At 36.7% G+C, this 213,058-nt stretch overlaps 17 protein-coding genes and 1 non-coding gene across 27 annotated transcripts; 9 read left to right on the top strand and 9 right to left on the bottom strand.

Annotated features, from left to right (window-relative positions):
• Positions 1 to 1,398: 1,398 nt before the first annotated feature.
• Positions 1,399 to 13,896, bottom strand: LOC123672652 (choline transporter-like protein 1). 2 transcript variants are annotated; one of them, XM_045606849.1, is made up of 14 exons: positions 13,746 to 13,896; positions 12,891 to 13,118; positions 12,729 to 12,836; positions 10,366 to 10,517; positions 10,229 to 10,309; positions 9,169 to 9,259; positions 9,045 to 9,108; positions 8,752 to 8,860; positions 6,922 to 7,162; positions 6,625 to 6,857; positions 6,186 to 6,442; positions 5,822 to 5,988; positions 3,807 to 3,899; positions 1,399 to 1,773 (listed from the first exon to the last, which is right to left on the bottom strand). In XM_045606849.1, the coding sequence occupies exons 2-14, from the start codon at positions 12,933 to 12,935 to the stop codon at positions 1,549 to 1,551; spliced, it is 1,866 nt and encodes a 621-aa protein (XP_045462805.1). In that variant the 5' UTR covers positions 12,936 to 13,118; positions 13,746 to 13,896; the 3' UTR covers positions 1,399 to 1,548. The 2 variants fall into 2 exon arrangements, with proteins under 2 accessions (XP_045462805.1, XP_045462806.1); XM_045606850.1 differs by lacking the exon at positions 13,746 to 13,896 and having other exon boundaries at positions 12,891 to 13,176.
• Positions 13,897 to 15,227: 1,331 nt separating this feature from the next.
• Positions 15,228 to 18,783, top strand: LOC123672651 (type 2 phosphatidylinositol 4,5-bisphosphate 4-phosphatase). Its single transcript, XM_045606848.1, has 4 exons — positions 15,228 to 15,466; positions 15,551 to 15,729; positions 16,613 to 16,822; positions 17,410 to 18,783. Exons 1-4 carry the CDS (start codon positions 15,364 to 15,366, stop codon positions 17,692 to 17,694), a joined length of 777 nt encoding a protein of 258 aa, XP_045462804.1. The 5' UTR covers positions 15,228 to 15,363; the 3' UTR covers positions 17,695 to 18,783.
• Positions 18,784 to 19,451: 668 nt separating this feature from the next.
• On the top strand, positions 19,452 to 42,353 carry LOC123672650 (phospholipid-transporting ATPase ABCA1-like). 3 transcript variants are annotated; one of them, XM_045606846.1, is made up of 21 exons: positions 19,452 to 19,706; positions 21,767 to 21,979; positions 22,272 to 22,469; positions 22,523 to 22,626; positions 24,555 to 24,802; positions 24,854 to 25,088; positions 25,532 to 25,705; positions 26,520 to 26,726; positions 27,841 to 28,280; positions 29,866 to 30,031; positions 30,220 to 30,437; positions 32,230 to 32,387; positions 32,446 to 32,528; positions 33,472 to 33,815; positions 35,115 to 35,327; positions 35,438 to 35,708; positions 35,833 to 35,958; positions 37,243 to 37,458; positions 38,803 to 39,537; positions 41,275 to 41,720; positions 41,910 to 42,353. In XM_045606846.1, the coding sequence occupies exons 2-21, from the start codon at positions 21,774 to 21,776 to the stop codon at positions 41,991 to 41,993; spliced, it is 4,872 nt and encodes a 1,623-aa protein (XP_045462802.1). In that variant the 5' UTR covers positions 19,452 to 19,706; positions 21,767 to 21,773; the 3' UTR covers positions 41,994 to 42,353. The 3 variants fall into 3 exon arrangements, with proteins under 3 accessions (XP_045462802.1, XP_045462801.1, XP_045462803.1); XM_045606845.1 differs by lacking the exon at positions 19,452 to 19,706 and adding an exon at positions 19,932 to 20,217; XM_045606847.1 differs by lacking the exon at positions 19,452 to 19,706 and adding an exon at positions 21,438 to 21,594.
• A 620-nt stretch (positions 42,354 to 42,973) lies between these two features.
• LOC123672649 (ATP-dependent RNA helicase dbp2-like) lies at positions 42,974 to 51,895 on the top strand. Its single transcript, XM_045606843.1, has 9 exons — positions 42,974 to 43,215; positions 43,269 to 43,552; positions 43,608 to 43,855; positions 43,983 to 44,521; positions 44,704 to 44,765; positions 44,953 to 45,012; positions 48,149 to 48,403; positions 49,690 to 50,303; positions 51,358 to 51,895. The coding sequence occupies exons 1-9, from the start codon at positions 43,193 to 43,195 to the stop codon at positions 51,535 to 51,537; spliced, it is 2,265 nt and encodes a 754-aa protein (XP_045462799.1). The 5' UTR covers positions 42,974 to 43,192; the 3' UTR covers positions 51,538 to 51,895.
• Positions 51,896 to 53,745: 1,850 nt separating this feature from the next.
• Positions 53,746 to 75,566, bottom strand: LOC123672648. The gene is made up of 19 exons (XM_045606842.1): positions 75,152 to 75,566; positions 73,626 to 73,732; positions 72,404 to 72,538; positions 71,296 to 71,350; positions 70,830 to 70,903; positions 70,556 to 70,768; positions 70,358 to 70,488; positions 69,070 to 69,420; positions 67,094 to 67,347; positions 63,458 to 66,529; positions 63,181 to 63,356; positions 62,575 to 62,738; positions 60,279 to 61,378; positions 60,021 to 60,247; positions 58,876 to 58,929; positions 58,166 to 58,339; positions 57,601 to 57,727; positions 57,440 to 57,538; positions 53,746 to 56,395 (listed from the first exon to the last, which is right to left on the bottom strand). The coding sequence occupies exons 1-19, from the start codon at positions 75,246 to 75,248 to the stop codon at positions 55,716 to 55,718; spliced, it is 7,290 nt and encodes a 2,429-aa protein (XP_045462798.1). The 5' UTR covers positions 75,249 to 75,566; the 3' UTR covers positions 53,746 to 55,715.
• A 223-nt stretch (positions 75,567 to 75,789) lies between these two features.
• LOC123672647 (transmembrane protein 104 homolog) lies at positions 75,790 to 77,579 on the top strand. The gene is made up of 3 exons (XM_045606841.1): positions 75,790 to 76,021; positions 76,073 to 76,282; positions 76,338 to 77,579. Exons 1-3 carry the CDS (start codon positions 75,989 to 75,991, stop codon positions 77,523 to 77,525), a joined length of 1,431 nt encoding a protein of 476 aa, XP_045462797.1. The 5' UTR covers positions 75,790 to 75,988; the 3' UTR covers positions 77,526 to 77,579.
• An 823-nt stretch (positions 77,580 to 78,402) lies between these two features.
• LOC123672642 (armadillo repeat-containing protein 8-like) lies at positions 78,403 to 83,629 on the bottom strand. The gene is made up of 8 exons (XM_045606837.1): positions 83,436 to 83,629; positions 82,565 to 83,383; positions 82,313 to 82,479; positions 81,485 to 81,705; positions 80,819 to 81,065; positions 80,364 to 80,551; positions 78,923 to 79,172; positions 78,403 to 78,846 (listed from the first exon to the last, which is right to left on the bottom strand). The coding sequence occupies exons 1-8, from the start codon at positions 83,457 to 83,459 to the stop codon at positions 78,804 to 78,806; spliced, it is 1,959 nt and encodes a 652-aa protein (XP_045462793.1). The 5' UTR covers positions 83,460 to 83,629; the 3' UTR covers positions 78,403 to 78,803.
• Positions 83,630 to 83,693: 64 nt separating this feature from the next.
• Positions 83,694 to 86,581, top strand: LOC123672643 (protein disulfide-isomerase TMX3). Its single transcript, XM_045606838.1, has 6 exons — positions 83,694 to 83,981; positions 84,035 to 84,296; positions 84,351 to 84,682; positions 84,742 to 85,181; positions 85,238 to 85,433; positions 85,518 to 86,581. The coding sequence occupies exons 1-6, from the start codon at positions 83,951 to 83,953 to the stop codon at positions 85,541 to 85,543; spliced, it is 1,287 nt and encodes a 428-aa protein (XP_045462794.1). The 5' UTR covers positions 83,694 to 83,950; the 3' UTR covers positions 85,544 to 86,581.
• Positions 86,582 to 86,716: 135 nt separating this feature from the next.
• LOC123672645 (programmed cell death protein 5) lies at positions 86,717 to 87,392 on the bottom strand. The gene is made up of 3 exons (XM_045606840.1): positions 87,237 to 87,392; positions 87,069 to 87,177; positions 86,717 to 87,005 (listed from the first exon to the last, which is right to left on the bottom strand). The coding sequence occupies exons 1-3, from the start codon at positions 87,300 to 87,302 to the stop codon at positions 86,794 to 86,796; spliced, it is 387 nt and encodes a 128-aa protein (XP_045462796.1). The 5' UTR covers positions 87,303 to 87,392; the 3' UTR covers positions 86,717 to 86,793.
• Positions 87,393 to 87,563: 171 nt separating this feature from the next.
• On the top strand, positions 87,564 to 134,066 carry LOC123672641 (serine/threonine-protein kinase SMG1). The gene is made up of 8 exons (XM_045606836.1): positions 87,564 to 87,688; positions 87,753 to 88,149; positions 88,407 to 94,858; positions 126,368 to 126,630; positions 126,902 to 127,900; positions 127,970 to 128,279; positions 128,382 to 130,202; positions 131,594 to 134,066. Exons 2-8 carry the CDS (start codon positions 87,816 to 87,818, stop codon positions 131,669 to 131,671), a joined length of 10,257 nt encoding a protein of 3,418 aa, XP_045462792.1. The 5' UTR covers positions 87,564 to 87,688; positions 87,753 to 87,815; the 3' UTR covers positions 131,672 to 134,066.
• On the bottom strand, positions 96,492 to 110,100 carry LOC123672644 (histamine H2 receptor). The gene is made up of 3 exons (XM_045606839.1): positions 109,817 to 110,100; positions 101,794 to 102,547; positions 96,492 to 97,080 (listed from the first exon to the last, which is right to left on the bottom strand). Exons 2-3 carry the CDS (start codon positions 102,463 to 102,465, stop codon positions 96,604 to 96,606), a joined length of 1,149 nt encoding a protein of 382 aa, XP_045462795.1. The 5' UTR covers positions 102,466 to 102,547; positions 109,817 to 110,100; the 3' UTR covers positions 96,492 to 96,603.
• A 1,379-nt stretch (positions 134,067 to 135,445) lies between the features above and the next one.
• Trnai-uau lies at positions 135,446 to 135,537 on the top strand. The gene is given in 2 exon segments: positions 135,446 to 135,483; positions 135,502 to 135,537. It is a non-coding gene; the product is annotated as a tRNA-Ile (tRNA).
• A 233-nt stretch (positions 135,538 to 135,770) lies between these two features.
• LOC123672639 (peroxiredoxin-6-like) lies at positions 135,771 to 137,513 on the bottom strand. Its single transcript, XM_045606834.1, has 5 exons — positions 137,312 to 137,513; positions 136,807 to 137,254; positions 136,616 to 136,749; positions 136,113 to 136,560; positions 135,771 to 136,056 (listed from the first exon to the last, which is right to left on the bottom strand). Exons 1-5 carry the CDS (start codon positions 137,392 to 137,394, stop codon positions 135,934 to 135,936), a joined length of 1,236 nt encoding a protein of 411 aa, XP_045462790.1. The 5' UTR covers positions 137,395 to 137,513; the 3' UTR covers positions 135,771 to 135,933.
• A 951-nt stretch (positions 137,514 to 138,464) lies between these two features.
• On the bottom strand, positions 138,465 to 139,545 carry LOC123672640 (peroxiredoxin-6). Its single transcript, XM_045606835.1, has 3 exons — positions 139,361 to 139,545; positions 138,858 to 139,305; positions 138,465 to 138,801 (listed from the first exon to the last, which is right to left on the bottom strand). Exons 1-3 carry the CDS (start codon positions 139,441 to 139,443, stop codon positions 138,679 to 138,681), a joined length of 654 nt encoding a protein of 217 aa, XP_045462791.1. The 5' UTR covers positions 139,444 to 139,545; the 3' UTR covers positions 138,465 to 138,678.
• Positions 139,546 to 139,760: 215 nt separating this feature from the next.
• LOC123672638 (uncharacterized Golgi apparatus membrane protein-like protein CG5021) lies at positions 139,761 to 140,858 on the top strand. Of its 2 annotated transcripts, none has more exons than XM_045606832.1 (5): positions 139,761 to 139,834; positions 139,940 to 140,016; positions 140,072 to 140,306; positions 140,383 to 140,496; positions 140,568 to 140,858. In XM_045606832.1, the coding sequence occupies exons 1-5, from the start codon at positions 139,787 to 139,789 to the stop codon at positions 140,760 to 140,762; spliced, it is 669 nt and encodes a 222-aa protein (XP_045462788.1). In that variant the 5' UTR covers positions 139,761 to 139,786; the 3' UTR covers positions 140,763 to 140,858. The 2 variants fall into 2 exon arrangements, with proteins under 2 accessions (XP_045462788.1, XP_045462787.1); XM_045606831.1 differs by having other exon boundaries at positions 140,371 to 140,496.
• A 301-nt stretch (positions 140,859 to 141,159) lies between these two features.
• LOC123672637 (L-aminoadipate-semialdehyde dehydrogenase-phosphopantetheinyl transferase) lies at positions 141,160 to 142,652 on the top strand. The gene has a single exon (XM_045606830.1). The coding sequence runs from the start codon at positions 141,400 to 141,402 to the stop codon at positions 142,264 to 142,266; it is 867 nt and encodes a 288-aa protein (XP_045462786.1). The 5' UTR covers positions 141,160 to 141,399; the 3' UTR covers positions 142,267 to 142,652.
• Positions 142,653 to 143,585: 933 nt separating this feature from the next.
• On the bottom strand, positions 143,586 to 165,982 carry LOC123672636. Of its 6 annotated transcripts, none has more exons than XM_045606829.1 (12): positions 165,616 to 165,982; positions 165,055 to 165,144; positions 164,660 to 164,786; positions 156,978 to 157,376; positions 156,272 to 156,644; positions 155,926 to 156,171; positions 152,081 to 155,024; positions 147,009 to 147,047; positions 146,768 to 146,809; positions 146,517 to 146,573; positions 145,728 to 146,003; positions 143,586 to 144,757 (listed from the first exon to the last, which is right to left on the bottom strand). In XM_045606829.1, the coding sequence occupies exons 1-12, from the start codon at positions 165,638 to 165,640 to the stop codon at positions 144,657 to 144,659; spliced, it is 4,719 nt and encodes a 1,572-aa protein (XP_045462785.1). In that variant the 5' UTR covers positions 165,641 to 165,982; the 3' UTR covers positions 143,586 to 144,656. The 6 variants fall into 6 exon arrangements, with proteins under 6 accessions (XP_045462785.1, XP_045462784.1, XP_045462780.1 ...); XM_045606828.1 differs by lacking the exon at positions 143,586 to 144,757 and adding an exon at positions 145,148 to 145,497 and having other exon boundaries at positions 165,616 to 165,971; XM_045606824.1 differs by lacking the exons at positions 143,586 to 144,757; positions 145,728 to 146,003; positions 146,517 to 146,573; positions 146,768 to 146,809; positions 147,009 to 147,047 and having other exon boundaries at positions 147,155 to 155,024; positions 165,616 to 165,974.
• A 386-nt stretch (positions 165,983 to 166,368) lies between these two features.
• LOC123672635 (DNA-directed RNA polymerase II subunit RPB11) lies at positions 166,369 to 167,439 on the bottom strand. The gene is made up of 4 exons (XM_045606822.1): positions 167,281 to 167,439; positions 167,139 to 167,228; positions 166,684 to 166,858; positions 166,369 to 166,517 (listed from the first exon to the last, which is right to left on the bottom strand). Exons 1-4 carry the CDS (start codon positions 167,331 to 167,333, stop codon positions 166,482 to 166,484), a joined length of 354 nt encoding a protein of 117 aa, XP_045462778.1. The 5' UTR covers positions 167,334 to 167,439; the 3' UTR covers positions 166,369 to 166,481.
• Positions 167,440 to 213,058: the final 45,619 nt, after the last annotated feature.

Genomic DNA, 213,058 nt, shown 5'->3' with positions numbered 1-213,058 from the left:
ATTGCTGAAATTGAAAGATATTGATGTGGACGACGTTTATTTTCAACAAGACAGCGTTACGTGCCACAAAAGCGAAGAAACAATCGCAATTTAGTAAGAAATGGCAAATAGCTGTTCTCTTGGAACACGAGCTCCAAAATATAGTACAATATGGTGTAAAGTTCCGAAAATATTCCATTGCTTCTGATCAGTGTAACAAATTCAGAAAAAACTTCCAATTAAAAGTTCGTTAGCGATATTAGGTAGTCCATAAAATCCTTGATCTACAGAAATTTCATCAAGTCTGGCAACAACAATCATCATCTTGCTTTTCGTAGAAGCGATTTGTGTATATAAACAGCGTCATTCATTTGAAATTAGAATGAAGTTTTGGAGGGGAGTATCCCGTTGATCTGATCTCCACGAAGTCTGCATAGTGGCTGTTCAAAAATAGTCTACCTAGAAGCAAACAAAACGTTAAGGCAAATAACGCTGAGGCAGGTCAATCATATTATGTAATTTCGTCTCGATGTCGATTGGTTTCCGAATTTTGTACCGGAAATGGCCTTGACTTGCTAATGACAAATTAATCGCCTTGATTCTGTTGCGAGGTATATATTGCAAAGATACAGGGTGTCCCAATTTCGATGCTCACTGAAAGTATCTCGAAAACTTTAAGAATTACCTACAAATAAAATCTGCACTCTAGTATTGTAATTATTAGGTATAGTTGCGATCATAGAGTTATAAACATAGATAGAGGGAGTATACGCAATTTTTCATATTCCCAACATGGTTAGGTTACGTTGTCGGATTGTGATATATTTTCAAATCCACAATTTTACTATATCATTGAATGTATATTATTTTGAATGAAATATATTTATTTGAGTGATTCCCGAATAAATATGCAAATTTGAATATTTGGAATACGATATTTTTCCTAATTGTCGAATTTATAATAAGCAGAATATTTATTATTTTCTGTATCTACCTGCTGAAATCCAAGGTTTGGCAACTTTTGCTCTCCTAGTGTCATCGGTTGTTTCACGTCGTTTGGCGCGCTTGAAGTTTGTTTTCTGAATTTCTGATATATTTAGGAATTTATTTCAATATATTTTGAGTTAATATGAAACGTTGATTCAATATGGGACATAAGAAGTGCGTTCTTTGTGGAGAAACTCGCGAATTGAGTGAAATATAGTATCACTGATATGTTTTCATTTCTGCGCGCTTCATGTCAAATTTGATAGTTCATTTTGGGGACAAAATTCGCTCACTGAAAATGACATATGCTCCCTCTATCGTCGCGATGCAATACTTATCTACTTAGGTACCTATTCATCGCATAATTTATGACTAAAATGATTGAGGGAAACAATCTCATCAAATTAATTTCATAAGAAACTCAAGATGATATACTTTCAAGAAGATGTTGTATATTGAAAAGTAAGTACATACAATAAATATGAAAAATATTCTTAAAAACTTTTTCAATCCCACTCCTTGTATGAGCAATCTTCATTGTTTCCATTGATCCTTCAAATTTCAAATGTTCCATTCGAAATCTTATTTTTGGGCTGATTTGGAGCCACTTCCCCCTGTTTTAGACTCATTATTTGGAGACACTTGTGCGTTGACGGTAAGATATTTTCTGCCCTCGTACAATTCAATTTTTTTCTTCGAGTTCTCCACAAACGACATCAGACCTCTAGACATATAGTATGGTCGACTGATTCCATCATTCTTCTCGCAGTCCTCACAAAAACAAAGGAAGATCGTGTCTATTATCATCTAGAAGAAAAAAAACAGTGACGTACAATCGGGAGTTTTTACATTCTCATCATTCGTATTCTTGTTATCAATTATTCGTAATAAAACATTGTAGTAGCCCCCCATTTTATACGTAGAATTGACTGAAATAATAAAAAAATATAGGTTCTGATTTGAAAATCTTGAGTTTTGATGAATTTGAGTTATCCAAGTTCATGATGTTCTTTCAAACACCCTGTACATTTTTGATCCGAACCGCAAATAGTCTTATAATACTACGTATTTGCAGAATCGAAAATGAAAACAGTTTTTTCGAAAAATGCTCTTCCTGCCGAAATATTTAAAAAAATGTTGGTTCTAATCGCCACCATTTTTTTTAATAGAATCCCATGAACTCATGAACCTTTGAGTTTTCACCCAAGATATGGCATATTATTGAAATTGTCATCAAAAAACTTCAAATGATATAAAGGGTGTTTTTTTTAGAGCTACAGAACTTTAAATTGCAATAAAACAACGATGGATTATTCGATTGACATGAATTTTATTTATCCGCAAGATAATCTTGTGGCATTACATTTTAAATATGATTTCTGGCATATGACCGCCACGGCTGGCTCGGATGTAGTCCAATCTGGACGTCCAATTTTCGATGACTTTTTCTAACATTTGTGGCCGTATATCGGCAATAACATGGCGAATGTTGTCTTCCAAATGGTCAAGGTTTTGTGGCTTATCCGCATAGACCAATGACTTTACATAGCCCCACATAAATTAGTCTAGCGGTGTTAAATCACAAGATCTTGAAGGTCAATTCACAGGTTCAAAACGTGAAATAAGGCGGTCACCAAACGTGTCTTTCAATAAATCGATTGTGGCACGAGCTGTGTGACATGTTGCGCCGTCTTGTTGGAACCACAGCTCCTGGACATCATGGTTGTTCAATTCAGGAATGAAAAAGTTAGTAATCATGGCTCTATACCGATCACCATTGACTGTAACGTTCTGGCCATCATCGTTTTTGAAGAAGTACGCACCAATGATTCCACCAGCCCATAAAGCGCATCAAACAGTCAGTTTTTCTGGATGTAACGGTGTTTTCGACATACACTTGAGGATTAGCTTCACTCCAAATGCGGCAGTTTTGTTTGTTGACGTAGCCATTCAACCAGAAGTGCGCTTCATCGCTATACAAAATAAAATGGACGTAGTGCGCGATACGTATTCCTCACAGAACCATTATTTTCGAAATGAAATTGCACTATTTGCAAGCGTTGTTCAGGCGTGAGTCTATTCATGATGAATTGCCAAACCAAACTGAGAATAAATCACTTGACAGCTTTCAAATCGGTCGCCATCTTGAACAGTAATGCCAACTTAAAGTTATATGCCTCGAAAAAAAACACCCATTATAATATACTGGGTGTGCCATTTGAACGAAGGATGTTAGCGGTAGGTATAACCGGAAGTTGTAGAGATCTGAAAATATTTTAGGAAGAAAGATCATTGTCTCAATCCCCAACATGCAAATTTCCAGCACAAGATTATGATAAGTTTTCCATAAACGTCTAACAGACCATCACCCTGTATAAATGGTAAATGTTGCATTCGTATAATTTGACAAGATTCCGCAAATTATTACAATTTTTTTTTAATTTGCCTAATACACAAGGATACACATGATATTATTGTTTCAGTTGGTCATCTGCAACAATTCTGGTCAATGTTTTGGTGAAAAAACTAAAAGAAAACGAATTCAAAAAGCGTTTTTGTCATTTTATTTTAATTATTTTTATGAATTTTGCTGAATGCAATTCGAATCTACCGGTCAACAAAAAAAAAAATAAAAGTAAGGTATTATATTCGGAAACCCTAATAATATTGATCCCAACTTGGATACGCCACTGGTTCACAATTAAAACGTAAAACCCTGAAGAAGCTAAACGGTTGAAAAACAGTTTGTATTTCACAAATTCAAAAATGATTTTGAAAATTTTGTTAATCATCATTTCTACATTTGTTTCATTTTTTATTGAAATAGTTATGAAGTTTACCTCGTAGACTGTGAGGAAGCAATGTGCTATAAAATAGGCGAACAATCCAGCTAAAGTCAATGGCACCCACATGTGTTGAAGTCCTTCCTTGTTCTGAAAAAAAAAAATTAACAAATTCAAACAAACAAATCAATAAGTCATGCATGATAAAGCATGAATCTTAAAAATGCTGGACTATAAATATCGAAGTTCTCGAAAATAACATTAAACCTCTATGTGGAGTTCTCAAATGAGCAATTAACAAAACATATTATTTTAGCTGATTCAGAAAAGCCATTCGCGTTTGCCTTATCAATTTCATTACTTCTAGCTCGCTGAATATTTGTACATCCTAAGCAAATACATATTATCAACTGAATTGCAGTTCTTGTATGCGTTATCGAATACAAGGTTCTCTTGCAGATCCGTATTTGGAATGAAAAATTCGAATTTTCATCGATAAGAAGAAGTTCTGTCTCCCTGAATCTCGCATAGTTTGAGTACCTATCTGTTGTCGTTTGGTTTGTGCACAGTGCACAAGTTTGTAAATCGGATTTAAAATATTCACGATATCTAATAAATTCTCTTTTTGCATGTCAGAAAATCAGAAACTCCAGACAAATGTTCATAGGAACTTATTTTCAAATCTTCCTTACGAATCGCTCTCTGAAGGTTCGTACCGTACTTAGAAAACACCCTGTATAAAATGAAGATGCGGAAATTGCAAACCAAATTAACAAGGTTGATAAAAACGTAGCTGGATAACCGAAAAATCAGGGTGAATATAAAGGGTGTTTTTTTAGAGCTATAGAACTTTAAATTGCAATAAAACAACGATGGATTATTCGATTGACATGAATTTTATTTATCCGCAAGATAATCTTGTGGCATTACATTTCGAATATGATTTCTGGCATATGACCGCCACGGCTGGCTCGGATGTAGTCCAATCTGGACGTCCAATTTTCGATGACTTTTTCCAACATTTGTGGCCGTATATCGGCAATAACACGGCGAATGTTGTCTTCCAAATGGTCAAGGGTTTGTGGCTTATCCGCATAGACCAATGACTTTACATAGCCCCACAGAAAGTAGTCTAGCGGTGTTAAATCACAAGATCTTGGAGGCCAATTCACAGGTCCAAAACGTGAACTTAGGCGGTCACCAAACGTGTCTTTCAATAAATCGATTGAGGCACGAGCTGTGTGATATGTTACGCCGTCTTGTTGGAACCACAGCTCCTGGACATCATGGTTGTTCAATTCAGGAATGAAAAAGTTAGTAATCATGGCTCTATACCGATCACCATTGACTGTAACATTCTGGCCATCATTGTTTTCGAAGAAGTATGGACCAATGATTCCACCAGCCCATAAAGCGCACCAAACAGTCAGTTTCTCTGGATGTAACGGTGTTTCGACATACACTTGAGGATTAGCTTCACTCCAAATGCGGCAGTTTTGTTTGTTGACGTAGCCATTCAACCAGAAGTGCGCTTCATCGCTAAACAAAATAAAATGGACGTAGTGCGCGATACGTATTCCGTACAAAACCATTATTTTCGGAATGGAATTGCACTATTTGCAAGCGTTGTTCAGGCGTGAGTCTATTCATGATGAATTGCCAAACCAAACTGAGAATAAATCACTTGACAGCTTTTAAATCGGTCGCCATCTTGAACAGTAATGTCAACTTAAAGTTATATACCTCGAAAAAAACACTCTATAGATGTTGGAGTACCCCAAGGATCAGTCATGGGGCCGCTGCTGTTCAACATAAAAATATCGGGCATACCAAGAATGAATAGATGCAAGATTGTGTAGTTTTCAGATGTCACCGAAGTGTACTATTTCAGTTGAACACGAAAATCAGGAACCAGAAAAAGTCGAGATAGAAAATCAGACGATAGAGTAGAAAAAGTAGCAAAATATCTGGTTGAATGAATGAGAATCCAAACCCAATGTTGGGTACAATAAGAAGACTTATGATAACTTCAGATCTAATCGAATCAGTTGAAATTAAACAAAAAATCTTACCTCTAACATTTTCATTCCAACAAATACTGTGGCAATTACTGTTATCACTTTCCCTAAAAATAAGGTAGTATCTCCAATAGAATTGATAGCAGCTACTCTCAAAGCATTAGCTACTAGTAGTTTGAAAGCTTGTCTTCCACCCTTGCAAAATGAATAACCATATGCAGCTGAAATCGAAAAACAAGATTCAAGATCCAGCCTCTGAATTTTTTTCGAAGCACTGGTGTTTTCATACTATGTAACCTTCATACAAAGGAAGAGTATAACACTTCACTCAATAAATCCCAGTAGGCCAGGCCCAGAGCTTTTTAAGCTACATGCTACTTCTACCTTAATAGTGTTTCTTATTAAAGGACATGCGTACCAACTTCGATATAAGCGTTTCTTGTCAAATATTTCAGAATCTTCTCGAAGCAATACAGGCAACATTGGCAACATCCTAGTATACTTTTCGCACAGCATCCTGTACGTCCTTTAAACCTGTTCTCAATAAATTTCAATATAATCCTGATAAACTGGATTATGGCAATCACCAAAGAACCCAAAGCCACGGAACCCAAATGGTATCGGATCAAATTACACATACTCTGACAGACTGGCGTGTTCAACTTGGTTTTGTCTCTGGAAAATCAGTAAAATGAGGATTGAGACAATAATTCAAAAGCTGAGTATCAAGATACACAGTGTGGACACTCGTTGATTTATCTTGGTCCAGGACATTGCAACTATGAAAAATTCAAAAAGAATATTGGAATTCGTGTATTCTATGCATCTTGATACCACCAAATCTTTAGAATACTTACCTGGTGAAATACCAAAAGGACACCGCTCCAGCTATCACCATGTGCTGGCAACCAATCAGGAACTGAGCCATCCAAAGCATGGCAAATATGTTTTGCCATCTGGTTACTCTCATCCAGTCATTCTTCTCGTAATGGAATATACCATGGTTGGTCTCTGTCAAAATTCCCGAACTTTCTATCCATAAACAGCAGAAAAACCAAAGCGTTATCAGACCTCCAAGACAGAGGAATGTCTGAAAAAAATGAAATATAATAGAGTGCAAATTTTGCTTTAATGTTAAATTTTTTTTTACTCACTAGGACAGGTAGAAAAAGTAGAACAGGCATGGAAGCCACAGCTTTTCCAGACTCTCTGAAAAGTTGTATCACTATCTTCACTCTCTTCCTAAGCACTAATATGACCAGAATCACCAAAACAGTGATCACAGTAGATATTATAGCAAAAACCAGGTTGGTGTCCTTTTTTCTGCTATCTATTAGAGGTATTCGATCCTGCTGAATATTTCCTTGTTCTTTCCTTATATACAGGTATGAATGCCTTGAAAGAAGAAAATAAATATCAAAAATGAATGTACATAGCTGTACAACTTTGCTTCCGCCGTTTATTTTTTTCGAAATTTGAGGCTTTATTGTAAAAAACTGGTTATACATTTATGATTCAAAGTACTGTCCATCGCTGGCCACTACTTTCTTCCATATTTCGGGCAGCACACGAATCCCGCGTTGAAAAAACTGGTCATCTTTTGAAGCGATCCATGAATCGATCCAATTTTTTACCTCTTCATAAGACCGGAAGTGCGAGTTAGCCAGGCCGTGTGCCATTGATCGAAACACGTGATAGTCCGAGGGAGCAACGTCTAGAGAATACGGCGGGTGGGGTAGGACCCATTTAAACGTTTCCAGGTATGTCTTGACCACTTTCGCAACAAAAGGTTGAGCATTGTCATGCTGTAAGATCACTTTATCATGTCTCTCGTTGTATTGCGGCCGTTTGTCTTTTAATACTCGGCACAAACGCATCAATTGCGTTCGATAACCATCGCCTGTGATTGTATAAGTCGGTTTTAACAAATCATAATACACTTCGCCGAGCTGGTCCCACCAAATACTGGGCATGATCTTGGAACCGTGAATATTCGGTTCGGCCGTCGATGTGGAGGCATGGCCGGGATATCCCCATGATTTTCTGAGCTTAGGATTATAGAAATGAACCCATCATTTTTCGTCTCCAGTCACAATGTGATCAGCAGAAATCCTTTCCGTCTTTGCCTTGCAAGCAGCTGTTCACAAGCAAACAAACGTCGTTCAGCATCTCTAGGCTTCAACTCGTACGGCACCCAATTTCCTTGTTTTCTGTGATTCCTGGCCACGTGGAAGATAAGGTCTATATATGCCAGTACTCCACAATCGATTCAAAACCTTAAAAATGGAATTCGTTATCAAGGATATACAGCCGCAAATGTGCGAACTGGTTTTGGGAAATTCATGATAAGGATATGGCTGCAATCGTATCCGTGACGGCCATTTGGCTGATATCCTTTCCATCGTTTACAGCTTACCTTCCTCTTTACAATGAAATAAATATTCGTTGATTTCTCTTAAAATATACTCGTTTTTATATCAAAATGAAACATCCTATACACTCTATTGGTGATGAAGTCACACACCGCCATTTTAGTTCTTCTGTCAGTGTTCGGAATCCAAACAAACAAATTATCATTCAAATTAGTACGGTGTCATTGAAGGAATTGGCTTATTTTCATAAATAAGAGTATTTGAGGATCGATTTCAGTATTAATTGATAGACAGAAGGCACGAGATTAATGCCAGTAAGTTCGAACTTGAAGTTCAACTAATAAACACGGCTTTTTACAAACTCTGGGAAATGATACAGGATTCAAACTTACTGGTATTAACCTCGTTCCTTCTGTCTATCAATTAATACTGAAATCGTTCCTCAAATACTCGTATTTATGAAAATAAGCCAATTCCTTCAACGACACCGTACTAATTTGAATGATAATTTATTTGTTTGGATTCCGAACACTGACAGGAGAACCAAAAATGGCGGTGTGTGACGTCACACTAATAGAGCGTATTGGAAAAGCTTTTTCAACCTCTACTCACCATAACCAAACTGTAACAGCAATAGTAGCTACGACAACACCAATTAGTAATCCCCAAACCACAAAACCAACTAAGTATCTTAATGCCACCAGTAGCAGTGTAGAAATCACTGAAAAAATAGTTGTTTCAAAATCGATAAATTACAATACAACATCTGAACAACATACTTAAATCCTATCTTCAAATATTTTCCTGGAGCAAACGCGCAAAAAATATATTCAGAAGAGGTGCAGTTTACGATGTGTTTGTACAATTTTTTACTATAGTGCCATTACGTAAGTGTAGGTACTCACATAAAGATATGAAGAAAAGATAAATAATTTCCCAATAGCATAGATGTAAATCTTCAGAAATTTCCTAGAAATTACGCATGTTAAGAATAAAGCTGAAGACAATGTGAAAAAATATCAAACAAACCTGAAAAAAATTAGTAATTCCAGTCTTAGAAATATATTTATCCACTATTTTGTGCGTTGCGTTTGGAATACATCTATTGAAAAAAGGGCGACTGTAAAATAAATATAAATTGAGACAGAAGAAACGATATAAATATTGTGGTAGATATACAAAGAACTACTTGAAACATATACAAAATTGATTTGTTTTTCATTAACACATAGTTTTTGGGAAAAAATATGTTGGCATGCAAACTTTTCAGAATGGTGTTTTGATTATCAGGCATTATAATTCCATTATTCTTTTCTTTTGATCTTAACAAATTTATTTCCACCTTAATATTGAAAAGTCTAACAACCGGTATACAAAAACTACCATAAGAAGATTATTATAAAAAAAATGGTGCAAAATTGTATTTGTTCTATTGGTTATTCAACTATTTCTTGCCAGTGCTTTTCTAAATTTTTTTATTGTAGGATTATTTGGAATTCTCAATATCCAAAAATAAATTATTGAAGGGGAAATCCAATAAAACTTATGGGGCAATATAGACCCGGCATATGTTTTTTGATGATCACATCAATAAAGATTGTATTATTCGATAAAAGTTCCAATGAATTATTGTTTGGACGAAATACTCAATAGATTACCTATATGTAGGCCATTTTCATAATAATAGCTTCATTGAGGAAGACTACAATATCAGATAAACCATGTGGACTTATCAATAGAAAATGGATAAATACAATATGAGAAATGCGAATAAATTTCCTATTATTGTTTGCTTGTCCAATTCACATAATGAACTTTTGTGTTTATTCATGATGAATTCCTTTCAATTCCATAGAAGTTCAAAATACGAGGGATGAACAATAAAAAAGAAGAAAAAATATTTAAAACACTATGGAATCTTCGAAGAAAATATGATGAAGTTATTATTTTACTTCTATGATAGCAACTCTGTGTATTGACATTTCTTACGTCATTCGTATTCGAAGGTTGTGCCATTCAATCAAGGAAAAATACACACTTCAACAACACATTTTTTGAATCTAATATTTAATTTAAAATATTTACTCACTATCCATCATAAGATGAACAATTCTTCACACAGTATCTGTCCTTTATATCGGTATTATTTCTTTTCAACACCAACAAAAACCTGAAAAATAACATTATGAAGAAATCGTAGCATGAACTAATCACAGAAGAACTTACGGACTTTTTTCATTGGATGACGAACAAGTTTTTGTGTAATTTTTCGCAATCTCTGTTTCTGTTTCTCTTCCACAAACATTGCCACAATTGTCATAACCGTTGATTATTCTGAATATGTCGCCGTTTGATATACAATACCCGAGAAGAAGGCACTGAAATAAAAGAAGATTAATTATTTATCTACAGTGCGATCGCAAAATCCTAGTACAATCCAGGGGCGGATCCAGGGGGGGGGCCATGGGGGCCATGGCCCCCCCCTCGCGGACCTTATAACTATAAAAGTGTATCCTGAATTCCCGAAAAATATGCACTCATTAAGTTTTAAATTTTTTTTTTCCAATAGAGAGCTTTAGTTATCTGTATTACGCGTTTAATAAGTCCGATCGGGTTCCACAACATGGCGTTAGAAAGATAAGATTTTGTACTACATAATCTTTTGCGACAGTTTTGTGATAAGTTTACTCAGCGCGCGTTGAAGATGGACAAAATAACAAAGAAAAAATACGTTATATTTGAGTTTTTCTTCGATAAAGGCGAAAATGCGAGCCAAGCGGCTGAAAATTTAAATAGTGTTTATGTTCTTGATACTGTAATAGCCAATTACGCGCAATTTTGTTTTCGTCGATTCCGTTCCGGTAATTTTTATGTCAAAGATGCTTGATGCTGGAGACCAATTGTCTAAAATATCGACAAAATCAAGGACATTTTCGGGTCCTGTTTCCATTGCTCAAGAGTTGAAGATTGCGTAAAAAACCTTTTTGAACCATTTGCAAAAGGCTGGTCTCAAGAAGAAGCTAGATGTATGGGTACCACACGAGTTACTGCAAAAAACCTCTTGGACCGAATTTCCATTTGCGAATCGCTGCTGAAACGCAATAAAATAACCCCATTGTGAAAACGGTTGGTGGCTGGTGATGAAATGTGAATGACTTACGACAACGTCAAGTGAAAACGGTCCTAGTAAAAAAGCGGTGAGCTGTCGGAAACGGTCAGGAAGGTTTTGCTGTGTATTTGATGGGATTGGCAGGGAATTATCTACATAAGCTGCTCCCCTAAGGCACAAATATTGACTCGGATCTGTACTGTCAACATTTAGACCTTCTGAAGGAAGCAATTGCCCAGAAGCAACCACCAGGAGAGGAATTGTGTTCCTTGGGGACAACGTAAGGCCACACACATCAATAGTGACTCGCCAGAAGTTCTTATGCATCCACCTTATAATCCGGACCTGGCACCAAGGGATTATCATATCTTGCTGTCCATGGCGAACAATTTTGCTGGTGAAAAATTCGTTTTAACAGAGGCTTGTGAAATTCGACTGTCTCAATTTTTCGCCAATATCGACTAGGGCTTCTATGAGGGAGGCATACACAAACCTTCAAAAAAGCAACAAGTTATAGAACAAAACGGCGCATATTCGAAAGGAAACGGATCATTCTAACTGTGGTAATTAAATCTTGATTTTTATGCAAAAATGATGATTTTTTTCTATACCTCATACTTTCTTGTGCCCGAGTTTTCTCATGAAATACATCTACATATATTCATGAAATTGTTCGAACTTGTTTTTGTACTACAAATATTTTGGAAACTGAATATGATATGATTTACTAAAATACATCTTTCTATAAAAAAACACGTGTCTCGATAGGCACCAACAAAAAATTCCGCTATTTTGCTAATCGATATCAGCCGTGACTTTCTATGGCCCCCCCCTCAGACATCGCCTGGATCCGCCCCTGGTACAATCGCAATTTTGCAAGAAAAGTTTTCTGGCCGTATTATTTCTCGATTATAACTTGGCTAGAGCTCCTGATTGGTTCATTTGACAAGAACGGGAAATAGTCAAAACTGTGCCAAATCTCGCGGCCCCAAGTTCGATTCCAAACAAGTTGAATTTTTTTTTTCGTGAGTCGCTTTATTGAAGTCTTTGGATTTGGTGAAAGATTGTCGAAATAAAAGGAAATAATGAATCATCCTGTGTTGCAGTGTTTTTACACAGTACGATTTGTTTATGGACTACCTTCTTTTCAGTAGCTATGTCCTAATTCAATTTCAAGGTCTCTGCAAGGTCAAGTTCAGAAAATTGAATGATAATGGTGCTAATAAGAAGTGCAATCTGTTAAAATATCTGAAACTGCAAATTTATTTTGAGTTCAGAGTATTTGTAGGTACTGTAAGTGGCAACAGCTTTAGTTATTCTTGACAAGTGAGAGATTAAAAACACTAGTTTCAAATTGTGAATATCTCATAATAATCAAACAAAATTTATGTAATTGGAGAGTTCGATTTTTTAGACAAATAATCCCGATAGAAGTAATAAATTGTATCCACAAGGAAAAGCAATATATTATAAAACTTACCAACACAATAAAGAAAAGTATCATCAATATCAAGAAGAAAACATCAGTCATATGCCTTGGATTTGTTTTCCAAAAATAATCTCCGGATATGTTTTGACCACCAACATTCTGAAAATATTTCAGATTGAGTAAATAAAACTATTTTTTGTTTAAGGCCTTAACTTCTTTCGTTTCACCATCTTTCTTGGTACCAGCCACCTTTTCCATACTTCATAGAAATACTTTATTTCCCTGTATGATTTCCAAGGAAATTATTGAACTTCAATTAAATTCAAATGTGGCGGAAATATTGTGTTTCTTGAGATATGTAATATTTTTTAACGGAAATTGATAACAATACGATTTCGAATCGAAGGCTTTTACCCATTTTGTAGATTGAGTAGTTTGAATCTGAGAAAAAAATTATTTATCAGTAGAATCATAAAAATTCAAGAAATTCGAATCGCTGCACATCGAAAACTTTTTTGGAAATAATAAATCGATGTAGATTTGTAGATATGTGAAAAATTTCATGTTGATCGCTTCACTAGAACCATAGAGAATGCAAGAAAAATTTCGAAAGAAATATTTCCGTATTAATATTGAAATTTAGTTTGTTCAATGTAATGTTCCTGCCAAATTTGTATCATTTAGAAATCTTTATCTTTACATATAAAGATATAATAGAATAGAAACAACAAACAGGAAGTGTCTAATAGTTAAATTTCTTATCGAATACACATAGACGTTTTCATTCATAGAAAATGAATATCAAGCTACTTCAAATGGAAACAACTCAGACAATATTTATATTTATATCCTAGCTTACAGATTAGATTAGGCTATAAAAAATCAACTGTAAACAAATTGATACCTTTTTAGACTATTCTACGAAATAATAAAATCATGTAGGTAGATACCTATATTTGAAATTTCATTTCAATACAAACATCTTCATAAAAATTGATACTATTCAACATATGAAATTTCTGAGAAAAAATAACATACAATCATGCGAGGTTATTAACCCTTACTTACGTTTGACCGTTGTAAACAATACGATCTTCAAGAAGAAGACATACTTTGGGGGATTTCAGGCTGCCACCTTCGAATCACCGGTCTGAAACTGTTGTGAATATGATTATGTATCAAGGGTGGACTACATATGCAATGCCATGCGGAGCTATGGAACCATTTGATTACGGTGTTGCTAAGAAACAATGCCTTGACCCAAACCCACTTTAGGGCTGTTGTTTTTTCCTATCGAAGACAACTTCACCCAAATAAAGTCACGGAAACAAAATTATTAATTTGAATAATAGGGTTAACGCCAAAATAACTCATAATAATTATCATAAAATGTATACAGCGTGATTCTTGTAAATGTTTCATTAGAGATTTATGGAGTTCTCGAGTTGAGATTTTGCTTTATTATTTTCAGCTTTTGCAATCGTTCGAGGAGGAAGAAAACATTTCAACAACCCCTGAAATTGACACAGAATAAGTTTTGGAGTGTATCGAATCCAAAAATCGAAAAGAAAACTTTATAATGAAATTGTAAACCATTTTGTGTTATTATGTACAATTTGAGTACATAATAACACAAAATGGTTTACAATTTCATTATATCTCGAAGAATATTGCGAATCCAAAGATTATTCAATATAACACATTTCCAAAGGCCATATACAGGGTGGTCCAACGAAAACTTTTAACACCTCGATTTTCCGACTTTAAAATGAAAATGTAACAAATTTTGAAGGTCGTATCGAGTACTATCTGACCCTAAAATTTCGCTTCCAAATTTTCATTTTAAAGCCGGAACCACACTGTATATACGGAACCCCTAGTCGGATTTTGCACTCTAACGGACTTAACCGCAGCATTTGAAATCCGAAAGCAACTTCTTGAAATTTGTCTGGTTCTGTTGACTCTACTGACTTGAAATTTATATTTTACGTATAAATGCAAAATTTCTTTTTGATCGAAGTCTCAGTTTTGAAATTATCAGAAAAGCAAATTGCAAACGGTCAAATTTAAGAACCCCTAGTCGTATTTTGCCCTTTAATGAACTTCCGTTTAAGAGTTATTGTTTTTACGGGCGGACAGATATACAAAATTGAATCCTAATACGGATTCGTCATCATTGAGTCGAACCTTATCGTTTGAGACCAATCGAATTCGAAAAATACAAACATCGAGACGAAATGACCAGCAAATAACAATTATGGAAAATCGTCTTAACGTTTCTAATTCACTTAAGATTTTAAAAGTTAGCTATCACCAAAAAAAGGTTATCTTTATCTAAATAAAATGTACACCTAATTGGCATTTCGTTCATATTATTTGGCTATTTGTAAAGTAAATGATATTTGTTCAGAGGCAACAACATGGTCGTTGTGGCCACTTATTTGTTATTTGCAGCATAAATAAATGCACTTTTAATGTTGGCATCAGAATCCACCCCGCCATCTACCTTGCTGCTCCGAAGTTCTTAGTCCATATGTCACCAATTGTCAGTTGTCTCTGGTTGGGCTTGTTTAGTATTTTTTGCTGTCGAATATGAAGTGTTGACTGACGTTTAACATTTCCGAACATTTCTTTCAATTTCTTATAAACAAAGAGCAGTCGTTGAATTATTTTAATCAAGAAAATCATGGGTGATTCGAAGGATTCTGAAAAGACGTATTTATTGAACGAAGATGCTGATAACAAATTGTATACACCTGAAACCGACTCGACTATTCCTTCCCGACAAGGTAAAATATAAGACAGTTTTTATATGACTCATTAAAATTATTGCTTATCCAAGCAGTTCGTGTTAAACAGTGATTTTTTTTCAGGCGAACAAACAACGGTTTCACCAATTGGGCCTGATGAATTGCCTCCACCTTTTTATCAGCCTTCCGAAGGAGGAAATGGAGTGCCAATGGTTACCTGTAGGGTCTGCCAGGCTATGATTGATATTTCTGGGAAGAGGGATCAACATGTTGTAAAGTGCAGTCAGTGTAATGAGGCCACGGTAATCAAATTTTTCAGTTGATTTTGTTAGGTTTCTCATATCAAGTTTCCTTAGGAATATTCACTTTCCTTTTAATGATCAGGGTACATAATAGACCAACATCAGCTTTCAACTTTGATTTCTTTCAGAATCAATAGGCTAAATCTATAAATGGTTATTTATTTTCGGCCATTGTTTGAGGAAATAAGACATAATGACAGAGGTTAAAGTTCTTTGCACTGTTATCAAATTACTGCAGAAACCTCTCAGTGGTATTATTCATTTATTTTTGAAGCCACTGGAAAAATAAGAAACAACTTTATAAAAAACTTTTATTCTTGAATTGCATCAGGATATTAGTGAAATTAATTTGGCACAAGATCTTTTTTTTTAGTATTATTTATTTTATCAGATAACAAAATAGAATAATCTACTATTCAGGGAAAAAAATTATATACTACTCTTGATAATATCCAACCCAATAGAAATAGGATTTATTGAACACAGTACATTCAAAATACAGTTTGTTTTTTATTCTATTTTTACATTTATGTTAGCCATAGATGAAATAAGACAAAATGTTATTTGATAGGAATTACTCAGTTATCTTTGTTGGACACATTGAAAGTAGATATTTTCAACTGTATTTCTCAAAACAATCTTAAACAAATGTGAACAATCGAAGTTTTTTTATTGTAAAGCTTATTTTGATTCTCTATATTTTTACTATAGCAATCTGTTTGAGGTTAGAATTCAACGTTGTTTTGGGTACCCTAAGTTTTCAAGTTCTATGAGAAGAATAAATCTGTTTATACTTTTACAATATCTAGCATATTATTTATTTATTGTAGAAAATGACAACATTGACGTCATGTTTCTCATTTTGTTTATTTGCCATTTTTAGCCAATCCGCAATGCTCCTCCTGGCAAAAAGTATGTGAGATGTCCCTGCAATTGTTTACTGATCTGTAAGAGTTCATCTCAACGGATTGCTTGTCCAAGGCCAAACTGTAAGCGTATAATCAACTTAGCTCCTAGCCCTGTTACGCCACCAGTACCGTCTATGCCTGGTATGTGCAGAGTAACTTGTGGACACTGTCATGATACCTTCTTGGTAAGTACCACAAATATTTACTTTATTGGTCCAAACAAATTAATATCGATGAAAACAATCTTAGGGATGCATAAAAGAAAACCAAACTCACCTGAAATTGTTATAGTTTTGTATTTAGAAGTGTTTGTTCGCTCATTAATTTTAAAAATTATGAATTGACTTACCTATTATCTAATAGGAATGAAATATTTCAAAATGATTATAATGACAACACTGTATTATTGTTTGACATTTCTTATGTCATTTGTGTTCAGTAGATTAGGTTGGTTAATCATAGAAATATACACTTCAATCATGTTTAGAAGTTGAATTGTTTTATCGAAATAAGAGCTCATTTGTGAATACTGGGAGAAATTTTCAAAAAATTTATGGACTTCTTACCATTTCTAAAAGTTGTTGAAGCGTGTGTATTTTCATGATTAAATGGCATAACCTACCGAACACAAATGACATAAAAAATGTCAGAAATAATACATTGTTGCCATTTTAAGTTTTATCATTCCTATTGGAAAACCCTTCAATAAAAAATGTACCATTCTTCAATGATTGTTTTGCTAGAAACCATTTGAATTATTATTCTTCCACAGTTCAACACTCTCAACAATTCCCTGGCTAGATGTCCGCATTGCAGGAAGGTCTCGTCTGTGGGTGCCGATTTTGCCAAAGGCAGAAGCAACATATTCTTGGTGGTTTCTGTGATTTTTATTCTGATCGGAATTGGCCTCACCCTTGCAACTTACAGCTATGCCCGTAACAACCACAGTATTATGTACATTATCTATGTTGGCATCTTCCTTTTTGCATTCACCATGCTAGCCCGCTGCATTTATTACTGTTCGATGAAGGTGAGCGTCATAGAGGGGCCCATGTAAGTAAAACCGGATAAGGCCAATTCCATCTGCTTAAATACTATGATTCGAGGTGTAATTTTTCCGAACCCTTTTATTTGTGATTCGTTCGGCTCATGGTATCGTCACTTGTGAAAAGTAATTTTAGACCGTATTATATTTAGTTGTAAGATGCCACTTGTGGTTAACTTCGGTAACTGACTGATCCAATCGTGGGCTTTGCGAGAATTATGTTGTGAATGCTGCACTCATTATTCAATTTTTCAGTACAAAAATTCTTCTTACGAGTATATTCCTATTCCTTATTCTTCGTAAGATCAAGGCATTCAGTATGGATTTTTGTTCTTGGTTTTTAATACTGTTATTTTAATGGTTGAGCTATTAATTTATCAAATCGTCTCTATTCAATTGGTAACATTTTTCCGATGCTTGATGTAACTATTTTTCCATAAAATCCAAATTGTTGATTGAAAATTTATTGAATTTTGTGATTTTTTGTACTGCTTTCTAAAAAGTAATTTTGTGAAATTTGTTGTATTTTCGTCATTCAAATTGTCTTTTGTATACAAAAAGATGATTTTTGATTGATAAATTATTCAAAAACAATACACAAATTTTCTCATCTCAAATATTTATTTTTCTGTATCACGAATATTTTTGCTCCTTGTATTTTAATCGATATTATGAGCCTTTGTCATATAATCAAATAATTAACAATTGATAATTAGGTTTTCTATTAGAAACTAAGATTATATCTTACATTGTATATAATATATTGGCTGCTTTGAAGTAAGCATGAAATTAGTCTGAATAGAAATGTGATAAAGAACAATCGATCTATATTTTACTGTTTCTTTGTTCACTCCCCAAACTGAGACTAAAGGTAACATTAATAAACCTTTTTTTTTGTTTATTCATTCACCACATTTGTTTGCCTCCTATATATAAATCCGAAAAATGTAGAATTTTTCTATTTTTAGGAGGGCCTTAGTCATACATTTTAAAGAGAATATTTCCCTTCAAGAATTAAATAATTGTCATATTGATTAATATATTTTGTCCAAATAAGTGGAAACTGTGTGTGAGAGTTATTAATAAAGTATTTTAGGTTAACTTTTGTTTTATTTCAGAATAAATTACACAAAAATACAACTATATACCTATAAAACAAATTTAAAACCACTTTTTCTATATTTCCTTTATTTTTTCGATTCTCTGCCTAAAATCTTGGCCCCCCTCATTCTTGAATGCTGGCGACGCCTCTGTTTTCACTATACCAATATGTTTGAGGTTAGATTTTTTAATGACCTCTCTCTACGGAAAACAAATCGATTTATGCTATTATAGAGAAGTCGAAATTCACATTAAATACAAAGAAATAAACGAAAATTCAAATGACATAAGTGTCTCTTCAAATTGACATCATTGTAACACGTTGATAATAGTATGAATTATTAGAGTTTTATTATTAGTTAGTTTAATGTGAACGAAATTACTTCCTATTTATCTATTCTTAAATAAATACAGCTTAGAAATGACTTAGATGCAAAATCGATGCTTTAAAGCACTATTTTTCTAATGGTTTCATTTACAGATTAAAACTATGTCATTTATGATTATCGATTTGTTTCCATCAATTCCAACAATAATTCTTAGATTTTCGTCAAAACCGAATAGCAAATGATAATATCCCAAAGAATACTATTTATAAGTAACCTTGCTAAAAAAAAAAAGCACTGCATTGGCATATTGGCAACTTTAGCGTCGGCGCCTCTGTCTTTTAGAGGTTAGCATTCATAAATTTATTCCTACGATTTCAATTCCTCGAAAGTTTTTCCTCTGTAGATAATTTGACAAATAAATTACTATGTGCGTTTAATTGTGCAAATTTAGGCCTTTTTCGTTGGTTGTCCTAGAATAACAACATTCAAAATTTGTCATTATTGTGAAACGCCTAACTAACTTCGATTTGAGTGGAATTTGGCAATATGTAATATAAAAGTTTGATCTTTTTTCCGTGGTTGATATTTAAATAGGTGAGTTTATAACAATTCTTAGAATATGATAACATATTGTTTAGATACGTGTTATTTTCGTTCTAGATGTATTTATCGAATTCATTTCTTATGTATACTTCTTACAATTGAATCCTAACTTTTAAAACTTTTTCGCATAATTTAACGGTAATAATGAGATCGATGCGCAACAATTGACAATAAGGGCATCGAAAAATATGACAATTTTTCAATATTTATTTATAAAATTATTCAAAAGAAATGTCATAAATGTATGTCAACAACAAATGAGAATTGTTGTTCTGTACATCCCCTTTTTCTTGCTTACATCTCCAAATGGACAGAATGATAATAATGGATATCTGCACGATACATATATTTGATCCAAATTAAGAATCATTTAAACGGGACGTTGAAAATGGAATGACCTTGACTTACGAATAACCATGACTGATGGTGTAATTGGAATTGGTCAAATGAATGAATACCTGGAAAAGCCACGTCACATTTGAATGGATTGTTATCATCATAAGTAATTGCACAATTGTCACGATTTTTCAAATTGACCAAAATCTTCATGTTAAATTATTATTTCGACCAAAATTATTAATTTTATACTCGCCTGTTAATAATTTTGCAAAATGTTCATCATATCTCTCATACAATATTTTCAAAACTTCCTTCCACATTTCTATTTATGAAATCTAATCAGTTGAATGCGTTTCGAATTTTCAATTATATTGAATCATTACATCCTATCTGAAATACCTAATGATACATGAAAAAAATGAAACACTTTTGTCTTTACTTCCAATTACATTTTATTTCAAATGTTAATGAAAAGATCCATGTGTTTTATAAGAATGACTCTAGAATTCATACATTTTTAAATTAATTTTTAACATTTGCTTCACTTCTAGTGATTGAATTGAAAGATTCATAACAATTGAATCATAAAGGCAAACAGTGTTATTATTTTTCCAATCTAATAGTTTTAGATAAGACTGATTCACACTAGACAAAACAATACGGCGCCAGGTTTTATTGATTACTGCATGCCCTAGTTCTGTTGAAGATTTGTAGTTGGAGGATTGAAATCCTGCTATTCCCAAGCATGTGACCTATTTTTATCACTGCTTCCTGCAAATTACTGGGAAAATATCTCTACTGATAATACTTCCATTTGAGTCATGTTTTATTTCCGACTCATTGATAAAAACAATGTATATACCCACTCAGTTATATCTTAGGATATACAGGATGTCCCGAAACTATGGGACCAAATTGAATCAGAACATTCTCCTTGAAAAATAAATACAACTTTCCTAATATTCCTTTCTTCAAATGTCGTTCATTGCAAAGATACAGGGCGTTGAATATGAAAAATTGAAAGTAATTTTTATTCATTACTTTCAGTTTCCAAAATTGAAAAAAAATCACATTTTTAGTTGCCACCAGTGGCGTACAAGGGCATCGTAAGCCCTCTCCTTCCCTATTTTTTTACGATACTGGTAAAATCATAAAAATGTAATTTTCTTCAAAATGAAGCACCTATTGAACACAATCATTTAATTGAAAAATTTTGGAAACTGTGTGTTATGAATTAATATTACCTTAAATTTTTAACATTCAACACCCTGTATCTCTGCAACGAATAATACTTGAGAAAAAACATAGGGACAACCTGTATAAAAACATTATAATAATAAACTGCTGACTGGATGTAAAATGTTGGAAAGTAGCTGGAAATTCCTGTTTATATGGAAAATGTATCATCAGACAGCCACATTCTACGTCAAGATATGAATATATTCATAATTCAGATGATTGCTGCAGATTAAATGTGCAGAAAAACATCTTTACTAGCTGTGTAGTAGACAGGTGGACACTAGTGCGGTAAATGCAACAGGTAAAAAAGTCTAGAATCTCTTCAATCGTCAATTACACAGGCAAACAAAATGAAAAAAAAATCATGCTTTGGTTACGAGAGAAAAAATATCACTTTGGCCGATGAAGCAATTTGGGAAAGCTTGTTGTTGAATTTTAGATGAAAAAAAATTTCAAAAGAGACTTAATTTCAGATCAAACATGGGTTGCTGGAATAAATTTTGTCTGTTGATGTGGAAAAATTGGAAGTTGCAGTCACGAAAGCCAATTGCATTCCTTATAGAAGTTGCTGTTCCCGTTTTGACTATCGCAGTTTTTGTCCTGTTGAGGAGAGAAGCTCGAAACGTTGATGTACCAGAGAAAGTCTATGATCCATATCCAATAGTAGATCGAGCAGAAGATGTCATGTAAGAAACAATTTGTTTCAGTAAACAACGATTCAATGTGGCCAGAAAAATACAGAGTTGTAATAGCCATACTAACTTTTCCTAATGTTCATAACTTTAAAACCATCCGTGCTAGGACTTTTCAGAGAAAAATATTGCATTCAGTACCAGCAAATATGTTCTTAATTTCATTATATTATGTTTCCGAGAAATAAATCTTTTAAACTTTTTTCACTAGAATTTTTGCCGTGAAATGTTGAAATTTTTTAAGTAAAGAATATTTATGGAGACAATAATTTCAATTCTTTTTTAGCGCTTACTGCCCCAATGACAACAAATTCATCAATGATATTATGTCGGCCTTCCCAAACGCAATTCCATTTGAAAATATCACAAAAATGGAGGATTATCTTACTAATACCAAATTAAGTCCAAATAATATAGGGATACAGTTCGACCAGCATATGTCTCAAGAATTATCGAACAATAAGAATATATCGATAACTTTCAGGTGAGTCACTTCCTCAAAAGTGTGGAAGTTCTAATCACTGTTTAAATCTCTAGAGTTGTCAATAATTACAATTATTGGCATACGGATGAACTTTTTCCCCCATTGGAAATTGGATTTAGCAATAGAGGAGCTTCGGAGAGTGCAGGAGAAAATCCTAGTAAGTTTGGTAAAACTTGTACAATATCAATCTTTGATCACCTTGATTTGTGTTTTCCTCTCCGATGACGATTTGGTTGAATAGGCTTAGAAAAATCGAAAATAATAATGAATAAAATTTAGATAAATACAGGATCTTCCTAAAATGGAGGTACAAAAGAAAATGACAGATTCCTACTCTTTTTTTCTCATAATACCTTCCCTTCATAAGATAGAAAATTATCCAAGGAATCTCTCATTTTCCTTTGTACGTAGAAAGACTTTTGTGCAATAAAAGAGAAAATAATAATACACTCCCCAAAAAAATTAACGCACATTCTGAAAATCTCAATTTTAATGAAAGTTAACTCTAATTGACTTTATAACTTATTTTTTATGTTCTCTCGGAAAGGTTTTGAACGAAACAAGACACAATAAATGGAAGAAAAATTCAGGATTTCGCCGAATCTTATGTGAAAGAAGAGAAATAAACAATTTTCAAAATACTGGAATGCTGATATGTGATTTAATACTTGGTATTTCCACCCCTTGCGTTAATTACAGCTCGGCAACGACGGTTCATACTCAAAATGAGTGATCTTAAAATGTTCTGATCTAATCCTTTCCAGATTTCTCTGAGTTGGATTCCTAAGTCATTAAGAGTAGCTGGATGATTTTCTGAACTTCTCAGCCTTCTATTGAGGTTGTCCCAAACCTGCTTAATCGGATTGAGATCTGGACTTCTTGCTGGCCATTCCATTCGAGAGACTTAAGCCTCTTCAAGGTACTCCTGAACGATGCGCGCACGATGGGGTTTGGCATTATCGTCCATAAAAATGAAATTTTCACCAATGTATGAGGCAAATGGCACTACATGCTCTTCAAGAATGTTCCTTATATACTTATCAGCATTCATAGCTCCATTATCAACGACCACTAGGTCTGTGCGAGCAGTCAAAGATATTCCACCCCATACCATAATCGATCCTCCCCCGAAACCAGTAGTATTCAGGAAATTGCACTGAGCATATCTTTCATGTGGACTTCTGTATACAAGGGAACGTCGATCACAATGGTAGAGGCAGAATCTAGACTCATCTGTGAAGAGAACTCTTTCCCAATCAGCCTCTTCCCAATGGATATGCTCTCTTGCAAAATCCAAACGCGCCCTTCGATGGGCTGGGGTAAGAGCTGGGCCTCTTGCCGCGACACGAGGCCTTAAATCATATTCTCTGAGGCGATTTCTTATTGTCTGAGTGCTAATTTGCACCCCATGAGTTTGCTCAACCTGATTTTGAAGGAGGCGAGCGGTTGGTTGCAAACCGTTGTTTCAACGAAGAAACTCTCAAGTAACGTTCTTGAATGGCAGTTGTTACCCGTGGTCTACCCTGTCTTGGTCTTCGGACATTCATACCTGTCTCCCTGAATCGCTGCAACATTCTGAACACACTTGTATGGGAAACTCCAAACCTTTCTGCAATTCTTGTATGTCCACCCTTCTTCTCGCAAAACTACCGCTTGGTCACATTCCTCTTGGGTCAAATTGCGTGTTTCGCGTTGCATAGCGATCGAGTGTGAAAATCAAACGAAAGAAAAACTATTGATCACTAGAATTGATCGAGAACAACTGAATTCAGAATGGAGCCAATACATTCAAAATCTGATAATCTCATCTTTTTTTATTCCTGCTGGGAAAAAACATCTGTATTGAAGAAAAACGTTGAAAGTGGATAACATATGCATGCATAATTCTGATAAAAATAATTATCATTGAGAACACCTTCAGTTGTAGAATAAATTTGAGATTTCCATAATGTGCGTTAATTTTTTTGCGCAGTGTAGTAAAATAGGCTGTTTCACAAAAAAATGTGTTAGTAAATATGCAAATAAAAAGCACTAAAACCTTCCCTATAGAAATCCATTGAAAATAAGCACATATTATATTTTCAGATTATGGTACCTTCTTTGCTTCTACTATGTACAGTCTAACAGAACGGATTCTGCAAGTTTCGAAAAGTTCGTTTCGATTGCCAAAAATGTTCATTCAAAGGTTTCCTTATCCTTCGTACATAAATGATTTTTTCCTGGAAATGATGAATAAAGCCTCTCTATTCGGATATTTATTCATGACGGCTTTCATATACACTCACACCAACCTAGTCAAGTCTGTAACTTACGAAAAGGAGAAACAACTTAAAGTGAGTATGGTGACCTTGCAATTTATCTCGTAATAATTGACATTATATCAGGAATCAATGAAAATAATGGGATTACCCACTTGGCTTCACTGGACAGCGTGGTTCTGCAAATCCATCGTTCCATATTTGATCATCACTATTTTTCTGGTAATCATGATGAAATACGAAACTCGGTATGGTCCAACATTACTCTATGCCGACTGCTGTTTGCTTTTTGTATTTTTTATTCTTTTCTTGTCGGCCATGATAACGTATTCCTTCGCATTGAGTGTGTTCTTCACTAAAGGTCAGTACAATTACCCTTATGCAGGAACATTCACAAAAGGTTCTTTCTGAAGAAGAACTAATGGAATTGCATTCTAAAAATTGGCATGTGATCTTTTTTCGGTCCAACCTTAAAACCTATCCACCTACAGCCAACAGCCCCAAAAATGTCACTGATCATTTCGAGCAGAGAGACAAAAAGGAAAACAATAGGGGTCCCAACGTAGATCCCTGACGAACACCAATATACCTCGATGAACATTCTTAATTTTGGCTATCATTTTTCTGTTTGATACGTAGTTATTTGGCTACTTCAAAGTCACCAATAGCTAAAAGTTTTCTGGCTGTACAACTTCAACATCACTGCCAATATCAATTTTGTTCTTCAGAAACCGAATCTTTCGTGAATGATCCTGTACAAATGCAAATAATGCAGGATAAGACTGAACTTGTTTTTTCTTGCAGCAAACAGGGCCTCTGCTTTGGCAGGAACAATATGGGTGCTCACTTTAATCCCTTATATAATGACACGTGGGGAAAATCAAAGCAAGAATGTCAAATATCTTTCAGCTTTGAGTGTGACCAGTGCTATGGCACACGGATTTGATAAAATCGTTTTAAACGAAGCATCGATGGAAGGTGAGGATTCTCTCAGTCTATTTATTTCAGCAAAGGTATGACGTCACGGATGCCAACTGTATTTACTTTGAAAACGAACAGAAAACCCAAGCAATTTCCAAAGTTAGTGCTGTCAATTTTTCGCTAGGTTGTCGATGTACAAGATGTCCCAAATTCAATGCTCACTGAAAGTATCTCGAGAACTGTGAGACTTACTGTAGTTATTATATTAGTACGCAGTGAAAGCGCGCTTGGCCCATAACCTGTAGTTATTATATTAGTACGCAGTTTAAGGAGTGATGAACTGAACGCAATATTTCATTCTAGCAATGTCAATGTTACATAAGGTAACTAGAATAATCAATAGCAGCAATGTATTTATAAGCAGATCATAGATATCTTGATTCGTTCCCGAGTTACAGGATGTTTCTGGAAAATTGCTGTTTCAAATATTTTGCTATATCTTTGTTTCTGTTTGTGATATTTGAAAAGTTCTAAAACATTTGTTTCTTATAGTCTTATAGTTCTCGAGATATAGCATCGAAATTGTAACACCCCTGAACTTATTCTGATTGTGCGTAATTGTTTCATTCATTTTGATTCGTGCTTTACTCATATTTATCAGCATTTTTATAAAATATTGATTACATAAGAATAAATCATCAATGTTTTGAGTTCTGAAAATGTGACAATATTTTCCAGTTTCCTTTGATAGCTGACGTTAGACCATTACTAAAATAACTCAATTATACCTATTGTTTATTGTAAGATATATTTTGACAAAGAGCCTTATTTCCTAGATTTTCTTATCCATTGAAATGATTATTTGTTCAAGGTGTGAAGTGGGGCAATCTATTCAAGACAGATATACATAATAGCATTACATTTGGAGGGATCCTCTTAATGTTAATAATAGATCTGGTTTTATACATGTTGATCGCCCTTTATATTGAGGCTATTTATCCCGGAGAATTTGGAGTGCCCCAAAAATGGTATTTTTTCCTGACACCTGAATTTTGGAGTAGAAGAAGTTCTGATCAAGGTAAACTATTCATTACATTCTATTTCACATATAAAGGGTGCTTTTTTTAGAGCTATAGAACTTTAAATTGCAATAAAACAACGATGGATTATTCGATTGACATGAATTTTATTTATCCGCAAGATAATCTTGTGGCATTACATTTTAAATATGATTTCTGACATATGACCAACACCGGCAGGCTCGGATGTAGTCCAATCTGGACGTCCAATTTTCGATGACTTTTTCCAACATTTGTGGACGTATATCGGCAATAACACGGCGAATGTTGTCTTCCAAATGGTCAAGGGTTTATGGCTTATCCACATAGACCAATGACTTTACATAGTCCCACAGAAAGTAGTCTAGCGGTGTTAAATCACAAGATCTTGGAGGCAAATCCACAGGTCCAAAACGTGAAATTAGGCGGTCACCAAACGTGTCTTTCAAAAAACCGATTGTGGCACGAGCTGTGTGACATGTTGCGCCGTCTTGTTGGAACCACAGCTCCTGGACGTCATGGTTGTTCAATTCAGGAATGAAAAAGTTAGTAATCATGGCTCTATACCGATCACCATTGACTGTAACGTTCTGGCCATCATCGTTTTTGAAAAAGTACGGACCAATGATTCCACCAGCCCATTAAGCGCACCAAACAGTCAGTTTTTCTGGATGTAACGGTGTTTCGAAATACACTTGAGCATTAGATTCACTCCAAATGCGGAAGTTTTGTTTGTTGACGTAGCCATTCAACCAGAAGTGCGCTTCATCGCTAAACAAAAGTGCGCGATACGTATTCCGCACAGAACCATTATTTTCGAAATAAAATTGCACTATTTGCAAGCGTCATTCAGGCGTGAGTCTATTCATGATGAATTGCTAAACCAAACTGAGAATAAATCACTTGACAGCTGTTGAATCGGTCGCCATCTTGAACAGTAATGCCAACTTAAAGTTATATACCTCGAAAAAAAATACCCTATAGTTAACAATGATGACATTTTTAAGACGAAAAGGATTTCAATAATCCCTTTGAATTAGCTGAAGGTTACCTTCACCTAACCTAACCTATATTCTGCTAGCCGGATATTCTTATGTGGAAATTTGTAAAAAATCAGGTATTTCAATGTTTCAGACGAACTTCTTCTCGATTGCAATGACAGCGAATTCTTTGACGACGATCCAACCGAACTGAATGTCGGTATAAGCATAAGAAGACTGGGAAAAACTTTCGGTGCCAACGAAGCGGTCAAGGAGGTGTCCTTGAACATCTACGAAGACCAAATAACAGTCCTTCTCGGTCACAACGGAGCTGGTAAAACTACAACCATGTCCATGCTTACTGGTATGATTCCACCAACTAAGGGTACTGCCGTCGTGAATGGTTACGACGTTAGGACCCAGATAATGGCTGTTAGAGACAGCATGGGTGTGTGTCCCCAACATAACGTTCTCTTCGATGATCTTACTGTACGGGAACACCTCATATTCTTCAGTAGACTGAAAGGGTGCTCGGGGGCTGGAGTGGAAGAGGAAGTGAAGAAATTCCTCAGTTTACTTTCGTTGGAGGATAAGGTTGGTATTATGAAAATGGTGAATCACTGATAAATGAGAAATAAAAACATTAATATCGACATATAACAGGCCAAGTGAAAAGTCCCCGGTGTACCATAGTAAAACACATTTTTTTGGCAAAATTTGGTTTTATTATTCAACAAAGTTGCCTTCGAGGGCGATACAGCGATTATAGCGATCTTCCAACTTTTCGATACCACTTTTGTTGTACGATTTGTCTTTCGCTTCGAAATAGGCCTCAGTTTCGGCGATTACTTCTTCCTTGGCGCTAAATTTCTTTCCAGCGAGAATTTTTTTGAGGTCTGAGAACAGGAAAAAGTCGCTGGGGGCCAGATCTGGCGAATACGGTGGATGCAGAACCAATTCGAAGCCCAATTCATGCAATTTTGCCATTGTTTTCATTGACTTGTGACACGGCGCATTGTCTTGATGAAACAGAACCTTTTTTTTCTTCAAATGGGGCCGTTTTTTAACGATTTCATCCTTTAAACGATCCAATAACGCTATATAATAATCGCTGTTGATGGTCTGGCTCTTTTGGAGGTAATCAATGAATATTAAACCTTGCGCATTCCAGCATGCTGATGCAATAACCTTGCCAGCTGACTGTTGTGTTTTTTCTCGCTTTGGATTCGGTTCATCGTGTGCAGTCCACTCAGCTGACAGTCGATTGGACTCCGGAGTGAAATGATGGAGCCATGTTTCATCCATTGTCACATATCGACGCAAAAATTCAGGTTTATTGCACTTAAACAGCTTCAAACACTGCTCGGAATCATTAGCACATTGTTGTTTTTGATCGATTGTGAGCTCTTGTGGCACCTATTTTGCACACAGCTTTCTCATGTACAAATATTCGTGAATGATATGATGTACACGTTTAGATGATATCTTCACAATGTCTGCTTTCTCGATCAACTTCACTTTACGGTCATTCAAAATTATTTTGTGAACTTTCTTGATTTTTTCGTCGGTTACAGCCTCTTTTGGGCGTCCACTGCGTTCGCCTTCTTCGGTGCTCAATTCACCATGTTTAAACTCAGCATACCAATCAATGATGGTTGATTTTCCTGGTGCAGACCCGGGAAACTCTTCATCAAGCCAAGATTTTGCTTCAACTGTATTTTTTCCCTTCAAAGAGCAATATTTTATCAGCACACGAAATTCTTTTTTTCCATCTATTTTTCAAATAACGAAAGTAGCTATACTCACAACGCAATATCTCGCAAACTAATGGTCAGACTGCTGTCAAATTTTGACACGTGTCGTTTGAAGGTTGGTACTAACTAAAAACCATATGGATTCAATACTTGCACCGCCATTTGTGCATCAGACCGGGGACTTCTCAATTGGCCTAATACATTCTGTCGAAATTAGGAGGACTGAGAACATCTCAACAATCTCAAGATAGTTGTTCAGAAATGATGAAATGGATATTAATATCAAAACTAATGAGGAGCAAAGATGAAACATATATTTTTGTGTTAAAACAGAGGAATTAAAAGAAATTAAAATTCCTCATTTTTGTACCTACTTCTCTAGCAAATTTGGATATCGACAGAGTTTATTCGTTCTCTTTTTGTAGGAAAACTACAAATCATCTCAATTATCAGGGGGAATGAAGAGAAAGTTGTGCGTAGGCATTGCTCTTTGCGGAAACTCCAAAGTTATAATACTCGATGAACCCACCGCTGGAATGGATCCATCAGCTAGAAGATTCATTTGGGAATTTTTACAAAAACAAAAGAAAGGTAGTGTAACTAATCCATTCAATCGTTACTATTTTAATTTATCGATACAATTTAGACGCATATAAAGGGTGTTTCAAGAAAAGGCGTCCCCGTTACTAGTATTGATTAAATGTTCAATATTCCTTCCTTCCATTCCTAAACCATAATAGTGTCTTTGTTGGGCTTTTTTTTTCATTCTGTAATTTCAGGTAGGACAATTCTTCTTACGACTCATTTTATGGATGAAGCCGATCTACTGGGAGATAGAATTGCCATAATGTCTGGTGGTGTTATAGAATGTTGTGGTACCAGTTTCTTTTTGAAGAAGAAATTCGGTGCAGGTTATCACTTGATCATTGATCAAATGCCAAATTGCAATCCCAACCACATAACAAATATCTTAAGAAAGTACATCCCTAACATTGAGGTTAGCAAATGAGTTATTGTAAGTCCCTCATTACATTAAGCCTTATTCGTGTCAATTTTTGAGCGCGGTTGAAATGCGCATGTCTTCCGGCAAGAAATTCTCCCTATCCTAACCTAAATAAATGTCAAAATACAGGTTGACCAACTTCATTTTTATCTGTTCGAACATAACCCAAATTGGGAAGGATAGTGTCTATAACAGTTATAAGTAATACATCTTGTTATTTAGAAAATAGACACAAAAGAGGCCTAGTGTACAAAAGGGTCGAATATACAGGGTGATTCACCGGGATGGCCTATTAGACGTTTATGGAAAACTAATCATAATTTTGAGCTGAAAATTTAGACATTGGGGTTTGAGACAATGATCTTTCTCCCTAAAATATTTTTAGATCTCTACAACTTCCGGTTATACCGGAAACAGACTACTACTTCCTTATTTCAAATGGCAAACCCAGTATATTATTGCATCATTAGATAGCTTTTTTGATGGCAATTTCGGCGATATGCCGAATGAGTTATTGGGATTCTTATGAAAAAAAAGGTGGCGATGAAGACTCACATTTTTTTTTAATATTTCAGCAGAAAAAACTTTTTCCAAAAAATTTTTTTCTTTTTCGATTCCGCAAATACGTAGTATTATAAGACTGTTTTCGGCTTAGACCAAAAATGTACAGGGTGTTTATAAGAGGATCATGAACTTGGACAACTCAAATTCATCAAAACTCAAGATTTTCAAATCAGAACCTATATTTTTTATTATATCAGTCGATTCTAAGTACAAAAATAGTGGGGGTTACTTAAGCAAACCCTATACCTAAAATGAATACTTTAAGAGTTATCGAGGAAGAACTTTAAATGAGGAAAAACCGCTATTTATAACTGTGTGGAGTAGTCTGCGATTTCCGAAAAACACAGAAAAAAACTAAAATTCGATGTTTTCATAACTAAATTTGACATATCAAGAATTGTAATGAATTATTCGTAATTGAAAAATGTATTGGTTTATGGATTTCTCAACAATCCCAACGAAAAATTAATCAAAATTCATGAAATGTAAAATTTAGTTATACAAACATCGAATTTTAGTTTCTTTCCATGTTTTCCGGAAGTAACAGACAGTTATTAACACAGATATAAATAGCTGTTTTTCCTCATTTGAAGTTCTTCCCCGATAACTCTTGAAATATTCATTTTAGGTATTATAGGGTTTGCTTAAGTAACTCCCACTATTTTTGGACGTAGGTTCGACTGAAATAATAAAAAATATAGGTTCTAATTTGAAAATCTTGAGTTTTGATGAATTTCAGTTGTCCAAGTTCATGATCCTCTCATAAACACCCTGTAAATTTTTGGTCCAAGCCGAAAACAGTCTTATAAATACTACGTATTTGCGGAATCGAAAAAGAAAAAAATTTTTTCGAAAAAAGCTTTTTCTGCTGTAATATTCAAAAAAATGTGAGTCCTCATCGCCACTTTTTTTTTCATAAGAATCCCAATAACTCATGAACCGTTGAATTTTCACCCAAGGTAAGGCATATCGTCGAAATTGTCATCAAAAAAGCTATCTAATGATGCAATAATATACTGGGTGTGCCATTTGAAATAAGGAAGTAGTAGTCTGAAAATATTTTAGGGAGAAAGATCATTGTCTCAAACCCCAATATACAAATTTTCAGCTCAAAATTATGATTAGTTTTCCATGAACGTCTAATAGGCCATCCCGGTGAATCACCCTGTATAATAATAAGGTATTCATTAAATAAATAAAAATTCTCTTCCAATACTTTCAGATCGAAACGAATGCTGGCACCGAGTTGACCTATCTTCTACCTGAAAATTATTCATCCAAATTCACGCATCTTTTAACCGAGATAGAAAATAATACAGAGGAACTAGGCATAAGAAGTTTCGGCATATCTTTGACGGACCTGGAAGAAGTCTTCATGAAGTAGGTATTCTATAGTTGGGCTTATTGGAAATTTTTTCATTCGTTTTTTCATTTTTAGAGTTGGAAAAAGTAAAACTGGTAAAGCTCTGCCTAAAAGTAGAGGGAATGGGAGCAGTCAAGGCGATACCAACTCGACAAACGGTAAGAAAACCTATAAGGAAAAAAAATAATAAAAAATACACTGAGCAAAAAAATTAACGCACATTATGGAAATCTCAAATTTATTCTACAACTGAAGGTGTTCTCAATGATAATTATTTTTATCAGAATTATGCATGCATATGTTATCCACTTTCAACGTTTTTCTTCAATACAGATGTTTTTTCCCAGCAGGAATAAAAAAAGATGAGATTATCAGATTTTGAATGTATTGGCTCCATTCTGAAATCAGTTGTTCTCGATCAATTCTAGTGATCAATACTTTTTCTTTCGTTTGATTTTCACACTCGATCGCTATGCAACGCAAAACACGCAATTTGACCCAAGAGGAATGTGCCCAAGCGGTAGTTTTGCGAGAAGAAGGTTGGACATACACAAGAATTGCAGAAAGGTTTGGAGTTTCCCATACAAGTGTGTCCAGTATGTTGCAGCGATTCAGGGAGACAGGTATGAATGTCCGAAGACCAGGACAGGTTTGCAACGCTCGCCTCCTTCAAAATCAGCTTGGGCAAACTCATGGGGTGCAAATTAGCACTCAGACAATAAGAAATCGCCTCAGAGAATATGATTTAAGGCCTCGTGTCGCGGCAAGAGGTCCAGCTCTTACCCCAGCCCATCGAAGGGCGCGTTTGGATTTTGCAAGAGAGCATATCCATTGGGAAGAGGCTGATTGGGAAAGAGTTCTCTTCACAGATGAGTCTAGATTCTGCCTCTACCATTTTGATCGACGTTCCCTTGTATACAGACGTCCACATGAAAGATATGCTCAGTGCACTCTTTCCCGATCAGCCTCTTCCCAATGGATAAACTCATAATGTGCGTTAATTTTTTTGCGCAGTGTATATTCAAGTCAAAATATCTAAGTTGAACGGTACAAAAACTATGGAATTTTTTTTAGCAGATCTATCTATCTATTCTATTTCAGTGACTATTGGTATCAACAACAAAGAGATCGGCGCAGCTTTGTACTTGAACCAATGTATTGCAATAGCGATGAAAAAACTGATATCGACCAAAAGAACTTGGGGAATGGAATTGTTGAAAATAGCCCTTCCCATAGCTTTTCTAATTTTTGCATTCAGTATCGACCTATCAGGATTTACGAGAGCAATCTACAAGCAGAGACGCTTCGATCTGAATCAATATGATCATCCCATCACTATGGTCGAAAGCAACGGAAATCTGCAAGAACCTTATATTAATATGTTAACGAATATGAGGCAGAAGTTGGAAGAAACTGAAGATATGAATGAAAGACTGCTTAGCTTGGTAAGACAAAACATTAGTATTGATTTTGGGGAACTTTCTAATTCATAATATGCATTATAGTGGGCGTTTTTCAGCTCTTTAAGAAGTTTCACTGGTTGTTGACTATAGTTTGACAGTTGAGAATGTCAAACTGTGTTGACATTTCTGTTTGGTAAGGTTTTGCAATTCATCATGAATCGTTTGAGGTCAGAACGACGCTTCCAAATTGTGGAAATTAAATTTATTAAAAAAAAATCATTCCAACAATATTTCTGTCTTGTAACGGGTGTTTTTTTCGAGGTATATAACTTTAAGTTGGCATTACTGTTCAAGATGGCGACCGATTTAACAGCTGTCAAGTGATTTATTCTCAGTTTGGTTTGGCAATTCATCATGAATAGACTCACGCCTGAACAACGCTTGCAAATAGTGCAATTTTATTTCGAAAATAATGGTTCTGTGCGGAATACGTATCGCGCACTACGTCCATTAGCGATGAAGCGCACTTCTGGTTGAATGGCTATGTCAACAAAGAAAACAGCCGCATTTGGAGTGAAGCTAATCCTCAAGTGTATGTCGAAACACCGTTACATCCAGAAAAACTGACTGTTTGGTGCGCTTTATGGGCTGGTGGAATCATTGGTCCATACTTCTTAAACGATGATGGCCAGAACGTTACAGTTAATGGTGATCGGTATAGAGCCATGATTACTAAATTTTTCATTCCTGAATTGAACAACCATGATGTCCAGGAGCTGTGGTTCCAACAAGACGGCGCAACATGTCACACAGCTCGTGCCACAATCGATTTATTGAAAGACACGTTTGGTGACCGCCTAATTTCACGTTTTGGACCTGTGAATTGGCCTCCAAGATCTTGTGATTTAACACCGCTAGACTACTTTCTGTGGGGCTATGTAAAGTCATTGGTCTATGCGGATAAGCCACAAACCCTTGACCATTTGGAAGACAACATTCGCCGTGTTATTGCCGATATACGGCCACAAATGTTGGAAAAAGTCATCGAAAATTGGACGTCCAGATTGGACTACATCCGAGCGAGCCGGTCATATGCCAGAAATCATATTTAAAATGTAATGCCACAAGATTATCTTGCGGATAAATAAAATTCATGCCAATAGAATAATCCATCGTTGTTTTATTGCAATTTAAAGTTCTATAGCTCTAAAAAAAACACCCTTTACTATCATTTAAAGTTCTCAAGCTCCTGAAAAAACGCCCACCGCTCAAAATGTTGAAATTATGACATTCTTGTCCTTATTCATTTGAGTGTAATATCTATTCTAACATTTTTTTCAGACGAAAAAATCACCTTATCTTGTTAGATACAAATACATTGTTGGAGCATCTTTCAAAGACGATGCCGAGTATGCTTGGTTCAATGGAGAACCTTATCATTCTGTTCCTCTTTCACTTCAATTATTACTACAGCTGAATTATAAGAAGTTTCTAGGGGAAGATTACAATATTAATTTCGTCAATTATCCTTTGCCCAAGAACGCTAGTGATGATGTAAGTGATTAAATTTGAAGCTAACCAGAAAATTAGAACATTAAGATTCACTTATCTAAGTGAATCACCCTGTATTTTCAGCGAAGGATTGATTATGTCATTTTTTTCAGGACGTGATAGGTATTGAAATTATTTTAGGCAGTTTCGAACTGTTGACATTTTCCCTTGCCATAGCATACGTTGGATGTTTCTACATTCTTTTCAACGTCAAAGAAAGAGTGTCACAAGCGAAACACTTACAGTTTGTATCTGGTGTCGACATCTTTGTTTTCCGCATCATGTCATTTGTTTGTGACATGTTGACGTACCTTCTCCCAGTTGTGGCGATCCTAGTTGTGGTAGCTATTTTCAAACCAGGTTTATCTACAAGTGAAGATCTATGTGAGTTTTTCATCGGAATCAAAAAATATTAGGTTGTTTTCAAATAAATTGGAGTGACCAAGTGAATCACCCTGTACCTAAGATTATTCTTTTTTTGTTATTATTATATTTAAATTGTTTTTAGGTGTTTTGGCTTCACTCCTAATATGTTTTGGTGTAGCTGTACTGCCTCTCACGTATCTCTTCTCTTACTTTTTCACCATTCCTTCCACCGGATATTCAAGAATGTTCTTCTTGAGTTTCATAACAGGTAATTTTCAATATAATAATGGGTGTTTTTTTTTCGAGGTATATAACTTTAAGTTGGCATTACTGTTCAAGATGGCGACCGATTTAACAGCTGTCAAGTGATTTAATCTCAGTTTGGTTTGGCAATTCATCATGAATAGACTCACGCCTGAACAACGCTTGCAAATCGTCCATCAGAGCAGTTAATTCGATTATCCATGGAACGTTTTCGCACCACGTTTACTCTTATACATAACTCGCATTCCCAGAGACGCCGTACGGTGCATACAGAAGAAGCTATTGCTGCTGTAGAGCGTAGCATTGAGGAAGACCCGAATGAGTCTATCCGCCATCAAGCACAGGAATTGGATCTGTGTCCATCCACTTTATGGAAGATTTTGCGGAAGGATCTTGGTTTGCGTGCTTACAAAATCCAACTTGTGCAAGAAGTGAAGCCAAACGATCATCAAGTAAGGCGTAGATTCGTCGAATGGGCCCAAAATGAGATTGCCGTTCCCGATTTTCATAAGCGAATTTTGTTTAGCGATGAAGCGCACTTCTGGTTGAATGGCTACGTAAACAAACAAAACTGCCGCATTTGGAGTGAAGCTAATCCTCAAGTGTATGTCGAAACACCGTTACATCCAGAAAAACTGACTGTTTGGTGCGCTTTATGGGCTGGTGGAATCATTGGTCCGTACTTCTTCAAAAACGATTATGGCCAGAATGTTACAGTCAATGGTGATCGGTATAGAGCCATGATTACTAACTTTTTCATTCCTGAATTGAACAACCATGATGTCCAGAAGCTGTGGTTCCAACAAGACGGTGCAACATGTCACACAGCTCGTGCCACAATCGATTTATTGAAAGACACGTTTGGTGACCGCCTAATTTCACGTTTTGGACCTGTGAATTGGCCTCCAAGATCTTGTGATTTAACAACGCTAGACTACTTTCTGTGGGGCTATGTAAAGTCATTGGTCTATGCGGATAAGCCACAAACTCTTGACCATTTGGAAGGCAATATTCGCCGTGTTATTGCCGATATACGGACACAAATGTTGGAAAAGTCATCGAAATTTGGACGTCCAGATTGCACTACATCCGAGCCAGCCGTGGCAGTCATATGCCAGAAATCATATTTAAAATGTAATGCCACAAGATTATCTTGCGGATAAATAAAATTCATGTCAATCGAATAATCCATCGTTGTTTTATTGCAATTTAAAGTTCTATAGCTCTAAAAAAAAACACCCTTTACAACACAAATGAATAAAATAAAGTAAATCGATACAAATTTCAGGATGTCCATGCTTATGGATCAGTTTGTTAGTGAACCATCTACAATGGAAGTATGCTACTTTGTTCAATTGGATAATGAGATGTTATCCCCATTTCGATTTCATAGAGGGCGTTCAAGTGTTGCTCTCTAGATATACGTGCAAATCCCAAATGAAATTCTGCCTAAAGACTCATTCTCGAGATGAATGCATCTCTGTTTTGGCCACTATTGGCTGCCGTAAGTTTCTCATTGTTTTATATTTATATACAGGGTGAATACTGATGGATTGTACATATTTCATTCAGAGATAGATTGAGCTTAGCTGATTCTAAAAATATTAGGGGTCTTCAACCATTCGTTTGAATTGCACGTCGAGGTTTATGGGGCAGGGACCACTGATGAACCTTGCTAACGATTGCTGGAATGAAACAACGCAATCCTCCAAAAGAGGGCGCCATGAGAATGGGAAATTCTCCTCAATGTTTGTTTTGACTGCACAGCACCAAGAGGGATAGCTTGTAATCGAGCAACCAATACAATACAAAATATTTTATGAAAGTGACAGATTTGATGTCATTTCTATCCATGTAATCTGAAGTCGATGCTGTTATATGAATGCAATGGAAAGAAACACTTCAAATTTTGAATTTCCATTTTCATTTTTCCGTTTTAGGTAGCCAAAACAGTGTGTCGTTTTAACAATATTCAATATCGAATTGTTGATTGTAGAACAAAATCGGGAATATCTCAGTTCCAACCATATTTCATGTTTATATTTCATTATTATATGTTGGTACTCTGAACCTGTCACTGATTTATCTATCATCTGTCAAAATAATGTGCGGTGTTGCCAGAACTATACGCTCTATTAGTGTGACGTCACACACCGCCATTTTTGGTTCTCCTGTCAGTATTCGGAATCCAAATAAATAAATTGTCATTTAAATTAGTACGGTGTCGTTGAAGGAATTGGCTTATTTTCATAAATAAGAGTATTTGAGGAACGATTTCAGTATCAATTGATAGACAGAAGGAACGAGGTTAATAGCAGTAAGTTTGAATCCTCTATCATTCGCCAGATTTTGTAAAAAGCCGTGTTTATTAGTTGAACTTCAAGTTCGAACTTACTGGCATTAATCTCGTGCCTTCTGTCTATCAATTAATAGTAAAATCGTTCCTTAAATAATCTTATTTATCGAAATAAGCCAATTTCTTCAACGACAACGTACTAATTTGAATGATAATTTGTTTGTTTGTATTCCGAACACTGACAGAAGAACTAAATTGGCGGTGTGTGACGTCATCACTAATAGAGCGTATAAAGAGCTCATCATCACGTGACATGCTCGTGATCTGTCAATACTTGCTCAGAGGAGGAGGGATAAAATAAGGTGCGGTGTTGCCAGAATGATTGAATGATCAGTGGAAGTTAAGAATATTACAACGGTTCCAACTTTCGTCGAAAGGAAGCAATTTACGAGTATTTTTATAAATTTTCACAAAATTAGAGTTTTGCAATGATTTAATGTAGGATTTTTTTTACGTTTTGTGTAACGACTAAAAGAATATCATCCCTTTCAGATCCAGATGTCCCCGTCTTCAGTTTAAGCGACGGAGGCGTCGGAATAGACCTATTGATGTTGTTCGCTATATCACTCGTAAGCTTCACTATCTTGTTCTTGATAGATTTCAAAATAGTCACTTACATGACCTATCTCGTTCTGAACATGTTCCAACGGCCGCCCAACAAAACAGAAAACCTGGATCCAGACGTCTTGCAAGAAATCGAATACGTGAACAACCAACCGATTCGCGACCTTCAAACCAACTTCGCGCTGGTGCTCAAAAACCTAACCAAACACTTCTGCCGGCTGACAGCCGTCAACGGTGTCAACTTGGCTGTCAAGAAGTCGGAATGTTTCGGCTTGCTGGGCGTGAACGGAGCCGGAAAGACGACTACGTTCAGGATGATGACCGGCGACGAGATCATCAGTTACGGGGACGGTTGGATCAACGGTTACAGCATCAGGAACCAGATGCAGAAAGCGTACAAGTTCATAGGTTACTGTCCTCAGTTCGACGCGCTGTTGGACAACCTGACCGCCAGGGAAACGTTGAAGATATTCAGTTTGATCAGGGGTATACCGAGGGATGAATGCAATTTTACTGCCGAGAGGTTGGCGCTGGACTTTGACTTTATGGAACACTTGGATAAGGAGGTTTCTCAGCTGAGCGGTGGTAACAAGAGGAAGCTGAGCACTGCTATAGCTCTTATTGGAGATCCACCGGTGATTTTTTTGGATGAGCCGACGACTGGTAAGTTTTGGGGTATCGAATTATTAGAGGTTGGATGGCAGATTTTGGAATACTCTACTGTAATATAGCAATATGTATTGGATGACCCACATTTGTTGTATACCTATACCGCTCAAAGGTTTTGCCCAATGAAAGGAGTTTGTACTCCTTTTTTGGGAAGTGTGTTGGCCTCTTAATTTACTTTAATTCTCGAGTGACCAGGAACCCGGACTAAAAAGACCTTGTTATTTTTTCCTGCTTCGTTAAGTTTTCTTCGGCACTCCAATACCATCTCAGAATACATGATATGTGAGCTCAATACTTTGATTGCAGCCAATCAGAATGTATCGCTATATCATATTTCATATAGTTTCCTACTAGGTTCCCCACATCTTTCTATTGAAAGTATCTTTGCCTGAAACTGGGTTGGACATATGAGGATACTGAATCAACTAGATTCAAACCTCCTCGCAAAACCATCAGATATTATGCCAACCACCTACGATTTTGAAACGGTTATAAATGACCGTCCTAGTGCAATAAGTCTCGTAAATCATCTGGACAAAAAGTCATCTATATGGTTCACAGATGGATCAAAAACGGAGAAGGGCAACGGCATTGGGATATTTGGACCTGAACTGAGGATCTCTAAAGCCCTGGGAAGTGAGCCCTTGATTCTACAGACCAAGATAATGGGTGTTTATGAATGCGCCCAGGAGTGTCTCAAAATGAACCTCAAGGGGGCGCATATCTACATCACCACGGACAGCCAAACCACGCTGAGATCCCTGGAATCGTGTTGTCAGGGGTCTTTGCTGACTTGGGAGTGCCGTAACACCATAAAGCAACTGGCCAGAGGAAATAAGGTGACTCTACTATGGGTACCAGGGCACTGTGGGGTTGAAGGAAATGAAAGAGCGGATGAACTTGCAAAAAGTGCATCAAGGTTAAGACCTGCTGGACCTGAGCCTTTCTGTGGGATAGGAAAAGACCAATACAAAGCTGCGGTCCAGCTATGGGAGTTGAACAGTAGGACAATCCACTGGACTAACACTCCTAGACTTGCTCAGGCAAAGGAATTCGTGAAGATTTCACCTACCTACGCCAAAAAGCTCCTGAAGCTGTCGCGAACAGAGCTTCGGGTGATGGTGGGACTGATGACGGGGCACTGTCGGTACAAACATCATTTGTACCGTATGGGTAAGTCAGCAGACGAGATTTGCAGGCTCTGTGGATCGGAAGCAGAAACAGCCGAACACTTGTTGTGCAAGTGTCCGGAGCTGGCTGGCCTAAGAACCATTCACATGGGTAAGCCGGTCCTGGATACCAGAGAGGTAACAGCCAAGGCCCCTAAGGAGGTTGTCAATTTTATTAACGTCGTTGACGACCTCCCTGGGTTTCTATGAATGAGTAGGGTAGTGAACAAAAGATCTGCATGGTCGCAGTTCCCGGAAGGTTTACCGAACCAAAACGACCCCAGTTCAAATAATAATAATAATCTCTGCCTGAAAGACAGTGGCCTTACGATAGTGAGCATTTGGTGCCAGTCCCGAATAATCCAGCGCCAGTCCCCGTCGTGGTTTTAGAATCATCCTTGTACCATTTAGTGGTATTCTTTTTGAAAACTAGGATTCTGGACCCGCTATTCCCAATCTTTTTTCAGATTTATCATCATAGCGATGCTAATTTTCTAATAAAGAAAATTAACATCGAGCAGTCTTCAACCTCACTCTTATTCAAAGTTCTCTTCATCTGTAGGCATGGACCCTGCGACGAAGCGCCACCTATGGAACAACTTATCCAGGTTACGAGAAAGCGGCAAATGCATCATACTCACCTCCCACAGCATGGAAGAATGCGAGGCCTTGTGCACCAGATTGACAATAATGGTTAACGGCAACTTCCAGTGCCTTGGATCCGTTCAACATCTCAAGAGCAAATTCGCCGAAGGGTACTGCGTAACTCTCAAGATAAGAAAACCGGAAAACAGCAGCGGGTTCGAGCACTCGGACACCACCGCAATAGAGAATTTCATGAAACAGAATTTCCCTGCCTCCGAATTGAGAGAGAAGCACCAGGAGCTATTGACGTATTACATCAAAGACAGGACCATAACGTGGTCTAAGCTTTTCGGTGTGTTGGAGCAGTCCAAGAACCATTTGGACATTGAGGATTATTCTGTCGGGCAGGCTAGCCTAGAACAGGTGAGTTTGAAGACTTAATTACCTAGCCTCCCTAGATTAGCTTTAAAGGGATTCTTCTGCTCTGTGGCCTAATGGTTTATTGTGCCTCGTAAGGAATCCAGTGAGAAGGTGTAGCGTATTCTTGCAAAGAACCAGATGCTTCTTAGATCTTGTCGTGATGAGGATAATTATTGTTGAAACTTCTTTCAGGTTTTCTTATCGTTCACAAAGGAGCAGCAGTCTGATGGTGAAGTAAAAGTAAGATCAGGATGCTGCTATTCATGGTGTTGTTAAACTCGAATAGTTGCAGTATTTCAATAATCCTTAGAATTATCTGTTAAGTTTTGACTAATTGATGTTTCAATATAAAAGAATAACATTTATTTTTTCGAAAAAGCTTGTTAAAATTAGAGCACAATTTATTTTTTTGTACTTATTCGCTGGAAAAAAATGTACTCCAATTGAAAAAATGTGATATACCAATCAAGGAGAACCGTGATTGGTGATGGCAACTTGAGACAAGGATCTTTACTCGTCAAATAAATTTATTTTATCTAATGTGATATATGTATTTTCTTATTATTATTATTATTGTGAGCATTTTTTGCTTGATGTATTCTCCAATATACAAAATTAAAAATATATCTAATATAATGAACATTTTTATCTCACCCTATATAACATATTTCTGGTTACAATTGATTCCAAATCTAACAGATAAATGTAACAAATTCAACTGAACACCAAAAAATAAAATCAATCAATTTTCTTTCAATATTCTTGGACCACCTGAAATCTGTTAGAACCGGCAACATAGGAGGGGACACAAATTTATTCCATGTTTTTTTGATACGAAATATTATCAAAATTGGGGAGGGGACGTTAAACTAAAAATTAACCCAATGTAAGATTGCAAAAAATTTGTCAAGCTATCATTTGCACGTAATAGAAAATAGATTTAAGAACAAGGAGCAGTTGCACAGATAACAGAGTAGACAAAAGGGTAATTACGTTAATTTCACGCCCGCGGGAAAATCGAATCGGTTCGAAATTGACAGTAAAGGATCATTGGGACTACTTCAGATGAAGTTGTTTCTGATATTTACATTTTAATGTCTCCTATTTTGAAGCATTTAAAGACTAATTACAGTGAATTCTATTGAGTTCAATGACTAATAATATAGATTACAATTCAGCTCTCTGTATTAATAACATTGGACCTACTCAAGTAAATACTTATTAGGTCAGAACGCAACTTATCAAATATTCTCTATGATCACAGCTTGATAACAAAATGGTTCCGTGTTCGGTTTAATCAATAATTTCCAATTAAAATCGAGGATTATTGATGCATCAAAATATGTTCTAATTGCATATTGAATTATTGGATATACTTATCTTATTCATATTGTTAACAAATTTCGAATTTGTTGTGTTGTCTGATTCCCTTGCAACCATATCTCAACGATCAAATAGTAACTAAAATATTTACGATGCGAGGCCGGCCAGGAAGACGGTAGATATTGTTCTTTAATCAAATTTTCAGGAAAATTGATTATTATAATGCAGTTCTAGAAGTCGTGACCGAGGTCGAAGGTCCAGAAGTAGAGACAGACCTTATCGAGGAGATATGAGAGGTGGAAGAAGAAACCAGGCAGGAGCAAGCTTACGAAAGCCCAGATGGGACCTTAGTCGATTAGAGCCCTTCAAAAAAGACTTTTATACCCCCCATCCAAATGTAATAAATCGGTCTATAGATGAAGTTGAGGACTGGAGAAGACAAAAAGAAATATCTTTGAAAGGACGAGATATTCCATCTCCAGTTCTCACTTTTGAAGAAGTTCAATATCCAGGTGAGATGCAGCGGAAACGTGTTTAGGGTAAACAATAAAAAAATCATTGTTTTAGAATATGTAATGTCGGGTATCAAGAAAATGGGTTTTAAAATCCCTACGGCAATTCAGGCACAAGGTTGGCCGATAGCATTATCTGGAAGGGATATGGTTGGCATAGCATCCACAGGTTCTGGGAAAACACTCTCCTATATTCTCCCTGCTATAGTGCATATTAGTAATCAACCTCGCCTCCAAAGAAATGATGGACCTATTGTGTTAGTCCTTGCTCCTACTAGGGAGCTGGCGCAACAAATACAGCAGGTCAGTAATAATTTGACAATTGAGTTTTTATAAATGATTTCTTCTCATTACCATAACTTATAGATTTAAAGAATTAATGTGTGAATTGTTTTTCTGTTTTAATTTCATACAAATTTTTGTTATTCAGGTGGCAAATGATTTTGGTCAATCATCTAAGATTCGAAATACTTGCATATTTGGTGGAGCCCCAAAAGGTCCCCAAGCGAATGATCTGATGGATGGAGTAGAGATAGTTATAGCTACACCAGGTCGCCTGATTGATTTTCTGGAAAGTAACCGAACAAATCTGCGCAGATGCACATATTTAGTCTTGGATGAAGCTGATCGAATGTTGGACATGGGTTTTGAACCTCAAATAAGGAAAATTATAGAACAGATACGACCTGACCGGCAGACACTAATGTGGTCCGCTACGTGGCCGAAGGAGGTCCAAGCTTTGGCATCTGAATTTCTGAAAGATTATATTCAGATTAATGTAGGATCTTTGCAGTTGTCGGCTAACCACAACATTCTTCAGATAATAGATGTTTGTCAGGAATATGAAAAAGAGGGGAAATTGAGCACTTTACTGAAAGAAATTATGGCAGAGAAGGAAAATAAGACGATCATTTTCATTGAGACCAAAAGGAGAGTCGATGAGATAACCAGAAAAATGAGAAGAGATGGGTGAGAAAGTTTCTTTTATTAATTCTGAAATTGAAATTGGAAGGAGTCATTTGAACTACTCTCACTACGTTTACTTAAGTTTTTCGAAAAGAGCCATATCTAGATGCTTATATTTTCGTGTATTGCTAAAATATCGATTTTCATGCTACTGTTTCTTAACCTAACTTTTTTCTTATATATAGGTGGCCAGCTGTGTGTATACATGGTGATAAATCTCAACAAGAAAGAGATTGGGTTTTACAAGGTTAGTTTTTTTAATTACAAATTCGATCTTTTCAATTTTTTATTTAATAAATTTATAAAGACGAATCATGGGCTTTCATTTTCAACATTATTTTGTCTTTTGAAGAGAACCCTCTAACAACTAATTTAAATTAATAATATAAAATTAAAACTTTTAAATTAGTGAAAAAATGGATTTCTTTTTTCAGATTTCAGATCTGGAAAGGCCCCAGTTTTGGTAGCGACAGACGTGGCAGCACGTGGTTTAGGTAAGTGGACATTTCGATTTCTCACCTAAATAGCATTCATATATTTCAATTTCTCTATTTTGATTTATTTAATTTTATTTTTATACATTGCGATCAACAGGCTAATTCATTCATTTGACCGACTTGTTGCGAATGATTCGGAAACTTTCAGTTCGCTCGAGAATAATACAATCGGCGACATTGGAAGTGTTACGTCCAGAAGGAATAATTTGTTGAGATTGATTTTTGGGAAACAGAAGGACAATATTTCGAACCATGCTTTTTTAATCTTCGATCGCTTTTTCCAAGAATAATATCATTTTTGTGAAGAATCTGCTTATGAGAGCTATAAATTTGTGATATGTGTGTAACTAGTGTTGAAATTTTTAATAATTAGACTTGTGCAAGAGTTTACTGATCCTAGATTACATGCTGATACAAATTCTAGATGTGTAACTACCCAATTGCCAAATAATCAATTCGAAAAACATTTCCTAAATCCGTTTATTTTGTTATACCCTGTAGAACATAATCGTGTATCCTAGTTTCACAAAAATTTCATGTTTATATTTCATTATTATGTGTTGGTACTCGGAACTCTTCTGTCACAGATTTGTCAATCATCTGTCAAATTTTTGATACAGAAAACAGTTCCGCCAACCAACATATTCCAATTAAAAAATCACTAAACGATATTTGTGGAAATATTCCATTATTTTCAATAAAAATTCAGTGAATTATAGAAAACAATGTATAATACTCGTACAGAATGCTCATTCTAACACTCGTTCATTCAAAAACTCGCCACTTCGTGGCTCGGTTTTGATCTTTGAACCTGTGGAAGAATATTAATGACTTCTGCATTCGTATTATAAATAACGATTCCTTTTGGTCGTAGCACTTCCGAAGGCACCGTAAACTATTTCAAATTGACATTAGGAGAAAAATGATTTTCCGTTTTTCTGACAGGTTATTAGCCTGTTGACCTGTGTGCATGGGACAATGCCAAAATAAGCAGATAGTAAAATGGGCCAACTTTTTTTCCAGAGGCACTAGCACTAATAGCAAAATGACACCACTAAGTTTTGTTGTCATTCTGGCTGTGCCTCTCTCGCTCTACTATCGAGGAGAGACAGCGCCCTCTGCCGGACTTGCAGTGCTCGAGTCTGGCCTCGGGTTGCTGCCTACCCCGCTCGATGGGGCCACTCTGTAGTAGCCTGATGTGTCTCGGGACCACGGGCCTCTTTCACGTGCTCTCACCAAGGTGTGGGACCTCAGAGCGATTGCGTCAATTTTGTTGCCCCCACTATGACTATTTTTGGTATGCATTACTCCTTAAATTCAGCCAAAACAAAAAAAAAAATGAAAGATTATACTCGATTCAAAATCACACATCCAAGCCACGAAGCAAAATAACCAATGCCTCAAACCTTTTTTTTTTATATAGCTTTCCAAATGTATGTGTTTGTTGTTTTTTCTCTCCTTGATTCTTTACAATGGTGTCGCCCCAGCTCAACATATTGCCCTACTTTTTATGTTTTGTTTTTAAGGTGCGGAGGGAACTTTCCTTGGTTTTTTTTTTCATTAATTTGTGTTATTACTTCTTATTTTATGGTTCAAATTGGATAAGAGCAATCCTGAGGGATATGAATGTACAAGGTCTGTAAATAAGCCAAGTCGACAACTTGTAAGCACGGTTAGTTGTTCATAACTTTGATATTTCAATGATCTTTTATTCTTTCATCAACTAGGTGAATCGAAAGCTCAGTGTAAGTAGAATATAATTATCCTCAAACTGAAAGTTTTTTTTGGCTTAGTTGGTAAATATTGTACTCGAAGTGATTTCAGTAGGATTCTGTCACTTATCATACAATATTTATTGCAACAATCTTCATCAAAGGACCATGGTGAATCTAGTTTTCGTGACATTTACAGACCTTGTATTTTGTGTATTTTTTCGTAGTATTCTACTTTTGGTATTGATAAATGTTTGTTTTACTTATTGCGCTTCTTAATAGTGAACTGAAGTACTTTTTGTATCTAAATTTATCTGATTCGTTATAGGTAGGTCTCTTTCTAATGAAAAATTGTTGTACTTTCAGTTGATCAAAATTTTTTCGGAATTTCACAAAATTTCATTTATCAATTTATTATTTATATGAGGTCAGGAGTAAAAGGGTAAATTAATAAATAGGAAATAAGGTAAGTGGACAGGCTAGCATATTATGATTTTCGTTTTATTCATTAATAGAAGAATATCTTGATGTTTCTTATATTATTCTCAATTATATGAGCAAAATAACAGAATTTTACAATATGAGAGGTATTCTTCTGTGAAATATATAATTTATGGTTATTTCCAACATATTTTGGAGCTAACTTTTTCAGATTGGTCTTCAAAATTTAAAACGAACAGGTTTGTATCTGACAAAAATATGTACTTGAATGTTGAAATGTTTCCTTTTCTTATTTGTTGAGTTGGGGTAAACAGATCTAATTGTTTCCTGAATTTTTGGTACATGAACATGCATGGATATTGTCTTCTAAAGGAACCAATGTAAATTCCTAAATTCTGAACCCCTTATTACGATTATCTGTAGAATTGAAAGAATATCGTTCATTTGCTGACCCAAGCTTTAATTAAAAACTTTTTACCGCATTACTATTTTATGATATTAGTTATTATAATAGTTTTCGTATGTGTATACGTCAAAAATTTTGCAATGTTTCTGTTCGTTTTTATTTCTTTGAGAATGACTTCCCGGAAACATGGCTATAACTTCAACTATTGTAGAGAGTTTATTTTTTATGAAGAGATTCCATATATTCTGCATTATTCATCATTTCTTCATGAGTTAATGTTCAAAATACTAAATATAATTTATTACAACAAGGCTTCTTATCATTCGTTCATCTATTCATTTAGGAAATGTGCAGAACAAAAACGTAACCTCAAAAGTAACTAGTGGAAAATGTCAAATTTTGACAGCTCTTGAATGAAAAACGTCAAAATCGGCACAGTGTAATGAGGGGTTAGGTAGAAAACACTGATGATTATCATGATAAAATTCTCGGGGCTGAAACTTTCAAATTCGAGAAGACAGTATCCATAACACGCATGCGTGCGTTTCCTGTCTGACCAGCTTCCGTCTTTCAGATGTCGAAGATGTTAAATTCGTGATTAACTTCGACTACCCCTCCAACTCTGAGGACTACGTGCACCGTATCGGTAGAACCGGAAGGTCACAAAAGACTGGCACGGCCTACACTTTCTTCACGCCGAGCAACGTTAACAAGGCCGCCGACTTGGTCGCGGTGCTCAAAGAGGCCAAACAGGTCATCAATCCCAAATTGCTGGAGATGGCCGACAAGTGCTGGAACGGCAACGGGAACGGCAGAGGCGTTGGTGGTGGTAAGTTGCAGAAATGGAGGTATACAGTGCATCCCATTTTGGGTGAGACAGCCAGGTTTCTCGCTTGTTATTTAAGATAGAGCCTTGCTGTTTTCACGTTCCTGTCCTACTTTTTCGTGAAACTCAATTTGGTCTAATCAGATTTTGCAGAACTGTTTCCGTTCAAGAGATACAGGGCGATTTTGGAAATTGATAATTTTCGGACCCCTCCTTTATCTCCGAAGTTATTAGAAATAATGCCGAGGTAAAAACTACGTCTGAATCATAATTCTGCGTAGAATCCAGTGGCGTACTCAATTTTTCTTTCGGGGTGTAGTTTTGAAGATTCAACACAAACCTATATTTTTTTTAATGGAACACCATGTATATCATTACTTCGTTCAATACGTTATTTTTCTCCCTCCAAAATGATGTATGTTACTATGTAGGTAGGATGTTCAGAAATGTTAAAAAAAACACTAAAACATCAAATAATGATGATTTTTTTGTAAATGGGCCATGAATTTCCTTAGTTTCAATAAGAGAATTATTACTTCTGATTTTTAAAAGTAGTAGGTCATTGATGATACAAACACCCTTGTTGTTATTATGGCTACTATGCATTTGGGAGCATTGTTTTATCAAGTAGGCATTGGAGAGAAAAAAAAACAATCTAATCTAGCTGTCATCGCTATGAATTATTGTTATTATTATTGATTCTTTTTTTAAATGGGAAATCCATTGCCCATTAACAAAAAAACATCATTATTTGATGTTTTACTGTTTTTTTTTAACATTTTTGAACATCCTACCAACATAGTATCATACATCATTTTGGAGGGAAAAAATAACGAATTCAACGAAGTAATGATATACATGGTGTTCCATTAAAAAAAATATAGGTTTGTGTTGAATCTTCAAAACCATACCCCGAAAGAAAAAATCAGTACGCCACTGGATTCTACGCAGAATTATGATTCAGACGTAGTTTTTACCTCGGCATTATTTCTAATAACTTCGGAAATAAAGGAGGGGTCCGAAAAGTATCAATTTCCAAAATCACCCTGTATCTCTTGAACGGAAACAGTTATGCAAAATCTGATTAGACCAGCTTGAGTTTCACGAAAAAGTAGGAAAGAAATGTGAAAACCGCAAGGCTCTATCTTAAATAACAAGCGAGAAACCTTGCTGTCTCACCCAAAATGGGATACACTCTACTTGTAGCAGCATTTAGGTCGATAAGACCAAACCTCTCGCTTAAAAATTTAAGACTTGCAGAAAATTTTGATGTTATTCTATTTCTGCAGGAAGGAAACCATGGGGTCGTGGAAGAGGTCGCGGGAGGTCACGCTCCCGTTCTCCGATAAGGTCGAGGTCCAGATCGCCTCGACGTAACGTCAGAAGAGAGCGAAGTCGCTCAAGAGACAGGAGCAGGTCTCGCGACAGAAGTCGTTCCAGGGACAGAAGGCGGAGACACTCGCCGAGCTACTCTCCCTCTCCACAACGATCCGGCAAGGAAAAGAGCCCTCCCAAACCCCTGATGTCACTGATGAATAAACCTCCCCCGAATATCTCCTCTGTACCTCCTCCGCAGACTATGTCACTTCCGTCCACCCGTGTTCCTCCCCCTCAAGCACCACCGACACAGTCCAGAATGCCTCCCCAAGGTCCTCCCACGAGGAGTAGCTTGCTCCAAGGCCCGCCCCCGCAGGGTCAACCTCAAGGGCATCCAATGCAGTCGAGACAACAGCAGCCTCCTTTGCCGCCGCATTCCGCTATGCCGCCAATGAATACTCAGATACCACCGCCACAAACGCGTGCGGCTCCTCCTCCGCAGATGCCCCCACCAAGAATCCCTCCGCCCATGCACCAGGCCCCGCCTATGCATCAGGCTCCGCCCCCGCCGCCTCCTAGTTCTCAAGTAAGTGTGATTTAGGCAGTATAACAATTTGAAATACATAATTAAACAGAACTAAGTACGATTTAACAACAAATCACCCATTCTATAGTAAAGGGTGTTTTTTTTAGAGCTATAGAACTTTGAATTGCAATAAAACAACGATGGATTATTCGATTGACATGAATTTTATTTATCCGCAAGATAATCTTGTGGCATTACATTTTAAATATGATTTCTGGCATATGATCGTCACGGCTGGCTCGGATGTAATCCAATCTGGACGTCCAATTTTCGATGACTTTTTCCAACATTTGTGTGGCCGTATATCGGCAATAACACGGCGAATGTTGTCTTCCAAATGGTCAAGGGTTTGTGGCTTATCCGCATAGACCAATGACTTTACATAGCCCCACAGAAATTAGTCTAGCGGTGTTAAATCACAAGATCTTGGAGGCCAATTCACAGGTCCAAAACGTGAAATTAGGCGGTCACCAAACGTGTCTTTCAATAAATCAATTGTGGCACGAGCTGTGTGACATGTTGCACCGTCTTGTTGGAACCACAGCTCCTGGACATCATGGTTGTTGAATTCAGGAATGAAAAAGTTAGTAATCATGGCTCTATACCGATCACCATTGACTGTAACGTTCTGGCCATCATCGTTTTTGAAGAAGTACGGACCAATGATTCCACCAGCCCATAAAGCGCACCAAACAGTCAGATTTTCTGGATGTAACGGTGTTTCGACATACACTTGAGGATTAGCTTCACTCCAAATGCGGCAGTTTTGTTTGTTGACGTAGCCATTCAACCAGAAGTGTGCTTCATCGCTAAACAAAATAAAATTGACGTAGTGCGCGATACGTATTCCGCACAGAACCATTATTTTCGAAATAAAATTGCACTATTTGCAAGCGTTGTTCAGGCGTGAGTCTATTCATGATGGATTGCCAAACTAAACTGAGAATAAATCACTTGACAGCTGTTAAATCGGTCGCCATCTTGAACAGTAATGCCAACTTAAAGTTATATACCTCGAAAAAAAACACCCGTTATATTTGAATATTATTTATAGGTTCAACAACAAAATCAACCGCCCAAGCCCATGATGTCTTATCAGACTCTTCCTCCTACTGGCTTTGGAGCTTACCAGTTTCCTAATGGGGCGCTAATTTTCAATTCCCCTCCACCGCCACCCCCAAGTCAAGGGGTGAATATGTATTTTCCATACGCACCTCCTCCTCCGACGAGATAATGTATTGATAGTACTAACTTCCTATTAAATTATTTATAGTTTTTTAATAAATTAGTTATGATACTGAATATTATTATAGAAAAAAGGAATAATTTGATTATAAAGAAATCTTCGTTTTTTTTATATTAGGATAAGATTTGTGTATTAAAATATATATTGTAAATATGTTCAGATTAAATTTAAGGTTTCCATTTGACTTCACGTTAACTTTTATCATCAAGTTCATGATATTTTTTAACTGATTTGGAGCTTGAAATGAAAGAAATAATGTAAATTGAGTTGATATATTATCCCTTTACATTTGTGTGAAAATTAGTTGTATATGTTGTTCATCAAATACAATAGAATTAATTAAAAAGCTTGTAGTTTCTTTTCGACCAGACCAATTAATTCAACAGTGAAATCCAAAAATTATTGATTGTTTCATCGATTTATAAATCTTTTCCTACAGTTGGGCTGAAAATTTTATTGAAAGAGTATTTAACCACACTGAATACAAATCTGTTATCAGTTTCTAAAATCTCTCAATTCTGAGTTTTGTGGAAAAATTTTCAAGGGTTGTAATTGGAGAATATTTTTACCGGTGAACCTCAATCCTTATGGTTTTAAGAAAACAAATTATCACTTTGAATAAGTGTATTCACTTAGACCTAAAACAGGAGGGATGGCACATATATTATGTCGGTTTTTGTTTACATTTACAAAAATTCAATTTAGTAAAGAATTTGCCTGTGAGCCATCAATACACAATTTACTGAACTTATTCAGGAACCAGCCAACCACAAGTAGAATCCTGTAACGTATAAGGTACTACTAAAATTCGGTTTGAGCTACTTTACCTAGATGTCGCTATATGGTAAATCATAGAAATAAAATTTGGTGGATGCGCTCCTTCAAGTGAATCCGCCTAAAATTTGGTATATTTGGTAATATTCTACGAAAAGAGTTTCTGATTAGATCACCTTAAAAATTTGATATTAGGAAGAATCTTCAATCCTGAACACCTATCCACCACAAGGTTCCTAAGGGAACTTGGAGCTGTTTTATCTTTTGTTCTGCGGGGTTTTGCATAAAAAAAAATGAACATCGGACTACTCTCAAATTTCTTCATCATAAGGCCACTTCCATGCTGAATATCAATGTGCAGTCAGTTTTTCCTTAAACGTCCAAAACGAATTTTCTGGGGATACTGAGCCTTAAATGTGTAAAAAAAATTTTCTGGGCCAAATCGATGCTTAATTTGGAATCTACGACCTCGGAACTATTCAAAAATATCATAAAATGTTAGAATTTGATCGGTCAATTTTTTTGAAAAAACCAAGGCTATAACCTTGGATAAATTTTGAAAAAAAAATTTTTTAGCCTGAAAATTTGATAGAAGGAGCATTCGACCACACAGAATACAAATCTGCAATCGATTCGTTCCTGAAAAGTCTCAATTTCGAATTATTCTGAGTTTTGTAGGAACATTTTGAAGGGGGTTTGATTGGAGAATATTTTAACGGATGGACCTTAATCCTTATGGTCTAGAGAAAATAAATATTCAGTTTGAATAGGTGTATGCACTCAGAGCTAATGCGGAAGTGATGGTACATCAATTATGTTATTTTTTTTAAATTCCAAAAATTTAGTCAGAGAATTTGATTGTGAGCCATCTATACACAATTTACCGAACTTTACTAAACCACGAGTAGAATCCTGTAACGTATAAGACCCTACTATTGCTCGGTTTGAGCTACTTTTCCTAGATGTCGCCATATGTTAGAATTCTAGAAATAAAATTTGGTGGATGCGCTTTATTAAAGCGAATCCGCCTAAAAAGTGTAATAAATATTTATGAAAAATTTTATTCAGATCAACTTCAAAATTTTATGAAGAGTTTTACATACTGAATTCCTATTTGTTATCAGTTCCTTCCTCCCAAAACTCAGTTATTTCGAGTTTTGTGACAGGAATTTTGATTAAAATAAACTTTGTGGTCGAATCAACTTCAATAATCGATGTGTTGAAGAATTTTCAATATCTGCAGTTGATTGTTTCCTAACACATTGGGATATTTCGATTTTGGTAAAAAAATTGATATTTAATAATTTGTTGCATTAATTTTCTTATTTTTGAACAGTAGAATAAAAAAAATGTTATGTTAACCAGTATTCTAGTGTTTACACCATAATATTGAAATCGCTTGTTTTGTAAGAAAAAATAGAGTAGTTGTGAACATTTATTATAGTTATCTAATCTACAATACTAGTAATACAAGAAATATTCAACCAATCACATTATGATCCGATACGGACATATACTACAAGTAATAATCACCTACAAAGAATTCGAAAGTCGTAATCACAATATCATATGAGAATAAACAGCATACAAAGATTAATATTCAACCTGGAAGATATCAATTTTGTGTAGCACTTGTAAAAAAAGATACAAATAGAGCTACATCTAAGTCCTTAGGTTCTAATTTCAACAGTTATCACATAATGAAGAGTGAATTAATGGATTCTTGGAGTTTTCAGGGAATAGTACATTCAATTAAAGATCAATAACGAGGAGACAATTACTTAAAAATTATTATTGATTGGTTCTAAGGTGATATAAAATCATAATTTAAATATATCTACAATTGATATAAATTGGAAAAAAGGTTAAAATTTTGATAAATGCAGTAACCACCTCCTTTATAACAAAATTTTTCTGCAAAACGGTTGATAAACACCTTTGGATACTAATCGATACAATAAAAAAATACAGACACGAAGTTTGTTGGTTACCTTTCGGAGGAAAACATTTTCTTCATCACTCGAAGAAAGTAATTGAATATTTAAAAAAAATTAAGTGAACAAAAACTGATTCGAAGACAAACGAAATTAATTCGGTATTCCGTAAAATTTTGCAAAAAAAGAAAATACAACAAGTGGTTGTTTCCAATCTTTAAAATGAATATTACTTGAAAAATTCGACACGCAAAGAAATGAAGACAAATTTTTGGCACTATGAAGTATTCGAGGCAAGAATATGAATAGTTGGAAGTTGAAAATTACAAGCTTAAAACTAATTGATATGAGATGCTTCCTTAAAACATGATAATTCTTGTTTCCATCATTAGCGGTTTAGAAATTAAAGAGCAAGCAAGTATTAAGACTGAGAGCAGTGTTTGAACACAACGTTTGTTAAGATGTTTGAAATCGCACGAAGACATAAGCATATCCAAAATAACCTGGAATAATTATTCAATTGACTCGGCTTTTAATTGATGAAAATTCATATTTTTGTTTATTTGTAACCTTGAAGTTCTTCGGATTTGAAAATATTCCTATTTTCCTTTCCTCTTTATACTAAAAATTTGGGTAAATGTTTTCAAAACTGCTCTCTCCTATTTTTCACTTTTTTATTATTTTAGTTTGAAAACCAACAAAATCATTCTAGAATGATCATTTTCAATGAAAAATAATAAAAAAGAAGTGATAGATATGAGGGGGCGGTTTTGTAAGCATTTACCAATATTGTGTTCGCCAAAATCGTTAATTTTAAAATTCAACACAAAAATATAAAACGATTGAAAAAATTAAAATACTCTACAATTCGAATAAGTGCAAAATAATGTACATCTTTAGATCTTCGCCATTCTTTGGTTTCGTTCTGGTAACTGAAGTAGTGAATTCCATCAGAATATTTTGAATATATTTATGGCAACTTTCAATAACGAAAATACAAATTTTCTCAAACAGAAAGAAAACATATTAAGTTTTCAAGTTGTTCTATTTACTAAAACTTTTTTTTTCAAGAAAAAATTATTCTAAAAGAAATTTCCACTTTTGATGGAAACGACACAACAAATTAATTAATGACTTTTTACACATTTGGATATGAAAGAGAACAATAAAAAAAAAATTCTCACACACACACCAGAGAGAGTGAGATTCAATTCCACCATTTCTGCCAAGGTTCGATAAAAAAAAGGGATATGTTACAAGGCCTATACGCGACGGTGAAAATTAAAAATTTTCAGCTAAACAACGCAACCCCGATCACAATTCACCACACTATATATAATCGAATAATAATAAACCTTTCTCAAGTTCAACATAAAAACACAATGAACAATATATTAATAGATCTAAAAATAACAAAATTTACAAATAGTAACGATCGAAATAAAAACCGGTTCTTATTTACAAATCCACAATGAGTTTACCTACGTCACTCGACTTCCTCTCCAGGGTGCTGGATTCTATCCCGCTGTCCTCGTCCGCGCTGTCCAGCAGACTGGCCTCGCCTTTTTCCTCTTCCTTGTTGATCTTTTTCGCCTTGGTCTCGACCTCTTTCCGGTCCAGGGGTTTGTAGGGAAGCGCTTCGAAGCAGACGTTGCTGGTCTCGTCCCTATCCGGGGTATCCACATGTTGCACCAAGAACCTGCTCTTTCCGAACGTGGTAAACGCAGGTCTTTCTCTCAGAACCACGGGTTCGACGTTGGGTTCCAGATTGAAGGTCTTGTTCGAGGTGAACGTGTTTGGGCTTGACGGTAGGTCAAGTTTCAGCTTGTCTCTGGTATGCCTGAGGCCGCCCAGGATTTCGCTGGTCCGGTTTTCCTTGTCTTTCTGCCTCGAGCTGGCGCATGCGATTTCGGCCAAGAGTTTTAGGCTTGGTACTGCAGAGGGGCCTATACTGGGCAGATCCAGCCGTTCCATGCTTCCAGGGGTTACGTCTTCTACGCCGCTGTCTGGGGTGGTGTTATCGTTGAGTTTCGAAGATTCCGACCAGTGGTCACCGCCTGGGAAGAACTGGGAACTGGTACTCCCCATCATATTGAACGGTGTGGCAGAACCCGTTACGAAGAACTCGCTGGTGAAGGCTGAAATACGAAGAACATTATTAAACACTGCTAAATTCACCTATGTTTTTCTATTTAGTAGAAATATGTTATATGTGATAGGGAACTTAGTGTTTTTGTTGATGACAAAAGTAGTAGTTTCAAAACGTTGAATGGAATCCAGCAGGGATCGATTTTGTGTCCCATACTTTTCAACTTATAACGGGTGCCAACTTCAAGTTGGCATTACTGTTCAAGATGGCGACCGATTTAACAGCTGCCAAGTGATTCATTCTCAGTTTGGTTTGGCAATTTATCATGAATTTGGAGTGAATCTAATCCTCGAGTGTATGTCGAAACACCGATACATCCAGAAAAACTGACTGTTTGGTGCGCTTTATGGGCTGGTGGAATCATTGGTCCGTACTTCTTCAAAAACGATGATGGCCAGAACGTTACAGTCAATGGTGATCGGTATAGAGCCAAGATTACTAACTTTTTCATTCCAGAATTGAACAACCATGATGTCCAGGAGCTGTGGTTCCAACAAGACGGCGCAACATGTCACACAGCTCGTGCCACAATCGATTTATTGAAAGACACGTTTGGTGACCGCCTAATTTCACGTTTTGGACCTGTAAATTGGCCTCCAAGATCTTGTGATTTAACACCGCTAGTCTACTTTCTGTGGGGCTATGTAAAGTCATTGGTCTATGCGGATAAGCCACAAACCCTTGACCATTTGGAAGACAACATTCGCCGTGTTATTGCCGATATACGGCCACAAATGTTGGAAAAAGTCATCGAAAATTGGACATCCAGATTGGACTACATCCGAGCCAGCCGTGGCGGTCATATGCCAGAAATCATATTTAAAATGTAATGCCACAAAATAATCTTGCGGATAACTAAAATTCATGTCAATCGAATAATCCATCGTTGTTTTATTGCAATTTAAAGTTCTATAGCTCTAAAAAAAAACACCCTTTAGTTTCAAAACGATGAATAGAATTCCACAGGCATTGGTTTTGTGTCCCATAGTTTTCAATACTTCCCCAAAAGAATATACATATAATTATCACTTACAAGTATTGAAATCTGTTGATAGCGTCTCGCCTTCTGTGAAGTTCGTGGCTGTTGAAAAATCGCTGAATTCTGAGGTGGAATCAATGTCGAAGTACCATTCTGCCAGAAAAAAATATTCATTAAATTTTGGAACGTATTCGATCAAACTGAGATTAAATTACCTGGGTACGAAGTTGCTGGAGGAGGATTGTTCCAAAGATCGAAACTCTGAAGAATCGGACTGTCTGGTTCTCTGGGATATTCGTAGACGCAGTGGTATCTTTGTTTTTTGAACCAGACTCCCTTTTTCTGGAACATTTTCAAATGTGAGTTGTTATAATATAATTTAAGAGGAAATTTTTTCGACTATAAAAAATCAAAGCCATAGCCAGGGGGAGTCCGATGGGATTAGGACATTTTTAAAGTGAAATTTAAAAATTGAATGAGTCATTGAAGCGTGTATTGTTCCATCGTTCCATATTCAGTAATGGCGTAGTTTTTACTTGTCTAATGTCAAAATATGAAAACTTCAAAAGTGACAGCTGCCAAAATAGCGGGTTATTCAAAAAAGAAAAACAACACCTATTGGAAAAGTCTTCACATAGAAAAGAAATTAGAGAACAGAGTAGATTGAGCTTACATACAGTACCCTCCCTCTCTCTCTGGCTTCACTTTTTTGGCCACCGTGTAGTGTACAGAGTACAATGTTTAGCATCTAACACGAACAACAGAAACGCTTGCACTCACCTTTTCCTCTTTTTCCAGAGTTTTCTCAGGCGAACGAAGGGCAGATTTTGTAGGTGTTGCATACTTGTCCCAAGCACTGGGGATGAATTCTGGACATTCACCCTCATCGTCACTGCAACTACTCTCACTAGATGTCTCCGTTTTGGCACCATGATTGGGCTCAAGGTCATCCAACTAAACGAAAAAATTATAGGTTAATTTTTCCTCGGCAGATATCTTTGAAGGGAAGAAAATACTTCGTGCATTGATGATATTCATGAATGAATTCAGATACTTTTAGAAATACTTGATTGCCTCGTCCTGATAAAAATTTCAACAAAGAATTATTGATTTTCAAGAATCACTTGAGACTTTACCATGGGAACAACTTACACCTAGTATTTCTAAATTGATTTTTACCTAACCTAAAAATGAATTCAGAAATGCTTCAAGATGTAATTTAAAAATAATTTTTTTACTTTTTTTCGATTCCAGTTCAAATATACATGAATTGTTGTGTTTAATAACGACAAGGAATGATTTTAGTAGCTACATATTAGGCGACATAGGTATTAGTACACAAGCATGCGAAAAAAAAAATTAAAAAACTAGACAAATCGTGCCCAAAGATCTTGATAGTTCATGTGAAGGATACAATAATTGAAAACTTTAAGATACGAAGTAAGCTTTCGGGCAGAATTCGTCAAATTTTTTTCAGAGGAAAAACTCACCATATCTTGTGGGAGGGCTTGTAGAGCTTTGAGGGACTCTTCATGCTCACCCTCCTAAGAAAAAAGAAAATGGGGATAGAAGCACAAATATGAGAACAAGCTTTTATGGACTCGAACAAAAGAAACCTCTCCATATTCGAATATTTACAGTTGATTGAATGAAATTTGGAATTTTAATGGAAAATCAAACTGCTTAAATAAGCAAAATCAATGCGATCCCTTGCCTATGGTGGAATTCTAAATGCCTGTGAAATATGGTGTTACTCAGCTTTGTGACAATACATATCTTCAATTTTATAATTCTATATGGCCATGTTTTCGATAAAATTTGTGGTTGGCAAATGGACTTAGGTAAATATATTTTTTCAAAATAGAGATTTCAAATTTCGAGACGTGAATACGCTCTATTAGTGATGACGTCACACACACCGCCATTTTTGGTTCTCCTGTCAGTGTTCGGAATCCAAACAAACAAATTGTTATTCGAATTAGTACATTGTCGTTGAAGAAATTGGCTTATTTTGATAAATAATATTATTTGAGGAACGATTTTACTATTAATTGATAGACAGAAGGCACGAGATTAATGCCAGTAAGTTCAAACTTGAAGTTCAACTGATAAACACGGCTTTTTACAAAATCTGGGGAATGATACAGGATTCAAACTTACTGGTATTAACCTCGTTCCTTCTGTCTATCAATTAATACTGAAATCGTTCCTCAAATACTCTTATTTATGAAAGTAACCTAATTCCTTCAACGACACCGTACTTATTTGAATGACAATTTATTTGTTTGGATTCCGAACACTGACAGGAGAACCAAAAATGGCGGTGTGTGACGTCATCACTAATAGAGCGTATTGTTAAAATTTCCATTAGTGATTCGCCTCATTTATTTGTTGGTTATGTCACGAAAACAGATAAAATTTGACATTTGACATTTCGACAAAAGTATTTTCCCCAATCTAACCCGCCAACGTATTTCCTAAAATCTTCATCCAAAAGCAAATTTAGCCTATAAGTAGCACAAGCAAGCAACATCTGACACGATAACGTCACTGGACAAAAACTTCCTCATCGAATCGATTTCGAAATAAGAAAAAAATCACCACAACAGATCTAAAAATTAACGACGACGCTCACCCTCCAAATGAACTCTCCACTAGAGCTGGACCTGGTATCCGATCCACTTTCCCAGTCCTGCTCATTCTGGATATCGTTGCTCTCGCTAAAAGAGGTTGACATGAGGTGGGATTCCCCCGGTCCGCTGAACCGGATGTCGGTCAAAACGCCAAACAATTGATCGTCCTGTTCTTCCTCGCCGTTTCCTATTATCAGATCATCCTCGATACAATCCGCCTTAGGGGAGCCTGGAAGAGATATTCACAAGTTGACACCCACTTTTAAATTGATGAAGTAAACAGCGCAACTCACCGTCAAGCCCCGCCTTCTCTAGGTCAGCGCTGATCTTCGCGTTTTCCAAATTCGTGATGTTCACGTAGTCCTCCTCGTTCAGGATATCGCCAACGTTCTCTACATTCTCGTAAACCGCTGCATCGCCGTTCAAGTTCACGTAGCTCGGCAATTCTTGACCTCCTTTCACCTCCTCATAAAGGGGCGGTTCGCTTTCGTCCTTAATCACGCCTTCCGAATACTCGTTGATGTAGTGGGGCGTGCCCCCTTCGTCTTTTACGTTAGTGTAGGTGGGCGGATCGATCTCATCGTTGGCTCCGCCCTCCGAATTCACGTTGATGTAGTGAGGAGACTCGTTGGTGTAAGTGGGCGTATCTTCGACCTCGCCGTCGTTAGCTCCGCCTTCCGAGCTCAAATTAGCGTAGGAGGGAGGATCCGTTTCGTCTTTAACCACGCCTTCGACGTTCTCGTACGTGACGGAATCCTGAGTCTCGCTGTCATCGGAGCCCTTGCGACCGACGTCCAACAATCCCTTCTTCAGCAGCGAGTCTGACAGTTGTTTCCAGGGGTGGTCGTCTGGAGAGGGCAGCGGGGCGGCTGTCTTGTCCATAGGGACGGACTGGGAGGAGTTCGAGTCGGACCGGCCCTCCTGCGGTTCCGTGACCACTACCGATACGAGCTCGCTGTGCTCCCTCTCCCTAAACAGAAAATCCGCTAGGTAGGTCTTGTCGGGGACGGATTGGTCCATGGGGCTCTCCAGGTCGACGACCGGGCTGTCTAGGGGCATGCCCACCGCCGTGCCCATCCGGAAGTAATCGATGGCGTCCCTTTTGATCTGCTCGTCCACGAGCTTCTTGGCCGCCTCTTCCGTTTGGTCGGACGAAGACTCGGTCTTGTCCTCCTGGTCGGCCACGACGTACGTCATGTCCTCCAGGTTGAAAAGGGTGTCGTTGGAGCAGCAGGAGTCCTGACTGAGGGTGTGCTGCTGGTGGAGACCCTGCGCTTTGAGCGACTGACTGTCGTTCTCGTGCGGGGCGGCGTCCTCGAGGAGTTTCTCGGGCCAATCGTCGCTAGCTCCGGAGGCTGGACTGAAATGAAGAAAGGGGAGGGGTGATTTAGACGTCTTAGATGTGGGCGGTCCAAGTTTACGAGTTGGGAGTGGTATACAGCACAAACGAAATAGGTTTTTAGAGGGAACACCACCACGTGACATTCTCGAGATCTGTCCGTATGTGCCCAGAGGGGCGGTGTTGCCAGAACGATTGAATAATCAGTAGAAGTTAGGAATATTACAATAATTCCAACTTTCGTCGAAAGAGAGTACTTTACTAGTCTTTTTATAAATTTCAGTGCTTTGTAGGGATACCATATCATCAATTCTTTTGTGAAAACCGAAAAGTTATTAAAATTATAATTTTTTTCATTCGTTTTTTAAAAATATTAAAATTCTACAATGTAAATTATTGCTTGAAGAAATTAGGGGAAAACCTATTGAAAATCGGTGATTTGTAAGAAGAAATATCTCTTATTTCGTTTGAACTGAGCAATCACGTGGTGGTGTTACCTCTTAACCAGTGGCGTCCGCTGTCAAGTGCATTGAGGCAGCAGGTTAGGTTGGGTTAAAATTTTCAAGTAACAAAATAGCCAACATTTGTGACTAATTTAGTTTTAATTCTTCGATTTATCATTTTCGTTCAATGTTACAGCTACCTAAAACGCAGTTTAAATGTTTTCAAATTTTTATTGTCCTTTTTACGCTCTGCCTCTTGAACATCTGACGAACCGCCTCTGGTTTTAGCCATACCTTGTACATTAATCATAATCAATTAACGAATCGTGAGACATATGTTACTATGTTAATGTGCATCAATAAACAAATAACCCTGTTTGTTTGACAAGTTTTTAGTCACCGAGAATGATCATTACATAATGTTTACTCACCTAAATGAAGATTCGGTCTGAGGTCATAACAAAGCATGTATAGTTACGGTACAGTGTGAATAAAAGTGTCAGATAAGTACCGCAACTTGTTTGGGGATGAAAATTGTCACTGATGAAGTGATTTGAAGCAAACTTGAAAAGTTTAGTACGCTGTAGGAATTAAATGGGTAATTTTTTTAAAGGTTAGGGTTTTCTCGAATATTTTCAGTAAAAAGTTCTAATAAATAAATAAATAGTTTACTCAATCTAAATATAATCCAATAAAAATTATATAGGTATGCATACATTCAAGACGGATGTTCATATTTATATTTTGTAAATGTAGTAGGTGATGGAAACTCACCTGCCGGTGGCAGTGCAAACGTAGTCTGAATCATCTTCGTTTTCGCTTTCCTCAGGTATTGGCGATAGAGGTGTATTATATACGTTATACCTCAAGAAAACTTCCTCTTTCTCGCTTGGATCCCACTCCTCATTGTTCTCCTTGAGTTTATCACTAGTTGATCCCTAAATTGAAAAAATACAATAAATAAATTGAAAAAATACTCAGGTTTACAAGGAAAGCTCAGGACTCCCCAATTTACCGAGCAAAGAAGCATTTAACCAAATACCACCAGAAATTAAGTATATAAGAACTAAAAAAAACTTTAATATTAAGCTTAAGTTGTACCTGAAAGATTTATTTTGTTTAGTTTAACTTTGTTGTTGTTTTGAATATTTTATAGTATTATTATTTTTGTATATTGTTAAATAGGCTTTGTCACCAGTACTTGTACTGTATTAGAGGTCAAGAATAAAGAAGTTAATAAATAAATGAATTAAGAGTTAAATTGTTTATTTAACTCATACTGAGTGACATAAATCTAAAGTCAACAAATGGAAATTTGGACAACTAGCTCTACGAGACTGTTTTGCTACTACGCGCCAAATCGAAATTGTCAAACTCTACCTGTGCGTGTGGTAACTTGGCCAACAGTTCTCCCCTTAGAGCGGCAAGTATTTCATCATCCATCCCAAATCTATCGCTATTCTTCAAACCTTTCTGTTCGATTTGACCCGAGATGCTGCTACTGGACTGAGGGTGCAAGAACCATCCTCCACTCGATTCCCAGGTACCGGATTCATCTAACAAACAGATCAAGTTAAAGTTTTCAATTTTGCTATGAAAAAATGCAGGCAACACTCTCACATACAACAAATTTCGATAATTTTGAAGGTTACGTTACCTTGGTCATCCGTGGCACAATCTTCCGCAGACAAAGACCCTTCAAGAGTGTCAACATCATACGTCCTGTTCAGTTCGGACTCTTCCACCTCATAGGTCTCATCCAGGTTATGCTCCTCCTCTCCCTCTATATTGATGGTCTGGTTCTTGTACACGTCATCCAGAAATCCCCCCTCCAAACTCACCTCTATGTCGCTGTTAGGGGGCGTGGTCGTCGAATCAGCGCCCTCTATGAACAACATGCTCTGCGGTTCCGAACTGAGGCTCTCGAAGACCACATTCTGATCGTTTATGTTCTTGGTCTGCGTGTCTATGGCGTTACCAAGGAAGTTATCCCAGGTTTCCAACGAGTAGTTCAGGTTGGTGCTATCATCGGGGTTCTCCCCTTCAGAATCCCTAGGTTTCTTGCTAGGCGTCGAAGAAATGAGCTCAAGCGACGATTTTTGCTTGACCCTCAACGAACTGAAGGCGTTGAGGTGAGTTAACGGGTTAGGATTGGAGGCTGCTTGGGAGTCGCTGAGGTCGAAGGCTACCGTAGGGTAATCTTCAACATCTTCTTCATCAGGTTTCTGCGCTATCGCACCTTGTTGCTCCAACGCGTTGGTTTTGAAACTGCTCTCGCAGCTCAAATCGTCGTTTAACTCAGACTCGTAGCTCGTTATTATGAAATCCATCAGTTTATCGTTGTTCTCGATAAGATCGATCAGTTTTGGCACTTTGCAAGGTTTGGCTTCTGTTGGAGTTTTCAGATCTTCTTGGCAGTTTGTCTTGTTTTGGCTCTCTTCGATTCTCTTAACTTCATTCTCTACAAAACTCGTTTTCAAAATCGTTTCTTCTTCGACCACCACCGTTTCATTGTGTGGCATCGTATCTTCTGTTTCGTACACCGAATCGCTTTCAATTTTTCTATAATTGCCGCTTATCTGCGAAAAATCCGCATCTGAGATCTGGGAATTCATCTCGAAAGAGTTCAAGTCTTCCCCCATTTGAAACACGTACAGATTTTCGAGTGTATTTTTGTTCCTATCGTTTAGTAGTTCTAACGATTCGCAACTTTGTTCCGATTCTTTTTTCTCTCCATCTCCGTTACTGAACGATTCTAAGCTGTCCTGTAACGTAGAAGGGGACGATTCAGAAGTTTCCACCTTCTCGAGAGAGATCTTTTCTGTACTTTCAAGGTCTTGTAGATTCAAACTTGGATGGTCTTCGTTGTGACCGTTACATGCCTCTGTTAGTGGCTCTATATTTTCACATTTTTCATTGGAAAGTAACATTACTTCTCCACAATTTCCATTCAATTGCAGCATTTCATTCTCCAAATTTTCCCTGACAATTTCTTCTGTAACCGAGGTGGAATCATTTTTTAATTCATTGCAAATTGTTTGTTCTGAAACTTCTTCTCTTTCTGTTAATTCTTTAGGATCTAATATAATTTTATCATTTAATACTGATTCATCACAAATAGGTTGATTATCAGGAACACATAAGTCATGTTTTTCATTCGTTTCTATATCACTTACTTCATCGACGTAAGATTCTTCAGTCTTAAAGTTAATCATTCCGTTCTTTATTTTGTCTGGTTTGTTTTCTATACTTTCTGTTGGTAAATTTTCCTTTGCTGATTCTTCTTCATCTTGTAAGATTGTTTGATGTTCTTCTAATTCTCCTTCAGTACAGTTAGTTGCAGTTTCAACCTTTTGAAGATCTAATGTTGTGTTAATTGTATTTGAATTATTTGTTATTGGTTCTTCTTTATCTTCTTCTTCATGTTTTTCACAAGATGATTCTATTTTCGCTTGTTCTGCAGCGATATAGTTAATTTCTTCCTTTATAAAGTTTAGTGTTGAGTTAACAATATTTGAAATATTACTTATTGATTCTTTTTCTTCAACTGTATCTTCATGTTTCTCACAAGGAGATTCCGTTTCCACCTGATCTGCAGAAATCGAGATAATTTCTGATTTTGTAAGATCTAGTGTAGAATTTGGAATATCTGGAGTATCAGTTATTGATCTTTTTTCTTTAAACGTATCTTCAGGAGATTCTATTCCAATAATGTGCTCTTCAGAGCTTGAGGCAGGGTGTTGTGGAATTTCTTTCGCTATCTCATGTTCTAAATCGGCAATTGGTGAATGAAGGATGTTTTGTGGAGATTCTAGACAATTTACACTGTGTGATGTATCCAAAGGCGTCAGATCAGAATTCCCGTTCTCGTACGTTAAACTATAATGATTCCCTTCGTTATCAACCGGTAAATTGGCCACAATAGAATTATTCTGTATTATTTCGCACAATTTCGGCACTTCGTAAGACACGAAAGTCTTGTTCTCCCCATACTCCAGGGACTCCTCCAAATTGATGATCTCGTTCAGTTTGACCACATGTATCGGACTCAGTTTATCAATGGTAACGTTAAATACATTGTACACTTGGTTCACCGGCGGCAGTTCACTGGTACCGCTCAATTCTTTGATTAACCTCTCGTTGGAAGAACTAGCACCAACGCCACTATCCCTATCTAAATCTAAATTATTGTTTACTTGTTCATTTCTTAAAGTTTGACTATATTTATCAGGTACAAAAAATAGACTATCCCTATGTTCCTCCTGCAGTTTCCTAAGCTCGGCCTGAAAATCGTCCTGCACGCTGAGCAGATTGCCCTCGCTGCCGTGCACGTGGTTGGCGCTCTCCAGGTTATGTTTGGGCGCCAATCGCACGTTCTTGTAGGTCACCCTAGGCTCCAGGCTGGGTTGGGGGGTTTCGGATTCCGACTCCGAACAGTCGATGTGGGTGAGCACCATCAGATCGGTGACCGATTTGGATTTCTGACGCACTTTTTCCGTGTAGGCGCCCCTCTCGATCTTCTTCTTCCAGTTCTCCTCCTCCGTCTCGCTGCTGCTGCTTCTGCGCATGTTGTAGACCATACTGTCGTCCAAACTGTCAGTTTCCAGGGGTTCCTTCGACTGACCGCTGAGTTCGAACTCAAACTTCTGGTTCTGTTTGGTGGGCAGCAAAACAGAGTGGGCGTTATCCTCTTCCGACGTCCTCGATCTGTCCATGTCCTCCATCGAACCTAAACAACGATTAATTTATTTAATACTCCTTCATCAAACACAGGAATGATGATAACACAGATTGGTGTTTGAGAAATCTGTTACACAGAGGGAAATTTTGAATCCAGAAGTTTCTATTGCTTCCGAACCTTATCCAAGTAGCATAATTGCATATTTTTTATGACCGAGCTATCCCAGCATGCATTGGCAACTTCGTGGCTTTGGGAAGTCCTTTTGTAGGACGAATTCAACCTAGATACTTGATACAAAGAAATAATATTATTTCTTTATATCAAGATGCAATACAATTCGAATTTTAAGGTTATTTTTGAGAAGCAACCCCCAAGAAGAAGTTTTTGTTGAAAAAAGTAAGTTTACTTTAGGCTCTAACGCATCTGGAGTGATCTAAAACTTGTTTCTTACAACTTTACAACAAATCCAATAAATTCGGCGAAAAACTGAAGCGATCATGAAACAGTTCGCTAACCACTCCCTTTTGACCAAAACACGCCCACAAACGACCACGCCCACGTACGTACTCTATGGTTCTTACACGGCGGGAGGCAGAAGTAGGGGAAACTCACCAATCAGGTTGTTCATACTGGGAGACGAAGGTTGGACGACGACCCGTTCGGCAGTGCTCGGGTTGTTGTTCGGTTTCAGGGAGTTCCATCGCTGGTCGAACGACTCCTGCGATCCCTGAAGGTCGGACTGCGAGCCCTGACCCTCGGACTTGCAAACCGTGAACACCTGGAGTAGATCGGTGAGGGTCAGGTAGATCTGGGTCGAGGTAGGCCTGGATTCCGGAGTCAGCCAGCAGGATTGCATGAGGCGATAGCTGAAATGGGCGTTTGGTCAAGTTGATGGTCCACGAAAATAAAAAAAGTCAATCCATAGTTATTGTACTGTGTTACAATTCGATTATTCTATATTCTAGATCTGTAATATACTAGCAAGGAAGAGTATCAACTCTGGTGACCTGATCGTTGCATAAAATTATAAGCACACAGAAGTGTGAGGAAATGTTCTGCCTAAAGATAAGGCAAACCAGTAATAACATCGTCGAAATTTTTAAAAAACTCTCTCATTTTGTCGATCACTGTAGAATTCTTCGTCGTTGTTTGATTAAATTTTTCAAATGACTCGAAATAACTCCCCAAACCAGTTATATCGATGAGATGTGGAAGATGAGCACAACTTCCACCAAATCGCCACGCGGCAGCACGTGTTCTATTTCGAGCAATGAAAGTGACGAAATCGACACATAGTGTTCCGATAGGCAAACAACTAGCATACTGGAATTAATTCAAGAAGACTGGTAAGACAATAAATTCCCTGCTCCATAATACATTTCTGGGAACTTGTAAAATCCTTGTATATTAGAAATATTCTGACATACTTCAAGTGACTTTGAACGAACTTCATCCAAATAAAAAGAAAAAACAATCACACAACGAACTAAAACCGAGTAAAAATCCCCCTACGGACCGCATTGGTCTATGCGAATAATAACATAGATTATTCCGAGAAAAAAATACAGCAATAAACATTAGCCATCATAAGAAATATAATTATGGAGGGTAGAGTTGGTTCGCCATTTTTGGTTCTCCTGTCAGTGTTCGGAATCCAAACAAATAAGTTGTCATTCAAATTAGTACGGTGTCGTTGAAGGAATTGGAATATTTTCATAAATAAAAGTATTTGAGGAACGATTTCAGTATTAACTGATAGACAGAAGGAACGAGGTTAATACCAGTAAGTTTGAATCCTGTATCATTCCCCAGATTTTGTAAAAAGCCGTGTTTATTAGTTGAACTTCAAGTTCGAACTTACTGGCATTAATCTCGTTCCTTCTGTCTATCAGTTAACAGTAAAATCGTTCCTTAAATAATTTTATTTATCAAAATAAGCCAAGACAACGTACTAATTTGAATGACAATTTGTTTGTTTGGATTCCGAACTCGACAAGAGAACTAAAATGGCGGTGTGTGACGTCATCACTAATAGAGCGTATAATCTGTTATGATAGATTGATAGAAGTGTTGAGAAAGTGTCCAGCGGAAAAGGAATTTAGGAGGCGCTAGTGTAGCTAGAGGGTAGCCAATCCAAGAAGACGAATCGCTAGTGCAGGGAGAGGGTAACCAATCCAAGAAGGCGAACCGGGAACCGCTAGTGTAGGGAGAGGGGCACCAATCAAATAAAGCGAACATACTTTCATCGCTGTTTACTTCTTTCAGATCTTTATGACGTTTCCTATGAAATTCACAATCTAGCTACACTAGGACACTTTTGAAACGGGAAGATTAATTTCCCTATCTCTATCCTTCATAAATATAACTAAGAAGTGCGTAGCTGCTCCAATGAAAGTAACCAAATCGGAATCCTGCCGGAACGTGGAAGATTTTAGCCAATAGAAACAAGCAAATCGACACATTATGTTTCCAGAGACAATCCGTTATATACCGGGGTGTACTTGAAAGTACTGTTACCAAATAAATTCCCTGTCCCCAAATGAAATATTTTGGCTTACTCCAAATGACTTTGGATATACTATACTCACATGTAATCCGTGTAGAGAACCATGTGCGACGGCCTGGGCAGTCTGACGTGCGCCTTGCCCAAGACCTGGGTGATGACCTCGTCGTCCGTCAGGTCGACGTAAGGTCTCGCTCCCTGCTCGCATATCTCCCAGAAGCACACCGCCAACGACCACACATTAGCCTCCCTGGTCACCCTGTCCGGCTGTATGGTGGTGCTGGTGTGTCTGATCGATTCCGGCGCGCACCATCGCACCGATATGGTCGGTATGCCCTCGTAGTAATCGCCTGGGTACTTGGTGGAGGCCAGGCCGTAGTCGCCCAGCTTCACGGTGAGGTTGGAGGTCAGCTGGCAGTTTCGGCAGGCGAGGTCCCTGCAGAAAGATAAGAAAAAATGGGATGTAGTAAACGGTTATCCATTTTTTCCCGCTGTTTGTCGATAGATGGCTCCAGCAGTAAGTGCTGGTCGATTTTGACATATCCAAAACGTCATATGCAGGGGGATTCACCGGGCCGCAATTCCCCACTGCGTGGAGTAGTCTGTGACTTCCGAAAAACACAGAACGAGACTAAAATTCTATGTTTGGATAACTAAATTTGATATTTAATAAATTATAATTCATTTTTCGTTGGGATTGTTCAGAAATCCATAAATTTTCAATTACGAATAATTCATTACAATTCTTGAAATGTCAAATTTAGTTATCCAAACATAGAATTTTAGTTTAATTCTGTGTTTTCCGAAAGTCACAGACTACTCCACACATTTATAAATACGCTCTATTAGTGTGACGTCACACACCGCCATTTTTGGTTCTCCTGTCAGTATTCGGAATCGAAACAAATAAATTGTCATTCAAATTAGTACGGCGTCGTTGAAGGAATTGGCTTATTTTCATAAATAAGAGTATTTGAGGAACGATTTCAGTATTAATTGATAGACAGAAGGAACGAGGTTGATACCAGTAAGTTTGAAACCTGTATCATTCCCCAGATTTTGTAAAAAGACGTGTTTATTAGTTGAACTTCAAGTTCGAACTTACTGGCATTAATCTCGTGCCTTCTGTTTATCAATTAATAGTAAAATCGTTCCTTAAATAATCTTATTTATCAAAATAAGCTTATTTCTTCAACGACAACGTACTAATTTGAATGACAATTTGTTTGTTTGGATTCCGAACACTGACAGGAGAACTAAAATGGCGGTGTGTGACGTCATCACTAGTAAAGCGTATTGCGGTTTTTCCACATTTAATATTTTCAATATTGAACAACCTTTATCAAGAATGATTTTACAATCTAGATACTCACGAATGTGCTAGTCCTTTCTCGTGTAGGAACTTTAAGGCTGAAGTGATCTGGCAGCACCATATCAAGGGATATTCTGAGGCAAGAAGGTTATTATTCGTTCTATTGGACCATAGGTAACCCTTGAGATCTCCCTGCCAAAACAAAAACAAGACAATATAAGTTCCTTTTGGTATTCAAACAACGGTTATCAATACCGACCTGAGGACAAAGTTCTTGAAGCAACAGAAAAGGTTCCGAATCCAAACATCTACCGTGAAGTTTTAGGAGGTTTGTGTGGTTCCCGCACCTGTATATCTCAGCTTCGTGTAGGAAGAACACCTTTTCTTTGGCCGAAGCTGTCGAGTCCAAAATTCTGACCACGACCGGTGTCCATGTGTGGTCTTGTGGATCTTGGGCGGTGCCCTCCACCACCTGCAAGAGTTTTAAAAGTTACGTAAGATAGGGTAGATGGAGATGGATATTTAGTGCTTACACTTCCAAACCAACCCTTGCCGAGCTCTTTGATGTATTTCAACTTGGTTCTGGGGAAGTCGTAAACCCCCTCGTCTGGAAAAATTGAATTAGTTATGCTAAGGTTAAGAGACTATCCAATGATTTTTTTTTAATATAATAATGAATATTACACTATACTTGGCTTTCCTTTAAATTTTGTTTTAATTGATAATTTTATACTTTTTTCCATCTTTTTGCGTTGGAAGAGGAAATAATAAACCATAGTGTAAAATTTACAGTGTTTTTTTTTTTCATTTGATGGATTCGGTCCCTACTTGATGGAATTTCATTATAGATGAAATAATAAAACAAAGTTATTTCCACTAATCTTTTTATATTTGCGACAAAGAAATTCTATTGTTTTATTTTTTTTTCTTTTGATTGCTTATTTTTTCATTTAAACTTTGTATCTTGTATTTCAGTTCATAGACCCTTGATATACTTACTGAACCAGGAGCTGACGTTAATATCTCCATAGCTATATTCTTCTTCCAATCGAAGCTGTGAAAAAGAAATGTGTTATTTCTCCTGATGAATCATAACAATCATATTCAAAGTCCAACTTTGGAAGCAGTATATTTAGGTAAATATTGGGGCATTAAATATAGAATTAAAAATCCTGGTGTGTCCGCTGATTACACTTGGTTTAAGATAATTCTGGCGACTGAAACTCCGGATTAAGATGCATAGAATCCTTGGTATGTGTACTGATTCGATTTTGTTTCAGACTTTTTGAGATAGCCACCTGTTGCTTTGGTGTTCTGTTTCACCAGAGTTCTGTAAGGTGGTGCTTTTCAGAAATTTTCTAATTCCCGCTATCTGCCTGGCGCCGTTTAAAAATGAAATACTGATTTTAGACTTTACAAACTTCACAATAAATTACAATTCAATTCCTATCGAATTTTTATTGAAATGGATGGAATATAATGACAGATTATAGAAGATTGTTACGAGCCTAGAATATAAAATATTTTTGTTCTATACTCAAAGGTCACGAGAATCGAGATAAATGTCAAATATAAACGATGTATGCGCCATCTGAAACAGACGCGATCCCTCGAAATCAAGTAGGTATAAATCTGAAAAATCTCCCGTTTTGTCTGAAAGTTTTACAGGTATAAGTAGGCACACCAGGTTTTCTATGCATCTTACTCCGTATTCCCGGTAGTTCCTTTTTCTTTCAAAAGTGACGCTATTTAATAAAATAGGCACATTTCCCTGAAAATGTCAGCGAAAATCTTCAATTACTTTCCTTAGAGCGCTGATAATAAAGTGGACAAATTTGCATAGGAACGACAGCGCCATAGGTTACGATGCGGATATTAAGTGAAATACCGGCAAACTCCTTAAAAATCCAAGAAGTCTGGTCGCTTCATAATTCGCCAATTTTACCTTTTTTTCAGTAGTGAGTGAGCAAACCAGTATTTCTGGACATTTCAGCCTTGACCTAGATGCATAGGATACATGTATTCTTTGCATCTTGATCTTGACATATCCCAAAAAAAAATTCGCTAAGCTACCGATTATTTTAATTTATAGATAAAGCCTGCCTACCCTATCATTAGACGATGAAAAGTTCTGATGCCCCAAGGGGGCAAATATGGTGAAAGCACCCTCCGCTATCGGATTGACTAGACCATTATCAACAGTGCCGACAGTGGATACTCCCACAGGACTGTCTCGGAATTCCTAAAAACAGAAAAACAATCATCATACCGTCATATGTAACATCTTTCCCATAATAAAATTTAAATTGAAACAGAACATCGACTATCTCAAAATAAATCTGAACTCGATGAGCATATTGCATAAAGCGATTCTGTAACGAATTTAAAATAATGATGACCATTATGTTAATGGACGGACAAACAGATGGAATAATAAAACAGAATTATCCGATTAACGGAATTTCGAATCCGTTTCGCGGAATGTTATTCGACTGAAAATTGATCTGGACTAAATTGAATGCACAACGATAAATCAACACCTACCTCTTTATCATCCTTGTTACGATAGCAGGTAAAAAAAAGTGTGTTAATTCAATTAATAACTGAGTCATGGATAATGGCAGAATGGAACAATATACTCGGACAGTGCGAAAAGTTATCACGCTGCTTGCTGATTAACGTTGAAATATTTCTTTTATTACTTGGTGGACTTTACGATAAAATATAGGACTGGTTTTGTAGCATAACTTTTGAGTTATCGTTATACTCAAAACTTTACCTCTATATCATTTCATCACGATGTCTTCATTTTCCGAATTTTGATTATTTTTGAATGGAATTTTGCATTCAGATGTGAAATAATTTCAAGCTCTATGCATAATGTCGTGTTCATCGCGTCAACAGAACCATAGAAATTCAAGCAGAACCAAAAAGAAAAATACTCATTATTACTCAAATAAAAGATGATGGATTGAGTTTCTATAGATCCAAAAGAGTTCAAATTTTGCGTGTAGATAAATGACAATTTCAAACTCAATATTTCTGGTATAAAAAAACCGTCTAGGTTGAAATAGATAGTTTGTGATGTAAAACTAAGATCTCGAGCGTTCTTGTCAAATTTCAGTGGATTCATTAGAACCACAGAATTTTATTTCCAAGTAAACGAGCGCTGAAAAAGCCCATTTTCCGAACTTATTTGCTAACAAACTTGATTGAAAATGCAAATGCACTCCCCCAAGTCCACCTTGAAAACATTTCGTTCTTCGATTGTATCCAAAATCTTTTCGCAACATTGACCAAATTAAAAAAGAGTTTCCTTATCTCCTTACCTTGAATCCACTAGGACGGTGACAGCAAAGACAGCCCACCAATAAAAAGACGGTGCAGACTGTTAATAGAATTCCTATGACCCCCGGCAGTAATTGCACCGAAGTACCTGTTGAAAAATAACAATGTATTGCGATTTTGGTGTGAAAATTCGAATTTGCTATCGATACGTGTCAAATGATTGCAATTAAAGATAAATTGGAAATCTTTCGACATACAAATTGCATAATCACGACCACCAACATGAAATCCCTGAGAAATAATTGAGGATATCAAGATTCTCGTTGCTCAATACCGTATATGGCATCTTAAATTCCTTTTCTTCCATTATGAAAACGAAGAAACATACATTTCAACTTGATACTCCTACCAATCTAACCTAACTTAACCCAAAATTTTGAAAAACAGTTCATTTTAATACTTAATGATGTATCTATGATCTTAATACATTTATGATTGGGAATAAAATGAAAGAAGAAATATTTTCCACAAAATGATATCAATTTTACACATATAAAGAGAAATTATTTATTCAGAGATATTGAAATGTCTTTCTAATACATATCTACTTGCATGAATTCTGAAATTTTACATGTTTTCAGTAAAAAAAAAGCTATAAGTACTTGAAAATAATTGTATATAAAATAGAAAAAGCTTTCAATTCCGTACACTGGCACATTCAACCAGCTGCTGAATTGGGCTCAAAAACTATACAGTAATGTTGCCAAGAATTTGTGTTTCATGCGTAAGTTCAATCATCATGAAGTTAAATCCAAATAGAATGAGGACATTGAGAAGAATCACATGCGGGATTTAATCAAAAAACTACTAATCTCTTCCACAGGAATACTAACATCCTGCATGTTAGTCATTATCTTCTGCATTTTCTGTTATCATAAAGCTCTTGGTAAGAACAGATTTCCTTCAACCTTCAACTGCTATTGTTCTTTGAGGTCAGTTCATGAGGGTTTACCTTGGTAGTTTTTTAAGTTAACTATATTAATAAAATATTTTGGAGTCTATACCTTGAATAAAATCTATGAAAATTGATTACTCAAAACTTATTGGGTTTTTTTTTAAGATTAAAACTTCAAAACAGAAGGAGAAAAGTGGATTTTCTATAAGTGTAAATCTCAGTTGTGAAAAATAGTTCAGTACATGATTATATTCTCCTTTTCCTCAGTCAGTAAATCGTCTAAAATTCATCAGACCTATCACTCATGTATACCGACATAAATTATTTAAAAAAAATCCGAACAGACTGTTATTCTCAGTGATCTTAACCATTTTTGGAAGCTTGGACAACCTTGATTTTCGTCATATTTTCAGTTAGTTTGTACTCATTCTAGTACATCAAATAAAATATCTTAACATGCCTTCGTGTTCACTGTCCAAATTAAATGAATAAAGCTCAATTGAATCTCTTTAAAATGTGCATAGTTTGTCAATTGACAGCTGTTTTGCATTTATATCTAACATGAATGACCACGGAAGTATGCATTGCAATCATGAGTCACCAAACACTCACCTGGGATGGTACTTTCCAAAGGAATTGGCAATCCGTTACATAATTTAAAAAAGCATACAACTAAACACAAACACACGAACTTCCATACTTTTTCCATATTTCATTAATAGTCCCACATCAACACATTATTTATATTTGACCACAATTCATTAATAAACACTGTTTGATTATTTGTGTTCAACCCACTGAATGCACTGTAAATGTCAGATATTGGGAATATTGTCGGTCGGATTAATAGGAAATGTTACATGTTTAAATGTTTCAATATCACTTGTATATTCCAAAAGTAAATGATCACGAATCTGGAAAAGCTTTCGAGTCATTGGTTGATTAAATTTTTTCTCATTGAAAACATTATTGCTTTTCGCTTTTCTTCACTCAATTGCACTTCTTATTAAAAGTCAACTGTCAGCTTATGTCAACCGCAATTAATTACGTCAATTGATATCATTCATAGAAATAGAGATCATTAATTATACATTAAATTCACATTTACTTTTCGCACCTTAAGAAATATTGAATGTTTGGACTCTAACTACTATTACCATCAATTGCAGAATAAAAGGATGGAAACCTCAATTTTTTTTTCGCTACCCGATCACACATGTAATTTAAACTTATATTATATTCTGTGTTGTGAGGTAAACAAAGACTTTGACTTGATGACTTCTATCAAAATGTAAAAATAAATAAACAACTGTAAATAATTTGATATCACAACATTTCAGACGCCTACGAAAGATATTTAAAACAATGTCTGAAGATAAATAAATTAGTAAACTGATTTTCACCATAAACATGTAATAATACTGTATTATTTGGCAGAATTAAAATAATATGCCTTCTGAAACAGAAGTATATTCCTCATGGGTAAGAATTTAACCAACAACTTGAGTCCTTATCTTATGAAATTCATTACAGGTTGGGTTGGCATATGTATTCAACCTTATAGTAGGAACAGGCGCTTTAACATTACCTGAGGGATTTGCCAGTGCTGGGTGGTTCCTAAGTACTGTGTTATTAGTTCTTCTATGTTTCATCAGTTTTGTATGTGTAACCTTTGTCATCGAAAGCATTGCTTGTGCGAATGCTACTATTCGATGGCGTCATATACAGTCCCATAAAATTGATGTAGGTATTTCACTAAAAGACTTCTTGATATCAGCTATAAATATTCTTATTATAGGAAAGTGAAAATGAAATCTCAGAATCTGATGAAGATCATATAAATGAAGAAACAGCAATAGTCAGTAATGGTCGAACCAGAAGAAAAAACTACAATTTAGATACCAAAGTTGAACTCTGTGAAATGTCTGATGTATTTATGAATAAGACTTCACGCATTCTATTTTATACCATTTTAAGTATTTATTTATTGGGTGATTTATCCATTTATACTGCTGCACTCTCCAAGACACTAGTTGACCTCTCATGTGATACCTCTAATGATACCTATTTCAACACTGAAAGGTGTTGGTCTAATTTTGATTTCCACAAAATTGATGTTTATCGAATGTATGTATTATTTATAGCTCTCTTAATTGGTCCATTTACATACTTTAATATTCAAAAAACGAAATATTTACAAATGTGTACTTTGATGATGAGATGGACTGCATTTGTCATAATGATAAGCCTTGCAGTATTCAGAATATCTGAATATGGTCCGCAAGGTCATCCCAGAGCTTCCAATATGAAAGAAATCCCAACTCTTATCGGCTCTAGTGTTTATAGCTTCATGTGCCATCACTCCATACCTAACTTAATAGCTCCATTTTCTAATAAACAACACATCTCTTTGAAATTAGGTGTCGACATGACTATAATATGCGTTTTTTATATTTTATTATCTATAACGGGTGTTTTTGCCTTTCAGAATGTACAAGATTTGTATACATTGAATTTCATTCCAGAACATGCCAACAATTCAACCTTCTTTATGAATATCGTTTACTATTTTCTAGGGGCTTTTCCTTTATTTACCTTATCAACATCATTTCCTATTATTGCAATAACTTTGCAAAACAACCTCAAAAGTTTGGTTCTAGATAGGAACACCACTTACGGATTCTTTGTACGTCGTTTACTATTTCCTACAGTTGTTATTCTACCACCTGTGTTCATTGCTCTGACCACTCACAATCTGAAGAAACTGGTCGAAGTGACAGGTTCTTATCCAGGGGTTTTTGTACAATATGTGTTTCCCGTTTTTCTAGCTTATTCTGCTAGAAAATTCTGTAGAAGGACTTTCGGGAATGTGGAAAACAGATTTTCTAGTCCATTTAGAGGGAACTTCTGGTTTGTTCTAGTACTTGCGTGGGCTGTGGTTTGTATGGGATTCGAGACATATAACTTTATTGTTAAGTATTCGTGATGAAATAAAGTATTTTATGTAAGATTATATAAAAATATATATTTTTCAATAGTTTTTGTAGATTTTGATTCTTTACCCAATAAAATATTCTGGCAGTGACACAATACTTCTGTCTTTCGTTTCTGAAAATCAGCTATTCATCGTACATTACTTTAGTTGTAGTAAGACTAATATCTCCCAAGAAGTTCTAATTTACGCATGCATAACACAAGAGGTAAATTCAAAAAGCTGAAATTCTTATAGAACCATTTATGTTTCAACCCGAATAGCCATACCAAATTTTATCAAACTAGTCCGATTTTGATGAAATGCGATATGGTTACCCAATTTCATCGAAATCGAACCAAATTTCATCAAAATCTAACCAAATTTCATCAAAAATCTAACCAAATTTCATAAAAATCGGACCAAATTTCATCAAAATTGGACTAGTAGATTTATATGATAAGATTTTGGCAATTTCAAGTTTGCGAAAGCGCAGTACATTTTCGAATGAGCTCAATAGACTGTAAGGCCACTTACAACCCAAATTATTTTTTAATGGAATTTTGCATTCAGATGTAAAATGATTTCAAGCTCTATTCATAATGTCGTGTTCATCGCGTCACCAGAACCATAGAAATTCAAGCAGAATCAACCAAATTTCATCAAAAATCGAACCAAATTTCATCAAAATCGAATCAAATTTCATCGAAATTGGACTGTAGGTTTATATGATAAGATTTTGGGAATTTAAAGTTTGCGAAAGCGCAGTACATTTTCGAATGAGCTCAATAGACTGTAAGGCCACTTACAACCCAAATTTCATCAAAATTGTACAAGGGATTCTAGGAATTTCACTTTTACGCATGCTTTATCCAAAAAAAAAAATGAAAAATTCACTATTTCTATATAGTTGTTTACTCAATGTCTTACACAGCCTTCATCATGCACTATTTCCAAAAAAATAATCATGTACTTATATTGTGTAATTAAAACTATATTGTTCGCTAAAACTCAGTCAACTAGTTTTTCATTACTATTATTAAATATCGAATGTACAATTCTGTTACATAAAAGTCTGGTACACAATAAAGTACAACGTCTATATTAAGGAGAGAAGTGATTTAAATAATAACAAAATACACAATATATATTTTGATGAAATAGATAAATAGAATTCACAGTTGTTGCTTTCATTCAGCGTTTCCATTTTTTTTTGTTCAGTCTACTTTCATCTTCTCTTCGTTCTTAACCTCCAGCCTCTGATACATATACAACATTAGATAGAATTTTAGTTTAAACATCATTCATCATAAACTGCGAGTGAGTTGCCTTGACTCTGCAACAAAATTTTATAAAATACAATACCAGCTTTATTATGAAAAATTGAAACATTATAGAGAAAGTTCACCAACCTGTTATAGAAATGTTGGTTGCTGGAGTTGCTCATAAGCGATTGTAGTATATTAACTACGCCCAAATCTTTGAGCCGGTTCTGTCTCTGCGAAGCGCCCACTTCTCCTTTTCTCGCCAAATTGTTTATACAGAAAATGGACGTTTCCTGCAGACACTGAGCCGGATGATTCATAAATGCGACCAGTTTCTTCAGAATGTCCTCGTTCATCATGATGTGTTCACGTGCTCTGTCCCCATCTGCTATATTACCTGTGGAAAGGACCACAATGAAATTCTGATTAAATCGATTGAAAATCAGAAAAACCTCCTCTATTGGATTCGAACTACTCCATAAAAACGCTTCATGAAAATAAAATTGTTCAGATTGATCTGGAATTCATTTTGCTGGCGGATATTTCGAAATCGAAGATGACCAAAAGCGATAACAAATCTTCCTTTTTTTTTTGAGAAATCGCGCAGATGATTTTCCTTATTTATGAAGGGTCTTTTTTTTAGAGCTATAGAACTTTAAATTGCAATAAAACAACGACGGATTATTCGATTGACATGAATTTTATTTATCCGCAAGATAATCTTGTGACATTACATTTTAAATATGATTTCTGGCTCGGATGTAGTCCAATCTGGAAGTCCAATTTTCGATGACTTTTTCCAACATTTGTGGCCGTAAATCGGCAATAACACGGCGAATGTTGTCTTCCAAATGGTCAAGGGTTTGTGGCTTATCCGCATAGACCAATGACTTTACATAGCCCCACAGAAAGTAGTCTAGCGGTGTTGAATCACAAGATCTTGGAGGCCAATTCACAGGTCCAAAACGTGAAATTAGGCGGTCACCAAACGTGTCTTTCAATAAATCGATTGTGGCACGAGCTGTGTGACATGTTGCACCGTCTTGTTGGAACCACAGCTCCTGGACATCATGGTTGTTCAATTCAGGAATGAAAAAGTTAGTAATCATGGCTCTATACCAATCACCATTGACTGTAACGTTCTGGCCATAATCGTTTTTGAAGATGTACGGACCAATGATTCCACCAGCCCATAAAGCGCACCAAACAGTCAGTTTTTCTGGATGTAACGGTGTTTCGACATACACTTGAGGATTACCTTCACTCCAAATGCGGCAGTTTTGTTTGTTGACGTAGCCATTCAACCAGAAGTGCGCGTCATCGCTAAACAAAATAAAATGGACGCGAACCGTATTCCGCACAGAACCATTATTTTCGAAATAAAATTGCACTATTTGCAAGCGTTGTTCAGGCGTGAGTCTATTCATGATGAATTGCCAAACCAAACTGAGAATAAATCACTTGACAGCTGTTAAATCGGTCGCCATCTTGAACAGTAATGCCAACTTAAAGTTATATACCTCGAAAAAAAAAAACACCCGTTATTAGCCCAATTCTACTATGAATAAGAGCTCAGGGAAAAACTCACCTAAAATGCAGAGAGCTTGTTCTTTGATTTCCGGAGAATGGGCACTTTCTAAAACGAAGACTACCCCTTGCATGATCTGTATCCCATGCAGAGCCATGATTGCGTCAGTGTGAGGTCTAGGCGACACCAAATTTCTGAGGAGACCGAGCGTCTTCATAATTACCCTTGGATCAGGATCGTCTAGTAGCCTGCAAAAGGAAAACGTCAAATTTTGATTTGCGAGATGTGTACCATCAAGTTTGGAACAAGTTTGTATATTTGGTGAATCTTTAAGTTTAGATTTGAAATAGATCATATATTTTTTTAAATTTATTTATTTTGCATGTTATTACAAATTTAGAGGAAGCGCACAGACTCAAAGAGCTGTTATAATCCAGCGTACCAGCCTCTATTTTAACGATTGCCTCAATGTTTGATGAAAATGCAGCATATTATCAAAATTGATATCCACTAACCTGAAGACTTTGTCGGTTCCCAGAGAATTCAATATAGACGATTTAACTCTCTGTTCTGCTTGGAATGCGAGGTTCATAAGGGCCCAAATGCCGTTTAGTCGAATCGAAGGCTCCGGTTTTGTTACCAACTCCGCCAGGACAGAGATTACACCCTGCTGCACCATCGGCTCCTTAGCTGGTGAGAATTCCAGTAGCAGATTACACAACGCCGAAGAAGCGGCTGTTAGAAGTTCTGTCGAGGAAGATTCTGAAAATTAAATACAGATTTCATGTATTATTTTCCTCATTTTGTAATGAACCAATTGCAAACCAGTCATATTTCCAAATTTGTTTACAATATGAATAATGAGCCGATTAACTAAATAACGTCAATAAAATTTCTTTCAGTATTCACAAATGAGCACTGATTTTGATCAAATAATTTTACAAATTCCAAAAGTTGTTGAAGCGTGTATCTTTCCTTGATTAAATGGCATAACCAACTGAACACAAATGACATAAGAAATGTCAAAAATAATACAGTGTTGCCATTTTAACTTATATCATTTCTATTGGAAAACCTTATACAATTATTTTAAAATTAAGGATTTCGATTGGCCGATCAAGCTCTTGACATAGCAAGTTTCTCGTAATCTGGGTTCCAACGTTACACTTATGGGTATTTACCTACTAATATGGGCATAAGAAGCTTCCAAACAGAATGATCTTGAAATGATGTACGAAGCTGTTGGACCGATCTACTTAGAGAATGGAGACATCTCACAGCAGCCAAATTTATATCTTTATTTTCATCTTGCAACCCTTCCATTATCTTTTCCATCAAACATTTCGTATCGATGATTCTCTTGCGAATGTCTTCGTCGTTTGCAGCCAAAGATGCAAAAACCCTGAATGGGAAACATATTTGATAAAATACAAATATGGTGAATAAGGAAATTAGGTTCAAAATGAGTAGCTTTTTTTAATGTGTAATGTTTGTCATTAATAATCATTCTGAGTTCAAAAATATAGAACATCCCTATAACACCAGAGGGAAAAATCGTTTAATTGAGGATAAGCCAAACTTCTCATACTTGCAGAGAAATGTTATATATAGTTTGTTGTCAATATGGAATAATTTACCTGAAAAATTCAAAAATCGATCTCTCAGGGTACAGAAAAGTACCCTTAAAAGTTTTCTTGTAAAGAAATGCTATTATAGTTTAAACGAGTTCCTAAATGAAAGAAATTTTGAGGAACTGTAGAATTTGTTTTTCTTACTCTTTTGTTTTTTTGCTTTACCTTTTGTAAATGAATTGTGATTGACAAGATCAACAACTGTATTGGTTACATGATTGAATAAATGTATCTCTCTAATGGAGCGAAGTTTTCAATGCGGATTGGGGGTGTGAGTAAACCGATAAAAATGGTCACGTAAAGAAAAAGCATTATATAGAATATTAACGTTGAGAAACTCAGTTGATCAGGTGGATGAATCTATTCAAATCAACTCACCTGAATGCAGCCTGTCTAGCGGCAACACTCTGACAGTTCAATAAATCCACCATAGCAGAAACCAGCTGATTACTTATAGCTGCTATCTTCTGTAGCTCACTGTCTACTTCTGTCAAATATGCCAAGGCATCGGCAGCTACAGCTCTATGTTGTTCTAAATTGTCCTCCTAAAACAAAATTCATTCATTCTTATTGATGATATCGTCTAAAACTCACAATCTTTCCTAATGTTAGTTGCTCAACAATACTTACTTGACAAAGCTGAACTAAACAAGGTAAAGTCCTATAAATGATTATATGATCACTAGCAGGAATAGCACCAGCTCGATGTAAATTTGTTAAACACCTAGCTGCTTCTATCTGCATTTCTATGGATCTATACCGGCAGATCATCGTGGACAGCAGTTTGATTATGCTGGTATCATTATATTGAGTATTTACAATTTGAAGAGCCACTGCTGGATTATTATAACTCATTGCTGCCAGACAAGTTAAGACTGGTATCCGCACAGAAGTACTTGAAACAGTCAAGAGTGATGCTAATATTAATGGAGCACCAGCTGTGGCGAGATTATTCTGTTCTGTTACAGTTTTGCATGCAGCTCCTAAGATTGTTGCAACACATTCTTGCCTTAGGGTATTTTCTTTAAGACCAGCAAAACTGAGCAACTTTTGCACACGTTTGAGAGTATATTTATTTAATGTTGTTGTGTCTTGTAGAGTTAATGTTCGTAAGCAGCATAAACATGCATCCACCAATTTAGGATTGTCTTCTTCTAATAAATCAAGGAGCAATTGGATTGCTCCTGACTTCAGTAATAATTCTATATGATCTTCAGTTCCTTTTGCTAGAGAACCAAGAGTAACAGCCGCCTCTATTCTGACATTTATTCTAACATTACTATCTCTAAGAAGTTGCATCAAACGAGGTACAATTCCTTGTGCTATAACACTCTCCTTCTGACGATTTGATCCAATTACAGTATTTTTAATACATAATATGGACCCCAAACAGACTGTTGGATCAGATGAATAGAGATCATCAATGTAGAATCGAGTATTTTCAACATTCTGAAATAATAAACTCCTGCATAATGTTGAAGGTGATTCAGGTTATTCTTACCATAAAAGCCGAAAACGGTTTCATTTTTAAAAGTTATAGACGTTACTACATACAATAAAAACATCAATCATTAAGCAACATACAAAAAAGATTAATCAATCTCAAAGCGTAAAAACAAAAACTCAAATTTTTAAATGAATGATTTTTTAAAGTAGCTAAAAAATGTCGCCTCGCCTCTACAACAGTTACACAATTCTATGACACCATATTAATTTTTTTTTTTTTTTGATAGTAAAAGATTATGACGATAAACGCTTCCAATCATGAAAATAGATAGTATATAACAAATAAATAATAATCTGAATAAGGTTTCCCGAAAATAGTTCTGCGGTCACTACAAAAAAAGGAGTATCTGTTTCATTTATGGAACACTCCTTTTTACAGAATTGAAAAATTTGACAGCAGTCGTATGTTGTTCAAATTGATTAATCCTTATGTATATATTATAATGATCGATTAATCTATTATTAAATTATTGGATTCGTAAAAATATATGTTTAATATAAAATATCAAAATGAATATACTTTTCCCATTATTGATTACAGGTATACGGAAAGTACTATTCATTAGATTGTTACTACATTATCATTCATTTCAGTATCTGTATTTTTAAATTGTTCAGGATCAAAAGTATTGGAATTGAGTGATAAATTCGCTCAAATCCGTAAGCAAAGTAATACACTATGGCTTGTGAAGTTTTATGCACCTTGGTGTGGTCATTGCAAACGACTTGAACCTGTGTGGGCACAGGTTTCTCAAGCACTTTATAGAACTAATGTAAGGGTGGGTAGAGTAGATTGTACTCGCTTCACATCTATAGCTTCTGAATTTTCAATTAATGGTTTTCCAACCATAAAATTGTGAGTTGAATAAAAGGGGATCAAAAAAAATGTTTGAAAACTTTGAAATTCTAGTATCACATCAGATGAGGACTTCACGTACCATGGTGATCGAAATAAAGAAGACATAATCAATTTTGCTCTGAGAATGGCGGGACCTCCGATTCAACAAGTTACAAGGCCAGAAAGCATAACAAATCTTCAAGGCATGAATCAACTATTTTTCATGTATGTTGGGGATCAAGAAGGTCCATTATGGGATTCTTTCAATAATATTGCCTCTAAAATGCAACCGCATAGTTTCTTTTATGTTGCATCTAAGGAAATAGCTGGTTCTCATTTCAATATCACTACTGATTTGCCTGCTGTTTTTGTCCATAAGGACAATGCTCATTATTTTTATACAGGTAGGAATAGTTTTAGTGTTAGTTCTTATGAAAATTATTCATAATATTGAACTTTTTAGTTGATGCAAACACAAGTGATCCAGAGCACTTCAACAATACAATGTACAATTGGATCAATGAAGAACGTTTTGCAACATTCCCTAAAATAACTAGAGGCAATATCAATGAGATACTACAGACTAAGAAATATATTGTTCTTGCTGTAGTTGAAGAGGACAAGTCCCATGAAATACCTAGAGAAATGTTGAAGTTTAGGAATATGGTAGAATCAGTTATCACCAAGAATCGTGAAAAATACCACAAGTATTTTCAGTTTGGTTGGGTGGGAAGCCCAGACCTAGCAAATAGCATTGCCATGCAAGTTCTACCGTTACCCTATCTCTTGGTTTTGAACAGTACAACGAATCACCATCATATTCCAGAAGAAGAAGATGCACTGCAGATGACCAAAGAATATTTGGAGAGTTTTTTGGAAAGAATTCATAACCAGTCAGCACCAGTATGTATAAAATATTTTTGGCTTTTGTATTTGTTCTAAAAATTCTAATTTCAAAGGTTTATGGAGGGAATGGTTTGATGGTCAAATTCTACAGGACCTATTTTGAAGGGAGAACTGCGTTGTCAGAAATGTGGAGGGGAAATCCAGTTTTAACAACTGTTCTCTTTGGATTACCACTTGGATTTCTCTCTCTGATTTTGTACTCGATTTGTTGTGCCGACATTTTGGATGCCGATGAAGATGATGAAGAAGGTCAGTTCACAATTATAAATCTTCGTTTACGTTGAAAAAATAAAGAGAACGGAATATTTTCATGAATATTAATTTTTTTTGCAGAATTATTACACGAAAAGAAGGAATAAGTCCGGAGATAGATATTCGTGAGACAGGTACGTATAAAATTTCATAAGTGTTATGTTCTCAACATTCTAAGGGTTAGAGTCTAACCAAATGTCTATAATTGGAGTGTGTAGTTAATCTGTATGTTGTCTTTGGTTTTAATCAGGAAATTCTTTCAGGCGATTAATTTTATATGGCAAAAATATTGTAATTAATCATGTTTAAATAATAATTGGTAGTTGTTTTGGTGCCATATTGTATTTCTAGTTTTTACTGTACCTGTTTAGGATATTTGAAAAAATACCCATTTCCCCATGTTGATCTACAATAGGCTATTTGACAATTTTTGTAACCTCTGGAATATTCCTCAAAATATGCAGCTAAAATGCAATTTTTTCACAAGTGATGTCACTTGGAAGTATAAACAGTCGTGTGCCTTGTTTCCTTTATATATTTTTAGAATTCAATGTTGTTTCAAATACCCTTAGCTTCCATTGACATTTCTTTAGGGGAAATCAATCTATTTAGGCATATTTTATTATATATTGAAATTCTTAGCGCACTATAAACTCAAAGAAACGAAAATGCAAATGTCACAGGTATTTACTTCAAATTGATGTCACTGTAAGTTCGCTCAATTCAGTTCGTTTCTGAAGCTTTTTGGCATATTTAATATTGTACGTTTCCTGTTGAATTATTGTGTATGATTCATGAGGATGTCAATAAATAGGACAATATTCTTATATTGTCAAATAGCCTTTTTTTGTATTGAAAATTGTCCTTGAAATAGATAGTGGAGTTAGTCAAGTGAAAGTATCAAGGTAATTTATTACATGTTTCACACAATGCTAACGAAATTCCATTCAGATCAAAAATACACAGGAATTATTTGGTCGATTATATTATGACATTTGAATATATTCCATTCTACATACGGCTCAGGTGAAACACCAAAATTTTGTTACTTTTCTTTATAAATAAGAACTGATCTCATCAATGAAGTTTTTCTATTTATTTATATTTTAGATGTTGTTATTTCTAATATAAAGTACTTAAATTGATTATTTTTTATGTTTCCCTCAACAATTTTTCCTTATTCCTCAAGCTCCAGAAGTTAACTGAATCGTAAAATAGCAATTTCAAATGATATAACTTGTTTAGTTGCTGCTTCAATATAATCTAAATACATACATAAATTATTTAGAAAACGTTTATTGATTAATTGTAGCATAAATAAGCATTTCAAATTTTACAAGAAATGCAGCTGAATAAATTAAAAATCGTCATCAGAGTCAATGGCAGCTCTTCTTCTATCAAATTTCACTGAGGTTTGTTTAGATTGTGTAGACGCATTTATACTTTCTAGAAGTTGGATGAGTTCAGGTTCACCGATCTTTTGAGCTATCCGACCACTCCTTGCCATATTCATTAACATTGTTTCAACCATTAGTCCTTTCTCAGGCTTTCCCAAAAGGAGAGTATTCACTGTAAATTAAACCAATAGTTCATTCATTTTGAACAGTGGTTTATATAGAAGAACAGACTTACATCTTGCACGTGCTTGTTGGTCCAAAATTTGAGAAAGGATTGCATGCTTTGTGTCTTCTTTAGCCTGCTCTTGCTTAGCTCTCTGGGCTTCAGAATCTCCACCTTCATTCTGTAAATTCATGAAATTGATTATAGGTTATAAATCTGAAAATTTCTTTTCCTACTGACATTATATTGAGATTGTAGTTGCGCTAATCTCTGATTTCTGATTTTTTCAAGCTCTGGATCTTCCATAATGAAAAATTGAACTATATTTACAATTTGAAGTAACGAGGTTATTTGACAGATTGAATAGGTAATAGCATAGATATTTTATATTCTATGGATTTTGTCTTTCAACTTTTTGAAAACTCCCAAAATTTGATCTTATTTAAATTTCGACGGAATTGTTAATTGTATAAATGGTACTTCTTTGAATGCTGTTTGATGATAATCCAACCCAACCAATGAAACTTTCATTGATCTCCTTTATTAATTTTGAAATTTCAACGGAAATGGTTTAATTATGCCACAGATTAGTCTTCAATATTCTGTTATTCTTTTTCTGTGACTACATTTTAATGATGCGGATGTTGAACTGGAATTTTCTGTTGACAGTTTCATAAAAATTTTGCTTTTATGTGAGTAAAAAAAATATTTAGTTAAGATGGTTTTTCTAATTATTCCTGTATTTGTTATTTTCAGTGAATTGTGAAATCGGCGATAATCCATAGTTGCAGTTAAAGATTTTTAATCGTAATGTAAGTGATGATATCAAATAACACCACATATAAGTTGAGATCTTCAAAAACCTCATCCGAAATCAGCAATTATGATCAGAGTAATGCGGAAAATGGTGAGAGCAACGTTATTGATTGGGATTTCCCAGAGTCTAATAACCGAAGCCAAGGTTACCTGAGAGAAGGAAGATTCCGTAATTCCACCTCTAGAAGCAGGATTACTGAATTTCGTCCTTCAACTTGGACTACTGATCGTAAGGGTTTTAGATCAAGGGGAACAGTTACTCGCAGAAATGAAAGGGAAGGATTAAATTCCTTCAGAAAATATCATGACTCTTCTAGTAGAAATGCAGATGCTGTTGGTGAGTATGTTTTTTATACGCATTCCTGACTTTCACATGTTAGAGGTTTCAGATTTGTAAATCAAAATGAAAACCAGAGAGTAGTTTGAAGATAACATTCTCCTGATCATTTTCAAGTTAATTGTTTTAATTTAGTGTTGCCTTAGGCCAGAAGTACTCCTAAATTAATCATTGTTTTCAATAAACTTCTTTATCTATAAATCTACCAAACTTGATAAATTGGGGGACTAATATGCATTTCTTGTTTTCCTCAACAGGTAATTCTCATCATGGCAAATTTTATGAAAATGATAAGAAGACAGATTTGAAATTGAATTTACCAGAAGACACTAGGATTTCAAAGTTATTGCGCCGTTTAAGTATGGAAACTGACCAGAATAACTCTTTAGTAATTTCCAAAAAACTGCTAGAAGTTCTACTGCTTCCAGATAATGCTCCTTATATTCGAAAAGCTTTCCACATACTGGGTGAGTCCATGTTCGAAATTCTACAGGTTTCTCCAGGGCTTCCTTCTAAGAAACAGGCAGCTCGAGCCTTGGGGAGGATGGGTTACATAATGGGACAAGAGCACGATTTTGACAGATATCAGAACTGGCTTTTTGGTAAGATGACTACATCTTATGAAGACATGCAGATTTTGCTCGTTGAGACACTGAAGGAAACCTTATTGTTCGAAAGCAAACTTCCGGTGATTCAAGAACACAGTGAGGACTTAATTAGGAACTTGGTATCTATAATAGAAAATACGGAAAGTGCTCCTATCTTCAAAATAACATTGGACGTACTCATGACCGTTGTCGAGTTATATCCTGACAGTTTTTTCCCCTTCTTCCGGGATACGATAGATCTCCTATTTGGTTGGCACGTGGATCACACTCAGCCGCTTTCCACCATTGAATTCATTTCGACAAACCTGCAACGAATTCCAAAACACTTCCAGTTCAATTTAGGGTTTTCTCTCAACCTCATTGAGAACTTCTTGGAGGATATAGTGAACTATTCAAAGCAACTTTCTGAGACAGGCGATAGTTCTTTTTTGGAGCACATAACCGTTTTGGTGCTTGCCATGAATACCATTCTCAAATGTCTGGACAAGTGTATCAGTGCAAATGAGACTCAGATCGTACGACCGGATTTGATCAGTAGTCTCGTAGCCCAGATTATCAAGACAACTTCAGAAGCGCTGGAATCCTACATACCGGAAAATCTTACAATCGCTACCAACGATTGTGTCGCCATCCTACTCACCTTCCTCGAAACAAAAACTCAGACTCTGGTGAATTCTGTGTATAATCTCATCGAATCGGAATTGTCTCTAGTGAATGAGTTTACCGAGTTCACCATAGTTTCGATGTTGATCTTCATTTCGAAGATTCTGAAAGAACTTTCCGCCAATCTACCCGTGAAATTGATAGAAAAATTGCTCGGACCAAAATCTGAGCTGATGAAACTACGTCTATCCCCGTTTTTGGATATTCAAAAGTCCGTTATACTAGTTTATCAAGCATTACTGAATTTGAAGAATGTGTCATTGGTACAAGAAGCCTATCGATATGTGTTGGGAGATTTCGAGACTGTTTACAGGAAAATTTTACCTGCTTGTAATCCTTTCACCGATAACAACCCTTTTGCGGAATCTGATGTTGAGAAATATTCTGAAAGAGAAGCCGAAAATTCTGTGATATTCCTTTTGAGGTGTTTATCCCAATTGGCCAACGCCAGTTCAATCATAGTCATGTGGGCTCTCAAACCGAGCATTTTAGAACTTGTTGCTATCCATTTGTTGCCCTACGATCAGAATTTGGCTCAAAATTTTCCAGACGTTCAGTACGGTCTGATGTACCTTCTGTTTTCCCATTGTCGATGCTATAATCACTACATTTCTACGTCCTCCTTATTGAGTAGAACCGAGGACAGTTCTAGCCTGACCAGATTTTCCATCACCGATGGCTCTAAAGACGATGTACCACATTCATCACCAAACTCAGGTAATTTCACCACGATCCTAGACGTTATCTACAAAACCTTGAATGTCGACTCTGGCCACGAAGTAGTCTTGTCCACACTGAAGTGGATCAAAGATGTCTTGTGCAAAGCAGAAGTGTACCTCATCAACATTTACAACAAGGAAAATTTCGTGTCCATCACTGAAGTTCTCGTAAGATGCGGTTATAACCTGAACCAAGACGTAGCATTGCATGTTTGCGAAAATCTGGACAAACTTTTGAGTTACAAGCATCTGCCTTGGAGCAATACGTTTTTGATAAACGTAAGCGATTTGTGCAAACTCCACATGAGTTCCAACAAGGAAATTTTGAGAATGGCTTACTCCAAACTGGCTTCTCTCATACCTTGGGATGTTGCCGTAGTAGAGTTTAACAAGATAAGCTCGGTGAATAATTCGAAACACCAAAATTCCACTTCTAAAGACTATAACAGCTATATGATAACCATGGCGCAGTACCTACATTCCACTGGGGCAATTTTTAACGATATTATGTGCCCGTCTCAATTCAAGAAATTGATGAAGTTCTTACTTGATCCGGAAAGTGAGAAGACCAGCATCGACTGCTTGGAAGAGATCTTCGTTTCCAGTTTATGCCTGGACATAGAGTCTCAAATGAACATGGAACTCTTTTACGATTTAGGAATCAATTCTAAGAACGTTCTTCACAATTGGGCCATGTTAGAGGCCGCTCAGTTTTGTGTGAATTCAAAGTTACGGACGCCATTGGGAAAACCCAACGAAACCTTCATGAAGATAGAAGGCGCCCTGAACCAACTTGGTAACGAACTTTTGTCGATAAACAAAGATAGGACTGTTGTACATGAAAACAGGTTAACTAGGGTAAGAGTATCTTTGCTCTTGCAATTCATTGAACACTTAGAAAAACGGATTTACAACGCTGCAGAAGGTTGTGCTGTCGCTATGCCTCAACCGCCTAAATTAGTGAGAACTTTCTTTGTTGCTAATTCCAACACATGCAACGAGTGGATAACTAGAGTTCGTATGGTGATTATACACATAGCATTACATGCCGGTGAGTTCAACACAGTAATAAGGCATGTGCATGCCCTCATGAAAGAAATGGCGGCTTCCGATAGAATTCAATCGGCAGAGTTTGAGAGGTGTGCTATTTTCATGACGATGGCGCTTCTAAATCTGAGAGAGACTGAAGCCATTTACGGGCTCTATGTATGGTGCAAGAATTTGAAAGGAAAACATGGTAGAAAATACGGTTGGATCAAATACGCTGGTGAACAATCATCGAAGAAGTATGAAGTGGCTATCGAAGGTTACAGAAAGGTACTCAAAGAGATGGCTTCGAACGAAGACAGCGACGACGAGGACGATATCAAAAAGATCAATTTAGAAATTAGGAACTTTATACATGACCAAGTCGAAGCTTGCCTCAAAGAGTTCCACCACTGGATGGACGTTCTGACTTGGCATAAAAATCCAGAAAATGAAGATTTCAATGAGGCCCATAGAAAATGCTGGTATTACTCAAATGATTGGGAATGCGCTACAAGCTTTGCAGAATTGGAAGGTGGCATTCACGAACTGTCCACTTTATCCGAGTGGAATACTGATGACAAACCGAAAAGTTGGAGTTGTTACAACACCCTGTCTACTGCAGAAAACAATCTATACCGAATAGCTCTGCAGCTTTCGACAAATCGCATCACTGAAGACCTGAACGAGAAAATAGATTTGAATCTTAATCTTATCGAGAATTCAATTCAAGAATATCTTGACATAGCACCTTGTGACATTTTCCAAACGTTCTGCCTGTTACAATACATAGGCCAAGGCCTCAAGAATGTTTACAATAATATACCGGCCAACACAGTTTTCTTAGTATCTGAAAATTTCGAGACCGAGGTGAGCATGATAGATTCTTCCATTTTGAGAAAGATTCTCTGGTGGTCGGAATATTTTGGCAGTATGCAGAATCAAGGCTTCAATTCGTTCTGTAGCAATCTTAGATTGGATATTATAAACAGAGCGAGGAAAGAGAAGAATTTTAATCTGGCCTACAGACAAATCTACAAGTTTTTGGAAGAGAAAGATCTCATACTGAGTGACCACCATACAGGAACGAACAATTTAGCAGTTTCCGTGATAAATAAAATTGCTGACGTTAAAATATGGACCGTTGATACAGCAAGAGCTGTTTCCGAGGTCATCAAGCTGCTTTACACAAAAGAGGAGAATAAACAGGACATATTCAATTTATGTGCAGCCACTTCAACCTTGATATCGAAGCATACAGAATTGTACGGTGGCCCTGAACTGAGAAGAATGAGCAGCAAAATTCTCTTGAAATTGGCCTCTTGGATGCAAAACAATGATATTTCAGTTACAGATATGAACTCTCATCTTGGAAAACTATTACTCGTTCTTCCAGATATAACACTGGTAGATAATAACCTTTCAGGAATCATCCCCTTGAATGAAATGGCCATTGGAAAATTACTGCAGTTCAGCGTTCATCAGTGTTTAACTCTAGCCAAAGGCTGGAGCTCTTTCGGAACCTGGTGCTACAAATGGGGAAGAAAAATCTTGGATCACGGTCATAGTTCGACCAACAGTTTGACCGAAGACGATTGTAACGCTATAAAAAGCTTATTACCTGAAGATACCAACGAAGAGGAAATCTTGGAAATATTCAAGATACTGTCGCAGAACCGAAACATAACAGACGAGGAAGATCTGGACTCAAACTCCATTAAAACTTCTTTTATGATCAAAAATCAGTTACAGAACATAAGACCTCTTCAGAACGCTGACGACGATTACCTAGAACAGTTGCTGCAGATTTGGAGAAACACCCAGAAGAGAATCTACAACTACTACAATTTGAGCGCCGAAGCGTATTTCAAATACCTCCATCTATTGGCCAATTCGGAGAATATCACCAAGAGTATGGAATGCACCACCATCACCATAACTTTGAGACTCTTAAGGCTGATTGTACGATACGCTTTAGAACTGCAGGGCACCCTAGAAGAGGGACTGAAAGCTACTCCAACCCAGCCGTGGAAAGTTATAATACCACAGCTCTTCAGCAGACTGAACCATCCGGAGGGTTACGTGCACCATTGCGTGTCAGATCTTTTATGTAGAGTAGCCGAAGACGCTCCCCATCTCATCACCTTCCCCGCAGTCGTGGGTGCCCTGGAAGGCGGAGTCAAATTCAATTTCTCCGAAATAACCCTTCCCAAAGACTGTCTTTCGCAGGTGATCGAAAAAGACGAAGACGACGATCTGAATGAGAATGAAGACGATGAAAGTGACGTGGAGGAGGAAGTATCCAGCTCCCTGCAGTCGTCCTTCAAAGTGCTGGTAGACACGCTGAGCAAGCAAGATCCGGAAACCATCTCGCAGGTGCAACTCCTGGTTAGGGAACTGAGAAGGATCACTTTGTTATGGGACGAACTTTGGTTAGGAACGTTGCTTCAACACAGTTCCGAGATTACCAAGCGTGAACAACAGCTGGAGTATGAGATAGAGAAGGTTATGGAGAATCCTAACCTGTCGGAGGAGGAGAAGGTGTCCCTGATAGCCGAGAAGCACAGGATCATCATAAAACCTATAATATTCGTGTTGGAGCAGCTGAGAGAGGTGACGAGCGCTGAACCAGAGACTCCCCACGAAAAGATGTTCAAGGAGAAGTTTTCCGACGAGATAGACAACGTGATCACGAAGCTGAAGCAACCTGAACACCCCGAAAAGCCTCACGAGTCTCTGATACCCCTCAAAGGGCTGCAGAAGAAGTTCCAACAGAAGATACAGAAGAGGTCGTCGTACTCGTTGAAGATGCAAGACATAAGCCCGATTTTGGCGAACATACGCGATACCATGATAGCCATGCCCGGTCTGACCTCTTCCAAGACCACGGTTACCATCTCCCACGTGTCCAACGTGGTTTCCATACTACCGACGAAGACCAAACCTAAGAAGCTGGTGTTTTACGGGTCCGACGGACAGACGTACACGTATCTGTTCAAGGGCCTGGAGGATCTGCACCTGGACGAGCGCATAATGCAGTTTTTGAACATCGCCAACACGATGATGGCCCAGAACGTGGATCCTACCGGTCAGAACCTGTACAGGGCGAGACATTACTCGGTGATACCGCTCGGGCCGAGGTCGGGACTCATAAACTGGGTGGAGGGAACCACGCCGGTGTTCTCTCTGTACAAACGCTGGCAGCAACGCGAGCTGGCCAAACCGAACAACTCGAAGAACAATTCGAACGCGAACGCGGTCGTGCTCAGACCCTCGGAGCTCTTCTACAACAAGCTGAACCCGCTGCTCGTCGAGCACGGCGTCAAGAACGTGGACAATCGCAAGGAGTGGCCTCTGGGCGCGTGCAAGAAGGTGCTCACGGAGCTGATGGCGGAGACTCCGAGCGATCTGCTCGCGAAGGAGCTCTGGTGCAACTCGATAAGCGCGAGCGATTGGTGGAACGTGACCAAGAGGTACTCGTACTCGGTGGCGGTGATGAGCATAATCGGTTACATAATCGGGCTGGGCGACCGGCATCTGGACAACGTGCTGGTGGACCTGACGAGCGGCGAGGTGGTGCACATCGACTACAACGTGTGCTTCGAGAAGGGGAAGACGCTCAGGGTGCCGGAGAAGGTGCCGTTCAGACTGACGCCCAACATCAGAGAGGCGCTTGGCGTGACCGGGATTGAGGTGAGTGTTCCAAAGTTTTTATTAGTTTATACCTTGTCGTTCTAGGTCTTTTTCATGTTAATTTTTGAGCCTGATGTTCCTTGTTTGAAATGTGTTAAGGCATGTTTTTAACGCTCAAAAAATTCAACAGAACTTTTCCCCTCTGATTTGTCAAAATGTTTGTGGGACAACACGATTTTTGTTTGTTTGATGTGACATAACTCAAATTAGGGAGGACAGTGTCTATAATAGCTATAAGTTCATGTTTTATTGATTTTATTATTGTCTTAATACATACATAATGAGATTAATCTCTCGAATATTCACGAACCACACATAAACATAACCTCAAATTTAACTTCAAGGTTTGCTGCTCTGTATTAGAGAAGTGTCAGCACTCTATGCTCTGATCAGACGGTGGGGGTACATGTAACAACAAGAAGAGCATACGCTAAGATGTCTAAAAACCAGGTGTATGGACTGATTAGATTTTCTTTTGCCAATTTTGGAAATATAAGTTAAGTTTCGTTAAGTCAACTGTAGGTAGCGCTTTTCACAAATTATGAGAGATTCTTGTTATTTATTATTTATGAATTTTATAAGTTTTGCACCTATGTATCTTGCATTATATTTATGACCTGTGTAAGCAACTCTTGAAATTGTAAGAACACCTCAACTCCGATGAACTCTCTCTATTTCATATACATATTTGACTTCATTCTAGTGAACCATAGATTAGTTTGTCTATGTAGTGAACTTTTTGTGTTTTGTTTCACGACTTTGAACGATCATACTCGGTTACACATCGCTTCTGATTGGCCAGGATCGGGTTTTAATTAATGTATCCTATCAAAATCAAAGGAAAAAAGATCGAAATGACAAGTATGATATTGCGACGCCGCCACGAACTAAAACTAATATTTTCAATTTGGTCAAATGTCATTCCATTCAAAAATTGACGAGTGCGTTCACCATCTTTTTAGACATCTCAGCATACGCATAGCCCATTGGACAGGTTACTTCGATTCGAAGTAGTAATAATCAAAAGCCAGTCGAATGTCCCCCTAGCAGCTGTTCTGTGACTTTTGCTGATACTGCTCTATTAGCCTTCAAACAAATGTCAAAATGGCATAGTGTAATTGTGCCTGCCTTATGTCAGAAATAGACATGAAAAATACCCAGTGTAATACAGGGTTTAGTAATTGTTGAAGCATACTCGATGTTGAGATTTCTTGAATTCAGTTGTAACCTCAAGTTGAACGCCTCGAACAATTATCTACTACAGATTTAAAATATTCAGACTTAATAAATGAGGGAAACCGCTGAAATGTTTTACCACTTAATAGGTTATGTACGCGCATTGTATGCAACTCTATGAACGCACATTAGCGTCCCTAAGCTAACCATAGTTATTATTTTATTATTTCAACTCGTTTGGAGAAGTTTTATAGTATCTATTTTAATACGGCATAGCAATGAATATTCATACCAAATTTCATTAGAACAGACCTTGCAATTTCCAAGTGAATCTTTGGAATGCAAACTTATTTGAAGGTTATTATTGACGTTTGTTAAGTCACCTTGAGGTAAATTCCTTGTGCTTGGCAATACCTTAGGATAGGGTTAGACGGATCACCGTCAGACAAAAAGCAACACAACTAGATCAATTTATTTACAAGAAAAAACACACAAATCACATCGATGCAAACTGTCATCAAGTCGGTCGACAATGTCACTAAAGTACCACACACATGTTCGCGCGCATACTATAGCCTGTCGACGTAGGTCTCTTTGGCAAGTCTCTCGAACGCCGCGCCATACAGACCCGTCACCGATAGTTCGGACACCACCGTGTGCTCGCTGTCCATGTCAGACTCGGGCTTGCAGCTCACCAACGAGGCGGCGCGTTCACTTTTCACCAAATCACCAACGCTGCCGTTGCAGTAACCGCCCCTCTCTATGCGTATCGAGTTGACCTTGCTGTTGCTCGGCACGTGATTGGTGATGTAGTCCGCGTGGGCGGAGTCGGGCAGCCTGCAGGTCAGCAGGTAGCGGAACGCCTGTCGGAAACCGTGGTTCTTCCAGGCGTAGATCAGGGGGTTCATGGCGGAGTTGCCCACCGCCATCCAGAAGGAGATCTCGTAGAAGAGCATGCAGAACTTGCCCTTGGTTTTGATGATGGTGATGCAGAGGAAGTAGGGAAACCAGGTGACGGTGAAGCAGCCGAGGATGACGAAGACCATCTGTAACGAAAAAAGGAGGCTATTAGGAAGGCCATTTAACCTGAAAAGAGCTTCATGCTCGTCTTCAGCCAGTTTCAAATTAGCTGATCATTTGGCTTTAATTTTTGCATGAGCTGTATTTCATTGACACTTAAGCCAAGATTCTCACGTTAATTTTCCACGTAGTTGGAAGACAAAGGCCAACAAGTTGAGAACGGCGACGTATCGACTTTTCTGCGCGGTATGCCCATTTCTTTGTCTTATTGGTGGTTTTGAATTGAGAAGAGTAGATTAAGGCCAATTATGTTGACCGTGAAATTGACGCTGTATGAACTTTCGAACAGATTTCTCTTTTTTTTCAAAGTAAATTTCCACAATTTGCGTGCGTAAAAGGAGGAATTTCCGGGACATCAAGACATTAGATGTTATACTTAGCCCCATTTGGATGAAATTTGGCATAGGTGTTCAGGTTGTTGCAAGACCTAAAATAACGCACTGCGAAGGGCGTGGTAGCATAGTGCCACGCCCATTGGCGGAGAATTTGTTTGTTTCAGATTTGTGTGTGTTGCGCATCCAATTTCTGTTTTTCTCGAATTTATAGCGTATCAACATTTCGAGAGTTGCGATAAACAAAGCTTTTCAGTAAATGCGATAATACTCGATTGAATCTTATCTAAACAGGGAGTGATATACGTGATCCCCTGAAAAACATTCGGTTTATGTTCTCTGGACTATTTCGCGTTCCTATAGGTGGAAAAAAATAACGACGATCGACCTGATATGTACCTACTTCCTGTTCTGCCGCATCTTTATAATTGCGTTGTTTTCGCTGGGCTAGGTCGTTTCCAAAATGATGCGGTTTGATCTTGACGCAATGAGTCATTATATGGAAATGGAATATACCGTTCATAATCTCTGGTGTTGAGCAAGTTCAATGATTCGCGGTTTTTGAGAGAACGTGGTAGCGGCTTTGGTTTGATTATGTTGATTATGTTTGGACAAGAATAAACGTTTTAACAGTTTTTGCTACTTCCGACCTTTATGTTGTTTTTACATATTTAGATATGAAGATCATCGCCAAATTAAATTTGAATAGACTCCTATTACTTTTGCATATTTGGACAAATTTACATAATGTTCGTTTTCAGTTGAAATATATCACTTTTTTATTTTGCATTTTCTTCCGAATGCAGAGCCATCTTTATGGAACAATTTAAATATCGTAAAGTTCTTCGATCGGCAGCCAACATCCTGCCTGTCAAACTGACGTTAACCTATATTCTGCAACTTGACATCTGTCATAACCTCCGAAAAAGTACTCATTCTAATTTCTATTCTCAAATTATATAATCGTACCAGCCATGTTCATGATGAATTCTCCAATTTCTGGAATCGCCAGAATTTCCCGAAAACTTACTTCAGAGATTTCTAATTTTTCAGTCCGTAGTTTTACCCGATGTTTTGACATTCAGGTCGAAGATGAAAAAAAAAAAACTTCGTTTAAAAACTGTGCTCCATCGAATCAATTAACTCGCTTTTTTCTATGATTGAATGAAACGTCACTTTGACACGTACCATCGAAATAGACGAACATAGAAGTATGTATAGTTAAACCAAATGTCACTTTGACATTTGGCGAATTTTTCGCGAGTTGAATCTCAAAAAACGAAGCAATCAATGTGAGAAATTAATCGTGTTTACTCACGAATCAATCTACAAATCGGTTATCCCCCCGAAAATTGTTACAATGTGGCCAATTCGCTAACGAGTGGGCAGATTTGATAGCCGATTCGATTCAGACGTACTCAAACGAAACTGTAAACGATGTATCTGTTTCAATTAACCGAAGAGATCGCGATAGTCAATATTTACATAGCGCTGCTGAGCTATCGATCCTTTCGAACGCCTGATATTGACCATCGCTCGGCTTTCATACCGATTTGCTGAAAGCCGATTCGGTAAATAAAGATGGTAGTTGTTAATTGCATAATGGAAAGCGTTCCTTTGTTCGGTGTGTGCCTGAAAGTGTCGAGTTTCAGGCACAAATTGATGTTGTTACTGTTTTTATTCACTAGGGTTGTAATGTGTGACTTTTTAAGAGCTTGAGAACTTTGAATATTAATACAAGACAGAAATATTATCGCATATTTCATAGGCACGTAATTTTCCACGAAGGACAAAGGCCAACAGGTTGAGAACAGCGACGTATCGACATTTCGGCGTCTTCTTGAACACTTTGTCACCACAGCTGCAATATTTTTTTCGGTACTCACATTTCTTTATCTTGATGATGGTTTTGAGCCGAGAAGAATAAAATTAGTGCAAAAACGATCAATAATTGACCGAATTGCTTGCTCACGAGGCTGATTATGTTCACCATAAAATAGACAAACTGCCCTTTCCACTTCGCGAACAGCTTTATTTTCTTCAAAGTAAATTTCCACGATTCAGAAGCGTTGTTTTGGCGTTGAACGATTCATGATGAATTGCCCAACCATATTAGAAAGAAATGTCAACACAGTTTGACATTCTCAACTGTCAAACCATAGACAACAACCATAGAAATTTCTCAATTTATTATGTGAATAATAGTTAGACTTTTTATGCTGTATCTAATTCTAGAACACTGTAAAGGTGTTCCCCAATGTAGACTGGAATAAGATCTAATCAAACAGACAAAAATCAATGCCCACGTTAGTCGGGAATGTCGGAGCTATTTTTTTTTCGTCGATGGATGAAATGCTTCCATTCACTCTCAGCGTACAATGTTTAATTATGGATCATCGATATTTTCCATTCGAATTAATAACTTGTTATCAATGCTTTCAATATCCACTCACGGCATATATCATAACTACCGTTCTATCCATTTTGACTGATGTTTCCAATAATAAACCAGCGGATGGAAACGAGAAATAGCAGTACCTTGAGCTTTCGTGCTTCGAATCAGTCAAGAACAATATCGCATCGCGATCAATCAATCCGATGATTGATTTTCACTTTTGCAACGGTGCGAATATCTGTCTGAATATTATCAAGAATTTGAAGAGGTTTTATTTGAACTTCAGGCCCATTTTTGACAACTTTTGTCTCGCTACACAGCAGTTTCTTCAGATTTCAGTTATTCAAGATATAAAATCTGAAGAAGCTACTATGTATCGAAACAAGTTTTATTGAAATGATAAAAAAGTGAAACTAAAATAACTGTCATTTAATTTCCAAAAAATAAAATTGCAAAAAGCCTCCAAATCGAACTTCCATCTAATATACGTCATCAATGACGTCACTTGGATATATTTAAACAATTTAGTGTACGAAAAGTTTTGTTTTCATCATTGATTCAATGTTTTTATTTTTGAAAATGTTGTATATATAAGTATGCAATGAGTTTCTTAGCATCAAACACTTTTTCATTGAATTCTTACTACGACAATCTGTGTGCCCGAAGTTTTAAATAAATTTTTATAGGCAAAAAAGTTTTTAGAGTAATTGTAACATACTCAATATCATACATTTTCTTAATATACGAGGACGTCAATTAACAGGATAAAAAAATGTTTATATCATCAAATAATCTATCACTCTTCTAGCAAATTCTCAGTTGCAAACCGATATTTTCGGAGCACTTTCAAAACTCACAGTACCTGCACCTGGCCAACGTCAAGCCTTCGAACAACAGGTATTACGCCTGTCGTCGTTCACACATCTCTTTGTTGGAAGAGAGGCGAGGGTCACGTTAACAGAAAAAAAAGGCTCGCGATATCGACGCGAGAAGTAAACAAAATGCAGACGCATCGCTAGGTGGGTTTTCAGACAGAAATATTCGCAGATACAGCGAATCGTATCGCCGCTAATGCATCGCGAATTGATGGACGTTACTATTGACCGACTGACCGATATACACGGTGTCCCACTTTGATACATATGTGTTAATTGATCGAAAATCCCAGCCTCGATTTTCGACGTCAGGCGTCTCGACTTTGTTCGTATAAGTGTCTGGAATTTATATCATTGTTCGAAAAAAAATTCTATTTTTATATCCTTTGTCGTTTGCCTGAAGAAGTGAGATATTTACTCTGTAAGGAAGAAAGTCTAGCAATGTTCAAATCATAGTTATCAAAGAAGAAGTCTCTCAGTATCTTTATCAACACTTACGTCGCAGAAACCACCCTCTAACTATCTGTAAGACCTTCTGAACTATCGTTGTCATAACCAGATCAAGTATCAACAAATTAAGGAAATTCCAAGCTTCCTAACATTGGTCTAATCTCTTTTTTCGCGCTTCGCCTACAACTGAGAGAAGCATCTTCAGATGTCACTAGGTCTTAAATTGTAACTCATAGTAGGATTACTCGAGCAAAGTTTTCTTGTCTAATTGTTACAGCTTGAACAGAAAGACCAAAAAACTAGTAAAATAATCTAGAGTAGAAAGTTCCCTAAATGATTTGGCTAGAGAAATTTTATTTGCATTTCAACTCTTCGGTGCCTCAGCCAGTTTACAAACCAACGAAAAAACTGAACAAGTCTTGAAACGCTGTTCTGAACTTGGTGCGTATCAATTTTGCTTAAGACTTCCTCCAATTTTTGTGTTGGTTTGTGAACTGTATATACTGTCTTTCAAGAACATAAGACTCTGAAGATGCCTACCGCTGTTGTAGGCTTCTAAGTAACAGCTGACGTACAATATAAGCCTTCAAAACTATCTCAGACAGACTAATCTTTCACCCTGTATACCTGGAGCGACTTGGACGGCTCGTACAGACCAGGCAGGCTGGAGACGCTGGCCGCGTGTTTCAACCTCTTGGCGTGATCCTTCGCCTCCTTCACTATCCTGACGTAGAACGCCAGCATCACAGTCCACACCACCAAAAACAGCGGCGCCAGCAGGTAGTTCAGGTAGACCTGGGGGGCCAGGCTTATGTCGCAGACCCCTCCATTCTCGTTCCAATGGTTCCAGTAGAGCAGGCATGAACCCAGCCCCAGCCCTATGGCCCACACCATGGAGATGAGCACCAGCGACACCCTCCTCGTCATGCACCTGCTGTAGTGCAGGGGGTGCACTATGGCCACGTAGCGATCTGCTGAGACCAGCAGCAGGTTGTAGATGGAGCTGGCGCAGGCGAAGGCTATGAGGCTGAAGCGCAGGAGGCAGGGCATCCGATGGCGGAAGATCTCGGGCCAGTAGTGGGGCACCATGTGGTAGGGGACGGAGCAGCCGACGAGGAGGTCGCTCACGGCGAGGCTGAGGACGAAACGGTTGGAGAGGAGGTTCTGCAGCTTCCTGCTGGTGAGGATGGCAAGGATGGTGAGGGTGTTGCCGACGACGCTCATGAGCACGATGGCGGTGTAGACGAACAGCCAGAGTACGCTGCCCGTGTAGGGGACGTTGCAGAGGCTTTGCGTCATGATGTGGTGGTAGGGTTGTTGGTTTGGGGCATCTTGTTGAGGGTTATGGCGGCGGCACAGGTCTTCTTGTTGATTGGGGTATCTGGAAAGAGAGAGTCGGTTAAGTGGGTTAATAAGGGTCGTCACTAGGTCTAGAATTTGAATTTGATTCAAGTCAAGTACTTTAATTTGTTAAATTGTAATTTGTCTGCAAGGTCTGCAGGGTTTACTAGTTTGGTATACAAGTTGCTGTTCCGCTTCTAGCTCTAAGAACAGGGTCCATGAATTGATGACTAAAAGTATTTAATAAATGGAGGACAATTCCTTCTTCTTTGGGCTGGTCAAGTCCAATACTAATGAAATGACTAGGCACAATCAAAATAAGTACATCGGGCTAACATAGCTAAGGATTGGCAACATAAACTTAAGAAATTTCTTTAGAAATTGAACGATTGGTGTCTCTTCTCACAGTTTATTGGAATTCTTGTGTATTTCGATATATTTCATATTAATTATCAGGTAAAAGCTTTCGACATTCGAGAGAATTTCAGTATTAGAGAACAAGATGTTGTGTATATCTACTAAAGCATATTCGAAGGCCCGATGTGTATTCTCTCACAGAGGAAAGGTATCTTACAAACGCCAGCGCAAGAAAGCTCATCGATTTTTTTGTCGAGACTTATCCCAGTCTTTGTTGCTATAATAAACCTTTTAAGAAGTTTATCGATTTTGTCAGACACCAAAGCATTTTAATAGTGCAAAATCGACAGCGATTTAAAAAGAAATCGAGGACCAGCAGACATTTCAAGGAAGCAGGTACCTCGTTAGGGCATTAGCTGTTGTGTATGTCTGGTGGTGGTGAATTTGATGGAGTTTGAACTATAAATTTGGATGATGACTGAATAGTGATTCACTAAGGTCAAAAAAAACTGAAATTAAAAAAAGGTACAGGTTCGGAGTTAGTCGACTTGTTTCGAAGAAAAACACAATATAATCTCCGATCGCCGTCGACCAAAGATGAACTTCGATTCGCGCTGAGTCACGCGACATTGTAAAAACTACTAGCGTTATGCAACATGTCCATTTTGTGGAACGGAAGCTATTCCTCTGGCGTGTATCGCCGCATCTGGTGCCCCGTTGTTACTTCCGTCGATTGGCGCACCTGAAAAGGCTCTGTTGGAAAAAAAAATCGATGAGTGTGCGGCGCGAACGCCGAGGTCGTCGATTGGAGATCGTGAAATCTGCCTCTTTCGTTTTACCTAATTGCGCTTTTTTAAAATGTATCCACGCTTGAGATTTTTACTGCAACATTAATGTTGAATCAGTGGTGGGAACGGCTCAGGAAATGAAAAAAAACTCTGAGCACGGTAGCTTTGAAGTAATAAGTTGGAACAGTAATTAATTATTGTTATTACCTTGAACATACACACGTTTTAAATGTTGAGATTCTATGTAGAATTTTTTTGTAACGGGTGTTTTTTAAGCTGCATGAATTTCCGATGGTTGCTGTCTACGGTTTGACAGTGGAGAATGTCAAACTGTGTTGACATTTCTGTTCAGTAAGGATTCGCCTCAGAGTAATAAACATAGATAGAGGGAGCATATGTCATTTTTAGTAGGCAAATTTTGTCCCCAACACGAACTATCAAATTTGACATGAAGCGCGCGGAAATGACAACATATCAGTGATACGATATTTCACTCAATTCGCGAGTTTCTCCACGAAGAACGCATTCTTATGTCCTATAGTGAATCAACGTTTCATATTAACTCAAAATATATCGAAATAAAAACCTAAATATATCAGAAATTCAGAAAACAAACTTCAAGCGCGCCAAACGACGTGAAACAACCGATGACACTAGAAGAGCAAAAGTTGCCAAACCTTGGATTTCAGCAGATAGATACAGAAAATAATAAATATTGTTCTCCTCATTATAAATTCGACAATTAGGAAAAATATCGGATTCCAAATATTCAAATTTGCATATTCAATTGAGAATCACTCAAATAAATATATTTCATTCAATATAATATACATTCATAACGATATAGTAAAATTGTGGATTTGAAAATATATCGCAATCCGACAACGTAATCTAACCATGTTGGGGATATGTAAAGAATGCGTATACTTCTTCTATCTATGTTTATTACTCTATGGAATTCGCTATTTATCATGAATCGTTTGAAGCCAGAACAACGCTTCCAAATTGTGGATATTCACTTTGAAAAAATAATTCTGTCTTTAATTACCATAAGTAATTGCACAAGTGCATCAAAATTACCGATAATTTTGCATGACAGCGTGTTGTCATAAAAACTGCAAGAGTTCATTTTGGTGGAGGGCCCTTTCTCCAAAAATGAAAATGACCGAATGCAGTTTTTCAAAGAAAACACGCTGGAATGCGAAATTATCCGGTCATTTTGATGCACGAGTGTAATTCGGGGGAATATTTCCCGAATAAACTGTTACATCACTTGTCAAACTGATGTAGAATGGAATTGCCATAGATTCGAACTGAGTAAGATGCATAGAAACTATGCATCTATGAACAGAACAATAATCGCAGTGCTGTTTCGCTTCCTACAATGCAATTATCGCCGTAATTTTAGATAATTGTTCCCCATATACATAGAATTTTTGACAGGAGGGAAATATTCGTTTAAAGTTCTCAAGCTCTTGGAAAAACGACCCATTAGTATTAAAAATTCAAAATAGTCGAATTTTCCAATAATACTCACTTTTACTTCAAGGCTGATCAGATCTCTTCCTATTCTTTCGGGTAATCGTCAAAAGCGCGAATTATTTTCGTAAAACCCCCGTACACCTCGATTAGAACAACATCAAGTAATCACGTATGCTCGAGGCGCTTCGCCTCGAAGGTAACTTTGATACCAGCAGATAGAGAGGCGGAAGCGTTTTTCTTCGGGATGTTTCTGCTGTGCATCCAGTTGGCGTGTTTCTGGAAAACCCGATGCAGAAAGAGGTGCATACACCGGTCTACGTAGGGAATAACCTGATGGGTTAAAATACTCGGCCGACTACTTTCTATCGGGGTTTTTGCCGTGGTTACTAGATGGGCTAGTCTAGCCGATATTTTAAAGGAATGTGGAACTTTTTGTAGATCTTGAACTGTCGGTATCCATTGGTTTTTCCTTTAAGGAAAGTTTCGATACTTTTATGTGTCAATGCTTCGCAACAGTGGCTATAAATACACACTCGAAAGATAAGGTTAGAATCACTGAAGAAAAACACTTGAGAACTAGAATTTATATTATGATGAAAAAATCGATGAAAGTTTTGTGCGTTCGTTCATTTATGTGCCTATTGGAGACAACTGAATTATATGAGATGCGATTCATTATGATGTCATTGTTGTCGGTTAGTTTATCCGTTCTTATCAAATGTTCCTCCTGAAATTCAGAGTGAACATTCAGGATTCTCATTTTACACATAAAAACTTAATTTCAACTCAGTACGATCTACTATTACGTAAATATTAGGCATTTTATGATTCTGTTGTGGGATAAACATAAGCATTTGCATCAAGCTTAAAACCTTCTTTACACCTACACTCAAAATTTCAACCCGATTGAATCTGTTGTCACTCTTGAGTCGTCCAAAGATTTTAAGACATTGACAGTCGATGTCAAGTTGACATCAGTTTGACAGACATTATGTCAGCTGCAGTTCATAGAATAAGATGCCATTACTGTTGGCCGACAAACGTTGTTCTGCATTAGAAAGAAAGAGAAAATCATTTTTAATATTAAATTCTGGGATTCTGTAATTCAAAGGTTGCATGCATGAGAATTCAATAAGAGTTTGAGTTTTCAACAGAAAAAAAAACATTTTGTACTCATTGGTCGTATAGAAAAATATGAAAAGAAACTTTGGTACAGTGGTTTCTTGTAGTTTGGTTGCATTTGATACCGATTTTGAGAAAAAATTTCGAACAATTCTCTAGTAGACCTCAAGAAAGTCCAAAAATCTGGTGAATAAGCTGTAATGAATAAATTAATTATAAATTTTGATAATTATTTAGCGAAGTTCAATAAAGATTCGATAAAAACTGATATAATCATCACAAAAAAGTATGACTACAAGAAACACCCTGTATCTCGAAAACAAAGCGTTTGCAGGCCCTTGTTTATGAGACTTTTTTCCTTAAAATTATCCAAGGAATCTCTCATTTTCCTTTATTCCTTCAATTTAGTAAGACCCTGTATTTGCGATTATTTTCATATTTTCGAAATCAATTCTATTCTATCACTAAAATGAAAACCGAATTTCTAATGGGACAAACTCATATTTATAAACTCAGATTTGAGTCGAATATTGTTGAAATCGAGAAAATCGTGATTCGTTGCGTTCTAATGTTTTTTTTAAATAAATAAAACATTCTCAAGTATTTCTGCATCGTTAGCACGAAAATGCTGATTGTTGTCGATCTTATCAATGATTTCATTTTGACACTAATGATACCCAGTTGTTGGACTTTAATGAACGGTTTGCATTTCAAAGAAAATGTCATTTCTAACACGACATATACCCGGGGAACAAGGATTGTCGACAAGAAATGAATGAAATTGAATACGTTGAACCAATATTTCACGGATATTTTAAATTATAGATGTAAATAAATAATAATTCGCGATTAGGTTTCCAAAGCAAATCTTGATAGTAGAATTTCTCACGAAATTTGGTACTTTGTTTGTTCGGTATGCCAGCATGAAGTATGATATACAGGGTGAATCGAATGAACGATACATTTTTTATACGAAGATTAAATGGCAGTTATTCCATTTCAACTTTCAGATGTATAAATGATATTTGTTTCGCTTCACACTATCTTATTTAAATTTTACATTTTTAAAATGTAAATTCTGAATTTTACATTTTGGAAATATAAAGTCTATTTTACAATTTGTAAATGTAAATTCTAAATGACAGTTATTCTATTTCAACTTTTCAATTCTATAAATTACATTTGTTTCGCTGCACAGTAGCTTATTTAGATTTTACATTTTTAAAATGTAAATTCTAAATTTTACATTTTGGAAATGTAAAGTCTAAATTTTACAATTTGTAATTGCAAATTCAAAATTTCACATTTTGAAAATGTCAAGTCTGAAGAAGCTGATATGTATTGAAAAAATTGTAATTTATAGAAAAGTAGAAAAATATTATTTTATTCTGGATTCAAAATTAATTTTTGAGTGAAGACTTTTCAATCCAACACTCTTCAATAATTTTTATCGTTTCTGAAAAGTTCATACATTTATTGTTTGTTCTTATTTTCTCAATTTCCGCGATTTCATTACGTACGAAAAAAAAATTAATTTTTCACGTTTGGAAGTATGATGAATATTCTGTTACTAAATAAACTCAACAAAAACTGCATAATTTAAAGTTTTTGCCTTAAATTTCCCAACTGTAGATATCTTTTTAATTTCTCCATTTCTCTCGACGGTTTCATGACATGCATGATAAAGACATTGCGATGGAAAATTATGATGAATCCTTTATGTGGTAATGTCTTGTGAACATTCCATATCCGTCATGGAATTTGAATTTCGAAATGAAGGTTATGTTTATACTGTTCGATACGACAAAGACAGGCAGATATATTGTTAGAATTTCAAACAGTACAAAGTTTTTCTATTATGTGGAGGAGCAAGTTTGGTATGTGGAATTCTAAGAAATAAATCGAATTATACAAAGCAAGGAGTTTACATCTAGTGTCAATATAGGAAAATATCGTTTTTTTTATGAATAGTGAACTTTCCATTCATTATAGAACAATATTATAATTTGTGTTAGGAAAAGACTCACTGTATACGCTTTTGAACCTCTGAGAGTTATTGCTATCCAGTAAAAAATCGGTAAACATCTTGTTCTCGTTGAATTACAATTATCATTAATTTTTTTCCAAAGTATCTTCTTTTATGTCTTTTTTTTCAATTCTACATTGAGTGTAAAATATTTATTTTTATTTTCCTAAATGAAACACTTCCTGTCATATCCTATCACTTGGGGTCTACAAACTCCTTCTTTTTGAATTCGTGCTGCATACTTATTTTATTTCATATTTATGCAAATCAGGTGCCAGTCGCGTTGAAAGAAATTAATGAATAGTCTTGGAAGGTGATCGTCTTTATTCGATAAAAATTTAATTAGACGAAACAAAATGTAATCGATTCGATAACTTGAAAAGTATGTTTTGAAAAACGAATGTTTCCGCATCAACGTGTTTTGACTGAATCCAACAAAGAATCTTTTGAAAAAATCCGTTTCCCTTGACATATCCGAATCTCATAAAGAACATCGCGAATTTCAGACAATAGATTGTAATTACAGATTTTCTCACGAATATTTTGACCCATTGAACATTAAGATTGATAGGGTTATGCTTCGTGCTATGAACTTGAGGTTGTTACTGAATTTTGATTAATATAATTTCACGTTTCGGATCTGAAACTGCTAACATAAATTTTGAAGCGATAAATACCTTGTTCACAATCATATTGAAAGTTTTTAAGTTTATAATTATATGTTGCAAAGTCTAGGAAATTATTCTTCTTAATTAGTTTTTTATTTTCGAATACAAAGATCAACGCGGTTAGAAATCGATTTTGAGGCAAATTCCAAGCAGCATCTTAAAGTCCTAAGATAGCTTATTCGATGTTGGTTCAAGAAGAAAAAATAGTAATATCGACAAAAGTTTTGAAAGGCAAGAACAAGGGACCAAGTAGGAAATCAATATTTTGAAAAATGGTCGAATTGCAATCATTGGAAAATTAAAAGGAAACCAAAATAGGTCGAATTCATTAATTCATCCATCAATTCGGTTTTCTCAGATGTTTTTGACAAAAATAAAATAATGAATAAAATGAAGAAATTGGCGAATTCAGCAAAATTGTAATGTTCACTGAAAAATCCGAATTCACAAATAATTCAAACATGAATCTGAGAATCTGAGATGTGCTTATAATAAGTTCATTTAGATTTAGAGAAAACAAAGGATTGTACGATAATAACAGAAATGATTCTTCGAAAAATGCAAAAAGAACGTAGTTTAAGCACAAGATAACGAATTCATAAAGAATTCATACTTTCAATAATAGGCATTCTGAGATGTCTTTGAAGAAACTTCATTTAGAAGCATAAGAAGAGACTTAACGAAATTAATTTCTCGAAAAACTGTCTACTTTCAGTTGAGAAAAACTGTATTCACCGAATTCACGAAGAGTTCTCACGATTAATCTTGAATTCGGTTCTTTAACTTATTTTCCAGAAAAGTTACAAGACCACCAATGAAGCAACAAACGTTACACTTTATTCACAATTTTTTTTTCGAGTACCTACCGTCATAACTCTTTGTTAACCTTTTTTTCTTCTGTTATTATCCGGCGCACACACTGTATATATTACAACACTACAAAACCTTTCGATCTAGTTGCAAGCTCGGATCTAACGGAACACATATATTCGAAAAAAAATTTCGGGAGGCTGATGAACGCACTCGTCACAGACTGGACGCTGTGTTCTTCTTCTTCTGATGGCTTTGTTTTGCCTCGCGACTACGCTCGCCGGTCCCTATCAACAAAACATGTCGCCGCCGCGGCCAACCACGATATGCGCGCCACAGTCGATTTGCGGTTTGTGTACTTTCGCAGATTCTGCAATCTGCAGGTTACCGGGGCGGATCGACAAGTTTCGGCGCCAAGTCGTGATCCGGCTCGAAGGACCAATGATCGGGTTTGGTCCTGAGGGTGAGGATGATGTTAGGATTTACTCTCATCTTTGAAGCCGTGCTAAAAAATGTACAGGGTGTCCCAAATTCGATGCTTAACGGGAGCATCTCGAGAACTATACTACTTGGACTTCGAAACATTCTGTGTTCATTTTTCTCAAATTTAAGTGATACACGTTATTCATAAATCATTCTACTTCGAAAAAGTGAATGGAGTTCACGCATAGGATTTCTACAGTAAAAATATTTCAAATGAACTTAAATTTTAATTTTTTCAATATTGTTAAAACTATTAGGACTAAGACTAGAATTTGAGGAAGAATTGGAAATGAAAATTTTCAATATATCTGAGAATTAAAATTGAAGAAAGAAAGTTCTTTTGATCATGGAAATATTCACGTTTCAACAACGTTAAAAATTGTTAAATTGACTTTTATTGAAATCAGGGCCTATTTGTGAATACTGAGAGAAATTTAAAAATAATTCTATTCTATTCTACACAAATTTGAAAGTGAATTTTCTCTACACGATACAGTACAACAGAATAATGTTGTCCATGAATTCTTCTTAAATTGTTGTTAGTATTCTCAAATGAGCTCTCATTTCGGTAGAACTATTTATTAACATTGTTGAAGCGTGTATCTTTCCACGATTAAATGACAAAACCTACAGAAACAAATGACATTAGAAATGTCAAAAAATAACACACAGAGTTGCCATTTTAATCATTTTGAATAGTATCTTTCTCTTTGTATCGTTGAGTTTTCGAGAAATAATAATTTCCTGTAGAGGAAGATTTAAGCAATGATGAGACTGAAACGTGTCAACGGGTTTTTCCGTTTCGGAATGCGTGAAATCTGAAAATTGGATAACCCTCTACTTCCTCATTCTGTTATTTCCTCAAATCTCCGATCAGTTTTCGAGAAAACCGTTCTAAAGCCTTGACACCACGACACGTCCACCGATCACTAAGGCATGACTCACGGATAAGCTCATTTTCAAGCAAACCTCGTATATTAAGGTCGGTCGGAACTTCCAATGTTTTCCTCCTTCGAAAAATCATCAAAATTCACGGTGGTACGTCAGTTATTTGGAATATTTCGGCAAAGGTATGAGATCGATCTAGGAGGCGTAGCCGTTCGGATTCGAATTTAAATCACGACTAACGTCATTGTCGAAACTCGAACATACACAAAGAACGTCAATGTTAATGACGAATACCGAATTTAATTGGTCGGAATATTCATTATTATCGGGTCGTGTACTTCCTAGAAAAAGTTATTTGCGTGAAAAGATTGATGAACGAATTATTAAAATATGGCCATATTTTTGTGTCTGTTTTTTTTTCGTTTGGGAACCGGTTGACGTGAAAAATAGTACCCGAATTCTATGGTGCCGCGGCTCAATGAACTCTGTGTGTATAGCGGTGAATCTTCCACACGTTTATGTAGTGTGAGAAGGGAATTGAAAAAAAAATGGGCAACGGCTTCTGTGTTTTTATTGGAATAGGGGTTTCCAATAGGAAAGATACAACTTGAAATGTTTGTAATGGCAACGTTTCTTAAGACATTTGTTTTTTGTCTAGAAATGCAATCTGAACTGACAAGATATTCAAACCAACCAAAAGAAACATGAAGTGTTATTTCAATTGTCGATAATGATTTGCATATCTATTTCACAGAAGAGTAAAAGGGGAGAGCTATGATTTTACTTTTTGAGATTGCTATCTCTGTAAATCTTACCAGAGCAAAAAGCTAGTCATCACTGCGGAGGGCAGATCTGGAGAATAAGCTGGATGATCAAGCAATTGGGAGCGCAATTCGTTCAATTATGCGTCACTTAACCTCAAATATCCCGATACAAACTCATTTCTATATTCCGACATTATGACACGCATCTATAGCCCACAGATCTATCCTCAGAGTAATGAACATAGATAGAGGGAGCATATTTCATTTTCAGAAGCAAATTTCGCCCCCAACATGAACTATCAAATTTGACATAGAGCGCGCGGAAATGAAAACATAAAGTGATACGATATTTCACTTAATTCGCTAGTTTCTCCACAAAGAACGCACTTCTTATGTTCCATAGTGGATCAACGTTTTATATTAACTCAAAATATATTGAAATAATTACCTAAATATATCAGAAATTCAGAAAACAAACTTCAAGCGCGCTAAAGGACGTGAAACAACCTATGACACTAGGAGGGCAAAAGTTGCCAAACCTCGGATTTCAGCAGGTAGATACAGAAAATAATAAATATTCTGCTTATTATAAATTTGACAATTAGGAAAAATATCGGATCCCAAATATTCAATTTTGCATATTCAATTGAGAATCACTCAAATAAATACATTTCATTCAATAAAATATACATTCATAACGATATAGTTAAACTGTGGATTTGAAAATATATCACAATCCGACAACGTAATCTAACCATGTTGGGTACATGTAAACATTGGGTATACTTCCTCTATCTATGTTTATTACTCTATGAATCTATCTAATCCACAATTCTGTTCTTATCTTGAAGTGGGTGTTATCAAAACTTGAATTTCTTCAAATTCACTCAAGTTATCATTCCTGCATAGATCTTGAACAAAAATGAACGAGTCTATTGGTGAATCGAAAGTATGCTCCAAACCAGTCGTCAATCTTTATCATAGCACAATTAATTTGTATTTTTGGAAGACTGTAATTTGTTCGATACATCTCCAGCGTCGATTCTGTCAATAAATTTCTTTTTATCGATTCAGGAAATCGTCACAAATCAGTCCAATCGAAATTCTACGTCTCGAGGTATCGAAATGCCGTTTCTTCGACCAGAGAATTATTCAAATTAATTATGAATACTAAATATGCCGCCTTAAGACTGCATACTCGCTTCTCTGTGTTGGTCTGGCGAACCGAGGTCATTTTTAGGGGGAGAGCCTGGCATCCTCAGATTTATTAATATGGTCGATCAGAATTCCTATTACGCTTTCGTTCTCTGGTGATCTGCGAATTGGTGTAGATGTGGTTGGCCTTGAGGAAGGCTCTGTGATAAGGCTCGAGTTATCTACTACATATTCGTTAATTTTTTTTTTGCCTTTCTTGGCGGTTTGTTTTTTGCTCGGCTAAAGGTGCCTACTCACTTGACGGCGATGCTAGACTACTCGATAAGATGCAATCTGCTAGTGGAGTGCCACAAGGGGGCATATTTGGACTTATATTTTTCATTGTGCAGTAGTAACGGGTGTTTTTTTCGAGGTATATAACTTTAAATTGACATTACTGTTCAAGATGGCGACCGATTTAACAGCTGTCAAGTGATTTATTCTCAGTATGGTTTAGCAATTCATCATGAATAGACTCACGCCTGAAAAACGCTTGCAAATAGTGCAATTTCATTTCGAAAATAATGGTTCTGTGCGGAATACGCATCGCGCACTACGTCCATTTTATTTTGTTTAGCGATGGAGCGCACTTCTGGTTGAATGGCTACGTCAACAAACAAAACTGCCGCATTTGGAGTGAAGCTAATCCTCAAGTGTATGTCGAAACACCGTTACATCCAGAAAAACTGACTGTTTGGTGCGCTTTATGGGCTGGTGGAATCATTGGTCCGTACTTCTTCAAAAACGATGATGGCCAGAACGTTACAGTCAATGGTGATCGGTATAGAGCCATGATTACTAACTTTTTCATTCCTGAATTGAACAACCATGATGTCAAGGAGCTGTGGGTCCAACAAGACGGCGCAACATGTCACACAGCTCGTGCCACAATCGATTTATTGAAAGACACGTTTGGTGACCGCCTAATTTCACGTTTTGGATCTGTGAATTGGCCTCCAAGATCTTGTGATTTAACACCGCTAGACTACTTTCTGTGGGGCTATGTAAAGTCATTGGTCTAGGCGGATAAGCCACAAACCCTTGACCATTTGGAAGACAACATTCGCCGTGTTACTGCCGATATACGGCCACAAATGTTGGAAAAAGTCATCGAAAATTGGACGTCCAGATTGGACTACATCCCAGCCAGCCTTGGCGGTCATATGCCAGAAATCATATTTAAAATGTAATGCCACAAGATTATCTTGCGGATAAATAAAATTGATGTCAATCGAATAATCCATCGTTGTTTTATTACAATTTGAATTTATTTAGCTCTAAAAAAACACCTTTTAGCAGTGGCTTCTTGTTTTCTGGTTTGTAAGATTTTTGGAATCGTACTATGGCCATCTTCAAGCTACTACGTGAGTAGGCACCTTTAGAGGATAAGTAGATGGACTGGTTATGGTAGTTTAGAATCAAAGATCCACATGTTGGTCGATCTTCCGCGAATATCAAAGGTGGTTTTAATGTATTCGAAACAACTTTTCGGATCAGGTGATGTGTCGAAACTGACAGGCCGATTGAAATGCATTCGGCTATATTTTTTTACGATAATGTGTGCTGTCTACTACGACCGTTAATATTCATAGATTCGGTGAATCTGCAAACGTGAAAACGAATAAAATGATTTAGAATATGTTTATCGGTAGGATCCTAGACTGTCTGGCTTCGTTGAAAATTACTTTTCGAGTTTTTGAGGCATAAATGGTGGATTTTTACAATTTTTTATCTGCCTGTCAATATGTGTGTATACGATTATCTCCAAAACTACTTCAGGAATTTTAATGCAGTTTTCACAGTTGGATTACATTTGGAGGGACATTAAGGCTTTGTTTTGTTGAAGTAGGTTGAATGTGAAAAAATTTATCATTATCTTTAAATGCAGTCCAAATCGTTGGCTCAAGCCAGAATCAAATAAATCTTCATGGAACATCGATACGGTTCACTCTAATGAATATTCAGCCTGCAACCATTAAATCTAAGAAATTTCATCAACGACCTTGAGAATACGGAAACATTAGTCAAAGAATAACAAACACGTATTGTATTTGGAATATTTTCGTGGCACCAATCAATCGAGACAAATCAGTGAATCGAAGATTTTGAAGAGAGGAATCCCCCCAAGTTCAGAATAGCTACATTGAAATCGAGCAGAGAGCACTTATGTATTTGCGTCAACCGGTTAATTATAATGTGTGTAACATGAATGAAGGAATACGAGTCCAATATTCATTAATATTCTAAAGACGATGTACGTTTGGACTTCCAAGTTCATTCACGACTGACCGAAAACGAGAGCTATTTGTCTGTTGTTTGTCTTCTATCGATAGTTATTGATTAAATTTTTCCAATTTAAAAGCTATGGATTGAAAGCAAATGTTTATTACTATTAGGCCAATTGAAAAGTCCCCGGTCTGATGCACAGATGGCGGTGCTAGTATTGAATCCATATGATTTTTATTTAGTACCAACCTTCAAACGGTACGTGTCAAAATTTGACAGCAGTCCGACCAATAGTTTGTGAGATATTGCGTTGTGAGTGTAGCTACTTTTGTTATTTGATAAAAGATGAAAAACAAAAGAATTTGGTGTGCTGATGAAATATTGCTTTTTGAAGGGAAAAAAATACAGTTGGAGCAAAATCTTGGCTTGATGAAGAGTTTCCGAGGTCTGCACCAGGAAAATCAACCATCATTGATTGGTATGCTAAGTTTAAACGTGGTGAAATGAGCACCGAAGACGGCGAACGCAGTGGACGCCCAAAAAAAGCTGTCACCGACGAAAATTCAATAAAGTTCACGAAATAATTTTGAATGACTGTAAAGTGAAGTTGATCGAGATAGCAGACGTTGTGAAGATATCATCTGAACGTGTACATCATTTCATTTACGAATATTTGTACATGAGAATGTTGTGTGCAAAATGGGCCCCGCGCGAGCTCACAATCGATCAAAAGCAACAACGTGTTAATGATTCTGAGCAGTTTTTGAAGCTGTTCAAGTGCAATGAACCTGAATTTTTGCGTCGATATGTGACAATGGATGAAACATGGCTCCATCATTTCACTCCGGAGTCCAATCGACAGTCAGCTGAGTGGACTGCACACGATGAACCGAATCCAAAACGAAAAAAAACACAACAGTCAGCTGGCAAGGTTATGGCATCAGTATTCTGGGATGCGCAAGGTATAATATTCATTGATTAACTCCAAAAGGCCCGACCATCAACAGCGATATTATATAGCGTTATTGGATCGTTTGAAGGATGAAATCGTCAAAAAACTGCCTCATTTGAAGAAAAAAAGATGCACAGTGTCACAAATCAATGAAAACAATGGCAAAATTGCATAAATTGGGTTTCGAATTACTTCTGCATCCACCGTATTCGCCAGATCTGGTCCCCAGTGACTTTTTCCTGTTCTCAGACCTCAAAAGAATACTCGCTGGAAAAAAAATTTAACGCCAATGAAGAAGTAATCGCCGAAATTGAGGCCTATTTTGAAGCGAAAGACAAATTGTACTACAAAATTGGTATCGAGAAGTTGTAAGATCGCTATAATCGCCGTATTGCCCTCGAAGGCAACTATATTGAATAATAAAATCGAATTTTGCCAAAAAAAATGTGTTTTACTATGGTAGACCGGGGACTTTTCAATTGGCCTGTTACATCCTTCAACAGAACATCCCTATTTTTTACATGAAACTCTTCTTTCAAGAGAAAGCGCAGTTAGATCTAGTTATTTGTAAAACGCAGAGGCATCTGTCGGGCAGAATTTCATAAGTTTACCTATACTATAAGAATTTGTATTTTGTGATTTTATCATTCATTTACACATTAGTGATTGTCGTTTGATCAACTCAAACGAGTACTATTTTTCCACGTTACTAGATAAATGCCTTGACCTGCGCACACATTTTTTTGCCGGTTTAATCGGATAAACCTGGTTTGGTGAAAAAAATTGAGTTATGCAACTTTATTTTCATGACAAATTGTAATGTTTCTTGACCTGTTGATTGAAAAAAAAACGTGACTCACGAACAATTATTAATGATGAATCTTTACAGAAGATTTCAATTTGATTAGTTTGTTAAAAAAAGAAGAAGAAATGCATGACTAACGAGCAATTGACGTTAGTATAGATAGTGTTTCTCAAAAAAAAATATGTATAAGAGCGTAAAAGTATAATGAAAACTCGACCAATATTGCCCCAGTCGACAACCATGATGAAAAAAGCACCCCTTCCTACCACCCACCTTGCTTAATCAAGGTCATAAATCCTTCAAGTTCAATGTCTAACGTAGTCATGGCTTGCTGGATTGGCGCCAATCACTTTCCACGTGGCCGAAATTACATTTTTCCGTATAGATCCAATTTTCCGGCACGTTTTCCCTCGTGAATTCTAACCACCCGTTGAGGACGTCCAAAAATATATTCATTTTTCGAACCACCGACTGAGATGCATCGTTTTTCCATGTAATTCAGTGGCGATGAATTGAATTATCATGGCGAATCGACATTTTCAGCGTATAATAAGAAAATGCGACGGAACAGTGAGTCGGGAAAAGGGTAATGGGTTCGGCATAAATCGATCAAGAAGATAGTAGACTGGGCAATTTGGTTTACAGCCAACGGATTTGTTAAAGTGGAATTTTCTCGGGTAATTTCACCTAGAAAACAATCTACTCTCTTCTGTCGATAAACGTAGAGAACGCATCGTTTCTCTTCAAATAATACTGGCTTCACTGCTTGTGCAGCAACATGTACAGGCTCTGTAGTCCGTACTACTAAGTTGATTATTTCAGAAATTACAGAGAAAAATCTGAAATTTACGAGAAAAAACTTGATAATATTCGAGAGACTGCAACATCTCCTGGACGTAAGCTACGCCTTTGAAACTTCACTATGTTTTAGACTAGAACTCGATGTTTGAAAAACGTTCATATTTGAGGGGTCTGTGACGAATAATTCAGGAAATAAAGGGTGTTTTTTTTAGAGCTATAGAACTTTAAATTGCAATAAAACAACGATGGATTATTCGATTGACATGAATTTTATTTATCCGCAAGATATTCTTGTGGCATTACATTTTAAATATGATTTCTGGCATCTGACCGCCACGGCTGGCTCGGATGTAGTCCAATCTGGACGTCCAATTTTCGATGACTTTTTCCAACATTTGTGGCCGTATATCGGTAATAACAGAGCGAATGTTGTCTTCCAAATGGTCAAGGGTTTGTGGCTTATCCGCATAGACCAATGACTCTACATAGCCCCACAGAAAGTAGTCTAGCGGTGTTAAATCACAAGATCTTGGAGGCCAATTCACTGGTCCAAAACGTGAAATTAGGCGGTCACCAAACGTGTCTTTCAATAAATCGATTGTGGCACGAGCTGTGTGACATGTTGCGCCGTCTTGTTGGAACCACAGCTCCTGGACATCATGGTTGTTCAATTCAGGAATGAAAAAGTTAGTAATCATGGCTCTATACCGATCACCATTGACTGTAACGTTCTGGCCATCATCGTTTTTGAATAAGTACGGACCAATGATTCCACCAGCCCATACAGCGCACCAAACAATCAGTGTTTCTGGATGTAACGGTGTTTCGACATACACTTGAGGATTAGCTTCACTCCAAATGCGGCAGTTTTGTTTGTTGACGTAGCCATTCAACCAGAAGTGCGCTTCATCGCTAATGGACGTAGTGCGCGATACGTATTCTGCACAGAACCATTATTTTCGAAATAAAATTCCACTATTTGCAGGCGTTGTTCAGGCGTGAGTCTATTCATGGTGAATTGCCAAACCAAACTGAGAATAAATCACTTGACAGCTGTTAAATCGGTCACCATCTTGAACAGTAATGCCAACTTAAAGTTATATACCTCGAAAAAAAACACCCTATATAACGCTTTTTGGGGGGAAATTCAATTGACTATGTGGATCACGAAAATGCTTGCAGTTGGGCGATTAGTACATTATTTCAGAAATTATAGGTGAAAAACTGAAATTTTCGAAAAAAAACTTGATAATATTCCCGAGACTGCAACTTATCCTGGACGTAAGCTACACCTTCGAAACCTCTCTATGTTTCAGATCAGAACCCGATGTTCAAAAAACGTTTTTATTTGAGGGGTCTGTGACGAATAATTCAGGAGATATAACAATTTTTGGGGGGAAATTCAATTTTCTCCCTGATTTCGAGTTCGAATAACCTCAAAACTGTGGGGTCTACGCAAAATCGGTGAGCGGTGCCAGAATTGACATTTTCAACTGTCAAACCATAGACTACAACCGACGAAACTTCTCAACTAAAAAGAACAGCCCTGGGACCTTCGACTAGATTACAATAGACAAAGTCAATCCAGAAAATTCTTCCTGTCATATCTAGCGACCGCTACGTGTCCCAAATTGGGAAATTCCAACGATGAGTAATCAGGTACCACTTGTAGAAGCGGGTGTTTACGAAAAATCTAACGCTCGGCGTATCGTGCTGTAGGTTCCTGGAAACGCAATCGGAAACTCAATGAACATCATTTCCGCTTTTGTCGAGTGCGATATTTGCCCGCGTTAAAAGTGTCAGAATCATCCTTTCGAGTGGTTCGTCCTCGCCCGTAACAAATTGTAAATAAGTTCACGATCTGGATAGATGACAACGATCGATCATTGTTATACGTTCTGGTTTTTTTTTTATTTATTTCGCGCGCGATAAAAGAGTCGAATGCAATGTTGATATTCTGTTGGTAACTTCAGAATTGGAGATAATGGATAACTCATAGAAATCAAATGTCAGTTTGACATCTGACAAATAAATACAGTTAAAAACTTGAACACAAATGAGTAACAGCGTAACAACGAAAAAAATAATAAGAAATACAATTGGAACAATCTAAATACAACGAATGGTTTTTTCAACTGCATGAGAAGATTTGATGGTTGTTGTCTCAGAATAATAAACATAAATAGAGGAAGCATATGTCATATTCAGTACGCAAATTTTATCCCCAACATGAACTATCAAATTTGACATGAAGCGCACGGAAATGAAAACATATCAGTGATACGATATTTCACTCAATTCGCGAGTTTCTCCACAAAGAACGCACTTCTTATGTCCCATAGTGAATCAACGCTTCATATTAACTCAAAATATATTGAAATGAATACCTAAATATATCAGAAATTCAGAAAACAAACTTCAAGCGCGCCAAATGACGTGAAACAACCGATGACACTAGGAGAGCAAAAGTTGCCAAACCTTGAATTTCAGCAGGTAGATGCAGAAAATAATAAATATTCTGCTTATTATAAATTCGACAATTAGGAGAAATATCGGATTCCAAATATTCAAATTTGCATATTTAATCAGGAATTACTCAAATAAATATATTTTATTTAATATAATATGGAGGGTGTTTTTTTTTTAGAGCTATAGAACTTAAAATTGCAATAAAACAATGATGGATTATTCGATTGACATGAATTTAATTTATCCGCAAGATAATCTTGTGGCATTACATTTTAAATATGATTTCTGGCATATGACCGCCACGGCTGGCTCGGATGTAGTCCACTATGGACGTCCAATTTTCGATGACTTTTTCCAACATTTGTGGCCGTAAATCGGCAATAACACGGCGAATGTTGTCTTCCAAATGGTCAAGGTTTGTGGCTTATCCGCATATACCAATGTCTTTACATAGATCCACAGAAAGTATTCTAGCGGTGTTAAATCACAAGATCTTGGAGGCCAATTCACAGGTCCAAAACGTGAAATTAGGAGATCACCAAACATGTCTTTCAATAAATCGATTGTGGCACGAGCTGTGTGACATGTTGCGCCGTCTTGTTGGAACCACAGCTCCTGGACATCATGGTTGTTCAATTCAGGAATGAAAAAGTTAGTAATCATGGCTCTATACCGATCAACATTGACTGTAACGTTCTGGTCATCATAGTTTTAGAAGAAGTACGGACCAATGATTCCACCAGCCCATAAAGCGCACCAAACAGTCAGTTTTTCTGGATGTAACGGTGTTTCGACATACACTTGAGGATTAGCTTCACTCCAAATGCGACAGTTTTGTTTGTAGACGTAGCCTTTCAACCAGAAGTGCGCTTCATCGCTAAACAAAATAAAATGGACGTAGTGCGCGATACGTATTCCGCACATTATTTTCGAAATAAAATTGCACTATTTGCAAGCGTTGTTCAGGCGTAAGTCTATTCATGATGAATTGCCAAATCAAACTGAGAATAAATCACTTGACAGCTGTTAAATCGGTCGCCATCTTGAACAGTAATACCAACTTAAAGTTATATACCTCGAAAAAAAAACATACATTCAAAACTATTTAGTGAAATTGTGGATGTCAGACAACATAATCGGCCTAGTAATCAAGCAATTTGAGGATGTCATTGATCATTTTTGCACTAATTATACCCTTTTAGATTGAAAACAATCTATAAGACAAAGAAATGTACATACCAAAGAAAATATTGCTGGTATATCTCGGAGTATTGAAGATACGTCGCCGTTCCCGACTTGTTAGCCTTTGTCCTTCGAAAACATGGAATATATGCCATGAAATTATCTACCAGATTATAAAAATATAAAATTCATTCCAACAATATTTCTGTTTTGTATTATTATTTAATGTTCTAAAGTTCTTAAAAAAATAACTAATACGTTCAAGAGGATTTGTAGGAGATTTTTATCAATCCAACTACTACATCAATATTCGGTATATTTTTTCCAGGAAACCTGATACGACAAGCTTAGTCAGTTTTCAGATAGGCTCAATGAGAATAAATCAATTAAAAAAATGAAATATTACCGACGAGTGTAGACCTCAACTTTTCACACGGGTCAACATGGATTTAATCATTCAGATTTTCAGCCTTGATCTGAGTTATGAGTTGCGGAACTTCCTAAGCCACCCGAGACCTGTTCTTCGAAAAAAAAATTTTTTTTCAAGTCGTCCTAGAAAGGTGCAGATAGATCAGATAGATCGATATCGCATAATGTGCGTTATTATAAGGATGAACGATGTGTTATGCGATAACCGACAATTAAAGTTGTAATGCCCGATTTGATTGCTTATCTGAGAAAAACTCATTAGTTCAGAAATGTAGGTTTGTGTAAAAATACGATAAAATATCTTGTTAAGACAAAAATAGCATCGGGAGGGATTTGTTGAAGCCAAAAGATCTTTTTGACTGAACATTTTAGTGAATTCAGTTACACCATCTATAATTCAAATATGTTTGGCTTATTGAGAAACCCGAGTATCAATTTTTTTTTGAGTCAATCCATCTTAACTTTTATCTTACACAATTTCAAAATTCATTTAGGTGTGAATGCATATCAGTGATACCACCAGTCCGAGTAATAAAAATTTTCAAATTAATGTGTTGGATAAAATTTTGGGAGCGTTATCATATCATAGGTATCAATTGAAGTGGAATGTTGAGCAAAACTAAAAAACTATTAACCAGATAAGTACAACTTGTAAGGGGAACCACAGGACTTGATAACCATATCATTTCTGTGGACTGCATTTCTAGGTTTTCTGGATTTTGTAATGTGCTTACTAATGCGACTACTTCTGAAGCCAAAACTCGTCAAAAAACTAGAGATTGGAAAATACAGCGATACGAAATTTCGATAGTAGCTAGTTCACGTAAAAAAAAAATTGGTTAATGAGTAACCGCCACTTTCTATAATTGCTGAGCTTGTTTCAAGAAATTTTTTCAAACATAATGGTCGAAAAAACTGCAAAATTCACACAATACATTGAATATTAAAAAAATATTTTGATTCCACACATAAAACCAAACTGGAAAATTTCATTAATTTCTAGACCCATTCCAAAGCTTTATAACGAGTGTTTTTTTTTCGAGGTATATAACTTTAAGTTGGCATTACTGTTCAAGATGGTGACCGATTTAACAGCTGTCAACAACGCTTGCAAATAGTGCAATTTAATTTCGAAAATAATGTTTCAGTGCGGAATACGTATCGCGCACTACGTCCATAAGCGATGAAGCGCACTTCTGGTTGAATGGCTACGTCAACAAACAAAACTGTCGCAATTGGAGTGAAGCTAATCCTCAAGTGTATGTCGAAACACCGTTACATCCAGAAAAACTGACTGTTTGGTGCGCTTTATGGGCTGGTGGAATCATTGGTCCGTACTTCTTCAAAAACGATGATAGCCAGAACGTTACAGTCAATGGTAATCGGTATAGAGCCATGATTACTAACTTTTTCATTCCCGAATTGAACAACCATGATGTCCAGGAGCTGTGGTTCCAACAAGAAGGCGCAAAATGTCACACAGCTCGTGTCACAATCGATTTATTGAAAGACGTTTGGTGACCGCCTAATTTCACGTTTTGGACCTGTGAATTGGCCTCCAAGATCTTGTGATTTAACACCGCTAGACTACTTTCTGTGGGGCTATGTTAAGTCATTGGTCTATGCGGATAAGCCACAAACCCTTGACCATTTGGAAGACAACATTCGCCGTGTTATTGCCGATATACCGCCACAAATGTTGGAAAATGTCATCGAAAATTGGACGTCCAGATTGGACTACATCCGAGCCAGCCGTGGCGGTCATATGCCAGAAATCATATTTGAAATGTAATGCCACAAGATTATCTTGCGGATAAATAAAATTCATGTCAATCGAATAATCCATCGTTGTTTTATTGCAATTTGAAGTTCTATAGCTCTAAAAAAAACAGCCTTTACAAGGAATGTTCGTTCTAGAAGAGACACCTTATGAAATTGGCGTTCAATCAACCGATTCCGATATTTCGTCGACAAACCAGATTATCCTGTTGCGAAGGACCAAGGACGATCGTCCCGTCCAAAATTTTAGGAAAACGATCGAACGCACTTGAACCTCGTCCGCATCTCTTCCTTATGGAGGTTCTGGCTTTAATGACGTCGCGACGTCGTTATTGCATCCGTCGATGGCGTTGTTTTCCCACCTAACGCGGAGATAAGAACGGGCGTTTCGCCTTTGAAGTGGCCGACTATGAGAACGTTGTTTTTCCCGAAATATCGCAGTTATTACATTATAGGAACACGGTAAATTGATAATAACGCCTGATATGCAACCACTCGAGCCGTCGAGTTTTTTATGGTGTGCCACGATCGTAATTGGACAATCGACCTATATCCGATATCGAAGGACCAAGAGGATTGACAGAGTCCTAACGTTTCTCAACAGATCGTTCTATCTTTCATTATAATGTCTGTATTTTCTAATATTGAACCGTAAATTTGAAGAGTATGTTGATGTATTTTCTTTCAACATATTCAAAAGTTCCTAATCATAAACTGAAATGGACAATCCACTTGCGAAAAGGCACCAAAAATCCCTAAATTAAATCCCAAATCTCATTTGAATCCTAAAATATTCGTGTTCCCTCAACACCTTTGCGAATTAGAAATTTCAATCTCGAAGTTGGATGATAAATCAGTCAATTAATATAACAACAAAAATTTATGTTGAATGGACACGTGTTCAGTAATTTATGCGCCATGATAGATTCGGCGAGTCGAAGTAGAGGAAAAAGACGAATTTCGAATCTGTTGAATGGGCATAAAAAATACAGGTTGGAAAAGCTTGTTGTCCAAGGTAACCTACTCAATTCTCAAAGTTGAGATGGGACCGGTCAAGAGGCACCTACGCAATTATTGATTGCGCTGCCGGTTGTTATTGATCACTTTGAGTTCATTCTTGGAATTCATTCAATATGGACATATTCCGTTTCAGGTGTCGATTTGTTTGAGATAACTTTGTGGTTAGTTTGTTGCTTTATGGACGTATGATTAAATTACATTTTTTTTTTCGGGTTAAAGCTCCGTTACCTTGAACCTGATGAGCAATAAAAAACGCGAAATCGGTCCCCATAAAAACTGAATGAAAATATACATTGATATATTGTTCATACTTTGTGTTAGTTGCTGATATAAATGGATATATAACGCTTTTTTAACAAACTGTACAGTGCATCCCATTTTGGGTGAGACAGCCAGGTTTCTCGCTTATTATTTAAGATAGAGCCTTGCGGTTTTCACGTTCCTGTCCTACTTTTTCGTGAAACTCAAGTTGGTCTAATCAGATTTTGCATAACTGTTTCCGTTCAAAAGATACAGGGTGATTTTGGAAATTGATACTTTTCGGACCCCTTCTTTATCTCCGAAGTTATTAAGTTATTAGAAATAATGCTGAGGTAAAAACTACGTCTGAATCAGAATTCTGCGTAGAATCCAGTGGCGTACTCAATTTTTTTTTCGGGGTATGGTTTTGAAGATTCAACAAAAACTTATGTTTTTTTTAATGGAACACCATGTGTATCATTACTTCGTTGAATTTGTAATTTTTTTCCCTTCAAAATGATATATGACACTATGTAGGTAGGATGTTCAGAAATGTCAAAAAAACACTAAAACATCAAATAATGATGATTTTTTGTTAATGGGCAATGGATTTCCCATAGAAAAGAAGAATCAATAATGATAACAATAATTTATAGCGATGACAGCTAGATCAGATTGGTTTTTTCCCTCCAATGCCTACTTGATAAAACAATGCTCCCAAATGCATAGAAGCCATAATAACAACAAGGATGTTTGTGTCATCAATGACCTACTACTTTTAAAAATCGAAAGTAATAATCCTCTTATTGAAACATAGAAAATTCATGGCCCATTTACAAAAAATCATCATTATTTGAAGTTTTAGTGTTTTTTTTGACATTTCTGAACATCCTACCTACATAGTATCATATATCATTTTGAAGGAAAAAGAATAACGAATTCAACGAAGTAATGATATGTAGGGTGTTCCATTAAAAAAAATATAGGTTTGTGTTGAATCTTCAAAACCATACCCCGAAAAAAAATATGGAGTACGCCACTGGATTCTACGCAGAATTCTGATTCAGACGTAGTTTTCACCTCAGCATTATTTCTAATAATTTCGGAGATGAAGGAGGGGTCCGAAAAGTATCAATTTCCAAAATCACCCTGTATCTTTTGAACGGAAACAGTTATGCAAAATCTGATTAGACCAACTTGAGTTTCACGAAAAAGTAAGACAGGAACGTGAAAACCGCAAGGCTCTATCTTGAATAACAAGCGAGAAACCTGGCTGTCTCACCCAAAATGGGATGCACTGTACTTTCTACTGCACAACATCCCTATATTCTAAAAAAAACTGTACATCCTATCAACGTTTCTTTGCTTTTTGCAGGGTATATTCAGACTAGCCTGCGAGAACGTGCTCAAGACGATGAGAAAGGGCAGAGAGACCCTGTTGACACTCCTCGAGGCCTTCGTGTACGACCCCCTGATTGACTGGACCGTAGGAGCAGAGGTCCTAGCCGGAGCCACTTTCGGCAACATCCCTTCTGTTAACAACATCAAGCAGAGCAGAAAGGAACTCGAGAAAGAGGTCACAATCTCCATGTTCAACGTGAGATGCACCGAGATGAAGATAGAGTGGAACGAGAACAAGTGAGTGTTTATTTTTGATAGACCCTGCCTGATATCCTAGATATGTTCGGGTTCGAATCCTTAGATGAAAAAATTTCTGACCTCGATCCAAGCATTTCAGTTGAAAAGGTTCCAAAACTTGGACTGTTAAAAAAAGGCCCAAGTTGGGAGATTTAATTCGCATCCTTGTAGATTAAGTTAGATACCAAACAAAATGCTATTTTACATTATATTCCAACAACCCTTGCTAGCAAACTTCTATCAGAATTCAATTTCATCCCTTACTTTCCAGAGACGAGATATTGAAGGAGATCAGCCTTCTCAGATGCAATCTGGACGACTGGCTCAAAGTAGACAAGCTCATATTCGAGGAGGAGAACGCGCTCCAAGACCTCCACCAACAGATGGCGCTGGTCAAGGAAGCCGAGGCGCACACCTCCAACAAACATCCCCTCCACTCGTTACCTGCCCGATTCGACTCCTATCACAAGACCAAAGACGCCCTGAAGAACGCGAAGAAGAACGTCCAAAACCTCCAGGCCGAATGCCAGAAACACATCGACGCCTACACCGAAAGCCTGGCCAGGGTCGAAGACCCCGAGCTGCTGGGGCAGCTGATCGAGCTGAAGAACACCTACGGCGACGACGTCAACGTGTTCGACCTGGTGAAGGAGTTCCTGCACAACGCCGGCAAGAACGACGTGGTGACGCAGTGCGAGGAGTCGGAGAACGAGGTGGCCCAGTTGACCCAGCACCAGAACGCCTCGATCCAGAAGTGCCTTCAGCTGCTGCAAGAGTACAAGACGCTGATCAGCCAGTGTCCCCGATCCTTCCTAGAGACGCACAGGATGTCCAAGTACCTGAAGTTGCTGACCTACATGCTGGAGAACGACACGCCCACCGCCTGCGACAGGGTCTACGAGAACTTCCACAAGTACCTGGAGGACCCGGCCCTGTCGACCAACGTGCTGAATTTCAAGGTCAGCCTGGATAACTTCTACAAGGAGACGTTGACGGAGACCAACAAGCTGTACGAGGAGTTGGCCGTCAATACGGCGGACGTGCAGACCTTAGATAACCTCTACACGACTGCCAGGGCGGGTATTACGACTTTCTTAAGTTGCGAGAAGAACGCCGATAAGGCGTTCGAGTTTGTTATAGCCTTGGAGTTGTTGGTGATGAACAGGAACTTCCTCACCCTGGAGACGGCTGCTCATAGGAGTGGAGACTGGTTGATCAAGTTGACTTCTAGAGACGGCGACTGGTTCTTGGACGACCTAGTTCTCAACAGGTAGGTTTTGACGTTTTTACGTCTGTTAGCCTCTGTATATTAATATCGCTTTCTTCCTTCACTTTACAGCAGTCGGGCTGTCGAACTAATGAACAACCTACCTTTGGTGGCCAGCGAAGAACACATACTGTTCTTCCAAGTGTTCAACTGCGTTCGCATCTCGAACAACATATACAGAGGATTGCAAGAGCTCTACTTCAATTTCCACACCATTATCCTGCCCGAGAGTATGAAGAAGATACAGAGCGAAGACGACAGTCTGAGACAGATTATAACCGATCTCAACGATCTGCTCAAAGGTGTAGGAATGTCTATTCCTGAGATGACCTCACAGTTAGTCAAGATGATACCCTGCCTTCTTATGCAAATGGAGATCGGGGTAAGTGGTGCTTCAATTATTTGGATCATAAATTAGTCCAGTGAAATTACATCACTTCTAAATTATGGTCTTCAAAATTCTAATGATTGGTTCCTATTTCAGACTTTCTACGATTTCGTGTTGGAAAGGGTCTCCACTCTGAAGACCGGTTTTCTGGCGCTGATAAACGGGCAATCGGAAACCTTAACCTCTGGAAAGATGCTGCTGATGGGTTTCAACGGTCTCTTCGAAAAATTAACAATGGAATGGAACGATCTTATAAACGCCTTAGGCTCCATCAACCTGCCAAACTCCTGGAAAAAAGTCGATCAGGTCAAGGGCGCCAAGAACATTTCGCCCCACGTGTGCAACTCCAAGGTGCACTCCATCCTGGAGGACATATTCCTGTTGAAACGGCTACAGGCAATGTCCGATTTCTTCAACTGCTCTAGCGAGATGTGCCAATCGTTCAAAGGGTCATCTTCGATAGCTTACAACGACGACCAATTGCTGAAGCCTATAAGACAGTTCATCGCCGACTTCATCTCGAAGCAGTTGCTGGGAATCACCACTGAACACATCGCCTACGTCGTGTGCTACCTACTCCAGGACTTGGGCTTCGACGTTTCCGAAGAGATCGAACAGAAAGATATCGGTGCAGAGAGCAAGGTGCCCTTGGACGATCTCTACCACAAGGCGGGTAACATATTTCTAAAACAGGGCCTGTTCTCGCAGAACGCCCTGTCTCAGGCCTCCACCCTTGAGAGCAACCTGAAACACGCCTGGGTCAAGATCCAGGAGACCAAGAAGCTGCAGAGGAAGATTACCCTGCTACAATCCACGCAGCTGAGACTGCACACCCAGATAACCATAGTAAACTTTATGTACGAAGAGATTTTAGCCACTTTTAACCTATTCACCCCGGTCAGAAGTAAATTCATTTTGGATCTGAAGACGGAATTCTCTACTCTGCAGCTGGTCAGCGATAAGTTGAGACAGGCTGGGGAGAACCAGAAGGCGTTGGTAGAAAGTGCACATCAGAGACTCAACTGGGCTAAAGGAGCCAACCCTGAGGTGGGAGAGATATCGAAAGCATTCGAGAACACTGTCCAAGTGAGACAGGACCATCTGAAGTTACTGGAAGATATAACGGATAGAGTGACAACCATCAGCAGCGTGATACTGAAACACGAACTGTTGAGAAACCATTGCATGGACACCAAAACCTACGACAAAACTTTCTTGAACACCTACGAGATGTGGAGGATGGCTTGCAAGTACAACAGCGTGAAGAGCGACACTTTGAGCCCAACAGAAGAGAGCATTATGAGCCTGTTGACGAAGGAGCTAACGACTAATTCCAAATGGCTGGAGAAGATCTCCGAGATGATAACCGTGCTGATTGGCAAGACGCAAGCAAAACTGGTTGACGAGAAAACTAATCTGTTCACGGCAGTAGACGCCATTATGACGAGGTTGGAAGTGCTCAAGAACGCCTACAACACCCACTGCAGACTGATGACGGATGTCAAGAACCTGGTGAAGTCGATGACCAAGATCGAGAACTACTCAACTAACACGCAGGAATTCATCGCCCAGTATAGGACCTACATAGAGAATTTCTCTTTGATATTTCAAAAGTTCAAGAAGGAACACAAGCGTAACGACGTGCTGGAGGTTATGGAGTGTTTGGACTACATGGAGGCCAACACGAAGAAGATCTACAACGACCTGTTGGAGTTGGAGGAGGGCAGGAAGAAGGTGTTGGTGAGACAGGACGGCATGTGTCTCGATAGTAGGAACACGTCGCTGCAGAAGCAAGAAAGCACAGCTGTTAAGGGCCAACAGAGGAACGCGTACGCTGTGAGCGTGTGGCGCAGGGTCAAGATGAAGCTGGAGGGTAGAGATCCTGATAATGGTCGGAAGTGCAGTGCTCAAGAACAGGTCAGTATTCGTTTCTGTTTGGGGTGATTAAGGTTCGGTCGATTTTGAAACCTCTACCTGAATTAAAAGTTGGGTCCAGAGACGCAAAGGGTGTTTTTTTTAGAGCTATAGAACTTTAAATTGCAATAAAACAACGATGGATCATTCGATTCACATGTATTTTATTTATTCGCAAGATAATCTTGTGGCATTACATTTTAAATATGATTTCTGGCATATGACCGCCACGGCTGGCTCGGATGTAGTCCAATCTGGACGTGCAATTTTCAATGACTTTTTCCAACATTTGTGGCCGTATATCGGCAATAACACGGCGTATGTTGTCTTCCAAATGGTCAAGGGTTTGTGGCTTATCCGCATAGACCAATGACTTTACATAGCCCCGCAGAAAGTAGTCTAGCGGTGTTAAATCACAAGATCTTGGAGGCCAATTCAAAGGTCCAAAACGTGAAATTAGGCGGTCACCAAACGTGTCTTTCAATAAATCGATTGTGGCACGAGCTGTGTGACATGTTGCGCCGTCTTGTTGGAACCACAGCTCCTGGACATCATGGTTGTTCAATTCAGGAATGAAAAAGTTAGTTGTCATGGCTCTATACCGATCACCATTGACTGTAACGTTCTGGCCATCATCGTTTTTGAAGAAGTACGGACCAATGATTCCACCAGCCCATAAAGCGCACCAAACAGTCAGTTTTTCTGGATGTAACGGTGTTTCGACATACACTTGAGGATTAGCTTCACTCCAAATGCGGCAGTTTTGTTTGTTGACGTAGCCATCCAACCAGAAGTGCGCTTCATCGCTAAACAAAATAAAATGGACGTAGTGCGCGATACGTATTCCGCACAGAACCATTATTTTCGAAATAAAATTGCACTATTCGCAAGCGTTGTTCAGGCGTGAGTCTATTCATGATGAATTGCCAAACCAAACTGAGAATAAATCACTTGACAGCTGTTAAATCGGTCGCCATCTTGAACAGTAATGCCAACTTAAAGTTATATACCTCGAAAAAAACACCCGTTATAAGATATTTATTCACAGGATCTTGCAAAACTCTATAACCTTCAAAAATAATCTATCCTGATGCCTACTGTCAGATAATTTGACAGGAACTTCAATCTTGGTGGTAAATTCTCTGGGTTTTAGATTATGTCTTCAGAACCACAGAATTTTATGTCCAATGTCAATAATGTAATTCAAAATTGCTAGTTTTGGCACTAACAAATAACGTTTGACAGAACCAAAATAAAAACAAGGGTTACTCAATTTTGACCTGGAGAGTTTTTCATCCATCGTAAAAGTCGCAAACCACACTTGTTTCTACGAAAAAGCGCTCAGAAGTTCCAGACTTTCTATTGATAGTTTTTTTCTCTGACTCTGATTTTAGGTTGATTATGTAATCAGAGAAGCAACCAGCCTGGACAACCTGGCCCTTCTGTACGAGGGCTGGACGCCTTGGGTGTGAATGCGGAGCTGCAGCAGCGGACGAAGGTCTGCCTGGATTTCCCTTCAGTAGAAAAAGGCGAGCCAGTGGCGTGCGTGGCGTGTTCTTGCGTAACGTCCGAGCGGAGCACAGCAGCGCTATCTCTCAGTTGTCATGCGCACACAGGAGGTCAAGTCGCTTAGTTTTATTGCTCTTGTAAGAATTTATGTATATCGGGGTATATTGGGGTAACTGAAGAGTTTCTCCAGTTATCTTTCGAAGTAAGCCCTCGTCCATTTGTGGACGGAGCAAAATGAAATGTCTTAGATCTCATTCTCGTTTTTTTTTCTGGTTTTCCTCTTGAGCAATTAAATTTTTCATAATAATACTATAAATTGCGTGTTTTTCTTTTTGTTTCTGATATGTTTCAATCACGAAGAGAGGAATGGACATAAGTGTTGTTTATGTGTAGAGAAGTCTAACAGTCTGAAATTCCCTTGTACTAGTGAAGTTTATGTATCAATAAAAAAGTTTATATCGACATGTCATTTGTTGAGATCATTATGAATAATAAGAGCCTTTAATGTATGTTTCACTTCTCTATCACTCGGTCCTTCTCTCTTTTTTCTTTTATTACAAAATTGATATTAATCAAAATCATCTCTTTCTGTACTTTGTTGGATAAGAATAAGAAATTCATCTCGATGTCTACCTTGAACAAGTATGTGAGCTTTTCGAAGAAGCAATATAAATTTTGGAATCAATCAAAAATCTAACCTGTTGAAGTGTTTTCAGTTCTTATTCATATTTTGCGCAATAATCATAAAATTTGAGGAGAGAGTTCGATATTATTGATTTGGATATAACAACTCTGTAATATAGAAGAAATGTATTTTTTCCCTTAAGAAATTTTTTTGTTAAAGTCGTTTCTTGTGTGTTAGCTACATTAAATTTTTTGGTATTGAAATTTGTTATCATTGGTTCAATTTTTAACACGAATTTTTGTCGTTGAAATATTTTAACGTATCCAGAAACCTTTTCAATTTTATGTTTTAGATAATAAATTTTTTCGGATCAAATAAAATAGGGTTCGAAAGTTTTTCAATTTTTGAAATCATATCGATCAACATCCGATGATCATTTCGAAATTTTTAAAATGGAGTAGTGTTTTGTGTTGATTTCGCCCTGGAATTTATGTATTATGTAAATTTTGAGATGAATATACCTTCTTCATCGGGAAAAAAGGAAATTTTGAAAAAAGAAACATGGTGAATTGAAAAAATATTTTGTCATTCTTTGGGAGAAATTGACAGATACTTGCGCACAAGTTAGTTAAGTTTTTTGTTTTTAACATTATCTTGTACAAATAGAAAATATAAAAGATATCAATAATAAATATACAGGTGGTCCTGCAAACAAAAAATAAGAACCGAAAATGCTGAAATAGGTTTTCAATTTGTAGGAAAATACTTATTATTCGAAAAAAGTTCAGAAGAAAACATTTTTTTGAAACATTTCATCCAACTAAAAGACATTTGGAAGGCTTTTTAATGTGTGATTCACCTTTTGTTGGCCCCTGATTGGGAATTAATGTAGAGACAAAAAGGTATTTTCTTACAAAAATAACAGCATTTATTTTTAATACACTTTTATCACTTGAAATCTTTGTTTCAATTTGTTATTAGGCCAACCTGTATATACAAAAATGGAATTTGCAGATTAACAACTTTGAAGAATGTCCAGCTACATAATTTCTATCAATTTCCGAAATTCAATTAGATAATTTTGTTGCATACTGTGAGAAGTAATAGGGGATAATATTTCTAAATTTCTCAAATTTATATTTCGTATATATATTTTTAATAATACCAACGAATCAGCATCCATACACTTTAAAATATAATTTCTGGTATATTGTTCATCTCAAGAGGAATTGAAACAACTATAAGCTGCTTAATTAAATGTTGTCGTATAAGACAGAAATTATGTGTTGAATATACCGCAAGTATGATTGATTCACGTTTAACATCCGGGGTGTCGAATTAAAATATGCCTTCTGTAGAATTTGCCATACTACCCTTTGTTACGTGACATCTCAGAGTGAATTGTGCTCTTCATTCCACAAAAAAAAAATGTTTGATCAACATCAGTTCCCAAACAATACGAACACCGTTTGAATGTTCCAAATTGCTGGAAATATATTTTAAATGTACATGTTTGAATTTTTATCGATATAACCTAAAGAGGAATTAATCTACATGGAACTCTGTTTATCTTATTTTTGCTAGGCTATTTATAATTTGTAGTGGACTGTTCTGAATGAGAAATTGTAATGAACATGGATATTCAAAACCCGGTAACCTTTGAGGAATTGAGTCGAAGTGCTTATTACCATTTCTAGTTGTTTCATTTTAAATATACAAGATATATTCTGAAATATTTTTTTCATTCTTTCCTCTCCTTCCTGAGAAACCCTATGTTCATCTGAAAAAAAGGACTACACACTTTTGATGTATCATTATCAATAATTTCGGAATCCCTCGAGGAAAAAACTAAATCCCTGCTGAAATTCTCAGTTAACAATTTGAAAAGTTTAGACCAAATTAAAGATCAACATTGCAAAAAATATTGCAAATTTCACATGAATTTTTCCGTTGCATTATTAAATTATAAATCTAATAAAATAACATACTATTTAAACTTATTTTCCAAATAATGACAAGCAGAGTGGAATTAATAATATCAATGTTGCACTTTTGAAAATTCATGATTTTGTGTTATATCTTTGAGATTTTTTAACTTTCAAATTCAATCCTCTAAATTCGCGGATAATGTCCTCAAACTAAAATATTCGTTGATTGAATATTATTATCAACTTCCGGTCAAAATCTTTGGAATTGTTTGGAGAAAAACTGCTCTCAACTATATGAAAATTTTTCATAATAATAAAAGCCAGCAAGAAAATTGATTTGTTTTTACAAATGTAATGAGCCATAAGTTTGTTGTTCAGATTGAAAATATATTTTGATTTTGGTAAGTCGACAAAAGGTATTTGAAAGGAAATTCTCCTATTATTCTGATTTCTTAGGCCTTCAAAGATTTTCCCATAAATTAAAGTCTGTCAATTGATTAACGACAATAATAAGCAACTTGGAATTTGGCAATAATTGTGTCTTAATATATTTGTGCAAATATAATGTATGTTTAGGTAAGTGCAAGATTTACTTAATTACTGATGTGTTGTGGATCTGTTATAAACAAACGAGTTGAAATTTGCATAATTAATTTAGATCATGATATTTATTCTTATACCATGATTTAGACCACAAATCAGCGAAAGCTGTAAAGTATTCACAACGTATCTTGAAAATATTCATTCGTAAAGTTACTTTCTCAGGTTGCAAACTGTTTTATATTCGTGTAAATCTGAAATAACTCTTATGTAGTAGGTACACTAGAATGAAAACATCCTAGAAATTAGTTGACTATGTGTCTATTCCAGTATGGGACCTAAATAAAATATTATCGAAGAGTGAAACCCAAAAACTGCACCTATATCAAGATTCAAGAATAGCACATTTCGAAATACATTCACTTTCACCGCAGATTAGATTCAGTGTACTCACGTTGCAATGAAATATGGACGGTCCGAATGTTAACTCAAATTATAGGTAGTTATGAAATGATAAAAATTAATTGAAATATATGAATTAGTATACATATTTCTCTTTTCAGTAATAATATTTAGTTATTGTAGATTTCATTGAAATTACACCGTTAACTTGACGTGCAAGTTTTTCTAACCAAAATTACAACGCTCTAGTGGCGCAATTGGTTAGCGCACGGTACTTATAAGACAGTAGTCGTGAGCCATGCCGGGGTTGTGAGTTCGAGCCTCACCTAGAGCATATTTTTTACAATATTATAGTGACATATTGGTGATTTTTTTAGTGTTTCGAGTCAATTCCATTCAACTGATTCTTTTTGATAGATGAACACTTACGATTAATTTATATTCTTTAATTTTTTTCGTTCTCATAGCTTCCTTCTCAAAATACAAAAATTTGTAAAGGACAATATATTCTGTCGAACTAAGTTTAAACTCATATATTGGAAGTTTCTGATTGTAAGTAAATAAAAATAAAATGAGAATGATTTTATTTCAGTCATATCACATAAATGGTAAATTTTTTAAAACCAAAATACTACAGATTATTTTCATATACAATATTCTATAAATTTATACAGATTCAGTTCAGAAAAAGAAAAATTTTTCATCTGAAATAAAATTAAAATCTTAAAATTTAAATATGGCTTTGTCTGTAATATTCATTTCCAGAAGGTAGTGCAACCACTGTCATGTCTGGGAACAATTTCTTTGCTTCTTCATTACTTAATGTTGGTTGAATCATAACAGCTTGGCCAACCTGAAAAACAATGTTCAGTTAGAATAAAATGGGTTGATATAAAGATTAAAGAATACCTTCCAGTCAACTGGAGTTGCAACTTTATATTTGTCAGTCAACATTAAAGCATCCAGTACCCTAAGTATTTCATCAATATTCCTTTCAACATTGGCTGGATATAACATCGAAAGCCTCATTTTCTTTTTATCGTCAATAATGTAGACGGCTCCTGCAGTTAGAGGATTTCCATTTTTGTCCTTTGCTAAAGGATCCAATATACTCAATTGACAGGCTAAATCTCTTCCTTCATCACTTATGATTGGATATGGAAACACTTCGGCTGAATGCTCTGCCATCACTTTGATATTCTCAATAAATTTATTATGTGAGTCAACAGTATCACATGAAAGTGCTATAGGTTTTACATTCCTTTTAACAAATTCAGGATTTAGCTTGACAACTTTAGCTAATTCAGTGGTACAGACTTGCATAAAATCCGCTGGATGAGAAAAGAACAAACCCCATCTGAAAAGAATTATTTAAATTATATTGAAATAATATAATCCTCAATGGCACTTACGAATCTCCCAGCCAATCATGAAATTTGATTTCTCCTACTGTTGTATTTGCGGTAAAATTTGGAAATTTATGCCCTAAATTAATCAGTGGAGACAATTTCTTTTCTTCTTCAACACTTACTATTGATTGGCCAACCTGAAAAACAGTTTAAAGTTTAGAATGAAATGGGTTGGCATTAAGATTGAACAATACCTTCCATTCAACTGGAATTGCAACGTTATATTTGTCAAGCATCATTACAGCATCTAGTGTCCTAAGTATTTCATCCATATTCCTTCCAACATTGGCTGGATATAATATCTTAAACCTCATTTTCTTTTTATCGTTAATAAAGAAAACAGCCCTTGCTGTTAGAGGAATTCCATCTTTGTCTTTTTCATCAGGATCTAACATGTTCAATTGACATGCTAAATCTCTTCGAGCATCACTTATAATTGGATACGGAAACCCTTCAGCTGAACACTCTGCAATCACTTTGATATCCTCAATCCATTTATTATGTGATTCTACAGTATCACATGAAAGTGCTATAGGTTTTACATTCCTTTTAACAAATTCAGGATATAGCTTGACAACTCTAGCTAATTCAGTGGTACAGACTGGTGTGAAATCCGCTGGATGAGAAAAGAACAAACCCCATCTGAGGAAAATTATTTGAATTATATTTTGAAACAATATAATCTTCAGTTGCACTTACGAATCTCCAAGCCAATCATGAAATTTGATTTCTCCTACTGTGGTATTTGCGGTAAAATTCGGAAATTCTTGTCCGAAACTCATTTTCAACGTTCAGAAACAGCCAAACAAATGTTTACCAGATCAACTCTAGTTTTCAACTAGAATACTAGAAACCTCTTTTTCCAAATTCAAACCAGAAAGGACTGTTATTTGAAAACATACAGCACAGATGCATACAGCACGTGCTGTCAGGATCAAAGAACTACTTTTTTGACAGGATATCTGTGATTCAGTATTTTTTAGTGTTCTGTGGAAAATTAAAGTGTTTTTCCTGGAATTTCTTCCTGATATATACTGTAATTACTTTTGATAATAGTATATTCTAAAACAAGTTGCAGAATGGGCTCCTATTCCAACACGAATGCGAAATTCATTCGTGTTGGAATAGGAGCCCTTCGTCGCTCGTTTTCGAACGCAAGAGTGTTGGAATTGCCTTCTGCAACTAGTATTAGACGATATCTTCTCTATTTCAGTCAAGCTTTGTGAAATATTGTCGAAATTCAATGAAAAATTCAAATTATACATCCTAGTAACTTTTGTATTGTATCTTAACAGTTGGAGTGACTGTTACGAATATTGACAGATTACGGAATTTGAATCGTACGTTTTGAATTTTCAAATAATTTAAAATTACGAATTAAATTCATGAATTATGTGTGAAGAAATCGATTTGACACCACCTGAATTAGGAGAAATTGCGAATAATGCTGCAAATCATTTCACTATATCCAAATTATACATTATGTTGACAATTATTGAAATTTGATAGGATTGGAAGGCAGTAAAGAAAACCACAAAACGAAAAATATAACTTGATAACGATGCTGTAATGAGTTCGTTTTTTTAGAACTGTAATGATCCCATTACGATACTGAAATAGAGAAAATTTAATATTTTATGAAATTTTGGTGAGTCTTTTTCGAGCCAAATTTGAAGGTGCGTCCTCTCTCTGAGGAGTTTCATCCTGAGATCACTGGGGTAATCTTTAGTTCGGATTTCAATGATTTCATTTGTTTTTAGTCGCTTTACGAGCATTTCTCCAAAATATTAAATTTTATTGATTTCATTTACTTTTCAGGCATTTCATGTTGATTTTTTCATTGAATAAACAGTTTCATCCAACTTATGTATTATTTTTTCATTTACATAGCTTTTTTTTAAATAACATGAAACAAAAACATTGTATTTCTGTAATATCATATGAATGATTATTTTTTTTGAACAAAAATACAGAACATTTTCATATACATTATTCTATAAATTTATACAGATCCAGCTCAGAAAAAGAAACATTTTTCATTTGAAATTAAATCGAACTCTTAAAATTTAAACATGGCTTTGTCTGATATATTTATTTCCAGAAGGTAGGGCAACTACTGTCATAACTGGAAATAATTTCTTTGCCTCTTCATCACTTACTGTTGGCTGAATCATAGCGGCTTGGCCAACCTGAAAAAAATGTTTAGTTTAGAATAAGATGGGTTGACAAAAGGATTAAAAAATACCTTCCAGTCAACTGGAGTTGCAACTTTATATTTGTCAGTCAACATTAAAGCATCTATTGTCCTGAGTATTTCATCAATACTCCTTCCGACATTGGATGGATATAATATCGAAAGCCTCATTTTCTTTTTGTTGTCAATAATGAAGACAGCTCTTGCTGTTAGAGGAATTCCATCTTTGTCTTTTTCTTCAGGATCTAACATGTTCAATTGACACGCTAAATCTCTTCCTTCATCACTTATAATTGGATACGGAAACCCTTCAGCTGAATGCTCTGCAAACACTTTAATATCCTCAATCCATTTATTATGTGATTCTACAGTATCACATGAAAGTGCTATAGGTTTTACATTCCTTTTAACAAATTCAGGATATAGCTTGACAACCTTAGCTAATTCAGTGGTGCAGACTGGAGCGAAATCAGCCGGGTAAGTAAAAAACAAACCCCATCTGAAAATAATTATTTAAATTGTATTCAAATAACATAATCTTCAATTGCAATTACGAATCTCCAAGCCAATCATGATATTTGATCTCTCCTATAGTTGTATCAGCGGTAAAATTCGGAAATTCATCGCCCAAATTCATTTTTTTCAATGTATACCAAATACACTATAGTTTTCAACTAGAATCCTCTTTTTCTCATTAATTCAAATCATAAAGGACTGGTTGCTAATATGCATGTGAGCATGTGCTGTCAGGATCATAGATTAAAGTTATTTATCTATGGTTGGCATTTCTGTGATTCAGTTTTATTTTAGTGTTCTGTAAAACAGAATAGAAAACTAAATCTAACTAATCCTTATTATTCAATATCGAATGGCTTCAGTAAATTTTTAAAAATATTCATAGTGATGTAAAGAATAATCAATCAGATACTAACGAAATATTTTTTTCGATGACTGAACGTAAAAGTTCCATCCATAGAGAAATGTCTATGTTTACATCTGTCTATGGTATCATGTCGTCGTCAGCTACGGTGGGTTTTTTGAACTTTTAATGAACAATAAATCCTATATTAGAAATGATATACAACCTAGATAATAAGTATTTATAATTCAAATTCTAAATTCTTAACTTTCAGGTTCCTCTTTTGGAGGATGATGCTTTAGAATTTGGTGATGAAGATGTAGAAACTTCTGCAAAAAAGGGTGCATTAACGTGAGGAAGAATGTTTTAGCAAACAGGATATTTTAATTAAGGATATATATTTCAGGCATCCCTATGTGACTTTCTTCCATTTGGCTTTTAGATGCAGTGCATTATTTGGTTATTTATTTTATCGAGTATTCTCTAGCAGTTTCATAACAAGCTTTGTACTGATAGTATTATTATTGTCTATGGATTTCTGGACAGTGAAAAATATAACAGGACGACTTATGGTGGGTTTGAGATGGTGGAATTATGTAGATGATGAAGGAAAATCACATTGGGTTTTTGAGTCACGGAAGGTGCATATATATATATTTTTTTTCAAATACATTAAATATAGAATTTTCATATGTCCCTTTTCAGGGACAAAAACAGAGTCGAATAAATGAAAGAGAATCGGCCATATTTTGGACTGCGTTAATATTAACACCAGTAGCATGGGCTCTTTTATTCATTACTGCATTGTTTAGTTTCAATATACAGTGGCTGGTGAGTTTGATCATTTCCAATATGTTTCAAGTTTCTACAATTTTTTTTTGGATTAATTTTTGATTTTTCAGCTCTTAGTGATGATTGCATTGATATTGAACAGTTCAAATCTTTATGGATACATAAAATGTAAAATAGGAACAAATCAGAGTGTTTCAAGTGTAACTAAAAACTTCTTTCGTACACAAGTTTTACAGAATGCAGTATCTATTGTTTCTCGACAGGCCACAAGTTCATTTGAAAATCCTCCTACAAATACAGTTTGAAGTATTTGTTTTTCAAACGTGATTAACTGTAAATTATATTTTATTTATGTATATTTTGTTACCAATTAAATGATTTGATAGTGAATTGTTCATTGACATATGCAGTTTGCTTTTTATATTTTTTTGATGATCTAAATTTCTTATAGAACCAATATTGATTTTTTGGCAAAACTCAACTAGGTGTATTAAGTGTTGCATACTTACATGGAATTAGAGAATTCATTTAAATTTTATTATTGAATATCCATCGATTGAAATCCTTTTCTATAACTTATTAGCATATTCATAATTATATTTCAGTTTTTTTTATAATAGGTGGAACCCAAAGATAACATGTTATCCCTAGTAGAACTTTTGAGGTAGGTTTACCTGACATGACTGTAGATCAAGTGAACTATCATTTTGAGGTTATATTCTATCAAAAAACTAGAGTAATATTCATGTATTATGATTTTTCCTTGATATTCTGGAATTCATTACATCATTTGAAGAAAGTATGCATGGGCGAATAAAATTTTGAATTATTTTTCATTTCTTATTAGAAATTTTTATTCAAATTGAGTTGAATCTGTGTAAATTTTTCAAATGGAAAAAATCCAGAAAACAGCCATGTTAATTGTAATTTCGGAAGTAATAAATGAATATAATCATAGGCAATCGAAGTTATAAATTGATGTTTGCGATGAATGATGCAAATGTACGTTGGGCTTTCAATATAAAAAAATGGGCTCCAACTTTGGAACAGATGGCAAAATGTACATCATACATACAACTTGAAGAAAAAGAAAGACTTGGGCGTTTCTACTTTAAGGAAGATTTCAAATCTTCATTAGTTGGACGTCTATTAATGAGAAAGTTCATTTCAAAAACTACCAAAGTTCCTTTCAACGAAATAACTTTTAGAAGAGATGAGAGGGGTAAACCTTTTTTGGCACATCCAAATTTAGAATATATCAAATTCAATGTATCCCATCAAGGTGATTACGTGGTGTTGGCAGGTTCAAATACTGTTGAAGCACTTGGAGTGGATGTGATGAAGATGGAATATAAAGGAGGCAAAGAACTATCTGAATTTTTCAGACTTATGAACAGACAATTTACTTCAAGTGAATGGCTGACTATAAAACAAGGAACTGAAAGTGAAAAGATTAAAATGTTCACCAGAAATTGGTGTTTGAAAGAAAGCTATGTTAAGGCAATAGGTACAGGATTGAATTTAGATTTGCAAACAATCAACTTTGAAATTGTGCAGAAAAATCTCAGTCAAAATGAAATTGTGAACAATACAAAATTATATATTGATGGTAAAATGGTAGATTGGGAATTTCATGAGATGCTTTTAGATGATGATCATTGTGTAGCGGTTGCAATAAAAGGTACCGACTTTGAAAAAGTTAAATTTAGGGAATTATGCATAAATGAGTTGATAGATGAAGGTTTACCTATACTTGAAGAAGATATGATATATTGCAGCAATTATTTTAAAAAGATGGACAAAAAGTAATAATATTTGTACAATTCATATGAATGAAAACTTATGGAAAAATGTGTATCTGTATAAAAGTGGTATATGTTGGTAATGCCTGGTGATAAGAGTTCAAGAGGAAATAATGGGAATGATAACCAGAAAAATTGATGAATCTATTGAATTATATAATTCAGAATTGTTCAAAAATCATTTTATATCCTAATATCCTATCCCATATACTATAAAGTTATTTTTTATCATTGTTGAAAACCAAGCTTAAACATTTTTACTATCTTTCATGTACTGAAATTTAAAATAGTTTGTGATCAACCACAGTTTAACATTTTTATTATTATTTGGGAGAATCGAATAATTTCTTATTGTGAAATTGTAATGGCAAGATTAAATTTTCATCAAAATAATTTCTAACATGGTTTTCTTTGAATTCAATGACAATGATTTTTACATAATATCTTAATAAATTCATCAATTGTGTGCGATAAAAAATAACAGTCACTGTTTGCATGTAATCTTTGAAACTACTGACGGATTTTATATATTGATGTAATAAGCACATCTTGAAGTAACATTTTGCCTTTATATTGAAAAAACGTTGTGTTTCACTCGGAGGAAAAGCTACGAAAAAAAGATGGATATCAATGTCGAAAATTTTTTTTTTTAATACCGAAAACTAATGGTAAAGATTTCATTTCGAATATATGGGGTTTTCGAATAGGTATGATACCAATTTAAAATTGTTATAATGGCAACGCCATCATTTTTTGACATTCCTCATGTCATTTGTGTTAAGTATGTTATGTGGTTTAATCATGGGAGGAAACATGTTTCAACAACAATTACTCATATGTGAATACTGAGAGAAATTTGAGAATTCATGAACGACATTATTGTTAATTGACTCACTATTCATCGTAGAAAATTTTGAAAATAAATTTTCTGTACACTATATAGGAGTACCAAGTACTGAGCTGTACTTGATATCATTTTGAATTTGTCTACAATAGTCAGTCGATCAAGTGAATAATATCGTGCATGAATTCTTCTTGAATCTCTCTCGGCATTTACAAATGAGCAATATCTAAATGTTGTTGAAGCGTGTATCTTTCCACGATTAAATGGCATAACCTACTGAATACAAATGTCAAAAACCATTAAAAACAATTTCAAATTGTATAATTTCTATTGGAAAACCCTTTATAAACTGGTAACCGTGAAGTCGCAATATTGTCCGTATTATAGAAACGTGGAAAAAAAATTTCAATTCTTCAGTTCTCAGTATAAATTACATCCATTCCAATAAAATTCATTCTCATCAACAAAAAGGAAAAAAAGCGTTCGTAAAAATATTTTATTGACTTAACAACTATACAAACAATAAAAAGTTGAATTACATACAGAAGATATATACAAAGTGATTTTACAATAATAATTTATTTACAATATGAATCACAGACAAAACTCAATAACGAGATGAAGTAAGCCCATTTTTTGAATCCACAAAATTGTACTTAAACCTTCAATTATATTGTTTATCACTTTATGACCAGAGGTATAATTTAGTATGTTCAGTCTTATGAGAAAACTTGTATATTTCAAGTAGAACCTGGAGTGAATCCAGAACACCATTCTTGAATAATGTTGAAAAAGGGAATAATTCACAATACCCAGATTCTAACCTCGTTTTGCTACATTCACCATATTGTGAAATGTTCCAATACAACAAATTCAAGAAGCATTGTTCATGGAAAAGTAAAAATCGAGTCGATTGAAGCAATTCACACTACTTCTCATTTCTAAGTTGAGCTAGAAATGTTCTGCACACAGATCATATAATGGAAAATAATGTTTCACGTAACAGATTCACCCATGGGTATTTTTCCTTTTAACATGATCTGCAGTGTACTAATGCATAATTTGCAACTTATACAAATAGCATGCAATAAACATTCTAACTAGCAAATCAGAAATAGGAGTAGCATAAAAAATTAAATGTTTTTTCTACATTTGCCATCGATGACACTTGTAATCACTTATTCTGTATATTATTGGCATTATGAGGATAAAAAGTTGAAACTTTTAATTATAGCTCTGGTCATAATATCATTTGGGAATTAAAAGACATCCAGTTTACAACAATACGCAGGGAACACCCAGGAACAGAAATTACATTTATGATATTTGTAACAGCAAGAAAACTGACATTCATGCTAAGTCCCAAATGAATACTAATGAACAATATTTTTATCATACAAAGTGTTCTAATTAAGAGCCCAAACTCTGAGATGAGTTCTAATTCTGTTTCCAAACTGAGAGCCCTGTAACAGTGCCTATCGTTCCATCGTAACATTTCTATTTCTACCATATCTTTAATCCCAAAGGAACCTTGAAGGTCCGTCTGTAAACCATTACCTTTCAGTAATAAGGGGTTTCATTCTTTTATAAGTTAAATTTTCAGAACTTCTCTGATATGATTTCCTTTTAGAGTTTCCTGAGGTCGATCTGGAAGCTGAAAAAAATATGAAAAACTTTTTTCAAACATTTCAGATTCTCAAAATATGTTCATATATGTGAAACATCTTTCAAGAATAGGGTGGCCCAGGATTTTTTAAGGGGCGCCAAGATTTCCAGTTTACATTGTTAAATTCATATTGAATTTTTTTGATCATGAGATATTTCAGGAGGGGCCAGCAAAAATATGATTCCTCTCAAGCGTCGTCACTGATCCCACTTGATTATTTTTTCAACTTTTCCCGCTTTTGATTATTTTTGATTGATAATATTACAGCAATACCCTAAGACAATTTTTTTTTGTAATTATTGAAAAGAAGTCATAAATAACATTTATTCAAAAATGAATGCTGAAAAATTTAAGGGGGATAATAAAGAAAATTTGGAATACATAAATAAACCTATAATCCAAAATTCAAACAATATAACATATTTTACAACAAACAATAAATACAGTAATGTACAAATTTATATAAAAAAATTAACACACACTCACACAAATTAATTCATGCAACTTTTCCAGATGTCACCTATAGTCTTCCAAATATTTTGGAGCACTATGTGACCGAGATGATTTTTTAACAATGTCTAATTTTGGTCTTTTCAACGGCCTCTGAGCTTGCTCATCTGAATATTCAAACTGAAAACTGTCCCTTGTAATTTCGTCAACATCATGCTTAGTTGGATATTCTTCAAATTTTGAATTGCCAAAATGGTCTTTTCGAATTTTTAAATGATCTGAAAAATTAATTTTTGCATCTGAAGTTTTAAAACTATTTCGTCTAATTCAGTATTCTAAAAACAAAATAATCTATCATGTAATTTCCAAAAGGTAATTATTTGACCTATTAATCTACGTAAGTTCAATTGGACATAAAACTTAACGGTTTTCTACAAGATGTACAATGTAGGGTACTGCTGTTAAGTTTGCATAGCAATTAGTCTATTCCGAAAGCTAACCAACTCACCTGATTTAGAAGTCATACACTCTTCCCAATGCAATTCTGGAAACGGTGGGTAACCTGGGGGCACTGGCAATTTTTCGACGTCTACCGGTTCACCTAGCCTGTGTTGCTCGATAGCATGTTCGAACCGTTTAACAATCCTATTCAAACTGCTTGCCTTATTGGTATAGTTCTCTAGAATAGCATCTTTTTTTTCCTTTTTATAGAAATCAGCATACGTTAAGAGGGCTTTTTCTAAGGTTGTTATAACCGAAGAACGGTTGTGCGTTGGGCTGACTTCTGGAAAAAAAAAAAACAATACTGAAAAATTTTACACTACGGTTGATTATTTTTTTACTATCTCATAAAACACTCATTGAAAAATAGTTATTTATGATACAAAGGCATGAGGCATCGATATCCTTCTAAGAGTTCAAAATGAATGAGTGTTTTTCTCTAATTCACTGAATTTTAATTGACATGATTGATTTTTGCATTGAAAAATGTTGGTTGGCATGGTTGTTTTCTAGAAGATAATTTTTTTTTTCGTTGATGGAACTCATTTCAAAAAAATCTTTTATGGAAGTTGCCACGATATGTTAAGATATTGGTATTTTCAAAGTCGAAACCATGAAATCTGTTTAAAGTTGATACATTCCCGCACGATTTTATTCAAGAAAGTATGGTAGAATAAACGGTGAAGTCACAGAATGAGAGAAAAGTTTTTAATAAAATAGAATGGGGTTAGCAGTTTGCGATTGATTTTTTTTCGATAATTATGAAGTTGAAAACTTGTAATTTTTTGTAACTCACCTTCCTGCTTCTTTGGTGTCATAGCCATTTTGGAGTTAGGAAGATTTTTTGGTGGTCCTGAAAAATAAACCAATCATATTTGAGAATAACTTAAATCTCTTATTCTGCTCATTTCCAATTGAGATTATTAATATTAATTATGTCATGTAATATTAAAGTTATTCATTAATGCAAAAATATTTAGAAGTCAATGAAACTCTGGAGAATAGTTGAATTTATTGTGAAATAATCGCTTTAAAAAAATTACTTACTTCCTCTCCTCGATGGCTTTGCTGTGTCATCTGATTCATTCTCTAGAAAGAGTATTAATGTAATTAGTTTTTGGTATATTCTGAACTGAAAAAATATACTTATTTGTTGTAATATATTTGAATTAAAAATGGTTCGAAGTGGTAGCCAAAAAATATAAATGCAAATAACATTTTCAAATATATCACAAGTTAATTTAGTATATTCAGATACTTTTTAAACTATACATGCTTTTTTACTTACTTGTTGATCTTCTTGTATAAGATCTCTTCTTTTTGACAACTGAAAAAAAAAAAAATTAAACTCATAAAACATGATTTGACAATAATCCATAAAAACTTAAAAAAAACTGCAACACTTAAGCATTTAATCTTTATTTAGACAGAAAGAGATGAATGAATGAAGTTTCAAAAGTGAGAATTTAGCGCAAAACATCAAAGTAAAAATAAATCGACAATTTTGTGTTATGCTGAATATCTTAGGTTAGAATCTGAAAATTGCCAATTTATTAAATATTGATGTTCTAAATTTTTTGGAATGATCATTTTTGAAAACTCTTTTTTTTTGTCAGGATGTCTCAATATGAAAATTAAATGCTTTAAATGTGAAACTCCATGAAAATAAAAATGGATAAAGTAGGTTAGCTGAAAAATAAAAAGTGGATTCTGAAATGTAAAAGAGTATGAATAAACATCTGAAAAAAAACTTTGTAAATACAAGAGATAAATAAAATATTCAAACTTAATATAAATAATTTGATTTATAAAAATGAAAAATTCAACATTAAAATATAATAAAATTTGAAAGTAACAAAACAAATTATCTTCATGATATATGGCATTTTAGGCAATTAAAAAAATATAATTTTTTTGGTAACATGAATATAAATACTGAGGGATTAAAGCTGAATCTGATCACCTAATCTATCCATAAACTATATGAACCCTATAAATAACAATGTGTAGTTTTAAAAAATCAAATGATCCAAGAAAAATAAAAGGAAAACAAAACTTAAAGGACAAATTCCGTTTTAAAATGAGAGAAAGCAAACAAAGATAGAGAGAAAGAGCATTCAAAGTATAACATATTAAGCATCTTTTGAAAACTCTAAGATTAATTCGTAATGAAAAATATTGAAATTTATCACAGATATTATTCGTCACTGGCCCCAAAAGTAAAAAAATACGGTTTCTGATATTTTTTCAACTTGAAATTCATATATTCTAGAATGGACATGATAAAATGGTTTATAATTTTGGTAGAAGAACCGAGAAAGATTTTCCAATTGAAATATTAAATTGGTGTGACGATTAACAGCCATTTTCCTCCTTGGCCAAAATTTCGGTTAATAACAACGAGTCAACGAGATTTCACAACTACCAACATTAGTACATAGATGACATATACCAGAAGACAATTAGAACACCCACAAAAAGTTTGAAAATGTCATCTGACCAAGAAGACATTTATTTCAGAACACACATATCTTTATCTAAGACACAGATAAATCGACTGAAAACAGAAAAAGCTTTTCAACAGCAACCACAAGAAATAATTTGGTGAACACCAGGTTTAATTCCCTATTTAACAAAAATGAGCCACTTACCAAAATATCCAGTAGCAAAAAAATTTTCTTGTTTCGACCTCAGAAATAAATTTACTAATGTTTAAGAACAAATTGATAATAAAGAAGTTACTTTGAATAGCAAATTGAAAGAATGAATTAGAATAAAATATTAAAAGATTCAAGAACTTATCGAAATCAGCCATCAATTAAATCTCGAACACATCTTCACTTGATGTCTTTTCCAATCGGCACCCATCTCTTGTTGCTTCTCAACATAGCTGTCTTCCGTTTTCTTTCTTCTTGCTTCGGTCCAGTTATTTTGTATACAGAATCATTGCAAATAATGAACAGTGATGTAGAAATAAATATTCTTTTTGTTAACAGATAACAAAATAAAAACAATAAAAATGAAATATATATGACATTTATCACAGATAACAAAGATGAGAGTTGAGTAAATACTGATTTCTTCCCCGAGTATTCTTCTTGGTTCTTGTGCTGCATCCTGCTTTCTATCAGCTATCCACTCAATTGGTGTGACTGAATTTTGGAGGGAATAGGACTGTGGGTGGAGAGTAAGAGGGGCAGTCGAGGTTGAGGGGGAAGTGACGCGGGTTAGGGGGGTAGGGGCTACTGTTGAACTGGGAAGGTACCGTCTTCGAGGACTCTGGAGGGAGTTGCTTCTTTTCAGCGGGCGTCTTGAACACCCTCGACTGCATATAGACGTCCGCAATGCTTAGCATGGGCGTGGCGGGATAGCTTATTTCTTTTTCTCTACTGCGTGCCAACGACGTTGATTGGGTGGGCGTGGGCGAAGTTACCGGCATCGACAGTTTCCTTTTTTTCAGAGGCAGGTGGGTCTCGAATTCCACCTGGTTCTCTGCGTTTTCCGCCTGTTTCGCCTTAGGGCGACACACCTCTTTAGTTTCAGTGTCCGAAATGTTGAAGTTGTAAGTGCCGGGTACCGGCATCGGTTCCGGCGTTTTAGCTCTGACGGGCACGACCTTGCAATAGTTTTTCGACTTGGGATCTTTGATGATTTTCAGCGGTTCGATGCGTGGTTGCGACGCGCTTCGAGTGGCCGGGTAGTTCTTTTGTTCGGCGCCTTTACTGGCTTTGACACCGCGCGGCGCCACTACAGGAATGTGCTTCGAAGTGGATGGAATGTGGTCTTTCGCGCTCGCGTCTTTCGAGTGAGACTTGGAATTTTTAGGCGGTCTGCCGCGTTTGCGCGCTGGCGCCTTTTGTACTTTCTGTTCGTTGTTTGAAGTAGGCGGTGGTACGGTTTTTAGATGCGCGTTTTGGCGAGGCGCACTCTTCGGTACCGCAAAATGGACGTCGGGAATTGGTTCGACAATCTTTGGCTTAGGTTCGACTAGTCTCGACCTCGTAGGTTCGACAAACTTCGGCTCGATTATTTTAGGAGTCGATTCAACAAATTTTCGAGACGGTTCGACGAAATTTCGAATCTTCGGTTCGACAAACTTTGTAGTAGGCTCGATAAATTTCTGATTTGTTTCAACAAATTGCTGAGTTGGTTCGACAAATTTCTGAGTTGGTTCGATAAATTTCTGAGTTGACTCGACAAATGTCTGAGTTGGCTCGATAAATTTCTGAGTTGATTCAACAAATTGCTGAATTGGTTCGATAAATTTCTGAGTTGACTCGACAAATGTCTGAGTTGGCTCGACAAATGTCCGAGTTGGCTCGATAAATTTCTGAGTTGGCTCGATAAATTTCTGAGTTGACTCGACAAATTTCTGCATTGGCTCGACAAATGACTGAGTTGGCTCGATAAATTTCTGAGTTGACTCGACAATTTTCTGCATTGGCTCGACAAATGACTGAGTGGGCTCGATAAATTTCTGAGTTGGTTCGACAAATTTCTGAGTGGGCTCGATAAATTTCTGAGTTGATTCGATAAACATTGGAGTCGGTTCTACTTTCGTCGTGGAACAACAGCAACGCTCCAAGCTCGACTGCTTAGGTTTAGACGTCGTGGTTCCGAGAACCGCATTCACGATCGGGAACTCGACTTCACCGTACCGTTTACCGATTTTCCGCAACGATTTTCTGCGCACCCATCGCTTTTTTCCAGCAGGACAACAAAAGTGGATCCGGAGGCTCGGTTTCCGGCTTCTAGCGACGAAGGGGGGCGATACGCAAAGAATAGGTTGCCTTAAACGCGGATCCCTCGATTTAGAGGTCTTACAGAAGTAATCAGTCGGTTGGGATACGCGCAAACACCTAGAAGAACGCAGTCTGCTCCTGGTTCGCGTGAAAATCCCAGGGTTAGTTGTAGGATAAATGCTAGAATTCGTTTTGTTATTATTGTCAAGGTTAGAGAGATCGGTGGTCGATTCGTTGATCTGAGAAATGGTTAACACCTCTTTGGGCAACCTCTTCCTCCGTTTGTCAGTCTTTACTTGGGGCTGTTTAGTTCGATAGGATTCGCGCCTAGAAGAACATCTGAGCGTCTTTGAACACTTCGATGTTGACGGTAGGCTGGGTATAGATGCGGAGGTGTCTAGATGTTGCGCGTTTGAAACGGTAGAGTGAGGTGGCGCCGTTAGCGGGGGACTAGGAACTATGGGTTTCTTCTCGGGATAGTGTTCAGGGCGAGGTAAATTAGGAATCAAACAGTTCGCGTCTGGATAAGCAGGCACGCTGCAAGTGTAAGACGAAGACGTAGTCTGAGGGTAAGGTAGAAGACCCTCGGGATAGAGTGACGGAACCACAGACGGATTCGGAATAAAAGATTTCATATTCACGGGCAGCGTTTGTGGCGAAACTGAATAGACTGGCATCTTCAATTGCGGACTTGCGATACTCGCGTTCATCTCGGAGTAACCGGAGTGGATTAAAGACGAATCAGGCACGTTGTAAGTCTCCTGACCCATGGAAATGATGGACGCAGAAGTGACCGTCAAAGGAGATGTCCGGGCCGTCGAAAAACAACCGGCCTCTGGATAACCAGCGTGCAGATTGGGATAAGGCTGCTGGTGCATCGGGTATACCGAAAGATCCGAGGGGTACATATGGGCCAGCGGCGGTACCAAAGGAGGCGAGTGTTTGGGGACGAAAGTAGACGGGTAACCCGCCTCAGTATAACCCGAATGCGCCAAAGGGGGGTCAGCAGAATAGGAATGTCGATGCAAAGAAGCGGGAACGGTATTGGAAACGACGCGCAACGGAAAAGAATCGCCGGGCATCGTGGCCGAATACGTTTCGACGTCTTGTCGAGTGGCGTCCAAGACTTCCAAGAAGGCGCCGTCGACTATCAGTCGATTCTGAGACGCCATCGCTTCGGATTCCAGCTGCCGACATACGTTCTTCAACAGTTGCTCGTCCGTGTTCAGATTCGACACGAGGTCGTTGTCGTTGACGAAAGCCGTAACGACGCCGTCCGCCGTTTCCTCGACGCTTATCAACGGAACCTTCTCGATTAGCACGTCGCCGTTCAGATCCCTCAACATCTTGTGAAAATCGGCGTTGTTCGACAAGAGCTCTATGGTCTCCATGTCTATGGACTTATAGGCGTTTTGTACGTTTCGTTCGCGACATTCCGACTTGTCGGGCTCGACCACAAGCAACGCCCTCTCTATGTCCTGGAAGGGGATGAGCTTGGCGGATTCGGGGAATTCGGAGCTGCTATTGGAGGACGGGGAGAAGTAGGGCGGTGATATCGGGATCGAGGGATCGACTGGTGGAGTCGGGTTTGAAATTTCAGTAGATAAATGTACAGTACCTTGTTCGTTCTCTGACTCGTATAAAGTTCTTTTGTTGGGTTGTTGTTTGGCGGCGGCGACCGAACTGATCGACGGATCGCAGTAGTACTTTCGGTCGTTCGAGTTGAGCTGCGGGGACTTTTTGTCAAAAACGATTTTATACATAGGTTTATTGTCCGGCTGGTTGTACATCTCCTCCTCCTCGAAGTCCCTGTTCGTGCGCACGGACACATTGTCTTTCATGTCTTCGTGTTTGACGTGTTTAAGGTAAACCATGGCGTGATGGCACAGTTTGTAATCGTCGAAGGGTACTTGGAAAGCGGCGAAAGATATCTTGAACACCTTTACCGCGATAGATCCTCTCTTACCCCTGCCGATCTCGCGTTCGTGCAACACGATCATCGCAGTCTCGGGCTCGTCGTCCACCGGGTGCAGGGGCTGGTAGGTATGCCTCTGCTCGATGCGCTTCAGTATTCCCTTCAGCGGAGGCGGCTTCTCCGGCGACAACCTTCCAGATAGAGGTAGGTGGGTCTTGATTCCGTTCTTCTTGCTCAGATATTTCGAGAGTGGCATCGGAGAAGGTTTTCGTTTGGCGAGCGATCTTCGACCGACATCGTCCTCGTCGTCTGACGAGGAGGACGGGTTGTAGGCGTTCTGGTCGGACCACACGTCGTCTTTGGAGTCTTCGTCGTAGGTTATGAAGTGCGTCTCGGGCTCGTCGTTGATCTTCACCCGTTTCGGGGACCTGGTGAAGGAGTTCTTCCTCGACCTGGAGTCTTCGGCTACGGCTTTCTGCCTTTTCCGTTTCTTTCGGTTGGCTTGGGGGTAGTCGTCGTTCTCGCATTTCTTCAGGAACTGTTCCATCTCGTCGAAGCTGATGTCTTGGTCTTGATCTTTGCTATTGCACTTTTTGGAGACGATCTCGTCGTCGTCTTCGTCGGAGGAGTTCTGACTGCCTACGGAATCCTTGACGATCTGCTCGTAGGACTTGCCTATACCGGGCGTTGCGGACCTGGACAACTCCCTCTCTACGTCCGACAATCTCTCCAGCAGGTCGGCCGGGTCTATCTCGGTATCGTCCACCACCATCTCGGACAAGAAGTCCTCCTCCTGCTCCTGAGTCTGCAGGATGTGGCTGTAGATGAGTTTAGTCTGTTCGTCCGTATCTTTTTCCTCCTCGGAGCCGGGTGGCGTAGGGTAGCCGAACTCGCCGTGTTGCTGACCCTTTCTGAGACCGCCGACCACCCTCAGCATCTTCGTATCTCGGGATTTAGGCGCGTTGTCCGGCGAGGCCGGACTGTTCACGTCGAACTGTCCAGTGTCGAGGGGCGGGACGAACAACGAGTCCTGACCGGTGTCAAGGGGCGTGTCGACTCGCGCACTAGTCGTCTCTTGGCACTCTTCGATTCGGATTTCTGTCCGGCACTTTGTAACTTTCGCGTCGCACTGCAACGTCCTTTCGTCTTTACTTTTACACTGTTCGGGGTCTTTGTTAAGTAGAGCACCGTTCACCGACTTTTTGGGTTGGTCGACGACCGTTTTTATCGATAAAGTATCCAGATGGATCGTAGGAGCTTCCACCTGTTCGCAAATCTCTTGGACTTCGGGAACCAATGGAACGATTTGTTCGATATCCTTTTCCGAATATTCGACTTCCTCAAAATAGCATACTTCTTCATTAGACATCTCCACTTCCTTGAGGCCATTTGCTTGGTTCAAATTTTCTTCCGGAACCACCTCGTTTACAACATTCTCTTCGACTACGTCTGTAGCAATAGTCGCCTCAACTTCATCACTTTTCGAGATCTCTTTCGACTTATCACCTGAAGTTATTGTTCTATCCACTTCAATATTACCCATTGTATGTTGTCCATCGTCAACTTTATCGGTAGTTGGACATTCCATCAAAATTTCTCCTGAAGTAAGTACTACCTCAGTACCACTTATTATTGAGCTTGCTTCTACAGTGACAATTGGTTCAGCATCACGATTTTTCAAATTTTCTTCAACGATTGTTGTCTCAATTTTTTTGTCTCGTAAACTTTCTATTTCTGTTTCAACTGCAACATTTTCCGAACCTGCTGGAGTAATCAACGCCTCAATTTCACTGTTCTTTGAATTTCTTTCAGAATAAACAGTATTTTCTCCCAAATTTTCTGAAGCAACAGTTCCCTCAATTTCTTTATTCTTCGAACTATCTTGATTATCTGTTACTACTTTTATATTCTCACTTGTTGTCGAAGAAATTGCAGGAAAGACCTCCAAAGACCTCTCCTCTCTTTCCGTAGGGGCTAAGGTTCCCAGTAACTGAGAACACCTACAAATGTGATTGATAGTTCCGTTAGTTTTTACACTGATGGGCATCTGTGCTGCTTTCGAGAAGTTGGCTACTTCTTGGACCGCAGAAGACTGACTTGGCGCAGAAATAGAATTTTCTGGGAGCGTATTGGAACTGGATGAAACTTCCACTGCTTTAGGAGCAGCGGTGTCCACAATTTTTTCGTTGAAGTCAGAAAGGTAGTCTGAGATTTCTAGTTCCATAGGAACCTCTGAGAGATCGCAGGAAAGATTAGTGGGCGACAAAACTGGGACTTCCAAATCGCTGGATGTTACTTTGTCAGATTTGGACATTTCATTTCCTGAAGTATCGGCTTGCATGATGTTAACAACACTGTTGTTTTCTTTCACTGGTACATTAGTGTTGCTCTCTGTGGTTTCAACAATGTCATTGTCTATATTCAGGGTTTCGATTGGTGTGTCGTTGATTACTTCCAAAACATCTTGCCGATCAAAAACCGTTTGAGGTGGTTGTTCTATGTATGATGTTGAACTATGGGCGATTTCTGTGGTAGTATGGGTAGGTGTGTTGTTGAAATTTCCAAAAGTTCTGAACCCGTATCTCCTTCTGGTTGTATCGACATCGATAGTAATGCTTTCCAAGAAAGATGTAGGTTGACCGGTGTGCTGTAAAATTAAATATAGTGTCACTTTGTTCCTAATCAAATATAGGGTCTTCCAATAACAGGTTGCATTTTGATATTGATATATAAAATATAAAAATCGATGGATGTCAATTTTAATGTGAGGAGAAAGGTATACCATTAACGATGGTAAACGATGTCAGCCAAATGGCCGCCACGGCTTCAGTTGCAGCACCATATCCTTTTCATTGAATTTTCCAAGACTAATTCGCACATTTGCTGCTGCTTATCCTTGATAAATTCAAGAATTTCATCTTTAATTTCTTTCAACTTGTCCCAAAGAAAAAAGTCCAATGATATTAAATTTCTAAAATCGACAAACCTGGTTTTTCGTCAACACGGACAACAGCAATAAAATTCTCAGTTGTTCTGTAGCGTCGAACAAGGTAACAATTTTTCACATAACTAATTTGTCCTAACAGCTCAAATTTTTCCACCAGCTTCACTCTTGCTGGCCGAGGAGGTGCTTCACAATGAACCAAAAGTGTTTTAGTTTTGCAAACTTTGACTGCAAAATCTTCACAATGTTTGAAGTGAATCTTAACCATTCCAATGCGTTGTTGAAGCGTTTATCGTTCCATTTTGACTAATGGCGTAGTTTTTACATGTTTATAATCATAGCTTCGAAAGTGACAGCTATTCAAAATGAAACCTCCCTATTGGAAAACCCTTTATATCGGAATTTGACTATTACAACTATGATAATACTGTAAGCTTCAACCCGATTATTTGATACCTAACCTAATTCTGTCAATTAATACAATCAAAATGGTTTCGTCTAGTTGTAATAACATCCTGAATTGTGACTCTGTTACTTGTTTATTACCATAGTTGAAAATTTTCTCTTGAAAAATAGCAAATTAAGTTTTGAAATATTCACTTACTGTTCTCCTTGATGTGTTAGAATTTTCCTTATTACTTGGAGTAATCGACACTATCTCTACATCCGAATCTGAATCCGTGTCCACAACCATGATATCAGGATCTTGTTCGCCTGAAGTTACTTCCAACGAGTTCCTCTCATTTTTGCAATCGAACAATACTTCGTCCAGGTCATAATCGGAGTTTTTCATTATGTTACCAAAAAGTTCCTCATACTTGTCATCGAAGTCGACACCGTCATCTTCGTCCTGTTATTAAAAAAAAAAAAAAATGGTCATCTCACGTAAACAACAAGATGAAAGAATCGCACTATTAATTTTGGAAATAGAAAGCCGAAGAAAAACTCACAACAGATTCAGTATCTTCAGTATCGGAGAGCATGACGTTCTCCAATTTCAACTTTCCAATGTCGTCGATCGATTCTCCATCCTGCTTCTGCTTGGCCTTGATATAATCGAAGTAGGCCTTGGTTATGCTAGGATCACAACCCATAACCCTCATCAGTTCTGAAATGATGGAAGTCTTGGGCATGAGGATATCTCTGAGAAATTCGTTTTCCTTAATACTGTCCATGGTGTGGTTGAAGATGTTTTCCATACACTTTTCGATATGTTCGTTGTGCTTATGGTTCTCGAAGGCTTTCCAGTTCTCGAAAAGGATGAAAGCTCGGCAGAACGCTTCTTCCGACAAGTCCCTGATAGGTACCATTACTAGAAAGAACCTATAAATGTATGAGCATAAGATATTTGCAAATGGAAGATGCCTTCAACAAGATTTGACACCAAGGACAATTTGCAAGGAACAAGGTTGACAACATGGAACATTTAGTTTAAGTGTACCACAAGGATCTATAATAGGTTCCTGCATTGTTTACTACACACATAATGTTAAGGGCTTAATGTGGAAAACTCTAATAAGATCTTAATATTGAAACTTGCACTTAATAAAATAGGAGCTCCAACAAGTAAAAGATGATCTGAAGATAGAGATAACAAATAAACAGATAGAAAATTTATTGGAGCCGATGAGTATTTAACTACTTGAAGAAACTTACTTGTATATATTCCTGAATATTTGCTTGCAAATGTTCGAATTGAGAATGCTCATGAGATCCTTGATCATACCATCCACCATTGTGGTCGTTTGCCTTATCAATACATGAAATATATGATATTCGCTCTTTAGCAGATAAAACGACAACCTCTTTATGACTTTTTGGGTTGTGTTGTTAACCATTTCTTGGGTGACTTTAATTTTACTTTTCAACGCCAACAGCACCCTGAGCGAGAGGTTAACGTAAAAGGTCATGATGTGCTCCATGTAGTCCAAATACAGGTCCGATAGGCAAGTGTCGGAATCCCGGTAGAACCAGTAAATGTGCTCCATGTGGTAATCGACCATTTCGTGCAGTCTGACGACATGCTCGAAATGGATGGCACGTTCTGTCAAAGATCTGAAAATAAGAACACCATTATTTATACAGGTTAAACACAGCGCTGAAAATTTTAACATATGCTATAATGTCGGATTAGTTACACCATTACCAATCTGATCTTTGTTTTCGTGATACAGGGTGTTGAAGTTTAATATTTGCCATAGCACCTTACTTCACGAAACATTCAACTTAAATTTGGAATAGATTTTCAAACTTAAAATTTTCATCATTATATGGTAATTTTGAATCTACAGGGTGATTTTTTTGGAACAGCGTCCAATTCTTTCATCCAGAATTTGTTTTGGTGGACCTTTGGTAGTTTAGAAAAATGTAAAAGTACTACACCTTTTGATTTTTTTGCAGTTTTGTCCTATTGCCTACCGATTTCGAGAAAAAAATTTCAAACAAAACTCTCCTCAGGAAAATCCAAATTATTATAAAGATTCAGTTAGTAAGCAATAAAATTGATTATAAGCTTTGGTACCTATTTACACAATCTGTAGTAATTAGTACTACAAGAAACACCCTGTATCCCGAAAATAAAGCTCTTGTGGCCCCATATTTATAAGAATATTTTTCTTAAAATTATCCAAGGAATCTTTCATTTTTGTTTGTAGCTACAATTTAGGGACACCCTGTAATGAACAATTTGAAAGGCGCACTTCCGATAATTTTTTTTCAGATCAACTTAAGAATGAGCCATGCGCAGTGGCAGGCATACAACAAGTAATCGAAAATATGGACACCCCCTGTACACATATTTACCATAAAAAAATAAACCGCAAAATTTTGGCGCCCAACTGAAATTTCTCATTCTATTCAGGAAAACATCACCAACTCACCGCTAGTGAGACAGACGTCAACCGTCTCGACGTCGGGGACGACGAGTTCCCGCCATGGCGGAAAATGAAATGGCCGGGAAAAAGGCGGTTTCTTGGATGGTCCAGAATTTTCTCCATCTTCCACACGAACGCGGCGACCGGGCAAACACGAATAAGACCAAATGTTTGCAAACATGCTGGTAGCGCGAAGGGAAAATCTAGGAGCAACAAACGCGCGACACGCGTAAGAAGCTTCTTCCCCGCGTCTGATGACCTGATCAATATTTACGATTTTAGTTGGTCGAGGAGGTCGCCAGGTGGCGACTCACTCGGGCTATCCGAGGAGAAGGACCAATATATTTCGCTCAATCGATCAGGTGGATAATTTCCGGCATGAATTAGTAATTTTTATATTTGGAGAGCTTTTCCAGTGAAATAGTTAAAACTTCGGATATAACAGAGGCGTTTTCGGGTCTTGCCAGTTTCCATTGGTTTCTGAAATGATTATTTCTGTTTTTAATTTCGTTTGAGTATCTCTACGTGGTTGATTTACAACCTGGAAATATCTTTGTCGTTATCAAGTTGTTGTCAGTCTGCTGAAACTCGATAAACTTCATCGAACAGCCACCGTATTACCCTGATATGACTCTGAGTGCATTTTTCCAATCGACAGAAGACATGAAAAGTAATTCACGGTTTTGATCTGGATTCACGGAAAATCTTTTGAATGTTTTCTCTATGATTCTAATACTTTATATACAGATTTAGGAAATTCTGGGCTTTTTGAAAGAAGTCTAGTAGAATTTTACATAAATAAGATAGTTATAAAGGGTTTTTCAAAGAGAGGTTTCCATTTGAATAGCCCACTATATGGACAGCTGTCATATTTGAACATTTAACAAGTGAAAACTAAGCCATTAGTAAAAATGCACGCTTCAACAACGCATTGAAATTGCAAAAGTTCATTACAAAAATGGTAACAATTTTGCAATCACATAATACAAAAGTGAGGCACGCTTGGTTCGTCGAAAAGCAATTCCTGATATCATTTCGAGAAAAGAGATAGGTGGTTCTTGAAGATTTTCTCTCTCTATCGAGTTATAATTCTCGAGATGCTTTCAGCGAGCATCGAATTTGTGTGTTGTTCAGCCTATGACGTAGAAACGTCTGCAGCAGATGTTGACACGTAACCAAATCCATTTATCTGTAGTTGACGTTTCTACGTCAACTAAAATCTAATCTAAATGATCATAGGAACTTTTTGTCGTGTTATAATATGAGGGCCAATTTAATAATTTTCTCCAGAGTACGGAAATCTTTAGTTATAATTTAATTTTTTGGATAGTCTGTATCCTTCATTTCATTTATAAATAAATAAAAAGTTTTTATTATTATTATTATTCGAAAATTCAAGTTTTTTCTAAATACCTACAACTGCAATGCTAACAACCAATGCATATGGTCTAGTACAGAAACAAATTAATTACATATTGATAATTAGTATAATGATTCTAAAGAATATTGTTCTCTTTTACGAATGAAAATTATCTGTTATGGTTGAATAAATGACCAAAATTTTGAACTCGTGGAAGAATATCAATTATCAATTTTAGTTATTATAAATAACTATGCAGGGTTTGAACTATTTAGAGGGCCACTACAGGGATATCGAAAACCGAGAGAAAGACAGGGTGTTTCAATATCCAAAAAGTTGCGTTATTTAGGGATGAGTGTGTTAGTGTGAACAGATCCGAAATATCTCCATTGGTTTCAGAGATATCTCGAAAAAACTGAAAATCGAGATTTTCTTTTTTTCTGCATAACTCATTTGTTTTTGGAGATAACATCACGAAATTTGGTTTAAAGCCATTATCCAATATAGAGATTCTAATGGCAAGAGGCCTAGCTCTTACCCCAGCCCATCGAAGGGCGCGTTTGGATTTTGCGAGAGAGCATATCCATTGGGAAGAGGCTGATTGGGAAAGAGTTCTCTTCACAGATGAGTCTAGATTCTGCCTCTACCATTGTGATCGACGTTCTCTTGTATACAGACGTCCACATGAAAGATATGCTCAGTGCAATTTCCTGAATACTACTGGTTTCGGGGGAGGATCGATTATGGTATGGGGTGGAATATCTTTGACTGCTCGCACAGACCTAGTGGTCGTTGATAATGGAGCTATGAATGCTGATAGGTATATAAGGAAAATTCTTGAAGAGCATGTAGTGCCATTTGCCCCATACATTGGTGAAAATTTCATTTTTATGGACGATAATGCCAGACCCCATCGTGGGCGCATTGTTCAGGAGTATCTTGAAGAGGTTGAAGTCTCTCGAATGGAATGGCCAGCAAGAAGTCCAGATCTCAATCCAACTGAGCAGGTTTGGGACAACCTCAATAGAAGGCTGAGAAGTTAAGAAAATCATCCAGCTACTCTTAATGACTTAGGAATCCAACTCAGAGAAATCTGGGAAGGATTAGATCAGAACATTTTAAGATCACTCATTTTGAGTATGAACCGTCGTTGCCGAGCTGTAATTAAAGCAAGGGGAGGAAATACCAAGTACTACATCACTTATCAGCATTCCAGTATTTTGAAAATTGTTTATTTCTCTTCTTTCACGTAAGATTCGGTGAAATCCTGAATTTTCCTTCCATTGAATGTGTCTTGTTTCATTCAAAACCTTCCCGAGAGAACATAAAAAATAAGTTATATAGTCAATGTAGAGTGAACTTTCATTAAAATTGAGATTTTCAGAATGTGCGTTTATTTTTTTGCGCAGTGTAGTTCTAACCCCTTATACTAAATAAATCTAATTCTATTCAATACGTGAAACTTCAGTATAAAAATCTGTATCATACATCCATAATCTGTATAAATACGAAGAAATAGAAATGTGTATATCTGGCAACACTGCCGAACATGGCTACCAAAGTCGGAAAAGACTTCCTAGAAAGCCCGTAATTTCCCAACAATAGCGGCATCGAAAGCTTTCCTCGTTATATGCGACTTAATACCCCATCCAGCGAGCTATATGTTTTCGACAGCCAATCGCGTCACGACGAAAAATCGAATAAAAACAGATTTCCCAGGACAGCCAACTTGTTATTATCGGAAAATGACGAGCCGAATAACGTGGAACCGGCATTAACCAATACACGAGCTGCACACCCGGACAAATTATATTGAACAGGTCCCGGAATCGGAATTGTGTTATGCAGCCCGTATCCCATAACAACGCGTATTTATAAACTCAGGAGCTGGGCTGCGTGTTCGCCCACGTGATGCACCGGGTGAAGGGATGAAATAAATAAAAAAAATAATAACCTACGTCGATCTCCCCGGGATACAAATCTGGACGAGCTGCTGCTTTGCATCGCTTGTCGAGAGATGGTTGCGATGCAATAAATCCTGTTCGACTGGGCTCTGAAGGTCGGGCAAGGTCGAATTCTACAATAGGACTTGTTTCGCACGCACTTGCCACTTTCTACCACAAAATTGCGGTCGTTATGTGGTTAGTAAGATGTCCGAAAACATGCACTCGTCAATTTTTGATTGCGATGACATTCGACCTAATTGAGAATATTAGTTTTATTTCGTGGCGGAGCCGCAATGTCATACTTGCCATTTCGATCATTATTCTTTTGATTTGATTGATGTATCAAGTATCAAATCAACAGATGAACTCCAAGGATCAGTTTCCTGTCTTTAATAAACGTTTGTAATATGTATTTCGTTAACTTCTCGTTATAAGAAAAATGTACAGAATGATACTGTGGCAAAAGAAAATATAAAATCCACTAATGATTTTGATTTTGACGTGTGTCAGTTCAGTTGTCAATTGTATTCTTAAGTTCTATGTCCCCATTCGCCATTTTTCGGCTCAGTTTGAAAGAATTGTCGCCACTATGTTTAATTAAGTCACTATAGCCATAATTATATGACTTAATTAAACATAGTGGCGACAATTCGTTCAATTAGAGCCTAAAAATGGCGGATGGGAACATAGAACCATAGAACTTAAGAATAAAATTGACTGAACTGAACTGACACACGTCAAAATCAAAATTATTGGGCCTGATAGTATTTGATTGTATATAGAACGAATTTAATTAACTGGTAATTTATCAAAGAAGACAGAAATACACCGTGAATATTGGAATAATAACGTAATAAGTACGCCACTGACTTTTTTAAATTTTCTTATGTTTTAAGATTAATCAAATAAGGTCTCTTGCTTAGTTTTCGAGAAAAAAACAGAGTTCTATTTAACATATTTAAAAAACTACCCATGAGCAAAATAAAATAATATCCAAATGTAAAATTATTTCATTATTTCAAATAACTGTACCAAATACCAACCAAATCGGTTCAAGAATATTTATAATTTTTTCATTAATACCGTTAATTTTAAATCATCAAAATGTTTATATAAACTTTTTTTGAAACGATCTAAAGAGTCATCATTTGAAGCAAATAAAATGTTATGAGTATTTCGAATTCAGAGAAAACAAAATTTGTTTCTGTCAAGAAAAGAAAAACACTGCAAGGTGTACAAAGATTCATAATTTTATAAGATACACTGATCCGAAAAAAAATTCAAATAACATGAATTAATAATAATAGCGCTTTATTTAATCCAAAACTATCACAAATGATGTAGATCACGTCACTATGAACCTTCAGAGTATATTTTGCAGAGCTGATATTTAAATTTTCGATTCAAAACTTACTTTTAGATTAGATGAAGTTTGAGGTGATGATTCTACCAAATCTTGAATATTGCTCGTAGAAACACTCTGAACGTTTCGAATTAATACTATCAAATCCTTCATTAGTAACGGCAGTACTTTCAACACGTACCTTACTCGCACGATACATTTTTCCAACTACCCGATATCTACAAATTCACCTATCAAGCAGTCATAACAAAAAACCAAAATAATAATGCGCGAACTTTTAATACTCATTCTCTGCCACGATAACAAAACAGTATTTTCCAGATAAGAAGTATATTTTTCAGAAGCTTGTGTTATTGAGAAATTGTACCAGGTACAAGACATGATTGTTTCATTTTTTTTTCCTTATCATGAACAATCGACAGGGTTATAATAGGTGATTCATTGATAGGATTGAATTCCTTCCATGTATCATTAGTGGCATTATTATTTATTGCATTTGAAGTATATAACAACAGAATCGAAATCGAATTGAATATAAAGTGAAGGACTAACTGCTTTTTTTTCTGGGAAAAATATATATAATGTTTACTAAAATAACAAAACAAACTTGAGACAACCTAAAAAACACCATTAATGATTTAGGAATAGAATTATAAAGTAGCAAGAATTATAATGATAATAAATTTATAACGAAGAATCCGTAAATCTAGTTTTTTGAAACTAAAGAAAAATATATAAAAAAAAGTATATAATAAAAAATATTAAACAGAATTTTTTACCTGTTGTCTTTTATGTATTGTATGCTAGTTAGGAACAAGACCACCAGTAAAATGTTCCTTGTGAATTAAACAACTTAAACACCTGAATGGAATAACATTTCCATTGTTCTTGTATCAAGTGATGATAAACATAGACTGGGGCACAAGATAATACCTATTATATTCCTTTCAAGAACAATCAATAAGTTAATTTTTTTTTCAACAGTTAGGATCTATGCCAACATACCAGAACATATTTTCAACTAGAGTCCTGTTCTAATAGGTTTCGTTCAACGATATTATATTTTTAATGGACCATTGTTAGAAAAGCCATAAAATACTTCAGTTTAGAAAACAAACCCGATTTTTTATTTGGTTCTTTACTGGTTTTACGTGCAAGATATGGAAAATAAACTTGGATAATATCGTTCTTTTGTGGTAGGAGTAAATTGCCCAAACAATGTATCTAATTAAGAATCTTGCACCAAAAATTTGTGTATTATTAATTTATTAAAAGTTAGTTATGGTTTAGATAACAATGTTAGCATTATAAACATTTAGTTGCAGATGGCAACAACATTTTTTTGTCCCGATTTTCATTTATGTTAAAAAAAAAAGAATCAATAGAAAATTGAAAGTAAGATTAAAAATGAATGTCCTTATGAAACTTCTATAGAATTATAACGAAAGAAGATTAATTTCGAATCATATAATGAATGGGGCATCTGAATATTGGAATTAAAAAATCTTCACTTATAAGCTTCACCTAATTTTGAATTATTGATAATAAAAATAATTTTTATTCGAATTGAACTTAAAAATTTTAATTATCAATGAATATATTTATTTAAATAATATCAGTAACAGAGTCGAATCGATATCACTTTTAGTTTTCAGGTATTTAGGAGAATTAGAGACAGGAATTTTCAATAATATGCAATAATTTTCCATTCTTGCCTTGACTTGATAAATTAAGAATGTGTTAAATGTTGACTAATGGTATAATTGTAATGAAACACATAAAATATAAACACTTACGTTATGTATTCCTTCATAATGGTGACCAACTTAATTTCTCCAGAGGCTGCCGAATAGCTACTGAAAAACCTTCTTATTTCCAGATGCCACTCAATAACAATATCCTCTGGACTATTTTCTTCAGTATCTATAAAGACAAAAAACTCATATAGAAAAAAGTTAATGTTGATTGAAGAATCACAATTGATTAAAATTATGAGAATTGAAGAACTATTGATTATACAGCTATTGTTCACAAACAGAAACAAAACTAATTTAAAACTAGTCAATATTGGATAATAAAATTTAAAATATAAATTTTCATAGAATTCTCTACATTTGCATAAACGAGGAATACCATGCATATATTCCTTTCTTTCAAGTTAGTTGATGTTATCAATTATTCGAAGACTTACCTAGATCAATACATAGTTTTTGATCCTCCTCCTCTATCTTAACTGGAAGTGGAAATCCGAAATCTTCCACAGACATCTTGATAGAAAAACCTATAATTGAAAAAAAAATTCATTAGTAAGATAGAGCTATAAAAACTCTTTAAGTGTCAAGAGAATCGGTGGGCTTGATTGAGTTAAAACGTAACATGTTTACTACAAGACACTCAGTTTGAAACTGACATGAAGTTATGAGTGATCAAAGAATAATTCAAAAGTTTTATGCATTCCACCGAGTTGACCCGACGATATGCCATACTAGAATTCCTCATATATAGTTTCATTGTGTTATCTGTCAAAACTCAGTGCTTAGATATCAACAAAACAAGATTCACCTATAATAATACGTTTAAGGGTAATTTATTGAAAACAATGAATGAAACGCTTATATGTCCACATTGCACTACACTCCACCATTGATTTTGAAAGAAATCTGCCCAAAATAGGCAATTTAATAATTATCAATAACAAACATGGCGCCTGCTAGTTTCGCCTGTACAGAATGATTATAATAGAGTCACTCACTTTCGACAGCTTGAATTCTTAACATATAATTTTGGACCTAATAAATTCCATCTCCATTTTGCTTCTTATATTAGTGAATTTTATATTTGTAAATCCATTTTTCTATATAATAAATACATATTGAATTCACAGGCGGGTCATCACTAATGTCATACAGCATTTTTTTATGTCACTGTCATTAGAGTTCACCATAACCATATTATCTGGCATCTCTATGTTCCCAGAAATATAATTTTCTCAAAAGGACATATAATCCTTATACAACGTCATCGACTTTTGAAATGCATCAATCAATGAAGAATGCAGGACATTATTGATATCGGCTGTTTTAAAAAATGGTTTCATTAGACAGAAACAGCACTAACATGCCATAAATAGAATATTTTGTTTCACTTTAGATTCTGCTCTATTCTATGTTTCTAAGATATTTGGTCTACTCTTAACGGATCTATAACATCAAAACAAATTATTATATTATCAACTTCCTTTTTAGTAAATTATCCTACAATGACTGGCCCACAATCGTCCACTTACAACAATAATAATAAAAATCAGTTTTATCAAAAAGCATTTGAGCGACACCTGTGTGGCAGTTACAGAAACAGGTATTATTTCTTACATTGAATGAAGTCTTTTTCAGAGATTTCTCTTAGCCTGGCGCTCTATATGTAGCAGTATTAAAGAACAATAAATCGAATAAATATTGATACTTTTCGATTAATTTGAATTCAAAGTAAAAATAACACAGTCGACTTCCTGGAAATATACATATAGGCATTTATTGTTTAAATGATTACAAACATTGAAATAATACATTTTAATACAAATTCAAAATACATAAACACTTAATATTATTCTTAAAAAAATTAATCTAAACCATCTTTCTTTTCCTTGATAGCTTCCTGAAAATAACATAATAAACATGAGAATGGAATAACATTATTAAAAATTAAAAATGATTCAAGAATATTTTCATGTTAGAAAATTAACACAATGGTGAACTCTATTATGTATGTTCAATAATTTCTAGCAAAAAAGTACCAATTACTAAATAATTTAAATATGTACCTTGAACCTCTCGTCAAAAAGTGCCAGTTCAGATAGTAAATCGGAAAGTGCATTCATTAGTGCATCTTGGGGAGAGTAATCTGCTGTTGTTTGAATTCTTATAACAAATTTATGTTCCAATGGATGCGGAACTTTGTATCCTGCAAAGAGCACATTGGGATCTTTAAGAAGTTGACTGAAAAAATAAAATACATAGATTTAACATAATCAATATAACTTTAAAATGAAGTTAAAAACTTTGGTTCAAGTTTTGTTTTTGCATCTCTTTTAGTACTCAGTATATCCTTTAAACAGCTCAGATATTGGGTAAGTTAGGATATCTGGTTGTTTTCAGTGTAGGCGCTATTATTGTGCTAATTCACCAATTTAGGTAGAGTTTAATTAACAAACTGATATTACCCAACAGTTGAATGGGGAAAAATCACAAGCAAAATGCAATGCCTATCCACACTTACTTTCTGATCATGTTTCCCAAAGTGTGGTCTTCCTTATTCACAGTAAATATTGCTGCATTTGGAACTTTAGTATCTTGTTCTTTTGTGATTCTGAAATATAAACAGATAAGTTTTTTTCGACGAATTATTTTGATATATTTACTTTTTCTCTCCGTCATATAAGAGAAAAGATTCAAAGGTTGGTGGGGCATTCATCTTATATTATCTACTAGTTGATATCTTTACTTTTGTTTAATTAATATTGTTTTTTAGACATCTAACCTAACTTTGTTGTCCTTGTACCACAGATTTGCTAATTATTTCATTAACATAGAACACTAATTTCATTAGTGTTGCTTTTTGATCTACTAATGTTATCAGTGGAGGTGTAGAAACACTTTCCGGCTGAGAATGGAAGCTTAATTCGGTACCTACGATCTGAAAATCATTCAAATAATGCATAAAACCTATTCAAGGCCTAATACAGAACTGGTTACACTCATAGAGGAAATTTATTTGTCTATGGTTATACTGGAATAATGTCAGTTTATTCGAGAAAAATCTAGAACTTAAATCAGTGAAAAATTTGTCTAAAAGCCATCTATACGCATTTTACTCATCTAATAAGACCCGCGGCGAATTAAGTATAGAATCCTGTAATCTGTACATCATCACCAAAACCTGATTTGAGCTACTCTCCCTAGATAGAACCATTGAGTTTGATTCTAGAAAAAAAATCGAATCGTATGATTAGGAAAATTTCGGAATATCTCGAAATTGAACATTTTAGAAGCAAACTTATTGCAGATTGGTGTGATCAAATAATCAGTCTATAAAATTTTTTGGCCAAAATTTTTCTTTTTTTTTTAAATTTATCCAAGGGAATGTTATGGGCATTGTTTAAGGAGAAGATAGTTAGTTACTTCGGTTCAAATATCATTGGAGGAAATTGGGCAATATCGTTAGAGGGCGCCACACCGGAAGAGGCCCAACATGATGGGTTGCCTATGTGCAATGTTGAAAATTCAGACGAGTATTAATTTTTGGGTATGGTGAACAACAGATGTCTCTAGTGCGTTTCTTGTTCAATCTTTATTCATCTTTCTGTCGTCGAGCAGGCATCGGAAGAAATTCTCTTGGCCGCAATACATTTTTATTACCCTTGCCGCATGCCGGCTAGCTGCATGAAAGAGGGTAGAGCCTCAGAGTAAGAAGTAAACTGTTTACTTCTTACTCTGAGGGTAGAGCTATTGTTCGAATCGTATTTTTGGTCATAATATTGTTTTGAAAGCTTCGTCGCCCTACCTTCAGACTGAAATAAAAAAAAAATTTGGCACGGGAAAAAAATTAGACATTCTATCTCTGTTGACAGGTAACAAAATATAACTTTCTCGAAATTACTTTTTTTCCCGGGAAAAAAGTGAGTGTAAAGATTATACATATATCCGGGAAAAAAGTATAGTCACTTTTTTTTAGGATAAATTTCGTGAAAAGTTTTAATAATATTGTTAATTTAACTAATAAAGAATGTTATGCGTTATTTAATGAGCACACACGAAACTATTGTATTTTGTCCACCCTGTACCACTTTTAATGATCTTTTGAAATTGAGAGTAGACGCTGGTGATAAATATAAATACAGAAATAGAAAGAAACGGAATACTGATGTCGCCTACGACAATCATGGACGCCTGGTCGTTTTTCAATAATTTTCATTTTGCCCCCCCTGAGAAAAATTTCTGCGGGCGCCCATGCCTCAGTTACGTCTAAAACCCCTAAGTGATACTAGATGGTCAAGTAGAATCGATGCTTAAGATTCATTTTATTCAAATATGTGATAGCCTTTTAGAAATAACAGAAAATGATACTTTCAACATAAAAACTAGACATAAAGCAAGTTCTCTTTTATTAAATATTCATTCTTTTAAATTTATTTGAAGTATCATAATTTCTTATGACGTTTCATTCCAGATTAATATTGTAAGCAACATGATGCAAAGTGTAGCGATTGACATTAAAGTGTGCCAAAACCATTTGAAGAATTTAGTTGATCATTTCAAAAATTGTAGGGATGATAATGTTCTCGAGGAAAAACTTGCGGGAGCTGGAAAACTAGCGGCTGTTCTTGAGATAGCTCAAGATTTTTCTCCATTATATACTGTAAGACGAAAGTATAAACCAAAATTGTTCGATTATGAACAGACGGAAGATCCAAAAATCGCTTTTAAAATAAATTTCTTTTAGAAAATAATGGATCAAACACTAAGTTCCTTAAATAGTAGATAACGTTAACGTTTTTTGTTTTATTTGTGATATTCTTAAATTAAATGACAAATATCTATTGAGATGCTGTCATGCTCTTCAACAAACTGATGACCTGAAAAAAAGAGACTGAAATGAAAGAAAATGATTTATTCAACGAGATAAGAGCCCTAGGATTGTTTTCATTATCTGAAGCGAAAATCCTCTTGAAATTCTACAATATATTTTTGAAAATAATCTAACTTCTTCTCTACCGAATCTTAGTATTGCCTCAAGAATCCTTCTCACTTTACCTGTGTCCTGTGTCTGTTGCTTCTGGTGAGAGATCATTCACTGAATTAAAAATTTTTAAAAACTATTTGAAGTCTACCATGTCTCAAGAAAGATTTTCTGGATTAGCAATCTTAGATATAGAGCAAGAGATACTCGATAAAATTGATTGATTGATAATATAAAAGAATTTGCAGCAGCCAAATCTAGAAAAACATCCATTCAATTTCTGGATTGATCCTAATTAAATGTTTATGCCTTTATGAATAATTTATAGAAGAATACAGCTTAAGTTTTGAAACACATTTGAAATGTATTATGTTACAAATAACACCTTAAAGTTCTTAAGACAATGAAGGTTGCTGATAGATTTTCAACCATTCTATACTAAATTCTCAACAAAACTTCAAAAAAAAAATTTCCGATTATACAGTAGTACTTTTCTCCACCTCCCCCTTCGAGGGGCGCCAAAATATGTTCCGCACGCGGATGTCCCTTGCGGGGGCCCTGAGCAATATTATTCAATGCTTAACGCCGATCTGAGAGGGGAAACTTATATGGAATTTTATAATTTTATTTTTCATGAAAAATCTCTTTGCAAACCAAAATTCGATATAATTTGAATCAAATATTCAGCTGAAAAAGTCTTATATGTATATTCATAAATTAAACATTCACGTCCTATCACAAAACAAATGAGATTTTCACAAAAAAGAGAATAGTTTTTTTAAATCAAATTTTCTTTTTCTTTTGGCAGTATTCCAATATTTTAGTTACCTATTTGAGGTAGATAACCTTAACATGAAACTATTCACTGATAACAATTTTACATAATCAATTAATTAAATTTAAAATTCTCTTTTCGAAAAACTAAAAAATAGTCTTATACTTATTTTTCTCCAATCACAGTTTTTTTTTTTCAAACGCAAATCAGATCATACATTCCCTTCACGATTTTCATTTCAGATAATCCGGTCCAGTAATATCGTGATCACCGCAAAATTGGTTTTTTTTGCGGAGCTCTAGGAGATCGGCGATAGCAACATTCGCGAAGATTATTTTGACAAATAAAAAATATGTTAATATATTATAAGGTTATTATAATATGTACACCAATTTTCAAATTAATAAATTGAATAGTCTGCGCGAAAAAAATTCTTGAAAATCCGTCTTTTCGAAGCCTTCTAACTGTATGTAAGAATGAGCGAAATCCGATAACAAAAACAAACCCCGTTACGACCAAAGCAATAAAATCCCAAGCTCGAAACCTGGGTCATAAACATCGAAGTGTTTCTACTTTACTTGGCTCCGATTATTTACTCTTCACGTCAAGTTTTGTACCCAATGTAGAAACCTCTTTACCGACAAATGATTATAGAAATAGCCGCCTAGAGGGCGCATTAGGATGGACCCCAAAAATTCTGAGTTTGCCACATAATTCTAATAGGTACCGCCACATACGCACATCCAATGCCCTTTGCAGGGCGAGTAACCAACTATCTTCTCCTTAAACAATGTTATGGGACATATAAATCTATGCTTGCCCAGTTTACAATCCACAGATTTTGGCCTTATACTATGTTTTGGCCATCAGCGAGAGAAGACCAAACCCCTCTTGAAAATTCCTCCCACAAAACTCAAAATAACTCAGTTTTGTGGAATTCTAGGGAGGAATTGATAACAAATGGGAATTCAGCTTGGAAAATTCTTCAGAAAATCAAATTTTGAAGTCGATCTGAATCAAAATCTTATTTTGGCGAAAACCTATCCAAGGTTATATTATGATAGTTTTAGAGGATTTCATGGTAGTATATTCCAAATTGGGCATTGCTTTTCAAAGAAATATTTGTCTACACTTTAATAGAACAGTTTTCACTTAATTGAAAAGTCTCCGTTGTGGGGCAGGTATACTCATTTTACAAGCCTCAGTTTTGTGCCACCTGAAGGCAGATAAACCCCTCTTTTAATTTCATACATATTTTCGGCGGATGCGCTTGAATATAGCGCATTCATCAAATTTTCATAGGGTTCAACTATATGGCGACATCTAAGAAAAGTAGTCCGAACAACTTTTAGATAATGACGTATTCGTTATAAATCATAGATCTTTAATAATTATGTTATTACAGGTCTTTGTTACAAATATATCAGGCCCATAGATATAGAATAATAATGATAATGCTATCATAGGTATATGGTATTAAGTCCCTATAGTGGGCAATTTTTGTATAATCAATCTATACGCATTTTACTGAACTAATAAGTCCCGCAGCGAACCAAGTGTAGCATCCTTTAATTCGTACCTCATTACCAAAACCTACTTTGAGCTATTCTCTCTAGATGGAATCATTGAATAACTTATAGAAAAAAATTCAAACTGCTTGATTAAGAAAAATTCACCAAAGGACTTTTTCTGAAAGAAAAAATCTGATATCATGGAGAACTTTTTTACTGAATCACTTTTTGCAGTTAAAAGATCCGAATTTAGAATTTTGTGGGATGAATTTTGGTTCAAAAATGTTTTCTTGTCGGATAAGCTTCAAATTTTGATATATGTGATTCATAACTGTGTTTTCTATAAAGAAAAGGACTATGTTTTTTCAGAAACAGGAATTCAATTAATTTTCTTTGGTCTCTTCCTTTCATCATAATTTTTCCTTTCAATGCATTCAAACCATTATTGAAAAAAATCAAATACTGTTTATTCCTATATGGTCCACTTCTGTTTACTTTCTCACGGCTTGAGCTGTCCCACGCATGAATGATCCGAATGTTATCAATAAAATAAGTAGTTATCAAAAGAGTGTTTACATTACACAATAAACATACCTTCTACGCCCTCACGTATTGGTTTAATATTACCAGAGTACAGAAATATTTACCCGATCTCAATATTTTTATCTCATTTACTCACCTTAAAAACTACCCACACAACTGTTTATCAATTTACAGCACGATAATGGGGATCTAGCCATCATACTAAAAGTGAAGGAACATGCTTTTTCTATTTATTCTCTTAAATTAATTAGAAGAGATTCGGTTATCAGTTATTTATGAGTCTTTTCTTCTTTCGGTTGTAATATGTGAATTTTTTATGATTCTAGAAAATGTTCTTTTTTTAATGGAGTATAATTTTTGACACGTGAGCGGAAATACTAAATTTCACACAAAAGTACATTGTGTAACTGTTTTGGTGAATGGAGACATGATAAATGATTTTTTTACATAGGCGTACAACTTTGCTTCCGCCGTTTTTCTCGAAATTCGAGGCTTTATTATTCATTTATGATTCAAAGTATTGTCCATCGCTGGCCACTACTTTCCCCCATCTTTCGAGCAGGGTACGAATCCCGCGTTGAAAAAACTGGTCATCTTTTAAACCGATCCACGAATCGATCCTATTTTTTTTTCTTCATAAGACCGGAAGTGCTGGTCAGCCAAGCCCTGTGCCATTGATCGAAACAAGTGATAGTCCGAGGGAGCAACGTCTGAAGAATACGGCTGGTGGGGTAGGACTTCCCATTTCAACGTTTCCAAGTACGTCTTGACCACTATCGCAACATGAGGTCGAGCATTGTCAAGCTGTTAAATCCATAGACTTATTATCCTTATTATTATTTTGATACGTCTATGGTTAAATCACTTCATCATGTCTCTCGTTGTATTGCGGCCGGTTGTCTTTCAATACTCGGCTCAAACGCATTAATTGCGTTCGATAACGATTGCCTGTGATTGTATCAGTCGGTTTTAACAACTCATAATACACCATGCCGAGCTGGTCCCACCAAATACTGAGCATGATTTTGGAACCGTGAATATTCGGTTTGGTCGTCGACAATTCTGCATCTTCGAAAACTTACTCTCTTCCACCGCCATTGAGATCCTGATTTAGCACCTTTCGACTTTTTTTTTTTGAGGTCACGTGAAAGTTAAGGTCAATGTCAATGCTCCAGAATCGATTCAAGAACTCAAAGATGGAATTCGTGAAGTTATCGAGGACAAACAGCCGCAAATGTGCGAATACGCTCTGTTAGTGATGACGTCACACACCGCCATTTTAGTTCTTCTGTCAGTGTTCGGAATCCAAACAAACAAATTGTCATTCAAATTAGTACAATGTCGTTGAAGAAATTGGCTTATTTTGATAAATAAGATCATTTAAGGAACGATTTTACCATTAATTGATAGACAGAAGGCACTAGATTAATGCCAGTGAGCTCGAACTTGAAGTTCAACTAATAAACACGGCTTTATACAAAATCTGGGGAATGATACAGGATTCAAACTTACTGGTATTAACCTCATTCCTTTTGTCTATCAATTAATACTGAAATCGTTCCTCAAATACTCTTATTTATGAAAATAAGCCAATTTCTTCAACGACACCGCACTAATTTGAATGACAATTTGTTTGTTTGGATTCCGAACACTGACAGGAGAACCAAAAATGGCGGTGTGTGACGTCACACTAACAGAGCGTATTGGTCATGGAAAATATCATGAAAAAAATATGGTGCTGCAACCACAGCCTTGGCTACTATTTGGTTGATATCGTTTTTCATTGTAAATGACGATATCTTCCTCTTTACAGTGAATGAAATATTCCTGGATTTCACTTGGAATATACTCGATCTTTTTTGATATCAAAACGAATCCTCTCATTGGAAAATTCTTTTCATCACACGTAAAATAGTTTCCTGGAAAACTAATAATTTAGAAGATCATCGCACTCTTCAATTTAACCTTTAACCAGCGAAATTTATTCAATTATTACCCACTAAACGAGCTGCCAGTGATCAATTTTGATTGATTACATATACATATCCTATTATTTTCTAGAAATTCTGCACTTACTCAATTAAAATGAGGAAGGCGCCACCACGTGTACCTGTCGATAATGGAACCTAATATTATAGATAGACAGGTAGGACAGTAAATTAATCAAAGTGTTAACGTCCTGGATTGCACAAACTTCCCAGATTGATTTGTAGGATTCAATCAGTCCCATTTCGAATTACAATTTACACGTATGGGGTTACATCAGTCTGATTGAATTTCTCCCAGCAGTGTGGCTTGAGGAGGTTCTGGCAGTTTGGAACAGGAAATGGAAGTGTATACAGTTGGTTCTGGATGTGACTATGAACGTGCAGAAGTCCTAAACCCATATGGGTTGGAGTTGTCTGGATGAGATGACGAAAAAAGAATATGAAAACAAAAAAATTCCAACTTATGCATCAAAATACAAACTCTGCCAAAAGATGTATTTACAGATTAAAAAAAAAGTGATTACAAATGGTATTTTACATACACACGTTGTCGACTATGTAGTCCCAGTACACGTAACATTCTGAATGATTTGAATAAAGTAGAGGTCCTATTGAATGGCCTATAAAGTTTCCAGATTTGGTACCTGTAGACTTTTTTTGTGTTTGAGGTATTCGCCTAAAAATTGCGTTAGCATGTTATGAAATATCATTCTATCCCTGAATAACAACAAGGTTACTCAAATTTGAACTCTGGATATTGATTCTTGGACCTAAAGGATTAATGCTGGTTCGCATTTCAGAAAGATAATATAGGGTGTTTTTTCGAGGTATATAACTTCAGACTCCGCCTGAAAAACACTTGCAAATAGTGCAATTTTATTTCGAAAATAATGGTTCTGTGCGGAATACGTATCGCGCGCTACGTCCATTTTATTTTGTTTAGCGATGAAGCACACTTCTGGTTGAATGGCTACGTCAACAAACGAAACTGCCGCATTTGGAGTGAAGCTAATCCTCAAGTGTATGTCGAAACACCGTTACATCCAGAAAAACTGACTGTTTGGTGTGCTTTATGGGTTGGTGAAATCATTGGTCCGTACTTCTTCAGAAACGATGATGGCCAGAACGTTACAGTCAATGGTGATCGGTATAGAGCCATGATTACTAACTTTTTCATTCCTGAATTGAACAACCATGATGTCCAGGAGCTGTGGTTCCAACAAGACGGCACAACATGTCACACAGCTCGTTCCACAATCGATTTATTGAAAGACATGTTTGGTGACCGCCTAATTTCACGTTTTGGACCTGTGAATTGGCCTCCAAGATCTTGTGATTTAACACCGCTAGACTACTTTATGTGGGGCTATGTAAAGTCATTGGTCTATGCGGATAAGCCACAAACCCTTGACCATTTGGAAGACAACATTCGCCGTGTTATTGCCGATATACGGCCACAAATGTTGGAAAAAGTCATCGAAAATTGGACGTCCAGATTGGACTACATTCGAGCTAGCCGTGGCGGTCATATGCCAGAAATCATATTTAAAATGTAATGCCACAAGATTATCTTGCGGATAAATAAAATTCATGTCAATCGAATAATCCATCCTTGTTTTATTGCAATTTAAAGTTCTATAGCTCTAAAAAAACTCCGTTTACTAACTCAATAGACCAACTAACAACTTGAATCTACTGTCTGATAGGTCTACTGATCAGAAAGATCTACTACACTGCATATATTTTTTCACGTGAACTTTTTTCTAACCTGAGCGGTAATTCTATTTGTTGTGGCTCTTCTGGACCAACTTACTTTCAGCGTTCATACCCATTCCATCCATGGGTTGAAATCCAAACCAGTACCTAATGGATTCTACCCAAATATACCAGATTGATTTGTTGTCAACTCTCCTTTCACTTCCATAGATTCTGCATTAATTGAATTGGTCTCCAGATAGTATTTCAACCACCCTGTCACCGATGTCAGCACCCTTCTGCAAATATGCTGGAACTCAATTTGAGTTCAGTAATTGAATTAAGGGTTTTTTAGTTTGAATTACATTGTGGCCAAGATGAATTGGTAGCACTGGGATTTTGTGGGAAACTGGTTGTTTTACAACATTTCTTCGATAGGTGTTTTAAAAAATGAAATTTAAGAATCTAGTATCATTTTGATTTTTTAAACTCTTCCTACTTATTCTAATATAATTATATATGTCTAAAAATGAATATTATCCTAGAGATTTATTGAGACTAACTAGTTTCAATCTAAGCCAAAACATTTAACCTAAAGATTACTAATTCCAATCATGACAAAGATTACTGTAATAAATATCACGCTGAGTGAATTTGAACCTTGAGTTTTTTGTTTCAAATTAAATTATATAAAACAAAATAATTTTTAACTCAAATCCCTATCGATTTTCATGATCTTTGATTTGCATGTTGAATTCAAAATGAGTTTAAGATTTCAACATATAATAAAGTAGTTCACAAATAAAATTGTGATTATGAGAGTCTATTAACATTGAATTCAGGATAATTAAAAGTTGTTCACATTTTGAAAATCAATTGCACTATCGAAACAAAAGCAATTTATAGCAGGACAATGTTTATTTGTTGAATTTTATTATGGCGAAATAGAAATGGAACTGCCTACTACAACAAAGTCATTGTCAAAAATATTAAACAAATATTAGGGAATTTTCTATCAATAAATAATAATTCGAGGGAAAACTTATGTCCAATTTGTCATAATTTTTATTGAAAAGATGGTAACATCGTGTTTACTCTTTTTCTTGATAAGAAACGATAGACCTATTTGCTTTTATGAGTATTCTTTTTCCACGTAAAATTTCTCACGTTAAAATTTCAACAGGTGATTTCTTGAGTAAATAGAAGGGGGAGTATATGTAATGGACAAGGGGTTTCAAAAGAGGGATTTTCGTTATTCAAATATGCCGAAGACAAAGTACGTTTTGTTCCTAAATGCGAATTGCGACACTTTCAGTTGCTATTTTCTTTTCCCACACTGATATCACACTTTGAATGAATCGATTATTCTTGAGTATTTTTTATGGGTCAAGTGAAGTACCTGTTCGGAAGACAATACTGAAATATTGAACACCTTGAATTATTTAGTTTATAATTTTGCTCATCGGTCATTTTTTTTTGTGAATTCGACTCAAGTATACAGAAAGAAAAAATTTAGAAAATCAGAGGCTTTTGATAGCTCGTCATTCATGTTCTAGTTGGACACCAGGGAACAGCTTAAGGGTATGTGTATATGTGATCTCCAAGGGTGCAATTGGCGAATTAATGAAAGAGCTTTCATTTTTCCATATTTTTGATGATTCTGGTGATGCTATCATGACGAAATTGTTAATCTCTATAAGCATGAAGACTATCAATTAGATTGGATTTGTTGTTAGCGAAATATCAAGTTTTATTCGATATTCCTCTTGAATTTTCTACCATTTTGATTACGCTATCAATTGCAAGAATCTTGACAAGTTTTCCAATAAGTTCTTGAATTTGTAATGTCAACTGAAGAGACATCATCACATTTTGAGAAAATCAATTGCTATTTAACTAAAGATTTAACATTAGTATAAACAATTTTGCTTGATCTACCTTTCAGAAACTGGGCACCAGTTGTATAAGCCTCCTATTCACCTTCAACGTCTCAATCTTCAAATCTCATAAATAAACAAATTTTAGCATGCACGAACTCCTTTGGCAGATACACCTATTTATTTTTTCCCAACGTTATCCACACACTCTCCTCTTCATAAATTGCTTCTCTTTCGATAAAGTGCAGCAAGCACTTCTCTCACCGTACGTGTCACAATCGAACCTGATAATGATGTGTCAACTATTAATTTGGAGCTACAAGATATTCCAATTTTAAGGAGTGTAAACCACGCGATGAGATGAGGTGAGAAGAGACATCTTCGTGATTTGAAGCACTATCAGAGTGCTATTAGGTGAGGATGCTTGGTGATCCATCGAAAGTTGTTTTGATAAGGTGGATAATGATTGAGGATGCCAAGTTGGTCAATTACTAGTGAAGTTGTCCTGTCAGTGCCAGAAATTAGATTTTCGTTCATTTTTGAAGTGATTCATATAATCATTTTGGTTTTTTTGGTTATGCTTTACCATCCACTGTTGGTTCGTAGACCTTCGATTCCAAATGTGTCCAACAGATAAAGGAATCGAGTGGAGTTGAATCTAGTTATCTAGGTGGCCCTTTTGTTGGTTATCTTGACATTTCGTTTTGTTTTATAGGGAATTCACATGTATTTTCCCTGTTACTGGGAACTTTCCTGACGGTTGAAAAAGTTATTATTATTATTTTTATTATTTCCTACTTATTCATATCTCACCAACCATTTAATTGTGAACACATTTCACCTGATGGAATCCAACCCACGAAAGGTTTTATATTTTGTTTTATTTTTATTTATTAGGTGTACAACTTTGCTTCCACCATTTTGCAATAGATGACTGTAGCGAAATGAATAGATAGTAGATATCACACAATAAGCTTAGGTATTTGTAAACATAACGCCATCGAGATATTAGTCGATTTGTGTCTGCATCATAAAGTTATTCTCTATTAAACATGTCAGCTTACGAGCCAAATTCTCGTTATTTGCGGGTGGTTTCAATTTTCTTATTCAATATGAAGAAATCTGCGACTGAGGCTCATCGAATACTCTCAAATATCTCTTGTGAGGTCGCTTTTAGTGAAAGAACGTGCCAACAGTGGTTTGAACGCTTCAAGAACAGTGATTTTGACGTCGAAGACCAGCATGGCGGTAGGAGTGAGAAGGTTTTCGAAGATGCAGAATTGGAGGCATTACTTGATCAAGACTCGTGTCAAACGCAACAATAATTGGCAAAATCATTGGCAGGGACGCAACAAGCCATTTCAAAACGTCTGAAAGTCATGGAAATGATTCAAAAATACGGAAATTGGGTGCCGTACGAGTTGAAGCCGATAGATGTTGAACGGCGTTTGTTTGCTTGTGAACAGCTGCTTGCAAGGCAAAGGCGTAAGGGATTTCTGCTTCACATTGTAGCTGGAGACGAAACATTGGTTCATTGTGATAATCCCAAGCGCAGAAAATTAGGGGGACATCCCGGTCATGCTTCCACGTCGACGCCCAAACCGAGTATTCACGGTTCCAAGGTCATGCTCAGTATTTGGAGGAACCACCTTGGCGTTATGTATTATCACTTGTTGAAACCGACTGAAACAATCACAGGCGATCGTTATCGAATGAAACTAATGCGTTTGAGCCGAGCATTGGAGGACAAACGGCCGCAATACAACGAGAGACATGATGAAGTGATTTTACAGCATGACAACGCTCGACCACATGTTGCAAACGTGGTCAAGACTTACTTGGAAACGTTGAAATGGGAAGACCTACTCCACCCTCTGTATTCTCCAGACGTTGCTCCCTCGGACTATTCCTTGTTTCGATCAATGGCCTGGCTGACCACCACTTCCGGTCTTATGAAGAAGTACAAAATTGTATCGATTCGTGGATTGCTTCAAAAGATGACCAGTTTTTTCAACGCGGGATTCGTATGCTGCCCGAAAGATGGGATAAAGAAGTGGCTAGCGATGGACAATTCTATGAATCATAAATGTATAACCAGTTTTTCACAATAAAGCCTCGAATTTCGGGAAAAATCGGCGGAAGCAAAGTTGTACGTCTATGTAACAATTTTTTTGTATTGATCTTTCTTAAAAGAGTATATTATATCGGTTTAACGTTTATTCTCAAGCTGTCGCAGATGTTTCAGAGAAGCTTCAGAATAATTGCTGCAACCGTACCACAGACGACTATCATGACATTCCTCTACATCTCTAATTGAATCATTCTTCATTCCAACGCCCTTCAGTGTCGCTCCGGTCGAAAACGGACGATACATCTTTTTTTTTAACCGATTCGCGATTCGATTTTTGCACCGACGAGCCGTCTAGATCGACGCCACAAGCGTAATTATTTGACCATTAACAGAGCAATCCAGATCGCGTTTCCATGTATCCGCATAACTTATGGCGAAGCCATTTTTTTTTCTGCGACCGGGCGCGTGAGATACGCGAAGTAGAAAAAAAAACAAGTTCTCTCGCCAAGATTACCTCTAGCACGCATATTAATATTAATGGACGTGAAGTGAGTCTATTTAAATCGAGGAGAGATGCTATCTTAAGGCTCGTGCTAACTAATTTGATAAGAATTATGTCTTATGGTGATTAAGGTGGTTTGTTTTTCTTCACGCGGATATGGAAGAGGTAGCTGGTATGTGTAAACAGGTGGTGGGGGTTCGTTCAAATCGGAAGTAAGGTTATGTAAGTAATATTGAGTAAAGGGTGTTTTTTTAGAGCTATAGAACTTCAAATTGCAATAAAACAACGATGGATTATTCGATTCACATGAATTTTATTTATCTGCAAGATAATCTTGTGGCATTGCATTTTAAATATGATTTCTGGCATATGACCGCCACGGCTGGCTCGGATGTAGTCCAATCTGGACGTCCAATTTTCGATGACTTTTTCCAACATTTGTGGCCGTATATCGGCAATAACACGGCAAATGTTGTCTTCCAAATGGTCAAGGGCTTGTGGCTTATCCGCATAGACCAATGACTTTACATAGCCCCACAGAAAGTAGTCTAGCGGTGTTAAATCACAAGATCTTGGAGGCCAATTCACAGGTCCAAAACGTGAAATTAGGCGGTCACCAAACGTGTCTTTCAATAAATCGATTGTGGCGCGAGCTGTGTGACATGTTGCGCCGTCTTGTTGAAACCACAGCTCCTGGACATCATGGTTGTTCAATTCAGGAATGAAAAAATTAGTATTCATGGCTCTATAGCGATCACCATTGACTGTAACGTTCTGGCCATCATCGTTTTTGAAGAAGTACGGACCAATGATTCCAACAGGCCATAAAGCACACCAAACAGTCAGTTTTTCTGGATGTAACGGTGTTTCGACGAATACTTGAGGATTAGCTTCACTCCAAATGCGGCAGTTTTGTTTGTTGACGTAGCCATTCAACCAGAAGTGCGCTTCATCGTTAAACAAAATAAAATGGACGTAGTGCGCGATACGTATTCCGCACAGAACCATTATTTTCGAAATAAAATTGCACTATTTGCAAGCGTTGTTCAGGCGTGAGTCTATTCATGATGAATTGCCAAACCAAACTGAGAATAAATCACTTGACAGCTGTTAAATCGGTCGCCATCTTGAACAGTAATGCCAACTTAAAGTTATATACCTCGAAAAAAAAACACCCGTTATTTTCTACTATTTTGGTAAAGTGAGTTCCGGTTCCATCGTCTCTTCTGAACCCTGGTATGATTTCTTTATCTTCGAAGGTTTTCTTAAGTCTCTCCATTATTATTTTTTTAGACTCGTAGGTAAGCTTATTGACCGTTTCTTGAATACCACGACACCGTAACAACAAATCGAACCAAAAACGGAACGCAGACCAAGGGCAGATGCCTGCACGTAATTCCAGTGAACGCACCCAAAACCGTAGCAGGCCGATGAATGTGCACAACACGAGTGGAAATCAACTCGTGCTGGGCACTCGCAAACCGTATAACTCACCATTAATTCAACTTGTTATTAACTAATTAAACGCCATCAATTATTAAACTGGCTACACGCGAAATCCGATGTCGCAAAATATTTACGGAACCCTCGGGTGGTCCCAGGATTTTTGCGCAAAGTCGCCGTGAAGTAACGTACGGCATTCTTTCTTCGTCTCCTCTCTGCCAGTTGTTTTTTGCTGGCTCGCATTCATCCTGCATAACTTAAATTTGGTCACACTGGGTCGGCATAAAATTGAAGAATGACAGTGTATCTGACAACGTTGGAAACTTGACGGGTATGACCCCCCTTAGAATTTTATACGTAGAATTCTTCTTAGTGGAAAAAACGCTCTTATTTCGATTGGTCTTTCAGTTTCCACTTTTTATTATGTGGACAAAATTGTTCGTTTGAAGCATTGAAATTGCTCAACGTTCTTTTCGATGTAGGTACGTTTAAATACAGGGTATTTATAAATGATTGTAACATCGTAGTGGACTTTTGAATATTTCTCATGGTTTTTCATTAATACTGGCAATTATACCTACATATGATGAATTTTTGAAATTGGATACAGTTATGATTCAAAGTATTGTCTATCGCTGGCCACTACTTTTTCCCATCTTTCGGGCAGCCTTGCAAGCAGCTGTTCACAAGCAAACAAACGCCGTTCAACATCTTTCGACTTCATCTCGTACGACACCCAATTTCCTTGTTTCTGAATCATTCCCATGACTTTCAGGCGTTTTGAAATGGCTTGTTGCGTCACTCCCAATGATCCTGCCAATTCTTGTTGTGTTTGACACCAGTCTTGATCAAGTTATGCCTACAATTCTGCATCTTCAATAACCTTTTCTCTTCCACCGCCATGCTGGTCTTCGACGTCAAAAATCACCGTTCTTGAAGCGTTAAACCACTCTCGGTGCGCTCTTTCACTAATAGCGACCTTACCATAGGTATTTGAGAGCATTCGATGAGCCTCAGCTGCAGATTTCTTCATATTGAAGCAGACAATTGAAACCTCCCGCAAATAACGAGAATTTGGCTGGTAAGTTGACAAGTTTAATCGAGAATAACTTTAGGATGCAGACACAAATCGACTAATATTTCAATGGCGTTATATTCATAAATACCTTAGCTTATTGTAAGACATCTATGGACTATTTATTTCGACTACCACTTACCGCTACAACCATCTATTGCAAAACAGCGGAAGCAAAGTTGTACACAAAATACTTTAAAGATGGTTTTGAGATCGCCGAAGTTGGAGCCTAGGCTTCAACCTTGGCAATCACTTCTTCAGTAAAACCAAATTGCTTCTAGCCATTGTCACCGATGAATCACAGATCGAAAAAATTAAAACATAGTATACATATATCATCACTAATATCCAGGCATATTTCATATTCTACGCCAAAACTGTGGCTTCGTCAGGTTTCATTCATGACATTAGTCAAAAATCAGCTCAGTAGGGCAATCCATTCACCATAACAGTTACCCCAGCCTCATTTTTGAGGAGTAGATTCCAATCAGACAATCAGCCCATAAATCCAAACAGTGCAGTGATACGTTGAGGATGGAGAGGCTTTTCAACAATCGGTGTAGGGTATCATGGCTTGAATTAATATTCAAGCTGCTTGACTTCAGCTTGACTTGAAATTAACTCAAGTTCAAGTCAGATAGTAGTTTTTCAATGTCAAGTATTTATTTATTAAGTACTTGACTTAATATTGAAAAACTACTACTTGACTTGAACTTGAGTTGATCTCAAGTCAAGCTCAAGTCAAGCAGCTTATATATCAAGTCAAGCCGTGAATCTCTAGCTCGGTGCAATAACCCAGGTTCGTGGTTGGCCCAATGCTTGCTATTCGTATATAAATATTAAATACTATTTAGGATCTTCCTAGTGGGAAAAAATGATAAAATTTTCACAGAATCAAAACTGTAGTCGTGACAACGGACCCACAAATCTCCATAAATAGTTCTGGGAAGCTTTATTCATCGCACAGACAAAGGAGTAGACCTTTTTCGACGCCTATTGCGATGACCGATTCGAGTCGTGGGTGTTTCGAGGTAAACATACGGAGAAATGTGCATTTACGTATATAATTAATATTTTACGGAGAAATGACTCAGTTACTGTCTGCGAACCGTTCACGAACCCATAAAAACCGAAATCGAATGAGTAAAGTGGTGGATACTGCTTACAGACGTGAGTTGCCTACACTGAGACCAAATAGGGTAAAAGAAGAAACGGAGACAGGCACGTATCTGAACGTTGCTTATCTGTTTAATTATTTATTTGAGGAATATTATATTACTGAAGAAAGTTGGAAATATGGTATACCGTTCGATTGTTAAACCAAAGGCTGTGAAAATAGTTCCTAGACTGGGTGTGCTATGGGTAGCACCCTCAGTTCAGGGGGCTCTTTAAAAAAGTGTTGAACATATAAAAAACACATTGCTTGTGGAAATTCCACTCAAAATGAGCGTAAATGAATAAACATAAATAAATTAGCAAACAAAACCTTTGAAATGAATAACAGAATCAGTAAGGCTCTTATCGTTCCTATTACAAGTAAGGTGGAAGATTTTCAGTCAACATGAACAATTACATTTTATTCAACTGCAACGTTTTGTGAATTCTATTTTCTTTTTCACATTCTTAAATATTGAATCAGTACCTGTTTCTGGTGATTGGAAATCTTTCACCTGAATAACACAAGTTGCTCAACAGAACTGCCTTTTTGCTCTAAGCACTTTCTTGCCCTTTTCAAATTATTAGGTGTACAACTTTGTTTCCGCCGTTTTGCAATAGATGGCTGTAGCGGTAATTGGTAGTCGAAATAAGTAGATCGTAGATATCATACAATAAGCTTAGGTATTTGTGAATATAACGCCATCGATATATTAGTCAATTTGTGTCTGCATCATAAAGTTATTCTCGATTAAACATGTCATTTTACGAGCCAAATTCTCGTCCTTTGCGGAAGGTTTTGATTTTCTGCTTTAATATGAAGAAATCTGCAGCTGAGGCTCATCGAATGCTCTCAAATACCTTTAGTGATACCGCTATTAGTGAAAGAACGTGTCGAGAGTGGTTTCAACGCTTCAAGAATGGTGATTTTGACGTCGAAGACAAGCAAGGCGGTGGAAGAGAGAAGGTTTTCAAAGATGCAGAATTGGAGGCATTACTTGATCAAGACTCGTGTCAAACGCAACAAGAATTGGCAGAATCATTAGGAGTAACCCCTCAAGCCATTTCAAAACGCCTGAAAGTCATGGGAATGATTCAGAAACAAGGAAATTGGGTGCCGTACGAGTTGAAGCCGAAAGATGTTGAACGGCGTTTGTTTGCTTGTGAACAGTTGCTTGCAAGACAAAGACAGGAGGGATTTCTGTATCACATTGTGACTGGAGACGAAAAATGGATTCATTACTATAATCTCAAGCGCAGAAAATCATGGGGATATCCAGGCCATGCTTCCACGTCGACGGCCAAACCGAATATTCACGGTTCTAAGGTCATGCTCAGTATTTAGTGGGACCAGCTTGGCGTAGTGTATTATGAGTTGTTAAAACCAACTGAAACAATCACAGGCGATCGTTATCGAAGGCAATTAATGCGTTTGAAATGAATGGATAATAAGGAAATTGGGTGCTGTACGAGTTGGAGCCGAGGAATGTAGGTTGAGCACTTCCGATTTTACGAAGAAGCAAAAAATTGGATCGATTCGTGGACCGCAGAATTGGAGGCATTACTTGATCTTATTTATAGGACTTTTAATCAATATACAATGATTTCATCATCTGCAGATCAAGATCACTTATCGATAACGCTTTCAAAAGTTGTCTCTTTTCTTAGTCCGATCCTGTCTCCACCCACGTTCCGTTCGTAACCCTCGAAGATGTCCGGTAAAGGGGTCGACCTGTCCTCGCGTTAATTTGTGCAATCGATTATGATGTTTTTGTTTGTCGTCTATGTCCTGCTGGCGGATTATTGATTACGACCACGGTCTTCAGATCGATTATTATTAGGTAGCGTGAACACCAGACACGCCTACGCTCGTTTTTTCTTGTTTTTTTTCGGTTTGGACGGCGACCCGAGACGACTTGAATTGCTGGTTGTAGGACAAATATGGTATCTGCAGGTTTCCGATCTTGATTTGGTCGGTTTTTGCTGATATCGTTTTCCATCGTTAATGACATAGGTACCTTCCTCTTTATAATAAAATAAACTTCTATTGATTCCTCCTCAAATATACTAGACTTTTTTTAATATCAAAATAATAATAATAATAATAATATAGTTTATTCAGAAACAGCAGCAAATTTAGATACAAACTTAAAGTTACAATCTTTACTGAAAAAAACATTTAATCATTGAGACAGAATTGGTTCTGTCTGTTAACGATATTAACAATACTTTTGAAAAAAAGAAACAATCTACACTGCCAGAGGTAGTTTGCCATCGGTATAGGGTGATTCTCTGATTGGAAAACACATACTCACTACTTGAGATCTCAACCAAAAACAATCATGTAAATTTTTCGAAAATTCGAATGTAATTATGAGTGATGAACTCATTTTTTGCTGTGGCTCTTTCATTACTTAGTAACGACCTAGTTGAATTTATAATTCAGACTACTTGCGTGCCAAGTCTATAGTTCGCCTGTGCAATGAACAACCACAAAAAACAGCTGCTTTTCACCTACAAGTTGTAATGGTGGCGTATGGCCATCGTAATCGCCAGACAACAACCAGGTGTATCCTCAAACAACCTCACCAATCAAGCTCGAAATAAAACGATCCCGATTTTTCCACGCTGCAGTCTTGTCGTCCAACAAACTGCTCAACTTTATGAAGTAAGATAACAGACACACAACCAAGAATTGTCTATCGTTGCCCATTCTGTTTTAATTAACTCCACTTATTATCGACATAATGTGAGCAGATCGATATATAAGGACGATTAAAACTAGAAAACACGATCGCAGAGAAGGTTATGTTAAATAAAACATTAACGAAGTCTGTATTGACTGATAAATGGGCAATTTTATCGAGGCATCTGCGATACGTTACGAAGACCGCAGTTCTCTGGCTGGTTGAATAACCATTTTGCCTTAGACGCGGATAATTCACTAATTGTTCGCTTTTCTTGCGATTTATAACATAGTGGTCTGATTTATTATTTTCAATTAAGAAGCGAGACGGTGGCGGATAAGCTTTCCGAGAAATATTGCCGTTTTCTAGATTGATCTGCTGTTGCCTGGTTATAACGTATCATATGGCTTTTTATTTAATGGGGAAAACAGATGACGAGGAATGGAGACAAATCTGCAGGTTGTTGAAGTAATGTCTGGTAGACTGCGTATTTTTCAGATTGTGGAAGACCTGATATGCAGGTCGAGTGCTTGAAGAAGAAGATTGTTTGGTTTTTACATGCTGTTTTTTTGGCTGCAACAGTGTAGCGTTGGCTGGTGCTAGGTGTTTTTTAATTGTGTTGGCAAATTTATTTTAAAAATAATTTAAGATCCTAAATGATTAGTAATAGAGAGATTCAGAAGTTCTCTTCAGAAATATTCAGAATTCCAATTGCAGCCATAGCAAAGGGTGTTTTTTTAGAGCTATAGAACTTTAAATTGCAATAAAACAACGATGGATTATTCGATTGACATGAATTTTATTCATCCGCAAGATAATCTTGTGGCATTACATTTTAAATATGATTTCTGGCATATGACCGCCACGGCTGGCTCGGATGTAGTCCAATATGGACGTCCAATTTTCGATGACTTTTTCCAACATTTGTGGCCGTATATCGGCAATAACACGCCGAATGTTGTCTTCCAAATGGTCAAGGGTTTGTGGCTTATCCGCATAGACCAATGACTTTACATAGCCCCACAGAAAGTAGTCTAGCGGTGTTGATTCACAAGATCTTGGAGGCCAATTCACAGGTCCAAAACGTGGAATTAGGCAGTCACCAAACGTGTCTTTCAATAAAGCGATTGTGGCACGAGCTGTGTGACATGTTGCGCCGTCTTGTTAGAACCACAGCTCCTGGACATCATGGTTGTTCAATTCAGGAATGAAAAAGTTAGTAATCATGGCTCTATACCGATCACCATTGACTGTAACGTTCTGGCCATCATCGTTTTTGAAGAAGTACGGACCAATGATTCCACCAGCCCATAAAGCGCACCAAACAGTCAGTTTTTCTGGATATAACAGTGTTTCGACATACACTTGAGGATTAGCTTCACTCCAAATGCGGCAGTTTTGTTTGTTGACGTAGCCATTCAACCAGAAGTACGCTTCACTGCTAAACAAAATAAAATGAACGTAGTGCGCGATACGTATTCCACAGAGAACCATTATTTTCGAAATAAAATTGCACTATATGCAAGCGTTATTCAGGCGTGAGTTTATTCATGATGAATTGGCAAAACAAACTGAGAATAAATCACTTGACAGCTGTTAAATCGGTCGCCATCTTGAACAGTAATGCCAACTTAAAGTTATATACCTCGAAAAAAAACACCCGTTTGAAAGATATAACGATACAAGGGTTCATACAGAATTTCTGTTAAAATGCCTCATCTAATTGTTGCGTCATATACATTCCCACGTCCGCCAATAACCTCACCATCAGCAGTAGTACCAACCTCGTTCGCGACCAAGCCCTGGTTTTTTCCCCGGCCAAACAAGCCAGGTGGAAATCACAGAGCAGGCGATCCAGTATAGATTTTTCCGAATGCCAACCTTCATCAACAACGTCCGCCGCTGCAACAAGCCAGTTCCTGTGCTGCGAGAGCACAGAGTCGAATGAAGACACAGATCTCGGTGAAATTAAGTAGTACTCGGCCTGGCATAAATTATCATTAACCGGCAGAAGATGAGGCGCGACAGCCGGCTCTTGTTTCGTTCTTTTTTTTTGTCGGTCGCGTTAGATTATGCATTTTCAAAAGTAAATCCAAGGCGGTTCCGCGGCGTATACAAGACCGTTTTTGATTTATCGCCCTGTATTTTTTCACGGTAAATTATCGCGCACGTCTTCCTGCGCGCGGTGGTTTATATCTGCTTCGATGTTAAAACTGATTTATGGATGCTGTATTGAATATTCATCTGGTCTGGTATGGATTTCCTCCGTTCCTTAGAGATTGTTTTTTTTTGTGTTGTTGAGGGTCGTAATTAGATCGGGATCGATACCGTGGAACGGTAACCGATTACCGAGCGCACCTGCAGTATCCGGTTATGCTTGGTGATGACGAATTCTGAGGTATTTCCTGGTTGTTGGACAATTTAGAGATCTTCACATGTAATTGAATCTCAGGTTATTCTCTTGAAGGACTAACTGAGAAAGAAACTGCCAGAAGGAGCTGTTTTAATTTTTATTTTTTTTGTTGGTAAAACGTACACTGCGCAAAAAAATTAACGCACATTATGGAAATCTCAAATTTATTCTACAACTGAAGGAGTTCCCAATGATAATTATTTTTATGCATATGTTATCCACTTTCAACGTTTTTCTTCAATACAGATGTTTTTTCCCAGCAGGAATAAAAAAAGATGAGATCATCAGATTTTGAATGTATTGGCTCCATTCTGAAATCAGTTCTTCTCGATCAATTCTAGTGATCAATAGTTTTTCTTTCCTTTGATTTTCTACACTCGATCGCTATGCAACGCGAAACATGCAATTTGACCCAAGAGGAATGTGCCCAAGCGGTAGTTTTGCGAGAAGAAGGGTGGACATACACAAGAATTGCAGAAAGGTTTGGAGTTTCCCATACAAGTGTGTCCAGAATGTTGCAGCGATTCAGGGAGACAGGTATGAATGTCCGAAGACCAGGACAGGGTAGACCACGGGTAACAACTGCCATTCAAGAACGTTACTTGAGAGTTTCTTCGTTGAGACAACGGTTTGCAACCGCTCGCCTCCTTCAAAATCAGCTTGAGCAAACTCATGGGGTGCAAATTAGCACTCAGACAATAAGAAATCGCCTCAGAGAATATGATTTAAGACCTCGTGTCGCGGCATGAGGCGGTATGAAAAATGGTAATCGGTTAATTTCAAATATTACATTTGTAGCTTTGATCCCTATATCTACTTTCAACACCCTATAACTTGGGAATCAGTGTTAGCCAAAGTCTTCGGATCAGCCTTTATTATTAAGGGCATAAAGATCTACAAAAAACCATACTAAGATTTGATATTAAGCTCTAATCATTTGTGGTACATTCAACTGCCTGGTCCTTCGAGGATGAATACTATTGTGACGAAATGACAGAGCGAGCTGTCCAGCGAACACATTACCTTTTTCTCTAAAAATTGAGATTAAACGACTGCGTTCATGCGTTAAATGAGCGTATTAACTCACCGGCTGGGGGATTGAAATATCTACGTAGATATTTGTTCGAATAATTACGCACTTCGCCCAAAGAAACCTATGAATTATCCTTACCGGCCTCAGCCATACGCAAGAAATAAATGAGAAATGACCTGAATGCAAATTTCGTTCGGGTTCGCGAGACTTCTGAATTATAACAGTGTTAGGTTATTTTATGCTTGAATGCGCCCAAGTTATTGATGTGACCACTCATGTGTTGGCGTCTTTGTAGCCGGGTAGAAAGTGAAACGGAAATGGAATTCGCGAAATACTTACAGAACTGGAATCGAGTTCTTACTATCTGTCTATTTACACTCGAAATATCTCCTGAAAATTTCGAGTCTCTTAGATTGACCTCCATCGAGCTCACATATCATTGATACTAAGATGGTATTGGAGTAACGAAGAGAACTCAAGGAAATAGGAAAGAATAACAAAGTCTATTTAGTTTGGGTTCTCGATCACTTGGGAATTGAAGGAAATGAAGAGGCCAACACACTTGCCAGAAAAGATGCACAAATTCCTTTCATTGGCCTGTGATGTACCCAGCTAGGGTAGGTTCGGTCAATCGTTATACAGTTGAAGGAATGGTTAATTAATATTCTCCAGACTCATCAAAGGGTATTCATTACTTACTGCACACTGTACTGATCACAGATGAAAACTCACATGATGTAATTCAAGAATATGAGCATCAAATGAATGAATTACAGACTACTACTGAATAAGATCATTCTTACTACTATCTGTATCTAGCGACATGATATATATTTACTATTTATATTATATATTCACAACAACCTTGCGAGTTGATAAATACAACATGATCGACAAGGGTAAACATAGTAAATATATTTATATTTTAAGATGGTGTTTGGTTATACGGACCTTGTCGTCTCAAGTATGAAAATATACAGGTTCTTCATACTGAAACATACTACAGGCCCAGAACTTTTCTGAATTTCAGGATTTCAGGAGAAGGAAAAAACCGGAGGAGAAACACTTTAGTGAAACCTTCCAAAAAGTTTTTTTGAAACTTTGATAGTGCGAGATGTAAGAAGTATCTAGATCTTAGCAAGAATATGCTACATCTCCTCACTGGATTCCTTGGGGCATTGCCACTTTAGGAAGCACCTCATGAAAATGAGTTTAGCAGAAAACGACGAGTGCAGATTCTGTGGGGAGGAAGAAGAAACTCCGGATAACCTGGTGATGGAATACCTCGCCATCACTAGCCAACGCAAAAAATGCTTTGGGCAAGAGACCCCAAAAAGTGAGGAAGTAACCTCCTTGAAGCCATCCCAGATATTGGAGTTCATTAGAACTCTGGAACTGGAAGACGAGTCTAGAGTTCGGTTATCTTTCCTAGTTTATACACGTCAGTTGAAAGGATGCTAGATCTCTTTGAAAAAAAATTGTTTCATATCACTAAGTCCTCCCCTACAGCCCTAACATACACTTACTCCTTAATAAATGAGAAAGAATCATTTAACTACATTAAAACATCATACTATCAACAGAAAGCTGCTCTTCCAATAATCAAAAGAGATGGTACTTATTACTATTTAATTGTTTCATATTGTCATTTAAAGAGACTGATTAGACAGTGGGATTTGAAAGATTATCCAACAAAAACTGATTTATCCTTGATTATTATAATATATACATTCTCAACAAACATTAGATTTTCAAAAAATTATTGATCTATCCTGCATTGAACCGAGCACATCCAAGATTGTTAGGTTTATTGTCCCATAGTCATAATGAATACCCACCCAAATCGATTATCATGGAGAAAATAGCCTCGAGTACCTATTCGAGCCACACCAAATCGAGGCAGCTCTTCCTCAATACCCTCTACATCGTAGGAGCTCCAAGGGTACGTCAGATCGTTTAGAATCAAATCGTTAAAAAATTCCATACGCGAAAGTGCTCATGAAGCAGGAATTTTATTGCACCTCACCCACCACGTAGGACGTCGAAGAGCCACCATATCCATGGGCGTATATGAAGGAGGGGTTCAGGGAAAGAAGAATACTAGGAATATATGGTGAAATCATTTTGGGAATGACATGTTAACAGTTATCGAAGGAAAATGTCGTTATCAGATTGTCTGAACAATCCTTTGATTGCAAACAAAACTAATTTTTAGATTTTGTGTGAGCAAAGCAATAGGTAGGAAAGTGTTGAAGCAGGTTCACATGACAAGTGCTCAACGTGAGAGTTTAAAATTTCATAATGTTTTTTAGTTACTCACGGGAGAAATCTAATAAATAGAAGATCATTAAATTTGGCATATGGCATAGTTGTCCTCGACTTATAAATATTTCAACTAACCTGACTTCGTTTCATAAATAAGAGGTGTTTTTTTTAGAGCTATAGAATTTTAAATTGCAATAAAATAACGATGAATTATTCGACATGAATTTTATTTATCCGCAAGATAATCTTGTGGCATTACATTTTAAATATGATTTCTGGCATATGACCGCCACGGCTGGCTCGGATGTAGTCCAATCTGGACGTCCAATTTTCAATGACTTTTTCCAACATTTGTGGCCGTATATCGGCAATAACACGGCGAATGTTGTCTTCCAAATGGTCAAGGGTTTGTGGCTTATCCGCATAGACCAATGACTTTACATAGCCTCACAGAAAGTAGTCTAGAGGTGTTAAATCACAAGATCTTGGAGGCCAATTCACAGGTCCAAAACATGAAAATATAGGCGGTCACCAAACGTGTCTTTCAATAAATCGATTGTGGCACGAGCTGTGTGACATGTTGCGCCGTCTTGTTGTAACCACAGCTCCTGGACATCATGGTTGTTCAATTCAGGAATGAAAAAGTTAGTAATCATGGCTCTATACCGATCACCATTGACTGTAACGTTCTGGCCATCATCGTTTTTGAAGAAGTACGGACCAATGGTTCCACCAGCCCATAAAGCGCACCAACAGTCAGTTTTTTTGGATGTAACGGTGTTACGACATACACTTGAGGGTTAGCTTCACTCCAAATGCGGCAGTTTTGTTTGTTGACTCAGCCATTCAACCAGAAGTGCGCTTCATCGCTAAACAAAATAAAATGGACGTAGTACGCGATACATATTCCGCACAGAACCATTATTTTCGAAATGAAATTGCACTATTTGCAAGCGTTGTTCAGACGTGAGTCTATTCATGATGAATTGCCAAACCAAACTGAGAATAAATCACTTGACAGCTGTTAAATAGGTCGCCATCTCGAACAATAATGCCAACTTAAAGTTATATACCTCGAAAAAACACTCATTACATATATTAAATATTTTTGGAACCTCGGACCCCCTAGTGGATCCTCCAGCTATGCCCATGACCATATCTCATAACCACCATCCGATTCCCCATTAATAAATGCACGCCAGTGTCATTGTTCGACATAAACAATGCGTCCGAGTGGGCGTAGACGCCTAACGCGTCTAAAAAATCAAAAATCCGTCCGTACTCCTGTCGTAGGTGGCTGGGCAGACGAAGAGTTTATTAAAAACATCGGTGAAAACTGATAAGGCGTACAGCGCGATGCAAACGACTCAATTATATATTCCCAGTGTGCCAGTGGACGGCGATTTCAATTGCAAAATAGGCCTGATAAGTATCTGGCTCCATCAATTAAACCATTAAGGCCAATTAATAGATGGTGGCGAGAAAATACGGAACTGGGGACTTACTTCGAAGGTGATTGAATTAGAACGTCCATCTGTGCTCCGGGGACGATTTGTTTGCCTTATCTGTGGTCGTCGGGGAAGAGATGGTATGGCAGTGCTCTTTATTGCCGACTGGTTGAACTGCTTCGATGTTGAAAAATTGGCTGATGGATGGAGACAGGTTAAGAGATAGAGGGAGAAGGAATGACACTTTGTTGTTGAAGTACTCTCGTTTCTAAAATTATAGAGATTCTTAATATAAGAAGGCAATTTGGGTCTTTGAGTAATAAATTACATACAGAAGATTTTACCATCTCTTTTCTGAAGACGAAGTCTTAAGCTTGGAAACAAGCTCAAGACTGAGGAATCAAATGAGGAGGTGTAGTAAATCCTTGCTAAGTTCTAGTTACTTCTTGGATTCAGCAGTGTCAAAGTTTCGAAAAACTTTTTGGAATGATCCAAACCAGGAAGATTCCTCCAGAGTGTTTCTCTTTCGTTTTTTTCCTCTTTCTTGTCGGTACCTACATTTGCCTATACCATGGAAAGATTCCGGGCCGATGAAAGAAGTTTGTGCTCCTTTTCTGGAAGATGTGTTGGCCTCTTCATTCCCTGTAACTCCTGAGTGGCCGGGATTTGCAAAATTAACTTGATCTTCAATTGCAGAAGAACAATTCTAGCTGTTTGGACGAGAGAGTGGTGTGAAGAATCGAAGCTTTGAGTTTCGATTAAGAACAACTGAGAATATTGCTGTTGTGACCCGTACTGTTGACATTACACCGTATTTTACATAAAGAATTAGGTCACAAGGCTTTTAAAGTTCAGTTAACACAAGAACTTAATCCAGGAGATCACCAGTAATGTCGCATCTTAACTGCTTGGTTCCTCAGAAGCTACGTTGAAAGCGGAAGTGTCGGACGCATTTGGAGCTCGTGAAAATCCAAGAATGATTGTTGAAAAGCCTCTTCATCCTCAAGGTGTCACTGTTTGGTGCTGTTTTTAGGCTGCTGGTGTGATAAGACCTTATTCATTCGAAAATGAGGCTGGTGCAACTATTATGAAGAATGGATTGCTCTACCAAGCAAAGATTTATGAATTTTTATGGCCAGAATTGGAAGATATTGATGTGGATGGATGATTTATTTCCAACAAGCAACACGTGCCACGCAAGCAACGAAACAATTGAAATATTGCAAGAAAAGTTTCCTGGCCATGTTATTTTTCGAAGAGGTGATCACAATTAGCCACCAAGATCTTGTGATTTAAAACCTTTAGACTCTTTTCTTTGTAGCAACGTGAAATATAAGATCTATGCCAATGCTCCACAATCGATTAAAGATCTTAAAGATGGAATTTCTGAACTTATCGAGGACATACAGCTGCAGTCCTTTTCAAACCCTATTTCCGTCTAATTCTACCCAATTTCTTTCGAAATCTCGTTACATAACCTAGCATTGAACTATCAAACGCTCGCAATCATAAAATGTCGCCTCGAAGTCATCAAAATTTATTCCACATTTCTCGTTTTCATTTCCTCTATGATTTAATTTGACGCGTAGCAGATACTGCGATCGATGAGTGCGGAATATTCACTAGAACAAGTTTTTCAATTGTAGATTGGCCATCCATAATTCAGTACAGCAGTTGTCGCATGGGCATGACATCCATCATGGGACGGTTATGAGGATAAATCATCGCCCTCGCCAACCATGTTTCTGTGGTTTTACCGATTCATGAATAACTCACGGTATCCATAACTGTTATACAAGGGGCATAGAGTGGGTCTAGGAAGAAAGTTACATGGACTGCATTGAAAAGCAGGAGGAGACGATTGGCTAGATGAATGTATGTATATATGCGCCTGTTTCTTCTGTTTGACGTTGCCACCCCATCGAAATTGCTGACAAAACAGGTTTATATTTGATGGATGGGTCTGAATACAAAATAATGTTATATCAATGGTTTTCTAATAAGAAGTTTCATTTTCGCATTGAAAAAAAAAGGAGTATATTTTAAGAGAAATCAATAGATGTTTACTTCATTTTGAAGAGGAAAGTTTGCCATTAAGGATGAAAAACAATAACAGCCGAATAACCGCTATGGTTACATTACAAAAAAAGCTTTTGTGACTATATGTCCTCAATAACTTCACGAATTTCATCTTTGACGTTTGAATCGATTGCGGAGAAATAGTGTAGACCTCATCTTTCTCATGGCCTCAGAGAAAAAGTCTGAAGTTGTTAAATCACAAGATCTCAATGGCCAATTGTGATTACCTCTTGGAGAAATAAAGCGACCAGAAAACTCTTCTTGCAAATTGTTTTGTTGCTTGAGTGGCACGTAGCGTTGTCTTCTTGAAAATAACGAAATCCACATCAATAACTTCCAATCATGGTTATAAAAAATCCAATCTATTCAACGTAACACCAGCCACATTTTCAAATAAGTAAGGTCCAATCACGTCACCAGCTTAAAAACCGCACCAAACAATGATATGTTGAAGATAGAGAGGTTTCCTCTCCTTACAACTGCAGAGATATTACCTATTGGCTCATTTTTAGATAGGAGTATACGCTCTCTACAATTCTCTAGAGGTTTTATCGCTTTTTTGGAAATGAAAAAGTGTAATCTTTCAGAAACTGTTTTCCTCTTCCTCAAGATACTTCGACAAATTTCCATTCTCATCAGAAATGAATGTTGCTGTTCTTGTGCTAGCTAGAATCTGGACAAGTCAAATCTGAATCTTCACGAAGAGAAAACCATTGATGTTGACTCATTTTCCAATATTGTAGACGATCCTCTTGTGAATTTCTAAGCAGGGTATAGAATGAAAGATAAAACTATATGCAGTTTTTTGAGTTCACAGTGGACATTATTCAACTGAAGATATAGTAATCACACAGTTATCCACAGAACATATACAGCGTTCAACGAACGATTAGACCACAATGTTGTCATCTTCAGACACTAAAAGGCACATCCATATTCAACCTAAGCCTTGATCTAAAGGTGAAGCTGTAGGTTAGTTTTCATTGAGAAAAGTACTTAGCATGAGGATGCTAAGGAACTAAATTGAAACATTTATACATTTTTAGGGGAAACCCCTTAAAAATCATAGTGTACCTATGTGTGTAAACACTTGCAAAGCACCAATTTAGGAGTTTTCTGTGTGCAAAACTAACATTTTGATGAAGAAACGTAGTATATACATGTAGGAATGAAAACTAAATATCTAAGATACATCTTGGCACATGATAAATCAGCTACATGTCATATCGTACCATGACAACACTGATAAAGGATAGACATCTAAAAAAAAGATATAACGAATCAATCGATTCGAAAGTGAAGTGATGCAGGTTCATGACCCTCTGTGGAGATGACCATATACCCAATGACTCATCCAATCCTCTGAAAGATCCAATGTTAATAAGCTCGATTCCACTATCACCAATATATCATGTACCTTTCCTAGCGTGGAAAAAGTAAGGCACGGTATTTTCAACAGATTCATATGGGACAATCGCGGCTCAGCAAAGGGGTCGAGGAGAAAAACATCCATGAGAGCAGATCACAAACAATCTGTCACTGACCCGAGAAACATACGTGACACGAATGGGAACGTCCTCTTTGAGTTTCTTTCGAACCTTGCTGGTACTTACACCCGCTTCTCATTAATATATCGGATGCCAGAGTTGGACCGGTGGAACAGTGCCCTCTTTTTTTGCGGTTTTGCATTGGAGTACGAGGGGAGACCGACAAGTGGTCCACCAAAAAGAAACAGATGATTTCATTCACTCATGTAGCTTTGGTAGCTTTTTTGGCTGTTTATTCTTTCGAATGAAGACAATTTTATTTAAAGAAGATTAGCTCTTTCTCTCAGTTACAATCAGTTGATAGGTCGATAGCACCATACTGTATGTCTTTATCTATTTTGAATGATTTTTGAGTATCTCCAACATCCACAACATGAATCTGGCTCTCCTTAATGATTGTTTCCTTATGAAACATTTGGAGTTCCTAGTGGACTCTCCACTAAATATGTAGAGTATGCCATGGCTTGCACACATAGGGATTCATTAGCCAAGTAGCATGACAATTTAACCAACTAAAGGGTGTTTTTTTAGAGCTATAGAACTTTAAATTGCAATAAAACAACGATGGATTATTCGATTGACATGAATTTTATTTATCCGCAAGATAATCTTGTGGCATTACATTTTAAATATGATTTCTGGCATATGACCGTCACGGCTGGCTCGGATGTATTCCAATCTGGACGTCCAATTTTCGATGACTTTTTCCAACATTGTGGCCGTATATCGGCAATAACACGGCGAATGTTGTCTTCCAAATGGTCAAGGGTTTGTGGCTTATCCGCATAGATCAATGACTTTACATAGCCCCACAGAAAGTAGTCTAGCGGTGTTAAATCACAAGATCATGAAGTCCAATTCACAGGTCCAAAACGTGAAATTAGGCGGTCACCAAACGAGTCTTTCAATAAATCGATTATGGCACGAGCTGTGTGACATGTTGCGCCGTCTTGTTGGAACCACAGCTCCTGGACATCATGGTTGTTCAATTCAGGAATGAAAAAGTTAGTAATCACCATTGACTGTAATGATCTGGTCATCATCGTTTTTGAAGAAGTAAGGACCAATGATTTCACCAGCCCATAAATCGCACCAAACAGTCAGTTTTTCTGGATATAACGGTGTTTCGACATACACTTGGGGATTAGCTTCACTCCAAATGCGCCAGTTTTGTTTGTTGACTTAGCCATTCAACTGTTCTGATTGGCGATTTTGTCGAGGATAAAATGGACGTAGTGCGCGATACGTATTCCGCACAGAACCATTATTTTCGAAATAAAATTGCACTATTTGCAAGCGTCGTTCAGGCGTGAGTCTATTCATGATGAATTGCCAAACCAAACTGAGAATAAATCACTTGACAGCTGTTAAATCCACTAAAAAGAGTGTGTCATGGCTGGTAAACATGAAACAATTCGGACCAAAACAAACAAAAAGCAGCTTTTTATTACGATTAGTCCATCGGCAACATAGCAAAATGTTGGCAGCTGGAATTTGACATATTATTAGGTTTTGAGTGCATTTTCAATATGGATTCAGTTGGCATCTCGGATACGTCATCAGTGACGTCATGCATACAAAGAATTCTAATATACGTATGCATTATCAAAATCCAGGACTTTTGGTAGACGTATTTTATGAAACTGGTTCAGTGAAAGGTCTAACCTTTGAGGTTCAGGAGAAATGAGTTGAAAAACAGGGGGTCAAATCTGTAGCAACAGATCCGTCAGTTCGTCTCTGTTCACCTCCTGGGTACCTTTTAATTAGGCAAGCAATTAACACATTTAATAAGACTATTTATATGATCGCAGTCAATAGGTATTTGTTTTATAACCCCATATAACTAGATGTAGCTATTTGAATATTTAATTGTGAGTAGTTGGTGCTTTTGATAGTCCTTCAGAGACCGGTAGCTTACGAAGCTCGCAGCTTTTACTCCAGGGACTCCTTAATTAGGATCGTTGACGCAAGTAAAGTTTTGTTCCCATCCTTGGATGTAACAGTTGATCGGAATCGGAATGCTCAGCTTCCACTGGTTTGATTTTTAGATGAGGATCAACACGGTTTCACGATCTTCTGGAATGATGTTTTATGTGATCGAGTGATCTTGAAATGCGTACTAATAGTTATTGGACACTGCCTAGTGGATTTGTTCGTTGAGGGCGTATTCTCAAGAATTTTCCTTTTTTTGTTAATACAAATTTTCGTTTTTTTTTAAGAGGTTGAGTAAAAGTAGCTATGCTAACTTCGCCTCTGTATTTTTCTTTTCTTTATTAATAAATAATAAAAAATTAATAATAATTTATTATTTTATTATTATTATACACAGATTTTTTTCTCTGCACGAAAGAGGAAAATACAGTGATAAATAGATGTTAACGTTGTGAGTTCCTTCCTTAACAGAAAATAAGTATGGTTTGTCATATCCATTCTTTTCAAATTCTCATTCTCTGTCAATATAGACCCCTTCAAAGGATAGAAAAATTCGAAAATTGGGATGTTTTTTTCCATAAACTGATAAAAGCATCGGGATGAAATGATAACTCTATTGAAAAATTTAACTAATGTTTACAACCCTGCACTTTACTTATGAAGGAATTCAATCAAAAACCCCTTGCAATATTTGCCTCAGAACTTTTTATTGGATAAAGATATTGGAATAATGTAAGCAACAGTAGTAATCTCATTTCATTTGAAATTTTTCACCCTTCCTTAATTTTTGTCTCAAAATCGATATCTTGGGAGTGAATTATCAATAAACCAAAAGTTTAAAATAGCTGTTACCTTACCTGGTACTTTGGAAGTTAGAATACAAAAAAAAAACACATTGAATTATCAGAAAATTCATTTGAGGAATGAGGAGAACATAATTTAATGAAAAGAAGACGTGGCAGAAAATAGGCAAGGTACATAACATACAGATAATTCATTTCTTTCATGAATTTCTCAGTTAGATTTTTGTTTAGCTATCCTTTAATGCCAAACATTTGCTCCTTGTCTCCAGATTTAGCTCCCAGTGAATGCTGGCTTTTTGCAGAGCTCAAAAGAATGCTCCAGGAAAAGAAATTTGGCTCTAATGAAAAAGTGATTGCGAAGGTTAAAGACTATTTAAAAATACATATATCACTCTTGAAATAAAGACGATTTAAAAATTTTTTTTTTTATTTTTTGAACTGCTTTTGAATAAAATCTTTCATTGAATACTAAAATGAGTAAGATGAAATATGAAGTTACAGCAAACATGCTCGCAAAGGCTTATGGGTTTTGCAGCAATATTCATATTGATTTTGAAGAATTTTCCTTCAGAATTTTGAGCAGTTTAATTTCTTTTCAGAGTTATTGGAAATAATGAAATCGAAACATTTCTTGAAACTTATCTCACCTGGTATAGATTGGTATGTATATATTCTCTTACTTTTTATTCTTATTCGTCTATCATAAGTAGTTTATTAGATTTAGTTTGCAAGTTGGGAGGTCAAGTTGGCAATTTCGCAACTTGAAACATCAAGTCAGCAAAGAAAAAATATATTACGATCGAGAAATTATTGTGATTGCTCAGGTAGACTTGAAAATCTCTTCATCTTCAAACTACCAGCCAAATAACACTCACCCTACCTTACATTCTATCTTACAACAAATTGAGAACCTCCGACATTTTTGAAGAACTTACTAACAAATCAAATTTTCCAGTCAGTTCTCAGCTTGAGATGGCTTGATGTTCCGGCAATTTTTTGGAGTGAATCTTCCTTCAAGCTTCATTTTAATCAATGCTCCTCTTCATGCGTGATTACAGAAACTTAGCACCTACATGGCGTTCAGACGCAAAAATCGGTGATTGTGTGTTTCGCCAGTGCGCTTGTGACAACTCCGGTAGTTGCGCTAAAATCGACGCCGCTAGAAGACGCAATAGTCGATTTTGCGCCAGGATTACATGAAGGCGAAGAGGTATCCAAACTCTTCAGGTGGGCGATGCATTTGAAATCGTGCGTATCTACTGCTCTTCTTCTACTTTCCTGATACTCTATGGATCTCGGAAAGTTCTCACCGCAACGTCACAGAAGTCCGATTTTTGTTTATTCTTCTTTTTTATGAGTATGTGAGTGGTGACAAAATTCTATGAGTTATCAGGAATACATTGTATGGATTTCCTCCCTTTTTTAAATCTATTATATATTTCGAACCATCCTAATGAGGTCGACATGTGTAAACTGTATATATACAGGGTGGCCACTTTTTTATTGGGATTGTATTGGTAACTTTTGAACCATAAGAGTTAGAAGGTCGGTCAAATGGAGAAAAAGTTGCATGCATAGAAGCATTATCAAGCAGTTCAAACAAATCGAGATTATCAAGGCCGGTTATTGAGATATCATAAGAAAAGTAAAAGGGTGGCCCAGAGAGCACGAAACGTTGGATACGAGATCTGATTACGTCAAATTGAGAACAATTTACTGTCGAATAAAAAATTCCTGTAACATTTTTTGATAATATTTGAAATGAAGTGGGATAAAAGAAAAATCAAAATGACAGAATTTACTTTTCTTATGATATCTCGATAACCGGCACTGCAAATCTCGATTTGTTTGAACTGCTTGATAATGCTTCTATGCATGCAACTTTTTCTCCATTTGACCGACCTTCTAACTCTTATGGTTTAAAAGTTACCAATACAATCCCATTGAAAAAGTGGCCAGCCTGTATACATAACTCCTTTATTTGAAATTTACGACACAACTTTTGATTTCCACTATTTTTGTAGTGAATTTTAACAATTTCAATGCGTTGTTGAAGCGTGTTGCGTTTCATTTTTAGTAATGGCGTAATTTTTACTGTCAAATGACAAAATATAACAGCTTCAAAAGTGACAGCTGGCCCAGATAGCGGTCTATTCGAAATGAAACATCTTATAGGAAAACCCTATATTATTAAAACAACTTCAATCAGTTCTCTACAAAAGCTTACAGACATTTACTAGATTTAATGAGTAATTAACTTTTTCTCAATTGAGCAAAAAATCGTTATTGAAAACTTGATGACTATTTAATAGCATAAAAATTCCGAATCATCGTTATTCATTACTTTCTTACAATCAGAAACCAGAAATTTAATGAAATATCAAAATTAAAAACAATTTCTTTCTGCTTACTTCTGCTTTTCTTCAATGAATCGATTATAAATCTGCATCAAGGTGTATACCTACTTGATGGTAATCTCCTACCTAATACAGAAGATAGACAATGTAATGGAAAATAGATGGTTTTAATTAACTTATATCTCTTTTATTAATCGAATCTGATCGATGTTGAATGTCTCAATTCTCTTTTTTCGTCATATTTATTGAAAGAAATTAATTTCATTAAGTCTGCTGCTACCAATATGATAAATTGAACGGAGGGCATTGAGAAAAATAAACAAGATGCGAAAATTAATCAAAGACTAATATTATAATGAAACTAACATATTTTAACGGGTGTTTTTTTTTCGAGGTATATAACTTTGAGTTGGCATTACTGTTCAAGATGGCCACCGATTCAACAGCTGTCAAGTGATTTATCCTCAGTTTGGTTTGGCAATTCATCATGAATAGACTCACGCCTGAACAACGCTTGCAAATAGTGCAATTTTATTTCGAAAATAATGGTTCTGTGCGGAATACGTATCGCGCACTACGTCCATTTTATTTTGTTTAGCGATGAAGCGCACTTCTGGTTGAATGGCTACGTCAACAAACAAAACTGCCGCATTTGGAGTGAAGCTAATCCTCAAGTGTATGTCGAAACACCGTTACATCCAGAAAAACTGACTGTTTGGTGCGCTTTATGGGCTGGTGGAATCATTGGTCTGAACTTCTTCAAAAACGATGATGGCCAGAACGTTACAGTCAATGATAATCGGTATAGAGCCATGATTAACTTCTTCATTCCTGAATTGAACAACCATGATGTCAAGGAGCTGTGGTTCCAACAAGACGGCGCAACATGTCACACAGCTCGTGCCACAATCGATTTATTGAAAGACACGTTTGGTCACCGCCTAATTTCACGTTTTGGACCTGTGAATTGGCCTCCAAGATCTTGTGATTTAACACCGCTAGACTACTTTCTAAGCCACAAACCCTTGACCATTTGGAAGACAACATTCGCCGTGTTATTGCCGATATACGGCCACAAATATTGGAAAAAGTCATCGAAAATTGGACGTCCAGATTGGACTACATCCGAGCCAGCCGTGGCGGTCATATGCCAGAAATCATATTTAAAATGTAATGGCACAAGATTATCTTGCGGATAAATAAAATTCACGTCAATCGAATAATCCATCGTTGTTTTATTGCAATTTAAAGTTCTATAGCTCTAAAAAAACAGCCTTTAGATTTAATTTAGAACACGATTTATTTGAGGTACATATATGAATTTCAAGAAACATAATGACACTGTGCTTTTAGACCACTCTCAACGTCGTTTTTTTTTTATTTTCCTCTTGGACAACTTGAAAATGATGAACAATTTTATCGAAAAATTATATTCAGTCAAAAAGCTCATTTGGGGTTGGATGTTTATGTTAACAAACAGAATTGCAGAAATTGGGTATATTTCAAGAGAAATCAATGACTGTCACTTCTGAAAAAATCATTGCCTGTGATCGAATCTATCCTCGTCTAGTAGTCTTGTATCACTAAATAAGAAACAGTGGCGTCGTTGACCCTTAAAAGACTTCCACAGCCTCCAGCAGATAACATCTCCACGTTACGTCACATACCGCGCGTTACATATTTTAATACCTCAATTATGTTGTATTTCTTCCTTACTAATTGACGTGTTGTCTATTATTGATTGAATGTAAATTCGGTGATTATAGGCTTGGCCGGTCCTGATTTCGAGCTGTAGATAACCTTTCTCTCTCCTCGACGCCTACTTGTAGGTGTATGATTGTTTTTCGATACTCGGGACGGTGGATAGAAAAAAATGGATCGAATAATGACAGTGTGGTGGGTGTGAAAATGGTGCCTGTAATCGTAGTGGCTGGGAATTGTGACAAATTGGAAATTGTAGGTTTGATACTGATGTAAGAACTTTTGGGTAGAGTTCTACGACAAAAAATAATTATTTGTTGTTTGTCATTGTGTAATGTTGTACAATGGTTTTATTCATATGCCATATTGGGTCAAATGTGATGAGAATGTATTCTCAAAAGAAAAAAGTTTTTTCTCGAAGAGGTGATCACAATTGTCCTCTGTGAGCTACAACCTTTAGACTTTTCTTTTGGTCCACGTGAAAGACAAGGTCCCACAATCGACTCAAGACCTGAAACATGGAAATCATAAAGCTATCGAGGACATACAACTCCAAATGTGCAAATTGGTCATTGAAAATTTCATGAGTAGGATATTGTGCTGCAATCGTAGCCATGACAGTCATTTGGCTGATATTGTTTCGATGACGTACCTTCCTCTGCAAAGTGAGATGAACCCTCTTGAATTGTACTCGTTTCTTTAATTTCAAAGGGAAACCACTTATTAGAAAACTCTTTATTATCATATACACTGCGCAAAAAAATGAACGCACATTATGAAAATCTCAAATTTATTCTACAACTGAAGGTGTTCTCAATGATGATTATTTTTATCAGAATTATGCATGCATATGTTTTCCACTCTCAACGTTTTTCTTCAATACAGATGTTTTTTCCCAGCAGGAATAAAAAAAGATGAGATTATCAGATTTTGAATGTATTGGCTCCATTCTAAAATCAGTTGTTCTCGATCAATTCTAGTGATCAATAGTTTTTCTTTCGTTTGATTTTCTACACTCGATCGCTATGCAACGCGAAACACGCAACAACGGTTTACAACCGCTCGCCTCCTTCAAAATCAGCTTGAGCAAACTCATTGGGTGCAAATTAGCACTCAGACAATAAGAAATCGCCTCAGAGAATATGATTTAAGGCCTCGTGTCGCGGCAAGAGGCCCAGCTCTTACCCCAGCCCATCGAAGGGCGCGTTTGGATTTTGCGAGAGAGCATATCCATTGGGTAGAGGCTGATTGGGAAAGAGTTCTCTTCACAGATGAGTCTAGATTCTGCCTCTACCATTGTGATCGACGTTCCCTTGTATACAGACGTCCACATGAAAGATATGCTCAGTGCAATTTCGTGAATACTACTGTTTTCAGGGGAGGATCGATTATGGCATGGGGTGGAATATCTTTGACTGCTCGCACAGACATAGTGGTCTTTGATAATGGAGCTATGAATGCTGTTAGGTATATAAGGAACATTCTTGAAGAGCATGTAGTGCCATTTGCCCCATACATTGGTGAAAATTTCATTTTTATGGACGATAATGCCAGACGCCATCGTGCGCGCATCGTTCAGGAGTACCTTAAAGAGATTGAAATCTCTCGAATGGAATGGCCATCAAGAAGTCCAGATCTCAATCCGATTGAGCAGGTTTGAGACAATCTCAATAGAAGGCTGAGAAGTTCAGAAAATCATACAGCTACTCTTAATGGCTTAGGAATCCAACTCAGAGAAATCTGGGAAGGATTAGATCAGAACATTTTGAGATCACTCATTTTAAATATGAACCGTCGTTGCCGAGCTGTAATTAACGCAAGAGGTGGAAATACCAAGATAAAATCACTTATCAGCATTCCAGTATTTTGAAAATTGTTTATTTCTGTTCTTTCACATAAGATTCGGTGAAATCCTGAATTTTTCTTCCATTTAATGTGTCTTGTTTCGTTCAAAACCTTCCCGAGAGAAGATAAAAAATAAGTTATAAAGTCAATGTAGAGTTAACTTTCATTAAAATTGTGATTTTCAGAATGTGCGTTAATTTTTTTGTGCAGTGTACATTACGTCGATGAAATTCATAAACAATGAAATCATTATACCTAGTGGTTATGACAAATATCAAATCATAATGCAAATTCAATGTGGGAACATAAGAAAAAATGGGAATTTACACACAGCATGTAGCCAACTCCAGTGATACCAACGTCCATGAAGTAAACTATTCGTATTAATTGAAATCTATTCCATATTCACCTCGATAATTATGACTTGAAAAAATTATCAATCAGTTTCCCATTTTACAGCAGGCATAGAATCATTGAATTAAACGATATTAAACAACTTAATTGATAATTCAAAACAAACAATATAGTATACTGGCACTCATTAAATTTACATAAATTAACATCATCGTACCTGGAATGGGAAAATATTGTTGGTACACAGATCCTTATCTCTCAGATACTGAAGAGAAGCAATATGCTGTCTAGTATCATATCATTATGGCATCATCAGGTTTGCCACATGTTGACATTCACAGCTTGAGACAAACGAGCTTGTGATCAAGAATGCCATGTTCGGTTGAATACCGAACAAAATATTCCACTTTTTTTTAATTTAATGGTACATTTGTTACAGGTATTCTTGAAAATATCTGATTTCGATGGCGACCATTTACAAAGTGAGGACGAAGAAGTTTTTTTTTTTGTAAATCTAGGTTGGGAATGTTTCTCAATCAGTATTTATATGATGAATGTGTTGAATGTATTGAAGATGTTTTTGAAAAACATAAACTTTGTGTTTACGAATTATAATTTTATTTGTGACTGTATGCCCTCGATAATATCACGAATTCCATCTCTGAGGTCTTGAATCGGTTGTGGAGCATTGGTAACGGGTGTTTTTTTTCGAAGTATATAACTTTAAGTTGGCATTACTGTTCGAGATGGCGACCGGTTTAACAGCTGTCAAGTGATTTATTCTCAGTTTGGTTTGGCAATTTATCATGAATAGACTCACGCCTGAACAACGCTTGCAAATAGTGCAATTTTATTTCGAAAATAATGGTTCTGTGCGGAATACGTATCGCGCACTACGTCCATTTTATTCTGTTTAGCGATGAAGAGCACTTCTGGTTGAATGGCTACGTCAACAAATCAAACTGCCGCATTTGGAGTGGAGCTAATCCTCAAGTGTATGTCGAAACACCGTTACATCCAGAAAAACTGACTGTTCGGTGCGCTTTATGGGCTGGTGGAATCATTGGTCCGTACTTCTTCAAAAACGATGATGGCCAGAACATTACAGTCAATGGTGATCGGTATAGAGCCATGATTACTAACTTTTTCATTCCTGAATTGAACAACCATGATGTCCAGGAGCTGTGGTTGCAACAAGACGGCGCAACATGTCACACTCACACAGCTCGTGCCACAATCGATTTATTGAAAGACACGTTTGGTGACCACCTAATTTCACGTTTTGGACCTGTGAATTGGCCTCCAAGATCTTGTGATTTAACACCGCTAGACTACTTTCTGTGGGGCTATGTAAAGTCATTGGTCTATGCGGATAAGCCACAAACCCTTGACCATTTGGAAGACAATATTCGCCGTGTTATTGCCGATATACGGCCACAAATGTTGGAAAAAGTCATCGAAATTGGACGTCCAGATTGGACTACATCCGAGCCAGCCGTGGCGGTCATATGCCAGAAATCATATTTAAAATGTCATGCCACAAGATTATCTTGCGGATAAATAAAATAATTCATGTCAATCGAATAATCCATCGTTGTTTCATTGCAATTTAAAGTTCTATGGCTCTAAAAAAACACCCTTTAAAAGCCTTATGTTTCTCATGACCCTAAAGGAAAAAGTCTAAAGACGTTAAAACATAAGATCTCGGTGGACAATTTCTTGAAAAATTGTTATTGATCTTTGCTTATGTGTGCAACACACATTTTTCGAAAATAAACGAATTGATGTGGACATGAAAAGCTTTCAAGTTCGGCCATAAAAAATCATTGATCATAGCTCGATAGCTCTATTCATTCACCGTTACAGTTGCACCAGCCCTATTTTCGAGTGATTTTCAGTTTTTCAAACTGTTAATGCTAAAACATTGTCACCATTTTTTTAGCGAATTTTAACAATTTCAATGCTTTGTTGAAGCGTATATCGTTCCATCTTTAGTACCGAATGAAGTAGTTTCTACTTGTACAATGTTAGAAGATGACATCTTTCAAAAGTACATTTGCCTAGATAGCGAAGTTTTAAAAATGTAATGAACGAAATGAATTTTGTCTCCGCCAAATTCGTTACCAGGGTGACCCCCATCTTCATCTTTAATAGCTCTGTTTCTGGCCAGTCTCGCCCCCGCATATTTCCCATTCTCACGGCTCACCCACACAGGGTCAACAATCTTCATTAAAAAGATTATCTTATCTGCTTTACATGGGCTACTTGATTTCTTACGAATATCTTCGGAGCGACCAGATTATATCGCACATGTTCCAATTCGAGCAGTCTTTATTATTAGTATCTTCATTTTATGATTTTCGAACGATGAGATTTTTCATATACATAAATCTATCATTATTTGTTTGAAGACAACTGAATGTATGAGAAATGGTTACTGGTTAATTTCAAATATAAGATTTTTTTTGGTAGATCTTTATACCCTTAATAAAAGAAGCTGATCAAGTCAACAGTTTTCAATTTGAAGTTACAAATGTAATATTATCCTAACTTTTGAACCAGAGAATATAAGTGGTTAGATTTTTGCTACCTTACAGCAAAAACAGCTGTTCTTTATTGATCAGTAAGGTGTTTAACCTTAGTAATTAGAGAATATGATTTAAGGCCTCGTGTCGCGACAAGAGGCCCAGTTTTTACCTCAGCCCATCGAAGGGCGAGTTTGGATTTTGCGAGAGAGCATATCCATTGGAAAGAGGCTGATTGGGAAAGAGTGCACTGAGCATATCTTTCATGTGGACGTCTGTATACAAGGGAACGTCGATCACAATGGTAGAGGCAGAATCTAGACTCATCTGTGAAGAGAGCTCTTTCCCAATCAGCCTTTTCCCAATGGATATGCTCTCTCGTAAAATCCTAACGCGCCCTTCGATGGACTGAAGTAAGAGCTGGGCCTCTTGCCGCGACACGAGGCCTTAAATAATATTCTCTGAGGCGATTTCTTATTGTCTGAGTGCTAATTTGCACCCCATGAGTTTGCTCAACCTGATTTTGAAGGAGGCGAGCGGTTGCAAACCGTTGTCTCAACGAAGAAACTCTCAAGTAACGTTCTTGAATGGCATTGTTACCCGTGGTATACCCTGTCCTGGTCTTCGGACATTCATACCTGTCTCCCTGAATCGCTGCAACATTCTGGACACACTTGTATGGGAAACTCCAAACCTTTCTGCAATTCTTGTGTATGTCCACCCTTCTTCTCGCAAAACTACCGCTTGGGCACATTCCTCTTGGGTCAAATTACGTGTTTCGCGTTGTATAGCAATCGAGTGTAGAAAATCAAACGAAATAAAAACTATTGATCACTAGAATTGATCGAGAACAACTGATTTCAGAATGGAGCCAATACATTCAAAATCTGATAATCTCATCTTTTTTTATTCCTGCTGGGAAAAAACATCTGTACTGAAGAAAAACGTTGAAAGTGGATAACATATGCATGCATAATTCTGATAAAAATAATTATCATTGGGAACACCTTCAGTTGTAGAATGAATTTGAGATTTCCATAATGTGCGTTAATTCTATTGCGCAGTTGGTACAAACGGTATTCATCGGATACCTCCGAGCAGTATTCAGTATTCGAATCTTCCGAATCCGATTCAGATTCAATTATCCGACCAATAGCACCCAATTATCCACGCGATCCGTTAACAAACCACCAAATCTTCCGGTGTGTAGGTAGCTTATGATCGACATAAATAAAAATCAGATCGCGACTAATAGCTTCTCCTATGGGCGAAAATTATTGTACCGAGTACCGTCCGAGTGCCGGCCTCGTAATCGTACAGCCTCCGGAGGGGTATAAATAAAGCTTGGAGCTCCCACGCAGGGACCGCTTAATTCGTTCAAATTACATATTTTGGACGTAACGATCGTCTCCTCTCGGAGATGAGAGCTGATCGTAAATGGACCCACGGTAGTGGTCCAGAGGCAGGTGCCGCGCAGCTTCTAGAAACGCTCTAGGCGCTGATTTTCGATGACGGAACTTGGAGGAGTCGCTATTTTGCGTTGGAATTCTTTTGACGAGCTGTTTCGTCGGATTTGAGATCGCCCTAATAGTTTTCTAGGAATCTATGGATTTGTTAATCGGTTGAAGTGTCAAACCTATTGATTCTCAGAAATTTGGAGCTTCTGAAAAGTCTCATACTCAAAATTTGGTCCAACATAACCTAACATTTCACTCAATAAAACCTGAGTCTAACCAGTAAAACAATTTGACTTTCATGCCAAAACAAGTCAGCCTAATGCAGAGAAATAACCATTGGATTTCTGCCTAGAGATCAGGTGCCGAGTTAAAATTTACTACCTAGAAATCTTTGAAGATGGTTACAACAGTAGTAGGCTAAGCATCAAGGAAAAAGCTGACTAGGTCTGGGTTACAAAGCCTGGAATTTTCCAATTGTGTTGAATAATCTGACTAAAAGCCTTCAGCATAGATGAAATAAAAGATGATTGAAATTTCACTATCTTCATCGAATCTAGAAGAAAATCACCCAAGAACATATTGGTATTTCACCGAAAACAATAGAAGATACCATATAATGATAAATCCCGGGCCAAACTAGTAGAAACGCAATTTTTTACACCTTATTCGGTTTGCAACCGCTCGCCTCCTTCAAAATCAGCTTGAGCAAACTCATGGGGTGCAAATCAGCACTAAGACAATAATAAATCGCCTCAGAAAATATGATTTAAGGCCTCGTGTCGCGGCAAGACGCCCAGCTCTTACCCCAGCCCATCGAAGGGCGCGTTTGGATTTTGCGAGAGAGCATATCCATTGGGAAGAGGCTGATTGGAAAAGAGTGCACTGAGCATATCTTCCATGTGGACGTCTGTATACAAGGGAACGTCGATCACAATGGTAGAGGCAGAATCTAGACTCATCTGTGAAGAGAACGCGCCCTTCGATGGGCTGGGGTAAGAGCTGGGCCTCTTGACGCGACACGAGACCTTAAATCATATTCTCTGAGGCGATTTCTTATTTTCTGAGTGCATATTTGCACCCCATGAGTTTGCTCAAGCTGATTTTGAAGGAGGCGAGCGGTTGCAAACCGTTGTCTCAACGAAGAAACTCCCAAGTAACGTTCTTGAATGGCAGTTGTTACCCGTGGTCTACCCTGTCCTGGTCTTCGGACATTCATACCTGTCTCCCTGAATCGCTGCAACATTCTGGACACACTTGTATGGGAAACTCCAAACCTTTCTGCAATTCTTGTGTATGTCCACCCTTCTTCTCTCAAAACTACCGCTTGGGCACATTCCTCTTGGGTCAAATTGCGTGTTTCGCGTTGCATAGCGATCGAGTTCAGAAAATCAAACGAAAGAAAAACTATTGATCACTAGAATTGATCGAGAACAACTGATTTCAGAATGGAGCCAATACATTCAAAATCTGATAATTCCATCTTTTCTTATTCCTGCTTGGAAAAAACATCTGTATCGAAGAAAAACGTTGAAAGTGGATAACATATGCATTCCTAATTCTGATAAAAATAATTATCATTGAGAACACCTTCAGTTGTAGAATAAATTTGAGATTTCCATAATGTGCGTTAATTTTTTTGCGCAGTGTATGTTGAATAATAAAATTGAATTTTGTCGAAAAAATGTGTTTTACTATGGTAAACCGGGGAATTTTCAATTGGCCTGTTATACTATGTTTTTGTCGATATCAAAATGAACACTTTTTTTGGTAACTCTTTACTAGTACTTTTCAAAAAAGGCCTGGAACATGTAACGGATGGCTTCCATTCGACATTCGAATCGATCACACCAAAATGAAAAAGTACAACGATATCCATCCCAGCGCATTTCTGCGGTATCCGTTGCCAACATACCGCCGATACTGCGATCTTTGAAACTCTCAATTCAGTCAACTCTCGGGCAAGGTAAGTATCTCAGGAACGTCGCTTAGAGTGGAGGTGTTGTTTTATTTCACCTGATTGCCTGAGTTACTGCTGGGAATTCATACTACGTTCAAATTACTACGATCATTTATGATACTCAACGACTTTCATCTAGCCAGCTAATGGTTACACTTTATTTAATTGTATATGTTTAAGCCTCCGTAATTCTGCTGCAGCTCTATGTCTTTGAGTTATTGCCTTCGATCGATTATTTTAATTACGTCAGTTTAGTCGTTTTCTTTTCTGCCCGATATGTAGATGTGAAATATCGCTTTTAATTAACGATTTGTAATTGTCGATTTCAGGTTTATGACGGAAGATCTGATCTAATATTGTATATGATTCATAAATGGTTTTCTGGGTTTATGATCATGAGAAAACAAATTTTAGACATTGGT

Source organism: Harmonia axyridis, chromosome 2 (genome assembly GCF_914767665.1).
Source record: "Harmonia axyridis chromosome 2, icHarAxyr1.1, whole genome shotgun sequence".
NCBI classification, from domain to species: domain Eukaryota; kingdom Metazoa; phylum Arthropoda; class Insecta; order Coleoptera; family Coccinellidae; genus Harmonia; species Harmonia axyridis.
This window is presented reverse-complemented; position numbering and strand designations above follow the sequence as displayed.

Bases quoted from the DNA above. Each gene is read 5' to 3' on its own strand.
- LOC123672637 (XM_045606830.1), top strand. From the start codon at position 141,400: ATGAATATAATCATAGGCAATCGAAGTTATAAATTGATGTTTGCGATG.
- LOC123672644 (XM_045606839.1), bottom strand. From the start codon at position 102,465: ATGACGCAAAGCCTCTGCAACGTCCCCTACACGGGCAGCGTACTCTGG. The intron at 97,081-101,793 runs GTATACAGGGTG...TTTTCGTTACAG, and splicing joins AGCCGTCCAAGTCGCTCCAG to ATGGTCTTCGTCATCCTCGG.
- LOC123672639 (XM_045606834.1), bottom strand. From the start codon at position 137,394: ATGAGTTTCGGACAAGAATTTCCGAATTTTACCGCAAATACCACAGTA. The intron at 136,750-136,806 runs GTATTGTTCAAT...ACTGTTTTTCAG, and splicing joins CAATTCCAGTTGAATGGAAG to GTTGGCCAATCAATAGTAAG. The intron at 136,057-136,112 runs GTATTCTTTAAT...ATTGTTTTTCAG, and splicing joins CAACTCCAGTTGACTGGAAG to GTTGGCCAAGCTGTTATGAT.
- LOC123672651 (XM_045606848.1), top strand. From the start codon at position 15,364: ATGGGTGATTCGAAGGATTCTGAAAAGACGTATTTATTGAACGAAGAT. The intron at 15,467-15,550 runs GTAAAATATAAG...ATTTTTTTTCAG, and splicing joins GACTATTCCTTCCCGACAAG to GCGAACAAACAACGGTTTCA. The intron at 16,823-17,409 runs GTAAGTACCACA...ATTCTTCCACAG, and splicing joins ACTGTCATGATACCTTCTTG to TTCAACACTCTCAACAATTC.
- LOC123672641 (XM_045606836.1), top strand. From the start codon at position 87,816: ATGATATCAAATAACACCACATATAAGTTGAGATCTTCAAAAACCTCA. The intron at 88,150-88,406 runs GTGAGTATGTTT...TTTCCTCAACAG, and splicing joins TAGAAATGCAGATGCTGTTG to GTAATTCTCATCATGGCAAA. The intron at 128,280-128,381 runs GTAAGTGGTGCT...TTCCTATTTCAG, and splicing joins TTATGCAAATGGAGATCGGG to ACTTTCTACGATTTCGTGTT.
- LOC123672642 (XM_045606837.1), bottom strand. From the start codon at position 83,459: ATGAAACCGTTTTCGGCTTTTATG. The intron at 83,384-83,435 runs GTAAGAATAACC...TTATTATTTCAG, and splicing joins AACCGTTTTCGGCTTTTATG to AATGTTGAAAATACTCGATT. The intron at 78,847-78,922 runs GTTGGTGAACTT...ATTTTGTTGCAG, and splicing joins AACCAACATTTCTATAACAG to AGTCAAGGCAACTCACTCGC.
- LOC123672652 (XM_045606849.1), bottom strand. From the start codon at position 12,935: ATGGAAAAGGTGGCTGGTACCAAGAAAGATGGTGAAACGAAAGAA. The intron at 10,518-12,728 runs GTAAGTTTTATA...CTTTTATTTCAG, and splicing joins TACTTTTCTTTATTGTGTTG to TGCCTTCTTCTCGGGTATTG. The intron at 1,774-3,806 runs GTAAACTTCATA...TTTTTCTTCTAG, and splicing joins GCTTCCTCACAGTCTACGAG to ATGATAATAGACACGATCTT.
- LOC123672636 (XM_045606824.1), bottom strand. From the start codon at position 165,640: ATGTTAAGAATTCAAGCTGTCGAAA. The intron at 157,377-164,659 runs GTAAGTGTTTAT...TCTTATTTTCAG, and splicing joins ATTATGAAGGAATACATAAC to ATCTTTGACAGAACGTGCCA. The intron at 156,645-156,977 runs GTAAGTTTCTTC...ATACATTTATAG, and splicing joins ATATTCAGGAATATATACAA to GTTCTTTCTAGTAATGGTAC.
- LOC123672638 (XM_045606831.1), top strand. From the start codon at position 139,787: ATGTCTATGTTTACATCTGTCTATGGTATCATGTCGTCGTCAGCTACG. The intron at 140,017-140,071 runs GTGAGGAAGAAT...TATATATTTCAG, and splicing joins GCAAAAAAGGGTGCATTAAC to GCATCCCTATGTGACTTTCT. The intron at 140,497-140,567 runs GTGAGTTTGATC...TTGATTTTTCAG, and splicing joins GTTTCAATATACAGTGGCTG to CTCTTAGTGATGATTGCATT.
- LOC123672650 (XM_045606845.1), top strand. From the start codon at position 20,198: ATGGATTGTTATCATCATAA. The intron at 28,281-29,865 runs GTTGGTATTATG...CTCTTTTTGTAG, and splicing joins TACTTTCGTTGGAGGATAAG to GAAAACTACAAATCATCTCA. The intron at 41,721-41,909 runs GTGAGTTTGAAG...AACTTCTTTCAG, and splicing joins GGCAGGCTAGCCTAGAACAG to GTTTTCTTATCGTTCACAAA.
- LOC123672648 (XM_045606842.1), bottom strand. From the start codon at position 75,248: ATGGAAAAAGTATGGAAGTTCGTGTGTTTGTGTTTAGTTGTATGCTTT. The intron at 72,539-73,625 runs GTAAGGAGATAA...TTCTGTTTTTAG, and splicing joins ACCGTCCTAGTGGATTCAAG to GAATTCCGAGACAGTCCTGT. The intron at 67,348-69,069 runs GTGAGTATAGTA...CGCCCATTTCAG, and splicing joins GTTCTCTACACGGATTACAT to CTATCGCCTCATGCAATCCT.
- LOC123672640 (XM_045606835.1), bottom strand. From the start codon at position 139,443: ATGAATTTGGGCGATGAATTTCCGAATTTTACCGCTGATACAACTATA. The intron at 139,306-139,360 runs GTAATTGCAATT...AATTATTTTCAG, and splicing joins CATGATTGGCTTGGAGATTC to ATGGGGTTTGTTTTTTACTT. The intron at 138,802-138,857 runs GTATTTTTTAAT...CATTTTTTTCAG, and splicing joins CAACTCCAGTTGACTGGAAG to GTTGGCCAAGCCGCTATGAT.
- LOC123672645 (XM_045606840.1), bottom strand. From the start codon at position 87,302: ATGGAAGATCCAGAGCTTGAAAAAATCAGAAATCAGAGATTAGCGCAA. The intron at 87,178-87,236 runs GTCAGTAGGAAA...ATGAATTTACAG, and splicing joins AACTACAATCTCAATATAAT to AATGAAGGTGGAGATTCTGA. The intron at 87,006-87,068 runs GTAAGTCTGTTC...TTTAATTTACAG, and splicing joins CCAACAAGCACGTGCAAGAT to TGAATACTCTCCTTTTGGGA.
- LOC123672635 (XM_045606822.1), bottom strand. From the start codon at position 167,333: ATGAATGCCCCACCAACCTTTGAATCTTTTCTCTTATATGACGGAGAG. The intron at 167,229-167,280 runs GTAAATATATCA...TTTATATTTCAG, and splicing joins TTATATGACGGAGAGAAAAA to AATCACAAAAGAACAAGATA. The intron at 166,518-166,683 runs GTACATATTTAA...TGTTATTTTCAG, and splicing joins TTTTTGACGAGAGGTTCAAG to GAAGCTATCAAGGAAAAGAA.
- LOC123672643 (XM_045606838.1), top strand. From the start codon at position 83,951: ATGAATATACTTTTCCCATTATTGATTACAG. The intron at 83,982-84,034 runs GTATACGGAAAG...CATTCATTTCAG, and splicing joins TTTCCCATTATTGATTACAG to TATCTGTATTTTTAAATTGT. The intron at 84,297-84,350 runs GTGAGTTGAATA...TTGAAATTCTAG, and splicing joins GGTTTTCCAACCATAAAATT to TATCACATCAGATGAGGACT.
- LOC123672647 (XM_045606841.1), top strand. From the start codon at position 75,989: ATGCCTTCTGAAACAGAAGTATATTCCTCATGG. The intron at 76,022-76,072 runs GTAAGAATTTAA...AATTCATTACAG, and splicing joins CAGAAGTATATTCCTCATGG to GTTGGGTTGGCATATGTATT. The intron at 76,283-76,337 runs GTAGGTATTTCA...TTCTTATTATAG, and splicing joins TACAGTCCCATAAAATTGAT to GAAAGTGAAAATGAAATCTC.
- LOC123672649 (XM_045606843.1), top strand. From the start codon at position 43,193: ATGCGAGGCCGGCCAGGAAGACG. The intron at 44,522-44,703 runs GTGAGAAAGTTT...TCTTATATATAG, and splicing joins AGAAAAATGAGAAGAGATGG to GTGGCCAGCTGTGTGTATAC. The intron at 48,404-49,689 runs GTAAGTTGCAGA...CTATTTCTGCAG, and splicing joins CGGCAGAGGCGTTGGTGGTG to GAAGGAAACCATGGGGTCGT.